General features: G+C 37.3%; 1 protein-coding gene, 1 long non-coding RNA gene and 1 pseudogene across 5 annotated transcripts; 1 reads left to right on the top strand and 2 right to left on the bottom strand.

The window, feature by feature from the left end:
• Positions 1-2,696: 2,696 nt before the first annotated feature.
• Positions 2,697-123,171, top strand: FRK (fyn related Src family tyrosine kinase). Of its 4 annotated transcripts, none has more exons than XM_055391772.1 (9): positions 2,697-3,090; positions 3,220-3,846; positions 61,210-61,331; positions 102,456-102,619; positions 103,476-103,644; positions 108,417-108,575; positions 120,278-120,459; positions 121,514-121,679; positions 122,070-123,171. In XM_055391772.1, the coding sequence occupies exons 2-9, from the start codon at positions 3,503-3,505 to the stop codon at positions 122,279-122,281; spliced, it is 1,518 nt and encodes a 505-aa protein (XP_055247747.1). In that variant the 5' UTR covers positions 2,697-3,090; positions 3,220-3,502; the 3' UTR covers positions 122,282-123,171. The 4 variants fall into 4 exon arrangements, with proteins under 4 accessions (XP_055247747.1, XP_063563879.1, XP_004044610.2 ...); XM_063707809.1 differs by having other exon boundaries at positions 2,708-2,815; XM_063707808.1 differs by having other exon boundaries at positions 2,903-3,090; positions 3,217-3,846.
• LOC129534502 (uncharacterized) lies at positions 7,746-23,592 on the bottom strand. The gene is made up of 3 exons (XR_008681117.2): positions 23,459-23,592; positions 13,092-13,225; positions 7,746-8,142 (listed from the first exon to the last, which is right to left on the bottom strand). It is a non-coding gene; the product is annotated as an uncharacterized lncRNA (long non-coding RNA).
• Positions 25,310-26,251, bottom strand: LOC101124960 (triosephosphate isomerase-like; annotated as a pseudogene).
• Positions 123,172-243,793: the final 120,622 nt, after the last annotated feature.

Below are 243,793 nucleotides of genomic sequence, written 5' to 3'. Positions count from 1 at the left end.
AAAAACTACCTTCTTTGTAGGCATTGTTTTTTGTTTGGTGAGAATTAAATGATATGTTATTTGTAACATTCTCTTATTTTTACCTGATATTGACAAATTATTATTGTATATTTTATGGGGTACAAAGTAATGCTGTGATACATGTATACAGTGTAGAATTATTGACTCAAGCTAATTAACATATCCACGGTCTCAAATGGAATACTTATCATTTATTCCTCCTGTCTAACTGAAACATTGTACCCCTCAACCAACATCTCCCCATTCCCCTGATTCCCCAGCTTCCGGTAACCACCATTCTGCTCTCTGCTCCTATGTGTTGGATTTTTTTTTTTTTTAGCTTCCACGTATAAGTCAGAACATGCAGTATTTGCCTCCACGTCTGGTTTATTTCATTAGCATAAAGTCCTTCAGGTTCATTCATGTTGTCACAAATGACAAGATTTCCTTCTTCTTTGAGGCTGAATAGGATTCTAATGTGTATATATACCATATTTTCTTGTCCATTCATCAATTGATGAACACTTAGATTGATTCCATAACTTGACTATTTTGAATAGTGCTGCAATAAACATAGGAGTTCAATATCTCTCAGACTTCCTGATTTCAAATCTTTTGGATACATACCCTGGAGTAGAATTCCTGGATCTTATTTCTAACATTCTTAGTACAGTGCCTGGCACATAGAAAGCTTTCCAAACAGATAGCTACTCTTACTAGTAATGACTAGGAATGACTTATCACCTCAGTCATTGTTACTATTATAAAAACTACTCTATAAACTATTATGAACACCACTCATCTTGGTGTGCAAGATGAGCCAGAGATGGGAATAAGCTGGAGGAAGGGAGATCAGTTAGGAGGCCTCTGGAATAATCTAGGAAAGAATATTCTGTTTTCTGTCTGGTGCCCAGCTGTCACTCAGAAGGAGCTTAAAAAAAAGTTTGTGGAATAAATGAAAAGGAAGACTAAGCAGAATTCAGTGATTGATTAGCTCAAAGAAACCAGGGAGCAAATAAAAGATGACTGCAAGACTTTGAGATTGAGTGACTGGAGAATTCTGGTACTATGGACACAAAGAAACCTTCTCTCTTTCCACCCCTCAGCTCTGCGTTCTCAGGCCATTGCTCACCTGACATCTTTGGATGGTTGGCCGCTTTTTGAATTTCACTCACTTGCTCAATGACTGTGGTGTGCAGGTCTGCTGCTTTGTCTTTTTCCAGAATGCCTTGTCATAACTATAGTAAAGGCATATCTGAATTTAGAACCCCAACAATTCAAAAATCTAAAACCCCACTTACAAATTGGGTTTGAATACATCTCCCAGGTTGCTTCCAAATCTTTCTTTCTTTTCTTTTTTTTTTTTTTTTTCATTTTTAGATCATGTAGATGTCTCAGGGAAGACTTCAGCATCTGTGCCTCTGTTAGGGGCGTTAATAGAATCCTATGCTTTTACATCCATTATTGTATTTGGAACAAAATATCCTTTATGGTCATTTGGTATTATATATTTTCTGTTTTGTATATAATATGAAATTACATATACAGTCTATTTTAGGTCTCATATCATTATAAAACAAAACAACAACAGCAACAACAAAACTTTGGCTCAGCTTTTGGCTTTTCTACTTCTGTCAACTTGTTATTTGTACTCTGACTCCAAAGACAATTGGAGAAACTTGGGAGCATAACACAATATTTTATTTTAACCAATTGATCTGTCCACTGCTATGGACTGATTTTTGCACAAAGTAATAGCAGGTTGGGCTGATGCCATGGTTCTCTGATTTTCTTTTCCTTTTCTTTTCTTTTCTTTCTTTCTTTTTTTCTTTCTTTCTTTCTTTTCTTCTTTCTTTCTTTCTTTCTTTCTTCCTTTTTCTTGAGTTTGATTATTCTGATTACTAAATGCCTTGCAATTTGACAAAGAACAGAAGTTATGAGCTTGTACTAGGAATAGGTTAGCCAGGTTCAAGGGTCTCACAACATTTAGAAAGATTGTTTTTAAGAAAGAAATAAAAAAAAAGTCTTATAGAGAGATCAGTGACACATCATAAACAAGTTTGCAATGCTGTCTACTAGTATAAATGACCGTACGTTGATCTGCCAGACTCATTGCCCAGCTGTTTTTGTGATCCAGGGCACATATTTGTGAGACAGCTGCTCTGAACTAGGGAAGGTCAAGCAAAAACCACTGCCTGTCTAGAGATGGCTGTCCTGATGTCAGTCTCATTAGTTCCTGAGTTCTTGCCAAGTAAGTTAGTAAGAACTAGCATAGATCTGGAGGTCAAAGTTTAGTAGAAAGAGCCCCCACAGCAGTGTGCAAAGAGCTCTTTTTCTGTTCTACTCTTTTTTTCTCTACTGGTCACCTAGTTGGTGTGTAGCGTGTGTGTGTGTGTGTGTGTGTGTGTGTGTGTTTCCAAAATAGTACTTGAAGGATAGGAAATTAAATGTCTGTGGGAAAAAGCAACATTTTGGGTTCTCAGCATTTTAGTCAGCTGCTTTCTTACTTTTCCAGACTGTGACTATTCTTTGAAGCTATTAAAATCTATTCTTGGTAATGAGAAAAGGGAGTGACTTGATGGTTCTTTTCCAATTGCTCTGTGTCTGACAAGAAATACCTAAATACTTTAATTTGCCTTTTTAAATTTCCCCTAGTGGTGGCAAAACAATTCTACTCCTATTTGTCGGGGAAAAAAATCTCTGCCGTGAATTTCAGTGCTGGGAACATAGCAAGACAAAAAGCTACCTGGGCTAGCCTGTTTCTCCAGGATGAAACAAAAGGAATATAGATTTTAGCGGCTGCTTTAACAGTTTGGTAAAGGATCTGGTCTATCTTGGGTGTGGGAGATGGGAGGGGTAAAGAGGTCAGAATCCCATTTAGATCACAGACAGAAAGAAACCAGGAAGTAAGGGGAAATTATTACAGTCTGTTCATAGCTCAGAATGTTAAAGGCAACAGCCTCTGCTGGTTGGTTATTCATTAGCAAAAAGGAGACAGCCGTCCAGATCCGGACTGGTCGAAAGACAGGAACAGACTTGAAACAGGGGGAGAGCTCCTGGCGAAAGCAAGACGTGGAGGTTTTACCAGGGGTTAGTAGCTTCCTCTTGCTAACTTTTTATTGGGACAAAAGGCAAGATGGCACCATTCTGTTCTCAGATATTTGTCTAAATAAAGCCCTTTTAATTTTATTTTATTTTTGTTGTGGGATTCTTAAGCAGATAAGAAGAAAAGACACCTTCCTAGTGAGCAGCTGCCCAGCTCCTGCTCAGTTTTGCCTCGGGGTAGCACCTCCAGCCACAGAAAGCAAGCCGGTAAGTCTCTCCAGGTAGGACTTGCTGCAACCCAGCTGCTGGACTGATCTGAAACGGGACTTTGCATACTCTCCGAAGTATGGTGAGTTGGTGCTGACTTCAAAGTTGCCTGGTGAAGGAAGAGAAGGTGGAGCACAGAGACTAAGGGGAGAGGGAGAAGCCCTGCTCCTCTTCTCCCCACCAAGGCACAATGAGCAACATCTGTCAGAGGCTCTGGGAGTACCTAGAACCCTATCTCCCCTGTTTGTCCACGGAGGCAGACAAGTCAACCGTGATTGAAAATCCAGGGGCCCATTGCTCTCCCCAGTCACAGAGGCATGGCCACTACTTTGTGGCTTTGTTTGATTACCAGGCTCGGACTGCTGAGGACTTGAGCTTCCGGGCAGGTGACAAACTTCAAGTTCTGGACACTTTGCATGAGGGCTGGTGGTTTGCCAGACACTTGGAGAAAAGACGAGATGGCTCCAGTCAGCAACTACAAGGCTATATTCCTTCTAACTACGTGGCTGAGGACAGAAGCCTACAGGCAGAGCCGTGAGTAGTACAAACTTATACTTAATTTCTGAACTCTCTGAGGGCTGGGTAATGAGTTTTCCTTTCTACTTCTGTACAACCCCCTAACGTCCAAAGAGTTGCCTGAAAAGTATGAGGAAGTACTGGCAAGAAACCACTAATTGAAACACACCTCCCCCGCTAAGTGAGTGTGAAACTGGCCAGTAATTGTTGTTGAGATGACTTCAATTACAGTATGTACACCCACAGGTCCAGGGTGTATGTTCAACATAAACAAATGATGTGTTTAATACTGTACCCTCTCTTTGGCTGTAAAATAACTCATGCCTCACTTTAACAACAAAATTGCATTTTGTTTGAAGGTAAATTATAGGACTTCCCTTAATGATATTCTCAAATCTAAACTTCAGATCCTTTTTTTTAAAAAAAACTTTGAAACATTCCAGGGTAATAATATATCAACTGTAGCCCTAGCTCTAATCCTAATCCCTTTCATTCTGATGGGAATATACAGGGCTAATGTAGAAGACAACACTTAGAAGATACTAATGTTCTCAGTGATGTCATGATATAGACTTTTTTTTTTAAATTCCCAGATCCTGAGATATGCTACCCAAATTATGGTATCTTTTAGTTTTTGTTATGATTAGAAACTGGCCAGCTACAGACATTTGGTAAATTTTGATAGGAAAAAGGACAACATCTCCTTGAAGAGGAGATAAAGACTTTATCCTGGTATTTGAATGAAATATGAATTATAGTGCAACAAAAGAGGAAAGTTTTTATGTACTTATTCACCCATCCATCCATCCATCCATCCATCCATCCATCCATCCATCCACCTACCACCCCTCCAAGTGCCAGGCATAGACAGTAGTGGGCCTGGTGAGTTGGGGAGGGTAAAGGAGATTATTCTAGTAGTGACTGAATACAAAGTGGATAAAACATAGTCTTGACAATGGATACTTGGGGTCTGGTGGGTTGGGAAGCAAATGGAGACTGTCATTGGCCCTGATCTCATTGCTGCCTGAATCCAGTGAAACCTTAGACTGGGAATGTCTTTCAAAAAATGGACTCGTTTTATAGAATGGTTTCTTAATAGGGAAACCATTGGAGATTCTCTTATGTTCTCATGTAAGTGTTTCTTATTTTTATGTGTGCGTACCTTACTGGTCCAGGGAATAAGATAATAATAAATAGCCATAGAGCATTGTTTCTGCTTTCCAAACTCATACATCACATATGAAGGGAGGTTTGACGATTTTTGAGTTTTGAGATTCTTTTCAACACCAAGAACCTATAAATATTTAGAAGGGTCTTAATTTATGCTTAAATAGAAATGAATTGAAATATACTTTTGATGAATGGAATTGATCAGTTATCAAGTGGGAAAATCACCTGTGTGAACATTTGCTTTCTGTGATAATCTACAGGAAATATCTTTATATATTGGATACACTTATGTGCATTTATCTGTTTTCACTACTATATGATTTCTATGTCCTGTATGGTGTTATGCATATTTTATATTTGGCATAACATGTATATTATAATAATAATATATTAATGTTTCATGCCTTGAATTCATAATCTGTTAGTTTTAAATATATTCAACTCATGTAACTACTTAGGACCTCAATTTCCTCATCTGCAACTCTCTGGGGTTGCCATGACCAATGGATTTCCTGACTATCTGGGAACAGGAGCTCTTATGTTCATATGTAGTGGTTCAGTTACATTCATGCTTGACTGTATTAGAAATGCTGAAGAAAGCAAATTGACTGAAACAAGTCAAGCAATCCGAAGGTATCATATTCTGGGTAAAAGCCTTGAGAGCAGTGTTCTTATTAATTCAGATTTTCTTTGCCTACAAACACAAAATAAGGCAACTAAATTATTATGGCTATTTTTGATCCTCAGAGCCATTTGTAGCCAATAATATTTTTTCCCTCTGCACATTACCTTGACCTTTCTTCTTGGAATTGGTTCTCAGCAGCATTCCTACCTGTCAGTACCATTCTAGATCTCTGTAGTTAGCTTTCCTTGGGATCTTCACATCCACTGGAATAAAAAACATGATGCCCAGAAAATGCTGACACTCTGCCTCCTGGCTGGAACAGGCTACTTGTTTTCTTTTAAGTGCACACTATGGTCTTCACCTGTGAACCTGGGTTACTTCTGAAGTTTCTTGTCACCGTAAGGCAAAATTGCTTCAATACTCTTAGTGCAAGTAGCTGTAGCTTCTAGAATTCCCCTCCATCTTAAATAGAAGCGATTTTTACTGAACAGTCTTCCGCGTGAGTGTGTCCCAGTGGCTCACACAGTACTTTAACACTTGAAGAATTATATAAAAACAACTTATTTTAATATTTTTTCTTCAGTGAGTTTTTTCAAAAGTCTATTTTTTTTTCTCCTGAATGCTGTGAAAATTAACGTAATTTTTTAAAATCGTGAGCTCAGTAAGTAGACTTAAGGAAAGATTATTGTTTATATCCACATGTATGGGATGAGTAAGTAATGGGAAACCAATGAAAGCTGTCATCTAATTCCTAGTTAGACCAGTTTAATGCAACGTATGTTAGTATTTGTGTTTTTATGTCTTTGCTTTTGACTTGCATCTGTAAGAAGAAACTGCAAATACTTCTGGAGTTATTGGTGCCAGGGAAAATTAGTTTAAGGCTTTAGTTTGCAGTTTGTTTGTTTTCTTTTATACTTGGAAGTAGAGATGTTGAAAAACAAACTATTGTTTAAAAAGCCCAGTTTACTAATTCTTATCCCACTTAGAAATGCTTTTCACCTTTACTGAATATCTTCCACTAAGTGATATAATAAACCAATTCTTGAAGATTTATTTTGTCTTTATGAAGAATCATTAGATTTATCTTATCTTCGACTTGAATTTATTCCTAGCTCATTTTAGAGATGAGTCTTATTCTTCAACATCTTCAATGTGAAATCCCTTGAAAACCTTGCCCTTAGGGTCTTATTAATCAGAACTTTCTTTAATATTTTATTTATGGTGTTTTTAAAGATATAAAGTTCACATACAAAATAATGATGTGGAAATAACATATAAATATTAGAACCAAAAGTAATGGCTTTAAATTTCATTGCTTTAATTGTAAAAAATTCAAGTATTGCAAAATATTGATAAAAAGCAATATGATCAGCAATAATATTAGACGTAGCATCATTTATCTGCAAAGAGTTTAAAAAGTTTTTTTGCTTAGGGAGGATCACCTGTGTCCAGGAGTTCAAGAACAGGCTGAGCAACATAGTGAGACCCAGTCTCTACAAAAAAATTAAAAAATTAGCTAGGCATGGTGGCACAAACCTGTAGTCCCAGCTACTCCAGAGAGTGAGGCTGGGTCAGGAAGACTGCTTGAACCTGGGAGGTTGAGGCTGCAGTGAGCTATGGTTGTGCCACTGCACTCCAGGCTGGGTGACAGAGCCAGACCCTATCTCGAATCCCCACCAACCAAAAAAAAAAAAAAAAAACCAAATGAACAATTGTTTGCTTAATTGTTAAAGTGTACCTTAGGTGTTGTCTAACATACTTCTGTGTTAAATTGAACTAGGATCAGAGATGAGATCAGTTTAATCTCCCAGAAAGGGGATTGGTAGGAGGGGAATGGGGTGGACATAATCACATAAGCCAGCCACTGATGATTTCTGCTTCGCCAACTTGACCACGCAAGCCAAGGGCAGCAGTTGAGATAGCTGATTTGACTCCCCTTTGCATGTTAAGTTTAAGTTATGATAACAACAATGAAATGTGCTGCTGAACTTCTGACTCCATACACTTCTCAAAGACATAAATGAAGGTTCTATTAAGAAAATTAGATCACTACAATCATCTCTAAAGTTTATTGTTTATTAAGCTCCACATTTTTCTAGGTCATATTCTTGTGTATCTTCTTACTTGTGAATCAATAATTTTGTCTTAAGTCCATTCTATAGGCCTGGTATGGTGCTAAGTGAATGACTCAGCAGAGGCAGAGGAATTAGTATTTGCTTTGTTATATATATATAATTTGGCTTTATGTTAAGAAATATTTCCACACTTATGTGTGAAACAATAAAGGCTATAAAGTTTATTTCTGTCTCCTAAATTTGAGCATGGCATACCTTTGTGGGTAGGAGGGCTAGAGGAGCCACCCATACTGACCTACGATGGTGTCTTTGTATCTCTTGTTAGCACTTTAGCAGGGGAAGAAGCAAAGTACTGGATTTTGTAGAAAGTTTTTCCTCTCCTCTTATTAGTGTGAAAGGTAGATAATTTCCAGTTCCTCATCTATTCATCATTTCAGTGGCTTCCTTGAAAAAGAAAGCAAGAATAAACATTTGTAACTTGTAGTTTTGTTGGTAGTTTATGATTATGGTATAAAAATGTGAGAATGTTCTGAAGTATAAAAGTAATGGGATTTTTCTCCATGTATTTAGGCCATATTTTCCTGCTTGTGCTGCTCTTTAGTGTGTCAGACTAGAGTTCTTTGAAGATTTTATCTAACCTATGATGATTGCCATTGTCGAGCTTGAAGAAAGCAGCATGGTGAAACAAAGTGGTATATTCTTGGAAAGATTCTTATATCACCGTTTTAAAATAGAGTGAGGCTTTGCTATTTTGTCATTTGAATGCTGTGGAATTTAATAATTATTGAATACAAATTGTACATAGTGTGCCTAATCATTTTCAACTTAAATGTCAGCAGATTTTTTTCTTAGCTGGGATATGAGACCAGCTTTTGCATCTTAATTATAGGTATAGAAACAATGTGCATCTTAATTATAGGTATAGAAACATTACCCTTAATACATTTTAAAAGTCATCAGAATATTCATAATCCACTCTGACATAATAGATGTTATCTACTTTGAGAAGTTTGAATTATTAAAAGTCACCAGTGTGCCATCAGTTCCACAATTGTTCTTTATCTAGATCATTTATTTTGTTCCCTTTGTGTAAGTTGTCAGGGAAGACTAAATGCCCATGTGTCAAAATGAAAATAATACCTAGTAATAAATGCCTGAAAATAATGCCTGGCATTTCTGGATTCTCTCCTCTAAGACAAAGTATACTTACTATAATTTTAGAAATGAAATAAAAAGGTATTTATATATATAAATAATACTATATTTATAAAATATAGTATTATAATATACTATATTATACTATATAATATATAATATATAGTATAATATATAATAGTATAATATACCATTATATAATATTATATAATATATAATATATAATATTATATAATATATAATATTATAATAGTATAATATAATATATAATATAATAGTATAATATAATATAATATAATATATATTATAATAGTATAATATAATATATATTATAATAGTATAATATAATATATATTATAATAGTATAATATAATATATATTATAATAGTATAATATAATATATATTATAATAGTATAATATAATATAATATATATTATAATAGTATAATATAATATATATTATAATAGTATAATATAATATATATTATAATAGTATAATATAATATATATTATAATAGTATAATATAATATATATTATAATGTATAATATAATATATATTATAATGTATAATATAATATATATTATAATAGTATAATATAATATAATATATATTATAATAGTATAATATAATATAATATATTATATTATAATAGTATAATATAATATAATGTATTATATTATAATAGTATAATATAATATATAATATTATAATAGTATAATATAATATATAATATTATAATAGTATAATATAATATATAATATACTATATAAATAATACTATATTTATAAAAAATACACTATAAATATACATATGGTTGTTTATCAAGTGTTTTGGATTAATCAAGATAAAAATTTTAGCACAAATCATTTAAGTCAACCAAAAGCATATTTAAATGCCATGAGATTAATTAGCGTTACTGTCCCCATCCTTTGAGTTATTTTTCATCATATGTTATTTATGATGATGTAAAATAAGAATATGACAAATACGTTTTTAAAATAATTTATCAAAAAATTTCATCTCAGGTATAATATTATATGACTTCATGTTAATATAATTGTACTGTTTATGTTAATATAACTAACTCAATTTGTTATATAATAAATTTTTACATAAATTGCCACTATTTTTAAGAAAAATAATTAACTACTAAATTAGAATATATTTCATAAAAATAATAGCAAAATCATAGATGTGAAGAAAAGAGCAACCAATTCAACTATGTTAAAATCCCAGTTGAGGTTTAATTAATACCTGGGTTAAATAATTAATAGCAGTAAAGCTTGATTACATGCATCTCAAAGTACCTTTGAGAACCAGTGAAGTGACATAGTATGGCATCATTAAAATGAGTTAGGAGTCTTTTCTAGGAAAAGTAGCAACATTGATAATACTTTAAAATTTCCAATTGCAATATGTCATTCAGAATCACTCTTTAGTAAAAGTATTGATTATTTTTGCTTTTCAGGTTTTCTACAAATTACTAACAATGGGAAAAATCTTATGTGAGTGAAATAAATCATTAACTACTGAGCTCCAGTCTTAAGGATTAGAACCCAAATTTTAACTTGATCAAATTTATTCTTTGAAAAGAAAATGTTCTATTGGATTCAAATTGGTTTACTTTTGTTCAAATGAATTAATTTAATTCCATGGTTTGTCTCTGCAGATACATCCTAGTGTTGCTTTTTGATGAGTAGAAGTCAAGAATCTCACCAAACTGAGATTGTCAAAGTAGACACAACCTTCTATACAGTAAAGCAGGACTAAATTCTTTTAGCAGCTACTATATGCTGTGCACTTTCATTGTTCTTGAGGTTACCAAAAGAGGAAAAACCAACAAAACTTTGCCTCAATTAATTCTTGTTGCAGCTCAGAAAATTCCCTTCAGATTTTCTAACTACCAATACAATAGTGAGAATCTATATGGACAATATAAATAAGAGCAGCCTTTGGGTTCTTCTGGTGAATATTTCAACTAGATCCAAACATTAGTGTATAGAGTTTTACTGAAATATAATGCTGGTTACCCTTTTTGACCTAGCCTATGGTATGCCTAAGAACATAAAATATAGGCTCAGATGATCTAGATTTGAATTTGACTCTGTAATGTCTTAGCTGTGTGAGCCTGAGCAAATTACTTGACCCCTCTGCCTCTGTTTCTCATCTGTTAAATAGGAATCACAGTGACACCTATCTTATAGGATCATTATGTGACATAAATGAGACTGTGCAGAAAGGGTGCACTGCAGAGAACCTGACACATAGTAAGGTTTAATAAATATTATGTTTCATTTAGTTGGCAGCTCCTCTTTTACTTCTGTCTAAATGGATCATACTTTACATCCCCACTCTAGTCTGAGCTCACAATATTCTTTCCCTGTAACAGGTGTCCTGGACATTGAGTGTCTTTCAGTCTTCGACCGTCTGCACTCTCCCTCACCTGCAGCCTTGGTCTTCAGATGGGCTATTCTCTCTGCCTATAACCCTCTCCTTCCTCTTTTTTTCCTGACCAGCTTAACTTATCCTTCAAGTCTCACCCTATTTGTTCCTCCTTCCCCAAGCCTTTCCTGACATACTAGACTACATGAGGTGTTCCTGCCTAGAGTTGTTAGCACACTTTGTCTTTACTGCTAATTTATTTTCTGCAGTGCTGTAAACTATGGATATGGGTAGTGGAAAGGTGAGCCATTGCTCCTCCCAGAGCTTAGTATGATACCTATGAATAATAAGCACTGATTGGGTAGATGAATAACTAAATGAATGATTGCTTATCTACAAATCTCAGGTCTTTTAAAGAGCAGCCCACAGAGACATCTCTTCTTTAACTGTTCCTCTCTGAATTGCATTTTTACCTACCAGAAAATTCTACATTAAAGGCATAAGCTATTTTTTATTCATTTCTCAATGAAATTGCTCACGCCTTAATATTTGGTTAGACTCACAGTCATAAAAGCGTAATTCCCAGGTTCTCAGAAATTAGTTGCTCTAATCCACCTCTGGGGAGAAAATACTTAAGAGTCATAGACCAATTCAAATATTCTTTGTAATGTAGACTGAATATCAAGTCAGGAACAGACTGTAAATCTCATTGAAATGGCGTCTAAAAATCACATATACACATATTAAACCATACTATGGTTATATTTAAAGTAGAGGATTTACTGGCCAGAGCTTTTAAATGGAGAGCAAATCTAGATCCAATTTACAAAATTAATGTTGTGGGGCCAGACTTGTAATCTCAGTTTTTATGCTCAATATACATAATTTCTAATTATTATGTGTATGAAATATTTTTCAGCTTACATAAGCTGAAAGTCTGACTCTTTACTGAATATTAATAGATTTTTACTGTACATTCTAACATTACCAAAAAATAATTTTATCTTCTTTTTACTAGTTTTCTCACTAATTAACTACTAATTTCTCTGCAGCATTCTCTGACTCCCATTTTAAATATGGGTTCTTAGCTCTTCTTAGCACTGAAAGGATTGAGCCAGTTTCCCTAGGGAAGGTAGTTATATAGATTAATAGCAGTTTTAACGATATTGCAGGGTTCCTTACAGATATTTTCCTAAAGCCTGCAACTTTAGTATTAGTTTATATGGCTGTTCCCTTGAAGATTAATGTAACAGAAGAAATTTGCTAAAATGCATAGATGCAAATGTAGATCATATACTCTGGATCACCTACTTTATTGCTTATTTGGATAAATTCAGATACTGTCATAGACTGTCCCTTGTGTAATATCTTTCTGTCATGATGCCATTTTTTTCTACAAAGTTTTTTAGTTGAATATTTTTCTATTTACCAATTGAGTCAATTGAATGTCCGATTCTTTAATGTTTTTATTAACGTATTTTTAATATTCAGATGGTGCATTTTATAGTGCCTTTAAATTCAGACTAAATTCTCAATCAAATACTTTTTTCATGATTTCTGTGCCTTTTTATGGGTAAAATAAACATGCAATTCAGTAAATTAATAGGAACTTTTGAACTTTATACTAGGTATCTTACTTGAAAGACATTTAGAATACTATTTCATAGTAAATATTCCTGTTAACACAAATGTTGTATACCACATTGGCAGCATGATTTGGATGATTCAGAAGATCCCACTTTAAGGTTCCTCTGAAAGGCCAGTATTGTTGATAGCTATAAGGTAATTGTAATGCTATTTAGATCTCACATATATCTTTTTACCACTTCTGAATAATAATTAATTCTGACATACCAAGACACGACCCTGCAACTTCCAGCATTGTGCTGCCTGCAAAGTCACTGCTAGAGAATAATTTCTGGATACTCCTAGTTGCACTTCTGAGAAGCAGGATTCAGGATACTTTCTCCAATGTTTTTTCACCATTTCTGGTCATTGAAGAAAATAGTTTCTATGAGATTCAGTTATCCATTCAACAAACTTTTTGTATGTATTTACTCTATTAAAGACACTGTTTTTGTATAGTGGGAGATATGAAAATTAATAAGACAATGCTCTTCTCCAGAGAATTTTACAGTTTCAGGAGGTAAGATTAATAAACCAAGAATGTTGTGACAATGCCCTTTGTCAAAAGCACATCAGGAACACATCTGTAGTGTTTTATTATTCATTGCAGGGAAGGAGAACACACATGGTGAAGAGTAGAGCACTTCAGTAAGAGGGTGTTAGATAGGGCCCACTATTAGATCTAGGGATGTGACTTTGGGGAGATTTTAAGGAAGCAGGCATTGCTCTGTTTTGGATATTGTTAAGAAATGGGAATAACTGTGTAATTAGGTATTTAATAAATCTTACTGAGAAAGATGGAAGATTAGTTTGGGAATAAAGCTAGAATTGGTTAAGAAACATCAGTCACTCAGGTTAGCCAAGATAAGTAGATGTTTGGTCATTTTTTAGGATGGACAATATCCATGTTTTTGTGGGTGTTGAGACTTGATTATGGAATGATCTGATCTTGTTTTTGTCTTGATCCATCATAGTCACAGTGTAGCCTCGTCTGAAGTTGATGTTTTGTGAGATTATTTATGTTCAACAGAAGACAGCAAGGTCTAGCCGTTAAGTGCCAGTCCAGGTACAGGATGTCAAGAGTTAATTTTCATTTCCTCAGTTAGCATAGACAGATGTTGATAAATGCCATAAGCATGTCACAAACTGTCTGCCATGTAGTGTGCATGTGAAAAACAATGTTCAACTCATGAATGAAGACACAAATAGTTGGAAGAATGAGTGCAGAGATAGAAGAGATCAGTCCTGATTTGGGGGAAATCATACCTTCCTTTCAGGGTTCAGCTCATATGACCCCTTTCCTAAAAGTTTTCTAACCTTCATAGAAAGAATTCTTAATTTATTTTGTTTTCCCATGATTTTGTATTTATTGTTAGTAGAGCAATGGTCAGGGATAACTGACATTTACTGAGAGCATACCATTATGTCACTTACCATACAAATAACTTAACTTGCATTGTCTTATATTATTATCCTATGAGACAGATGCTTTTATTACCCCCATTTGCAGATGAAGAGACTGAAGCTGAAAGAGTTTAAGTAAACTGCTTACGTCCACACAACTAGTAAATGATGGAAGTGAGATTTATCTGCCTCCAGCTTGCTCTCAGAGCCTGTACTTTTATCATGTAACAGCTAGCTATAAAACTTTTGTCTTATGAGGCTGTAAAGTCTTTGATTGCCTGGAAAACTATGCAAGACTTTTTGTGTCCCAGAGAATTTATAATCTCAGAAAGTGAGACTATCTATTTTCTCCTGAGATTGTAAATTTCCTGGAGCAGAAAGACTGTCTTATTTAGTTTTACTCAATGCTTACCGAGCTGAATTTCTAAAAGCCTAGAGAGATGAACAATTCAGTACAATTCCTTGAATAATATACAGGAGGGAAAGTAAAAGTGTATTCAGGGAATGGCAAGTTGTAGAGTTTAGCTGAAGCATTCATGGAGAAGAGCAATGGGAAACAAATCTGGAAAACTAGCCAGGAACAAGTTTTGGAAAAGAGCATGTATGATAGTTTAAAGAGTGGGTTTTATCTAATGGGAAATAGAAATAGATAGAAAGCAGGGCTTTGAAAAGACTACGAGGAGGTAGGAATGGATTAGAGAAGAGATAAGCTAGCTATAGAGAAGTATAGTGAAATTATATTTCAAAGGTCCATGGCTTGAGGTTATAAGGGCTTAATTTTAATTTGTGGTACTGTTAAAAAAAAAAGAAGTGCAGGGATGTGAACAATCCCAAGAATAAGAATCAAGAAGACTTAAGGGGAAGGAAAATAACATTTTTGAATACATTCAATGCGATAAGCATACAAAACTAATTTAATCCTTCTAATAGCTCTGCAAGGCAAATTTTCTTATCACTATTTTTAGGGTAAGGAAATTAAAGCTAAAATTTAAGTAAATTCATATATTCTTATTTGGTAAATGGTAGAAGTAAAACTACAAATTAGATGTAGAAGAGGAGAGGAGAAAGAGACTGACACAAAAAATATGTAATTTGGGGGCTCAGCATGGTGGCTCATGCCTGTGATCCCAGTACTTTTGGAGGTTGAGGTGGGAAGATCACTTGAGCCCAGGAGTTTGAGACCAGCCTGGGCAACATGGCGAGACCCCATCTCTAAAAAAAAATACAAAAATTACCTGGGCCTGGTGGCGCTTGCCTGTAATCCCAGCTACTCAGGAGGCTGAGGTGGGAGGATTGCTTTAGCTGGGAGGTCAAGGTTACCGTGAGCTGGCATCTCACCACTGCACTACAGCCTAGGTGAAAGGGCAAGACCCTGTCTCAAAACAACAAAAAATGTAACTTGGGACCAGGTGAAACATTAAGATAAATACATGTGTCATATGGTAATTTTTATTGAAGCAGACAAGGAAGGAATGGTTGAAACAGAGAGGAAGATAATACATTCAATTTTAGTTCATGTCGAAATTGAAGCCCCAGTAGAACATCTCAGTGAAAATGTCCAAAGGAAATTTAGAAACACAAAAGTCAAGGCAAAGAGCCAACTCTATTCTGTAAAAATGGATTTTGAAGCATTCACACCAAGGTATTATAGATGTCACAGTAATATAAGAACAGCAGAATATTTTAAACTTCACAAGGATTCTAAGAATCAAACAATGAGAGTCTAACAGGAGCAATGAGGCAAAGATCAAGTCTTTAGATTTAAATAGCTGTAGTTTAGGTGAATAAGTGGTGTGTAAGTTGTAGTAACTGTCCCATCTTTTTGTGCTTCCTTGCATCTGCATTCTTGGGGTAGTCTCCTCCCACACTCATTCTTGGCTTTGCCAAATCACGTGCTTTGGCCAGTGGGACAGTTGCAAATGTGACAAAAGTGGAGACTTAAAAAGCACTTGCACATTGGAGTTTTCTTTCTTAGTTCTCTTGGAGTCCTGCAACTGCCATAAAAATCCTAAGCTAACCTCCAGGAGGAAGTGAGACTATGTGAAGAGATGTCCTACTGGCCAGCTGACTCATGAGCTGACTGAGCAAGCCCAGCTAAGATCAGCAGATACTATCCCAAAGTGGTAACCTTTAGACTCATGAGCTAATTAAATAGTTGTGATGGAACAAAGCCTAACTAATACAGGGAAGAAAAAGGGCCACTGAAGAAAACAATGATGAAAAATTCATCAAAGTGGAAGCAAATCAAAGCATCTTTTTCAAAGCAAGGAGATAGAATGTCAATAAAGAGGTTTTGAGTTAAATGCTAAAGAAAGGTCAAGGTACTGAGGAAGAGGGAAAGACCATTAGGTTTGCTGGATAATTATTTGGTGACACTAAAAGCAGTTTCATAAAGTAATGGTGGGTGATAGCCTGTAGAAAAGAGAATTATAAAGGGCAACTGCCTGCTCTGTCTGGAACTCTTCAGTGACACATTTAGGCTGGGTTGAACCATAGGAAAAGAATTGTATGGGAGGGCTTCACATATGGAACTTAGGTCCATCCTGATAATCAAAGCTGAGAGAAAACAAAAGCAAAAGAGGCAGTGGATCCCAGCACTTTGGGAGGCTGAGGTGGGTGAATCACTTGAGGTCAGGAGTTCGAGACCAGCCCAGCCAACATGGTGAAACCCCATCTCTACTAAAAATTAGCTACAAAATTAGCCAGGCATGGTGTCACATGCTTGTAATCCCAGCTACTGGGGAGACTGAGGCAGAAGAATCACTTGAATCCGGAAGCTGGATTAGCCAGGCATGGTGGCACATGGTTGTAATCCCAGCTACTTGGGAGACTGAGGCAGGAGAATCACTTGAATCTGGAAGGTGGAGATTGAGCCACTGCACTCCAGCCTGGGCAACAGAGCAAGACTCCATCTCAATTAAAAAAAAAAAAAAGAGGAAGTGGAACACAGCTGCCTCCATCTCTGGGTAGAGTCTGCAGGTTCCTAAAAAAACTACAGATGTCTGGTTGTGATTTATCAAAGGCTTGACCCTTTCTACGGCATCAGATTTGGTAGGTATTCAGTATCCCCTGGTGGGTTAGATATTTGGAGGTTGGAGTAGAGTGAGGCTAGTTTGAAGGTTCATCTTTAGCTCCATGGATTTGGCCTTCCCAAATTTATTAGAAAAATTCATCAGTTTTTCTTATGGGTGACCTCTCACATTTTGAGGTCATGTTGTGGGAAGAATGAGTTCAGTCCTAGGTCTTAAAGTAGAGGCAGCAAATATATATGTATGTATATAAATATATATACATACATATATATATATATATATATATGTAACTCATGAAGAAGTTTGTGAAGGAAACTTCACAATACAGATACAGGTAGTAGATTATGGGGGCATCAGGACCACAACTTGGAAATACTGAGTCAGGGGTACTTGAATATTTAATTATAAACCTTGAATCTACATTTTTAATACCTTTCCCTCCCTCTGGTATACTAGTAGTACTATTTTTAAAAAGAAAAAGAATGTACTCAGATCTATCTATTCAAGGAATGTTTATTCTTCTTATTATTATTATACTTTAAGTTCTGGGATACATGTGCAGAATGTGCAGGTTTGTTTCATAGGTATACACGTGCCATGGTTGTTTGCTGCACCCATCAACCCATCACCTACCTCAGGTATTTCTCTTAATGCTATCCCTCCCCTAGCCCCCTACCCCGCTACAGGCCCTGGTGTGTGATGTTCCCCTCACTGTGTCCACATGTTATCATTGTTCAATTCCCACTTATGAGTGAGAACATGCAGTGTTTGGTTTTCTGTTCTTGTGTTAGTTTGCTGAGAAAGATGGTTTCCAGCTTCCTCCATGTCCCTGCAAAGGATATGAACTCATCCTTTTTTATGGCTGCATAGTATTCCATGGTGTATATGTGCTACATTTTCTTTATCCAGTCTATCACTGATGGGCATTTGGGTTGGTTCCAAGTCTTTGCTATTGTGAACAGTGCTGCAGTAAACATATGTGTGCATGTGTCTTTAAGTAGAATGATTTATAATCCTTTGGGGATATACCCAGTAATGGGATTGCTGGGTCAAATGCTATTTCTGGATCTAGATCCTTGAGGAATCAGCACATTGTCTTCCACAATGGTTGAACTAATGTAGACTCCCACCAACAGTGTAAAGCATTCCTATTTCTCCATATCCTCTCCAGCATCTATTGTTTCCTGACTCTTTAATGATCGCCATTCTAACTGGCATGAGATGGTATCTCATCATGGTTTTGATTTGCATTTCTCTAATGACCAGTGATGATGAGCTTTTTTTCATATGTTTGTTGGTTGCATAAATGTCTTCTTTTGAGAAATGTCTGTTCATATCCTTCACCCACTTTTTGATGGGATTGTTTGTTTTTTTCTTGTAAATTTGTTTAAGTTCCTTGTAGATTCTGGATATTAGCCCTTTGTCAGATGGATAGATTGCAAACATTTTCTCCCATTCTCTAGGTTGCCTGTTTACTCTGATGATAGTTTCTTTTGCTGTGCAGAAGCTCTTTAGTTTAATTAGATCCCATTTGTCAATTTTGACTTTTGTTGCCATTGCTTTTGGTGGTTTAGTCATGAAGTCTTTGCCCATGCCTATGTCCTGAATGATATTGCCTATGTTTTCTTTTAGTCTTGAAGTCTTTGCCCATGCCTATGTCCTGAATGGTATTGAGTAGGTTTTCTTCTAGGGTTTTTATGATTTTAGGTCTTATGTTTAAGTCTTTAATGCATCTTGAGTTAATTTTTGTATAAGTTGTAAGGAAGGGGTCCAGTTTCAGTTTTCTGCATATGGCTAGCCAGTTTTCCCAACACCATTTATTCAATAGGGAATCCTTTCCCCATTTCTTGTTTTTGTCAGGTTTGTCAAAGATCAGATGTTTGTAGATGTGTGGCATTATTTCTGAGGCCTCTGTTCTGTTCCATTGGTCTATATATCTGTTTTGGTAGCAGTACCATGCTGTTTTGGTTACTGTTGCCTTGTAGTATAGTTTGAAGTCAGGTGGCATGATGCCTCCAGCTTTGTTCTTTTTGCTTAGGATTGTCTTGGCTATGTGGGCTCTTTTTTGGTTCCGTATGAAATTTAAAGTAGTTTTTTTCTAATTCTGAGAAGAAAGTCAGTGGTAGCTTGATGGGGATAGCATTGAATCTATAAATTACTTTGGGCAGTATGGCCATTTTCACGATATTGATTCTTTCTATCCATAAGCATGGAATGTTTTTCCATTTGTTTGTGTCCTCTCTTATTTCCTTGAGCAGTGGTTTGTAGTTCTCCTTGAAGAGGTCCTTCACATCCCTTGTAAGTTGTATTCCTAGGTATTTTATTCTCTTTGTAGCAATTGTGAATGAGAGTTCACTCATGATTTGGCTCTCTGTTTGTCTATTATTGGTGTATAGGAATGCTTGTGAATTTTGCACATTGATTTTGTATTGACACTTTGCTGAAGTTGCTTATCAGCTTAAGGAAATTTTGGGCTGAGACAATGGGGTTTTCTAAATACACAATCATGTCATCTGCAAACAGAGACAATTTGACTTCCTTTCTTCCTATTTGAATACTCTTTATTTCTTTCTCTTGCCTGATTGCCTTGGCCAGAACTTTCAATACCATGTTGAATAGGATTGGTGAGAGAGAGCATCCTTGTCTTGTGCCAATTTTCAAAGGGAATGCTTCCAGCTTTTGCCCATTCAGTATGATATTGGCTGTGGGTTTGTCATAAATCGCTCTTATTATTTTGAGATACATTCCATCAATACCTAGTTTATTGAGATTCTTTAGCATGAAGGGGTGTTGAATTTTATTGAAGGCCTTTTCTGCATATATTGAGATAATCATGTAGTTTTTGTCGTTGGTTCTGTTTATGTGATGGATTATGCTTATTGTTTTGCATATGTTGAGTCAGCCTTGCATCCGAAGGATGAAACCGACTTGATTATGGTGGATAACTTTTTATATGTTGCTGGATTCAGTTTGCCAGTATTTTATTGAGGATTTTCGCATCGATGTTAATCAGGGATATTGGCCTGAAATTTTCTTTTTTTATTGTGTCTCTGCCAGATTTTGGTCACAGGATGATGCTGGCCTCATAAAATGAGTTAGGGAGCAGTGCCTCTTTTTCTACTGTTTGGAATAGTTTCAGAAGGAATGGTACCAGCTTCTCTTTGTACCTCTGGTAGAATTCAGCTGTGAATCCGTCTGGTCCTGGGTTTTTTTTGGTTGGAAGGCTGTTAATTACTGCCACAATTTCGGAACTTGTTATTGGTCTATTCAGGCATTCAACTTCTTTCTGGTTTCGACTTGGGAGGGTGTATGTTTCCAGGAATTTATCCATTTCTTCTGGATTTTCTAGTTTATTTGTGTAGAGGTGTTTATAGTATTCTCTGAGGGCATTTTGTACTTCTGTGGGATCAGTGGTGATATCCCCTTTATCACTTTTCATGTCTATTTGATTCTTCTCTCTTTTCTTCTTTATTAGTCTGTCTAGCAGTCTATCTATTTTGTTAATCTTTTCAATAGACCACTTCCTGGATTCATTGATTTTTTGAAGGGTTTTTCATGTCTCTATCTCCTTCAGTTCTACTCTGATCTCAGTTATTTCTTGTCTTCTGCTAGCTTTTGAATTTGTTTGCTCTTGCGTCTCTAGTACTTTTAATTGCGATGTTAGGGTGTCAACATAATCCTGTCATTATGATGCTAGCTGGTTATTTTGCCCGTTAGTTGATGTAGTTTCTTCACAGTGTCAATGGTCTTTACAATTTGGTATGTTTTTGCAGTGTCTGAAAGCTGTTTTTCCTGTCCATATTTAGTACTTCCTTCAGGAGCTCTTGTAAGGCAGGCCTGGTGGTGACAAAATCTCTCAGCATTTGCTTGTCTGTAAAGGATTTTATTTCTCCTTTGCTTGTGAAGCTTAGTTTGTCTGGATATAAAATTTTGGGTTGAAAATTATTTTCTTTAGGAATGTTGAATATTGTCCCCCACTCTATTCTGGCATGTGGGGTTTTTGCAGAGATTTTAGATTTTGCAGGGGTTTTAGATCTTTCCCGCTTCCTTCTGTGGGCATTTAGTGCTATAAATTTCCCTCTAAACTCTGGTTTAGCTGTGTCCCAGAGATTCTGGTATGTTATGTCTTTGTTCTCGTTGGTTTCAAAGAACTTATTTATTTCTGCCTTAATTTCATTATTTACTCAGTAGTCATTCAGGAGCAGGTTGTTCAGTTTCCATGTAGTTGTGAGGTTTTGAGTAAGTTTCTTAATCCTGAGTTCTAATTTGATTGCACTGTGGTCTGATAGACTGTTTGTTATGATTTCCATTCTTTTGCATTTGTTAAGGAGTGTTTTACTTCCAATTAGGTGATCACTTTTAGAATAAGTGCAATGTGGTGCTGAGAACAATGTGTATTCTATTGATTCAGGGTGGAGAGTTGTGTAGATGTTTATTAGGTCCGCTTGGTCCAGAGATGAGTTCAAGTCCTGAATGCCCTTATTAATTTTCTGTCTCATTTTGGTCTGTCTAATATTAACAGTGGGTGTTAAAGTCTCCCACTATTATTGTGTGAGAGTCTAAGTCTGTTTGTAGGTCTCTAAGAACTTGGTTTATGAATCTGGGTGCTCTTATATTGGGTGCATACATATTTAGAATTGTTAGCTTTTCTTGTTGCATTGATCCCTTTACCATTATGTAATGACCTTCTTTGTCTTTTTTGATTTTTATTGGTTTAAAGTCTGTCTTATCAGAGACTAGGATTGCAACCCTGCTTTTTTTTTGCTTTCCATTTACTTGGTAAATATTCCCCCATTCCTTTGTTTTGAGCCTATATGTGTCTTTGCACGTGAGATGGATCTCCTGAATACAGCACATCAATGAGTCTTTACTCTTTATCTAATTTGCCAGTCTGTGTCTTTTAGTTGCAGCATTTAGCCAATTTACATTTAAGGTTAATATTGTTGTGTGTGTATTTAATCCTGTCATTATGATGCTAGCTGGTTATTTTGCCCGTTAGTTGATGTAGTTTCTTCACAGTGTCGATGGTCTTTACAATTTGGTATGTTTTTGCAGTGTCTGAAAGCTGTTTTTCCTGTCCATATTTAGTACTTCCTTCAGGAGCTCTTGTAAGGCAGGCCTGGTGGTGACAAAATCTCTCAGCATTTGCTTGTCTGTAAAGGATTTTATTTCTCCTTTGCTTGTGAAGCTTAGTTTGTCTGGATATAAAATTTTGGGTTGAAAATTATTTTCTTTAGGAATGTTGAATATTGTCCCCCACTCTATTCTGGCATGTGGGGTTTTTGCAGAGAGATCTGCTGCTAGTCTAGTGGGCCTCCCTTTGCTGGCAGGCAGGAATGTATAAGTCTGCTGAAGCTGCGCCCATAGCTGCCCCTTCCCCCAGGTGTTCTGTCCTAGGGAGATGGGAATTTTATCTATAAGCCCCTGATTGGGGCTGCTGCCTTTGTTTCAGAGATGCCCTGCCCAGAGAGGAGGAAGCTACAGAGGCCATCTGGCTACAGCGGCTTTGCAGAGCTGTGGTGGGCTCTGCCTAGTTTGAACTTCCTGGTGGCTTTGTTTACACTGTGAGGGAAAAACCGCCTACTCAAGCCTCAGTAATGGTGGATGCCCCTTCCCTGACCAAGCTCTAGTGTCCCAGGTAGACTTCAGACTACTGTGCTGGCAGTAAGAATTTCAAGTCAGTGGATCTTAGCTTGCTGGGCTCCGTGGGGGTGCGATCCGCTGAGCTAGACCACTGGGATCCCTGGCTTTCAGCCCCCTTTCCAGGGGAGTGAACGGTTCTGTCTCGCTGGTGATCCAGGCACCACTGGGGTATGAAAAAGACTCCTACAGCTAGCTTGGTGTCTGCCCAAACGGCTGCCCAGTTTTGTGCTTGAAACCCAGGGCCCTGGTGGCATTGGCACCCAAGGGAATCTCCTCGTCTGTGGGTTGCAAAGACTGTGGGAAAAGAGTAGTATCTGGGCTGGAGTGCACCATTCCTCACGGCATAGTCCCTTATGGCTTCCCTTGGCTAGGGTAAGGAGTTCCCTGACCCCTTGAGCTTCCTGGGTGAGGCGATGCCTCATTCTTCTGCTTGCCCTCTGTGGGCTGCACCAACTGTCTAAACAGTCCCAATGAGATGATCTGGGTACCTCAGTTGGAAATGCAGAAATCACCCACCTTCTGTGTTGATCTTGCTGGGAGCTGCAGACCGGAGCTGTTCCTATTCAGCCATCTTGTGCACGACTTAATCCAAGATGCTTCAAGGAATCTTTTATACACAAGAACAACACATGATCCTCTTTGCACTTTCCTAGAAGACAGATAGGGAATGAATTAAGAAGCCCTGGTTTTCTTTTCTGGTATACAGTGGTTATAGAGTATTCCTCTGTTTAGCCTTAGGCTGTTATAATCCAGAGAATACAGTGACATTTCAGATAAAAACAATAAAAAAGCAACTCAATACCTTGCATTTGTGTTATGCAATAGTTTATAGCAAAACAGACAGGTACTGATTTTGATGATGAATCACTTTGAACTCTGTGCTATCTCTTATCAAAGTCTAACTCAGGGAAGCGATAGCTGAGGAAAATGGAAAGACATGCTATTGATTTAGTAGGTCCCGGGAAAATGATAGAAAACAAAATTGTTACATAGTAATTAGTGGAGACCAAAGAATCCCAATAGATAATTTTTCGTTTTGAAAATTTTGGTGCTTAAAGAAATTTCTACCATCTTTTAAAGCATGAATCTCCATTATCCAAAATTTTTAGTATTATAAAATATTCTAGTTTATCAATTTTGTCTTAAAATATATTTTATAAATACAAAATAATATATGTAACTTTCAGGTAGGTTCTAAAGCATAATAATTAATGAACATCCATATAACCAGCTAGCCCAAGACTTAGACTGTTACTAGTAATGAGCGTACGAATTCTTCCCATTTCCATTGTCAGAGTAAATCTTTTTTCCCAGAAGATGTTGATACCACCTAAATTTCTAATAGCAAATGCTGGAATCAATTTGAATATCTATTAATGGGTGAGGAATAATTTATGGCTTATTTATTGAATAAAATATGCAAGATTAAAAGAATGAATTGAGTGATGTATAATAACGGGTGCAATTTGGTAGCATAATATTGGGCGAAAAAAGTTTCAAGAGACTACATGTAACATAATTCTATTTTTATAAAGCCCACAAATAAGGAAAACCAAATAATATATTGTTTGCAAATGTATGTTAGTAAACTATAAAATATAGTAAGAGAATTATAAATGGATTGCTATTAGATTTACTTATTTGAGTATTATAGATTTTATACTTCCAGAGGATATTATTAGAAGAAATTATTAGAAGTCATTTATGCCACGAAAAATAAAGGTAGCTAGTATGCTGGCCATAAGGTCAAATATAGACATTGTGATTACACATATGTAGTTTTACCTTCTTTACATAAAGTCATTTACATATGACTTTCCCTTCTTTACACAATTATTTTCACTAAATTATCCCTTAATATTATGCTCTTAAATAAGAAAGACATTAAAACAGATTTTGCAGTTTCTGCTGTCGTTATTCACTATGACTTTTAAGACTTCCCCCATGTCCATTCTAATGACAAGAATCCTTAATATGTAGATCATGGACTCCTAGAGGTTCCAAGGATAGGCTTGAAACAGTTCATGAATCTTTGAAAATGTCTATAAAATTTCTTTGATTTTTTTTCCTTTTTTTTTTTTTTTTTTTAGTGCCAGGTGTTTATTCCCTCACACGTGGGTGGTTCACATACACAGCACACACAGGCGCGGGCACCGTGGGAGAGGGCAGCACTCATGGCTTCCGAGGAGAGGATCTTGGCCTCAGGGTGTAAGAAGGAAGAGGATGGTTTCTCTCCTTCCCTCATTAGGGCCTAGGGGACCCAGCAGCAAATCCTGCCCCTTCCACCTTTCAGCCAAGGAGAAGCCACCTTGGTGACATCTAGTTCCAACGATTATACTAAGTGGAGAAGGGAGTGGCCTGGTCCCAACCATTACAGGGTGAAGATATAAACAGTAAAGGAAGGTACAGTTTGGATGAGGCCGCAAGAGGGGGCAGATGACACCATCAGAAACATGTGCAGGGGAGGGGCAGTTACTGGGCTTCTGGGCTGCTTAGTCCCTGGCTTGGCAGGAAGGGTAGGGAAGATGGATGGGGCTCATTGTTTGGCATTGATGATGTCCACGAATTCGGGCTTGAGGGAAGCATCACCCACGAGGAAGCCATCCACTTCAGGCTGGCTGGCCAGCTCCTTGCAGGTTGCCCCCATCACAGAGCCTCCATAAATGGATACGGGTGCTCTGAGCCACCACATCAGAGATGTTGGACACCATTCTCAGAACTTCTCATGTACTTCCTGGGCCTTCTGGGGTGTTGCAGTCTTGCTGGTACCAATGGCCCACACAGGCTCGCAGGCCAGGACGACCTTGCTCCAGTCCTTCACGTTATCTGCGATGACCTCTTTCTTCTCGAAAACAAACTTCTCAGTGATGCCACTTCCCTTTCAGCTAGCTTCTCCCCAGTGCAAGCGATTACTCTGAGTCCCTTTGCCAGAGCATGGGCCACTTTCTGCCCAATCAGCTTATCTGACTCCCCAAAGACATGCCTACTCTCTGAGTGCCCCAGGACCCTCGATTGGCTTTGCAGTCTTTGATCATGCCAGGGCTGATCTCCCAAGTAAAGGCCCCGTTAGTTACTTTGTAGCAGTTCTGCGCAGCCACAGCAATCTTGGGCTCTAGCTTCTGGGGCAAAGTCGATATAGGCAGTGGGGAGAGTGCAAACCACCTCAGTGTTGGCCGGCACCTTGGCCGCGTTCAGAGTGCGGATGAGCTCCCCCAGGCTCTTCTTCCGTCGGTTCATCTTCCAGTTCCCCCCAACGAACTTCCTGGAGGTCGCCATGGCGCTGGAGCTGAGGCGCTGAAGGTCAGTGTCAGCCTTCTGTGATTTTCTAGGTTGGGGATTATAGGTTTTATGATATTCTAAAAAGTATCATGTTAAAAAAAATGTAAGAACCTGTGATGTGAGATTAGTATGGGCAAAAGCTTAAGGTTCATTTCTCTTGAAAAGTTGAATTGCTTCCTCATAGCAGATACTAAAAATTTATTACACATCATGGTTTTCTTTATTTTTAGCCACTAGGAAGCTCAGAGTCCAGCTAATGCTTATTCATAATAACCATATTTGTCTTTAAGTCTGGCTTATTTTCTTCCTTCTCACACTCTTTTTTGAATTCTTTTAAATTGTTATTCTGTAGAACATATGTGGAGTTTTATAGGCATCTGCTATTTTAACCTACTCTAATACATGAATAATAATGATCAGTCTTGACATGTTTTACAGTTTAGAACCTTAAATTATAAAGAAAAAAATTTTTATATCTTAATCTATATACTAATTAAAAAATACATTTTTAAATTGCCTTTCTGAGCTTGGTTGGAAGACTCATTGTAAACCAAACATGACAGGCTGTTTGACAGAATTGTAATTAATGAATGTTGGCCAGAAACCTCCTCTAGCTACTTCCTTACCTGGCTCCCATTTTGCTTCTGTGGCTCTCATGCTGGTTGGTGCTGTCTCCCCTGCCTCTTACCTTGTTTATCCCATTGCTTTTCAATTCTAACTGTGCACATCTTTGCTGGAGAATTTGACACAAGCTCCCTGTGCTTTCCCCTCATTTGCGGGTTTGTACACATGTGTAGGATTCATTCTGTTTTCCTCCAAATCTGCAAAGCAAGGCAGGAAAGTGCCTTCAGTTGGGCCTTTCTTCACTCTACCTGAATGAGACCCAGGTGCAGTAGAGGAGAAATATGAGGTGTAGAGAAAACAATCAAGACAAAGAAAAAGAGGAGACACATTAGTTTAAAATGTGGGTAAAAAAGGCAGGTGAATTTTTAATAAACATCAGAAAAGAAGATGTTTATTAAACAAATGACCCCAAAGGCAAAAATAAAAGAAATAAGCTAATGTTTAAGGAAAACAAGTAAAGTGAGAATGTGTGAGAAACGATAGAGAATAAGAAGGGATTTACGAGTAGACAGATAATAGTATGCCGTAGCTGAGGGAAGACTGGATGTGGATATTGTGCTCAGTATGGAAATAAGTCAGACAAATATGGGCATGCCAGAAAGTTCATGATTCTGTGCTTATATTATTTTAATTATATTTTTAAAGTCCCTGGAGCTTTTGCTCCTTTACCATTGGGTCTGTAGTGTAGAAAATGAAATTCTAATCATTGTCATTGAAAGTGAATTAAGCCCATTTCTTCCCTCATTCTACTTTCTTTATATCAACCAAATTATCTATTACACTTTGGTGTTGTTTATCTTTCTTAATGTAAAAAGAAAGCAATGCACAAAAATACGAACACCTGTTGTACAGGCAGTGGAACCAAGTAAGAGACTTCAGGGACCTAAAATTGAATTTGTTAAAGCAACTTAATAGTAATATAAAAAATCTTTCATATTTGCTAATGGGAAATTGGCTGTACAGGCATTTTAGAGGTGGTAAAACCAAAGGCTTCTGTAGGGTGTTAGAGTAAGTTAATAGCTTTGCTTGGCTGAGTGATTCAGAAAGTCTACAAAGAAAGCAGTGATACATTTGGGTGTGCCTGACATTCTCCATTAGGACAAACCTGAAATATGTGTTATTTGCTGACTTAATATTCAAAGAAATACTATGTTAATAATACTAAAAGTAACTTTTTTTCTCTTGGCATGCTCACATGTAGAACATGAAATTGCTTTTTGAGGAGTTAAAGGAATACATAATTGAACTTGGGTTAGAGAAGGTTCATATGTTTCTGCACAGTTCCAATGTTGACATAGGACAGTGCTCATTTAATTCGCTCAACATATCTGTACATTTAATTTACAGTTAAGTACATTGATATCTATGTTGTAATGTTATTTTACTTATTTAATGAATAAAGTATTATTTTTTTCCTTTTCAAAAGAATATTACCACCTTGTTTGACTTTGAAAGTCACTTCCCAGAAGCTAATTTTCTCAAAAGCAAGGGAGGACTATCTCTCAGGAATCTTTGCTCAACAGTTTTGGGATGATATAAAGGATTTTGTTTTACCATTTCTATTGCATCATTGTACACTGACAGGTCATTGAGCACACTTGGGTGATTCAATTTTGTACAGAGGGTATTATGAGAAAAATGATCCCAAATTATTTTTCAAACTGATGTTTTTTGTTATCAATGTAACATTATATTTTACCAACTTTTGTTTGCTGTAATTTTGTACCATGGTATAGAAATAGGGGTATAAGTAATGAATGTTTTAGTTTGATCCAGCAGTAAGTAAGTATATTTGCTGAGGGCAACCCAAGTAATTGGCTCACTGCATTCCTGAAACTTATCTTATCAAACAGATATCAGACACTGCTGAAAGATGGAGGTGGAGGGAACTATCCCTGTTACTCAAAGGTTTGTCATAGAAAGAGGCTTTGTCTAAGCAAAGAAGGAAACTCTGTCATTTCTTAAGTTGCTGATCTAGTTTAAGAAGCAAAGTATATTTGCTGAAACTTATTTTTAAAAAAAGTGCAGGCAGCTCTCCCACTGCTTGTTCCTTTTCTGTCCAGACATTTTTCCTAGAATGGAAAACTGAAATTAAATCACTTTTAATGGAACTTAGAGGTAATGGTGATTGAGAAAGAGAGCCAGATGAAGAGAAAGAAAATAGATAGCATTACAGGATGGAGGAGAAGAAGGATAAGAATAGGGAGAAGGCAATACTTAAATTTCTATTATAAAAGGAAAGTAGCAAGTGTCAAACAATCTCTCTCTACTGTAAATAGAAACCATAGAAACAGATATTCACCTGCTCGCTATTTATTTATGGGTAGTTGTTGCAACAACTGAGTACTTGTTAGCCAGCAATGTTGAAGAAAAAGTGAGTACAGTAGTGATTAAGGAAAACGTTTAAGAATTAATTCTACTAATAAGCCAATGAGTTGATAGTTTGATTTTAAGGAATAGCTACATACAACGTATGACAATTTTCCTTGCTTCTTCATTTTTTGATTTGGGCATTGGTTATATTTAATCCAAATTTACTAGCTGTCATGTGCTAATACTTTGCTAGTGAGTTATATTAGCAGATTATAACTTTGAAACAGAATTTTCATTCAATGTTATTATGTAGAGAGTTTCTGAATGTGTGTTTTTGATGGATATGTAGATGTGAGTAATGGTTGTAGTTATATTGGAAAAGAATAAGACTGTTAGAAATGTTATAATGTGGATGATCCTTAAGCATCCTGTGAGGTCAGCTGAAATTGGATATTTGTGTACTGATTTCTTAGAACAATTTTTGACCTCTCTTGAGGTCACCACTATAACTTAAATTCTCATTAGTAAAGAATTAAATCATTTGTCAGAACTAAGTTCTTCTTGGAAGGCCAAGCAGCAGCATACAAAATCAGTATTCTTAACTCTTAAAAACAACGCTTGACTCTACTTCCCCTCTGATTACTGCACACGAATCTCTACTATATAGCAAAACTCTGAAAAAGTTGTCTATACTCAGGGTCCTATTTTTTTCTTCTCTCTCTGATCCCCCTCACCACAATTTTAAAATTTTTATTATAAAAAAGTTCAAACATATAAAAAGGATAGAGAACAGTACCACTAGGTACCATTACTCAACTTCAACAATTCTCAACATATGGCAATCTTATCTCATCCTTAGATTAATATTTCTTCTTCCCACCCAATTTCCATCCACTATGGTGTTATTTTGAAGCAAATCCTAGGCATCATATAATTCTATCTGTAAATCATTTTGTAAGTATATCTAAAATACATGAAATACTCTTAATAAACAAACATAATTATAAAATAATCTCTCCTAAAAAATAAAATAACCCTAATATTACCAAGTATCCAGGGTAAAACTTCTCACAGTTTTATAGTTTGTTTTTTATGGTTTATTTGAATCCAAATTTTTGTGGGTATGTCTTGTGGTTGCTTGTGAGTCCACATAAAGTCCATTTGTTATAATTGATTTGTCTCTTTTAATCTTGTTTAATATGGATCTTCTCTCTGCGTTAGTTTCCTTGCAATTTATTTCCTTTGCCTGTGGAATTTCCCACAATCTGAATTTTGCTGACTCATTCTCTCTTGAACACACTGCAGTTAGACTATTCTTCTTATTACTCTGGGAAGCTGCTCTTATCAAAAGTCACCAAGGAAATTCCACATCGTAATACTTGTTGGTCAGCTCTTAGTCCTCATTTTAGTTATCTACATTATTTCTGATACATAATAATTATACATATTTATGGTGTACGTGTGATATTTTGATTCATGCATACAATATATAATGATCAAGTCGGGGTAACTGGGATATCCATCACCTCAAACACTGATCAATTCTCCGTGTTGGGAGCATTCCAAATTCTCTCTTCTAGGTATTTTGAAATATGCAATTACTGTTAAGTATAGACATCATGCTGTACTATTAAACATTATAACTTATTCCTTCTGTCTAACTGTATGTTTTTACCCAGTAAACAACCTCTGTTCATCCCCTTCCTCGCTACTCTTCCCAGTCTCTGGTAACCACTGCCAACATTATTTAACACTTGATAACTCATCGTCTTTAATAAACTTTCTTTAATTGATCTCCAGTACAGCTGATCTCCAGGTTTCCTTCTATACCACTGGCTGAGACATTTTTTGCTGATTCTTTCTCTTTTACTACAAAATGTCAGAGTGCCCCAGAGCTCTAACTCTGGTTCTCCCTTCTCTCTGTCCTCACTTTCGTGGTCATCTCATTCAGTTTGAGACATGTATACTCAATGATCTACTTGACATTGCCATATGCAAATGGAAGTTTTCAAATTCCAGACATTTCCAGTAACTCTCAAACTGAGCTCCTGCATTCATCCCATGACCCGGCCCCGCAAGGTTCCCCCAGCTCTGTCAACAGCAAATATCCTCCGTTTGCTCAGGCCAAATACCTTGGAATCGTTCTGATTTCCATTTTCTTTTCATACCTCATTTCCAGACACATTGCTTTGTCTCTTCCTTCAGCAGTGTCCACAAATGAACCATCTCTCACCAGCTCCTGTCCCTATCTGGTCCAACCTACCTTGAACTTTCAATCTGGCTTAGAGTGATAGTTTCCTAACTGGCCTCTGTGATGTAACCCTTACCTTAAATACAGTCTATGCTCAACCCAGCAGGCAGAGTGACCCCATTAAAATGCCAAAAAATTAAAATTACTTCTCTGTTCAAAATCCTCCAGCAGTTTTCCCTCTGACTTAGAGTTGACTTCTGAGTCTCCTTGCAGGGATTTTCAAGGCCCTAATTATCTCTCATTTACACCATCACTTCTCTGACTTAATTCCTCATTTCTTTTTCCTTGGCTTCTTCCACTTCTGCCACAGGACTTTTATGAGGCAGAAAAGTAGACACCTAGTTGAAAAATGATTTTATAAAATTTGTTTAGAGCCTAGATTTTAAAATTTATTGTTCAATAAATTTGTACAAAATAAAGAGAAAAATAACTGGCTCAATTAGAATTTAAAAGCTGAAGAACTGGTCTCATAGATGTAATACCTTGCTCTATCCTGAACCACTGATCTATGGGCTTAGGACAAATTATCCCTAAGTAATTTATTTTTATATTAAAGGGAAAGTGTCTTTTTTGGTCCATGTATGTGTACATTTATCCTGAGGATATTGGTAAACATAGCCAGTTTTAAAGTCTATTGATATTGTGGGAATGACTATTATTCTTACTTAGATATTTGAATTGAAATGTAACCTTTTAATTAGCTTGTGCTGATGTTTCATCTCTGCCTGGCAGTTCAAATTGATCTTATTAATAACTGGCTGCCTGTGTTCCATCATAGAGTCTGGAGAACACAGTCTTTCTTGCTCAAGTATGCTGAGTGCAAGAAGGGACAATCTGAGAGGTGAAAATAGTCTCTAGTATTTCTAAAAATGACAACAAAAGGCTACGTTATTAATAAACAGATTTCTAGATTTCAGTCCTAGGCATTTCACAACCCTTGATTGCATTTGCTTTTCTCTTATTTCCATAATTTAAAAATTTTTATTTTTATTTTTTGCTTATCACAGGCATGAATTCCATTATTTATGTCTGCAAAGAAGAATTTTTTTAATGAATTGAATGCAATATATACACACCCCAAAAAAGCTGTAAACATGGAAAAACAATGTGAATCAATTCTGCGGTGCTATTACATAAAATTACTCTCTGCATCTCAAAGATGTTTCTCCCTCCCTCAAGAAATTAAACATGGCCATGAAATATAAATGAATATGTATTTGCAGTAATGCTACTTGACATTTTAGTTGTAATTAACAGAACTTCCAATATTAATCAACATTACTTAACAATGTAAAGTGTTTAAACATGGATTGTAATAACAATGCTGAGTGGATTATGCACATTCATCAATACACCACATGTTTGTTAAAGATTTCTCTTCAAATTCTGTATTATTAAGCAGACTTATTAAACCTGCCATGTGAATCTTGATTTTTTTTCTATATTTATTCTGTAATGATCACTCCTTCCTTAGGATATTGTGGTGTTGGGGATAGGCTGCATGTTTGCCTCTTTTTCTCTTAAATGTCAATCTTTTCTCATTCACATGTAAGAGAACATTGTAAGAAAAGCATCTCTTTTTTCTCATGTGTTGCAGATAATGTTTTTCAGTTTTAGCTTGCCTTTTGACTTTTATTATGTTTTTTTGCTACACAAAATTTAAAAAAAAATATTTCTATAATATTGCCTATTAGTCTTTCACTTTATGATTTTTACCTGTGTTGATTTTCTCAGAAAAAATTTATTGTCTTCCATGTGCTCCATATGTGGATGAATCTGAGAAATGATACACAGTTCCTGACCCTGTAGGCCTTAGAATACAATGAGGGATTCATTTTATTAGGAAGGAACCTTATGTTGGAAATTTTTCTACAGCTTCCTCTTGTGTATATTTTGGATATGAATTTAGTTATAATGTCAGAATTATGGTGACAGTCTGTTAGAATGAAGTAATGAGAAATAATTGTAAGTCTGGGAAAATCTTTTAGGAATTTAAAAATATCTGAGAGTTTGGGACAGTTTTCATGTGAATGATCATATTGTTTCTCAAAATAAATTTTATTCCTAATCTCTTGTTTCATATTTCATAGATAAATTGGTTAAAGATAACCAAGACATGGTGTATTTTTATAACACTTTCATCTTTTAAGAAACAAATTGAAAGAAACCTAACTGAATCTATTTCTAGCTGATCTTGATGTAATTTTGATGTCAGACTTGGGGGTCACATGGCTTTGTGGGAGTCCATGGACTCTAATTCTGATTGGCTTAGATGTACACAGATCCATTGAGTTGATTTCTTACTCCAAATTGGGGTGATGTGGAGTTTGGAACATAAATTAAAAGTATTGTTGTGAATGTGTACTCATTTCTCTGCCATCCAAATTGTTCAATATCCACTTTAAATCTAACTTCCTGCATTACATCTCTTCTCAACCATTAGATCTAGATGTGATTTTCCTCCTTTCTGAAATTCACTGAAGTATTTTTGGCACAAAGTAATATGTTATGTTATAATGACATTTTTGAATGTTACTAAAATATATTTTTCAGGTGATATATGTATAACAAATTTATTATACAAAAGTAAAATATCTTAGTTTTCATGTGCTTATGTTTTCTGCATGAAAGTAATCAGTGTACATATTCCACTTTTTTACTTCTATGCATTTTAAGGTGCTACCCAGTCTTCAGCTTAATTTTTCTAATTTTCATATTTCTGTCAGTGAATTAATCATAATTTAACCCTCATCTTAACAGTTAGCATTTAGACTTTCTTACACTTTTTATTTTTCTAATGTTTGAATAGCATAGCAACAAATTTCTTCCCATATAAAGATTTTTCCATGTTTTGCACGATTTTTTTAAGGATAGAGTCCAAGAATCTGAGTTACTGAGCCAAACAATGAATGATTTAAGGCTCTTACTGCTTATTGCCAAATATGTTTGTAAAGGATCCTACTGACTGCACAGCTTAAGGGCTTAGTCCCACAGGAGTGTCCTCTACTGCAGATACCAGCTACAATCCCCAGGTTGTGACCTTTGCTTCTGACCAACTAGCTATAAATTGGGTGCTTCCCATGACCCACTCTTGGGGTTTGATTAGTTTGCTCGAATGGCTCACAGAACTCAGGGAAACACGTTTACCAATGTATTCCAAAGGATATTGTAAAGGATACAGATGAACAGCCTGATGAAAGAGATTCACAGGGTGAGGTATGGGGAAAGCAATGAAGGGTTTCCACACCCTCCCCAAATGCACTACCCTCCAGACACATCCACATGTTCAGGGCTTTTTTATGGAGGGTTTATCACGTGGGTGTGATCAATTATTAGATCTCCAGCTCTTCCCTCCTCATGGCTTGTTCTTTCTGGTGACCAGCCCCGATTCAGAAGCCCACCATGTGTTACCCCATTAGAACAAAAGATGCTCCTATCACCCAGGAAATTCCAAAGGATTAGGAGCTTTGTGCCAGAGAGCTCCTAAAACTCTTATCATTTTCTGAGTGATAGGAGCGCTAGGTGCATATTTTATTTTAATATTTGGGAAATGATTTGGGCTGAGTTCTTGGATTCCCCAAAGTAAGTTGGCAAAACCACGAGTGGTCAGGCACACTGGACCAAGGGAAATAGCGTTTTATGGGACACCTGAGGGATCATCCTCTCTCCCTTACCCCTGTCCCTAAGGATCAAAAAGAAATTGAGAGGGTCTGAACTGTGGAGCGGCTGGCTCATTATAATCTCAAACTCTGTTCTACTATGAGGCCAGGAAAACACCTGTTTCAGATACCAACTCTGTACCACACAAATATGGATTATACCTTCTTCCGAGGGGTCTGTGGTTCATAAATAAAAACTGATCATTGTAGGCCATGAAGACATTCAATTTCAAAGAGTAAGAATTTATACAGTACTTTCTGAGGTGGCTAGAAAATAAATAGGATCTGGAATTAATAAAGTTAAACTAAAACAAACAAAAATACAAAATAATTGGAAAAAAATTTTCCTTAAAAATCAGGTTAAAAAAGGGATTAAGGGCACAATATCAGAGTATTTTGATTTTTAGATAGATGATGATGAATGAAAGGACCTTCAGATGGAAAAGGGGTGACTGATAGATCTGGATTTGCATTCTAGCACTGTGGCTTGCTAGTTTGACCTCAGAAAAGGCTTAAAACATCTCAGTTTCCTTGTGTAGGAAGTGATTGTAAGAGTGCTTCCCTTATAGGGTTGTTCTGTAGAATAGATGAATAATTAATGTAAATAATTTGCATGGTGCCTGGCCCTTACTTTATGCAATAGAACAATAGTGAATTAAATTGATGATTTAGGAAGCTTTTATTCTGAAGAGCAAAGAGAGAATAAAAAAATGAAAGTGAATTTGGTATGACTCACTACTACACAAGCAGTACCTAAATAGGTAGGTGCTCAATAAATATGTATAAAATAAATAAGAGATTATTGAACTTAAACCTTAAGGCTGTAGTATCTCTCATAGCACTTAATCCATTGCATCATCATTATCTGAGCATGATTTTAGGCCCTGCGGTTACAGCAGTGTACAAAACAGACAAAAATCCCTTTTCTCAAGTTGTTTAATTCTAGTAGGGAGGCAGACAATAAACAAAACAAAGAAGTAAGTTATAGACTATATTAGAAGATGAGAAGCATTTTTGAGAAAATTAGAAGGAGAAATAAGCAGTGTGAGATGAGTGGTGTCACTATTTTAAATGGGATAGTTAGGGAAGATCTCACAGAGGTGGTGAATTGAAGGATCTAGTGAAGAGCGTTCCAGGCAGAGGAAAGAGAAGGTGAAAAGTCCCTGAGGAAGGAGTTTGCTAACTGTGCCCAGGAACATGGAGGAGCTTGGTGTGGCTGGAGCAGAGTGAGCAAAACAGAATGGCAGGTCCCACATCTCAACTGTCTGCTCAGTGAGGACAGGAACTGGAAGTTTCCTCTTTCCTTCCAATGACAACATAAGGCTAAGCATTGTAGGATTCATGACATAAATGTTCTCTGCCTAAATATATTGATAAGTGAATTACTGAATGCTATGAGTTGAAGTATGTCCCCCCCAAAGTCTTTATGTGGAAGTCCCCAACCGCCTTTACCCTCAGAATGTGACCTGATTTGGAATAGAGACATTGCAGATCTAGTTAGTTAGGAGGAGACCATACGGGCATAGGGTGGAGCCCTAATATGTACTTATATAAAGGGGAAATTTGGAGACTCAGACATACACACAGGAAGAATGCTATGTGAATGTGAGGCAGAGATTGGAGTGATGTATCTACAAATTAAGGGATGCCAAAGACTGCCAACAAAACACCAGAAGCTAGGAGAGAGCCATGAAACAGATTTTCCCTCACTGACCGCAGAAGGAGCTAACATGCTGACATGTTGGCCTCAGACTTGTAACCTTGAGAGCTGTAGGAAGAAGATACATTGCTGCTAAGTTAACCCATTTGTAGTGCTTTGTTACAGCAGTGCTAGCTAACTAACACACTGAATGAATGTTTTCTTTTGATGGAGTCCGCACCCTATGTTAAGAAAAAAACATCCAGTTTTTAAATAATCAAAAGACTGAAATTTTATTAGATAAAAATGCAATTAGTCAAGGAACATATGTAGAAAATTTAAATTTGTTAGTATAGGAAAATTTTAAAAATAAATTGTGATTTCCTGTCAGAAAAAATACTGATGGTACTGAGTAGTGATAAGGGTTTTGTGACAGTATAACCAGTTAACGTCAAAACTGAGTTAAATTGGAGAAAACCCAGTTGGTGTCTGCTGGTGAAATGCTTGGTGTGTGGGGAAAACCTCCTACACATCTGGTATCAGAAGTGGTGTATTTTATTGAGTGTTGACTGTGCAGTAAAAGGAGTCAGTTTCTACCTACCATATAGGCACTTATTATGAGCATTTTAATGACTCAGTTTTCTTTTCCTGTAGATACTGGATAGCTTCTCCTCTGAACCCTGACTTTGTCTCTGAACAGTTCCTCACTTCCCTTTGGTCAGCATCTCTAACTGTCCTGTCCACTCCTATATATCAGCCTTTTTTTTTTTTAAACTCAAAGCTCATGTTTCATTTTGCATTTTTCTTTTAATGTCTTTTATCATGATTTTTCTAATCATATTATTTTTTCTTCTTTAAGCCCTTTTATAATTTTTGTTTATTGAATCTGTTGTAGACCTATAGGACTGGATTACAAATGTTCTGCTTTCCCTTTTACTTTTGAATAGTTCTTACTTTATGCTATTTTTATTTATCCTATTTTGCCCATATTAACATATTTGTGAATTATGAATGATCAGTTATAATGACCTTTTATAATTTGATGATTTTAGAAAAACTCCAAACTCCAATTTTTCTAAATTTACATTGTTGTGCCTAATTTTAAAAAAGTTAAATTGAAAAAAATTTATCTGACACTGTACTTTGATAGTTTCTGTATCTTTTCACCTTTGGTGACTTGATAAGAAATATACACTCAGATTCGATTTTTTAAACCAGTCTTAAATTTTATGACTTGATGGGAGCATTTAGGCCACTTATATTCACTATTATAAGTATTTTCTTCTGTCAACCTATTTGTTGACAGAAGAACAACCTAAGGCTGTTTATTTACGACTATGTTTTTGTTTTGTTCTAGTAGTATGATGGGGGGAAGTTATTTCATGTTAAAGAACAGCAGTTTGAACATTGTTGGATGATTTAAATATGCTCTCTCATTAGCCCTCAAAATCACTTTGTGAAGTAATTAGTAACAATTACTTTCAATTCATCTAACAGTTTTCCAACACATCTAACACATCGTTCCTAATGCATTTAACAGTTTAGGATGGCCCACAGGCAACTCTTTAAGACCTGATCCTATTCCTGCAGGAACATGACAAGTTATACATAAAGCAATAACCAATACTTCAGAGATTTATTATAAATTCCTTATCATCTCTTCCCTACTTTATACCTTATTCCATGCCCAATTTTGACATATCTTTCTCCACTATTCAGTTTGCCCCGTTTTGGTATTCAGCTGATGATTTCTTCAGGTGTTGGTTACTGGCATCATTCACTGATGCTACATTTCCTTCCTTCTGGTAAATTCTTTGTAGAATTAGTAAGTCACCTTTTGGCTTCTCAAAGCCTGTCGTTGTGGACAAAGCAACCAGCTCTCTCTAACTTGGATCCCAAAGAATTTGGCTCCTTGAAAGACATGTTATCCACATCCCTGACATTTTATCATCAGTTAAAAAAACACAAAACCTAATGGTGGGTGGGCAGGTGGGTGTGTTACACGTGTCTTTCCTTCCTTCCTTCCTTCTTTCCTCCCTTCCCCCCTCCCTCTCTCCCTCCCTCCCTCCTTCCTTCCTTCCTGGTTTAACTTATGTTTTTCTATTATGAATCATACTTTTGGTGTCACGTCTAGGAACTCTTTGCCTAGCCGGAGATCCTGAAGGGTTTTGCCTTGCTTTTTACATTAGTACAATTTGATTAGAGAATTATTTGCTGCACACTTCTCAACTGAAATCAGAAGTCTTGATTCTAAAGTTCAAAACTATGTAAATGAATAAATGGATGACAGACTTAGCCATAGTGTATATAGCTAGAGTCTTTCCTTTTAAAAAATATTTTTATGGCTTTTAGCATTATAGAAACACAAAGTTCCTCTTCTATGGGTACTGTCATGAAGGAGGGAGAAGCATGGAAAGATAAGGCCCCTGTTCTCTGTGCTTTATTGAATTATTGGTAGATTACTCTAGAGTTATTGGTAGATTACTTTTATAGAGTTATTGGTAGAATCCAATTGAAATGTCAAGGAGATATTAAGGTGCTGAATTTTTTTCCATTCAATTCTACTTTACTCTTTGCAATAACCCTGTGAAGAATGTACTATTATTACCCACTTTTTAACTCAGATGAGTTTCCTCATCTCAGTTTAACTCAGATGAGGAAACTGAGGCCAGAGGCCATGCAACATATGGAATATACTCCTTTACAGTGAGTAAATGGCAAACTTTGGATTCAACATAAACAGAGAACTATAGCTTGTTTTCCTAACAGTATTTATTATTCTGTATTGTGGAACCAATGACAGATAACTCATATTATTAACAGAGGATTATAACACACAAATATTAGTAATAGGAAGGACATTGGTAAGAAGTAGGCTATAACAAATAAAGATATAACCACATATGTTGGGTGCTTTTAGGTCTTCTAATAAGTCTAGTTTTGTAAAAGGTCAAAATGACAAGAGTGTGGTTTCAAGCTTTATCATATCTGGAAAAGAGTTGTTTAATTTGAAAACGTATTTATGGTCTAGGTATAAGTTCATGATGATTTCACCATCAGTGGCAGGAATTTCCTTTTACTGCTGAAATTCAATAGGATATTTCATAGTCAAATACAGAGTAGATTCCATATATAGATTTTAAGATAAAGTTTTAGTCATTTTTTGAATAAAGTGAAAGCAAACAATACATTTTTGTTTACTTTTCAATCTGAATATATCTTTTCCAAAAACCTCAGCTAATTGGGAGCATAACTTTTCATAACAAATATTGCCAATTAGATATTTACTTTCTTGATTCCAGAATTAGAGCTTCATCCAGCTGGTCCTCTGCAATGTGTGGCTATGTCTACACCTTTCTAAACAAAGAAGCAATGGCAGTCTGTGTGATATCTTTTGACAGATCTTCTGGGGCCTCACTAATTCTAATTTCTTCCTTTCATGGGGCATGCAATTCTTTCTATTCTTTGCTTTAAAGCCCTCTCTCCAGAAGACCTTTTTTAAAAAGGTAAGACATTTATACAGCCAAAAAACACATGAAAAATGCTCACCATCACTGGCCATCAGAGAAATGCAAATCAATGAGATATCATCTCACACCAGTTAGAATGGCAATCATTAAAAAGTCAGGAAACAACAGGTGCTGGAGAGGATGTGGAGAAATAGGAACACTTTTACACTGTTGGTGGGACTGTAAACTAGTTCAACCATTGTGGAAGTCAGTGTGGCGATTCCTCAGGGATCTAGAACTAGAAATACCATTTGACCCAGCCATCCCATTACTGGGTATATACCCAAAGGACTATAAATCATGCTGCTATAAAGACATATGCACACGTATGTTTATTGTGGCACTGTTCACAATAGCAAAGACTTGGAACCAACCCAAATGTCCAACAATGATAGACTGGATTAAGAAAATGTGGCACATATACACCATGGAATACTATGCAGCCATAAAAAATGATGAGTTCATGTCCTTTGTAGGGACATGGATAAAGTTGGAAATCATCATTCTCAATAAACTATCGCAAGAACAAAAAACCAAACACCGCATATTCTCACTCATAGGTGGGAATTGAACAATGAGAACACATGGACACAAGAAGGGGAACATCACATTCTGGGGACTGTTGTGGGGTGGGGGGAGGGGGAAGGGATAGCATTGGGAGATATACCTAATGCTAGATGACGAGTTAGTGGGTGCAGTGCACCAGCATGGCACATGTATACATATGTAACTAACCTGCACATTGTGCACATGTACCCTAAAACTTAAAGTATAATAATAATAATTAAAAAAAGAAAGAAAAAGGAAAAAATAAGTAAGTAAATAAATAAAAAGGTAAGTATCTTATCAGGAAAGCAGATATTCTCCCCAAGTAACTCACGTCATTTCCATACCCTCCTTGATGGTAAGGAAGCAGGAGCCAGGAAAGTTATATTCACATGGGTCAGTCTAATTGTGTGTGTGTGTGTGTGTGTGTGTGTGTGTGTAGGTTCTCAGGATTCTATAGCAGCAGACACAAACTGTATGAAAAGATTTCTGTGATCAAACTTTTCAGTGGAATATTTTTTTTTCAAAACCCAACCTAGTTATTTTCAAGTGTAACTAAGAAAATGTTAGGGCTATACAATTAAATGTAACTTTGAAAAATTAGTCTTTCTTATGTACAGTTTACACACAGTAAAATAACAGATTTTAAGCTTACATTTCAATGGAATTTGATAAATGTATATCAAATAACAACAATAATGATGTAGAACATTTCTTGGTTATATAGATGAGAAGTTTGTATGTTGCCCAGGCTGGCTTCGAACGCCTAAACCTGGCCTCCTTATGCACCAGGACAACAGGTCTGAGCCACCACTGCTCCCAATGTAGAACATTTCTATTACCTCAGGAAATTCCATATCCCTTTCCAGATACTCTCCCTTTCCCTGCCCCTGTAATTCCATCACCATAGCTTAGTTTTGCCTATGCTGGCACTTCATATAAATGCAATCATATATCTACTTTTCTGTGTCTTGCTTCTTTGGCTTGACATAATGGTTTTGAGCCTCAATCATATTGTTGTAGGTATCATTAGTTTGCTGATTTTTGATTCTGAGTACCAGTTGACTATATTGTAATTTGTTTCTCCATTCTGTTGTTGATGAACATTTTGGCTGCTTCCCATTTTTGTCTATTACAAATAAAACTCATATTAACATTTTTGTGCAAGTCTACTTGTGGCCATATGCTTTCATTTTTCTTAAGTAAATACTCAAGAGTGGAATTGCTGCATCATAGAGTCAATGTATGTTTAACTTTATAAGATATTGCCAAATATTTCTCCAAAGGCCTTGTACTATTTTGACTTTACATATGAGAGATGCTCCACATCTTTGCCAATATTTGGTATTGTTAGTCTTTTTGTTAGCTATTCTATTTGTTATGAATTGCCATCTCACGTTGGTTTTAATTTGCATTTCCTTGATGACTAATGATGTTGAGCACATTTTCCTGTGCTTATTAGCCAACTTCGTATTTCCTTTTGTGAAGTGTCTCTTTAAGTCTTCTGCCCGTTTAAAAATTCAACATCTGGACATACTTGGAGTTCGTTTTTGTTGACTGCTTTTTTGCCTGAGTATGGGTTACTCTTCAGTTTCTTTGCTATGCTGCTATTTCTGTGATTGGATATAGGACATTGTTGTAGCTACTCTAGATTCTGTCACATTCTTTGAAAATTATTGTTTTTTTGTTTTATTAGATAATTAAGTTGCCTGAATCTAACTGCAGACTTTGTCTGCATCAGTGTATATAAAACTGCTTGTAGCTCTTGTCTGTTCTTAGTTTACCATTGAGTATGATGTTAGGTGAAGGGTTTATATTGTTGCCCTTTTTCAGAATGAGAAAGTTTTCTTCTATTTCAACTTTGCTAAGTGTTTTTGTTTTTAAATCATGAATAGATGTTGAATTTTTCAAAAAGATTTTTCTGCATCTATTGAGTGGCTGATTATATAGTTTTTCTTTTTCAATTCATCAACATGGTCAATTACAACTGATTTTCAAATAACCTTCTAAATGGGATAAATCCCATTTGGTTGTGATATATTTTTGATGAATTTGATTTACCAGTATATTTTAAGGGGTTTCAAATCAGTGTTCATAAGAGATATTCATCTGTAGTTTCCTTTTCTTGGAAAAAGATGATTCTCTATGGTTTTGGTATCAGGGTAACTTTGTGTCATAAAACAAATTGGAAAACATTTTTTATTTCTGTATTTTCTGAAAGAGTTTATGTGTAAAACTGACATTATTTCTTCCTTAAATTTTGGTAGAATTCACTTGTGAAGCCCTGAGGGCATGGAGTTTTCTCTGTGCGAAGGTTTTAAATTATGAATGTAATTTCTTTAAAAAATATAGGGTTATTAATATTTTCTGTTTCTTCTTGTGTTATTTTGGGTACTTTATATTTATTGGGGAACCTGTCGATTTCATCTTAGTTGTCAAATTTATTGTCATATAATTGTTAACAATATTTTTTTATTAATTTATGTGATATCTGTGATGGTCTCTTTAATTGCTGATATTGATAAATTATTTTTGATTTTTTTCTTGAACAATCTTGTTAGAGCCTTATGACTTTTATTAATCTTCCCAAAAATATCGATTTTTGTCTTTGTGCATTCTTCCCATTGTTTGGTTTTCCTTTGACCATTTTTTACTGTTGTCTTTACTATTTCTTTCCTTCTATGTCTTCTAGGTTTAATTTGTTCTTTTTTCAAAACATGAGTTGAAAGGGAATATATGGCTTTGAAAAAGCAATAGAAAGATTTGCATTAGGGCATGCTAAGAAAATTTATGCAGATTTCTTAATCATCTTATTTTTGTTATTAAGAGATTTTAAAGTGACATGACCTTTGCTGTAAATTTAATTTTAGTTAATTACATACAATGGGCATGAAGACTGCAGGCAGCATAAAGAAATCATAAGGCAGAAAATCCTTGTTCTCTGCTTGTCAAGTCAAACTCCTTCTAATAGCACTGTAATTTGAAGGTGGAAGTATAGTTATGTATTCCAGGCAATTATACTGTATCACTCTTTTTACTCATAACCTTTGAATGATCAGCCATTATAGGTGAAATTTTGTCTGCACCATTTGACATATTGATCATATATGTCAATTATGAAACATTTCCTCATGATACATTTCTCTTAAAATATATTTCTCCAATTATCTGACATCAAAATGATGTATGGCATGCTTAGGAAGCTTATATTTTGTGACCCTTCTTTTCTTTTTATACTGGTCTACGTTTGTGTTTTTCCAACTGTAATGTAAACTTGTAAGCAAGCATGGTCTTTTTTTTTTTTTATTCTTTCAGCGCATAATAGGCCTCCATAAATATTTATTTTTTCAATATATTTTTAAAATGTTTCTCAGCATTTAAAACACTTATAATTCATCTTTTTAGTTTCTAAAGAACAGAAAGAACTTGATTTTAAAAGTTAATGGATCATAAAAATATTACATTTAAAAGCAAACATGAAACCACTGAAATTTTATTAGTCCTTTTTTTTACTTCAATTTCCCAACTGAGGTTTAGAAACCAACCACAGTTTAGAAATCTGTATTCATGTCAAAAGTAAACCACAAGAAATACAATTAGAAAAATTATAATTGTTGCAGCTGGATGTTGGGTAAAGTGGTTATACTATTGTCTCTACTTTGGAATATATTTGAAAAGTTTTATGAGGCAAAGTTAAAAAATGCCTATTATGAGCACATGTATGGAAACTCAAGGAGTTGGAAAAATTGTGTCTTGTCATTGCAATTTCCTGTTTACAAAAATAGTTCTGAACACAGGTGAATCTAGAGGGCCTATAGAATATGTAATTTGGAGAGGTAGCTCTCTTAAGGAAAAATGATACAAAATGATGTTTGCAGAATTTGTTGAGAAAAGGAATATTGGCCCAGTGCAGTGGCTCACGTCCATAATCCCAGCACTTTGGGAAGCTGAGGTGGGTGGATCACCTGAGGTCAGGAGTTCAAACCAGCCTGGCCAACATGGTGAAACCCCATCTCTACTAAAAATACAAAATTAGCTGGATGTGGTGTCATGTGCCTGTAATCCTAGCTACTCGGGAGGCTGAGGCAGGAGAATCACTTGAACCCAGGAGGTGGAGGTTGCAGTGAGCCGAGATCATGCCATTGCACTCAAGCCTGGGCGTCCGAACAAAACTCCAAAAAAAACAAAAAACAAAAAAAAGGAATATTGATCTAGGACAAAAGAAGAGATCACTTTAAATTATTTAGAGAATAATAAAATATTAATGAGCTGTCTTTTATAAATTTTTTTATGGTAGTCTTTGTCTTCATTCTCTTTGGCTCTTCATGTCACAATGATTTTGTAATACTGTTTTCTACAGATGGAATAAATAATAATTTGGTTTTACTTTTGAAATGTTTGATCAATTTTTTTGTTGTTGATAGTTTAGAAAAGTTTCTTTAAGATCATAATTTATTATTGGTAATAGCTGCACATTTAGGATTGCAAATAAATATTTATTTGAATCTCATTTTGCTTTCTGTTTTCAAATTTTAATCCTTATGCAACCAAGCCTACCTCTAAATAACAAATAGGAGTTAATGTTTAACTTCATAAACAGATATTCTGTTATTCTACAGGAACATTTTTAGAACCTGAAGTTTGAGTCTTAATAAGTCATAACTATTGGCTATTTCTGACCCACTCTGTAGAGTGGTATTATTATTTTAGGACAAGTCCATACTCCCCACTTTCTATTCTGCACAATTTTAGTGAAGTCACATGTAACTGCTTTGCACATCTGCCAACACACTGACTCTGCTTATTATTTCTGCATGACAAATCATGCAATTTCTCTCATTTCTAGTTCCCTTTTCCACAAAGTGGGGATTTTGAAGCACTTGCTCTGACTATCCCCAAGAGTTGCCTTGAGAATAAGTGCCATATTCTAGGTGATGGCACTCAATTATAAAGTGGAATCCAAATGTTATTCTTTTCATGATTGTTATAATTGTCATCGTCCTCATAGGATTGTGATCATCTGATTGGCTATGAGGTTATTCATTACTGGTAAAAGTGGACTTGTTCTTTTGCTCTCTGTACCAAATCTTCAGTATATTCTCTCTATATTCTTGTCCTACGTTTTGAAATTATTTGGTCAGCTTTTTAACTTTCAAGTGGAAGACTCACATCCTCAAATAATCATCTGTTTATTCATTCAACAGTATGAATGCAAGTTAATTTAATACCATGTGTTGTGCTAGGCTCTTGGAATTTCAGTGATAAGTAAAAGATAAGGTTTCCACTCTCTTGAGCTTACATGTGTAACGGGGAGTAGGAATTAATCAAATAATACCAAAAACAAAGTAAGCTAAGGAAAGAGCTATGAAGGAAAGGAACAAGGTGCTCAGACTCATTTGATCTGTAGAGGAAGGCTTTCCTACCACAAGCCCCTTGCCTTGCCATCCAAAGAATGCACTGGAGATAAGTCAGAGGGGAGCTGGCTTGTGTAATGAATCTATTATCATTCACCTTCAGAGAAATATGCTCCTCAAGCTTACTTGAAGCTCTAATTCTAAGGCTTTAGGATGTTCCTTTACTGTGCCCTCTTTCCAACAGCAGGTCTCTTCAAATCTATAAGATTTTAAAATCCTTTCCTGGGTCGCAGTAAACAGGTCAGAGTTTATTATGCTCTGAGTATTTCAATGATTAAAAAAAATTATCCCAGGCAAAGAGCATGGTGGAAATGTCTTTGTATCACTAAAATTCTGGAATAAAATTTTATTTAATTGCAATATGCTTACTAGTAAGGCAGTCATTGAGGCAGGGAATATTTCAGTTTCTCAAAACACATATTTGTATATAAATAGTTTACATGCTATTTACAAATAATATTTCCATTGTGTATTATTAGAGTATATCCTCTTATGAAAACACTTTGTAAGAGAGCAAACATTTTAGTCTACTTCAAGACACTTATAATTTTAATAAACTGAATTATTTAAAACACAAATTTAACTGGAAGGACTCTGCCTTTCACCCTTACCCCAGGGTATAGGCTTGTTCTGGACAGCGAGAGGTTGCATAATTCTGTTGCTACCATCTGCTATGGATAATGGTGTGAGAGGAGCTTTGCCTAAGGATTTGATGTGCTGAAGAAAATTCTGTTTTCAAAGCTCTGGCTGTTTGTGCTGCTGAGAATAAAGACATGGAATAGATGGGCCTTAATTGAGCAGAACAATTTAAGAAGTGCTGGGGTATACAGAGGGAGACCCAGAATCTAGTTTGGAGTAACGGTTGGGTAGGAAATCAAACTGCTTTGCATACAGAAACATGGAGAATTTTGTTGTAAAATCCCTGGCACAGAGAAAGGAGGAAGAGGAGTGGTTCCTCAGCAACCTATTAGGGGGCCCTAGACATAAGGGAAAAAGTTTTGGGAAATTCCCTCTTCAGTGGAAAGGACATTAAATTTCAATGAACAGAAATTTCTGGTATCTGTTTGAACTTGTTTTCTGCTCTGTATTGTACTTAAAGCTTTGCTCTTCACAAATTTTATACAGCATTTGGATTGAATTTGTAATGTTTTGTAAGGGTTGAAAATAAAGAAGTGGGGTCCAGTGTGAGGCAGTGTGAGGCAGAGTGGACTGGAGAGAAAAAGGTGCAAGGTGGGCTATGGCAGGATGACTCAGGATTTAGGAGAAGATGTTAAGAGAAAGTCCCCCTCTTCTAAAAGCAGCTGTGTTTTTCAAATTGTAGTACGTTGGTTACCTGCCTCTGAATTGCCTGTGGCACTTGGGAACCTACAGCATCCTGAGCTCTACCTCCGACCTTCTCAGACTATTTGCCTTGTACACACTTCCTGGGACAGTCTTCCGAAACTGGAGTTTGAGAACTGAGGCCCTAGAGAAGGTTAATCCTTAGGTAGTGATAAAAGAAAAACCTCAACAAATTAAACTTAGCAGAGTTTAACTGGGCAAAGAACTGTTGGCAAATCAGGCAGTCTCCTGAGCCAGAGTGTGCTCAGACAGAGTCCAGCTGGTGGAAAGGGACTTATGGAGAGAAAAAGAAAAGTGATGTAGAAAAATTGAAGAGAGGTACAGAAACAGCTGGATTGGTTACAGCTCGGTATTTGCCTTATTTTGAACAGGGTTTGAACAGTTGGCCACCTTTGATTGCTCAAAACTTGGTGATTGGCACAAGAGTAGGTTACAGTCTGTTTGCACATCCATTTAGGTTGCAGTTCACTGTGTACAGAGAAACCTTTAGGCTGAACTTAAAACGTGTAAGGAGACAGCTTTCTGCTTGATTTAACAGTAACACTGGTGTGTGTTGGGAGGTAGGGAGGTGGGGGCTCTTTCTTCTCTCAGTCTGCCTTTTTCCACAACAGTTCTGAGGAGTAAGCTTGTAATGTATTTGTGCAACTGCTTCTTTCTGTAATTCTAAGCAGGAGCAAGCAGTAAACTAATTTTCAGATTTCAGAAAAGTCCATCAGTGCAGGCAGAGCCTTCCTTTTGTTTCCTGACAAATAGTTTGTTGACACTGAAAACAAAAGATGTGTTTTCTGGCATTGTTTCAGGCTTTCTTTTTGAGAACAAGCTGCTCTGTGGATGTGTTCAGTTTCTACTATTTCAAAGTCCAGTGGGTGGCATTTACATGGGTTTTAAACTATCTTTAGTTATTAACGTTGGTGTTATTATTGGTAATTATTCATGATAGTAATGCTTAGTGAGTATCTGGGTATACAGGGCTAAATTATTAAAAAGAAAGAAAGAAAGAATGAAGGAAGGAAGAAAGAAAGAGAACGTGTGTGCTTGTTCTGACCTGTAGCAGACCAGGTCTCACACCTTGACTCCCTGGGGGCACCTGCTTCATTTTAATCCCCCCAAAGCAGTAAAACTAGTACATATCTGTACATCCATGTTGGTATCTGCAGCTACACACACACACACAAACACACACACACATCCATCCACTCATTCACATATATGTGTGTGTGTCTCTGTGTCATGTATGGATTAAGATTAGACAGTATAGTTTTTAAAATTATTTTTTATTGGTACATAAAAGATGTACATATTCTCTGGGTACATGTGATAATTTGATACATTAATATAATCTGAATTGGAATATCCATTACCTTAAATATTTCTCTTTTCTTCATGCTAGGAACATTCAAATAAGGAACAGTAGATTAATGTTAACTATAGTCAACCTACTATAGAGATTGTGCTCTGCTGTACTTTGGCCTCCTTTAGCCACAGCTGGAGCTGGAGCAGCTGAGACACAGGGCACCAAGTCCAGAAGCTGCACAGAGCAGCAGGACCCTGTACCCAGCCCATGAGACCATTTTTCTCTTTTAGGCCTCTGGACCTGTGATGGGAGGGGCTGCCATGAAGATCTCTGGCATGCCTTGGAGACATTTTCTTCATTGTCTTGGCTATTAACATTTGGCCCCTGGTCACTTAAGCAAATTTCTGCAACTGGGTTGAATTGCTCCCCAGAAAATGGGCTTTTCTTTTCTACCACATGATCAGGCTGCAAATTTTCCAAACTTTTATGCTCTGCTTCCCTGATAAATAAAAGTTCCAGTTTCAGATAATCTCTTGGTGAATGCATATGACTGACTGCTTTCAGAATCAGCCAGGTCACATCTTGGATGCTTCACTGCTTAGAAATCTCTTCTGCTAGATACCCTAAATCATCTCTGTCAAGTTCACAATTCCACAGATCACTAGGGCAGGGACAAAATGCCACCAGTCTCTTTGCCAAAGCATGAGTGACCTTTACTCCAGTTCCCAATAACTTCCTCATTTCTATCTGAGACCAACTGAGCCTGGAATTCATTGTCCATATTACTATCAGCATTTTGATCAAAACTGTTCAACAAGTGTCTAGGAAGTTCCAAACTTTCCTACATATTCCTGTCTTCTTCTGAGCCCTCCAAACTGTCAAACATCTGCCTGTTACCTAGTTCCAAAGTTGCTTCCACATTTTCAGTTTTTCTTTATAGCAGTGCCCCACTGTACTGGTATCAATTTTCTGTATTAGTCCGTTCTCACACAGCTATAAAGATATTACCTGAGACTGGATAATTTATGAAGAAGAGAGGTTTAATTGTCTCACAGTTCTGGATGGCTGGGGAAGACTCAGGAAACTTACAATCATGGTGGAAGGGGAAGCAAGGCACATCTTACATGGTGGCAGGAGAGAGAGAGTTCAGAGAAACTGCCACTTTTAAACCATCAGCTCTTGTGAGAACTCACTACCATGAGAACGGCATGGGAGGAAACACCCTCATGATCCAGTCATCTCCCACCAGGTCCCTTCCCCAACACATGGGGATTATAATTAGAGGGAGATTTGGGTGGGGACACAGAGCCAAACCATATCAATAAGTAAATTTTGAATAAAAAATGAATAAGTGATTTTCAAGGTGGTAGGTTGTGGTTGTGGCCTTGGCACCAGCTCGTGTAAATACAGAAGAAACACTTGGCCTTATTGAAAGAGTTGGTTAGTTTCTTTCACAGGCATTTCTGAGAATTTAATAAAACAATGGATTATCTCCCCGGAAAAAAATGCACGTACTCATTAAAACACCTTTGCCTGTAGATCCTTATGAAAATTTCTTTTCACCTCTAAAGTTTGGACCAAGTCTCTTTTTTGTTTCTAGTCATGGAAGGATTCCTCTTTGCTTTCACCCTCCACATCTCCATCTCATATTTGTTTGTGAAACAATTTTTAAAGAACAAGTCACATTTTTTCCCTCATATTGCTGGTGAGCTCAGGGCTTAAAACTCCTTTTGTGTTAAATATTAAATGGAGTATCTTAAAACTCTCCTTTGTAGTTTTCAAATTCACCAAAGATCTACTTCTTCCATGGGGTTAGTTTCCACATGGAATTATCTGTAAACATCAAAGGCCCATATTTCTTGTTTTTTTTTTGTTTTTCCCTGACCACTGCTGTTCATTAAACCAATCTGCTCACAGATACCTTTTTGGTTTCTTCACTTGTGCACACACCCTTGTCTTTCATTTTTTTAGATTTCTGTATCTCTTTCAAATCCTTTCAAAGTATATTTTTTAAAAGAACACCTCCATCCTCCTTATAGCCTATGGTTAATTTCCTACTACACACTGTTGATGATTAAATGATTTTTAAATTCCTGTTTCATCACTTTCTTTTTTGATTTGTTACTTAAAGTGGTCTTTTATCTCTCCCTTGATACTCTAAGATTTTCAAAGGAAAAGTTATATACCCTTCTTTTGCTTTATCTTTTCTCCATATTGTTAGTATAAAATTAATGTTTCTAATGTATTTCAGCACATAGAAAATGATATGATTAGTACCTTGTAGGTAATGAGGTTAAGATACCTTCAAGATGTTTACAATATTTTATTTGAGATAAGAGATTTAATGAAGCTCAGTGACATCATAGTGCATCACTGAGTGTTAAAATGATAAGCCCCAGGGCTGAAGCTTAGACATAAGCCTCTAGTTTTGCTGGTGTCTTTTCTGATGGTGTGTGTGTGTGTGCTATATCAGTCATAAAATATTTTGAATATCACCTCTAGTATAGGAAAAGGGAAGAAAGATGCTCCCTCTTTTTTACTTTTTGCAAGAGAAACCTGGATCCAGGGAATACAGAGCAGGCTGCACTTGACATTATTGACCCTTCTTGAATGGTTTACACACAATGACTACTAGCTGACTAAACTCAAATTTGGTATTTGAGTTGGGACTTGAGTTTGGTCTTTGGTCTTTGGGACTGTCATTTCTGAAATTAGTGTCCTGTATAACCATATAGTGTCCCATGTAAGAAGTATAGTACTGCCCCAAAGCTTATTCGTATAGAGAATAGGAATGAACATTTGTGGTATTTTATAAAATAAGGCATTTTCCTAGGCATCATAAGATCAATTGCATTTACTTTCTTTGGATGTGACAAAGATAGAAATTAATGATTAAAGCTTTCAACTCTAACCCATCCATATTCTTCTAGTTTCTGGGACAAACATTATCACAAATGTGGTACAAAATCAAAGCAGATGCATTAAAATTTACATTTTAATTTCAGGCTTGATGATTGGAAATGTCGTTATATAGGCACACATTTTGTTTTTTATTTTAAAAGAGAAATCAGTATTAGCTGTCTTTTCCTCGTCCCCAAATAGAGGATAGTTTTGAAACAAAAAAAGTGCCCTGAGATTGAATATTTATATGAACTTTGTTGTATTCTTTGTAAACTTCTTGTGAGGAATTGCATACTTTTGATTACCACACTCAGGGAAGTGGATTCAGACTATAACAAGATTCTTTTATAAATAGTCACCTCCCCCAGTGAAGAAAGCACAAATGAGTTCACCTGACTTCCCCTCTAAAGAAATTCCTTCAAAATTTCCCATTTATGATGACTATAAAGGTGAATAACAGCAACAAAAAAGCTTTATCAAATGACCCAAGCAAAGGATTTCTATGTGACTGCAAGTCCTACCTCTGATACTTAATTTGACATTGTCACTTTATCATAAATTTTTTACATGTGTACAGCCCTGATATGCTTGTGTTTTAAAGGACAGAAAAATCAATTTCATTTTTGATCTTTACATTCACATGAAAGTGTTCTCTTTGGGGGAAAAGAGAGAGGTCAGATTGAAATCTGTGGTCTAAGGCCAATTAACATTAGAAACTGTGCTGCAACTGGTCCATAGCAGATAAGCCTTCTCCCGTAAACACTTTATACTGCAAGCTATGTGGCAAGCTCAAATAAAAGATTACACAAAAACACAGGCATTATCTAAAGTTCAATGTTCAGTATAAACCAGAAGACTATATAAAATGCCCAAATTGAAGTACAATGTATTAATGTTTCATCAACAAGTATTTAACAGCTCCACAGGGCATGTGGCCAGTGCTTCATGCCACAGATATGTGAAGTTATCAGACTCTGTCCTTATGCTGGGGAGGTCTGTAGCTTCAAGTGTACACAAAGAATAATCTAAAAAAGAATTTAAAATGCATCGCTAGCTTTTGTATGCTACATATCAAAACAGAGGAGTAGTCACTGAATACTGTAGGAATTCTGAGCAGTCAAGTTTTAGTATTGCCAGTATAAGTAGTGATAGCAGTGTGAATTTAGCTAGAACAGAGAGCTGATATAGGGAGGATAAAGTTGAAGAAGTGGCTTGTGTCCAGATGGTAGAAGGCCTGAATTTCCAGGTTAATAGAGGTTTTACTCCATAAGCAAAATACCCCTTATTTATGTGTATGTGGGGAGATGATAAATCTAGTGGTGGTGGTGTGAGCAAGGGGGAGAGTCTGAGATAAATGCATGTAAAGCTTGTAGCAACAGTGCCTGCCTCCTTTTATGTGATCAGTAAATATAAATTGTTAATGTTAAAGAGAACAGGCAGTAAAATATTTCCATAATCCAAGAGGCGATGTTGAATTAGACAAGGGTTATGGTGAGGGAAATCGAAAGGAAGGAATGAATAACAAAATAATTGTGAGCATTATTTTTTTTCTTTGTCCTTATCATTCCATGTGAGTGGGAAAGAGTAGCAGGGCTAACTTCCTGGGAACCAAGGGGATACTGAGCTGAAGAAGGTTTTGTGGAAAGGCAGGGAAATAATTACCTTGACATGAAGAACTCTCACAGAGATTTTCTTGATAGTGTTGTGGAAACACAGGTAGATGCAGGTGAGTCATACAGAACCATAATAGTTCAAGGGGCATGAATCAAGCCTTTCATTTAGATACCATAAATGACTAAATGTGGTTATGAGTGTGCCCTGCAGATTGAAGGTGTTTTGCCAATGTGGGTGACAGCGATGCCTGCCAAGTCACATTCATGAGGACAATAGGTGGTTTTACCCATTATAACATGTGTAACTCTGATGAAAACATGAAAGACACTGCTAACCCTGAGCTCCCACAGGGAAATCATCCTAGCTTACTTTCCCCATGACTGGTTAGGCCAAGTTGATCGACCCAGTTTCCTTTCTGCATTTTCTGGAAGGATGTTTTTTTTTTTTTCCTGGAACTAGTCTTAAGAGTTTATTTTTTTAGGTTCTGTCTATAGTACTTGAAGGCTGACTGCCTTGGTCTTAAGGAGACATTATAAAAAGAAGTCATATGTTAACTTTTGTAAATCCTAGCCATCAGTTGCTGGGCGTGAGTTTTCTCTTTAAAAAGTGTAAGAGACAATTATCTTCATCTGATAAGAATTATGAGTTACCTAGGAACCTAGTTTGTACATGTCAGTGAGGCACAATAAGATTCTATTAGATGAAATGACAAAACCTTAATTGAGGTAACACATCTATTTACATGTTGATTTCCCTAAATTTTGATCAATATTTAAGATATTTATCTTATGTAAATGTTGATATTCATTTATACTGCAATTTTTTTTTTTTTTTAAGGCTCACTGCCTTTTTCATAAAATAAAGCACGTCCAGTTAATCACAGGACAGCTCTCCTTTCCCTTTTTGGATTAGTAAAATGGCCTACTGCCACCTGGTGGCAGCATGTCCTAGTCAAGAACAGCAGGCAGGCCAGAAGAGTCACTTGGGATGAAACTGTTAATACAAACAAAGAAATAAGGTCATGCTCACATATTCACTCGTGTCCCAGCATGACCTCAAATCCAACATGCCTAAAACAAAATTGATAATATCTGCCTTCAATTAATTATCTTAAAATCTCTACTATTTGTTGAGCATGAATGTGTCGAGACATAAAGCACTTTACATGCAGCATTCTTCTTAATCTTGAAACAAGGCTATAAGGAAATTATTATTATTCTCACTTACAAATGAGGAGATTGAGGCATAGAGAGGTTAAGTAACTTCCTAATGAGATGCTGTCACTCTTAACTGTTATTATACTCTGCCTTCTGACATGTTGCAGGACATATTGTCCTTTAGTCATTCAGATTTGAAATCCTGGTGTCACATCGTCTCTTCCATCTGTTTCGCTGCTCATTCATAATCACTTGTTTCATATTCCTTTGGGATTTTTCCTGTATCTATCAATTCTAAGTGCCAAAGTTTCTAGTCCAGACCTTTACAACATGTACATTTTTGTAGCATGTTCCTGATTGACCTCTTTTAATTTTTTATATTTAAATACATTTTAAAGTAATCTACAACTACATGTTATTATAAACATCCAAATTATAGAGAAGAATGCAGAGTAAAAAGTGAAACTCCTCTGTCATTACTTTCATACTCTCTCACTAATCTCCAGGAAAGTAAGCACATATAATTTTTAGTTTGTGAATTTTTTTTTTTTTTTTCGAGACAGAGTCTCGCTCTGTTGCCCAGGCAATGGCGCGATCTCGGCTCACTGCAACCTCCGCCTCCTTGGTTCAAGCGATTCTCCTGCCTCAGCCTCCCGAGTAGCTGGGACTACAGGTGCTCACCACGCCTGGCTATTTTTGTATTTTTAGTAGAGATGGGGTTTCACTGTGTTAGCCAGGATGGTCTTGATCTCCTGACCTTGTGATCCACCCACCTCAGCCTCCCAAAGTGCTGGGATTACAGGAGTGAGCCACCATGCCCGGCCAGTTTGTTGATTTTTTAAAATATAAATAAACCTATAACACTCCTAATATTTGTAATTTACCCTTTTTTATACAACAATGTCCTGCAGATCTTTCTGTGTTAATGTTACAGAATTTACATACAGTAGACACTTGATAATTTACATAATTATAGACTTAAATTACATACTCTTTTCATCTAAAACAGAAATTATATTTTTTGTTTGTTTTTATCAAATTGAAGCATTTGTTTCTTCCAGGATTTCTTTTCATATCATGAGTTTAATCTTCTTCTTGGTTATTGTTAATAAAGATATCTTTCATGGCATGGTATGTCAATAAAGATTATTTTTTAAAATATCAATAAACTGTGTGTGTATGAGTAGTTGTGGTATTATTTTACTGGATACTTTTTTGCATGTAAGTGCCAAACTCAAACATTCTCAGCTGCCTTGTACAAATTTCTAATGGGTTTACTATTTTTATACATCAGTAGTTCTCAAACTTTAATGTGCATTAGATTCAGCTGGGGGACTTAATAAACCCCAGATTGTTGGGCCCACCCCCAGAGTTTATGATTTGGTAGGTATGAAGTGAAACCCAAGAATTTCCATTTCTAACAAGTGTTAGCCTAAAGCTGTCTCCTTGCATATTTTAAGTTCAGCTTAAAGGTTTCTCTGTGCATAGTAAACTATAACCTTACTGGATGTATGAACAGACAGTAACCTACTCTTGTGCCAATCACTGAGTTTGGCCAATCAAAGGGGGCCAACTCTTCAAACCTTGTTCAAAATAAGGCAAACATCAAGCTGTAACCAGTCCGGCTGTTTCTGTCTCTCACTTCTGTTTTTTTTTGTTAGTCACTTTCCTTTTGCTGTCCATAAATCTTCCACCAAGTGGCTGCACTGGACTCTCTGAGCATACTCTGGCTTGGGAGGCTGCCTAATTTGTGAATCATTCTTTGCTCAATTAAACTCTGTTACATTTGATTTGTCTAAGGTTTTTCTTTTAACACAAGTTTTCATGTGATGCGATGCTCCTGATCTAGGGACCACACTTGGAGGATCACTGATCCGTATGACTCTCTTGTGATGCTTTATACTCCTAGGATATCTTGATCCCTTCTCAGCACTCTCTGTCTACTGAACGTAAGAACTGTAGCTTAAAGAGAGAGCTGAAAATGGCTGTGGTGGACATCTGGGCCTGGGGTGTGTGCCCTTCCAGAATGGGGCCAGCAGAGGCTCTAAAAGGCAGACTTGACCAGAATGACAGTCCTGCCAATGGTTCAAACCTCAAATTAAGAAACAGTTTTCATACATGCAAAGGGTAGAACAAGCTATTGTTTATCCATCAGTCTCCACAGCAGCACTTGCCCTAGAGACTGCAGTCCACAGCAATTGCATCACCTTTGAGTATGAAGGACGATGTTATAAATGCCACTACATGCAGAAAACATTTTTAAACTTATATTCTTCACTTCCTGATCAGAGCTCAGCTAAGTAAAATTCTAGGAATTAAGTGAATTGATGCATTCAGTCAAATATTACATTTATTTCATTGTTACTATGGATTCAATTCTAGTGTGATTTGCCTTGTAAAGTAATTGTACCAATCTATTATACAAAAGTCCAAAATTGTTGAAACAAAGGATTAAAAAAATTTGCTATAGGGTTTTTCTACAAATGTAGTAAAATTGCTTTATCTTTAACCATTTGATTTATAAAAACTGCCTGCTTATATATATATTGGACAGAGGAAACACATCATTTATAGGCTTGATTAGCCAAAATACAAATGTAACATATGTACATAAAACTTATGTAATGGAGTATTTAGTTTTGAGAATGATATATAGGAGACATAATAATAATTCTGGAGAACTTAATCTGCTAGATACATTGTAATTCTTGTAAAGGCTTACATATTTATATTTTGTTTAAACCTTTTATTTTTATTTTTGCACCATCATCCCTTCATTTTTTTCAAATAAAAACATACTTAGAAGTAAATTATATATTTTGTAAATACATGCATTAAAATTTATGTGCCCCAACTTTCAAATGCTGTATTATGTTTCTGAACATATATGCATTACTGTCACCTCTAGAAAGTTATTGAAACCATTAAATTGCCTGGATGGTTGAAGATTAGAAACATTATAGTGTATTAATAGGACAATGCCATTCTGAGTGATCTTTGGAGTATGATACTTTATATACTAATTCAGCTTTATAACCTGAAGGTAGAAACCAATTATATGGGACAAAAACTGCTTTGGTGTATTATTTCTTATCTAAGACACTGTTAAAATGCTCAAATTTTACTAGTTTAAAATAAGAAATGAGGACCAAAATACATGGTGTTCTTTATCCTAAATTCCCTTTGCCTGGTGCAAAAATAATGGTTCATATTTTATCTGAGTGTTCCCAACCCATCCTCTTCACATTACACTTCAAGGTACTGTGGCATGCGAAAAAGAAGTTTGGCTCAATTTCAGACTCAACCATCACCTCTCCATGCGGTCTCAAGTTAATAAACTTCCCTGGGCCTGAGTTTCCTCATCTGTAAACTAAGAGCATGTGAGAGTCCTCATAAAACATTATTTGAAAAGACTGGAGAGCAAGCATGAGTGAGTAGTGTCCATTGAAGGGTTTGTCCCAATAACTCACTGGAGAGTGTTCATGCCTTTCAGTCTGTGAGCTAGCAAAGATGGAGAGCAATGAACTAATGAAAGAGATATTTAGATGAATATGTTGCTTAAACATTTTAGTGTTGATGCATAATCAATGCACTTTGAATCAGGAAAATGCATTGAGTTGATTAAGATATTTCATCCATATTGCTTCTTTGCTTGAAATATTTCTGTGAAAAAGTATTGCCAGTTCTGGAAATAGAGTTAAAAGAACGCTTGAGTACTTTATTAGCTTTCACTAAACATGCATGTATTCATAAAAATTATGTACAGTTTTCTAACGTGTTTTCTTAAACTTTATACAAATGCTACTACAATGGTATATATCATTCTTTTCATTCTTTAACTTACTCTAATCCTTGAACAATTTATCTTTAAAAATTTAATTTATTTTATGAGAGATGGAATCTTTCTGTGTCACCCAGGCTGAAGTGCAGTGGCTATTCACAGGTGCGATCATAGTGCACTACAGCCTTGAACTCCTGGGCTCAAGTGATCCTCCTGCCTCAGTCTCCTGAGTTCCTGTGACTGTAGGTGCATACCACCATGCCCAGTTATTGTTTTAATTTCTACATAGTATTTCATTTTATATCTACAACTGTTTGTTTATCTTTTCTCCTGTGATGGACATTTAGGTTGTTTCCAAATTTTCAATGCCAGGATTCTTTAGTGGATGTTCTTGTAGTGTATCTTCTTGAGCTCATACAGCATGTAGTCTAGAAGTGAAATTGAGTAGTACACAAATATTCAGCTTTACCACATAGTGCCAAATTGCTCTTAAATTAGTTGTACCAAATCGTACTACCACTAGTACTGTATAAAAGCTCATTTCACATTTTCCTCAATACCTAATAATGTTAGCGTTTTAAATTGTAATGTGAAAGTATAAAATAGTATTTCATTGTGGTTTTATATGTAATATTCCTAATACCAGCACATGTAGAGGCCATGTTCCTGTCATTTTTATTAATTATTTGGGGTTTCTTTTTATGTGAACTGCCCAATTATATCCAGGCATCATTATATCCTATGCCAATTTTTCTACTGTATTGTCTTTCTCTTATCGATTATAGGTCTCAGCATAATGTGAATACTAATCCTATTTTGGGTTATATACTTTGCAAATATTTTTTACAGGTTTTTGGCTTATATTCAAATTTTATTTCATGGTGACCTTGTTGGTGTAGAAGATTTTAACTGTGATGTAATAAATATTATCAATCTTTTCCCTAAGGTTTGTATGTCTTTTTGTTTTTGTCTTGCTAAAGAAAACTTCCCTAGTCCAATGTCCTCAGGAAGTTTTGAAGTTTGCCTTTTACAGTAGGCCTTTAATCTATGTGCAATTATTGTGTATGCTGTAGGTAGCATCAGTTTTTTTCCCATATGGATTATTAATGATAACAGTGTTATTTATTGAATCATCCATTCTTTCATCACTAATTTGTATATTTAGGTCTCAGTTTTTTACTATGTTCAAGTATTCTATTGACTTGTTTCTGCAATAATCAAAAACATGCATTTCTGTTTTTCTGTGAATTCATTACATGGCCACTTTGGAAGGTTTCCATGACTTCCATGGTTTCAGTTACATAAACAATAGTCCATGGACATCAATTTGCTCCTGATACTGACTCAATGCAGCAGTCATTAGTGTAGTCTACCAAATGTTTCCAATTTTCTACCTTCTGGGAAATGGTGGGATTGGCTGTTTCTACTCTCTTTACATTTAGACATGACTATAAGACTTACTGCCAGTGGGTTCATTCCTGAGTAGAATCTTTAAATAGAAGCTCTAGGAACCAGCCTGCGATTCCCCACATTTTCCAATCCTGGCTCAGCAATCATGGAAGCATGGAGATAGAAACTCCCTGAGTGAGACTGACATCGAGCAGAGCTCCAGATGACCTTGAGTACCTTAATAGACATGGAGCTGAGTGAAATCAGTTGTCTTAAACCACTGAGATTTTTGGAGTTGTTCATTACTCCAAGATGACCTGGCATATCCTGACAGATACAGTTAATGTACTGTAATTTACAATTTTATAATTGGGGAAATGATAAACGAACACTCTGCATTTGTTAGAAGGTAATATTTGTATGTTAATGTCTCTCTTTTCAATTCCTTCCCCCAACTGCCTTTCAATTGTGTCATTGTTAGGGCACTCACATTCTCTAATACCCATTACCTGTCAATCAAATTCAAGTTAAATTTTGATAGCACACATTTTTCTTTTCTCCCAGCCTGTATTTCTTCCCTTAAGCCTGCATTTGTTCTCTTGGAGTGTTTACATTTTTAAAGAAGTTACCTGAAAAGATCAATGTTTTACCTAAAATCTTTAATGATGATGATCATTTTTATGGCCCTACAATGAGGGGTCATTTGTGAAAAGCAGGAATTCTCAGCTTCCTCTTATTAGAACACATTGGTTTCTACTAACATGATATACATTTGACAGTGGCTTTGATATTAATGATCCATAATTCCTTGTTGATGATGATTGCATTCATGAACTTGTGTGTTTAGTATCTGACTCTTATATTTCTGGAATGGTAAAGATAAGAGGGGAAAAGATAAGAAGTGGAGGTATTACTAAAAGGATATTTCCTGGGCAGATGTGTCTTTTTCAGATAATCTCTCCACTGCTTAAATGTTCCTTTATATTAATAAATTCCTCCTAGATATGCAAAATCATCTCATCTTATGGCAGGGTTGGACAGTGGTGGAGGTGGGAAAAGAAAGGAACTAATATCCAGAGAACTATGTTTTTAATCCTTCGTACTTTAACATAAAGTACATGGATCCTTTGATTGGAATATTTGCCTCCTAACAGCTCGGAGGTGTTAGGGGAAGCAGTGGATGGTTGGATGGAGATCATGAGTCATTTTAGAGCCTGGGACATGGCAGACATACATGGCAGGCAGACACTGGGGCTTTGGCTTTGATAGAGGGAAGGCTCAGGACCTCTCAGACAGAACACAGCTGTGAGAAGTGATGTGGTAGTGGGCATAATCAAATTCCTGCTTTGTAGGTAAAAAAAAAATAAATGTTGATGTGGGTTACAGGCATTCTGAAAAATCATCTCAAGTGTCAGAAGCTACCATTTATACCTGTAATAGTTTTACTAAAGAATACCAAACATTTTTGATATTAGAATACTATCTTGCCAGGCTTTTTCCTCCTTAAAAAATGAATGTTAATTGGTTAATTAACATTTACATATCTCTCTTTTTAGGTGGTTCTTTGGAGCAATCGGAAGATCAGATGCAGAGAAACAACTATTATATTCAGAAAACAAGACGGGTTCCTTTCTAATCAGAGAAAGTGAAAGCCAAAAAGGAGAATTCTCTCTTTCAGGTATGGGTATTGTTTTGTGTCATTCAATATGAGCTTGAGAGTCTGCAGTCATGAGCTTTCTGTGTGAACGTGGACACGATCATTTAAAATTTGCCTTATTTCTTATCTTTACAGTAGCACCAAAATTAATACTAAACTACTCAAGAGTGATATAAAAATTAGCCAAAAAGATACTGTCTATGGCTAGAAGTCTCTATAAACAGTTTCAAATATATATGCTCTAGATATGAAATGGAGAACATGGATCTGCTGACATTTTCTAACTTTTGCATTATCTAGGATTCTTTTAGGGAAATGATAAGGAAGAAACAAAAACTATACTGTTGTCAAAATTATCATGCTACAATATAATTTTTTTCTTCTTCTGGCATTTCAATTCTCTTTGCTGGTTAAACACAAAACAAATTGAAATGATTAATGCAAATATATGTGATTAACCCCATAATATGTAAAATTTGGTCAAATGTAGTTTTTCACTTAAGGATCAAGTACGTGTTTACACTGCCCCAGGAGAAAAGAAGCACAGGGGACCTGAAAATGTACTCAGTAGTTACAGGTACCTAAATATATGTCTTTGCTTTGAAAAAGCTATATTTTTAGGTATATTACCAGGTTGCAGAATATCTTTTCTTGAAGACCCTACACTAAGTCATCTCTAAATATGAGGCTTTCTCTCTTCTTGTCCCGTTCTGTTCTCTGTGTTGTCAAGGTCTGTCATTTGTGTTATCATCCCCTTTAAATACGTATTATTCTGTTTCTCCAATTAGATGTGAACCTTGTGGAGGGAGAGGCTTTGCTTCCCTCTATTCCTGTTGCCCTGCAATAAATGCTGATTAAACATGATGCCCATTTGCCTCATTGTGTCTGCCTGACTCACTGAGCTGGAAATCAGGGCAGCCGTCATGATGCCGCATGAAAGCAGGCCATAATTCCACATATATGGGGAACTTTGATCTGACCTGAACTCTGGCCAGGCTGTGTGTATTTGGTACACATTATCCTTCTCCACACCTGGTAGTCCCAAATATCAGGGCAGATGGGTTGGAGCTGGAGAGAATCAAGGGCAGTGGTTTTGAGGCAGGTGTTGCCGAGGGTCCGTACTTCAGGTCCTGACTATGCTGACACTGAGTCAATGTGGTACTCCAGAACCACATGGATTCAACTTCACTACTACCTAATCCATGGATAAGAGGTTAGAGTATGCTAGTTCTGACAGTTACTCTTGAAATGTGATTGTGTGTGATGTGTCAATTACCATTTTTTTGTTTTTTTGAGACGGAATGTCGCTCTATTGCTAGGCTGGAGTGCAGTGGCTCACTGCAACTTCCGCCTCCCGGGTTTAAGCGATTCTCCTGCATCAGGCTACCAAGTAGCTGGGACTATAGGCGCGCGCCACTATGCCTGGCTAGTTTTTATATTTTCAGTTGGGACGGGATTTCACCATGTTGGCCAGGATGGTCTCGATCTCCTGGCCTCGTGATCCACCGCCCTTGGCCTCCCAAAGTGCTGGGATTACAGGCGTGAGTCACCATGCCTGGCCTGTCACTTACCTTAAATGTTGTTTATACCCAAGGTGATAATCAAAATATCTAATGACTGATATGGGATGGGCATTAGCCACTCAGAAAAGATGCTCCACCAGGCTGGGACTTCACACCAGTCCACATATGTATATTCAAGTGATATAAGTGAATATTTCATATAGCAATGTTTTTTTCTCATTATGAAAGAAACATAAAAAACTTTTCTATAAGCAAACAGCTTAAAGAAGAATAATCTAGAATAAGACTTTCTAAAGATGCATTTTAAATATCGAAATACTTTTCCTGTCAGGATTTTTAAAAATTCTTGACCTATAAGTATATTTTTTATGCACATATACATATACATACATACTTATACCCCCATACACAGAAAACACAATTTTTGTTTTGAAAAATTCTGTTCTGAAAATGAATTTTCAGAAGAGATTCTGCATCAAACATTAGCTTGTAAATAATGAAATACTTGTGTGTGTGTGTATGTTTTGTAAACAAAATTCTCCAAAAAGGAATTCGAAAGAAGAGACTTTATTCCAGTGAAGTTTGCAGACCCAGAAGATGCAGCCTTCTGTGTAAAACAAAGATGCATTCCAGAGAGCAAAGGGAGGGTTACAATTTCATAGAAAAGTTACTACCCAGGTTCCCAGTCAGTTTCATTTATGCAAATGAGGGATTCAAACTTGCTTAGTTCTGAGCGGTCAATACAGCTGAACCTTGATTGATTGTCAAAGTTGAGTCCTGATTGGTTGATACAGCTGAGTCATGATTGGCCAAGGCAAGTAAGTTCTGAAAGTCCCAAAGTTAAAGAGGTGTGGATTTTCAGGAAACTCAGAGTATGTGTGTGACCTCTATCAGCAAATGGACCCTTGGTTCTATTTTAAATTTAGGACCAGTTAGCCACTTGGGATCCATCTTGAAGGACTGTCTCTTTCAGGTTAACTTTTGTTAATAGTGTATATATCTATAAATCTATCTATATCTAGATAAATATACACACATGTGTACAGACATATGTATATACATATGTGTGTGCATGCATGTATGCATGTATGTGTATAACATGGATCCAAGCTCCATTTTTCTTTTCTTTTTTTTTTTTTCAGACAGAGTCTCACTCTGTCGACCAGGCTGGAGTGCAGTGGCGCCAATGTCGGCTCACTGCAACCTCTCCCTTCTGGGTTCAAGCAATTCTCCTCCCTCAGCCTCCCCAGTAGCTGGGAATACAGGCATGTGCCACCACATCTGGCTAATTTTTGTATTTTTAGTAGGGACGGGGTTTCACCGTGTTAGCCTGGATGGTCTCAATCTCCTGACCTCGTGATCCGTCCTCCCTGGCCTCCCAAAGTGCTGGGATTACAGGCGTCAACCACCACGCCCGGCCCAAGCTCTGTATTTCTTATTTCTGTCTTGCAGTATCTTGTGAACATTTTTGCATGCCCTTTAATATTCTTCTGTTACTTTTAGAAGTTGCATGGGTATATCATCATTTATTTGACTTATTGTATATTTTGTACATTTTAATTATTTTGCTGCTATAAAATATTATACAGTGTACATCCTTACAGATAAATAGTTGAATATTTGAGTATTTTCATGGTAATATATTCAGAGGAAGAAAAATCTTTTTGAAATCTTTATGCTTAATAAGAAGAGTTATAAGAGAATTCCTTGTTTAAATAAATCCCTGTTTGTTTATTTGTCTTTGGCAATAAGTATCAAATTAGGTGGCAGCTATTTAGTCAAAAGTGAGATCAAACGTTTTTAGATTAGCGTTAAAAATATAGAAGAATGAGGCAGGGTGTGGTGGCTCATGCCTGTAAGTAATCCCAGCACTTTGGGGGGCTGAGGTGGGTGGATCACTTGGGGCCAGAAGTTCAAGACTAGCCTGGCCAACATGGCGAAACCTTGTCTCTACTAAAAATATAAAAATTAATGGGGCATGGTGGTGCACACCTGTAATTCCAGCTACTAGGGAGGCTGAGGCACGAGAATTGCTTGAACCTGGGAGGCGGAGATTGCAGTGAGCAGAGGTCACGCCATTGTACTCCATCCTGGGTGACAGAGTGAGATTCTGTCAAAAAAAAAAAAAAAGAAAGAATGATATTTTCATGAGGAAAACAAACTTAAAGTAGAATTACCTAAATTATATCTTTGAATAATGGCCAGGCTACAGTGACTGTTCAGAATACTCTCTAAGTAGAATGTTATGGAACAAAACAGCTTTACAGGCTTAGAACAAAATTACAAGGATATTGGCTGTTATGTGCTGTGAATACTCTAGAGCTTGCTTATGGATTTAGGAAGCTCTGCAGGCCTTGCTTAGAGACCAGCATATCATTATGATTTCTTTTCAATGAAGTCAAACAATTTAGTCTTTTAAACAAATTATCTGATCGCTATGTATTCACTGGGGGACAAAGTAAATGCATACCATTATGTTCTACTGAAAGAAAAGTTTTCTTATTAGCCAGAGGGAAGGCTATACAGGAGAAAAATGGAAAGAAAAAGGACTTTCAATATATCCACATTAAAACAAACAACCCAATTGCTGACTGTTGATTATTGCTAAGGATCTTCAGATATACCACTCATAGATTTCTTTCTTAGTGCAGTTGTCTTCTTAATCAGTCTGAATTGATGGTCTTCAATTTTGCTGACTGCTGTGCTGCTAAAGGAAGGCAAAAAATATCCCTTTTCTATCTCTTTCTTTCCCACATGAGTTTCCGTAGAAGTATTGTCTTTATTCCTTGAGCAACAATGGCTTGGAGCTGTCAGAGAAGAGCTTCATGAGGGTGCATGATTTATTGATGCTGAGTGGGCTGAGAAGTAGCAGCCCAAGGTTGGGTGGGTGTTAATTGGGTTGTTGTGATCCCTGCACGGCTGTCTGCTCTTGTGACGTCTGAGTAGATCTGAAAAGAGAGTTAGGGCCACGACACCTCTCATAATGGCAAGACACTAATTAGCTGTGAATTACAGCAGCGCTTTTGAATATTACATATTATATGTGGTAGCCAGAGAATCTGTCTTCATTAGATGCATGACAGATAGTTTTAGTGACCTTACTCTTATTTGTCGTTGGTAGTGAACTGTTTTTCTGATGAAAAATACCAAATTCTAACTGCATGTCAACTGGTTTTGCTATTTCTTGACTTCAATCAATTACTTTAAAGGGAACTATTATTGTTATTACCATTAATATTAATTTACTGGTTGGTATTCTATAAGCATTAGTATTATTTATTGTTTAAAGTACACTTAAAAAATGCACTGTAGGGTCTAAAATTGAGCTGCAGCTGAGTTTTTCAGAGGAGATTCTGCATTGAATACTGTGATTTTACTTGAGACAACTCTGCATGTAAAAGCCTACAGAGTTGTAGAGCTTTCACATTTTTCGTCAGTGAAACCCGTTCAGCACCAAGCAATAATGTATTGAAGATAATTGAAAAGTGACTACATTGAGGCCATAAGGCAAAAGAGCTCATCAATAATATTCAAGGTGATGCATCTAGGAGTTGACATATATTTATACCTTTGTTTATTTCTTCAACGGCATTCAGTATGCCCACTATGTGCCAGGCCCTCTAGTAAGTGAAAGGCAGCCACGACCAGCAAGGCACAGTCCCTGAACTCAGTCTAGAGGATAATTACAATACAGTTATTTTGTTGTGAGACAAGAGAGGGCAGGGGCCAAATCTCTGAGGGGAGTCAGGGAAGGTATCAATTTGTGTTTTAAGGTGGCAGTGTGTAAATGATTATTTCTGGCAAAGACAAATGCACAGAGTTGTGAGTTTTTCTGGTGTTTTGTGGAGTGATTGGAAGGGTGGAGGATAGTGCAGGTGTGTGGGTGCATGTGGGGAGTGGATGAAGGCGAGGAGGGATGGTAGAAAATAAGTGTGGAAAGGAAAGTTGGAACTAGACTATTCACGACCTTGTATATCACACTGAGGAATTTGGACCTTGTTCTACAGAGCAAAGTTTTAGGCAGAAAGTAATTGGTGTAATCTGTCTGTTAGATGTTACCTTTGATGTTGAGAATGGATGAGAGATTTGTAGGCAACAGTCTGGGGGGAAATGAGAGGAACACACACGGTGGAATCACTAGTTGCTGTTTGAAATTATAGGTGCAAGATGAGCAGAGTCCATCAGCATTCTGCAGACAGAAGCAACAGATCCCAAGCTCAGCTGGTTGCACTGTCTCTGCTCTAGCAGAGGGCATCCCCAGAAGCATAGGGCCCCTCTGTTGCTCTTCTCTTTTATGAGCAAGTATGGGAGTCACCCAAGGACTGGGGATAAAGACTGCTTTGGTGCTAAGCAGTCTGAGTTTAGTTATCAGTTATTTGCAAGGTTCTTTGGAAAGCCCAGCACCTATGAGCTTCAAGTGCTATGGGAAATGGCAGCTCCTTTTGCTCAGAAGAGGAAATCACTTGGCCTGTGGGAAGCTGAGTTCAGATGCAGTCCCTATGGGGTGACAGTGGGACAGGCCTAGTGAACCCTTTGCTTTGCAATCCAGAAAGAGTTCCCAGGATTCTCTTCTACACAGTCTCCTTTCTCCATAAATGAGAGCTTGAACCAGGACAGAGTTATGAGGAACAAAGAGAAAAGAATAGAGGTGAGAAATATCTAGAAGATAAAACTGACAGGAACTGGTGACTAATCAGAAATGGGGCAAAATAAGGGAGAATGAGATTCTGGGATGGATGTCAGATCTCTGACATGAGGGATTGGGGGATAGTGGTAGCTTTGGCTAAATGAGGTATTAAGGAGGAGATGATTTACGGAGAGAGGGGAGGAAACCAAGGGAAATAATCTTAGAGGTGCTTGAGGCATGTATGAGTGAACATACAAATAGCCATTCTCCTTTTTTTTTTTTTGGTCAGGGAGACTTGTTTGTGCTGATTTTGAGCAGAGTACTTTCTGTGATAAAATTTCCTCACAGTGAACTTGGAGTTCCCATGGAGTATGCAGGACTTTTATAATAGTAGTTTGTGATCACTGTGAAGTCACTTCTTGAGAATATAATAGGCCTCTCTAGTGGCATAGTTTAATGGAAAAATAAGCATATTAGAATTTTTAGAACCAAATACATGTTTTGCTCTTCAAAGTAATTGACTATGATTGTACAAAGTATTGCACAAATGGTAGAATTGCCTTTTTAGAAAGAATACTACTTTATGTGATAATTATTTGATATCCCTTAGGTGGGGTAATTATGTGTTCATTAAGGGCAGCTTTGATACTTGGAAGTAGGCAGAATTATCCAAAGCAACTTTCTGAATAATATGGATGATTAACTTGAATGATAATCTGGATTTGTAACTTTGTAAATATTTCTGCATGCCTTGTAATTAATTCTAAAGGCAATTCAAAAAGTAATGAGAACAGTAACAGCTTCCTTAGGAAAGTTGTGTCTCCTTTCTTGTTGACCTTGTGTGTATCCTTCATGTTGAACTTACAAATTAAAAGACTCATTTAAATCTGAGTGGCTTTTTCATTGTAGGTAAAAATATGCATCTCAAACTAGATTTTAAACTCCTTGAGTAGAAGAACATGTTTTTATTGCTTCTATTTCATGCTTCTTTCTCTATCTTCATAGTTTACAGTAGAGTTTTGTAAAATCAGTAGCCACACAAACACCTCTTTACATTGTAGTCTACAAGGTGCAGAGATAATCAAGGACATTGTCACTGCCTTAAACCTTAGAAGTCTGGGCCATGTAAGATTACAAATAATCCTCCTATCTGCTGTGTTTCAGACTTACTTTAGAAAGACAATTTCACACCTTGACAGGTCAGTTTTTTCCAGGTAATAAGACTTTTGTAGAGGAAACACAATCAGAAAGACATATCACTTGTTAGTATGACCCTCTATGTCTCTGCCAGGCACAGAGTTCATCCTAAACTCACTTTATACAGACCCTTCAGCTACCATGATTCTGTTCAAACTTTTGAGATCTTCAGAGTCATTCTAATGTGACTCAGTCCAATCACAAAATGTTCTAAGTTTCATCATCAGTCCCTTGAGCCATTCATTCATTCTTCATTTAAAATTAATGCGAACATTGTGACCACTAGTGTTTGTCAGTAATTCTATTACCATTAACTACAGATGTAAAGGCAATTGTATGTCCCAACAAGGGACACATATTAAACGACTGGAAAAACACAAAAAATATTGCTCCTTGAATTTATTATGCAATGAAACTTCTATGGATTCTGGGAGCATTTTGATATTGGTTAAAGATGTTTTGCTTTTTAAAAAGTGCACATGCTGCAGAAAGAGAATGTTATGTTAATAACTCTAGTATCTCATATAAAATGTATTAAATTTTAAACATGTTGGTGCCATCTTAGAAAATGCCTTTTAATTAAAGTCATAATTTAGTTGTGTTCAGCTAAATTGCAAATATCATTGCCTATAATTGCAAGTGACTTTTTCTGTGAGTTATGGTATGTACTGCCTTTTCTAAACATTCCCAATGATAAGTTATATTTCAAATGTTTTAAATACTCTATAAAGTTAAATTAACATTTTATTGTGTGCACATGTATCTGTGTTTGCATCTGTATACACACATATACACGCAGATGCACAGGCAAAGAACCTTTTCCTCTAGGGCACTGGTTCATGAAGAAATCTTTTATCTTACTGAAAATTCATAACTAACATTTCTAGAAATATTCTTTACAAGGCTTGTTTTCTTTTTTTTCCCTCTTTTGTTTGTCTGTGAACCCCTCATATTGACTTGTCTTAATTTTCTTTTCTTCTTTTGCTTACCTTGGTTTGTTAAAAAGATTTTTTGTATTGATATTTTGAGCAATTTGGAGGAAAACATAACAAAGAAATAATGCCTATTATTACCCTTTGGATGCTGCTTTATAATAATCAATTTCAGATATTAAATAAATAAGTAGGAAGTTGATAAGTCATGTGAGAAATTGCTATATTTTTGTAATTCATGATATATTCTACCCCCTTGATTTTTTCATTTTATTAACAGCTGAAGTAAATTGATCCTTTATTTACATTTTGTACTTTCAGATTAAGATAGTGGCTGGAGTTAGCATCCTCCTACTTCCTATTCAACTATTCAAAACATACATAAGAGATGCAGAATCATAGTAGCTCTATAAACTAAGTCTATCAACCAATGATTTCTTAGAATCTGGGTAGATACTCTCACACCTTCAGTGTGAATGTAGGTTGAGATGTTGTTAAGTGGCTGGAATAGATTTTGACCTATGCATCAGATCAGTGCTAGTCAAGTTGAAGATAGGAGGATGCTTTCACTCATGCTCAGTGTGTGCCCCTGTTTTAGAGAGGCAAGATGTGCAGTTAGTGGAAAACCAGGCAGCTTCTGCTCTCCTAAGTGGAACAAACTCAATGATCTGGCCCTTCCCTAGGCACCACATAGCTCCCTTCATTTCTATTTACAGATTTGTTGTCTGGTGTGGGCTTTCTTCCTGGTTTGCAGATGGCCACCTTCTTATTGTATCCTCACATGGCAGAGACAGAGAGAGGGCTTTGGTCTCTTTTTCTTCTTATAAGGGCATTAATCCCATTATGGAGGCTCCACCCCTCATGATCTCATTTAAATTTAATCGCCTCCCAAAGGCTTCACTTCCAAACACCATCACATTGAGATTTAAGGCTTCAATATATAAATTTTGAGAAAGGGACACAATTGCAATTGCAGGTCATAACAGTTGCAAAGTATTAAATTCTGTTTTTTATTGTCAGTGGCCATGCCAGTAAAGTAGGGGAAGATCCACTCTTTTTCTGGCAAAATCATAGGGATTGAATAGTTGTCAGACATTGCTAATATGTTTAGAGACTTAATGCATTTGCAGCCCTGCTGTGGATGAGTTAACAGAAGAAAGTGTAGACTCATCCAAATGCATAGCGAGGAGGACAGGCACATGTTTTTCTAAGCACCAGGTTTCTTTTCATTCAAAGATGAGTATAATGACAAAAGAAAAAAGGGGGGGGTGTTGTGAGATTCTGGATACCCAATAACAAAATTTCCCAACTTATCTTCTAGGACCCCAATTCTTTGATAAGCCAATAGTGTTTCACTGGAAAGAGGGGGTTCAGCAGTTAAGTGCACTTGAAAGTACCCCATGTTACATTATCTCTGCCTTGACTTGACAAAGCATATTAAAGTCTCTGATAAGTCTTATGGCAAAGAAATAGAACTTTTTCAACCCTGAATATCTCAAACTACTTGGTCATAGAACCATTCAGTTTTCTATAAAACATGGTTTGGGAAAAAGAATACTATAAGAGATGACAATAACGTGAAGATAGAAAACTCCTACATTTGAGACATAATTCACTGAAAGGAACAGTAGATAAATTTTGAAATCATTTGATTTGAAATCTCAGAATACAAGAAAGCACAAATTCTATGAAATTAAGCATAAAAAGCAGCAAGAAAAGGCAATTGATGAGAGATATCACTTAGTGATATAAAGAGCATACTTGAGATGCTCTTTGGGGAGAAAGAATAATAGATTAAAGTTTGTGAGGACAGATGATGCACAAAGAGGAGACATTTCTTTGAAATTTATTAGAATAATTAAATGCAAGCAATAGTTAAATATGTAGCATAAGAAAGCTTTCCTGAGTTCTTTTTTATTTTTCAAGAAAGCATGCTTACATTTGCCCTTAATTTTTTTATTCGTATAAATTTATGGGCTATAAGTATAGTTTTGTTATATGAATATATTGTGTAGTGGTGAAGTCAGGCCAAGCCCTCTTTTATATTAATGTTTAAATTCGTGTTGGCAGATTGAAAATACAGTATTTCAAGCAAAATAAGTGAAAATATTTATACCTAGGGCATCTTTTCAAGATATTATAATATCAAGGAAAAATGAAAAAAATTCTGTGAACATCCAGGGAAAAAATAAGTTAATCACAAAAGAATGAGAATTGAGTTGGCTTCAGAATTCTTCACGGCATTACATATCAAAACTCAATAAAAACATATAAAATCTTTCTTATTTTTCTCATAACTTATTTAAAAAGTTGATAAGTATACATTTTGCCTAACTGTTGATAAAGTTGATAACTGCATACTTCCACCTAAAATTACTAAATGTTAACACCTTGTGACATTTACTTTCTCCCTCTCTCTCGCCTTTATTTGTATATCTACATACATCCGTGTATAGGTTGTAGATATCATGTCACCTCAACTTTAAAAACTTTAGCATTAGTATTTATGTCTTATGAATAAGGACACTCTCCTACATTATTACATTTCCATTATTAAACCTAGAAAATTTCAGATGGATACAACAATATTATCTATTACAGAGTTCATACTCGAATCTCTCCAAATGTCCTTTCTGGTTCTCTATTTATTTGCTTTTTGATATAATAGATAGAAGTTTATGCATTGCTTTGGTATTGTATCTCATTCTCTTTTATTTAGAAGAGTCAAAAGCCTTCAATAGCTCTCCTTTACAAACCTCATACATTCCTATTTACCTTGACATTTAAGCCCTTCATAGCCTTGCTAAAAGCCATTTCTTGTCTAATCGTTTGTATTACTTTAAGTTAAACTATGCTATGCTATGACATAAGCTATTGCACGATTAAGACTTGCACTTCCCATCTTCTAAACCTTTCTCTTTACTTTCTTTGAGCAAGGTACTCAAGACATAGCATGGTGTTTTGCATGTTGAAATGTTTTTTTGATAACTGTTTTCTTATAAAGGTTGAATTGTTTTAATAAGAATGGTACTGTTTTTTTTCCTGGCCTCAATTTGTCTTTATATAGAAAAGAAATTTTCAAAACTGTTTGGACAAACACTTTGAACTATTTTTAACCATTCATTTAATCATTGATTCATACATTTACTCATTTATCATAGCACTTTCATTTGTGTTTACTATGTGACATAATTATGTAAGCAAATAAATAGGTCACACTATGACAAGCATAATAATCAAGTTATATGCAAAGTGATTTAAGACCCAGAAAAGAGAGCAATTACTTCTTTTGAAGGGATTTATAAAGGAGGGCATTACAGGAGATGAGACAACAAACACCGCTATGCTTAGTAGAGAGTAAAAGCAAATGGAAAATAGTGGCACAGAATTTGTTTTTCTGTTAAGACAATGTTTATTATTAAGAACCTTTCTTACTTTGAAAGAGCAAAGGATGAATGAAACGAAAAAGTTATTTCTTTGAAAGGATAAACAAAATAGACTATTAGCTAGGTTAACTAAAAGAAAGAAACAAAAAGAGAGAGAGAAGATTCAAAGAAGCACAGTCAGAAATGATAAAGTGACATTATGACTGGGAAATAAAATTCCCAAAATAGACTAATAATGAATACTGAAACTGAATCAGTAATAAAAAAATCTACCACCAACAACAAAAATCCCAGGACCAGACAGATTCACAGGTAAGTTATACTAGACATACAAAGAAGAGCTAGCATCAATCTTACTGCAGCTATTCAAAAAAATTGAGGAGGAGGGATTCCTCTCTAACTCATTCTACAAAATCATTATCATCCTGATACCAAAATCTGGCAAGGATAACAAGAAAAGAAAACTGTAGGCTAATATCCCTGATGAACATGGATACAAAAATCCTCAACAAAATACTAGCAAACTGAATTCAACAGTATACCAAAAAGATAATTCATCATGATCAAGTGGGTTTTATTTTAGGAATAAATGGAGGATGATTCAACATATGCAAATTGATCAATGTAACTAACCACATAAACAGAATTAAAAACAAAAATTATGCAACCATCTCAATAGATGCAGGAAAAACATTCAATAAAATCCAACATCTCTTCATAATAAAAACTGAACAAACTATGCATCAAAGGAACATAACTCAAAATAATAAGAGCCTTAGATGATAAACCCACAGCCAACATCATACTGAATGGGAAAAAGTTGAAAGCATTCTTTCTAAGAACTGGAACAAAACAAGGATGTCCACTCTCACCACTCCTATTCAATATAGTACTGGAAATTGTCACCAGAGCAATCAGACAAGAAAAAGAAATAAAAGTCATTTAAATTGGAAAAGTGGAATTCAAATTGTCTGTCTTCACCGATGACATGATCTTACACCTAGAAAACCTGAAAGATTTCTCCAAAAGACTCCTAGACTTGATAAATAACTTCAGTAAAGTTTCCAGATACAAAATTAACATATAAAAATCAGTTGCATCTTTATACACAAACAGCAGTCAACCTGAGAACCAATCAAGAACTCAGTCTTATTTGCAATAGCCACAACAAAGGTAAAATACTTAGGAATGCATTTAGCCAAGATGGTGAAAGACCTCTACAAGGACAACTATAAAACACTGATGAAAGAAACTGTAGATGACACAAACAAATGGAAAAACATCCCATGCTCATGGATAGGAAGAATAATATCATTAAAATGACTACACTGCCCAAGGCAATCTACAAATTCAATGCAGTTTCTATCAAATTACCAATGTCATATTTCACAGAATTAGAAAAAAAATTCTAAAATTCACATGGCACCAAAAAAGAGCACAAATAGCCAAAGCAATCCTAAGCAAAAGGAACAAAGTTGGAGGCATCACATTACCCAACTTCATGCTATATTACAAGGCTATAATAAGTACAACAGAATGGTAATGGTACAAAAGTAGGCACACGGATCAATAGAACAGAATAGATAACCCAAGAATAAAGCCACATAGCCAAAACCAACTGATCTTCAACAAAAGTTGACAAATTCAACAATAATGAAAGGACACCCTATGCAATATATTGTGCTGGGAAAATTGTGTAGCCATATGCAGAAGAATGAAACTGGACCCCTCTCTCTACATACACAAATTAACCCAAGATGGATTAAAGACTTAAATGTGGTGCTTGAACCTATAAAAGTCCTGGAGGAAAACCTAGGAAAATATCTTTCAGACATTGACCTAGGCAAATAATTTATGATTAAGATCTCAAAAGCAAATGCAATACAAACAAAAATAGACAAGTGGGACTTAATTAAACTAAAGAGCTTCTGCACAGCAAAAGAAGCAATCAACAGAGTAAACAGGCAGCCTACAGAATGGGAGAAAATATTTGCAAATTATGCATTCAGCAAAGGACTAATGTCCAGAGTCTATAAAGAACTCAAACCAATCAACAAGAAAATAACAACTCCATTAAAAAGTAAGTTGAGGACAGGAACAGACATTCCTCAAAAGACACAGAAGCAACCAACAAACATGAAATACTCAACGTTGCTAATCCTCAGAGAAATGAAAACTAAAACCATAATGAGATACCATCCCACACCATTCAGAATGGCTACTATTAAAACATCAAGAAATAACAGATATTGGTGAGGATGTGGAGAAAAGGGAATGCTTGTGCACTGGTAGTGGGAATGTAAATTAGTATAACTCCTATGGAAAACAGTGTGGACATTTCTCAAAGAACTGAAAATAGACCTACCATTTGACTGAGCAATCCCACTACTGGGTATTTACACAAAGTGAAAGAAATGGTTATCCCAAAAAGACACCTGCACCTGTATGTTTATTTTCAGCAGTATGCACAATAGCAAGGTCGTGTGGTATCAACATAAGTGTCAGTCAATGGTTGAATAAAGAAAATGTGGTATGTATATACCATAGAATACTATACTAAGAAAGAATGAAATCATGTTCTCTGCAGCAACATGGATGGAACTGGAGGGCATTTTCCTTAGTGAAATAACTCAAAAACAGAAAACCAATTATCACATGTTCTCAATTACAAGTGGAAGTTAAACCATGGGTACATGAACATAAAAATGGAAATAGTAGACACTGGGGACTCAACAAAGGGGTAGGATGGGAAGGGAGTGAGAGTTTAAAAATGTATCTATTTAGGTACAAAGCTTACTATTTGGGTGATGGGTTCACTAGGAGCCGAAACTTCACCATTATGCAATATATCAATATAACAAACCTGCATATGTACCCCCTGAATCTAAAATAAAATAGATAAATAAAAGAATTGGAAACTGTTTTCTGTGATGCACTTTTGAACCATTTAGCAAATAAAAAGATCTGTAAATTGTTAGTCTATTACCACTATTATGCTTGAATAACTAACAAAGGTACTGGATTGTATATATTATCAATTTGGCCATGATAAATCCAATATGGATAATATTTTTGGATAGCTAGAAAGTGCCAGAACTGAGATTGATTGGTCTCTCTGCTTCTCAGACCGAGATATCACGTAGACATAATGATCTCAAACTGAAAAAAAAAGATCTCAAACATTTGAGAAGACCTGGTGCCGGGTTTTGGATTGAACAGGAAATTAAAGCTCTTTAGCCCTGGTGATGAAAGTCAGTCAGAAAGAGGGCATCCAGTTCCTCTTTCTTTTCACTGGGCTTGAGAAATTAAGTTCAGTTTGTATTTCAGGTAAATAACAACTAAATAAATGTTTGAATCTTAAGGCTGCCTGATTCTTAAATCAAATAAGGTATGTAAGAAATTTACTTTTGTTATTCCAAGTGGCAAAAATATGTTATTGAAAAAATAATGTGAAATGAAGTCCAAGTAGTGTATTGCGTATACAAACAGGGACACTATGATGTTGAGTGCTACTCAACTCTTCCCTCCATACTCTTAATTTACATCTGTGGGCCACTGGAGGGCTTTCACTCAAACATGTGCTCCTTCTTGTGGCATGTCAGAAATAACATGCCATCATGTAGACAAAACATAGAAGGTTTTTGTTAACTTTGTTTGTTTTTAGTTTTCATGACCCATTAATTCATAAAAAGAAGAATATCTGATTTTAGTTGAAAACAAATGTACAATTTAAAAGCATTTTTAGTAATTTATGCTATATGAAACCACTTCCATACAGTAGCAGTTTTGCTTTATGAACGTCAAAAAATTGACCAAAGCTTAATTTTTCTTAATGGTTCAGGCATCCAGTTTTTATATGGTGATAGTTACATAAAATGTGTTCATGATATAAAAATGAATGAAATAAACACAATCCAATTTAATAAGTTATTATTTCTAATTTTAAACCATGTATCTAAAATGATATATGCACATTAGCTGCTTTATAACTATTTATCAGCATCCTGTCAATCATGAAGTCATTTATAATACATTTTAGGAACATGCCTTGCATTACATTATTAGAAAATTTGGCACAGAAACTGCAGTCTGAGAAACTATTTTGTTGTCTTAAAAGCCTATGCATTGCTGGAATTTTATTTTCCTATTTGTTTCAGCAGAGCAGGGACTTTCTTTCAATCCCCTCTCTCTGCAGAGCTATCTCTTTACCACCTGCAGATGTTTGTAAAAAAGGTTTTGTGAAAAGTAAAGTAAGTAGGAAGCACAAGCATAAAAGAAGGAAAAATAAGCAAAAATTATACTTTCATTTTTACGTAATTATAGTGAACAGCACTTTCTATATATCTGTTGTATGTATAGTCCCGAACAAAGAGATGATCCACGCCTTAAAGAACTTGTGATTCATTTACAAACCCATCCATTCATTCATCAAATATTTATTTAATGCCTACTAAGTGCCAGTAAGTATTCAGAGGGCTGGACTAAATGGCAAGCGATACAGTTCCTGCGTTGTGAAGCATATGTTCTAATTGGCAGTAGAGGGGAAATGCCAACTAAATGAAAAGAGACACCCATATAGGAAAGATATTAATTTGTTGTGTTACTCTGGTTTTTATAAGATAAGCAAATGGTCAAAATAAAGGAAAACACTTAATTTTATGTGTATAATAATAATGAGTTAGAGTAGAAATGAGGATTGCTTTCTTATGTCTTCAATTTGTAAGAAATCTGAAAGCAGAATTTTATGCTAAGATTATCTTGGTTGGAAGGATAAGGTCATCAGAGCTCCAAATGGGTTCTCCCATTAAGAGTATTGCAGTTTATGATAACGAACTCTGCAGCCAGGGTGCTTGGGTTTGGGTTCTTTCTATTACTAGAACTGTGGCTTTAGGCAAGTCACTTAGCCTCTCCATGCCTCAGTTTCCTTTTCAGTAAAATGGAGATAAAAAATAGTACCTACCTCTTGGTGGTGGTGTTTGGATTAAATGAGTTAATGCATGAAAACTGCTTAGAACATAGCCTGGCACATAGCGAGCAAAATCAGTATTTGCTATTGTCATTAGCACTCAAGCCTGAGCAATAAAGAACCTTCATAGAGCTTGTCCCATGATTGTAGCTTGGCATCCATGGCCTATGAAGAGATTGAGATGATATTATAATTGCCTGTGGGAAGGAAGAAAGAAGGTACTGGGTTTGTTCTTTTCTCTCTGGAATTTGTGATGTAGCTTCAGCATTTTGTTTTGTTTGTTTGGATAATTTAGTTTGCAAAAAAATAAGAATTAGGCAAATTAATGGAGCTGCTATCAGGGGTAGAAGGGATGCCCACAGAGCAGAATCCCAGTGTCAACACACATTATTCGATGTATAACCCACCACATTTCCCTGGATGTGCCTTGTCACAATAATGAGTCTCTAGAATTTTCAGATTTCATCTAAATGTTTGTGGTTCAGTTTTCTCTTTCAGAAAGTAGAGATCATAATTTTTCTCCACCACGTTCGAATGTTATAACTTTATTTCTGTAAACCTTCTTGCTAGAATCTTAGAAGTAGAGAACTTGAACTGAAGAGATCACCTCTTTTTTTTTTTTCTTTCTTTTTTTTCTTTTTTTTTTTATTATACTTTAAGTTTTAGGGTACATGTGCACATTGTGCAGGTTAGTTACATATGTATACATGTGCCATGCTGGTGGTATATCTCCCAATGCTATCCCTCCCCCCTCCCCCCACCCCACAACAGTCCCCAGAGTGTGATATTCCCCTTCCTGTGTCCATGTGATCTCATTGTTCAATTCCCACCTATGAGTGAGAATATGCGGTGTTTGGTTTTTTGTTCTTGCGATAGTTTACTGAGAATGATGGTTTCCAATTTCGTCCATGTCCCTACAAAGGACATGAACTCATCATTTTTTATGGCTGCATAGTATTCCATGGTATATATGTGCCACATTTTCTTAATCCAGTCTATCATTGTTGGACATTTGGGTTGGTTCCAAGTCTTTGCTATTGTGAATAATGCCGCAATAAACATACATGTGCATGTGTCTTTATAGCAGCATGATTTATAGTCCTTTGGGTATATACCCAGTAATGGGATGGCTGGGTCAAATGGTATTTCTAGTTCTAGTTCCCTGAGGAATCGCCACACTGACTTCCACAATGGTTGAACTAGTTTACAGTCCCACCAACAGTGTAAAAGTGTTCCTATTTCTCCACATCCTCTCCAGCACCTGTTGTTTCCTGACTTTTTAATGATTGCCATTCTAACTGGTGTGAGATGATATCTCATAGTGGTTTTGATTTGCATTTCTCTGATGGCCAGTGATGATGAGCATTTTTTCATGTGTTTTTTGGCTGCATAAATGTCTTCTTTTGAGAAGTGTCTGTTCATGTCCTTCACCCACTTTTTGATGGGGTTGTTTGTTTTTTTCTTGTAAATTTGTTTGAGTTCATTGTAGATTCTGGATATTAGCCCTTTGTCAGATGAGTAGGTTGCGAAAATTTTCTCCCATGTTGTAGGTTGCCTGTTCACTCTGATGGTAGTTTCTTTTGCTGTGCAGAAGCTCTTTAGTTTAATTAGATCCCATTTGTCAATTTTGGCTTTTGTTGCCATTGCTTTTGGTGTTTTGGACATGAAGTCCTTGCCCACGCCTATGTCCTGAATGGTAATGCCTAGGTTTTCTTCTAGGGTTTTTATGGTTTTAGGTCTAAGGTTTAAATCTTTAATCCATCTTGAATTGATTTTTGTATAAGGTGTAAGGAAGGGATCTAGTTTCAGCTTTCTACATATGGCTAGCCAGTTTTCCCAGCACCATTTATTAAATAGGGAATCCTTTCCCCATTGCTTGTTTTTCTCAGGTTTGTCAAAGATCAGATAGTTGTAGGTATGCGGCGTTATTTCTGAGGGCTCTGTTCTGTTCCATTGATCTATATCTCTGTTTTGGTACCAGTACCATGCTGTTTTTGTTACTGTAGCCTTGTAGTATAGTTTGAAGTCAGGTAGTGTGATGCCTCCAGCTTTGTTCTTTTGGCTTAGGATTGACTTGGCAATGCGGGCTCTTTTTTGGTTCCATATGAACTTTAAAGTAGTTTTTTCCAATTCTGTGAAGAAAGTCATTGGTAGCTTGATGGGGATGGCATTGAATCTGTAAATTACCTTGGGCAGTATGGCCATTTTCACGATATTGATTCTTCCTACCCATGAGCATGGAATGTTCTTCCATTTGTTTGTATCCTCTTTTATTTCCTTGAGCAGTGGTTTGTAGTTCTCCTTGAAGAGGTCCTTCACATCCCTTGTAAGTTGGATTCCTAGGTATTTTATTCTCTTTGAAGCAATTGTGAATGGGAGTTCACTCATGATTTGGCTCTCTGTTTGTCTGTTGTTGGTGTATAAGAATGCTTGTGATTTTTGTACATTGATTTTGTATCCTGAGACTTTGCTGAAGTTGCTTATCAGCTTAAGGAGATTTTGGGCTGAGACAATGGGGTTTTCTAGATAAACAATCATGTCGTCTGCAAACAGGGACAATTTGACTTCCTCTTTTCCTAATTGAATACCCTTTATTTCCTTCTCCTGCCTGATTGCCCTGGCCAGAACTTCCAACACTATGTTGAATAGGAGCGGTGAGAGAGGGCATCCCTGTCTTGTGCCAGTTTTCAAAGGGAATGCTTCCAGTTTTTGCCCATTCAGTATGATATTGGCTGTGGGTTTGTCATAGATAGCTCTTATTATTTTGAAATACGTCCCATCAATACCTAATTTATTGAGAGTTTTTAGCATGAAGGGTTGTTGAATTTTGTCAAAGGCTTTTTCTGCATCTATTGAGATAATCATGTGGTTTTTGTCTTTGGCTCTGTTTATATGCTGGATTACATATATTGATTTGCGTATATTGAACCAGCCTTGCATCCCGGGGATGAAGCCCACTTGATCATGGTGGATAAGCTTTTTGATGTGCTGCTGGATTCGGTTTGCCAGTATTTTATTGAGGATTTTTGCATCAATGTTCATCAAGGATATTGGTCTAAAATTCTCTTTTTTGGTTGTGTCTCTGCCCGGCTTTGGTATCAGAATGATGCTGGCCTCATAAAATGAGTTAGGGAGGATTCCCTCTTCTTCTATTGATTGGAATAGTTTCAGAAGGAATGGTACCAGTTCCTCCTTGTACCTCTGGTAGAATTCGGCTGTGAATCCATCTGGTCCTGGACTCTTTTTGGTTGGTAAACTATTGATTATTGCCACAATTTCAGCTCCTGTTATTGGTCTATTCAGAGATTCAACTTCTTCCTGGTTTAGTCTTGGGAGAGTGTATGTGTCAAGGAATGTATCCATTTCTTCGAGATTTTCTAGTTTATTTGCGTAGAGGTGTTTGTAGTATTCTCTGATGGTAGTTTGTATTTCTGTGGGATCGGTGGTGATATCCCCATTATCATTTTTTATTGTGTCTATTTGATTCTTCTCTCTTTTTTTCTTTATTAGTCTTGCTAGCAGTCTATCAATTTTGTTGATCCTTTCAAAAAACCAGCTCCTGGATTCATTGATTTTTTGAAGGGTTTTTTGTGTCTCTATTTCCTTCAGTTCTGCTCTGATTTTAGTTATTTCTTGCCTTCTGCTAGCTTTTGAATGTGTCTGCTCTTGCTTTTCTAGTTCTTTTAATTGTGATGTTAGGGTGTCAATTTTGGATCTTTCCTGCTTTCTCTTGTGGGCATTTAGTGCTATAAATTTCCCTCTACACACTGCTTTGAATGCATCCCAGAGATTCTGGTATGTTGTGTCTTTGTTCTCGTTGGTTTCAAAGAACATCTTTATTTCTGCCTTCATTTCGTTATGTACCCAGTAGTCATTCAGGAGCAGGTTGTTCAGTTTCCATGTAGTTGAGCGGCTTTGAGTGAGATTTTTAATCCTGAGTTCTAGTTTGATTGCACTGTGGTCTGAGAGATAGTTTGTTATAATTTCTGTTCTTTTACATTTGCTGAGGAGAGCTTTACTTCCAACTATGTGGTCAATTTTGGAATAGGTGTGGTGTGGTGCTGAAAAAAATGTATATTCTGTTGATTTGGGGTGGAGAGTTCTGTAGATGTCTATTAGGTCCACTTGGTGCAGAGCTGAGTTCAATTCCTGGGTATCCTTGTTGACTTTCTGTCTCGTTGATCTGTCTAATGTTGACAGTGGGGTGTTAAAGTCTCCCATTATTAATGTGTGGGAGTCTAAGTCTCTTTGTAGGTCACTCAGGACTTGCTTTATGAATCTGGATGCTCCTGTATTGGGTGCATATATATTTAGGATAGTTAGCTCCTCTTGTTGAATTGATCCCTTTACCATTATGTAATGGCCTTCTTTGTCTCTTTTGATCTTTGTTGGTTTAAAGTCTGTTTTGTCAGAGACTAGGATTGCAACCCCTGCCTTTTTTTGTTTTCCATTTGCTTGGTAGATCTTCCTCCATCCTTTTATTTTGAGCCTATGTGTGTCTCTGCACGTGAGATGGGTTTCCTGAATACAGCATACTGATGGGTCTTGACTCTTTATCCAACTTGCCAGTTTGTGTCTTTTAATTGGAGCATTTAGTCCATTTACATTTAAAGTTAATATTGTTATGTGTGAATTTGATCCTGTCATTATGATGTTAGCTGGTGATTTTGCTCATTAGTTGATGCAGTTTCTTCCTAGTCTCAATGGTCTTTACATTTTGGCATGATTTTGCAGCGGCTGGTACTGGTTGTTCCTTTCCATGTTTAGCGCTTCCTTCAGGAGCTCTTTTAGGGCAGGCCTGGTGGTGACAAAATCTCTCAGCATTTGCTTGTCTGTAAAGTATTTTATTCCTCCTTCACTTATGAAGCTTAGTTTGGCTGGATATGAAATTCTGGGTTGAAAATTCTTTTCTTTAAGAATGTGGAATATTGGCCCCCACTCTCTTCTGGCTTGTAGGGTTTCTGCCGAGAAATCCGCTGTTAGTCTGATGGGCTTCCCTTTGAGGGTAACCCGACCTTTCTCTCTGGCTGCCCTTAACATTTTTTCCTTCATTTCAACTTTGGTGAATCTGACAATTATGTGTCTTGGAGTTGCTCTTCTCGAGGAGTATCTTTGTGGCGTTCTCTGTATTTCCTGAATCTGAATGTTGGCCTGCCTTGCTAGATTGGGGAAGTTCTCCTGGATAATATCCTGCAGAGTGTTTTCCAACTTGGTTCCATTCTCCGCATCACTTTCAGGTACACCAATCAGACGTAGATTTGGTCTTTTCACATAGTCCCATATTTCTTGGAGGCTTTGCTCATTTCTTTTTATTCTTTTTTCTCTAGACTTCCCTTCTCGCTTCATTTCATTCATTTCATCTTCCATTGCTGATACCCTTTCTTCCAGTTGATCGCATCGGCTCCTGAGGCTTCTGCATTCTTCACATAGTTCTCGAGCCTTGGTTTTCAGCTCCATCAGCTCCTTTAAGCACTTCTCTGTATTGGTTATTCTAGTTATACATTCTTCTAAATTTTTTTCAAAGTTTTCAACTTCTTTGCCTTTGGTTTGAATGTCCTCCCGTAGCTCAGAGTAATTTGATCGTCTGAAGCCTTCTTCTCTCAGCTCGTCAAACTCATTCTCCATCCAGCTTTGTTCCGTTGCTGGTGAGGGACTGCGTTCCTTTGGAGGAGGAGAGGTGCTCTGCGTTTTAGAGTTTCCAGTTTTTCTGTTCTGTTTTTTCCCCATCTTTGTGGTTTTATCTACTTTTGGTCTTTGATGATGGTGATGTACAGATGGGTTTTCAGTGTGGATGTCCTTTCTGTTTGTTAGTTTTCCTTCTAACAGACAGGACCCTCAGCTGCAGGTCTGTTGGAATACCCTGCCGTGTGAGGTGTCAGTGTGCCCCTGCTGGGGGGTGCCTCCCAGTTAGGCTGCTCGGGGGTCAGGGGTCAGGGACCCACTTGAGGAGGCAGTCTGCCCGTTCTCAGATCTCCAGCTGCGTGCTGGGAGAACCACTGCTCTCTTCAAAGCTGTCAGACAGGGACATTTAAGTCTGCAGAGGTTACTGCTGTCTTTTTGTTTGTCTGTGCCCTGCCCCCAGAGGTGGAGCCTACAGAGGCAGGCAAGCCTCCTTGAGCTGTGGTGGGCTCCACCCAGTTCGAGCTTCCCGGCTGCTTTGTTTACCTAATCAAGCCTGGGCAATGGCGGGCGCCCCTCCCCCAGCCTCGCTGCCGCCTTGCAGTTTGATCTCAGACTGCTGTGCTAGCAATCAGCGAGATTCCGTGGGCGTAGGACCCTCCGAGTCAGGTGTGGGATATAGTCTCGTGGTGCGCCGTTTTTTAAGCCGGTCTGAAAAGCGCAATATTCGAGTGGGAGTGACCCGATTTTCCAGGTGCGTCCGTCACCCCTTTCTTTGACTCAGAAAGGGAACTCCCTGACCCCTTGCGCTTCCCAGGTGAGGCAATGCCTCGCCCTGCTTCGGCTCGCGCACGGTGCGCGCACCCACTGGGCTGCGCCCACTGTCTGGCACTCCCTAGTGAGATGAACCCAGTACCTCAGATGGAAATGCAGAAATCACCCGTCTTCTGCGTCGCTCACGCTGGGAGCTGTAGACCGGAGCTGTTCCTATTCGGCCATCTTGGCTCTCCTGAGATCACCTCTTTAAAACACTGTTTTCATAACTGAAGGAATTAAAGGCTAGATAGAGTGTTACTCATCCATGCTAACATGAGTAGATGTGAGCAGATAGCTCTAAAACAGGATCTGTTGATATTTTTTAAACATTATACAGAAGTCACAGTGCTTTCTTTGAAATGTCCTGTATTAATCACTTTTGCCCATAAATCTCAGTGGTTTAATCAAGCTATATAATGGCTGCTGGTTTGGTCATGGCTCGACTGGGCTCTGTCTAAGGTAGACAGGCCTAGGGTAATCTCCATGTATCTTTCATTCTGGAACTCAGGCTAAAGGAGCTGCTGCTATGTGAGTCATGGGTTTCTCATGGCGGAGAGCAGAAGACTAAGAAGAAGCAAACCAAATTATTTAAAGCTTCTGTGAAGACAGCTGTTTGTCATGGTTGCCCCTACTCAATTCACCAAAGCAAGTCATTTGGCCACATCCTGAGTAAGTGGGATGGAGAAGAATGTTGCATCTAATTGAGATTCATGGCAAAGTCTAGGAGAGAATGAATAATTAACCCCATGTTTCACATAAATAGTCCCAGACATAAATTTGTACACATATTAATGGTATAAAAATAGCCTCAAATAACTGTTCCCCCCCAACCAAAAGGCAACATCACTGTATTGAAAAGTTGTCTACTATAAAATATATGTATAATATAAGCACTTAGCATCCTAATCATAATGATTTTGCTGCTTGTTGGGAGAAAGTATTGATACTTTCCTCTTTATCTTTTTTCTTTATCTCAAAATCACTCCAGATTGGAAATCAGAAGCTCTGGGCATCCGTTGCGTGAGCCTCAGTTTCATCATCTATAAAATAGTTGTAGCATCAGTCCTGTCTACGTTATTGGTTGATGAGAATAATATCTACAGAGTGCTTCCCTTGTGCTAGACACTGTCCTGAACATTTCTACATGTTTTAGCATATTTATTTGAAGTAGGTAGTATTATTACCACCAATTTACAGTGGAAGAAACTGCATCATGGAGTAGCTGTCCAAGGTCACACAACTAGAAAGTAAAGAATCTGAGGTTTATAGCCAGGCTATCTGACTCAGAACTTATGTGGACATCCACCCCATTGTACAATAAAAAAGAGTATGTGAAAATTCTTTGCAAACTCTAGTACAGAAATATAAGATTGAGATCTCATTCATCATTCTTTTTAAAAATAAACATTGTAGCATTTAAATATTTAAACACATTACTAAAAATTGTAGTTGCAGTGTTTTGCCCTCACCGCTGTCTCTATCCTTGTCTTATATCCTAGTCCCTGAAAGGAAAAGTAACCACCCAAAGAGAGCCCATGAAAGGGCCAGGCTTAGTTATGCTATTTGTGTGGGGTTTTGGAAACAAGTAATAGTAGTTTCTATGCATGAAACGCTCACCCTGATTTAGGTGTATTTATTATGATCTTCACCATGATCCTGCAGGGAGTGTTCTTTTTGGCTTTACAGTGAGGAAACTGAGGCTTAGAGAAGATGAATTAATTGATTTGCATGTAAGTAGCAGATCTCATTTCCAATCCAGCTCTCTGTGAGACCATGCTCAGGCTCTTCCCCACCATGCTGCCTTTCAAGTACAAGGCTCAGGATGATGTCATTGTAATTGTCAGATGGTATTCCACCCACAAGGATGTGCTTATTGAAGCTTTCTTGAATTGTGATAGAAAAATGCTCTGTGAGCTCTCTAAATTAAGATCTCCAAATGAAGATCTCTAAATTATCACCAAATCGGCACATCAAAACAAATTTGTTTCAAAAAGTAGATCAAATTCATTCATTGGGCTTTAGTAAGTTCACAACAGAAGTGGATACTGATCATGTGATTGAAAGTCTAATTCAGAAGCTATTGGAGTTTTTTTTTTTTTTTTTTATCTCCCCTTAGACTTTGTGTGAATGGCAGAGGGAAACAGGTATAGGATATTTCAACTGAAATTTCAGGAAAAAAACAAAATAAAACAAAAAACAAGAGGAATAAACATCAAAACTCATGGAACAGGCCATGTTCTGCTTGGGACTTACTTCTGTAGATTCATTATTAGTGCATCCATTTGTTTATCTACATATCCATCAAACACGTGCTGAGAACTCTTATTGAGCCAATAGGTTGCAGAGCACAGACATCAAACTATTTGGATTTCAGTCTCAGCTCCGTCACTTAATAGTTGAGTGGTCTTGAACAGACTGTTTAAGCCATCTCAGCTTCACTTTCCCATATCAGGACTGATGTGAGAATTCACTGAGATAATGTGTGAAGGTCTTGGCACCATGTTTGACATACAATAAGAGCTCAGTAAGTGTTAGTCATGATGATGATGATGATAATGATAATGCTGATTTGAAAATTTCGTGCTAAGTACTAGGATAATAAAGAAGACATGGTCTCTACAATCAAAGGGCTCAAAGTCCAGTAGGAGAAGTACAGGGTAAATATATAAGCAATGATGTGGAATGAATTCAATAACAGAGGTAGATACACAATGGATGCTAAGGACGAAGTGAGCTACTCTGCTCGCTTACACTGGGCGGTTTAATAAAGGAGGAGATGCCTGAGCTGGGCCTTGAAAAATGAATTACCCTGTAATATGTAAATAGAATGATATTCTACCTTAACAGTTTGTGAAAATGCACAGAGATAGAAAACACCATAGTACATTCAGGGAGCAACAAATAAGCATTTAAACCTTGAGGATAAGATGCAGTGGAGAATTCTGTTATGGGGTCTGAACTTTAGGCAGTAGGGAAACACTTGAAGAGCTTTAAAGGGGACAGTAACAAGGTCAGATTTGCATTTTAGAAAGATGATGTTGGTGACTGGAAGATGGACAGTGAGGCTGAAGACATGGAAAACAGACTATGAGCTACTGAAACACTCTAGGCAGAGAAACAGCAAGGTGGTGGCAGTGCAGAGGACAAATTGATAGAGTATAATGCCCAGCCAGAATTAAGAAGGCAGGAAGAGAGGAATCCAGCTTTCATGTCTCGGTTTCAGAATAGCAGTGCCATTCATTGAGAGAGAGGAGTCAAGATGGGGAGGACACTTGGGGAATAAGATAATGTGAATTGAAATTTTGGTTTGTATCTGTAAGACTGAGGAAAATAGAGTCATGGTATTAGATGGAGAAAAATACTGTAAGAAGGTAATGCGCAACCTAGTATTTCCCTTTAAGAGGTGTCAGTCATAGAATAGACTTTATTCAAAGCATTATCATCATCTTGTTAAACAGTAGCTCCAAGGTTACTTGCTTTTGGAGCTGTGAGCAGTGCCTTGTGATAGCTGCCTAAAAGTGCTTGCTGGTTGACAATAGAGGGAGATATGTAGGGATTAAGAGTGTGGGCTTCAGAATCTCATTACCTGGTTTTGAACCATAGCACTCATAGATATTTGCTCTGTATCCTGGGACAAATTACTTGATCTCTTCACAAACTAGTTTTCTCCACTGTAAACCCCATCAGGTTGTTATGAGGATTAGACAAAATATTACATAAAAAAGCACTTAGCACAGTGCTTGCTTAGGTCAGGTGCTCAATACAAATTCAATAGATTTTTTTTTTTTTTTTGAGATAGAGTCTCACTCTATTGCCCAGGCTGGAGTGCAGTGGTGCAATCCTGGCTCACTGCAACCTTCCCCTCCCATGTTCAAGCAATTCTTGTGCCTCAGCCTCCCTAGTAGCTGGGATTAGAGGTGCATGCCACCATGCCTGGCTAAATTTTGTATTTTTAGTAGAGATGGGTTTTCACCATATTGGCTAGGTTGGTCTCAAACTCCTAACCTCAAGTGATCCACCCGCTTCAGCCTCCCAAAGTGCTGCGATTACAGGCATGAACCACCCCACCAAGCCTCAATAGCTTTTATTATTACTCATAAAGAATGCTGTGTTTTGCACTGAAAGATGGAGCTGTTGGCCCACCTTTCATTGGAATGTGTACTTTGAGCTGTTTTTCTAGGAATAGTGATGGATAGGACTGAGTAATTCACAGTTGTTCACCTGGTTCACTCCTGAATGAGTAAGTGTCATTAGGAAGATGATTAGCCAGCCTTCAAAGTGCAGGCTGTAACTAAGGGGTGGTTTGTCTTTATGTGAAGTGTTTACTTGTATGCGACTTGACCTACATTTGCACCAAACAATGACAAATAAAAGTAAACAGAGTCTACCCTCTTTAATTGTATTAGTCAGGATTCTCTAGAGAAACAGAACTAGTAAAGTATATATATGTGGAAATTTATTATGGGAATTGGCTCACAAAATTGTGGAGGCTGAGAGGTCCCATGATCTGCCATCTACAAGGTGGAAACCCAGAAAGGCTGGCAATGGTATAATTATTCAGTCAGAGGCCTCTGAAGGCCTGAGAAGTGGGAGAGCTAATGGTGTGAGTCTTAGAACTCAAAGGCTTGAGAACCAGGAGCTCTGATGTACAAGTGCAGGAAAAGATGGACGTCCAGGAGAGAGAGTGAAGTTGCCTATCCTACCTTTTTTGTTCTATTCAGGGCCTCAGTGGATTGTAGGATGCTGGCCCACATTGATGAGGGAAGATCTTCTTTACTAATTCAAATGCTAATCTCTTCTGGAGACATCTTCACAGATACTCCCAGAAATAACACTTTACCAGCTATCAAGGCATTTCTTAGCTCAGTCAATTTGACACATAAAAGTAACCATCACAGTAACCTTTGTCTAATCCTTGTCTGAAATAAACAGCATGGGTCCTCATTAAATATGATGAAATTTCCAAGAAATAGAGCTATCTGCTTGTAGAAATGAGAATTAATAATTATCAAATTACCAATAGTTTTCTTGCATATGTAGAAACAAGGTGAAAAAATGAAATACAATAATCTGCTATGAAAATAAATTAGCTAATACAAAAAATACTCCTTTGTATTTCCAAAGGAGATAAAAATTGATTTCAAGGTATTTTAATTACCGTTTGTTACCTTTCTGTATGACTTTCATGTTTACCCTGTTCAACATGTGTACTAATTACTGAAATTGGGTGGGGAAAAAGAGAAGAGGAATTGAGTCCTGAGATTTTCCCTCATTATGGGGAAGGCTTTTTGAGAGTTTTAGGAGAGTTTTGAGAGAGAAGGGAAAGATTTCCCTCAGAAAGCTTTGGAACATATAACATCCTACTGAGAAAATAATAAGTTATTACCTTTTTTTCTTTGATCAAGAAATAGGAAATTAGTGGTTAAATGTTTCTATTGTTTCTACTATCACTCATATGGCTAGACTTAGATTCCAGCTCTGAAAACAACTAATGGTGTACTTCAGACCTCTAGATTTTGTTTTTCTCATCAGTAAAAGAAAAAAAATTAAACCATCTTTAAAATTTCTGATAGTTCACATATCATATTCTCTTTTTTCCATTTCTTTTCATTAATAGAATAAGAGAAGTTGTGAAGAATGTCTAGTCTACTACTGTATTGTCTTTGCTGAGGAATCTCTCATAATTTGAAGCTTCAAAGCTCGCATAAACAAAAATCCTGGAGAATCAGCCTATTTTATTGTTGGGCAGTTCAGTTCATTAGTAATTCTTTCTTATGTTTAGTAAGTGTGCCGTGTCATTTGATTATCTTTTCATTTGTGCATGTATTTCCATATATCTCCAAAGGTTTTAAGTCAGCATATAATGCTGAAACATAATATAAAATATAGCTAAACATAAAAAAGACAAAATCAATGAAAAAGAACAGAGATATAGATCATGCTGAGTCTCTAACAGAAGATAATTATCACAGTTTAGAAATCAGTTTAGCCAGGGGTTCTCTGGCAGATAAGGCAAAAAGGGAAACACACTGTGCTTCTCACTGCCTTATGTATAAGAGGAGAACATTATAATTTTAAGCATTAAGTTCAAAGAGAAATGAGTTCATGAGGTCTTTATGGAAAGAATATCAAGTATCATACCAGACAGTGTCTTCAGCAAAATGTGCAGACATTGTCTTTAAGTTGTTAATTCTCATACTGCTTTTCTAAAAAAGCTGGAAGCATTATGTGTATGTTTTTATTTTAAAGGTAGTATAACTTTATTACAGTTGGTTTGGAAAGCAGAGAGAGTAAAACATCCACAAATCTGCCAATCTAACACAATTATTTTCATGTTGGCAAATTTAATCATCTTTGCCCATATACAATTATGGTTTCCACAAGGAACCTCAGCTGGATTCCTTTAGCAGTACAGGGCTCTAGGACACGTGAGCTGCCAGATGTATCCTCATGTTTCCGTATGATATTCTCTTAATTTTGTATCCTACCATTTCACTTAATACATTTTACATATTTTTCTTGCTGCTAGATAATTTTTACAATTACATAATTTTTAAAAACGACTCTGAATTTTCAGATTTACTACAATTTAACAGTCATTTAATCCTAGAAAAATGCTGCAGTGAACATTCTTGTACAAATTGCTTTTCCTCTTCTGGGTGGTGAACTGTGTTGTTGTAGTTTCCCATACAAATACCTTTATTGAATTCCCCGTTGGTAACTGGTCCGTATTAATGGACATTATAAGAGTCAGTTCTTTGCAATATATTGGTGTATTTACTATTAAGAATGTTAATGATGATATTGCTCATTGTATTTTCTGTGTTTTCCTTATGAGGACATAATGTGAGAAATTTCTCTCTCATTTTAATATCAGAAATATAGTCATGCATGACTTAACAACCAGGATATGTTCTGAGAAATGTGCCATTAGGTGAGTCCATTGTGTGGACATTACCAAGTGTACTCACACAAACCTAGGTGCTATAGCCTACTACACACTTAAGCTCTGTGGTATAGCCTATTGCTCCTAGGCTACAAACCTGTACAGCATGTCCCTAAACTGAATACTGTAGGCAACTGTAACACAATAGTATTTGTGTATTTATATCTAAACATATAAGAGACACAGTAACAACATGGTTTAAAATATTAGAAATGTTACACCTGTATAAGCAACTTACCATGAACGTAACTTGCAGGACTCAAGTTGCAGGACTCTGGGTGGGTCAGTGAAGGCCTGTGATGTCAATGTGAAGGCCTGTGATGTTATTGTACTTTATGATAAATATTGTACAATTAGACTACATCAGATTTATAAAAAATATTTTTCTTTTTTCAATGGTAAATGAACTTTAGCTTACTATAACTTTTTACATTATACATTTTTTAATTTTAAAAAATATTTTGACTCTTTTGTAATAATACTTAGTGTAAAACAAACACATTTTACAGCTCTACAAAAATATTCTCTTGTGTCTTTATAAGCTTTTTTCTATTTTAAAGTTCTTCTATTTTTTACTTTTTAAACTTTTTTTGTCAAAAACAAAGGCATAAACACACACACGACCTTTGGACTAGTCAGGGTCAGGATCATCAATATCACTATCTCCCACATCCACACCTTGTTCTACTGGAAGGTCTTTAGTGGCAATAACACCCATGGAGCTGTCATCTCCTATGATAACAGCGCTTTCTTCTGGAATGCTCCTGAAGAACCTGCCTGAGGCTGTTTTACAGTTAAATATGTTTTTATAAGTAGAAAGAGTATACTCTCTGTTTGTTTGTTTTGCGTGTTTTTTTTTTTTTTTGAGACAGAGTCTCACTCTGTTGTCCACGCTAGAGTACAGTGGTGTGATCATGGCTCACTGCAGCCTTGACCTCCCTGGGCTCAGATGATCCTTCCACTTCATCCTCCCGAGTAGCTGGGACTACAGGCATGTGCCACCACACTCAGATAATTTTGTTCATTTTTTGTAAAGATAAGGTCTCACTGTGTTGCCCAGGCTGGTAGATTACACTCTCAAATAATAACAAAAAATATAGCATAGTAAATACATAAACCAGTAAGATAGTCATTAATTATCATTATCATATATTATGTATTGTACACAACAAACATGTAATAATGCATTGTGCTACAAGTGGTAGCACAATGAGGTCACTAGGCAATAGCATTTTTCAGCTCCACTATAATCTTATGGAACCGCCGTCATTTATGCAGGCTGTTGTTGACTGAAACATCTTTATTTGGCACATGACTGTAGTTGTGTGTGTGTATGTGTTTTGATTAATAGTTTATTAATATTTTCTTCATGGAATTAGGTAACTGAATGTGTTTACTTCTTTACTGTGAGCGCTAGAAAGGCACAGTGCCAAATCTGACTCACATCGCTTGAACATGGATTGGCATCTGAAGATATCTATGTAAAGCATAATAGGCAAGTTCCTGGAGTCATCGTCCTTTTCTTTACCTTTCGTCTTATTTCCTTCATCTACTTATTTTAAATTTTATTATATTTTGAGGCATTTTATAATTTATGCAAACCTTCAGACATTTTTAGAACAAGGTAGGGATATAACTAAATAAATGCATGTAAATATTTAGATTATTTCCTTAGAGTAAGTTTTGAAAAGTAGATACACTGGGTCTCATGTCTCATTATATCTTTACCCAGTGAAAGATTTTCTGTAGGAAACTGAGATAATATAATCCAAGTATGTTAATTCCTGGTGATTTATTGCAGATATAATACCAAGTGAGGAGTTAGAGTCCCGAGAGGAATAAAGAATCAAGTTATTTCTTTGAGCATTTCTCTGCAATATGAGATGCTGTAAATGCTGTTTTCATGGAAAATTGTACTTTTCATGGGAAATTGTAATTTTCAATTAAATTAGCTGGCAAAATATTGAATGTTACAATTATATATTGTTAATTAAAAAGATACTCATCTGCTTTACATACCGGATATATAAACAATAAAATTGACATACTGTACTGAACACCTAATAGCCGGTTTTGATAAGGAGTTGGTTTATTCCCATAAGGGATTGGACTATTGGGGCATTTAGAATAAGACTAATTTTTCTCAAAAATGTGATCAGCATTTGAACCAATGTATGGTTCAGGCTCACAATTTCTATGCTATGCCATATGGAAGAGATAGTTAATTTTTGCCTACAAAAGTTGTTGATTATTGCCTCTAACTATGAAGTAACCTCAGCTGGGCTTCTTGACCAGTAACAACCCTGACAGACCCTAGGACCTGGCACCTATTAGATGTATCCTCAAAAAGCTCTTTTGGTAAGCTTTCTTGAGTCAACTAATATAGACACTTCCTTAATGGATCATGATCTAATTCAATCTACAGTTTAACAGCAAAACTTACTGACCAATGTCCGCAGCACACAGAATTTTCATGGTTGGGAGCCAAGTGCCCTTTGAGACCCATAGGTTGAGTTGTATGCATAAAATGAATCAGCTGTGTTTGTTCTCTTTAGTCTCAGTGGATATTTTTCCCCAGGAAAGGAGAGAACAACTCTTCTACATGATGGCACTTTAATAATTTAGACAGATGTACTTTCTTCTCTCAAAATAATTCGTGCTAGAATCCTACTCTATTTGCTGTAGAAGAGAATTCAGTGTAACGTTAGCATGTGTCTTGAACTGTGTTTTAATGGGAGATACAACATAACAAATCAATTAATGTTATTCACTTATTGCTGTAGAGCTATCTTAGCATGATTTCTGAGGCAGTGGTATAGGGAGAATCATCATGGTTGTCTTTGTAATGGTTTTGAAAAGTATAAACAAATCTTCTAAAAACAAACCAAATAAACAGGAGTTTACAAGTGCAGGAGTTTTTGCACACAGAATTAATAGCAATTTCTTAGCTTAATATGCTTGGTAGCCACTATGTTATGTTGCCATTACTCTGTAAGGAGTAGAAAATATTACTTTGGAACTGCCTCTCTTTTGTTGACAATGCTATTTGACAATACTGATATTGTGATACAGTATTCACACATTGTACATTAGAAATATCTATCATCCTTTGTGAACAATGACACTCAAACTATCCCTGTGGGAGTATATAGATAAGATCATTTTTCTCATTTTCTAGATAAGGAAACTGAAATGAAATTCCTTGCCTAAGGTCAGAGAACAAATCACTGGCAGAATAACATTAGGGGAGTGAGTTCTTGATTTTCATTCCTTTGCTCAATCAATGAAGTCATATTGTTTTACTCAGTATGGGAAGAGATTATTATCAGTCAGTAGGAATAAGGCTATGCCCAGATGATGCCAGAAGACCAGCTGAAAAACAAAAATCTGCACAATCAACCATTTGTTTTTCTGTAAAACACCAAACTAATTGTTATACCAATGTTTTTCACTGAGCCGACTTGACGTCTTTGTGTCTTGCAGACACAGCCTCTGACTTTATGTTATATTCCAAACTTAGTTTCTAGAATTTCTGTCTTTTAAAAATCTAATTTTGGAATATCCTGAATTTCACAATTGTTTAATATGTTCTGAATAATATGTTACCTGTGTGGGGTAGAATTGGGGCAGAGTTCTTTGAAAGTGCTTTATGATAAAATCTCACAGTATTCTTTTATATAGTGGCAGAGAAACCCTTTTCTACCTCAAAAGCTCCAAGGTGAAAATTACTGAAGTTTTATGAAAGGACTGCAAAATAAGACCTTACCATGTTAGAAGAAAGCTGGGCTTCTATATCTGTCACCAACTATATATTACATAAATGCACTTGGGTTTGGCAAATAGGACGGAAATCATCAGACCCCAACTAGATCTCATAGATCCTCTCCCGAACCAGTTACTCTGGATGTGAGGGTTGCCAAATAATCAGGTGACCTGTGGTATAGTCCATATAGAAGTTAACGTGCAGAATAGCTGAGTTCTTTCAACGTGCAACCAACATTTATTGTATTCCTGATACATACTTACCCACGTCTCCACAATATGTCCTAATTCTTCGACATGTTCTGCTAGATTAATCAGTTGACAGGTGAAACATTTCTCCCTAGGTCAAACAACATGTAAGCTCAGGATCTTTGATCTTTTAGCTGAGTTCAATCATAATGCCAGCAACTTTATTGATGGATGATTCCAGTTTATTTTAGTTAATCTTATATATTTTTTGCAGCTGAACTACTAAAATACTTAACTAGTATGAACTCATAGTATTTCACAAAAAGAATGGCACAAGCATTCACTTATAGTCTGTAGGAAATGGAATAGGCTTAGTTCAATAATAAAGATCACAAGCCAGGAAAGGAATAGAAAATTCATTTCTCTCTGGTTCTGAGACACCTGAATTCAACCTTCATTAAGAACGACAATTTGCAAGCATATGAACTCACCACTAACAGATGAAAATACTTTTAAAAAACAGTTCGCATTCTGTGTTTGATTATTTATGAATATATGCAATATTAAAAGTGCCTTCATCCTGACTACAATGTATTGAATTTTCCTGATGTAGCTTTTGTTGTCTTATTTTTAAATAATACATATCTTCCAGTTTTGTTGAGATTGAAAACTTGAAGGAACCATATATAAATGCTCAGGATGCCAGTAAGAGATGAAAAAAAAATTTCTGCATTATATTTTAAAAATCAAGAAATTAGATATTGACTTGAATGACTATTCTCTAGTAGTGTTTATATCCTGAGGTTGTTTTTTTTTTATTTTTGCCATTTTAAAATAAGATTGCAGGGAAGTCTTGTAAGTCCCAAAAGTATTGCTATAATTACCTATTTAATATTGCAGAAGATTTCTCAGAAATTTATATTTCACTTAATATACAAGAGTTAGTGATATCATTCATTCATTTAGTAGATGTTTATATTAGTGATTACTCTGAGCCAACCTCTATTTATTGGATGAAGACAGCAGAGCCCCTGCCCTCACAGAGATAATTCTACTGTGATAAATACTATCACAATTAAACAGGTTTATGTGATAGAAAGGAGGAGCTCGAGTGGATAGAGAAGACTGGCTCTGAGGATTTAAATTGAGAGGAAAGGAAGGGGCCAGATTCTAGAAGATTCACAGGAAAAGCATTCAAATGGGGTTCAAAAGCTCCAAGGTAAGAATTACTAAAGTTTTATGAAAGGACTACACAAACAGATCAGAATTTAGGGAGAGAAAGCAATGGTCTTCAGAAATCTTTGAATGCTAAGATGGAAACATTTGGAAATTTGGAGATTTTTTTAAAAGCCTACTCTTTTATTTTAATAATAAATAAATCAAGGCCCATGAGACTGACATGTTTTTGGTTATATACTAATTAAATTTTAACCTGGGTCTGCCATTTCCCAGTCTGTTGCTTTTTCCGTTAAGCAAAATACCTCTCTTTGTGCTTGAAAACTCTAGGTGCTATTGCCAAGCATTGGGTTTTACAGTTGAAAATTTAAACCTGCATCATAAAGATCTGGCAAATATTTATTTAGGCTTTCTTTATATAATCAGTAGCAATCTCCAAAGCCATATTTATCACTGTGATTTGCATCTCTTATTAAGAAAATCACAAAGCACACTTTAACCCCTCTGCCCTCTATTTACTTTAGTCTCTAGCTTGGAGACTATTACAGCTTTTGTGGTGCACTATGAAGGGATTTGGAACTAGTAGATAGTTCATCTTGTTTATATAAGGGGAATTCTTTTTATTGCTTCCCATCATTTCCAATTACAGACCTATTGGCTTGCTAGACATCTCAGCTTTAATTTATGGACTTCTCTTTTTGATAGATGTCAAGGCTTGAACATGTAGGCCAAGAATTTATGTAAATAGCAAGTATATTTTATATTTAGATATCCTTCTACTTCTTATATTTTTATAACTTTGTGGAGAAATGAATTGGGACTAACATGATATTGTTTACAGCTGTCTTTGACTTTTTGTTGGCTTTTTTTTTTTCTGAGACTGTGTCTCGCTCTGTTGCCCAGGCTGAATTGCAGTGGCACAATCTTGGCTCACTGCAACCTCTGCCTCCCGGGTTCAAGCAATTCTCCTGCCTCAGCCTCCTGAGTAGCTGGGATTACAGGCACATGCCAACACACCCGGCTAATTTTTTGTATTTTTAGTAGAGATGGGGTTTCGCCATATTGGCCAGGCTGGTCTTGAACTCCTGTCCTCAAGTGATCTGCCCACCTTGGCCTCCCAAAGTGCTGGGATTACAGGCATGAGCCACCATGCCCAGCCCTTTGTTGGCTTTTTTTTTTTTAATTTCTAAACATTATACTTTAAGTTCTGGGATACATGTGTCGCATGTGCAGATTTGTTACATAAGTATACACGTGCCGTGGTGGTTTGCTGCACCCATCAACCATCATCTACATTCGGTATTTCTCCTAATGCTATCCCACCCTTAATCCCGCATCCCCCAACAAGCCCCAGTGTGTGATGTTCCCCTCCCTGTGTCCATGTGTTCTCATTGTTCAACTCCCATTTATGAGTGAGAACATGCGGTGTTTGGTTTTCTGTTCTTGTGTTATTTTGCTGAGAATGATGGTTTCCAGCTTCAGGAATATATTATGAGCTAAGCTCTATATCCTGATAGAAGTCCTCTATTTGATGATTATTGTATAGGGCAGTTAACACTGGCCTAAGAGTCATAGCCAGTAGGAATGGTAGCTTGACAAATCAGAGTGCAAGGATGTGTTCCAGAAACATAAAAAAGTTTAAGAAAATGATATTGCTCTTGAAGGAACTAAATGGACTCTTGCCTTTTGTATTTTAATGTAAAGGAAAACATTAAAATTAATGAATGATATCACTGCTGAAAGTAAAACATTTTCCTGAACACAGATGACATAATATTATTGTCGTGAACTGGAGGTGTGTCTTCTTAGACATTTAGATCTGCTATGTGAAATCTGCTGGTCATAGAGCATCTTAGAGTCACAAGGCCCCTAGTTGAATCCTGGCAGTGCCATCTACTGACTTTTATGAGTAGTAAAATGGACCTAATAACTACCTTATATAACTGTTATAAGATTACAACAAAATAATGTAAAATCATGCTTAGCATGGTGTTTGGGTCAATACATGTGAATATAACAATGTTAAAATGGAGTTTTTGATTGAGGTTATTAAGACACAATAGAAGTAGAAGTTCAAAGTCAGATCTCCATACTCACAGTTGACAAAGGAATTGGTCAAAGATAGGTATGACTGTTCTTGGATCTCTCAGCTTGTTAATAATTTAGAAAGGATACAAGGAGTGGAATGGAGGAAGAATTTGCTGATGGCATTTTGCTTTTGAAGAAAGCTGTTGGCACACTATGGGACCCCCTTTATTCCTGGGCTAATGAATGGGACCCCAAACCTAGTGAGAGGGTGCTTCAGGAAGGCCACTCTGAGAGCTAACTCTCCACCCTCTGCAGTTGGGAGGATAGAACACAGGTTCCTGACTCAGGTTGAGAAGGTGAAAGCATCCTGTGGAAGTAGGATAGAGGTGACTTAGGGCACCAGCTTCTCTCTCCTCCTAGTAATTGTCAGGGCAAGGGATGTGTAAATATTATCTCAGGACCATAAGTGGGTCTCCTAATGAGCAAAAGTGCCACAGCACTGTAGATGGACAGTCTGGAGGAGTTTTGGGTTTTGCCCAAGAAAGCTTCTGCTGGAGGATAAGAGGAGACCTATAAGGGAGAATGTGGTGGGAGAACGGCCCAGGAAACAGAAGCTGAGAGGCAATTGGGTGCAGGCATCCTAGAAATGTCTGCATCTTAGCAGCTGCAGTGAGGGTTCCTTTAGAGATGGGGAAGCCCCAAAGGGCCTGCATGAGTGTCCCAGAGAGGAGTCAGCTTGAGTTTCTGCCAGCAGGCTCGGAGTGGGAAGTTGACTGAGTGTGGCCTTCTCCTTTACTCCCTCTTCTCTCTGCTCTTAGTCTGGATGCTCAGAGCCCAGCTGGGAAGGAAAAGTGGAGGAGCAGCTATAGTAGAGAAACAGAGAGGAAGCCGCCCATACCATGTTTCCACTGCTGCCTTTTGCCTGAAGCGGGCCAGACCGAGCTGGGGAAGGAGAGAAGATTCGACATCTGATCACGTAGCAGTAGAGTGTTTTGGTTATCATCTGGGACTGGGAATCTAGGCTTGAATTGAGACACTGTTTGTGATTTTAAGTGGAAGTAAGACTGTCTAATACCTAAAAGTGGGCAGAAAAACTTTGCTGGAGCTTTCATCTAGTGACAGGGGAGTGTTATTCTCACAGACTACAAATTAAAGACCACTGGGAAGAACATGAAAGGTGTATGCTTTAATTATTAGTTGTGCTTTTCTGTGTATTGTTTGCATTATTGTGGTTGATGCTGTGTTAGAAAGGTTACCTTCAAATTCAGTGTTGTACACCTAAAGTCTTGATTTTTGTTTGATATTTCCCTGCATTCTTCTGGCTTATAGCAAATACTCCTATAGTGCAAGTCAACTCAGTTATTTAGGAGGGCATTTTGTAGCCAGGTTTCTCACAGTGCTTACTAGAAAACTTATTTGCTTAAAGTTAATATTATACGTGTATGTTACTGAGAATTTTTATATCCAGGGTGAAAATTAGGTAACATTTACTTTAATAACCTTCCATACTGAAATAATACAGCATGAACCATAATATAGCAGTTTGGAGACTCGATTCCCCATTTGTTCATAAACAGAAGCAAAACACTGACATTTTAAAAGTATTCTTTTAAATTGAAGTGTGATACACATAATAAAAGTACACAATTCATAAAAATTTAGTTTGGTGAGTACAAAGTGAATTCATCCAGGTAACCAGCACCAAGTTAAGAAACAGAATAAGGTTAACGTCCCAGTCACTGACCCCTCATATCAATAGTTTTGCTTGTTTTTGTTATTTATTTATTTACTTATTTTAGAGACAGTCTTGTTCTGTTGCCCAGGCTGGACTGGAGTATAGTGGCACAATCGATCATAACTCTCTGCAGCCTTGACCTTCTGGGCTGAAGTGATCCTCCTGCCTCAGCCTCCCAAGTAGCTGTGACTACAGGTGTGTGCCACCAATCCTGGCTAATTTACAAACAATTATTATTATTATTATTTGTTGAGACAGGGTCTGCCACCGTTGCCCAGACTGGCTTGCAGACCTGGCCTCAAGCAATTCTTCCATCTCATCCTCCCCAGGTGCTGTGACTAAAGGCGTGAGCCACCACACCCAGCTCAGCCTTGCTTTTTAATAATGAGACTATATATTTGAGTTTGCGAGATTCATTCACTTTGTTATGTGTAGCTGCAGTTTTTGTTTATTTACAAATTTGCATTCCACTAGATGACAATTTTTTAGCTAATTCAATTGTTTTTTAGTTGATAAACATTTGGATAGTTTTATTTATGTGTTGATGAACATTTGGATTGTTTCCAGGTTTGAACCCTTACAAATCAGGCAACTAAAAACATTCTTAAATACATGTTTTGGTGAATATATTGTGCACTTTTATTGATTTTATGCTTAGGAGTGGAATTACTGTATGACATGTATGACTGTGTTCAACTCTAGTAGATAAGGAAAAACAGTTTTCCAGAGTGGTGGTAAAAATTACTCTTCCATCAACTGTGTGTGGGAAGTCACTCCACTTCCTTGTTAATACTTTTTTCATTTTAGCTTTTCTGGTGTGTGCCAATTCCTGTTTTCGAAAAAAAAATTTTTTCCTAGCTATTGGCATGCCCTCAGTAAACCTCCATATGGGAAGTGGGATGTCTTCTTTCTTTTCATAAGAGCATTGCACCAGCCTGACTAATCATTGAAGCATAAAGTTATATATTTAGCAAGGAATGCAGAATAGCATTCTGGTGGTAAATGCTGCCCAATACTTATCAACAACTTTGCTAAGTGAAAGCATAGGTATAAAGTGCATTAGTCAATATTTTGAATGTAAGTGCAGAAATCCCTATTCAAAATAGTTTAACCAAAAAGGTAATTAATTGACTCTTGTAGCTGAAAAGCCAGGCTTGGCTGGCTCCTGGGATTAAGCTTCACTTTCCAAATCAAGACTGCCTCCCACTGGGCTGCTTCTCTTCTCAGGCAAGCTTGCTTCCTGTCTGGAGGCCAGGATTCTGTCAATAGCTCCAAACTCCCATCAGTAAACCAAAACCAAAACAACAGCCACAGCAACAAAACTCTTCCTGTCTTTCTGGAACTATTAAGTCCCGGAATTGGGGTTCCTTGGTTCTTATTGCACTAATTATGCCTTCTTCGGCTCCAGGTGGCTACCAGGTCCCTCTGGACCACATGCTTTTAGAGAAACAACAATTCTCTGAGGAAAATTGGGGGTGCTGTTAACAGAAGAAGGGTCAATGGTAGGTGGGCGGCAACAGTAACAAAATAGCCACTGCAAGCCAGACTAGGTCAAAATAACACAGTTTAGTTATTCCTGTAGGTCCTACAGGACTTACCCTTGGATGAAGCAATACTGCTAGAACGTTGCATGTGTGGACTGCATCATTTTAGGCTCTGTGGAATTGCTTTTATTGAACTGTGTTAGGACATTCTGTTACCAGCCTGCATTGAGGTACAATATAATGAACAGTCCTGTAGAATTCCATGCATTATTGTAAGACGGTATTGAGCACACTGTTTATTTCCAAAGCTACATTATAGGATTTCATGGGAGAAATTTCTCCCTGGTCTCTGCACCAGGAAGAGTCAAACTGTTTCTAAAAACCTTTCATGATTTTATCTTATGGATACTGTGATTCCTCAAAATGGTAAGGTTTCCTTCTTTGCATTGTTAGAGTGATAGAGTCAATTTTATGGCTTGTTTTAATCAAGTATACTAGGCTTTGAAGCATTGATTCTTTTAGTGCTAGCCTCACTCCTTTATTTTTATGTTTCCTTCAGTATTGTTTCCCAGTTCTCACACTCTCTCTTTTGTTCTATATCCTTTGTAAACTTTCTTAAATCTTTTCTGAGACAAAGTTGAGAAATACATATAATTTTATATAGATTTCATTTTATGCATTGAAAATGTCACCACAAAGTAAATAAATCTGCTTGGTTTTAGCAAGAAGTTTATTAACAGGAATTATTTTGGGTTCCAGTTTTAGATGGAGGAGTTGTAAAACACTACAGAATTAAAAGACTGGATGAAGGGGGATTTTTTCTCACGCGAAGAAGAATCTTTTCAACACTGAACGAATTTGTGAGCCACTACACCAAGACAAGTGACGGCCTGTGTGTCAAGCTGGGGAAACCATGCTTAAAGGTGAAAATGCTTTCAAGCTGTGTTTTTTTATTGAAGTTAACTTTTTCCCTTCAGATATCTGAGTATTTTTCATGGAATATCAGTTCAGGAAAAAAATTGTCATTTTATTACCTGAGGCAGGTATAGGCAAACCATGGCCTATGAGCTCACACTGACATATGCTTGTTTTTGTAAATAAGTTTTATTTGCACAGATGCTCATTCATATACGAGTTTTCTTTGGATTCTTTTGTGCCATAACAGCAGAGTTTAGAAGGTGCAACGGAGACCATAGGGCCGGTGGTAAACTAGAATATGAGTTCTAGGAAGGCAGGGGTCTTGCTTGTTTTGTTTATAGAAAAGAACTTAGTCAATTCTTAAAACAATTTTACTTACTAAATGAATGAGTAACTAAATGAATGAACAAATAAAGAAATGAAAAAATGAGTTTGAAAAATATAAAACATTTAATTATGCAAAAATAGGTGATACATATAATAAAACTATAGCCAAAGAATTTGGGAAGGTTTTGTGGGTGAGAAGGAACTTCAGCTGGGCCTTGAAACTGAGAGGATTTAGCTAGGCGAAGAGGTAGAGAGAAGTCATTCCAGACCTGAGTGAGGATGGCGTTAGGTATGGGATCAGACAGGTGGACAACGAGGTGCCTGACTTCCCAAGATCTGGAAGATCAATTTGAAGAGTTAACAAATGCAGATTCTCCCACCATACTTTTTGTTTTTGAAGTAATTATAATACAGTTTACAATATTTTGTTTTAAAAAGTTTTATTTAAAAGTACCTAGACTATTATTTTCAACAAAATAATATTAAATCTACTTTTTTTTTTTTAACAATTGCTCTTATTATTCTATGAAACAGATCCAGGTCCCAGCTCCATTTGATTTGTCGTATAAAACCGTGGACCAATGGGAGATAGACCGCAACTCCATACAGCTTCTGAAGCGATTGGGATCTGGTCAGTTTGGCGAAGTATGGGAAGGTCTGTGGAACAATACCACTCCAGTAGCAGTGAAAACATTAAAACCAGGTGCGAGAACAATAAAGGTTAAATGGCATATGTTGATTTTTATGAGCTCAATTTAACACTGTAAATATCTAAGAAGTCATAGGGTGGCTAATACTGGCAGCAAGCAGGTGTTGTGGTCATTCTCTCTAGCCCAGGTGACCCCAACCTATGGATAAGGCATTAAAATATAAAAACAAGAACACACTTCCTGGTTCAGCTGAGTCTTAAAATATCGCTGATTGAAGAGTCTGACAACTCATCTCTTCTCTGAGTTAGGATTCAGTCTTCCAATGCCCTTCTTCCCATTTCGTTCCTAGCCTTAGTTAAAAGATACTGACTTAGCTGAAAATATTTAAAAAATCAGAAGGAATCTTGATACTATTCAGGGAACAACTATTTTTAAAAGTATTAATTTTGTATGGTTAAAAGGCAAAATGGTCCATCTAAAGAAACTTGTATTTGAAAATGTAGGAACTTTTTTTCCCTTCCATCTTCCTTTTTCCTGTGATGGCAAGTAAAGTTATACTGAAATCAGTATTTATTCAGCCAGGCTTTATTCCCTCCATTTTAAAGAGGGACTAAGTAACTTTCCAAATACTTTCTGGTCATATGATCTTGAGCAAATTTTTGAACTCTATGCTTCAGTTTTGTCATTTGTAAAATAGAGATAATAATAAGGCCAACCGAGAAGATAAATTAGGTCATTGGTGGACATGCTTTGTATAGTGCCTGGTTCACAGTAAGTGATGGATAAAAACTATTATTATAATAAGGAAAAAGTCAGTAAATGGCATAGCTGGGATTTGAACTCACATTTATTACTATTGCCTCACACTCCATGGAAGTGACAGTCTATAAAAGTGCAACATTGCTATAGTAGCCTCATATATACCTTTATAACAGAGGTAAGAATAATCAACATAGGCTAGATTGTAGTTTTCTGGGAGACCTGCATTATTTACCTAGCCCAGAATTCTTAGAGGTTTGGTAAACCTCCTGGTGGCAGAACATGAGCACTTGGGATTTGTTGGCTAGCAGCATAAGGTAACACCATGGTTCCCAAACTGTGTGCCAAGGCTCATGGGGGCACCATGGTGAATTCACAAGAGTGCTGTGGAATACTTAAAAGTTTTGAAGTCAACATCCTGAATATTGTACAAGCTGCTACCTTGAAGTAGTTCATAGTTTCAACTTTAGAACAACATTCCTTTTGTTGACATCATATCTTTGTGAAGCTGGGTTTTTGATAGTTGCTATGGTCAAATGCAAAATCCACACAAAAATCAATATGGACCAGAAAATGGGGGTAGCAGTGCTTCATCTGATTCTAAGATTGGAGAAATTGTGCAGTGTCCCAGGGATGCATATATCACTTTAGTAAGCACTTGTAGTTAAGAATTAAGTGAAGAATTATGTTTTCCTTTCAATTTACCTGTGTTACTTTTTCAAATGGCTATTAAATTGTTAAGATAAATACTTCTTAACTTGTTTGGATCCAACCCAGTAATCAAAATAACTGTTAGTTTTTTTTTTATTTTCACTTAGAGACATCATGAAAAAAGTTATGGAGACACTAAGGGTTCCATGAACTGAAAACGTTGGGATCCTCTGGTGTAACAAGTGAATAGTGTCAAATTTGATATAAGATAAATCTGTGTTTAAACCTGGCTCTGCCCTCTGTGACTTCAGACAATTTTTTAACCTTTTGGAATCTTCTCATCTGGAAGTGGGAATCATAATAGTTCCTAATTTCTAGGGTTTTATGAGGACAAATGGAGTCAATATACGTAAAGTATATGCAAGTTCTTAATAAATGTTAGCCTCCATGGGGCTGCTGACAGATGTGTCCACTGAAGTGCAAATTTACTAGTGCAGGAATTCAGTTTCAGCATTTTCATCTGGCAGATGAAACAAGAGACAGGCACTTTAAAATGGCCAGATGCTCTATGAGTGCTCCAGGTGAGGACATTCTATTCTAGCACCTGAGATTTTCACAATCACTGTGTATATGCTTTTAAACCCTAATCTTGTTAATAAATGGTGGCTGAACTTTATTGTCCAATCTAATAATTCTTTTCTAAGAACAGGCAGCTAGCTAGCCTTCCTAACGTTGTTCTCTAAGGAAGCCCTTTGGGAGGTCAAAAGACAACAAAAAAGTCAGATTTCTCATGTTAAAAAAAAACCACTATAGTTTTCTCTCCAACAGGAATAATTATTATTGATTTACAGTGTAATAGCCACAAACAGCTTTAGTGATTGGTTAAATGTCTTCACTTCACTGGGGCCATTAATCAATCTGAGCGGCTATTTATTGCTGAGCAGGCTACTGCGCAATAAAGATGAGCCTGAAATGAACTCCCACAGTAGCTTTGACAGGCAAAAATTAATATTTAATGTTACATTACTAGCTGAGTTGAGATTGGGTTTCCTTTACTCTGCAGCTGGTGAGCTATAACCAGCATGGCCATGAAGGAGTGCTCTGAAACAGTCTTCACCTGCAGAGGCTTCTGACCTACTGTGATTTCAGTTCTTGTGCATAGTCTGATTTGGGAATGAGTTTGAGTGTCCTGTATTGCTTGAATCTGATAGCCACACAACATAGAAATTTCATTAACATAAATATATATTGTATATATAATTTTCTTTTTCCTTTCTTTCTCTCTCTCTCTCCCTCCCTCCCTCTCTCTCTCCCTCCCTCCCTCCCTCCCTCCCTCTCTCTCTCTCTCTCTCCTCTCTCTCTCTCCTCTCTCTCTCTCTTTCTTTCTTTCTTTCCTTTTTTGAGACAGAGTCTCACTCTGTTTCCCAGGCTGGAGTGCAATGGTATGATCTCGGCTCACTGTAACCTCCACCTCCTGGGTTCAAGTGATTCTTCTGCCTCAGCCTCCCGAGTAGCTGAGATTACAGGCACCTGACACCATGCCTGGCTAATTTTTATATTTTTAGTAGAGACATGGTTTCACCATGTTGGCCAGGCTGGTCTCTTAACTCCTGACCTCAAGTGATCCGCCTGCCTTGGCCTCCCAAAGTTCTGGGATCACAGGCTTGAGCCACCATGCCCAGCCTAATTTTCTGTATGGTTATCATAATTACTGCTATCATTGGAAGCTTCTTTTTTGGGGGGTGGTAGTTGGGGGAGTCCCCACTATATTATATTTGACCATAGGCCAAACTAGTTGTAACAATTAAGAACAAAGTCCCTTATTATGATTTAGGTGTCTCTTATTCTCAGCTCCATTTTGTGACTATGATTCCAAATTTTAATCCTATTTGACTGTGTGGAGTAAACCAGTGGTAGAGATGGAATTGATGGAGCTCAGAAACATGTAACGGAAAAGAGAATCGGCCATTTTCTCCTATTCTCTCTCTTTAAGTCCTTGTCCCTTTTCTTCCTTAGCCTATGAAATATACTTACAGCTGGTCTGTTTGGTTTTTCCAAGACTATGCATATCAATGATAATATAAATAATGATCAACAGTCACTGAATACATACGTGCAGGCATTGCTATTATCTTGGTAATGATCTTACAATGTCAGTAAAATTATTAGCCATGTTTTACAGATGAAGAAACTGAAGTTTAGAGAGGTTTGATAACTTGCTCAAGATCACACAGGGCACTAGTGGCAGAGAGTTGAGATTTGTCTAGAATGCAGAGTCTGATTAGTCCAGTTCTGAACTTCTGGGTTCTCAAAGGGGAGACTGCTCAAATGTTTTATGTGAAATGATGTGCAGGTCACATGTAACTAACTAAACTTCACATTAATAAACAAGTCATAGTTTTGCCTTAGAATGTCAAAGCTTATCCATGTCTGGGTTTAAATATCAGTTGTAAAGTCTTCAACATCGAGAGGATGATGAATGTAGTAGTCTCTTTGAGCATCAATGGAAACCATATTTGCATTATTCATAGTGAATACTAAGATGTGAAATGACAGTATTCCTTTAATTACAGTAATGCCTCTGAAACATCATATTCTAAAAGAAAAGATTTTAAAATTACTGATGAAATGTAAACTCCAGATAATCTTCCTCCTCTTAGATTTTATTTGATGTCAACTACTTGACACCTTGCATGTTGAGTCAGAGTGGATCCATTAAAATACGATTTAATTGCAGACAAGTCTTCTAAATAGGCCTTAATATTGTCTCTCCTCCATTTGGCCACGCTATTAAGGCTCTGACTGTGGAAGCAGATAGTACAGGAGAAAATATTAAATATCAGTTTCGAGTTGAACATATAAAATGTGAAAAAAACCCCATTAACTTTTGGGGATGGTCTTGGATGTTTTCCACTTGGTCTACACACTATGTTCCTACAGAATTAAAGACAAAAGTATGGCAGAATGTCACTGTTTTAGGATTTTTGTCCAGCTGTTCCCACAGTGGGCACCAAGGACAGGGCAGGTATCAGTCTCTGGTTGCAGTAATTAAATATTCAGTGACCTTCAGCACTCATGTTCATAGAATGTTTTCCTTTTGTGTTAAGATGCCTTGTTTTATCAGTTAGATTGTCAGTCTCTCCTTTTTCCTTCATTTTTCATGTAGACCTGAATCAACCTCTCTTCACCTAAAGGTCATAACAGATAAACCGTATACTCCTGATGCACCAACACATCCAGTTACTAGGTTGCTCTGGCTGAACTGATTCTCTTTTTGATAACTCTGAAGATTTGTGATACTGAGGCTCTTACTCTACTGAGAAGCAGGAGGCAATCTTGATGATTCCCACCAGGCTGCTGTGAGGATAGGAATGCCTCAATAACATAAAGTGATTTCTCCCTCTTCTTGTTTCAGGTTCAATGGATCCAAATGACTTCCTGAGGGAGGCACAGATAATGAAGAACCTAAGACATCCAAAGCTTATCCAGCTTTATGCTGTTTGCACTTTAGAAGATCCAATTTATATTATTACAGAGTTGATGAGACATGGAAGTCTGCAAGAATATCTCCAAAGTAAGCTAAAGACTTAATACAAGGAAAAAAAGAGGAATTTAGTTTAGCTAGTCCCATAAGTGTCAATTTAGCAAGCCTTCTGTAACCAAAAGGATATTTACTATGTGTATGTCTGTGAGAATGAATGTCTTAACACTGAATGGCTCAACTACTATTTAATAGGTTATATATTGTATATTCAAAAGGTGGAAAATATTTATGCAGTGGAAGAGAAAATTATTCACAACAGATATATTAGGGTAATTGAATGTAACATGGGAAATTAAAGAATGGATGTTTAGCATGATGCTTTGCATGATGCTTTATTTCCTACACTAATTGAACATTATCAGTTATGGACCAATATTTTCTATGGCACAGAGAATTCGGGGACATGGAATACATTTGGGGAAAAAGGGAGGGAAGTATCCTATGTTTATTTTATTTGCTGGTATTTGACAACATTGTACTTGTTGCTGTTTAAAATACTTCCACTGCTAGGCAACATAAGAATTGTCAGACAAAAAAGCAGAAATATACTATTACTTTATTTCTCTGTTTGCTTCCTGTAATCAGAGAAGACTGAAGGGCATTATGAAATTTTGATGTTTATTACAAATGGATAATTTAGTAAACAACAATACAGTATAATGAGCATTAAAATGAGATGTTCAAAGAAGGTGAGATCAAGTATTGATAATAATTTGAGCTTGAAAAGGAGACTTCCATAATTTCTTGAAATGTCAGGGTGGAATGATAGAATGTTTAGAGGTAAAGGGAGGTGAGAATGATGAAACAAAGATTTCAGAAAGATAAGAATATCCTCTGATTTCAGGATGACTTATGAAGCTGGTAACATTAAGCTACAAAACAAGATAAGAATAACAAAGAACATAATAAGGTCTGTTGAATGCTGTTAAAAACAGAAATATACTCAGCTTCCTTGCAGAAAAATATTGAATTTAACATCATCAGAGTATGTTACCCACGATAGAACGATTAAACTCAGCTATTAAATAACCCCTTTTGCCTTATTCCCAGGACAAAGTGCAAAAGTGGTCTTGGGTCATAGCTAACAAAAAATGCTTTATAAAGGTCCCTAATAATATTCACATAATTACATCTAATGGCCTATTCCCCATCCTCAGATCTATCGGCAGCATTTAATTCAATAGATGCTTTCTTTTCCTGGAAACATTTCCTTTATTTGGCTTTCAGGACACTTCACTCAATGGCATTTCCTCCTTCCTTTCTTGGTGGTTCTTTTCAACCTATGGGATTTCCTTCATTCCCAGACCCTTCAATATCTTGGAGTTCTCCAAGACTGTTCACAACATCACTAGTTCCCTTATTAATTTCATCTAATCTCATTGTTTAATTTTTTATGTCCTGACAATTCTCCAAATTTTATTTCCCCTTTACTTGAGAATCATACCCAACTGCCTTCTTAACTTCTCCACTTGAATCTTGTATCAGTCTGCATAATGTAAATATGCTGCAATAACTATCAGTCTCTGAATCCCCGAGGGCTTAACACACGTTTATTTCTTATCCATGCTACATTGCAAAATAGGTTGGCTGGTGTCTCAGTTCTTTTGATCACCCTGGCAGAGAAAGGGGATGAGACTAATCTCACCCTAATTCTTAAAGCTTCTGACCAGAAGTGACAGAAGTAATTCTGTTCCCTTTCCATTTGGACAAATCAAGTCAAAGAAGATAGGGAAGTACAATTCTCTAAAGTACTTGAAAGGAGGAAAAAATCATTGTTTGTGAACAGCCCTAATTTCTACTATAGTAGAAATGTCTATTAGACATCTCAAGATGACATGCCCCAAACTGATCTCCCTGTATTCTCCCCAGTAATCTGCTACTCTTGCAGTCTTTCCTTCTTTGACCATAGCAACTCAGGCCTAATACCTTGGCATCATCTCTACTTTTCATGTCCCATCTCTAACCTGCTAGCAAAATCTCATTGGCTGGCCTTCAAAATATATAGAGGATTTTACCTCTCCTCAATGCTCCTACCCTGATCCAGGCTGCCACCTGAATTCTGCAGTAGCTCCCGGCTGGTCTTCATCTTCTGGTTCTTGTCTCCTTCAGTTTCTTCTTAACATAACAGCTAGAGAGATACAGTTAAAATGTAAATCAGAGCATGTGTAATTCATGAAGTCCTGCATGGCCTGGCTCTCTATTCCCTCTCTGATCTCATCTTCTACAACTTCTCCTTGCTCAGTCTTCGTCAGCCACACTAGCCCTCTTTACTATTTTTCCTACCATCCGGGCATGCTTTTGCCTCACTCGTTATTTCCTCTGCCTGAATTTTTTTGTTGTTCTGACATTTATCCACATGCTCACTTCTCATTTCCTCAAAATCTCTACTTAGATGTTTCCATCTTGGTGAGTGCTTCACTGGTCACCCTCTGAATTTTAAAATTTAATCTCTTTCTACTGACTCTTAAAGTATTCCTCTTCCCTTGCTTTTTATTTTATCTTCTTGGCTGTTAAGCATCTTATACTGTGTATCTTATTTATTTGGCTTATTTTTAGTATCCTCTAAATGTAACCCCACACAGGCAGATAGTGTTTTCTTTGTTTCAGAGTTAGAACAGTGTCTGGCACATAAGAAAGTATGTGCTAATTAGGTATTGAATAAATAGATTAAGTTGGGACCATCCTGAACCTAACAAGATTGGCACTTGGAGTCAAGCTTGTTTTGAGACTCTTGGTATTAGCTTGAAAAGATCAACTTGGTACATGGCTAACACCTTTGACATTGAGGATTTTTGTGGCTTGGTGATGTGGTTTACTCAGGGCTAAGTATGAACACTATCAGCTTCAGGGTTAGGCCATTAGGGTCAAGTTTATCAGTGCCTTCATTTGTGAGGATGATGCTTAGTAGCCAGGAGGAGTAATGAACAAATGCTCACTGCAGATAGCCCCTTCCCCAGTCAAGAGGGTTCACATTCAATAAAGTGGCCTTAAAATGGAAGTACCACTCTTAAGCAGCCCATCATGATGAATATTATTAAGATGAAAGATTCTTTTTTTTTCTTTTTTTTAAAAATTTTTTATTTTATTATTATTATTTTAAGTTTTAGGGTACATGTGCACATTGTGCAAGTTAGTTACATATGTATACATGTGCCATGCTGGTGTGCTGCATCCATTAACTCGTCATTTAGCGTTAGGTATATCTCCTAATGCTATCCCTCCCCCTCCCCCCACCCCACAACAGTCCCCAGAGTGTGATGTTCCCCTTCCTGTGTCCATGTGTTCTCATTGTTCTATTCCCACCTATGAGTGAGAACATGCAGTGTTTGGTTTTTTGTCCTTGCGATAGTTTACTGAGAATGATGATTTCTAATTTCATCCATGTCCCTACAAAGGACATGAACTCATCATTTTTTATGGCTGCATAGTATTCCATGGTGTATATGTGCCACATTTTCTTAATCCAGTCTATCATTGTTGGACATTTGGGTTGGTTCCAAGTCTTTGCTATTGTGAACAGTGCCACAATAAACATACGTGTGCATGTGTCTTTATAGCAGCATGATTTATAGTCCTTTGGGTATATACCCAGTAATGGGATGGCTGGGTCAAATGGTATTTCTAGTTCTAGATCCCTGAGGAATCACCACACTGACTTCCACAATGGTTGACCTAGTTTACAGTCCCACCAACAGTGTAAAAGTGTTCCTATTTCTCCACATCCTCTCCAGCACCTGTTGTTTCCTGACTTTTTAATGATTGCCATTCTAACTGGTGTGAGATGGTATTTCATTGGGGTTTTGATTTGCATTTCTCTGACGGCCAGTGATGGTGCGCATTTTTTTAGACCTAAAACCATAAAAACCCTGGAAGAAAACCTAGGCATTACCATTCAGGACATAGGCATGGGCAAGGACTTCATGTCTAAAACACCAAAAGCAATGGCAACAAAAGCCAAAATTGACAAATGGGATCTAATTAAACTAAAGAGCTTCTGCATAGCAAAAGAAACTACCATCAGAATGATCAGGCAACCTACAAAATGGGAGAAAATTTTCGCAACCTATTTATCTGACAAAGGGCTAATATCCAGAATCTACAAAGAACTCAAAGAAATTTACAAGAAAAAAACAAACAACCCCATCAACAAGTGGGCGAAGGACATGAACAGACACTTCTCAAAAGAAGACATTTATGCAGCCAAAAAAACTTGAGTAAAACATTACTCAAGATTCTTGAGTAATGGAATATAATTGAAAATATTTTCTTGCTGCAAATGTAAATCATCATAGGTTTGTGAACTTTTACATCAGTTTTGACCTCTGTTGGTTGTATTAAAAGTATGTGTTGATGTTTACTTAGGCAGTACTGAGGCTACTGCACCCTTCAAAGTAGGAAATGTGTGTCACTCAATTTCCTCCAGTATTATGCCTGTCAGTGCAAACCTTTTTCTATCCATTGTAATAGGATTAGATGTCATATGTGATAGTTGAAATAACATACATATTTTTTCTATATAACCATTTTTGTAGTTTCTCAGCTTGGCTGGATAATTTTTGTAATACATTTCTCCAAAATGAGAAAGATCTGTAAAAAAAACTTTAGTATTGAGGGTAATTAATGACAGATAGATCTTATTACAATTTAAAGAGGATAAATATCTCCATTTTTAAAAAGTTTAGTTTGGCTTGTTTTTTCCCCAGTAAATACTTATAGAACATCTATTATAGGTCACACAACTTGTTACCTATTCCTTTGAGTAAAAGGAATTCCTATGAAATGGGGGAGAATAATTGCAATACTTACTTCATATAGTTGTTCAGAGTATTAAATTAGGTGATTGACTGGAAATAAACTATATGAGATAGTGATAGGAGAGGATCATATATATACTTTTTTTCTTTAAAAAACACTGTAGTACCTTGTGACAGGCAATTTCTAAGTCTTTTATAAATATTAACTTCATTCATTTTTGTTTTCAAATTTTTTTTTATTTTTTTAAATTATACTTAAATTCTGGGATACAGGTGTAGAACACGCAGTTCTGTTACATAGGTATACACATGCCATGGTGGTTTGCTGCTCCCATCAACCTGTCGTCTACATTAGGTATTTCTCCTAATGCTATCCCTCCCTTTGCTCAACACCCCCTGACAGGCCCTGGTGTGTGATGTTCCCCTCCCTGTGCCCATGTGTTCTTACTGTTCAGCTCTCACTTATGAGTGAGAACATGCAGTGTTTGGTTTTCTGTTCTTGTGTTAGTTTGCTGAGAATGATGGTTTCCAGCTTCATCCATGTTCCTGCAAAGGACATGAACTCATTCTTTTTTATGGCTGCATAGTGTTCCATGGTGTATATGTGCCACATTTTCTTTATCCAGTCCAACATTGATGGGCATTTGGGTTGGTTCCAAGTCTTTGCTATTGTGAATAGTGCCGCAATAAACATGCGTGTGCATGTGTCTTTATAGTAGAATGATTTATAATCCTTTGGGTATATACCCAGCAATGGGATTGCTGGGTCAAATGGTATTTTCTAGTTCTAGATCCTTGAGGAATCGCCACACTGTCCTCCACAATGGTTGAACTAATTTACACTCCCACCAAGAGTGTAAAAGCATTCCTCTTTCTCCACATCCTCTCCAGCATTTGTTGTTTCCTGACTTTTTAATGATCACCATTCTAACTGATGTGACATGCTATCTCACTGTGGTTTTGGTTTGGATTTCTCTAGTGATTATGAGCTTTTTTTCATATATTTGTTGACTGCATGAATGTCTTCTTTTGAAAAGTGTCTGTTCATATCCTTTGCCCACTTTTTAATGGTTTTTTTTCTTGTAAATTTGTTTAAGTTCCCTGTAGATTCTTGGTATTAGCCCTTTGTCAGATGGATAGATTGCAAAAATTTTCTCCCATTCTGAAGGTTCCCTGTTCACTCTGATGATGGTTTCTTTTGCTGTGCAGGAGCTCTTTTGTTTAATTAGATCCCATTTCTCAATTTGGGCTTTTGTTGCCATTGCTTTTGATGTTTTAGTCATGAAGTCTTTGCCCATGCCTATGTCCTGAATGGTATTGCCTAGGTTTTCTTCTAGGGTTTTTATGGTTTTAGGTCTTATGTTTAAATCTTTAATCCATCTTGAGTTAATTTTTGTATAAGGTGTAAGGAAGGGGTCCCATTTCAGTTTTCTGCATATGGCTAGCCAGTTTTCCCAACAACATTTATTTAATAGGGAATCATTTCCCCATTGGTTGTTTTTGTAAGGTTTGTCAAAGATCAGATGGTTGTAGATGTGTGGTGTTATTTCTGAGGCCTCTGTTCTGTTCCGTTGGTCTAGATATCTGTTTTGGTACCACTACCATGCTGTTTTGTTTACTGTAGCATTGTAGTATAGTTTGAAGTCAGGTAGCATGATGCCTCCAGCTTTGTTCTTTTTGCTTAGGATTGTCTTGGCTATACGGGCTCTTTTTTGGTTCTGTATGAAATTTAAAGAAGTTTTTTCTAAATCATGAAGAAAGTCAATGGTAGCTTGATGAGAATAGCATTGAATCTTTAAATTACTTTGGGCAGTATGGTCATTTTCACAATACTGATTCTTTCTATCTGTGAGCATGGAATATTTTTCCATTTGTCTGTGTCCTCTCTTATTTCCTTGAGCAGTGGTTTGTAGTTCTCTTTAAAGAGGTCCTTAACACTCAATAAACTAGGTATGGAAAGAACATATGTCAAAATAAAAAAAGCTATTTATGACAAACCCACAGCCAATATCATACTGACTGGACAAAAGCTGGAAGCATTCCCTTTGAAAACTGGCACAAGACAAGGATGCCCTCTCTCACCACTCCTATTCCACATAGTATTGGAAGTTCTGGCCAGGACAATCAGGCAAGAGAAAGAAATAAAGCGTATTCAAATAGGAAGAGAGGAAGTCATATTATCTCTATTTGTAGATGACATGATTGTATATTTAGAAAACCCCATTGTCTCAGCCCAAAAACTCCTTAAGCTGATAAACAACTTCAGCAAAGTTTCAGGATACAAAATCAATGTGCAAAAATCACAAGCATTCCTATACACCAATAATAGAAAAACAGAGAGCCAAATCATGAGCAAACTCCCTTTCGCAATTGCTACAAAGTGAATAAAATACCTAGGAATACAACTTACAAGGAAACTTCCTTCATTTTTCTAACCACATTATGAGGTAAGTATTATTAGTCCCACTTCACAGTTGAAGAAACAGGTACGTAGAGATTAGGTAACTCATCCAAGGCAGAAGTTTGGCTTCATAGTTCATCTTTTTAACTATATTCATAGCACTGATTTATCTTCCTAACATCAATCTGTATTAGTTGTCTATTGCTGCACAAAAGATTAAAAGATTATCATTGCTCCTATCTAATCAAGATAAAACATGGAACTTGCTAAGCTAGAGATACATATGAATTACCTATGTGGAAATGACTGAAGGAAGACAAGCTATGGGTCTGGAACTCAGGGGAGAATATGCAGCAAGAGATATAGATTTAACAATCGTAAGTTATAAGTGGGAGTTAAAACAGTAAAAGTGGGTGAGATTGCTAGGAAATGACAGAGAAACACCAATATTGAGGGTGGGCAGAGGAAGATAAACCTACAAGAAAGCTGAAGAATCAGCCAGAAGAATATGAGAAGAAAACCACTGGAGAAACTTGTAAAACTTAGTGGCTTAAAGCAGCAAATGTTTATTATCTCACAGTTTCTGTGGTTAGGTATCCAGGTGTAGCTTAGCTGGGTCTCCTGGTTCAGGTCCTCTTATAAAGCTGCAGTCAGGGTGTTGGCAAGTACCCAGTCATCTGAAGGCTCTGATGGAGGTAGATCCACTTTTAAACTCACTCATTTGACTCTTGGCAGGTGTCGCTTCCTCCTGGGCTGTTGGACTGAGGAAATCAGTTCCTTTCTGGTTGTTGGCTGCAAGATGCCCTTTGCTCCTTGCTAGAGGGACCTTTCCACTGGGCAGCTTGCAACATAGCAGCTTGCTTTATTAGAGTGAGCAAGTGAGAGAACAACAGGGTGGAGATTATCTGTAAGGCAAAGTCACAGCCTCTTATAATTTAATCTTGGAAGTGATATCCCACCTACTTCTGCCATATTCTGTTGTTAAACATGAGTCACTAGGTCCAGGCCACAATTAGTAGAAGAGGCTTTCACAAGGCCTTGAATATCAGGAGGTACTGGTAACTGGGAGCCATTTTAGAAGATACCACATAGCTCATGGTTAGTAACCACCTTGTCTTAATTTCCATACATTTCTTTTCTTATTGAGTGAATTTGATATCAAAAGGCCTAGCTATTTTGGCTATCATAGCAGCAATGTTTTGCCATTATGCTGCATACTATTTATTTTCATGCTCACATCTTGTTTTAGACTGAATAATGTCAGCTGCTATAATATAGAATTCAAAACTCTCTATGACTTAATACAAAACAATAGACATATTTTTTGATATGGGCCAGACTGCTCTGCTAGGTGGCTTTCTCTAAAGGGCAATACAGGGATTTAGACTCATGTGGCTCTACCATTTTGAAATGCATCCCTCTAGCCATAAAGATGTGGGAGATTTTAAGAGCCAGGCTTGTAAGTGATGTTCATCATTTTTGCACACATTGCATTGCCCAGAACTAGTGACAGGGCTCAACTCTAAGGGAAGATGGAAAATGTAATCTTCTGTGTGTGCTCAGGGAAAAAAGAAAAGGACAAAAGGATTGGTAAGGAGTTAATTTCACCTCACATCTTATTGAGATATGCTACTTGCCTTAAAAAAGTAAATATGTATGTACACACACACACACACACACACACTGTTTAAGTCTTTCCCTTAAAAATTCTTTTGACTCTATTTATTTCATTTTTTATTAAAAATATCATATATATAGAAAACACGTAATTATACAATATCGTTTAACATGTAATTATAAAGCAAACAAATAAGCAACCATTCAGTCACTGCCCAGATCAAGCATTAGAATGTGGCCAGCACCCTAGAAACCCCCTGAATACTTTATCAATTACAACCCCTCACTATCCCAAATTTTATGATAACTGCTTTCCCATTACTTTATGTTTACCTCTACCAGAACCTTCTTGTCTTCCTTCTTGATTAGGATTTTGGAATTTGCCACCTCCTCCTTCTGTCCCCATGTCCTCCACTCATATTTAGCCCTCAAATCCTTATACCCGATCTCCAGTCAAACTGCTCTTCCTATCCCCAAGATCACCAGGGACTCCCTTATTATATTCGACAAATGTCTTAGTCATTTTCTTCATGGACTTACTTGTAGAATTTGACTATGATGGCATTTTCTGTTTCTCAAAACCTTTGACTTGTTACAAGTTTCTCCAGTGGTTTTCTTCTCATATTCTTCTGGCTGATTCTTCACAGTTTTCTTGTAGGTTTATCTTCCTCTGCCCACCCTCAGTATTGGTGTTTTTCTGTCATTTCCTAGCAATCTCACCCACTTTTACTGTTTTAACTCCCACTTATAACTTATGATCGTTAAATCTATATCTCTTGCTGCATATTCTCCCCTGAGTTCCAGACCCATAGCTTGTCTTCCTTCAGTCATTTCCACATAGGTAATTCATGTGTATCTCTAGCTTAGCAAGTTCCATGTTTTATCTTGATTAGATAGGAGCAATGATAATAATAGATAGGATTTATTGAGTTCTTTCTAGGTGCCAGGCACTGCTTTAAGTGCTTTACATGAATTAATTCATTTTAATTCTCATTTTAACAACGAATACCATAAAGTAGTTACTATTATCATTGTACAGATGAGGAAACTGAGGCATAGGAATGTTAAGCTGCTTGCCCAAGGTCACAAAGAAATATCAGGCATATCCTTGATTTAAAGTCTGGCCCTCTAGCTTCAAACCAGGTTTCCTGGCCCCTGTAATGTATATAGCTGCCTCTCAAGTCAGGGCTTGTGTCTAAGCTTTTGACCATGAGTCTAATGGACTTTATGTAGTATTCAGCTTATTGAGATGGGGATATATAAGAGTAATATTAGTTTGAGTTGATGTGAGATTCTTTTAATTCTCCAGACATCTAAAAACATCTGTCAACAGTATGGCAGCTAAATCCTATCCAGGGATGACTCACCCCATTTCAAAGTAGAAGGAGTCAGTATTATTTTGTGTACAAATATAAAATAGGTAAGTCAAATACAAATACAAATGAGTCAGTCACCACAAAATAATGCTGACCCCCCTCTACTAACAACAATCAAACTGATTGTACTATATAAATTTTTTATACTTAGTTATAAAGAATTAGTAGTAGGAGAAACTTTGCCTATTGAAGGTATGTGCATGTCTGGAGAGATGAGCAACCTATTCTAAGAATAACAGACTAAGGCAGAGAAATAAAATAATGTATCAAGCTTGGTGGTACAAATGTAATATACATACTTTATAACTATGGATAGACCTTTCATTTGTGTTAGTGGGCTAGTTTTTAAAAACAACATGATGGAAGAATGAGAATTTTTCATTGGCTCAGCCACAAAAGTTAGTATTGTTTTATAGGCTCAATGACTAAAACAAATTATGCAGTGCTTGAAAGAAATTCAGTAGCAGTTGAGTAATAATTTCCATGAAGAAATTAGTCAGGGACATGTGGTATTGAAATCATGTGGAAAAAAAAGCTCAACAGCACTTATCATTAGACAAATGCAAATCAAAACCACAACGAGATACCATCTCTCACCAGCCAGAATGGCCATTATTAAAAAGTAAAAAAAATAACAGATGCTGGCAAGGTTGTGGAGAGAAAGGAGCGCTTGTACACTGTTGGTAGGAGTGTACATTAGTTCAACCATTGTGGAAGACAGTGCAGCCATTCCTCAAATATCTCAAAACAGACCTACCATTTGACCAGCAATCCCATTACTGGATATATAACCAAAGGAATATAAATTATTTTATTATAAAGACACATGCACATGTATGTTTCTTGCAGCACCATTCACAATAGCAAAGACATGGAATTAACCTAAATGCCCATCAATGGTAGAATGGATAAAGAAAATGTGGTATGTATACACCATGGAATACTATGCAGCCATAAAAAATGAAATCATGTCCTTTGCAGCAACATGGATGGAGCTGGAGGCCATTATCCTTAGCAAACTAATGCAGGAACAGAAAAGCAAATACCACATGTTCTCACTTATAAGTGGGAGCTATGTTCACCCACATAGAGGGGAACAACACATACTGGGTCCTACGAGAGGGTGAAGGTAGAGAGGAAGGAAAGGATCAGGAAAAATAACTAATGGGTACTAGGCTTAATACCTAGGTGACGAAATAATCTGCGCAATAACCCCCCCATGACACAAGTTTACCTATATAACAAACCTGGAAATGTACCCCTGAACTTAAAATAAAAGATAAATAAATTTTTTAAAAAAGAAAAAAGGCAAAATAGCCAGACTTTCAGATAATTGCAGCCACGTTTGGATCATGTGATGACTTGTTACTTGTAATACTCATTCAAGGAAGAGAGGGCCTTGCCTTATTAACCTTTCACAGCAAATTAAGTTGTGTTAATGATAAATATATATATTTTGCTCAACAGATCAGTGCCATTGTACTTAATCTCACTGATAGCTCATACATTCAAAATTCTCAGAATTCACTTTCATAGTTCAAATGTTCTCTAAGGTAACTTTCTTACTTTTCTCTTATTACTTAGATGACACTGGATCAAAAATCCATCTGACTCAGCAGGTAGACATGGCAGCACAGGTTGCCTCTGGAATGGCCTATCTGGAGTCTCGGAACTACATTCATAGAGATCTGGCTGCCAGAAATGTCCTTGTTGGTGAACATAATATCTACAAAGTAGCAGATTTTGGACTTGCCAGAGTTTTTAAGGTGGATTTAGTTTTGTTTTAATTAGTTTTTGTAATAGGTCAAAAGTATAACAGTTAGCAGACCAATAGATATACTGTTATTCTTTAAAACAGTGTTTCTCCAAGTTCTGTAGTCCATAAACTACTTCAATAGTCCAAAGCCTTACAAACTACCTGCACCTTCCTATTTCTTAATCAAGCAGAAACAAAATAGGGAAAACAATGACCAACCAGATTGGAAAGTATGTACTTAAGTTTATAGTTGAATTAATCATCTATTTTTCAGTTAGTACCAGTCACCTCTGTTTGCCTCTATTTCCTTTACAAAAGCAGTATACTTTGTGCAGTGTTAACCTAAACCACCATTACTCACTGTATGCCAGATTAATTTGCATGCTGCCAGAATTCTTCAGCAATCATTGGCTTTTTGATTTCCCCATTTTTACCTCAGTCTGAAAGATACTATATAGGAGATATAATATTAGGTGTTTTTCTCTTAAATTAATTTTACATTTCCACATTGTACCCTAAAAATATGGACATAGGGCATAAAACAACAAATAAATGATTCCCTTTTAATCTTCATGAATTCATCATTTTTTTCTTTTTGTAAATTAATTAGTACCCCAGTGAGTTTATATATTAATTTAAAACACTTGGATCCTACTTTTCATTATTAGCAAGTGGTTACATGGTGATTATCAAAGTCAGTGGCTTTTCAATATCATCAGTAAATCAACCAATAGACTTTGCTTCCTTTTTTTTTTTTTTTTTTTGCTCAAGACCAGATGTGAAGCCAGAATCATCATGTATTAATTCTCCAAATGTAGTAGAATGTTTCTTTCAGTGCTATTCTTGGCACATAGTAGGCTCTTAAATAATATTCTATTAATGACTTCCCACATATTTTTCAGTCTTATATGCAAGATTCAGAATTTGCTACTGTAATTGTCAGTTGAACTAAGCTCATTTTGAATCTTTTCTCTCTAAATTTTAAGTGAAGCAGATTATAGATGAATGAGGTTAGCAAAAAAAAAATTGCTTTAACTCGGCCTGATTCCTTAATACATTAACAGGTAGATAATGAAGACATCTATGAATCTAGACACGAAATAAAGCTGCCGGTGAAGTGGACTGCGCCCGAAGCCATTCGTAGTAATAAATTCAGCATTAAGTCCGATGTATGGTCATTTGGAATCCTTCTTTATGAAATCATTACTTATGGCAAAATGCCTTACAGTGGTGAGTAATTAATTCTGAAGTGGACCTTTCTGCTGCACGTCACTTACTTAGGTGTGATTTTAACTGCTTTGCCCAGACTTAGAGGGCAGAGTTATGAGGCTGACCACACCATACCTGCGGGAGCTTGATAGATAAAATTTGATGATGATAATTTGCATTAATGAGGTGGTTTATTGCTTCCCTCTCCTTTGCTAGTGAATTGCAGTCTTATAGACATCACTTGCTGCAGGATTTAGTTTAATCTGTGTAACCTGAGAAGGGGATGGCAGACCTTAAAGCTTTGCCAAGGAAATTGACTTACTTAGTAACCTAGAGTATAAATGGCTATAAGTTTAAGACTCTGACCTTTAACTTGTTTTTTCTTTGTTGGTTTCGTTCTGTATTTTCAAGGTATGACAGGTGCCCAGGTAATCCAGATGTTGGCTCAAAACTATAGACTTCCGCAACCATCCAACTGTCCACAGCAATTTTACAACATCATGTTGGAGTGCTGGAATGCAGAGCCTAAGGAACGACCTACATTTGAGACACTGCATTGGAAACTTGAAGACTATTTTGAAACAGACTCTTCATATTCAGATGCAAATAACTGCATAAGATGAACACTGGAGAAGAATATCAAATAATAAAGTAGCAAAACAAATTTAAATAATCCATTCCAAAATACAATGTTATCAACCAACTGCACAATCAGTTTATCCTGACATATTCAAGTGATAGGATAAAGTTGGCCATGTATTATGAAAAAGATTATTTGTGCATTTTATTGACTGGGCAACACTGCAGGACAGTCAAGGTGATATATAATTTCCTCACTGCCTGGTAAAATTAAGCACACTAAACGAAGTTATTTTTCTTTTTAAGAGATACTTACATTTCCATTTATTGTTTGAAATGCCTATCAAGAGAATCAACAGATGATAGTCCAATTTTTACTCAGTGACTGTTGTAGCATTTTCCTGTTTACTGATTAGAGTGGTTATTCATTATTCCTCAGATTGCTGAATCCCATCAGGCTGTTATTATGAAGGAATTTGATTGCTTTGCTGCACAGCAGGACCTGTGCTTTGAGATTTTTTTTTTCTCTTTTAAAATATCCTGTAACTACAATGATGGTAAAGCCATGTTAAATGACTTGATTGTACTTGGAGTAATTGCACATTTTTTTCTATGCATAAAAAAATGATGCAGCTGTTGAGAAAACGAATTGAAATCTTTTTCATTTTGCAGAAGGAAATGATGGAATTTTTCTATATTTCAGTATGTGTCAACTGAGAGTCATATACATTAGTTTTAATCTCTTAATACTGAGAATCAGGTTGCAAAATGGATGAGTTATTATCTGTGGAAACGTGGGAAATGTCTAATAGCCCATAAAGTCTGACAAATAGGTATCAAAATAGTTTAGGAAAATGAGAGGAGAACAGTAGGATTGCTGTGGCCTAGACTTCTGAGTAATTAATAAAGAAAAAGAAGTACCCTTTGGCCTACAGATCAAAGTTTTATTTATTTTTTATTTTTTACTTTTTATTATAGTTTAAGTTCTGGGGTGCATGTGCAGAATGTGCAGTTTTGTTACATAGGTGTACAAGTGCCATGGTGGTTTGCTGCACCCATCACCCCGTCGTCTACATTAGGTATTTCTCCTAGTGCTGTTCCTCCCCTAGCCCTCCATCCCCTGACGGGCCCCAGTGTGTGATGTTCCCCTCCTTGTGTCCATATGTTCTCATTGTTCCACTCCCACTTATGAGTGAGAACATGCTGTGTTTGGTTTTTTGTTCTTGTGTTAGTTTGTTGAGAATGATGGTTTCCAGCTTTATCCATGTCCCTGCAAAGGACATGAACTCATCCTTTTTATGGCTGCATGGTATTCCATAGTGTCTATGTGCCACATTTTCTTTATCCAGTCTATTGTTGATGGGCATTTGGGTTGGTTCCAAGTCTTTGCTATTGTGAATAGTGCCACAATAAACATGCATGTGTCTTTATAGCAGAATGATTTGTAAGCCTTTAGGTACATACCCAGTAATGGGATCGCTGAGTCAAATGGTATTTCTAGTTCTAGATCCTTGAGGAATTGCTACGCTGTCCTCCACAATGGTCGAACTAATTTATACTCCCACCAACAGAGTAAAAGTGTAAATGTGTTCCTATTTCTCCACATCCTCTTTAGCATCCAAAACAGCATCCTGTTGTTTCCTGACTTTTTAATGATCACCATTCTAACTGGTGTGAGATGGTATCTCATTGTGGTTTTGATTTGGATTTCTCTAATGATCAGATGATAAGCTTTTTTTCATATGTCTGTTGGCTGCATAAATGTCTTCTTTTGAAATGTGTCTGTTCAAATCCTTCGCCCACTTTCTGATGGGGTTGTTTTTTTTTTCTTTTAAATTTGTTTATGTTCCTTGTAGATTCTTGGTATTAGCCCTTTGTCAGATGGATAGCTTGCAAAAATTTTCTCCCATTCTGTAGGTTGCCTGTTCACTCTGACGATAGTTTCTTTTGCTGTCTAGAAGCTCTTTAGTTTAATTAGATCCCATTTCTCAATTTGGGCTTTTGTTGCCATTGGTTTTTGTGTTTTAGTCATGATGTCTTTTCCAATGCCTACGTCCTGAATGGTGTTGCCTAGGTTTTCTTCTAGGGTTTTTATGGTTTTAGGTCTTACGTTTAAGTCTTTAATCCATCTTGAGTTAATTTTTGTATAAGGTGTAAGGAAGAGGTCCAGTTTCAGTTTTCTGCATATGGCTAGCTAGTTTTCCCAACACCATTTATTAAATAGGGAATCATTTCCCCATTGGTTGTTTTTGTAAGGTTTGTCAAAGATCAGATGGTTGTAGATGTGTGGTGCTATTTCTGAGGCCTCTGTTCTGTTCTGTTGGTCTAGATATCTGTTTTGGTACCACTACCATGCTGTTTTGTTTACTGTAGCCTTGTAGTATAGTTTGAAGTCAGGTAGCGTGATGCCTACAACTTTGTTCTTTTTGCTTAGAATTGTCTTGGCTATGCGGGCTCTTTTTTGATTCCATATGAAGTTTAAAGTAGTTTTTTCCAATTCTGTGAAGAAAGTCAATGGTAGTTTGATGGGGATAGCACTGAATATATAAATTACCTTGGCAATATGGCCATTTTCACGATATTAATTCTTCCTATCCATGAGGATGGAATGTTTTTCCATTTATTTGTGTCCTCTCTTATTTCCTTGAGCAGTGGTTTATAGTTCTCCTTGAAGAGGTCCTTTGCATCCCTTGTAAGTTGTAATCCTAGATATTTCATTCTCTTTGTAGCAATTGTGAATGGGAGTTCACTCATGATTTGGCTCTCTGTTTGTTATTGGTGTATAGGAATGTGTGTGATTTTTGCACATTGATTTTGTATCCTGAGACTTTGCTGAAGTTGCTTATCAGCTTAAGGAGATTTTGGGCTGAGATGGTGGGGTTCCCTATATATACAATCATATCATCTGCAAACGTAGACAATTTTACTTCCTGTTTTCCTATTTGAATACCCTTTATTTCTTTCTCTTGCCTGATTGCCCTGGGCAGAACTTTCAATACTATTTTGAACAGGAGTGGTGAGAGGGGGCATCCTTGTCTTGTGCCAGCTTTCAAAGGGAATGCTTCCAGCTTTTACCCATTCAGTATGATATTGGCTGTGGTTTTGTCTTAAATCTGTCATTTTTTTTGAGCTATGTTCCATCAATACCTAGTTTATTGAGAGTTTTCAGTATGAAGGGGTGTTGAATTTTATCAAATTTTCTGCATCTATTGAGATCATCATGTGGTTTTTGTCATTGGTTCTGTTTATGTGATGGATTGTGTTTATTGATTTGCGTATGTTGAACCAGCCTTGCGTCTCAGGGATGAAGCCGACTTGATCGTGGTGGATAAGCTTTTTGATGTGCTGCTGCATTCAGTTTGCCAGTATTTTATTGAGGATTTTTGCATGGATGTTCATCAGGGATACTGGCCTGAAATTTTCTCTCTCTCTTTTTTTTTTTTTGTTGTGTCTCTGCCAGGTTTTGGTTTCAGGATGATGCTGGCCTCATAAAATGAGTTAGGGAGGAGTCCCTCTTTTCCTGTTGTTTGGAATAGTTTCAGAAAGAATAGTACTAGCTTTGTACCTCTTTGTACCTCTGGTAGGATTCGGCTGTGAATCTATCTGGTCCTGGACTTTTTTTGGTTGGTAGGCTATTCATTACTGCCTCAATTTCAGAACTTGTTATTGGTCTATTTAGGGATACATCTTCTTCCTGGTTTAGACTTGGGAGGGTGTATGTTTGCAGGAATTTACCCATTTCTTCTAGATTTTCTAGTTTATTTGCTTAGAGATATTTATAGTAATCTCTGATGGTATTTTGTATTTCTGTGGGATCAGTGGTGATCTCCGCTTTATCATTTTTTATTGTGTCTATTTGATTCTGCTCTCTTTTCTTCTTTATTAGTCTGGCTAGCATTCTATTTTGTTGATCTTTTCAAAAAATCAGATCCTGGATTCATTGATTTTTTGAAGGGTTTTTCATGTCTCTATCACCTTCAGATCTGTTCTGATCTTAGTTATTTCTTGTCTTCTGCTAGCTTTTGAATTTGTTTGCTCTTGCTTCTCTAGTACTTTTAATTGTGATATTAGGGTATAGATTTTAGTTCTTTCCTGATTCCTCTTGTGGGCAGTTGGTGCTATAAATTTCCCTCTACACACTGCTTTAAATGTGTCCCAGACATTCTGGTATGTTGTGTTTTTGTTCTCATTGGTTTCAATGAACATCTTTATTTCTGCCTTAATTTTATTATTTACCTAGTAGTCATTCAGGAGCAGGTTGTTCAGTTTCCAAGTAGTTGTTAGGTTTTCTGTCAGTTTTAATCCTGAGTTCTAATTTGATTGCACTGTGGTCTTAGAGACTGTTTGTTATGACTTCCGTTCTTTTGCATTTGCTGAGGAGTGTTTTACTTCCAATTATGTGATCACTTTTAGAATAAGTGCGATGAGGTGCTGAGAAGAATGTATATTCTGTTGATTTGGGGTGGAGAATTCTGTAGATGTCTGTTAGGTCCACTTGGTCCAGAGCTGAGTTCAAGTTCTGAATATCTTTGTTAATTTTCTGTCTCATTTATCTGTCTAATATTGACAGCGGGCCATTAAAATTTCCCACTATTATTGTGTGGGAGTCTAAGTCTCTTTGTAGTTCTCTAAGAACTTGCTTTATGAATCTGGGTGCTCCTGTATTGGGTGTATATATATTTAGGATAGTTAGCTATTCTTGTTGCATTGATCTGTTTACCATTATGTAATGCCCTTCTTTGTCTCTTTTGATCTTTGTTGATTTAAAGTCTGTTTTATCAGAGACTAGGATTGCAACCCCTGCTTTTTTTTCTGCTTTCCGTTTGCTTCATAAATATTCCTCCATCCCTTTATCTTGAGCGTGTGTGTCTCTTTGCATGTGAGATGGGTCTCCTGAATACAGCGCACTGATGAGTCTTGAGTCTTTATCCAATTTGCAATTCTGTCTTTTACTTGGGGCATTCAGCGTGTTTACATTTAAGGTTAGTATTGTTATGTGTGAATTTGATCCTGTCATATGATGCTAGCTGGTTATTTTGCCCAAAAGTTGATGCAGTTTCTTCCTATCCTCGATGATCTTTACAATTTGGTATGTTTTTGCAGTGGCTGGTATTGATTGTTCCTCTCTATGTTTAGTGCTTCCTTCAGGAGCTCTTTTAGGGCAGGCCTGGTGGTAACAAAATCTCTCAGCATTTGCTTGTCTGTAAAGGATTTTATTTCTCCTTCGCTTATGAAACTGAGTTTGGTTGGATATGAAATTCTGGGTTGAAAATTCTTTTCTTTAAGAATGTTGAATATTGGCCCCTACTCTATTCTGGCTTGTAAGGTGTCTGCAGAGAGATCCTCTGTTAGTCTGATGGGCTTCCCTTTGTGGGTAACCTGACCTTTCTCTCTGGCTGCCCTTAACATTTTTTCCTTCATTTCAACCTTGGTGAATATGACGATTATATGTCTTGGGGTTGCTCTGCTCGAAGAGTATCTTTGTGGTATTCTCTGTATTTCCTTAATTTGAATGTTGGCCTGTCTTGCTAGGTTGGGGATGTTCTCCTGGATAATATCCTGAGGAGTGTTTTCCAACTTGGTTCCATTCTCCCCGTCACTTTCAGGTACACCAACCAAACGTAGACTTGGTGTTTTCACATAATCCCACATTTCTTGGAGGCTTTGTTAGTTCCTTTTCACTCTTTTTTCTCTAATCTTGTCTTCTCCTTTATTTCATTAAGTTGATCTTCAATCTCTGATATCCTTTCTTGTGCTTTATCGACTTGGCTATTGATAATTGTGTATGCTTCATGAAGTTCTCATGCTGTATTTTTCAGCTCCATCAGGTCATTTATGTGCTTCTCTATACTTGTTATTCTAGTTAGCAATTCCTCTAATCTTTTTACAATGTTCTTAACTTCCTTGCATTGGGTTAGAACATGCTCCTTTAGCTTGGAGGAGTTTGTTATCACCCACCTTCTGAGGCCTACTTCTATCCATCCATCAAACTCATTCTCCATCCAGTTTCATTCCCTTGCTGGCAAGGAGTTGTGATCCTTTGGAGGAGAAGAGGCATTCTGTTTTTTTGAATTTTCAGCTGTTTTGCGCTGGTTTCTCCTCATCTTCCTGGATTTATCTACTTTTGGTCTTTGATCCTGCTGATGTTCGGATGGGGTCTCTGAGTGGACATACTATTCCTTTCTGTTTGTTAGTTTTCCTTCTAAGAGTTAGTGCCCTCTGCTGCAGGTCTGCTGGAGTTTGCTGGAGGTCTACTCCAGATGCTGTTTGCCTTGGTATCACGAGTGGAGGCTGCAGAACAGCAAAGATTGCTGCCTGTTCTTTCCTCTGGAAGCTTCGTCCCAGAGGGGCACCCACCGGATGCCAGCCAGAGCTCTCCTATATGAGGTGTCTGTTGGCCCCTACTGGGAGATATCTCCCAATCAGGATACACGAGGGTCAGGGACCCACTTGAGGAGGCAGTCTGACTCTTACCAGAGCTCGAACACTGTGCTGGGAAATCCACTACTCTCTTCAGAGCTGTCCGGCAGGGATATTTAAGTCTGCTGAAGCTGCTCCCATAGCCACCCCTTCCCACAGGTGCTCTGTCCCAGGGAGATGGGGTTTTATCTATTAGTCCCTGACTGCCTTTTTTTTAGAGATGCCCTGCCCAGAGAGGAGGAATCTAGAGAGGCAGTCTGGCCAGAGTGGCCTTGCTGAGCTGAGGTGGTGGGCTCTACCCAATTCGAACTCCCAGGCAGCTTTGTTTAGACTGTGAGGGTAAAATGCCTACTCAAGCTTCAGCAATGGCAGACGGCCCTCCTCCCTCCAAGCTCGAGTGTCCCAGGTCGACCTCAGACTGCTGTGCTTGCAATGAGGATTTCAAGCCAGTGAATCTTAGCTTGCTGGGCTCCGTGGGGGTGGGACCCGCCAAGCTAGACCACTTGGCTTCCTGGCTTCAGCCCCCCTTCCAGGGGAGTGAATGGTTCTGCCTTGCTGGCATTCCAGGCACCACTGGGGTATGGAAAATAAAACTCCTGCAACTAGTTCAGTGTCTGCCCAAACGGCTGCCCAGTTTTGTGCTTGACACCCAGGGCCCCAGTGGCGTAGGCACCGGAGGGAATCTCCTGGTCTGCGGGTTTCAAAGACCATGGGAAAAGTGCAGTATCTGGGCCGGAGTGCACCGTTCCTCAGGTCCAGTCCCTCATGGCTTCCCTTGGGTAGAGTAGGTAGTTCCCTGACCCCTTGTGCTTCCTGGGTGAGGTGACACCCCACCCTGTTTCGGCTGGCCCTCCATGGGCTGCACCCACTGTCCAACCAGTCCCACTGATATGAACTGGGTACCTCAGTTGGAAATGCAGAAATCACCCGCCTTCTGCGTTGATCTCACTGGGAGCTGCAGACCAGAGCTGTTCCTATTCGGCCATCTTGCCAGCAATCAGACCAGAGTTTTAAATGAACTGCAAAATAGGTCAAACTCTATTTCAGAACTAGAGGCTAGGAATAATGTCTAAACTTGGTTATGAAAGTTTTTTTTTTTTTTGGTCTGGTAGGATAAGAGGGTTTTTACTCATCTTAAGTTTGAATTAAACTTTGTAATTCAAAGTTTGTTTTTTTAAACAATGCATGTATCAAATTATCTGTCTCATTAGATAACTAGGTAGACTTTTCCAAGGTGGTTTCAACATCAAATATATATTCAAAGATCTTCCAGTGTAAAGCAATAGGAATGAAACAAGCCATGAGAAAGCAGAATATTTTGAGTATATTCTCATGCCTTTCTTTAAAGGAGAAGCGCCTATCTAAACAGTTACAGAAACCCAAATTCAAAGTAGATTAAACAAGAAGTAAATTTGTAAACTCTTTTAACTGGGAGACAGGAAGTAGGGAGGGCTCCAGGCACAATATCATTAGCAGTTCAATGTGAACGAAGACCCATGTCCTTTCCAAGCCTCCCTCTGCCATCAGCATTGCCCTCCTTCCCAGGGTCACAGATGGCTATCAATGGCAAAACTGGGGTTCCGTGTTCTCTTCTCCTCATCTGGCAAGAGAAAATGGGAAATCTCTATCCCAAGCTTGGATTAAAAATTATTTTCATTTTTGTGTTCCAGCAAACTTGGGTCCTATGCCCAGCCATGGACCAAAAATAGGCTTAATGTGAATGTTATGTGCTGATTGGATTAAAATAAGTTCTGACTCTGAATCTGGGAATGTGGTCACCTTCCTCAGAGACAAGTTGAGAGGTTGGCTTATCTGAATAACAGCAGAGAATATGAGATGCTGGAGAGGTGTTCATTAAGGAGAACATTCCCTGAGATGAATTAACGGTTAGAATTATCTATCTCTGTATCTATCTATCCACCCATCTATCATCATCACCTCATCTCCCTCCTTTCTCTCTCTCTAAATATATACATGCAGGTATGTGAGTGTGTATATATTTATTTTTTTGTGTGTTTATATGGTGTCTGTGTGTGTATTCCAGGCAGATGTGTGCATATATACCCAAAGTTTCCTGATGACCTTGAAATTAAATGGGTCATGTGAAGCTAAAGATTATAGAACCCCTTGATTCCTTTATAAACAGAAAGTATTTCTAAGATAAGATCAACACTAATCTTTCAAATTAGTTGACTGTGTATAGAACAACTTGTTTATTTAAAGTCATCTAGTCTAATGCAATCAAGGAGTAAATTATAAATAACCAGTTAGCATAAATGGAAAGAAAATAGTTCCTTTTCTTTGAATTCATTTCTTCATGTTTAATTTTTCTTGCACACATATAGAAATGAATAGAAATATTCCCATTTCAATGCGCAAATTCAGCCACTATATAGTTTGTTTCTTTTTAGTAGCTAATAATAATAAATTTTTAAGTAAGATCTGATTTTGAAATATGAAAAGAAGTTTATCCTTTCCGGTTTTAATACCACCTGATACCCATTTAACTTACTGTGTTTGATTCTTGGGGACATTTATGTTCAAGGTTCTGTCAAAGCAATATATTATTCTTGTTTTTACCTGATGGATCATGCAGAAAAATAATGGATTCAGTTATGAGAAACAGTAATAGATTTTTTTTAACTGCCATAAATTTCTCTCCCTGTATTAAATAAAAGGATCAGGAAAAGATAAGTTGAATTTTCCTACAATGAGCCAGCTCTTCTTAAATTTACCTCCCATAAATTGTAGCAAAGCACTTTTCATATAATGTTTTATTTATGTAATTCAGTTATTTGGAGATGGTGGTGAGGGATGTGAGTACATCATTTCATGTTGTATTTCAAATCTCTTTTGACATAAACCCTAAGAATTTGCAATAAAGAAAATCCAATGTTCCATTAAGTTTTTCTTTTTCTTTTTTTTTAAAAAGAGGGTAAGGAAGGAAATAAGGGAATAGATTTAAGTTACCTAAGGTCAAAAGAGGCACAGGGTAGACTCTGAATAGTTGTGGAACCTGAATATTTTGTCATCAAAAACAAAGTTAAAGTCACAGTGATCAGGAATCTGCAAACTGGCTGTGGGAATGGGTTGACTTAAAAGACAAACAAAGAACTAGCCTGTTGGGTAACATCAGGCTAGGCTCACCCTCAGCTTCTACCCACAATATCTGTATGATGACCGTGTGGATCTAATGAACCAGGAGGGGCCCAAACTCTTCCGACTCTGTGGAGGCCTAAAGGAAACTGTTGCCATTGGAAGGATGCCATACCACTACCCAGCTGGAGCTTCCTGAAGGAAGCAGAGCCCAGCTGGTGTTCCATGGCTTGTTAAGCATATGCCATACCTACAATCACTTTTTTCATGGTCTGGTTGAGCATATGATTTCTGAACCAAATAGCCTTTCTGGTATTGTGTCATTGGTGACTCATTATGATTCTTTACAAAGACACATTATGTGAGCTAGAATGGTGATGATTAGGGTACCTTATTCAAATTGCATCATCATTTAATTCAAGAGAAAGGCCATTCTTAAAGTAAAAGTAAATGAGGTTTGTACACCTGGGTATTGGAATTGCCAGTGGGCTGATCTGACAATGTTTGATTCTTGTTTTTTCTGGAATTATTATGTAGAAGATTCAGTCTATAATCTTCAACATGATGCAAATATTCAGTGTCATAGGATCAAAAAAATGCTGGAAAGTATCTAAAAATCTTTTAAATTCATGTCTTAATTTTCAGTGTTATCCTCTTACTGCCTACATTCCCCCACTAAACTCTTTTAGATTTTTCTCTGCTTTTGTTAAGAAAGTGATGTTAGTAGGCCTCTCAAGTTATTTATGAAATTTAGAAATATACTGGAGAACAAAGTAGTATATAAACCCTGAATTTCAAAACCCTTAACAAGTTTAGCTTCAATCTGCATTCAGATGACACTATCTACAGAGATGTTATAAGATTAAATTACAAGAAAAGAGATGCCCAATTATTTCCATTTACTTTCTTGCCTAGGTTGTTAATTTATCTATTATTTCATTTGAAGCAACAGACGTCAATGTAACATCTTTTTCATTTTCATTGAGAATAATCAGCTTTTCCAGAAAAGGGTACTATATCTCAAACATACCTCAAGTGTTCAGTTGGAAGTATTACCATGCAGAGGATTCAAGTCATATTACCTAATAACCATGAAGTTGTATGTTGGGAAAAAGTGGTTAAAAGCAACTAAAACTGCCCTGTTTGGAAGAAACTAAATATTGCTTTATAATGATTTTCTGATATTTTAGAATAGAGGCTTCAATTATACTATTTGTGAAAAAGAAAACTGCTTGGTATTAACCAAGTTACATTTAATTTTTATGGTCCACAAAATTTCAGAGTAAAAATATATCATAGCTTTTAATCAATTTTCAAAATCTATATTTAATTATTGATTCAAAAAATAAGAAATAAAATCAATTAGCCAGATTTGTATACTTTAAAGCTACCACAGTGAGATTTTTGTCTCTTAAAAACATGCATGTTTTTATATTGTATTCTTTAATATTTATATTGTACAGTTACATGTGACACATATTACATATGACTAATTTATATGTAGCAACAGGGATTAAAGAAGACCTCTTTTAATTGTACCACTTGTTATAATGCTATTATTTACCCTGATTCAAATGTAACTACTTACAATTTTTAAACATTTTTATTTCTGTATTCTTTAAAATATTAAGGCAATGGTTTTTCTTGAAATTATATTTTGCCCTATGTATTCTATTTTTATTCACACTGGATTTGTTTATTATGATAATTATATCAAAGTGATTATTTTTACCTTGGCTTTTAAAAGTCAACTGTTTCAGAAGTCAAGTTGATTGTGGATCTAAAATATAAATTCAATGTGTTCATAGCAAGTGAAATGTCTCCTCAGTTGACTATGTTAAGAGTTTGCATTTGTATGATGAAGAAAGTAAGTCTGTGAATCCAGGGGATATGATCTTGCTGATGCCATTTACTGCAGATCATCTTCTTCATGTCACCTTTCTCAGAGTCCCAGGCTAATGGAGAAACCTCCAGCTTAGACGTTGTTGGTTGCCGTGGCAGTAGGAACGAAAGCTCTAGCGGATCTCATGTTGGCAGTTCCATCCTTGGGCCCAAAAGATACACATGTCACTTTTGCTCCCACTCATTGGCCACAATTATGTGGCTTCACCCAGACATAAGGAATGTGTCACCCAGACACAAGGATATACAATCTTACCATGTACCCAGACATAGAGCTCTCCAGAAATACTCACTAAGTAGCACTAAAGCCTGTTGCACTGTGATAAAACAAACTCTAAGTGAGGCTGAGTGGTGGAAGGTCACAAGTACTCAGTTATCCATTTCTTCTTCATTATTATATTTATTCATTCAGCATATATTGATTGCTTACTAAGCAGAAGTATTGAACTAAATGTTTGGATATAATTGTTAACAGAGAAATACACCCTGTTTTTCTCTAAGCTTACTATCAGGGGAGACCAACTGGGCATGTGAATCTTAGCTCACAAACCTACATGCACACTTTTTACCTTCTTGTTTTCCTCCTAAGAATTAAATTATCGTCTAAGGATCCATTCTCACTTTCCTCCTTAGTAGCAGAACCAGCTGAAAGATCACACTGCCCTCCCTCTTTTGCAGCTAGAGGTTGCGAAAGATATGTAAGAGAAAGTTGGTTTGCAGGACTTCTAGGAAGACTTTGTATGGTAAACAGCTGGCATGGGCTGTTCTTTGTCTTTTTCTCCTTTGTTAAGTCTTAAGCCTTAACCCTGGCAGCCATCTTAGATCATGAGGAACACTTAGAGATGGAAGTCACTTCTTTTTTTTTTTTTTTTTTTTTGAGACGAAGTCTCGCTCTGTCACCCAGGCTGGAGTGCAATAGCAGGATCTCGGCTCACTGCAACCTCTGCCTCCTGATTTCAAGTGATTCTCCTGCCTCAGCCTCCCAAGTAGTTGGGATTACAGGCGCACGCCACCACACCCGGCTAATTTTTTTGTATTTTAGTAGTGACGGGGTTTCACCATGTCGCCCAGGCTGATCTCGAACTCCTGAGCTCAGGCAATCCACCCGCCTTGGCCTCCCAAAGTGCTGGGATTACAGGCGTGAGACACTGTGCCCGGCCCGGAAGTCACTTCTAAGTAGGGTGTGGGTCATTGATGGAAGTTGCCATGCCATCCTTGGATTGCTGACCTCAGGAATTCTAGTATTGGAGGGCTGAAATGCTATGCTATTTAAGAAACTGTGATGTCTAATCTCTATTTCTAGAGACTGGAACACCCAATTTCTGAATAACACATTATCTACTTAAAATCTTAATTCTGCCAGGTATTGGAAAATAAATGTTATTTCTAGGATTTTTCCCTAAGTGCTATGTGCCTTTAGCATGTTAAGGCTTTGGGGCAGGAGGAATTGTCTGGTGCCAGTATCAGGTCATTACCTGTCTATGTGGCTATCTGCTGAGATGTCTGCTCTCCCAATTGAAGTGAATGTGGCCTCAACTCTTTCTAATCCATTTCTATATCCTTATGTAGTCCAAAGGAAGAATTCAGCCCCTCTGCCTAAATGCTCCCACAACCAGGAGCTCTTCTCCCCTCTACCATGCCATATGTGAGAAAGTACTTGGAAGCTTTCCTCCTCTCAGTCTCTACTTGGGAATGGACATAGGTACCCTCTGCTCTCAGATTCCCCCACCTCACCCAGAAGTCCTCCCATTCTTCCTCTTCACGTTGTAGAGCAGGGCTTACCAAACTGTGAATGTTCCTTTAACTCCATTCTTCCCTTTGCACTTGAATCTTTAGTCTTTTATGATGCTGAACTTAGGTGGGGTGGACCAGAAGACTGATAAATTCATTTCAAAAGCCTTGGATTTTAAAACTCTAACGACAAGAATTTGACTTGTGTTTTCCTATTTTTCAACCGTAATAATCCTCCCTTTAGATGATAGAGCCTCATAGTCTAGTAGTCCAAAGTGGGAGGACTAAAGCATAACAGAAAATACCTGGGAAAAACTTAGCTAATATCTTAAAATAGTATCCTGCAACATATAGAAGTTAAACAAAAGTCACACAAAAAGTACTTAAGTAGGTTATGCTGAATATTATAGAGGAGAAATGTGGGATGCTGTGGGAGTGAATAACAAATACTCCTAACTGGTCCTGGGGGTTGGGGAAAAATGAAGAAAGTGGTGTTTACCTGTGGTCTTAAGGATGAAAAGCTTATTAAGTACCTCTAGTCCGAAGGTACGCATGGCAAAGACATAGACCCAGTTTGATGGGAGTGTGGGAGTGAGGGGGAAAGTACTCACATTAAGACTGGCCAGGCATGTCCAGTCCCAATCATAGAGGTTCGTATAGTTGAGATTAATAATCAGAATCTTAATCCCACTGGGCAGTCACTGAAAACCTTGAAATTGTTAATATTGAGAGGTGACAGTGTGCTGGCAGCCCTCACAGCCCTCGCTTGCTCTCGGCGCCTCCTCGGCCTTGGCGCCCACTCTGGCCGTGCTTGAGGAGCCCTTCAGCCCGCCACTGCACTGTGGGAGCCCCTTCCTGGGCTGGCCGAGGCCAGAGCTGGCTCCTTCAGCTTGCGGGGATGTGTGGAGGGAGAGGCACCGACTGGAACTGGGGCTGCGCGCGGCGCTTGTGGGCCAGCACGAGTTCCGGGTGGGCGTGGGCTCAGCGGGCCCCACACTCCAAGCGGCCAGCTGGCCCCGCCCACCCCGGGCATTGAGGGACTTAGCACCTGGGCCAGCAGCTGCTGTGCTCGACTTCTCGCCGGGCCTTAGCTGCCTCCCTGCGGGACAGGGCTGGGTACCCCGCCCGCCATGCTTGAGCCTCCCCTCCCCGCCGTGGGCTCCTGTGCTGACGGAGCCTCCTCGAGGAGCGCCGCCCCCTGCTCCAGGGCGCCCAGTCCCATTGACCACCCAAGGGCTGAGGAGTGTGGGTGCAGGGCACAGGACTGGCAGGCAGCTCCACCTGCAGCCCTGGTGCAGGATCCGCATCGTGAAGCCAGCTGGGCTCCTGAGTCTGGGGGGGACTTGGAGAACCTTTATGTCTAGCAAAGGGATTGTAAATACATCAATTGACACTCTGTATTTAGCTCAAGGTTTGTAAACACACCAATCAGCACCCTGTGTCTAGCTCAGGGTTTGTGAATGCACCAATGGACACTCTGTATCTAGCTACTCTGGTGGGGACTTGGAAAACCTTTATGTCTAGCTAAGGGATTGTAAATACAACAATCGGCACTCTGTGTCTAGCTCAAGGTTTGTAAACACACCAGTCAGCACCCTGTGTCTAGCTCAGGGTTTGTGAATGCACCAATGGGCACTCTGTATCTAGCTACTCTGGTGGGGACTTGGAGAACCTTTGTGTGGACACTCTGTATCGAGTTTATCTAGTGGGGAAGTGGAGAACTTTTGCGTCTAGCTCAGGAATTGTAAACACACCAATCAGCACCCTGTCAAAACGGACCAATCAGCTCTGTAAAACAGACCAATCGGCTCTCTGTAAAATGGACCAGTCAGCAGGATGTGGGTGGGGCCAGATAAGAGAATAAAAGCTGGCTGCTGGAGCCAGCAGTGGCAACCCACTTGGGTCCCCTTCCACACTGTGGTGGCTTTGTTCTTTCGCTCTTTGCAATAAATCTTGCAGCTGCTCACTCTTTGGGTCCACACTGCCTTTATGAGCTGTAACACTCACCACGAAGGTCTGCAGCTTCACTCCTGAAGCCAGTGACACCACGAACCCACAGGGAGGAATGAACAACTCCAGACGCGCCACCTTAAGAGCTGTAACACACACCGTGAAGGTCCACAGCTTCACTCCTGAGCCAGCGAGAGCACGAACCCACCAGAAGGAAGAAACTCCGAACACATCCGAACCTCAGAAGGAACAAACTCCGGACATGCTGCCTTTAAGAACTGTAACACTCACCGCGGGGGTCCGTGGCTTCATTCTTGAAGTCAGTGAGACCAAGAACCCACTAATTCCGGACACAATATGACCTAATTTGGACCTTAAAATATTGTTTTATTTAAAGTATGGCTTCGATGAGGATAAGAATGGATATGGAGAGATAATTTAGGAGGATGGATTGTCTGGGAGAGAGGTAATAGTGGGTCAGCTTAGTGGAAGGCAGGAGATAATGAAAACAATGATGCACGTGAGACATTTGGAGGTGGAATTAGCAGAACTCGCCAACTGTTTGGCTATGTGGGCCAGGAAGAATTATGTATCAAGGATGTCCTCCAGGAGTAATTAAAATATGGGACTACAGAAACGAAGCTGGTGGGTAGTGGTGATCATAGGAGCTTGTTAGTTAATCAGTTTAAGATGTCATGAAACATTTAATTTGAGATGTTAACTAAAGACTGCTGTTAGCTTTTGGCAACGTGGAGGCCCTAAAGAAGAGCATCTTCACCTGAGAAGTGGGATCAACAGTAGACTGCAGTGGGTTGAGGCACAAGTGAGAGATATGAGGTTGGGGGCAACATTTATTGGACTGACAGCTTTTTCCAACATGGAGCTGTGAAGGTGAGAGGAGACATAACTAACTGTGGATTTGAAATTCAGAGAATGTGTGTGTGTGTGTGTGTTTGTGTTTCTAAAAATGGGAGAGACTAGGTCTCATTTGAATGCTCTATAAATGATTGCCAGAGGTTATTTTGGCCAAAATAGAATACATAGAATAATGCAGGAACGATTGGTGACTCAAATCTGAAAGAATAACCAACTGCTATCTTGCTTATTGAATTTGTATGGATTGCATAATATAGGCCTTCTTTGTTAAACAAAATTTCTTTGCCTTAGGGGAATTTAAGCCTGGAATATAGTAAAAACGTATTTTGAACGAATACATCTCCTGTTCCAGGACTAACCATATACTGTTGTAATAAGAGTTTCATGGTGACATTTTCTTACCTGTTTCCCAAACATTGATCTAGTTTGCTAATATTCTGAGAATAAGCAGTTTGCTTTTCTTTAGAAATATGTTTTATCTAGACTAGAGAAACAGGTAAAAAAAGAAAAATTTCAACTAAATCCAAGTAAAATATCTTTTCATTTTTCTTGAATATGGATGTTAGGTCTAATTGAAACAATATGGCTTATTGCAGATGAAGTATGAAATCAATTGGAATATGTTAAAACAGTGTCAAAGAGGTAACAAGAAGCTGAAGTTTTAATGTGTCAGAGAGAAGATATTTGAATGATCCCAAATAATGTAATTATAAGAAAAAATAAAAGGGAAAAGGAAGGAAAAACAAAACAAAGAAAAGCAAGGCTATTTTAAGAAAACATATCATCAAAGTCTTTGGAGAAATGTTTCTTCTTTTATCTGGTTAATTGGCTTATGAATAATGCAGAAGTGTTCTTATTTGGCTTTAACATATCCTTAGTTCAAACCCTAAGTTTTGGGGGCTGAGTCAGACAGAAGTGATCTTGCAGTAAAATCTTCCTTGGGCGTTATCTTCATCAATCTATTTTCATAGAACTGCAGAATTTTAGAACTGATAGGAACCTTGGAGATCATGTAGTCAGGCTATCAGAAGCTCTTTCCTCTTATGGAATGAAACTCGGAAACAAAAATAATAACAAGCAAGGGACGTTTTTCTTCAAATGAGTCTGCTTCATAGACTCTCTAGATCCTAAAGAAATGGCATAAATAAGGTTGTCTCGAGATGTTTTTTCCCTGTATTTTAGAGAAACTTATGGTGCCTAATTTAGAGAATTGCAAAGATAAAATTCAAGATTTGATTTTATGGCTGCACATTACAAATATTATTGTAAAACATGTATGATGTGCAATGTTGTGCAAATGGGGATGGGTACCAACATCAAGTAATAGCAAAAATTAGAGCAACAGATAAATTAATTTCAGGAGTTCTCAAGCTGACCAGCAGATGGGGGCCCAGATTGCTGCCAAACACTTTATGATTAGAAGAAAAAAGAAAAGGACCTTAGAAAGAATCTAAAATTCTGATATCATATTCAGTGCATTAAAAAATACTGAAAATGTGCTCCCTTAATTTTAAGTACCTATGCTCAGATCTGCAATGAAGGCATTGATTATAGATTACAACACAGTGCTCTACATTTTAGAAAAAATGCAAAATTACACAGTTCATGACTCACCAAACTCTAATTATCAAAATAACTGAGTATTCCTCACCAAAACAGAGTTAATAGCATATAGCCCTCAAGGATTTTCCTTTTTTACTATAGAGATTCTAATATTTCAGTTCTTATTTTTATATGTGTTTTTATGATGCATATTGAAGATCTTCCCACATGCCCAATTATATTTCAAATGCGTTGAAATGCTCTTTATATATCTTTGCTCTCTTTCTTTGCTTATTCACTCTTTTAACAAAGAAATATGAATAGACCTCTGTGAAATTAATTTTTTTAAATTACAGGCATTTGAATTATTATTAACACAAAAAGTAAAACATTTTTAATACTAACTCAAAACTGACAACTAATCATAGTTCAATTTTTTCAATCATAGGAGTCTTAAATTATTACACCAGTGAAAAACTGCACAATTTTTTTCCCAGTGTGCTTTAGAACTTTTACATCAGGAAACAGTGAAAATGATATGTTGTTTGTGGCATTAACTCTACTTAATTTGGAACCTTAGAATAATTTTATTTTCTTCCATTAAACCCTTAATGCATTTCAGCATAAAATTTAAGTATATTAATATATCAAATATTGATTTTTTGTTAACACTTTAAGACTGTCTAAATTCCATAGATACTTTTTGGTGGATCTGAAAACTAGTTGATCTGTACTTTATTATCTGCTCAATATTAGGCTTATAAATCAATGTGTCCAATAAAGAATAATTATGTCCTTCAGGTTCATTCTATCCTGATAAACAAATTTCTAATGAGATGAAAGATTTCTGTACTTTTTCTGCACAAATGATACAATTATATTTTCTCACATTTTTGACATTGCTTGGTTAAATTTTGGCAGTCTCATGTCCATGTGTCCTGATAGCAAGAAGACTTTAAGAAAGAAAAGTACTACTTGGTTAATGCTGGAAAAAATGTCAATGGAAGGTTGACTTCATATCTTGTTTGTCTTATTTTTTCTGGGGGTAAAAATAGATGCAAATATGTGGAATGTTAGAATCCCAATATGGTTCTGAGACACTGCTGGGCAAAGAAAGTTTTGGTTTTGGGCCTATTTAGGAGAACATTTGATTTACCTACAGAGTAAGCTTTCAGTAACACTTTTATAACTACTAAGTAGTTGCAGGGGAATATGAAGGCAGCAGAAAAGGAAAGGGTGAATGTTCTCCGAGGAACAGGAATTTTCTGCTTTCTGACTTCTGCAGGGATTGTTCCATTTTCTCTACTTTATTCTTTCCTGTGTTTGGCAGAGGGTAGAAATGGGATCCCATGAAAAAAAAGAAGAAAGGGAACCTGGAAGAAGAAAAAAACGTAGCTAAGCAGAGATGGTGAGGTCGTGGGAGAAAACTCATTCTTCCCTCTTGAGACTACATAGTTAGATTTACAGCATCTATTTCAGTCTTAGCCAAAGATTTACTGACAGGCCTTTGTCAAATCATATCACTTAATTTTATAAGCATTTTTTTCTCTTGGTAAAATATTGTTGTTAGTATTTATGAATTGCAATGAGGATTTCATGAACATAAAGCTATGAATATTTCATGAAGGTCTTGAGATATTTGGATCTAAGTACGTGTTATCAAATATAGCCAACTCTCAAATACCACTTAGTGGGTTATGTGTGAGGAGCTTAGTTCTGCACTGATATTCCCTTGCCACATAGCATATTTTTGAGCTGTCTCCTTTCACAAGTTTGTCAGTGTGTAGTTAAGAAAAGCAATGTAATTTAATTTTAGTCTGGGCAGTAAATCTCCTGCTGTGAAGGTTGAGATATAAGGAGGAGGTGGGTGAGTGCTGGTGGTGGAAATGCTTTGGGCTTTCATTCACTCTTCAATCCAACACTTATTGAGCATCTGCTCTGTGCTAGGGACTGGGTAGCATTGGGAATAAAAATATGAATAACAGAGGAAGACAGTGTGGTTAAGTGGTTAAGCTTTGGAGCTAGATTTATTGGATTTAAATTCTAAGTTTGAATTAGGAGTTGTTGGTTTAGGTCAGGTTACCTAATCTTGTTTACTTGTTTTTTTGTTTTGTTTTGTTTTAATCTGCAAAATGGGGATATTACCTAGACCACAGAACTGTTTTGAGAATTAAGTAAGAAACACACTTTGAGCAATGTCTGGCACAGGGCTATGTACTCAAAACATATTAGCTTTAAACATTCAGCTTCTGTCCTCCAAGACTATCATCTATGGGAACATGGATGAATAACTAATGACTACAATATAGTGTAAGTGCTGTTACCCAGACATACATGGACCACTATGAGGGCTCAGGAGACACAATGAAATCAGATTGGAGGGTTGATCCAAGTTGGAAGAAGAAATCACCACCAGATTTTGAAAGGAATTGAATTTTAAGCCAAGGACCTGTATTCTATCCAGCCTGAAAAATAATTGGCACACACGTATAGGCTTCCAGTTTGAGTTTCAAGTTTATGGGACTTATCCTAGAAACTTTAATTAGGGTTTTCAACCGGACCCCTCTTTTAGGACATGAAATAACTTGACCCTTTAAGTTCATCAGAGATTCTGTTTCGTTTGTAGGCATCTGTTTAAATTTAAAAAGTTAGTTTTTGGTTAAGTCTACTTTTAATCTACCTTCATTTGCCATATTTCTCAAAATACTATAACCATTCTTTGCATTTTATTCCTATTTTAAAATTTTAGTCTCTAGAGAATTTTGAAATTTCTTGGTTCTCATAAAATTACATTTATTTGCCTCACATTTTTCTTCAAGTTTGGCATATATAATGGAAGAGAAACACCAGTGTAGGGAAGACAACTCCAAGGTAGTGAACGTAGCACATAAAAGTGAGTTTTGGTAGAGAGAACTCAGTGTGTGAAGAAGGAGGCTTACTCCATGACTCTGTGATCTGGAGGTGACTAATCAGGCTCTCTCATTTTTAAAAATTTATAAAATATGGGTATCGCAGGGAATAATTAATATAGGAATGCCCAGCACACAGAAGGTTTCGGAACAATCTGAGTTGAATTCCAGTTCATGCTCATACACAGAACTCACTTGTAGTTTAAAATGATCTCTTTCTCCTAGAGGTAGTTGGCCTCACATCACATAAGATCAACTCTTAGCAGAGTGCCTGGCATGAAGTAGGCAACCAGTACATATTATTTTCTTGAATAAATAAAAAAGAGGACAGTCCAAACCTTCACAACTAAAAACACAGTTTCTGGCTTCTTGGCAGATGGCAAGAGAAACATTTTCTTAAAGGGATACTGGAGATGGTGTGGTTTGCCTATATCCAGATCAGCTGGTGGCCAAGTGGCAAAACTTTCTGCCTCTGGAGAAGACATCCGTAGAACTGGTGCCATGAATGAATGTGATGAATGCAACTTGAGAGCCAAGTCAAAAGACATTCTCCATTAGTCATCTATTCACAACTCTGGTTCCATAGATAATCAAGTGGAGCTGAATCTTTCCTTGAAAGCTTTCTGTGGAGAAGCACATGAGAGAGCTCCCAATTCACTAATTAGAATACCTGTTTCCAGAATAAATAAAAACAAGTGGATTAAATTCATTTTCCTTCAGGGCTAAAGTTTATAAGGATTCTTTATCTTCACTTCTGTCTCTCAATGTGAAATCAAAGAAAAAATTACCTAGGGTCGGGATCATAAGAGACTGAATTTAGGATGAAGATGGGATCATCTCACTTACCTAACTAGATAAAAGAAGAACATTGTTGTCTCAATTTCCAATCATGCGAAGAACAAAAATTCACAAATTTTCCTAAAATACGCATGAAGCCTGATATAGTTAGTATCAGTTTTTAGGGCTTGTGACTTAAAAATGTGAGGAGGCTTGGATGTCAGGAAAGAATTGCTCTGTTAAATCTTAAACTGAGCAGGTTCCATGTTATGGGAAGGTTCTATAAGGAGGGCTTCCTGAACCATAAAGGAAAATTTTAGGTCAAACACATTTATTATTATAATCGAAATTCAGCTATACTCAGGCTGTCTTCACTCAAGGTTCCAGTATGATTCGCTATTTACTAATTTTCTCCATTCTCGAGATGAGTGTTTTAGATCAAGTTAAAGTGATGATTCATTTGTTCATTCATTCATTCATTCATTTTAATTCAGCAGCTATTTATTGAGTGCATATTATGTGCCAGATATTATCTAGCCCCTGGAGATAATGGGCCTAGAAAGATCGACTAAGTCTCGGCCCCACATTCTAAGGATAATTCACTCTGACCCAGTATTTCTGCCTGAATGCTGCAGTTTTTGTAACCAAAAGGGCAATATTATGGTGATATAAAGGTAAAATGGTGCTAAAGTTCTTCTCATTATGTCATTAATCTTCAGAGCACTAAAATACTCTCTAATTGTCTGCCAGCACTGCTGTATGGTTGAGGTTTTTCTTAAACCAAATTCCAAGGGCTTGATGATTCTTTGAAATCATTCTCAATTTCCCCGGACCTGGATAATAGAGAACTGACAAGCCTATTTCCTTGTTAAATAAAAATTATCAGATTTATTTTCATCCTAGAAAATTTCTAGAGACGTTTCAAATAGAACTCATATGAAATAATCTGAGTGCCTAAGTTTAGTTTTATAAAAAATGAAATGTTTCGGGCTTTAGTTATCACAGTTTATGTTAGAGAGCTATGATGGGGCACTGTTGGCAATGTTAGGTCTTATAAAAGAGAAACTGTGAAAATATAAATCCTAGTAATGCCTGGCAAGCATTTCACTCAGTTCTGGGAGGGTCCACCTGATTTTTGTCAATTGCAGTGTTTCTGTATGTGTATCACAACCACCACCGCCACCACCACCACCATTACCACCGCCACTAACAACAAAAACAACACAGTCTCTGTCCTCTTTGAAACATCTCATCAACAGACCACAGCTTCAAAGAGCCTAATGAGACCTGTTGTTTACCAAGAAACTTAGATCTTATCTTGGGTTGTAGATCGCCAAAGGTTTTCAAACATTCTGAGTAACTCTATATAGATATTATAGTTTCTGTAGGGAATGTTCTCTATAAGTAAAATTTGCTTACAATGGCTCAGTGTGTAGCCTACTCCATCTCCAAATATGGAAACTATCTTCTTAAAATCTGCAAGTTTGAAACTGACCTCCCTTTTTCGTCTGTTATATTTTTCATGATTTTTCACTCTTCTGCTTTTCTGACTTATCTGAGAAGGCAGGACATTTTGACATCTGCTTAGTTCACTTTTTTCTAAGTCTTATCTACTTCATCTTTTCTAAGTTTGTCTTAAAATTCCTGAGAATAATTTGCTTAGAGATATGGTGACTGTAATCAATTGACAAATTTTATTTTAATTTTTAAAAGACAGTAGTAGAAATCAATGGACTTTTTCCTCTTTTTCATTATATTCATCTTTTTTTTTTCCTACCAATAGACTATCAAAGGCAGAACTCTACATTTTAAATAGGTCAAATGAACACCATAAGCCTCAAAAGGAATGGGAAATTTGTCTCAATCAAAATGTGGGAAAGGAAAATTGCTTATTAAAAATATTTACTGTTAAAATTTTAGCCCATGGAAAATAGTGATGGAAAAGTGTAGTGACCCTCAACAAATGTCATATTTTTCTCTTAAACTTCCATTTTTTCTCATTCTCTAGATAAGGGCATTTAAAAATAGTTGCTTCTTGATTTCTTGTTCATATCTAATCACACTTTGGCTAGAGTTCTTGTCTATTCCTTCAGTGTTAACTCTCATGTATACATAGATTTAAAAACCACAAGTATTCATTGAGTGCTGTGCTGGTCATTCTCTGCTTGCTGCAAATCCTTCTTTGCCATGCTTTGTGCCATGGGAGGATGACTTCTACAGCTGTATCACTCATCTCCCTTGTTCTCTGGTGTTGGGTTAGACTTGGACAATAGAAGGATGGGAGGAAAGTGAGTTGGGGTGATTATTTCTCCTCTCATCTCCTCACTGTTGAACTGAGATCCTGGTTTCAGCTCTTGTCGTTGGCCCCTTTTCTCCCACTCCAGAGCTCAGGTAACATCACTTCCTCCTCCTGCTATTTTTACCTACAGTCAATGACACCTTCCATCTGTTGCTTCTGTGTGTGGCTTTCTATCCCTTTTAAGTCCCTTATTCCTGCACACACTTCTGATTTTAACAGAGGCAACTTCTCGTTGGGTATCAGGAACCATATGAAGTGCCAGAGATTCAGTGGTGAACCAACTAGAGAAACTGTGAAAATATAAATCCTAGTAATGCCTGGACAAGCATTTCACTCAGTTCTGTGAGGGTCCACCTGAGTTTTTGTCAATTGCAGTGTTTCTGTATGTGTATCACCACCACCACCACCACCACCATTAACACCACCACTAACAACAAAACTTTTTGTCTTTTGGTGCTCACATCCTAGTATGGTATCCCAGTTTGTGGGAATAGTAAACTAATAAACTAAAAACAACAATTACCATTAGGGCAAGACTTCTGATAACAATAGGGTGGTATAAAGACAAACCGATGTGGGAATTTTGAATCTGAGCTAATTTAGACATGGAAATATTTCTGTTGGTGTAGCAAGGGAGATAAGGCCTGAATAATGAAAAATAATCTAGCCATTTGAAGGACAGGAGAAAAAAATTAGCAAATACAAAGGGCTTGATCCAGGAAAGAGGTTGATGATACTCAAATCTATATTGGAGTTGAAAACCTCATATTTAAATTATCTTCTTACACCTGAAACTGTCTATGATAATGTATTTACACATTGGCAAAGACTTAGATGATGCTTAGGACATCCCAGATACTGTTCTTAGTACTTTATATTATCTCATTTAATCTTCGTTAAAATTTGAAAAACAGATGCTATTTTCTCCTCTCTATGGAGGAGGAAACTACGTACAAAGAAGATATGTCCTTTTGCCATCTAAGACTAGGCATATCCAGGGACAATTTGTTTGTAATATTTCTATCAATGGAATCTTCATTATCTCAATCATACAAAGTAGAAACTTTGATATTGCACTTGATCATTTTTCTTGCATTCTGTCAGGCATGAATCCTTATTACTTGCTCCTTCAGAACATCTATGCTATGTGTCACTGTCTCCATTCTCACCAGTAATGCCCTAATGTAAACCCATTACCTCCCACCTGGATCACTGGATTACATAAGGTAGCACTGGTATGGTTTGGCTGTGTCACCACCCAAATCTCATCTTGAATTTCCACATGTTGTGGGAAGGACCTGGTGGGAGATAATGGAATCATGGGGGCAAGTCTTTCCCCTACTGTTCTCGTGATAGTGAATAAGTCTCATGAGATCTAATGGTTTTAAAAAGAGGCATTCTCCTGCACAAGCTCTCTCATTTTTTGCCTGCTGCCATCCATGTAAGATGGGACTTGCTCCTCCTTGCCTTCTGCCATGATTTTGAGGTTTCCCCAGTCACGTGGAACTGTAAGTCCAGTTAAACCTCTTTCTTTTGTAAATTGCTCAGTCTCAGATGTGTCTTTATCAGCAGTGTGCAAATGGACTAATATAATTACATAAGGTAGCACCCTCCCATCATCTCTTGTACTTCAGAAGGGGAGAGTCTGAAGAAGCTGCCAAATTATTTTTATCTAGAAAATGAATTCATCACATTATTTCCCTTTGCAAAAATCACCAAAGTTTCACAATTCCAACAAAAGGAAGCATGATAAAAATGCTTTGTAATTTAGCTTTGCTTTGTAATTTAGCTTTGGGTTCTCTTTATCCTTTATCTCTTGTTTTTTCAATGTGAGTCTTCTGTCCCTGATTTCTGATTACTCTACAATTTTCTGCACATGGATGAGTTAGAAATTCTGTGTGTACCTTTGCCTTCAAGTATGAATTAGGTGAACACAATTGTGGGGGAAAACATGTTAACTTAGGAGTCTATTAATACTTGGAAGATTTAATTAATAGGCTTTGCAAAGTAATTATGCACCTGTGACTGAGAACACATTTATAAGTTTGAGAATTGACTCCCTCTTCTCACCTTTGCCATGCTGATTAAATAACAGCAAGGTAGAGTGGTGTTTTAACTGGTGTGTGTGTGTGTGTGTGTGTGTGTAATTATCTATCAAAATTTTATTTTCTTTACTCAGTGGCCCCTCAGCTAACATGACTGTTGAATTTAACTATGAGAAACATATTTAAGGAAATTAAATTCATTCATTTAGTGTATATTTGTTGAGCCATTGTTATATGAAAATCCTACTTAAGAGCCATGGGGAGTAAAAGAATATAATATGCCTTTTTTGCCTAATGGAACTTTAGAACTTCGTTTTCCACCAGAGGGCAAAATGAAGCTTATATAAGTTTACCTGGGAGGTTACTGATGAGTACTGGAAGGAAGTATTAGAGGATCCCAGGCATCTAGGTGGGTAGAAACCACTTGTTAATTTATTCAGTACTTGGATTTCACTGCTTTTGTAATGGAATTTGAATTTATTTCTCTTTAGCCCAAAGTTGCTCTCTGGCTCAGCGCTTAATCTTCACTTATGCCTCTTAGCATTAAGGAACAGTCAATATTTGTCTGAAATTAAGGATTGAGAAATCAATGTTTTTAAAAGTGCTTAGTAACCGGTATCCTTGGGTATTTACTCACTTTCAGAATCACTTCTATTCCAATCAATGCAAAAGCTCTAGAATTTATTGTTCTGCCTCAAGATCAAGCCCCCTTTCCCCAACACTACATGTTCCTGTGTCTGCATAATTCAGTCTAGAATAATGCCACAGGAGTTCCAGTAAGACAGTCTGTGGTGTCCTTTTGCCACTCTCTGCATCTCAGGGTAGCCAGGGGATAGGAAGAAGGGATCTTGGTATTTCAGATCCTTTAAAACTCATTAAGGTGGCTATGTGCACTTTGATTTCAGTTCCCCTTGAAGGACTCCACATTATATAAGTTGTGTATATGTCTCTTCGTTTTTCTCATTGTCTCAAAGATAATAACTATAGGAACACACACACATTTACACATGCACAAACCTCTCAAAGACCAACATCAACTCTAATTAACAATACAGCTTCAACTGGGAGATGCCGGATTCAGATGGTACAGAGGCCAGTCAAGAAACTCAAGTGAGTGCAGGGCACAGTATCACAGAGTGGGGTGAGGACGGTGGCAACCTTACCTTCTCCACCTTTTTGTTACTACATAGCAATGAGTCTCCCCTGCTGTAATATTTGAATTATGGCAAGAGGAGCCAGAAATCCATATTTTAAAAATGAAAATAAATGAATTTTAAAAGACTTAATGATTAATTTCATGTGTCAACTTGACTGGGCCATGGAGTGCCCAGACATTTGGTCAAATATTATTCTGGGTGTGTCTTTGAGGGTATTTTTGGATGAGGTTAACATTTAAGTCAATAGACTGAGAAAAGCAGATCATCCACCTAATGTGGGTGGGCCTCATCCAATCAATTGAAGACTTGAACAAATAGGCTGAGTAAAAGGGAACTCCTCCTGCCTGACTACTTGAGCTGGAACATTAATCTTCTTTTATTATATATATGTATATAATAAAAAATATATAAAACTATATATATATAGTTTTAATGTTCTTTGTTTTGGAACATTAATCTTTTTCTGCCTTTGAAATCAAAGAAAAAATCCACTTTTGGGTTTTGAGCCTACTGGTTTTCAGACTGGAACTTATACCATCAGCTATTCTGACTCTCAGGCCTTCAGACCCATACTGAACTATACCATTGGCTTTCCAGGGTCTCCTGCTTGCTGACTGCAGATCTTTGGACTTTTTAACCTTTATAATTGAGCAAGGAAATTCCTTATAATAAGTATATGGTCCATTACTAGATCATATACTTGTCAGTGACTGCTCTCCTCACAACATGAAGGCTTACTGGAGCTAGTAAATTCTTAGACCAGGGGCCTCTTCCTCTCTGGCCCCCACTGAAGGTGGTATTGGGGAAACTAGGAATGGTGGGGATGGTAGTCTCATTATTCCAGTTAGGTAAGTAAAGAGACTCTATTTTTAGACAAACCAAATCAAATACATTCAAAGGGATGTTCACTTCCAAGGTAGTCTCCTTAAAAAAACTATACTTATTTTAATAAACATGCTGACATTATTCAGATAATATTTTTAATTTCTTTTTGCAGAATTGCCTTAAAACAGTTTCACAGGAAAATTAATCTACACTGCAAATTGCTCTCTGTTTTTTACTAAAAACATGATTAGTCAAATTAAACTTTTACTTTTTCAAATAACTTTTGGCTTAAATGTGAATTTAAATATACTCTTTAATGAAAAAATATTTTCTACCACTAAGATTACATAAAAGGATGCATTAGAGACAGATTTTTAAAATATTTTGAGCAATGGCCATACTCTGGAATAAATGCATATTATGCAAAGACAATTGCTTTGAAGGGGTCATGTGAAGGTAGTTTTGGAGAATTTGTTTAGAACTCAGTCTTGTTTACCTTAAAGCAGGGGTCACAAAATCAAAAGCTCTCATTGAGTGTATTGGTTTGGGAGGAAGGCAACAGGAAGTATGCTAAGTCTGTCAAGATCAGGCATCCACTAGTTAGCAACAATCAGAGGTTGTCTGCGAGGCATCTGGGCCTTGTGTTGCAAAATTGTTGATGTTTTAACATCCGTGGAGGAGCAGGGGAGACTTGTGAGTTGAGGGTGATTGGTACCATTGGTGGTCATGTGGTATCCAGAACAGGAGGGAAGGAAGTGGAAACCTTGAGTACAGACCTGCATTTGAGAAATTTTCCTGTGAAAGAAAGAAAATAAATTAAGAAGTTAGCAGAGTCCAGTGGAATTTAAGGTGGATGTAAAGGGAAAGGGAAGTTTTCCGAGGATAGCCTATGAATGATGTGAATAGAGAGGGAAAGTGGAGGTGTTGTGGAAAGCAGGACTAACTGAGGGAACATGCAACCAGCAAACGTTGAAGGGATGAAATCAAAGGTATAAGAAGAAGGATCTCCTCCTCTGGGAAAGAGATTTATTCTGGCAGAAAAAGAAGATCAATTATTTGGATAAAAATGGAAAACATACTTATCAAATTTGTATATGCCACCAATCTGTGAGGAGCAGCTAATATGATTGATAATAGAGTCAATATTCAAGAAGTCATGTTGGAATGTGAGAATGATGAATTGAAACAAACAAAAATGAAGTTTAGTGGTGATACATGCAAAATTTCTCCTTTATACCAAAATCAATCATTTAAAGTAAAGAATGGAGGAGAAATAACTTCATTCTATTTCATGTGGAAAAGAGTAGCATTTTCTTATAAAAGCTTGCATATTAATGATGCCAGCAGGGTAACACGATTGCTTTAAAGCTAATGCAACCCTATGTTTAATTGGGAGACTATGGGGCTGCAGCAATAGCTGAAAATTGGGATACTAATTTAATAAACTATGATGCAACCTCATAATGAAATAACCTGCTGTTATTAAAGAATGAATGAGAAAGCTCTTTATGTACTAATTGGGAAAGACTTTCAAGCTATATTGTTAAGCACACAAAAAATGAAGGTGCACAATAGTATATACAGAAAGTTACCTTTCATTTATTTAAAATGGGGGAAATAAAATATATGCATTTGTTAATTCTTTATTTGCATAAAGAGATCCCAAAATAATAAAAATGAGTTTAAAATATTAGGTTATCCATAGCAGGCAGAGTGGAAATAATGTAGACAGGGTCAGGGATAGGAATAAGTTTTCTCAGTGCATCCTGTTTAATTTTATTTTGACTATTTGAATATATTATCAAATTTAATAAATATTTGTTTAAATGGGATGGATGAGGTGAGGGGTTGGAATTTATAAGTGAGAAGGGAAAACCGAGGAAAACTATCCAAAATTATAAAATTTTCAATGGCAAGGTTTATTCTTTATTTATTCTTTTCTATGGTATCTACAATTACACTTTTCATGTAGGAGACTATTAATCAAATATTTGCTAATCAAATGAACAAATGAATGAATTACTACATGAGATGATATTTGTCCTCAAATGTATGAATGACTTGCCAAAGAGGAAGAGCCTTGTTTTTAGTTCTATGCCATCAAAGTTGTACCAATGAATGATAGTTACAGGAGGAAAAAAATGAGTTTGTTCTTTCAGCAAGCATTTTTGAGGGACTGTTTTGTAGCAGGCACTGCGAATGTCAAGTGGAATAAGACATGGCTTATGCTTTCAAGAAGGTTACACTTTAGAATCGGGGTGTCAGGTGCATAGATGATCACAACAAACTGAAATGGGAGAGTAAAACACTAGGGATAGGCACAGAAAGTTTGGGGAGTGCTGAGCAAACCTTAGATAAGGGTGTAGGAGTGGGTTTGGGGTGATGGGTTTGCTGGCTAATCTTTGATTAGGCTTCTGAACCTTCACCTATGCTTACCTGTGGACTTCCTTGTAAAATGCAGGTTTGGCAAGGAACTCTGCTAAAGTAGTTTACCAAGAACCTCCAACCCTTAATCACCATCCATATCTGATTGAGTTCCTCATCCTCTACCATCCACCCGGTGATGTCTGACCACCCTGTCTTAGTTTTAGAATGTGGTTAAGTTGGTTTAGCCAGAATCCCCCTTACCCTTGGTGTTTCCTCTTAGTAATTTTCTATTACTGACCCCTATCCTGTTCTTTGGCTATAAATTCCCACTTACCCAAGCTGTATTCAAAGTTGAGCCCAATCGCTCCCTCACTGCAAGACCCCTTTGCAGTGGTCTCTATACCTATAGCAGTGGTCCTGAGTAAAATCTTCCTTACTGTACTTTAACAAATACTATTGAACGATTTTTTTGGGGGTGGTCATGGTTGGCTTCCTGGAGAGTTCCATGCCTGAGACCAATCTTAAAATAAGCAAGGAAGGAAAGGGGAGACAGGCGGGATAAGCCAGAGGGAGGGACAGCAAGAGCAGAGTCTTGGGGAGAAAAGAGGAGAGTGGGTTGTGAGGGGCATCAGGAAATTTGTCTTGGTGGAGCATTAGCAGGATATGTGACAAGAAAGGCACAACACCAACCTTGAGCTCAGTATAAGGAAGAGGTTTATAGCTGTCTGCCTGAGCTAAAGAGGGAATGGTGCTTAGTGGAAGTTTGCATGTTCAAGCCCAGGCAGGCTACATGACCACTTGTTAGTGCTGTGGAAAAGAGAGCATGCCCTCAGAATTTTAAACAGAAACTGTCTTTTATAAGAACCATATTGCAGGAAGAAAGGAGGATGAGACCCTTACACCTGAGTTGCCTGACAGATGGAAATTGCAGGTTTTCTCTCTTGCAAGTGCTACTTAAGATTACCTCCCCCATTGCCTAGTGGTTGGCAGGGGAGGAGAGGCATTTTGACATTCAGGGAGAGGAGAGGAGACCTCATGGTACTGAGCAGTGGGGGAAGCACTGAAGTGAATAAACTTGAAAAAGACTATTTCAAAAGGGTGCTGATAACATATATTTGAAAAGGGCCTTGTAACCAGTAATGCATTAAGCAGTAATCCTTTTGTGGAAGCTTGAAGTTTCTCTAAGGATGGTCATTTTGAGCTATCTTACTATAGAGGGGGTTGATATTTTTTTCCTTTGGTAAAGGCAGTAAAGAGAAGGAACCTAAACAGTATAAAGAATTGTACCAGATGGTCATTTATGATACTCTGTAGCCCTACGCTTAGTAATTGTGAAAGATTGTTGTCAAAACCTGCCTTAGGACTGTATAGTTTCATATCACCCCTAGAGAAAGAATTTCTTTGGGAAGAAGAAAGGTTTTTTGTTTACCTTTTCTCCCTAGGATTAATACAGGGGCTTACTATCTAGTAGGAACATTAAATAAGTACTTTTTATGAATGAATGTGGTAGAGGAGCACTCAGTTCTCTGGTGTCTGATCTGTGTACTCAGAGTTCTATGATTCAAGTACCTTCCATGAATCTTAATACACAACACACACACACACACACACACACACACACACACACACACACTTTTACAAATGCAAAAGCAGAGGAACAGCAAAGTTAGGTAACTTGCCTGAGATCACAGAGCTAGTCAGTGGTGAAACACACAAGTCTTTCTGACTCACAAATTCATGGTTTTAGACTACTGCATTGAGAGATTTGTGTAGCTTGTTTTATTATTTGGTCTCTTTCTATATAAAATATAAAGATATATACATATAAATGAATTTAAAATTTTCATATATCTATATTATATATATGTGTATATATATATGAATTTAAAAATTTCCAAAAGCTACCCAGAGAAAATAAGGTGGCATTTGTTTCTCTCCTTAAATTTAGCCGCTAGGTCCTGATGCTTGTTAAGAAGAAATTTCAGGGTAGCAGCCTACATTTCCCATGGGAAGCCCACTTCTGCTTTAGAGAGTTGTTCTATAATTTGGAGAACCGGTAGAGGCTGACAGTGTAGCGAGAAGGGTACAATCAGCTTCCTGACATGGGAAGAAAGCCCGTGAACGGGTCATCTCCCTGGAGGCCCTAGGAGCCAACTATGACACAGAGCTAACAACTTCCAGAGGGAGTTGGGCCAGGCTTTCTTCTCCAGATGGCTCATTGCAGGATGGAAGGCCCCACGGTGGGGGGCCTATGGAAGGGGCTGTCCTGGAGGCAGGAACAAGCGATAACAATGAGGAAGCCTTCTGATACCAACTGGGGCACGCTATCCCTGAAAAAGAAGGATCCAAACTACTGTCGCCTCACCATAGGGAGCTGCCTCTCACACTGCTCAGCTGGGTTCACCCTGGCACTCCTTTTGATATGAATAATTATAAACACACTATGTACGATCTTGCATATGTTCCATTCTTTGGCAAAAGCCATTATACTAATTACCAGCATTTTGAGGGTGTGTCAAACACTTGAAGTGAATTTCTTTTTTTATCTCATAAGAGAAGCTGCAACACTGTACATATGATTCTGTATTAATGAGTTACCAAGAATATAATTTAAAATTTTTGGCTGTTTTCCTCTTATGTATGATATTTCCTCCCTACTTACCTGAGCATTTATGCTTGCAAATTCTGCAGTAAATGTAACCTTGTACCCATGATTTCTTGAACTTCTCTTGCAAACAAGAAGCAAAAGCAAAGATAAGAACCACAAAGTTGATTTCCCATCACATAGCTATGATTTTCTTTTAAAATAATTATTTATCTATTTCAAATCAGTGTACTTGGGATATCCATCACCTTATATATTTGTCTTTATGCTAGAAACATTTGAACTACTCTCTTCTAGCTATTTTGAGATACACAATAAATTATTTTGAACTGTGGTCACCCTATTGGTCTTCAAACACTAGGTCTTATTTTTTCTATCAAACTGTATATTTGTACCCATTAATCAACCTTTCCACACAATTTTCTGTTTTTCTCTTATGTATCTTCCTTATACCAACAAAATGTACGAGAACATTACTTTTCAAGAACACTTATTGTAGTTTTTCTAAAATTGTGATATGACAGCATTCAGGTTTGTGTGTGTGTGTATGCCACTAACCTCAAAGGCCGTATGCAATTGCTAAGGCATTAAAGTTAACCACATTTGGAAACTGCTATTTGACTCATCATTTCATTATTGCTAATTTGTTAAATTGCTATAACATTGCATACTTTTAAAACAGCTTTTAACACAGAAGTTATTTGTTCATTAAAATAATTAGTCCCCTTTTATAGCTAAATTTTACTCGAGGAGGTTAAGTGACTTGCAAGTGGGCAGGTGGTGGGTTAAGGATTATTAGCTGGCCTCTGATGTTTAGTCTAGGGTTTTGGCGGTTGTGTTAATTTGCCTCTCTAAAGGAAAAAAAATTATCTCAGTTACTAGGAATCCCAACACAAGCCACCTTCCTCTCTCTCTCCAGCTGCTTCATGTACTGCTGTTTAAAATAGCCAGGAGAAGAGCAATAGGTGCATCCAGTGGGGAGGAGGGGTACATGGGTATCTGGAGGGGTCAGTCCTTGACTGATATCTTTGCCCCCTAGTGTTTGGTCACTGCTGTTCAGATGGAAGCATAATTTCCTTCAAATATTGTTCATTTGGTTATTGTAGAAGTGACAAGGATAAAGGGAAGCTGAAAGTTCAAATAACCTACCTCCTAGATGAATTGGGGATGTGTCAAGACAAGTTTACTCAACGCTTCCGGAATTTTCTGGGCCTCATATACCATCTTCTCTTTTATAATCTCTGCCTCCTCTCCACATTCTCTTCTCTCTTTCTCTTTCCCTTTAGTTCTATATACCTTTCTCTCCTTCACCTGTTCATTGAGTCTCTCACTTTTTCCCTTTCTTTCCAGTCTTTCTGTGGTACTCAAGGTATATGTCATTTGTTCTTGGTAGAACAAAGAATCTGGGTCCTTGTTTAAAATGTAGTGAAGTAGCCAATAGCTTAGTGGCCACAATATGTCATGTCATATTTGTCTGTGTCAAATCACGATGGCCATTAGTACCTCTTCCTTTTACCAACAGCCTGTTTAACTAGACTGGGCAATGGTAGTCAACACTTATCTAACTCTGTCTGCACTGGCCTCTCCACTTCTATTTCTATATCTTCATCTCTGTGTCCACATACCCATGTTTCTCTCTTTTTTTCTCCTTCAAAATGGAAAAGAAAAAATTATCAGTTATATTTTGATTGTACACATCCAAATAAAAGTTATTTTCTTAATTCTCCTAAGAGCTTGTAAAATAAGTCACACATAATGACACCAATAAGCAATATGTAGAAATTCAAAACATAATATTTAATAAGAAAATTGGAAACTGTTACAGCCAGACTGGGGAGGCTGAGAGATGTCTGATTCCCATTAAAGAAAATTCATCTCAGGAGATGCTAATTACAAATGTCCAGATACCTGGTAGTCACTGAACTGGAAAATTTGCCCCCTTTTAACAAATTTCCTGTTCAAGTTTCTAGAAATTTTTCATAAAATATAAGTGATACTTGTTATTAAAATCAGTTATAAATTCTATAGATAGTAATATGACTTTTTCTTTTTTCCTGTAGCACTGCTATGAACTAAATGTTTGTGTCCCCCCAAATTCATATGTAGAAGTTGAATCACCAATGTGATGGTCCCACCCTCCCATTAAGAGGTAATTAGGTCATGATGGTGGAGCATAAGTGGATTGAATAAGGACTTGAAAAGTGCAGCTGAAGTGTGAGAGAGCTGGATGGCAAGGAGAACCTTGAAAAAATTACAGTTGCTTAGTTTTGTCAGCCAAGCTGGAGGGGAAATAGTTAAAGGAAACATAAAGGAAAGAAATAAGTGTCATTCATGAAATTCCAATCCCAAGTACAAGGGACTGTCTATTTTAACCTGTTAGAGGTAAGTTTCATGTAAACGTAAGGATGTAATATAAAGATGTCAGCGGCATCTATTTAGAACTTATTGCCCCAACAAGCACATGGGCGCTAACACCAAATCTCAGAAGTCTAGGACTGAACAGAGGAATCCTCTTGGCACAGCATTAGGGTGGGGTTCAGCAGGAGCTACGAGGTGAAATTATGTTATAGATGAATGAGTCTCACATTACTTCAAGGAGCTACTGGCAGAGACAATACAGAAAGAATTATGAGAACTAAGGTTGAGAAACAAGACTGTAGCCCCAAGACAGAACTGGGAAGAAGTGAGGGGAAAAATGGAGAGACAGAGAGGCAAGGAAAGGATGCTGGGAGGCCTATCCCAGGATCTTGGGCCTAAGGCAATTACTTAACTGCTGCTAGAATATGATGTAAGAATAAAAGAGAGGATTAGCTGTCAATTCAAATATTGGTTTAATAGATGATCATATTATTCCTGCACTGGAGTCAAATTATTCTTAAGGCTTGGACAAGGCTGAACACATAGGCATGCAGTATATGGCCCCAACTCTAGTTCTTGGAGTGCCATTGTATCAGGAAACCAAATCCTGGAAATGACATAGAAAACTGACTCCAGTGTGAAACACATAGCCTATCTGCATCTATAATTTGTGAACACTTCTGGTTATTTATGCTTATTAAAGCAGTGAGAAGATATGAAATATAAATAACTCCACAGAAAGTCTAATTAAGTCATTTTTTGAACCATAATAAGTAATTTAAGGAAGCTTAAGCTATTTGAAGTATATCAGTTACATTTTATTAGTTGATTTCTATGGAACAATCACATCTCCCATGAACCTATCTTGGTGTCACTCTCAGAAAAAGGTACAAAAATGGAGGAACCATGAATCTAATCTAGTTATCAATTTTAGTTACATGCGCTTGTAAAAATTGCAAGAAAAAAATTTCACTGTAGGGTGTTAGCATTTAGAATCATAATAATTTCTAACCTACTTATTTGTAATTTGACTTTCTCCTTTGGCTTACTTTTTATATAAGGAGAATTTGAAGAATTGCATTGCCCTGCTGCCAATTTTTATACCAATGTGGCAGAACATTTGTCTACAAAATTATCTCACCACATCTTGCTGTTTATTTCTATGAATGCCCTGATTTTGCAAATTTTGTAGACAATATTCTAAAGAAAGATATTCTGACATTAATAAAACTTTTCTTTGAGAAAGTACAACATGGCTGAGCTATATTTTAAAAATCCCAAATGCTGTGTATATATGTATAGATTGTTTGTATAGAGATGGGCCTGGGGGCCAATGGATTCACACTCAGAGCATTATGGTATGTTTACTGCAACAAATGTGTTCTCATTAAAGATGGGGACTTCTTGGAACTTCAGTGCCTACATCCAAAAAATGATTCTGGTTTCTAGGGGTGATTATTTGGTGGAGGACACATTCTGTGGCAGGTGGTCTTTTGTCAATATCCTTCATGATGGTCTACATGAAATTAAGGCTGGCCCTCCTATAAACCAGTACTGAGAGAAATCTTTTTTTTTTTTTTTTTTTTTGCTAGCTAAGGAAACTAACACTTTTTATCCTGTATCCTCTCTAGTCACAATGAATAAACACATTAATTCATTGTGTACAAAGGACATGCAGCTCAATTATTTTCTAGGGCATAAATTAAATGCTGAGCACAGTTTAGGCAGCAGGGCATCTTTCTTGAAAGAGTAGAGAAAAGCCGTGGATGCTTCTAATCCTGCCTGTTAGTATAGTGAACAAATCAAGTTTAATCCGTTTCAGTGTTGGGCTTTAAATTTTCATGTTTTCTTCCTGTTTTTCAGTGGAAGCTGGCATGCAGACCAGCCATAGTGCTTGTTTGTTTTTATCTGAACAGATGTCTCCATTCCCACCAAAGGGCTTGTGTATTTTTTACCCTTTCTTTTCCAAACGACCTGTCAAAACTCAGAAATGTCATGTTAATGTTTTATGGACAGACCATCCCAGCTGCTTCAGGAAACGGCAGCACCACTTCAATAATTTACACTGCATTTCTGCTTCACTTTTTCTTGTATCTGTACAGTTTCAGCAGTGAGAAACCAAACGGCAATAGGGTTTCTAGGCAGCGTTATCTGTCTCTAGAGCTTTGTCCACTGCTAATCCTGTTCCCTGCCCTCCTCCCTAAATGAAAGAGTCAAACAATTTCCATCTTCAAGTGCTAGTGGGAGCCATCAATCTATTCTCACACGGGAGCTGTGTTTCATGTTGTGGTTGAACTTCCACATTTGTTTTTACCTATTGTATTTATTGACTGTACTCCGTAATTAGCAACCTATTTTATATTTACTTATTCACTAAGAATTCTGTTTATAAATGTCTTGGCTTCTTACCTCAATGAAAATATTCTGGCTAAGAATTGAATTCATACTTCTTTTGTGTCACTTTAATATAATCATATGAAATCTGGCGCAGACTTTATAAAATCTGACAAGACTCTTAAGTTCTTGTCAAGTTTTAAAAATGTGATAATGAACAAAGTTTGCCTTTTGTTTAATATATGGTGTGGTGGAAAGAGAGGCTTGGCAGTCAGAAGGCCTAGAATTGAGGCTCAGTTTTCCCTTGGCCTTTTTTGGATATATAGTCAAGGAATTCTTTTTTCTCATCTTGAGGCAGGATTTCTAGTACTTGTCTAGTACTTTATCTCACAGGGCCATTGTGAAGACAAAAGGAGATGTTGTATGTAGATGTTTCATCAATAGACAATCTTTAGCCTGATCCTCTTAGTCTGTAAATGACTTTGACACATTTTGTTTGAATTTTAACACATTTCGCCTCTACATCAACGTTTTGAGGCTTTCGTGCTCTGAATCAGCAAAGGTCCAAGTGGCAGTGCCTACTCGAAGCAACACAACCTCTTGTCTTCTGGAAGTGTTAAACAAAGGGGTTCAGCCAGGAAAAGTGCAGATTGGTGCAATCCTATGTCAGAGAATGTGAAAGGGGTTTGTGTAACAGAAAATCATTTCTGGGCCGGGCGCAGTGGCTCACGCATATAATCCTAGCAGATTGAGAGACCAAGGTGGGTGGATTGCCTGAGCTCAAGTGTTTGAGACCAACCTGGGCAACTTGGTGAAACCCCATCTCTACTAAAATACAAAAAATTAGCCAGGCGTGGCAGTGTGTGCATGTAGTCCCAGCTACTCTGAGACGAGATCATGCTACTACACTCCAGCCTGGGTGATAGAGCGAGACTCCGTCTCAAAAAAAAAAAAAAAAAAAAAAAAAGATTATTTCTGTTGGTTCTCATCTAATAAAAAGGTGCCCTAAACAAAGGCCTGATCTTTTTCTAAACTCTCATTGTGAGAATGTAAAATATACATAATTTATCAAAGAACCTTAAGCTTACAGATATTTTCATAAAAATGTTTTAAATAAAAGAGCACATACTTTCTTTAGGGATCAATTTCTAGGACAAGTCCACTTTATGCATAATCTAGCACCTTGGAATTTATAAAACAATTATCCAGCAACCATCAAGAGGGGTATATTTTTCACCTTGAAAGTGGATATTTAGAATTTATGTGTAAATTATTTTTAGATATTGTACTAAGTCCCTGTAATGGAAATTGTTGAAGAATTTGAATACAATATAATATATTGAGTCATGTTTAATTGACCTGAATCTAAATGGCTTGTATATAATAGAATCTCAGAGATTTCCGAAATTTATATCTCATATTCTATTGTTTCCCTTATCAGATGGGTTATTGCCTTGATATAAGAATGCTAAGTAGTGAGTTTTAACTTACATACATCTTGGATTTATTGTCTGCCTTATATTATAGTTGTTTCTAGGCTTATCTTATCTGTCTTTTGATGCAAGGGACTCAATCATGTTTTCATAAGCCACATAATTACTTGAACATACTAGTTGCTCAAGAGATGCTAATAGAAGGAGTGAATAAGTATATTATATATTGTCTTGAGAGAACAATTTTTCCCAAATGATTTCATGAAGTTTTCATTTCAGCTATTGGCTATGACATAACTTAATGATCCAAAGTCTTTGGCCTGTTCAGTGTGACTTCATGGAGCAACTGATGTTATGTCTGTGGGCATCAGTTTATCACCTGTGGAAAGTGAAGATGCTGACATGAACAACTCCCAAATATCATAAGCTGATCTTTGTGCCTTCTCATCACGCAACTCAATCCAAGCTCTCTGATTCTATATGCTTTTACTCCCACCTGGAATCTCTCATGTGCATTAACAGACACACGCAATCTTATGAAATTAATGTGTCTAATTTCCCTAGAATTTCCTCTCTCTTTTGAAGCAGAAATTAGGTGGAAGCAAGTGTGTGTGTGTGTGTGTGTGTGTGTGTGTGTAAGTAGAAATGGAAAAAACATTTGTAAAAATAGACATTCTTTATATGTATGTGGACTGATTTCTTCTTCTTTAACCAGAGAAAAGGAAATTTAGTTTATAGAACCAGAAATGGATGATTTGCAGAGCTCAGGAGAATTCTCCTACTGCTTGCAAATTGGGATGTTGGGAGAGGGAGACTCAAAGCATCTTAGAGAAGAGAATAGAAGGGAAGCTATACACAATTTGGGGGAGGATATTCTTAAATACCGCATTCTTTATTCCAAGAAAATGACTTTTATCAGCCTAACCTAAATAATGTTAGTAAGTAGAAGCAAGTGCCATGACTTGACTTAACATGTCTGTGTGGAAACTGTAATTATATATGAAGTTTAATATTTTTCACTGATGGTTATTCTTTACCCATATAGCCCATGGTGATGTTTTACAGCACCACCCTCCTTCCCACATTATGGTGGAGAGGGATGGATCCCTGGCAGGCAACACAAGGATGTTTACCCTACAGTGTGTGGGTGCCAAGCCTCTTGTGCTGCAGAGTTCCAACTGTTCACTATCAATTTTGATCTTGGCTTAAAGAAGGACCACCCTCTGTCTGCTACTTGCAGACAAAAATGAACCGCTTACCACTGCTGCACGTCATCAGCCAGCAGATGCTAACACTCTCTGTAACAGGATAACAGGAATGCATCATAAAAATAATTTAATGTACTAACTAGCTTTGGAAAATAGCTGATTATTTGATTTTCTATATTGTGATTTATTAAAGAAACAAGCAAACAAGACAATTCTCCTTTCCAGAGGGAAGTAAAATGGATACAGTTACCACATTGAGTATGTGTTATACTTAAAAAAATCAAACCTGAAAGAATATTAATGGTCATGATTACATACAGTTGGACATAAACCTTAGGTATTGAGGGCTTCTTGAATGCTAAAATATGTGGTATGACATCCCTCTTTTGGAGGAAGCTGGGCACTAAGAAATGTGCTATGTTTTTGGCAGGAAGTCACTGGCTCCATCACTGAGTGGTTCTTTGGTCCCAGCTGCAGGTTGATTGATGGCATCACATCGAAGAACACTCTGGGGGGAGCTGTTTATCCCCATCTTCCATCTGGAGCTGCTGGGACAGAGTTCACTGTGATGATGGCTACTGAATGAGCTGCACTGGCAGGACCTCTGTGACAAGGAAGGATTGTGGCTACGAAGCCAGGCCCGAATCAAAGGATGTCAAGGAAATGAATGGAGCTAAGCAGGAAACAGCCAACTCTTCTCAAACATGATGGGGCAGCAATTCAAAAAGAAAGATGGTGCACAGCTTTTAAAACTACAAAATGGGAGAATATTATGTTCCTTTGTTCTTTCACTTACGGAGGTTACTTTATAGATATGTGTTTCAGATCAAATAAACATGCTACTAACAACTGAAATATAATGACTCTGTTGACTGCTATGTACGGTTTAAAATATGTTTAACCACATTAGATTATAAGCCTCTTTTAGGGAAGGTATCCAATATTTATCTGGGCACATCAATAATCAGTACAAGAGAAGCATTCTTGATCCGCAGGTCCTCTAGGAATCTGCAGTTACATGTGTTTAGAAAATGGCAGAACAGAAAAGTCACGCACACACGTGCAGACACACACACACACACACACACACTCCCTTTTAATGGGGGATAGTATAGAAAAGTCCATAAACATAACACAGAAAAGCACCTGCAAAGAATGGACAAATGTAAGCATGCATCCCACCAACCACAGACGTAGCTGGAATAAGTGCCAACTACTGCAGGGGTAGGAGGCTTCATGAGAAGTGAGGGCATGTCTGGGATCACAGCCAGTGACAGAGTGTCTAGAAAACCTCTGTGGAAGAGAGTTATAGGCAGATCTTGAAGGGAGACGTGTAATTTTCTGGGATTCTTTGTTTGTTTGTTTGTTTTTTGTTTTTACTCTGCTGCTTATGGTGATGAATTACCACTTTGGCAGTGTAGTTTTGTGCAATGTTATTGTAAAGCTTTTATTATTTATAATAAAATCCATTTCAAAAACTACACTAATAATTATACAGCATGAGATGCAAAATATCCCAGAGATAAAAATGGAAGAGTTCTCTAAGAAGGGTGACTACTCAGGCTAGTTTCTGAGTTGGGTTAGAACTGGGGCCATTCTGGCTGGTGGGTTAAAATTTGTGAGCATTATTTGTAATTTGACAGAAAGGATAACTGCAGTGATGAGATAAAAGGATCACTGAGGAAGGTGAAGTTAGCTGTTTTATTGCTTCAGGAGGTTTGACGGAGGGAAAAGTGAAATAGAGAGAACACACATGAGGCATCTGCACACCTTGTTTCTAACATAAGCAAGGAAAAGACCAACCTGAGAGAATATATTTATTAGTCAACATAATTCTTTCATGAACATCTTGTTCATTTTGCTGTATGGAATTCACAGATTGATTCTGTGACTCTCACTTTTCTGGTTATGGGTAGGTATTACTACCCTGTTTTTACACACAGTTAATGTAATGTTTTTATTTTTGGCAATAAAATCTATTTATTGAACTATGCTGACTAGATTAAAAAGGTGCTTTTTGGAATCAGAATTGCATTGTGTATTCTTTTGCTTTATAGACAATATTTAAGGTCTGAGCTGATAGACACTGAGATTCTTATTAACTGAGGCAAGCACCAAAAGGCTTGGAATGATTAACACTTGAAATCAGGAGAAAGCACTAACTAGGCACCTAATTTGTGCCCACTGCTTTATATTTGCTTTTTCTTTAATGTCCCCACAACAATAGGGATTAAAATGATATAAGGATATAGGGACTAAACTAGATTAAACAAATTGCTCAAAGTTATATAGTTAATGAAAGAATGAACAGGGATTTGAACTCAGCTCTAAGCGGGATCCCACTGTCTTAGTTCATTTAGCATTGCTATACAGAAATATCTGAGGCTGAGTAATTTATAAAGACAAGTGGTTTATGTAGCTCATGGTTCTGCAGGCTATACATGAAGCATGGTGCTGACATCTGCTCAGCTTCTGGTGAGGGCCTCAGGCAGCTTCTGCTCATGGGGGAAAGCAAAGGGTGTGTGAAGATCACACGGCAAAAGAGGAAGCGAGAGAGAAGTGAGGTGCCAGGCTTTTTTTTCACCAACTAGCTCTTGCAGCAACTAATAGAGTGAAAGTCACTCTTGTGCCACATCCAGGGAGGACATTAATCTATTAATGAAGGATCTGCCTCCATGACCCAAACACCACCCACTAGGCCCCACCTCCAACATTAGGGATCCAATTTCAACATGAGATTTTGAAGGGACACACACCCAAACAGTATCACCCATCCTTTTTTCATTACTCAGTTTTGCTTGGATTTTCATGGAGCTTGATTATCTAGATGTCAAGTTGCTCAATTTTTTGACGTCCTATCAGCTTTGTGTTAGCAACCCATCCCAGGGAAAATAAAAAAAACGTGAAGCATAAAATTTATCAATCTTGTTACTTAGTATAGCTCTTATAAAAAGTTTTGCTGAAGAGGAAATTGAATCAAATGCCAAAAATTAGAAGTCTCGTTAATAACTATGATTTTAATTTTTAAAATTCTCCCTCTGATGTAGAGCATTGGGACTCAAAAGCAGGTGTCATTGTGTAAAACCTGTGCATCAAAAGTCAACATATTAAGGGAATGGCATTTTAAAAATTCTGTCTTATGCTATCGTAAACTGTGATTGGCACAGTTTTATAAACCACATATATTAATTTATTAAATATTCTAAAGTATTTAGTTCACATTACAATGTTTTTTTAAAAAGAAATTTTCTTTATTAACTGAGCTGCTGTCCCAGTTAATAATTAACTTCTGGAAAATATTTTAAAATATCATTTTAAGTAGAGAAGACCACTGCCATTAATGGATAAGTTTAATTTGGGGTCTATGTAGTCTTTTGGGGGTTAGGTATTTTGGGCTGAATTTCACACCTCAAAATACATGTTCATGTTCTCAGCCTTGGCACCTGCTTATGCCTTTATTTGGAAATAGGGTTTTTACACATGTAATCAAATTAAGATGAGGCCACACTGGATTAGGGTGGGCCTTAATCTAATGACTGATGTTCTTATCAGGAAAGGGAAATTTGGACAAAGACACACTTAGAGGAGAATGCCATATGAAGATGGTGACAGAAATTAGATGATGGGTCTCCAGGCCAAGGGATGTCAAGAATTGCCAGCAACCACCAGAAGCTGTAAGAGAAGCATGGAACAGATTCTCCCTGAAAGCTTCAAGTAGAACCCAATCCTGTTGACATCATGATTTAAGACTTCTAGCCCTAGAAGTGTGAGAGAATACATTTCTGTTATTTCATGCCACCCAGCATGTGGTACTTTGTTCTGGCAGCCCTAGGAAACAAATACCAATACAAGAAATAATCAACCACAGAAAGCACATCTTTCTCTTCTAGTGGGAATTTCTTTTCTTCCAGGTTACACGTTTTCCCTGTGGATACTGACAGACTCCTAATAGACAACAACTGAACAATATATGTATATTCCTTAAAAAATTTTTTTTGAAGGCAAACATTTTCAAGTATAAAGTCACATCCAATTTCATGGTTCTGAGTCTAACTGGAATACATTTTTATTTAGTAATGGAAAAGAAAGATTTCTGGTTCAAGATCAAAGGATTTGAACAATTCCTATAGATTCTTGGGCTTCCAATGACATCTTCACAATAATATGCAGCAGATGTGCTGCTGCTATGAACCAATGTGTCATCATCCTACCTCCGAGAAAAAAAAAAACACGAAAAAACCACAGGACTGTGTTTGGGAAAGGGGGGATGGGCAAGGACTAGCAAGGAGACACACTCATTTTGAAAAGTTTCTGGATGCCTGCACTAAACTAGCTTCACTCTCATTTTGTCACTAATAACTGGGAAAAAAACCCTTTCACTTTAATATTTGTTAAAGAAAAAACTACTAGATAAAACTCAAGATACCTATTAAAAAGGAGAAACTCATCAAACATTAAAAGAAATACTAATTGTGTACTATACACTTGGTGCTTTTGCATAAGTAAGTGATCTTGTAAATCCTTTAGTACACTCTGAGGTATAACAATCACGGATTATTTCCCCTATATTTTTCAGCCAAGGAAACAGCATCAAGGATGATTTTTTTTTACTCCATCAACGCCACACAACTTGTCATTTGCAGAGTTATGATCCAAACCTCTAAATCAAGTCTTCTGACTCAAGAGGAATAACCAGTTGCCCCTCATGCTAAACTGCACCAACAGAACCTCTGCCCACTAATCTGGAATATGAAATATATTATGAAACACATCCAGGTTAAAATAAAACTCAGTAAAAGGGATGCAAAAATTGTTTCCTTCTTGGGAACGAGAAAATTGATATTGAAGAGTCAAATCCGGTTTTGGTAATTCAGACATCTATTTGTATTAAGTTGACCAATTTACAAAAAAGTATTTTTGAAAGCCTGAACCTATATTCAGTAAGAAAAGTAGAAATGACAACAGACATTTAAAATGAACATACATGCAGTGGGTTTTGATATTAATCTGCAGTTTTTAATTGGGAAGGGGCTGCCGATAATGCTTCATTCATGCTGATAGCTTTGTAGCTGGTCCTGTGGGATCCTGCACAGTGTGCCCCAGAGAAATCTCGTTCTGAGAGTGTGGTCTGCGCTGCTCCAGAACGCTTTGCTAAATATCTCCGTTAAGTTTTTCAATGGCCCCAACTATAGACAATTACGTTCTGGGTCTTAACCCATTGACTCCCACAATGATGGCATAATATTGGACTTGCTCATGGATCATGTCGCAAATTGTGTAGGAACATGTTCACAAATGGCCTTCAATCCTCTATCTGAGATAGAACTATTTATAGACCCTTATTTCTTTTTAGCTTGTTGGTGTATTTTCTAATCTACTGACCAAAGAAAACTCATCTGGAATTTTTGCTGTAGCAAAGATGTATTGACAAAGGAAAGATATCTTCCTTTTATTCTTTCTCTTTCTTATGCAGCCTTTTTGATTTAGCGGTGTTTATAACAAACTTTTCCTTGCTTTTACTTTAAATGTGTCTCTGCAGGAGGGATACTTCTGGTCATGGCAGTCAAATTGTATTGTCAAAACCATCTCTGGGGACTCCGAGTGGGTCATTACAGCTGAGGAGGAGTCTTCTTTTGCCATTCTGAGGTCAGTTTGCTTTTGTATATTTTTTATGATTCTAAGTTCATCTTAGATACTCAATTTCTGCTTTTTAATTCAGTCTTCATTGAGAACATATTAACCATTAAGTTATGTTTTTCTTATCAAATGTGCAAATTCTCAAAATGCCATATATTATAATCGAGGATAAAGTGGAAACTAAGAGCAATTTTTTCCTCCTCAAAATTACAGCATGGAGACTACCCACTAGAGGGTGTCATTGAGCTATTATGGTATGAAATGACCTGCTCCCACAGAGGGCTTGTTTCCTGGCAATTTTGCATCTTGAGTGGATAATGTGGATTGTCTAGTGGGTAAGGGAGAAGGCAGTGATGCTTCACAGATTCCTAAGGTTCTATGTGTCCAAATGGATAAAAAGAAAGAAAGAATATACATATATGTATATAAATTTGATAAACACAACATAAATCATTGCTCACAAACAGGTACACATAAGTACACCTTAAAACAAAACTCCACAATGACCTAAAGATTACTTCCTTTAGCAGAAATATTATTTTTTTCCAGCATTCAATAAAGTGAAGACCTATAGTGCTGCTTTTGGTCACACAGATTAGTGTGTTTTTTTAACTGGAAGATTCATGGGACAAAACATTTCCCTTAGCTTTACTGGGTTTTACTTGCCATTACCCCTGAATATGAGATTGGGCTAAACATTCCAATCTAGATGAACCACAGTGTAAAATCGGATCAACACCCACAGGACTCCAAGATACCTACAAGCATTACCATTTGCTCTTTAAATGTTCACATTTAAGATGCTGGTTTGTTATTCTTTTGATCTTTGGGGGTTGTTAACTTTATAATATTTCAGCGTGTCAATACAATTTTGTAGTTGCTAGCCTGAGCCCTTTTAAATATTTTAGCATGCATCCTTTCATTAGGTTTTCAAATAAAATCAAATCAGTGGTGAACTTCTTAATGTTGAAAGACTGTCATTAAAAAATAATCCAAGTTCTTTTACCTTTGTTTATAAAGGTTATTTTAAATTCTTTATCAATTAAATTTTCTAATGTTCCATTTCCGTATTGTCCATTTCTTGGCTTGAGCTGTCATGGCAAATTAATTAATGGCATGGTCTTTCTGATTGGTTATTGTACATTTTATTTAAGAAACTCAGAAGTATTTAATTGGCCTGGAATGTGGCCATTTGGATCAAGCTGTTCAGGTGCATGCCTTTGCTTGTTCCTACTTTCACCATGAAGAGACATCTATTAAATACCAAGTTTGACCTTAGAGAAAATAGTGAAATTGATGTCCCTCAATTATCCCTTCAGTTAGTTTCAAGTGTTTAGAATTTTCCTATCTTCCCTGGCTTTCAAGGAACTCTCTTTTATAATTCCTTTCTCTTAAATCCTCTTAACTATTACCACTCACAGGTTAGTAATAGTTTTAATTAACTTCTTATTGAAGATTACTTAAAATAATGTTCTCTCTTGTCTATGGCTTTAGTTACCATATGTATTCTGATTAGTCTTATATATACCAGTTCAATATACCAGTTCAGTGATTCTCAAATATTTTTTTCTTAGTAACTCTTTACACTTCTAGAAACTATTGAGAACACATCAAGAGTTTTTAATTATGTGGTCATATCTATTGATACTTATTGCATTAAATATAGAAAGGTTCTAGAACATTTACTAATTAATTTAAAAGATCCACTACTTATCCATTAAAGTAATAGATCCATTACTTACCAATGTAAAAGTACTAATATTACCTACTAACATAAGTAATATGTTTTTAATGAAAAATAACTATGTTCCCAAACTAAAAATATTAGTGACAAAAATGACACTGTTTTGCATTTTTGCGACTCTCTTATGCCTGGCTTTATAGAAGACAGGTAGATTCTCATCTGCCTCTGCATTCAATCTGTTGTGATATTCTGTTTTGGTTGAAGTATATAAAGACAATTTGGCCTCACACAGATATATAGTTGGTAAGAGAGGTGTATCAGTCTTTTCATGTGACTATGAATATTCTTCTTTGATACTATACCAAATATCAATGAGGTAGTTTCAAAAAAAGCAATTGCAAGGTAGAATCCAAAACTGTAGTAAATAACTTCTCATACTTTATTGCATTAAAATCCACTGGTCTACCTTGCACTTTGAATGGATCTTTTACCCAGGCATGATATTACAACATCGCGTATTTGTTATTTGGAAAAATATTGATTTCTTGGGTTACACATTTTCCAAATGTTGATAGTTTTTATTATACAACATCAAAACAAACCAACCAATCACATTTGAAACATCATCGCCTATCTTCTCAGGAAAGCCTTAAAGTGTTTGAAAGCTGCCAGGCTCCCAGTAGTAGATGCTACTGCCTATACGTGTGCTAAGGCACCAGTAGTATTATCCACCATTGTTTTCACATCGTCACTGCAAATACCAACAGAACAAAAAAAGGCAAATATGTTCACGTCTTAGTGATGTTATTTAAATAGTTTTGACCTCATGAGTTTCTCAGAAGGGTATCAGGGAATACCCCCGGTCTGTGCACCACACTTTAAAAAGTCCTGTACTAATTAAAAACCTTTCTTGAACCCTAGATCAATATATTCAGTGGTCTACTAGGTGTGCTATAGGCACTGTCAACTCAAGAATCTTGACTGGATAATAGTCACATTTCTTTCCTTCCTCCAAGCTGCTTCTCTTTCGTATTTCATCTCAGACACCTTCATTTTCTAAGCCACTCAAGTCAGAAACCTGTGAGTCACTGTTGAGTTTTATTTACCCTTGACCTCTTTTGACTAATTACCAAGTTCAATCTCTTAAATATACTTCTTCCTGCCCAGCTTTGTCAAGATTGAGTTCAAGTTCAGTATCTCCGACAACTGCCTGTAACTAGTCTTCCCCATCAATCCCTTGCCCAAATCTCCCTCTTTTATTCACAATGCACATGCCTTCTAGATTTAGTTTATAAAGAGCAATTCTAGATAATGCAAAAGTAGAATTAGAGTCTCTATGTCATACAGCCCTGGCCTCATTTCCTTCCTCTGTCACTTCTCCAGCTGAGTGACCTTGGCAAGTCGCTCAGGCTGTCTGTGCTACAGTATCTTCATTGTAAAATAATTTTTAATTAAAAAATATTTACTGTATTTGGCTGTAAATATAGACGGATCATGCAGCCTGGCATTTAGCAAGTTCTTAATATATGTTTATCATTGTTTTTGGTCAATTATCTCCCTGCAAACCCTCACCATTTTATTATAAGCATTAGCTGATGTGTTAGAATTATTGTCTTTAACTTATTCTTCATTTTATTCTCAGGGCATATCAGAATATCTGAAACATAGTTAATACTTAATGAAACATAGTTGAATACAGAAAAGATATGGATTATCTATAAATGCAGACTTTCTTAGTTTTATTACTGTTCACATTTCTAAGTTCATGTGTCTTAATTCTTGAAGATTCTACTAATTATCAGGCAAAAATATACCATAATAGTTTAACATATATTACCCTAAAAGAATTAGTTTGTGAACATGTTGCCCTCAGTTGGAAAGATATCTAAGACCATTAGAAAAAAACACGTTTCTTCTAATGTCCTAAAAGAGCAGCAGTTTTAACTTGCCTGTGGGTAAAATTGATGAACAGTGAGGAAATTCCCCAAAATTCCTAAAAGTATTCACAATATTCTGTGAATGTCACCTATGCATTTTTTTGGTGGTGGGGTTATGGAGAGGATCTATGTCTTTTATCAGATTCTCAAAAGAGGTCTGCGACCCAGACAAGCAATAACCACCGTTATAGAAGATGTCAGGGAATATAGGACCAGGTTCCAGATTGCCTAGGGAACATAGTACTATAATACCAGATTGTCAGGTTCCATGACAGACTCAGTCAGATGTATTTTCCAGTGGGGAAGATTTTTAGAACATGCCAAATCACACAATAAAGGCAATTGTCCCAGACTTAGGATTGAACTTTCAAAATAAATTATCTAAAGTCCATGACCTTAAACCCAAGTACCTGACCCCTGCACAAGAGCCAATAAATAACATCATTAACTCACAGTGCCGACTATATTCATGTTTCTTCCATGTCCCTTTGGGCTTGTCGCCCACACTGCTGTGGCTTACACAGAGCCTGTGATGATCACAGCCCTGGGTTTAGTTTCTTTGGTGTAAATCTCCTGAATTTTTCTTTCATTTTTTACATGTTCTCAACGTGGTGTCTTTTATTTTTTATTTTTAGAATAGAAATCCAAATAGCTCTAAAAACAGAACATCGTGGCTTCTCTTTTTTAAAAAGCCCGAGCAGAGAAAAAAGCCATTCTTTGACCTTATGACATCTTTTGAAAACATGTTTGTTACTAGAATTTTTTATCACGCTCCCTTTGAACTTTAAATTGACTATACGGAGATTTTAACTAAAACTCAATAAAATATTGGAAGATTCACTTGGATGAAGTATAGTGTCTAAATATAAGATCATAGCCAGACAGTACAGGAATAGGTAAAGGAACAGGTAAAGAAAGGAAGTGAGGGGAATGCCAGAACTATCCAGAATAGAAGTTTTAACTGGCTTTATTTGATCTGAAATTCTGCATGTTATTTTTGTAAGTATGAGACAATGTTAGGGTCTGGGATTCAGTCCCCTCTTTATAGGCCACCATACATCCCCAACTGTCCAGGAAAATCTCATTTTACACCCATTGCCCAAGAATCTTACTAGTTCCTCTTTCACTCTCAGAAGTATCTTAGTTTGGGCAACAAATTATATGGACCTGCTCTTTGCCACTAACAATGTTATACGTGAGTCCTTTAATGCCTCTGGAATTAGGTAAATATACAGTACTGATTAAAATCAAAGAAGCAAAGTGAGCTATTCAGATGGCCAGGCGTTATGCTCTTTTTATAGAAGGATAAACTCATAGCCTATGGGAAAAGGCCACATATTGTGTTGCTGGAAAGATTCAATATTATATCTGCAACATGAAGCATGCCTGTGTAGAATAATCTGACCTCATCATTCAGTGTATTCTTGGTGGACAGCCCTTAGCTCAGTGGTCTGTGCAAAGGATAATGATCAAGATCTTATCAGTAGAAAATGGAGAAATGCCTCAAAGGATACTATGGTCATTTTTTCACCCTGTGATTTTTTTTTATTACTCCATGTGTGCAAGTTTGCCTAATTAACCCACAAGGGCTGAACCTGTGATAAGTGAGTGGGACCACAGATGACACCTGATGCTTGGGGCCATCTGATTGATAAGAAAGGTGTTTTAATCTGAATTCCTGACTGATCATTTTTTCCATTTTTAGCTTTTGCAATAAAAAGTAGAACTCTCTTTTTAAATGTATCAAAATGGAAGTACAGCCAAACACTTTAAAGATAATATGCCTTTGAATAATGCTGTGAAAGAGGTTAATGAAAACAGCAGTCTTTGTATAGTTTGACACCTTCTCTCCAACCCTTACTGGTCCTTAATGAATTCTGGTCCTCTCCCTCTTCTCCATTTATGGTTTCAAAGAGACACATGTTGGGCTTTTCTCTCTCTCAATTGCTTACTTATTAAAATCTTCTGGTGTATGTGTGACCTATATTTGTGAATGTCCTTAGATCATGTCTCACTGTGATGACACTCATCCTTCAGCCACACGAGTCAGGCATATGGGTGAGTAAGAAGGTTGTGGTTACTGCTTTGCTGGAAACACTTTCTTAGATTCACTTTATTTTTTTGCCATGAAACTAGAAACAAAATTGATACTTCATTTCAAAGAAACTCTACCTACCTCTCAGAATTTTCACTGCGAGTTTTCTTTCTGTCTTCCTTTTTTGAAGAGAGAAATATCTTCCCACTCTTTGTTTTCTTTTTTTCCTTCACTGTCACTGGAGTTCACATACATTGAAATTTAAGTTCTTTGCAATAATCTTAGTCACTGACTGTTTTCAGAAACAAACTACTTTTTGACACAGAGCTTCTGGTTATAGGAACAAGATTTTTAAAATAAATAACTTTAAAAATTGCTTGACTTAAATGTGTTTTAAGCAGATTTCATACTGTTTTCATGATAGATACTTTGTTTTCTTGAGTTATTCTGTCCATACTTCACAGTCTATGAATAGCTAGAATGTATTCCTTTCCTTTCTTCTGCTTTTGTTCCACTTATTCATCTTAGTCCGTAATGGCTATAAAACCTGTGATTTAGCATTTTTCACGTATCCAAAAGTGTTTCAGGAATAGAAGGAGTAGAAGAAAAGAATAAATAAACGTGGGAAATACGGAGTGATACTAATTAACATGTGTTGCTTTAATGAAGGGCTGGCTAATGCACACTGAGAAACTCTAAGAAGTGGGGCTTATTGCACAGTATTCCCTAGTGTATTTGCTCGTGGGAATAGTATCCGTTGGACATTTCTTTGGCTTTAAATATTTCATGGGAGCAGTGGCCCATGGAAGAGATTTAGGGAAGTGCTATTCTTGTCCTATTGAATGAAGACAGGTTTGGTTGCACATGTATGAATACCTCTGCAAGTATCAACATGCGGCAATGCGTGTCCCTGAATGTGTATGTCTATTCATACACATTTCAGAAGGTTTGTGGCCTGGCTGTGGGAGGCACTATTCTATCAACACTCTCTCTGTATGTATGGATTGATGCCTGCATGGGGGATGTGCTGTGTCAGGAATTCGTGGGTCGGTCTCACTGACTTCAAGAATGAAGCCGCAGACCCTCGCGGTGTTACAGTTCTTAAAGGCGGCGTGTCCAGTCCAGAGTTTGTTCCTTCTGATGCTCCAATGTGTTCGGAGTTTCTTCCTTCTGGTGGGTTCGTGGTCTCGCTGGCTCAGGAGTGAAGCTGCAGAGCTTTGCTGTGAGTGTTACAGCTTTTAAGGCAGCGCGTGTGGAGTTGTTTGTTCCTCCGGGTGGGTTCGTGGTCTCGCTGGTTTCAGGAGTGAAGCTGCAGACCTTCCCGGTGCGTGTTACAGCTCATAAAGGCAGTGTGGACCCAAAGAGTGAGCAGCAGCAAGATTTATTGCAAAGAGTGAAAGAACAAAGCTTGCACAGTATGGAAGGGGATGGACGCGGTTGCCACTGCTGGCTGGGGCAGCCTGCTTTTATTCTCTTATCTGGCCCCACCCACATCCTGCTGATTGGTCCATTTTACAGAGAACCCAGAGGTCTGTTTTGACAGGGCGCTGATTGGTGCATTTACAATCCCTGAGCTAGACAGAAAGGTTCTCCACGTCCCCACTAGATTAGCTAGAAACAGAGTGTGGACACAAAGGTTCTCCAAGTCCCCACCAGAGTAGCTAGATACAGTGTCCATTGGTGCATTCACAAACCCTGAGCTAGACGCAGGGTGCTGATTGGTGTGTTTACAAACCTTGAGCTAGATACAGAGTGCAGATTGGTGTATTTACAATCCCCTAGCTAGACATAAAGATTCTCCAAGTCCCCACCAGAGTCAGGAACCCAGCTGGCTTCACTCAGTGGATCCCGCACTGGGGCCGCAGGTGGAGCTGCCTGCCAGTCCCGCGCCGTGCGCCGGGACTCCTCAGCCCTTGGGTGGTCAATGGGACTGGGAGCAGGGGGCGGCGCTCGAAGGGGAGGCTCGGGCCGCACAGGAGCCCATGGAGGGGGAGGCTCAGGCACGGTGGGCTGCAGGTCGCGAGCCCTGCCCCGCGGGAAGGCAGCTAAGGCCCGGCGAGAAATTGAGCACAGCAGCTGCTGACCTAGGTGCTAAGCCCATCATTGCCCGGGCGGCGGGGCCTGCACGCCGCCGCTGGGAGTGCGGGCCGGCCAAGCCCACGCCCACCCGGAACTCCAGCTGGCCCGCAAGCGCTGCGCGCAGCCCCGGTTCCCACTCGCGCCTCTCCCTCCACACCTCCCTGCAAGCTGAGGGAGCCAGCTCCGGCCTTGGCCACCCCAGAAAGGGGCTCCCACAGTGCAGCGGTGGGCTGAAGGTCTCCTCAAATGCCGCCAAAGTGGGAGCCCAGGCACAGGAGGCGCCTAGAGCAAGCGAGGGCTGCGAGGACGGCCAGCATGCTGTCACCTCTCAGTGCCACTCCATGGATGAGTGTGCAGGTAGGTGTATATGAATATACTTTATGTCAGTAGTTCCTGTGTAAGACAAGGTGAGAATCAGTTTTCAGCATGATTGGTTTCAGGCCAGCACAAGATGGTGATTGGCTTTAAACCAAGATTACTATTTCCTTACCAAATTACATACACAGATCTGCTGGTATAAAGAACTTACATTTTAAAAGTTGTCAGAAAGTTAACTGTGAGCTTAAAGTAAAAATTTGAGCTGCTGATGAACGAACCATGAGTAATTGAGGTGCCAGGGGCTCCAGTATCATGGGTAATTGTAGCTTCATTGCTTAATGTATGCGAAATTTGTGTGGAGTAGGACAGAATTATTTCTGTTGTGTATTCTCTTTTGCTTGTATTGGGCAATGACACACCAATTATCATCGTTCAGATCACTTAGTGCTCCAATTACCATTTACTCCAAAGTGTGTGCTTTTGATTTCAGCACCTAAGATCAGAGAGGATAACTCGGAAAATTATGTTTGGCTAATGGCTAAGAGCTCCCCTACTCTCTTTTGATAACAATGCCACCCTCATGGTATGCTTTTGTCCATGAATAAAAATACAGAATTTCTTCTTAGAGGGAAGCAAGGAAGTTATTTGACATAAGGGCTTCCAATGCCTTATCCCTGGTGAAATCTCAGTGTCTGCCTGTATTTATAACTCCTTCGGGTCTGTGACAGATTATATAATCACAACTGAATCTCAAGAGGCCTGCTTCTTAGATTATCACCATTTTAAAAGCAGATCCGTGTCACAAAGGAAGCAGAGTTAAAGTGACCTGAGTGGAAGCTGACAGGTCGTGAAGGTGAATTAGCCACTCTGGTGTCAGTGGGTGCAAATCACTGCAGTGGGGGTGACCGTTGGCAGGAAAGGTCTCTTCTGGGTTAGCTCCTGGGCCAATTAGATATTAATGGCGGCAGAGAACTATTCTTTTGGTGGCCTAAGAGTCCCGCTGAGAACAGTGTCAGTAGAACCGCAAAGATGAGCATTTTGTCATGATATGGAAACAATAGTTACTTTATAAGCTTCTCCTTATACAGTATACTACAAAAGCACACATAAGCTAGCCCATTAGTGAAAGTTTTAGTTTCCTAAAGACTTTTGCCTTCATTAAATACAAAATGTTTCAGCTTTTTGTTGTATCTTTATATGTTTTCCTTCTTTTACCATTAGTCTATCCTGTAACATGCAATTCAGATATGCCGGTGAAAGAATGGCTTTATGGTAAGATTCTGGTTTTGAACTATATTTGTCCACTGAGCCACTCAGAAAATTGAAAATGCCGTCTTCTAGAAAATGAAGTGTGCTCAAATCATAAAGAAATAATGTAAATGTGATTAAAATATACCTAATCCGCATAAAAATCATACATTATAAAGGGAAGATCAATTATTTTATTTTAGTAAATTAATGTCTTATGGTATTATCCAAATAAAATAATAATTATGATAGCATAAACAAATTCCGCCACAAAATACTATATTTAAATTAAAACTTGTGATGTTTGCCATTCAGTAACATCAGTTAGAAATCCTTGGAAGTTTGTTTGCAGGGACAGCAAGGGAGCAAATATTTTAATCTCTGATTTCTATTGAATATCTTTTACTTTTGCATCATCTTGGCACTAAGTGTCCAACAAAAGGAATATGACAAGCACATTAATCTGACAAGGAGTAAGTAGATCAATGTATAGAACTGAGATTATTTTGCATGTTAAATGGAACCATAAAGAGGACGATGCTTAGGCCAGAGGAATGAATCAACACAAACACTATTGGGTAAATATATTCAATCTTTTTAGTAAGCTTGGGATATATTGTTTAAAAGGCATCTCTAAATCTTTGAAATTAACTATCCATCAATATCGGCACTCTCTTCTAATACAACTCAATTGTAGTAGTCCCAGGAAAACTCAAGTTATTAAAAACTGCATTATAAAAAATAATTATTTCAATGAGAAAAAGAGGAAAAAGGCTAAGTTCTATAACGTGATAATGTGAAGGTATTGTTTTCTGTTAGAAATGTCAATAAATTTCTAAAGCGTCTTTAAATAGTTGTAAGTGCAAAGCTTTGAGACTTAAACATCAAGGAGCAAATCCAGCTTTTGATCACATCAATTTCTGCTCAAGAGTTATAGGTAACTGCTATTCATTTTTAGTACTTGTATCACTCATTGTTGGGAGAAACAAAACATGTCACCTTAAATTCAGCAGCCCCATTGCAGCAGAACAATTTTTTAACTAGCCCCATTCTTAGTGGAATTGCATTCTAATATGTTGTGGTTAGCATAATGCAAAACGTCCCTAATTAATATCTTCTGTTATAGTCAGTTCTTGTTAAGAAAATTTAAGCTGACGGAGACATTATTAATTTTTTTTTGAGGGAGAAGCATTTATGATAGACAACATGTGGTAAGTCAGATCATTCCAGAAGGTACATCAGGACTTGGCAAAGACCATCAAAGAAATTCCCAGTTTGGGCTCAGAAAACTGAAGATTTATGTGTTCTGGAAGTGGGGTCATGATTTGTGTAAATTATACGATTATATTTCCTTTCACCTAGAAGCAGGAAAGAGAACAACAAACCTCCTTTTGCGTCTTCTAGCAAATGTTCTCATTGTGTCTTGCGCACTCATCTTATTCATTTCTGCTCTGGTTTGGTCTTTACCTTTGAGGGGAGGGCATGTGAACATGTCTACAGCTTGGTAAGAGGCACCCACAGACCATGAAGAGAAACATGAAACCAAATACAGGAGAACTAAGACACTGAGAAGAGAAATAGAGAAGAATAGGCCTGGAAAGAGAGAAAACAAAAACAAAACACAACCAAGTTGTCATTTCCTTTACATATTGTGGTGAAGAAACTGGGGAACTCTTGTGTTCAATTCGTTACTTGCTATGTATGAGTAACTATGCCTTTTTTTGTATGTTTGACAATTTTATCCTGATCTTTCTGACTTATTTGTTGCTGGAGGCTGCCCAGCTCACTCTGTGCTGGTCAGCACACAGCCTGCTGCTGCTGTCACTTGCTTGTCATCTTCATACACAGTGCCATGAGCATTCACATCTTGTCAGTCATGTCATTACTCTGTACCTGTCAGCATTAAAGGTGTCACCTTCTTGACAGACACTTTTAGAAATTGGTTAACATTTCACTTCTGCTTTAAACCAAATAAAAGCATCCCTTTGGACCAAGTAGAAAAAAATTAGTTAATAGGAAACCGGGAAAATGAAGATGGCTGCAAACGAAATTTTGCTATTACATGTTTAGAGTTATTGAAACCCAACTGGATAGATAAAACGTGACTCCAACATAATGGACCCAAATTAAGTCTCTGAGAAGTATTCAAATACATTTCCATAGAAATTACCATCTTGTGTATCTATATTCTACTCCATACAATCAGGTCATATGTTCCCTTCGAAAGCATTTATATTTTTTGTTTATCCAGAAGAAAAAGAATTAAGTATTAACAATGATTGCCTCGGGTTTGTAAAATTATGGGTAATTTTGTTGTTACTTTTATTTTCTTAAGTTTCGAATTTTCTACTCTATAAGCATTAAAAGAATACTGTTCTGTGATTATAGACGTAATCTTTGTAGTCATAGGAAATTTTACTAAGAAATGAAAGTGATATAGCAGCATATATACAGTCCACTGTCAATGTCACATTCTTGTCATCCGCACATGCAGTACCATGGGTGTTCATGTCTCCTCAGCAATGTCACTATCACTACTCTATGCTTTTGGCTGGGGTAGAGGGTGGCAGCAGTAAACTGTTTTGAAATGGCTTGAATCTCTTGAATCTTTTTGTCAAAGATCATGCATTATCCATCTCCATAATATTTGTAGAAGACTATCAGTTTTTCCACCTACATAATTTGCTATTCACTGGACTGTGATGTTCAGGCAATAATTATTTTATCTTTACTTTCAATACCCTCAGCATCTAAGATATATGGAAAAAAAGTTAAATAATTGAATGAATGAATTTAACGTGCTTGAATTACTTTGTAATTACAGTATAGGATTTTGGCAGTCTGGTGTACTTTTACAGAAAGAATCTGTATTCTTGAACTAATAGAATTCACAGATTTTATAATATTGCCACAAAATGTATCACCTCCTGGATATTATATGTTTTTCTTACATATTTATTGTCTGTCTCTTTCTCTTCTACCCTCACTAGAAGTCAACTTCTAAGAAGGCAGAAACATAATCTGTTTATGTGATAATTCTGTAGTTCCTGTGCCTCAAATGACATCTAGCCCAACATAGGTATTCACTATATATATATATTTATTTTTTTTTGAGACAGAGTCTTGCTCTGTCGCCCAGGCCGGAGTGCAGTGGCACAATCCCGGCTCACTGCAACCTCCACCTCCCGGGCCCAAACAATTTTCATGCCTCAGCCTCCTGAGTAGCTGGAACTACAGGCGCATGCTACCATGCCCAGCTAATTTTTTTTGTATTTTAGTAGAGATAGAGTTTCACCGTGTTGCCCAGTCCGGTCATGAACTCCTGAGCTCAGGCAATCCGCCTGCCTCAGCCTCCCAAAGTGCTGGGATTACAGGCATGAGCCTAAATAATTGTTAGATGAATGAATATAATATCTTTTTATAAATTTATAAATGTAAGGAATGTTTATGTGAAAATAATTAGCAAATACAAATCACCTACAATTATTCAGAGATAATCATTGTTAAACATTTATTATATTTTCTCCCAAGATGTTTCTATGCATGCAATACAAAAATGCAATTATATGTATTTTAATGTAACCTGATTTTCCCCATTTTTGGTGTGAGAAGAACATCATCAGTTGTAATGGCTTCTTAATATTTTTCTTTTTTTTTTTTTCAAAATTTGTGACATAAGCTTGTACTTTGTGGAAAGAGCAGAGACTTTGGAATCAGCCTAGGTTTGAATTCTGGCTCTTCTGTTTATCACCTGTGTAATCCTGGATATGTCCCCAACACGTCTGTGCTTTTGAAGCAGTGTAGGAGAAGAGATGAGAAAAGAATAGCAAAGAAACCAAGAAGGGAAAGAAGACAGAGTCCTAAAAAGGGGGCAGAAGGAACCCGCATGCCACCCGCTGGGTTCTGATGCTACACTCAGCTCTCTCAGTGCAGAATGTCTTCCTCCTTTGAATTGAGCTGCCAAAGGTACCATACCATCACAAGGGAGATGGGAATGTTTTATCCCGTCTCAAAACCTTTTCTGCCCTCAGCTCTCATGGCCAATAATAAACACATCACAGATAAAAATTTAAACACAATAATCTTTTTTGATGGAGTGGTGTGTGCAGAGGCTTCGGCATCAATATCTCACTACACGAGCCTCATGCTGAGATGAAGAAATGTTAGTGTCAGCCAAGAGTGATTTACAGTATCCTCCAAAATACCATTTCGTTTTACACCAGTTTGTTTTCTGCCTTAATTATTTAGGTTTTTAAAATACTTCATAAGGTTATTATAAGTTATTTCATTTGTCAAGGGCTTAATCACTTCCTACATATCTTCTCTTTTTCTCCTTTATCATTTATGACCCCATATGTGTTTAGAATCTATTTTTCTGGGGCATTTTTAGTAGGTCATTTATTAAGAAACTTGTGCAAACTTCCTAGTAGCCATAGTTGATAGTGATGACTTTCATGGTGAATTTTTTTTTTTTAGAAGTTCAACCCTTCACCCTTGCCCGATTCCCAAAATATCATTCACCTACCTTTGCCATTCTGATTTATAGTCCTCTCTGAATTTTCATTCTATGGGAAAAACATTACATTAATCAAATATTTGCCATTACCTACTTGGTGCCAGTATATGCTAATATGTGCATGATTCATCAGGAAACAGGTTATTAAAGTGGGGCCTCACTGAGGTTCTTTTGTGATTAAGGTGTTAGCTGATGACAGGTTCTCAAAATATTTTGTACAGAGGATTTTAGAGTAAAATCTCACTTGCCAATGTTTCGGAGAGATTGAAAGTTTTTTCCTTGAGAGAACCCTGGCTTTTCCAGGAGAGGCCAGGTGCTTAGGCCCGAAGAGATCACTGTTTTATTTGAGAGAAAAAAGATCCAACTCTCAGACTTTCACAACGGAAACTTTCTCTCTCAGTCTCTTTGTTTTGGTTTTATTCTCAGGAAGGAAAGCTTCTTCCCAAGAGATGGCCAAATGGCAAATGGCCACCAGTAGCTCCTGGTTTATATCCTACCAGCTTGGTGATCTCAGTGGAAAGAAGACTTTTTCTCCAAAAGCTCTGAAAACAGTTTTGAACTTGAGTCCTTTTGGTGCAGCCTGAGTTACATTTCTATGGCATGAGTGGTGTGATACACACACACACGTGCACACGCGCACATGCACACTCCTTCTTACACACACACACACACGCACGCACGCACGCAGAGAGAGAGAGAGAGAGAGAGAGATTTTCCCTGGTCAAAGAGAAGGCTCATGACTCAAACTGGGCCAACCAGTTTCTTTCCTGGGAATTTATATCTTCTGTGGGGACACACAACACAAATGTGCAAAATGATTGGGGATGATTCATCCTGGATAATGGTACCCTAAAAATGGCCCTTTTGTTTCTGTGTGCTAAGAGCCAAGGGCTGCTTGGTTACAGCCTTCTGCTATCCTCTGTGCAATTATACTAAGAGAAAACAGAGCATTTTCATATTTAGATACCTGGCAGCCTTCCTTCACAACAAAATAATTTGGAAAAATCCAGCCATCATGCTTAAAGTAAGAGAGAAAAAGAGCTTCCTAAATTTCGGTAGACATGCTGACAGAATTTTTTCAAGCCTGATTGCTTTTAGGACTTCGGACCCAGACAGGATGGCTAGTATTACGTTTCAGGGTTGGATTTAGAACATTTGTATCAAATTCAAACCAATATTTATTTGATTAAAAATTATGTAATTATTAAGAATTGTGAGAAAAAGCCTTATATTGATAAATTTAAAATATTTTCTCTGAAACTGAATTAAACCAATTTTGTAAAAATAGTGTGATAATGTGATATAGTATAATTCATTGCAATATAATTGTATTTCTGAATCTCTCGTTTCAAACTGACTGATATGGAAGATAAATACCAACTCAGTTTGCTATCGTAAGATTAACATACAACCAAACCCATCTGAGAGGTTCACTACAAAAAAGATGATGCATAAGAGAAAAATAGCCCTCAATGGGAGGTTGTTATATTCCCTGTTGCAGAAGAACAGTATGACACAAAATACAAAGTAAAAGTCAAGACAACCAGTTCTCTTGCAAAGGAAAGACCAAATTATTCTATGGCATTTCTAAATTTATTTTTCAGTCTGATTGCTTCTTTCTGGGTTATTAATGAACCATCAAACAGAGCACAGAAATCACTACATACTCAGGTATCTTATATTCTATTGTCAGCTAAGGAGGAGGGTTTGATATGCTTTCTCCAATGGCACTGGAAAAGATGAAGCCAATCCCATGACCTTTTTGTAGTCTCTTATGTCTGACACACACAGATCTTTTCAAACACTTTTATAAATTACTTCAATAACTTACAGCAAAAGTTACATATATAATAATATATTTATTATTCTGCTTATAAAGCAGGACTTTGTGTTTTATTTTTAGTTTAGTTTAACATTATTTGAGCATCTCCTATGGGCTAGGCATTGTGCTAAAAGCTGGGATGGCAAGATATAGAAGATGTCCCTGTATTTTGGTTCATAGTCTGGCAAGGAAGATAGATGAAGTAGGAGATAAACTGGTGTAGTGGGATGAGGGTGGTAATGATAGTGGCAAAGTTTTTGAGTGCCTAATGCCACCAAGCTGGTAGGTAATACGGCCAGGGGTCAAACGCAGTGTGACCAATTCTGCAGTCCATTCTCTTAGCTGCTGTGATAATCAAGCAGGGAAGGTGCTATGGATATGTATGGGAGAACAGAGGAGTGGCATCTACCCAGCCTATGGGGTCAGGGAAGACTTTTTTGTTCAGTTCCCCAAACTTAGGATAATTAGGAATTAGCCAAGCACAAGTGAGAGAAAGGCTTTTTAAGGCAGGTGAAAGAGCCTAAGGAGATAAAAAATATATGATGTGTCTGGTGTGAAGCACCAGCAAAAATTTAGTAAATTAGAAACCTAATATGTAATGGCCCTGATTTCTGCAAAAACAAAAAGCAACACCCCCAAACAAACCAAAGCCAAAACTTAAAATTTGTGGGAAACACTGTTATAGGTTAAGAGGAGTATTGACAGTTTTACAGCAAGGGGGTAATGCTTTCAGATGCCTATTTTAGAAGGTGTAGTGAGACAAATGGGTTTGAGGTAAATTTGAGGCAAATAAACCATTTAGAAAATTCCTGCAGTAGTCTAGATAGGAAGTGATGGTATAAAAATGTTGATGAGGGAATGGAAGAAGGAATCAAGAGATATTTCAGAGTTAGAACTGATAAGCTTTATAAAGGTGTCATATGATAGAGTCAGACAGGCTAGGTTTAAAAACTGATTCTGCCACTTGTTAGTAGGTGACCTTGGTCCAGTTGCTTAACCTCTCTGGTTTTCAGTATCTTAATCTGTCATATGGGGGTAATAACAGAACCTACCTCATTGGGTTGCTGTGAGGATTAAATGCAAATGTGTGGAAAATATTTAGAAGGATGTCTGCCATGTATTATTATTTCTGATTAGATGTGAGTGATAGAGAGGCACTCATTGGAGATTTGGTATATGGTGCTACAACCATTTGAGATAGAGAATACAGAAAAAGGAGCTGGCTGGGGAGGAAAATTTATGATTTTAGCATTATATTTATTGGACTTGATGTGCTTGACTTGCATTCTCAGGTTAAGATGTGTAGTAGGCAGTTGCAGGTATTCGTTGGGAACTCAGAAGTGGCTTGTGAGAAGCAGATGCAGATCTGGGAGTGGCTAGTATTTCTACACAGATGCCACTGGAAGCCATAGATATTGATGAGATTGTCCATAGAGAGCACTGAAGTCAGAAGAAAGGAGAATGAAGAGCAAGACCTAAGAAAATCAGCAATTAAACTGTAGGAAGAAAAGCTGATGGAAGAATGGAGGCAGGGCCAGGAGAGATTGGTGTCTTCGTGTGGAACTAGAGACACCTGATAACCCTTAGATCACCTAAATCTCACTTTTCTTCTGGAGGGAATGAGGGAAAAAAAGCGTAAATCTCTGAGCAGATGTGGCTGATAGGACAGAAACGTTTCATTTTCAGAAAGTTCTACAGACATGAGGGTGAGCAAAATTCCCATTTTTTTCATCTACCCCATGATGTAACCCCACTTTCTGTTTTCCATTCTCTGCCTCGCTTCTCTTCTCTCTGGTAGGTAGTTTCTAGTTTCACCATGTACTTTTTTCATAGCGGCATTAAGAACTAACAAAACTGTTTAGATATAGATGAATCGCAGCTTTGTGTGAATAAAGATAATATTTTCTGTTTATTTCCAATGTTCAAGACTTTGTCAACCTCATGTAATGCAAAGACACATGGTCATTCTGATTCTGTAAGAATCTAGCTTTCTGCATTGACTCATGATTCCTTTACTAGGTGGTAAAAAAGCTCCCACCTCTTTATTTTATATGCCCTTTGCAGCATAGATAAAAAACGGAAACAACAAACTTCTCCACTGCCTCTCAGGATAAATTCTTTCTCTTACAGATCTTCCCTTCATGGTTTAGGATTGCAAACTTTCTTATCTATTTGAAAAGTTAGAACAATGACCACTTTATCTCATCTTGATTTTTCATGTCTTGTGGATTACTTAGATAAATGAACAAATAGAAGTGGTTTGGTCATGTGCTCAATGGTGCAAATTATACATAAAACATATAATGGAATGGGACATGTTCCTATTAGTAAATACTCTCTGTTCCATAGAGTTTGAGTTCATTGTTTTATTTGTGTCACTAAACTGAATCTTTTGACTTCAACTCAAAAACGTTTGATTTAGTTTTCATATTGATTGAAATGCTATGAAAGCTGTCTGCAATCTCTGTGAAAAGAGCATTTTAATATAAGGTAAATGTCATCTTTGAGTCTAAACTGTTTTTCTTTTTTGTTAGGTTTTATTTTTGAAAAGGAGTAAGCCATAAAACAAGAAAATATCTGGGAAAAACTGTAACAGCACTTTCAGAAAAAGGATTCTTTTCACGATATAAAAACATTTTTCTTTTGTGAGAACTATTGAATCCCTGTGCTTTTCTCTTGATTATATATGCTTTCAACCTGTGATGTAAACTTCAAAATATAAGATTGTCAGATGCTCTTTCTTGTTTACCATCACTGAGCAACTACCACAAATACTGCTTGTCATCTTTGAGAGACTAGTGTGTGTACTTACACTATAATTACTAAGAATTTGGCTCCTGCAGTTTTTCTACAATTATGGTTTGTTTTTCTACAGTGAGAAAAATGAGCCCATAACAAAAGACTAAAGACTGAGCAGTATTAAAAGTAGCTTCTACTTGTAAAATGCTGAAGCTGTCTATAACTTCAGATTCCTGAATGTTATGAAAAATCCATTATCTCAGATATCTATTTTTACTTTATTTCTTTCACTTAATATAGTTCAATTATATTCTTTATTTGATATTATAAATAAATGTTTAAAAATATAAATAAGAGCTGTTTCCCCACAGCTTTTTAAAATTCAGAGTTTAGATTTTTTTGGGCTTATTTGGATAATTTCTTTCTTTGACAAAACAAATTTTTTGAGTTAGAAAAATAATTATAATACTGCCAAAGAAACCAGTTGGTAATCATATGATATCATTATAGTCAAATTATCAATAAAAAAGAACCATTTATATGTTCACATATAAATAGAGAAAATTATTAAAAATTACATGCTTATTTCTAGTTCAGTGGTAAAAGCAGGCAGGGAGAGTGGAATACGTTTTCTTCATAGACAATAAAAATCTTGCTACATCTTCTTTACGTAAAAAGACAAGAGCAGCTTATTAACCAAATGCTAATTTAATTCTTTTGATAAATAAGATTCTTAAAATTTTTTGAGAACCAAAGTTTCTAAAAAAGAACGTTTTGTAGTCTGTTGAATTTAAAGTAACTTTGGTGATACTTGTAAGTACAGTGAGTGCAAAAGGGCAAATGAAAGAGTTTCTGTCATTTTAAACCTTATTCTATCTGAATATGCTGTTTATTGCAAAGAAAGAGTTTTGGTACTGCCATGTTTCGCCTGTAACAGTGAGTAAATAGATCATGCTGTAAATAAATTACCCATAGGACCCTTGGTCTAGGAATAGGAACTAATCAAGATGCTAAAATATTGTGAAAGCTAGGCACGCAGAAGACTTTGGCTGCCTTAACAACAATCAAAGGCACCATCAATTCCAAACATGAGTTCAATCGTATTATGCAAGTCTCATTAACAACAACTGTCGTCCGATATTTCATCCAGGTTTCATCCTCAAATATACTACTATTAACTGTGGCATATTTCACTTTAATATTACCACTACCTATTCTCACTGTAGATGAAAAGTTATTCTTTCTTGAACATTCATTGAATACTATGATTTACCAGTTTTACTATTCTAAATTCATTTTTAAATGGTTATTTCACAAATATTTCTGTTGATTAAGGTCACTTTCCCCATGGATACATACTATACATCATAACTGGATAAGATCTGCATTATGAAATTCCCTCCACTTAACAGCTCTTCAAATTTATTGGCTAAATGTCATGACCATTTTTAGGGCTATAAAGTAATTTCAATTTAATGTTCCCCATCTTTGTGCACTATTTTTAGGGTTAGATATTATAGAGTTGCTCAGGAAAGAGCACAAGTTTAGAAGATGTAAAAGAAATATATTTACCAATTCCTTCATCTGAATAGCTTGGCATTAAGATTTTTCCAAGATCTTGCTGGTAACAGCTCAATACTCATCACTGATGAATTGGGCAGTAATTCCACCCCAGGGTCTAGTTTCATCAGCTGTCATAGGTTAAACAGAATGGAACTGGCCACAGTCAATAAGTCTGGCAAACACCCTCAAGGTCCTAACTAAAATGCTGTTATTGATTCTGTAGGTGGCTCATCTTTCTACGGTTCAATATCTTTAACTAGCATTCCAGTTTAATAGTTTTAGATAACACATCTTTTCTTGGCTATTTTACTCGAGGTAAAAAGACAACCTATTAACGTTATAATTTAATATGGATGCATTGGTACAATCCTGAAACAATTAGATGTAAAAGGAAATATCCTAATGGTTTGCGTATCTGCTGTATGCTTGTTTGATTCCTTTCCTCTTTTTTATTCCCTTATAGTGTGACTATAACTGGCATGATTGTTTTCTTTTTGTTGACTTGACCATTTGATGGAATTCTCCTTCTCTTTGAATTTTGGCTGTACTTATGATCTCTAACATAAATGGAATTCTAGAGAAGGTAGGAAATTTTTAGTTCACTTAGTCTGCAACTCCACACCCTAAGCAAGGATTCCCTCTATAACATTTTGGAAAATGTTATTTGGGCTCTATTTAATCCTTTCAGTAAGGTGGTCTTCATTTCTTCACAGGGCAGCCAATTTTGTATGTATGCATTCTTTCTTATTATGAGCCAAGTTCCTCTCCTGTATTCTCCCCCTCTCCTACTGCCAGCCCATTGCTCCTTGTTTGGCGCTCTACCACACATGTGAAATGTGTTTACTTCTTCTCCCATGTGACAGCTGTTTCAGTGATTTGGGATTAGCTTTATTGAAGACTTTTTTATAATCGAGACATCAACACAACAATTCTTTTAACCGTTCTTCTCACTTTCTGGTTATCAGTATTTAAGAATCCAGGTTATTTTTAAAATGATTACCGGGTAGCTCTTATACTTATTAATCTTGTCCATAAATAGTTTAAAAACACTCTACTTTTTAGTAAAGTTCTCAAGGGCAGTCTCTACGTCTTGTCTTTCTTGAAATTCGTCTGAGGGTCTAGCACAGTTTGCGTGTTTTACACAGAAGTAAGTTCAAAATAAACAATTTTTTAAAAAAAGAAATGATGTAAACAATATTACTAAAATAGAATTGATAACTTAAAATCAATGAGTTGTCTAAAGCAGGGGTCCACACCTCCCAGGCCATGGACTGGTTAAAAACCAGGCTGCACCAGCAGAAGGTGAGCAGCAGGCAAGAGAGCAAAGCTTCATCTGTATTTACAGCTGCTCCCCATCACTCACCTTACAGCCTGAGTTCCACCTCCTGTCAGATCAGCGACAGCATTAGATTCTAATTGGAGTGCAAACCCTATTGTGAACTGTGCATGCAAGGGATCTAGGTTGCATGCTTCTTAGGAGAATCGAATGCCTGATCATCTTTCATTGTTTCCCATCACCTCAGATGGGACCATCTAGTTGCAGGAAAACAAGGTCAGGGCTCCCACTGATTCTACGTTATGGTGAGTTGTATAGTAATTTCACTACATGTTACAATGTAATAATATTAGAAATAAAGTGCACAATAAATGTAATACACTCGAATCATCCCAAAACCACCACCACCACCCCAAGGAAAAGTTGTCTTTCACGAAATCAGTCCCTGATGCTAGAAAGGATGGGGACGGCTGGTCTAAAGCAACAGGTTGTTTTGACATCTACTCTGATATATCCTCACAGTATATTCATAGGCTTAGAGAGTTGGAAGAGAACTTGGAAATGTATCTAGTCCAGGTCTGTTATAACTGGAACCTGACATTCACTGGAAGCCTTGTTTTCATAGAGGACCATTGAATCCCTATGGATTTAAGTGGATCTTTCTCTTTGCCCTTCTTCACTGGGTTTATAATTTTAGAAGAACAAGGATCAAACTGCACTGAAGTTGTTATGATTCTGTGTCTTCTTACTGTTATTTTTATAGCTTGAAGTAATTTGTTTATATTATCATGCCTTATCCTCCTTTTCTGATGCAGAAACTGAGGCACATGCAGGGTTAGACTAAGTACCCAAGTTCAAACAACTATTAAGGGGCAAAGATGGGTCACTCAGGATTTATTATCTTTGCATTCCTAGCATGACATAACACTTGTCTTTCAATATATGTTTGTTATCTCATAAGGTAGTCTCCCAATAATTGAAGAAAAAATATATTTGTTTGTTTTTAAAGTGAATTAAAGTTATAGTTATATTACAGTTATTTATGTAGTGAGCCTAAAGGCCAAATAATTCTATAAAACATATAATGTACAAGTAGTTAGTTTGTCACCTGTTCTTCTGTATCCTTAATCTATAATTTACAAGGACAACATGCTTATTTTGTTATATTTGAATTTTTGGTTTGACTTCTTATTATGGAAGATAAGGATTTAGCTTTCTTACTTTCTTTTCACCACATATGTGTATTCACTTCCCCTACCTCATCTCCCTTGTATAGGTGTATCACAACTTTTATTAATTCATACTCGGTAGAATTATGTAATAAATTCATTACTGTATTATGGCAATGTAAACTTTTTTTTTTTTTTTTACAACTGAGCCACATATTACACTAGGGTTACATTTACTATCCTACACAACACTTTTGTTTTTCCAGAAGTCAGTAATTTCCTTCCACATAAAAAATGCTCAGCTTGGTTTTCTGTGTACCACCATTTCATCCTCAAATTCTATGGTAGAACTGAAGGTCCCTGCAAATACCACCAATTACCCAGAAGATCATTTGTTTTTTTTCTAAGAAATATTCTGTCAGAATCTTGTTTACTCTTGTTCCAGTTTGGACTGGTTTCTATCGAGGCTTGCAACAGAGTCCGTCTGTTATCATGTGGGACTCTCATATCTTCTCTCTTGTGTTGAAACTCCTGATTCTTGCATCGCATGTTTTATTTTTTTATTATTTTACTCTTTCCTTTTGTTGGAGCAGTTCTTCCACTAGATTCCTTAGAAAGGATGCATGGGAAGTACATTTTTCAAATTGATTATTTGAAAATATTTTGTTCTGCCCTTTTCTACTTGATGATAGGTTATATATTACATTTTAAATTGGAAGAAATTTTAGAAATTAGATTTTTGAAGGTATTCCTCTATTGCTTATTAGCTTCTACAATTGTCATTGAGAAACAGTATCCTTGTCTTGTAAACTCATTTCCTCCCCTCTGGAAGTATTTAGAAGCTTCTTTTTGTCCCCATTGCTATGAAATTTTATGAAAATGTATTTTAGTGTTATCCCATTTCATCCATTATACTGGGAATTTGATAGGCATAGTACTCAATTCAGTAAAGTTAATTTTTTTGGATAATTTTCTTTATTAAGTTTTCTTTCATCTTTGTTTCTTGAACTCCTATTAATTGCGTGTTTGATTTCTTAACTTAATCCTCTAGTTTCTTATGTTTGTTCTTTCTTCTTTGTGAGATTTCCTTATCTTTAATTTGTATAATTCATTTTTAAAAATTGTTTTATTTTTAATTTTTAAGAGTTCTTTCGTGTTCTCTGAATGTTTATCTTTGATATACTTATGTTTTTGTTTTATGAATGAAATATTTTCTATTATCTCTCTGAGGATATTCTTATAGTTTTAAAAATAGTTTTATTTTCTTCCTTGGAATTTCTCCTATCCGTTTCTTTGAATTTTTTCCTATTTTATTTATTTATTTTTTGAGATGGAGTCTTTCTCTTGTTGCCCAGACTCTGGAGTGCAATGGCATGATCTCGGCTCACCGCAACCTCTACCTCCCGCGTTCAAGCTATTCTCCTGCCTCAGCCTCCAGAATAGCTGGGATTACAGGCATGAGCCACCACACCCGGCTAATTCTGTACTTTTAGTAGAGAGGGGGTTTCTCCATGTTGGTCAGGCTGGTCTTGAACTCCTGACCTCAGGTGATCCACCCAACTCGGCCTCCCAAAGTGCTGGGATTACAGGCATGAGCCACCACACCTGGCCCTTATGTGTTTTTTTAAAACTTGTTCAACTTTAAATTTCTCCAAATTGCTGATGATCTTGGCTATCGCTTTATTTTTAAGATTATAGTGCTGAGAAGCTGATTTGTACAATTATGTGGGTAGGGCTGCCCATTGGTAGACTTTCCTGTAAGATGAGTGATCCAAATGAGACATTTTTTTTTTGTGTGGTTTCCTAGAGGATCAGAATTTGTGTGGCTTTTCTCCTGGGTTTGTTCTTTTCCTTAGAGAGAAATCCTCCATTCATCTGACAGGGTGTATGAGGCTTCTCACTGTTTGATGCCTCACTTTCCTTAATCCACCTGTGTTTAGTATAATATCTTCAGTATAGCTGAGGATGGTACCTTTAACACAAAAATCTCTCTCCAGAGAGAAAATGCAAATCATCAGGGAGGGTAGAAAGAGAGGTAGTCACATAAACATGAAAAGTGGAGGATTCTTGTGGTCTAATTTCTTCTTATTGTAGACTTCCAGTCAATTTGGTCTAGAACCCATTTTGCAACCACACTGTCTGAGGTAACTGCTGCTTTTCACTTTATCCGTTCTGCAGCTCTGTGGTGTGAATCAAGTGGCCAGGTCACAATGCTTTGAGTGAGGAAAAATGGGGAGGAGTCTGTTCTAGGCCCAGAGAATTGCTTCTGTAATACAACATCAAATATTCTTTTTATATATTTTATTGGCCTCATAATATTATTTCTCTATTATATCATTTAAGCAGACACTTGTTATTGAGTATTTACTTGCCTTCAAGTTTTTCTTCATTATAAACAGTACTGTAATAAACATCTTTTTACATATAACTTTGAGCATTGTTTGATGGTTTTTTGAGCATAAGTTCCTACAAGTGGAAAATCTAGGTTAATGGCTACGAAACATTTTAAAGCCTGTGGTAATGAAATGAATGGGATGAAGTGAGTTTTTCTTCCTTCTAGGTGCCCTTTCACTTCTTATCTTGAACAGGGATCTGAGTTGTTCAGAGAGGAGAGAGAAAGTGAAGTAGGTAAAATTATATTCATAAATAATTAAAGGAGACTTTTGGAAAATGGGAGTCTTCTTGCTGCATCATTTCTTATGTTCCTCTAGAGAAGCTTTCAGGTGAGGCAAGAGTGAATTCTACTGAGGAATTTTGATACAACTAACGGTATCCTATTTTTTAATTGAAGTCTTTATTTGGAATTAGAAGCTCCGATAAACTTACTTCTTTCAAATAACACAGATGAACCAGCACCAAACTTTTTATTTCTTTAAAATTACTTGCTGATTTCAACTGAAAGTAGATGATAATTGTTGTTTATTGCCACAATTGGTATTCTCAACTAAACTGACTTTTATGAAGTGAAATATTATTTGAACAAGTTTAGTTTTAAAAACTATATGGAAAAATTGTCCCTCATTTAAAAATGTTTTTTAAGGTATAAGTACCTGGACAATTACCTGGCCAAGTAGTCTTGGTACTGTTTGTGGAGGTATGTTCGACTGATCAAGTCTTTGATATACAGCATACCGGGAGCTTCTGCCTAGATTCAGAAATCACTTACTTTCATGAAGGAATATTTTAAAAATTCCCTAGGGTCAAAGGGCTTAGATTTAAACTTGTGAAAAAGAAAAAAAAAATGAGTAGTTGCTGAGTTGGTAGAGATGGAGGTGTTTCATGTACATGAAAATATCATAACTGACTTACTTGGTGAGGTTGAATTCTTGGAGGCCTCTGGAAATTTACACCAAAAAAGATAACATGTGGTAAAAAATACAATTAAATAAAACAATAAATGTGGATTTAGTGTGTGTTGTATCATATCATGAAGTAATGCTGCAACTTAAGCAAAGTGATTGTAGCAGCATTGTTTGCTTAGAATAAACTTGTTTAAAAGTACATGTAGAGAATATGCTGGCATTTGTGATGCATAAATAGAATGTTCCCTACAACATCATAATATCACACATAAAAAATGTTCTTTATCAGATGGCCTTCACTATTACAGACTTTGCCTGTATTTTTCCCCCTTATCATTCTAAATTGGTTTTGACATTCTGCCTCTCAGGGACAACTCTGGGTAGCTGTCAAAGTAGACAATTCCTTCTATGATAACCAAATCTAAATAGAGACAAAAACCCTTCAATATCCTGATGGATTAATGCTTCTTGGAGATGGTTCCTTCAATAATTGATTATTTGCTACAGTTTGACCGTATGTATTGGGGACAGCATGTCTGTTGCCATAACAAACTAATTGAGCAATTCAGTTGACGTGGCTTCTGGTTCCTGCAGGTTGGTGAACTTCAGGCATGTCTGCTGAGCACAACTGTCCTCTTAGAACAATACGTCTGGGAATTTTGAGACTTTTCCAATTCCCTTCACCTGTGACCCACTTTATGGATTTTAGACGTGGGTGAATCTGATCCCAGAAGGGACAGCTCACTTCAGTACCCTGTCCCGTAGGCAAAGGGAGTAGACCATCCATTACCCTCTCCTTCTCATTCTTAGGTTAATGACTACATTAAATATTAAATGGGTTTCCGTCTCTAGAGTGCCCATGTAAGTGATTTTACATTAGCTCATCCACTTTTGGCACTGTCCTTTCTTTGATTTGTGATAAAGCATGTTGCTTCTGTGTAACATAACTCAGAGGAAATCATGATTGATTTGACAACCATTAATGTGATGCTTAATATTAACCTTCATCTTTAGAGATGGAGTAGGATGGTGAAGGAGGAGCAGAAGGAAAAGAAAGAAGTGTCAGGGAGGAAAATGTGTCTTAGACGTTTTTAAGGCAACAGGGACCAAATTATCTCAATGACCTACTACAAAAAATTTAACACTTTTCCTCTCTTTTTTTCCCTTTTATTTTCTTTGAATCATCTCAGGATTTCTGATTGCTTAGATACTGGTTCTAACCTCCCTACCACAGCTCACAGAGCTGCACTGAGAGGGAAAGTTTCATTTTGAAGCAAAAATATCTTGGGAATAAAATCTGCTACAACTTTTCAAAAAGTGTTAGAGTTTTACCTTTAACTAGTTTATACTTTAACATTTAAGGAGAACAGGTAATGTAGTGGAGGCTGCAAGAAGAGCAGAATTCAGATATAATCTCTAGCCATTGAGATTGTTACCAGAGTAGACAGACAGACAAGACCCACAGAAGGCAGGGAGTGGAGGTGGAGGAAGCATTAAGGAAGGTGGTTCCCTATGCGACTGTAGCTGAGGGAGTTTGAGGCATTTGTCAGCAGCTGTTTTCAGAGGCTTCAGCCAGTAAAAGAAAGGTTTCTCTGAGACTTTTATTCCAAGAGAAAGCTAGTCTTAAAAAAAATCTAGCTCCTTTTTTATATGTATGCAAGCATAGTCACCCATACCTCTTTTGGCTATTCTTTTAGGAATAGGACTAGATTTATATATATTTTTTGTTTCCTCTAGTGGACAGAGAAGAAATCCCTGGGTAACTGTAGAAGTCTGTGTTTTTTTTGCAGCTCATTCTCTGCAATGTGGCAAAAGTCCATTCTCACTCTAAGGTGTCAGAAAGAGAGTAACAGTGATTTGGGTCTTTATGACAAATTTATCCTTTCTCACTTCTCAGAGACAGTCTGATACATCTTTTAACAGGGTTGGGAAGATGCAGCATGGGTCCAACAACGTTCCATGCTATCCTTCTCTTTATTAGGGCTTGATTATTCAATGAACTAGGTGTGGATATAAACTCTTCTTGCATTTGTATAAATATTACTCCCTAAAGAGACAATATATTAAAAATGTTACTTAAGTATTGTATATATGTATATGTAATATACATATATCACATAGCTTTTAACTAACTCAACTTCCCCCATTTAGCCCATGAAGAAAGTGATATCTTTTTTGGTAAAGTGATCACCAAAGGCTTCCCAGCTGGTAGTAGACAGTTGAGGAGGATCCAACCTCAAGACCCCAGTTATTGCAACACAGTCCTGGAGATGAACACAGGTGATTTAACATAGCAGGGAAGAGAAAATGCAGTCAAGGGCCAGCTAGCCAACTTCCAGCTTGTTAAGGAAAATGTTATAGATATTCTAGTAGAACATATAGAACCAGACTGCATTTTGTAAAAGACTATATTATGAAAAATCTAGCATTTGGTGCACGGGCTGGGAAAATCAAGCAATAGGATTTAAAAAGAAAACATTTGACACACAGATCCCTAGCTGAAAATTCGAGGTATCTAATTTACTTCCTTCTCTTTCCAGGAGTTTTAATTGTTTGCATATCAACAAATAAGTCTGTAGTGAAACTCAAGTTTATCCGAATGAATTAATTAGAATTGTGTACAGCAATTAATGACTATGGGCAAGACCTTAACAATGTGATCACCATCAACAGCTTTAGATCTTAAGAAATCTTTCTGTGAGCTGTAGGAGTTCAAAAGCTACAGAAAGCATCCAGCAGTGTAAAAATGTTGGGTTTTATGTCATTAGATCAGTTTCTCAAAAACAGTATTATTGACACTCTGGGCTGGCTAATTCTTTTTTTGTAGGAGGACTATCTTACGCATTTGTAGGGTGTTTAGCAGCAACCCTGGCCTCTACTCACTAGATGCCGGTAACACCACCGTCCCTCTTGTAACAATAAAAAATATCCCCATATATTGCCCCTAGAAGCAGGAGTGAGAAAAAATATTCCCCAGTTGAGAACAAACACATTAGATAATAAATTCATTTCAGAATCAAACCACATGATCTATTTATTCTAGACCATAGGAATCTGAGTCTGTTTCTTTCAAACAGGAGATAGCACCTGAAGTGAATGAGTATGTATGTATGCATGTGTGAAATAAGGCAAGCCAATCAGGCACTTTCTAAATCAATCAAATGAAGGACAAGAAGAAAAAGGGATAAAGAAGATCACTGGGCCAGTCAGGATCTGATTAGGAAATTAGAAACCACAGAGGAATAAGTGCAGGGAATTGCTACACTGGTGATGTGTTGGGCTGAGTTATATAAGAAACTTCAAGTAATCCCAGAAATTAGCAACGACTATTACTTATGCTAGAGTGAAAAAGGAGGGGACACTACTACCTGATATTCCAAGGCCAAGATCACTCCAAAAGAGGCTGGGAGTAGGATGGACCTCTCTGGTGGGAATTAGAACCATGTAGGAGGCATAAACGTGCCCCAGGCAGAAGGAGGGGAAGAAATACCCTGGTTTTTCCCTTCAATTTGTTGCGGCATCTCTCCATTTCAAGAGCTAGTCTTCTACTTCCATGCCCCATGTTATATAGAGTTCTGCAAAGAAATTTGGAAATGGATCTATGTGCAAACAGTCCTAGGACTGGTAGTAGATGTGTTCTAACCTGTTCAGAAGAGTGTCCTATTTCCTAGAGAACTAGAACCTGGGGGCATAAAGTTATCTAGCTTTATGTCTAAAATGTGACACATTTTCTAGTTCTTCAATGATTTTCTCCTGTACACTCACAGTACATGAGGCACAAATGCCTCAAGTGTCAAGTGGGTGAGGGTGCTTATCTTAGGGCAATACCTGAAGACTTTTATACTGATACTGATTTAAGATCAAAAACCACAGTAGTGAATTGCTTACCACTCTGGAGCCCTTATCATGTGCCAGATTCTATGTTAATGTGTTAAAGCATAATTTAATTGTAACATTCCAAATAGTTGTATGATGTGAGCACCATTATTATCTCTATTATAGAGACAAGAAAACCAAAGTGGAGAGAAGTTAAGCAAACTGCTTAAGGTCATATAACCAGTAAGTAGAGGAGCATGATTTGAATTCAGTTCTCTCAAAATCTTGGCCCTGTGCTACACTGCCATTTTATGGGAAGAAGAATAAGAAGAAAAAGATGATGATGATAAATGATAATGACTATATCTACCCTTTGTTAGAAATTTACAGCGGGCCTAGATATGCTTTTAGTGCCTTTACGTTTATTATTGTTAACTCATTGAATTCATTCAATGGCCCGTTCTACAGATGAGGAAACACAGGCACAGAGGTTCAGTAGTCCAAGATCACAGAGCTGTTAGGTGATAGAGCTGGGTTTTAAACCTAAGAAGTTTTGGCTTTAGTCCTGTGCTTTTAACCACCAAGTGATACATGGTATTGTGTGCACATGATTTATCTATCCATTGTTCCATTTCAACCAGCTCCATTCAATGCCAGGCACTTTCCTAGGCCTTGAACCATGAAGATGACAGTGACACAAGTGGGAAACTTATCATTCAGTGGAACTTGTCATTTAGTGGAATGCTTACAAATGCATAAACAACTGATGATGATTTCATGTGACAGGTACTGTAAGATAAGGTCAACCTTGAAAAAAATGAAGACAGAAAGGAAGATTGGGAATTTTCTCTGCATGAGATGGAAAATGGCAGCTCCACAAACAAGAGCTCCATAAGAAAGCCAACTCATAAGATATATTTTCACTGCAGAAGTTGTACAGTTGTAAAGTAGGAGACAAGAAAGAAAGTGGAAATGGCTAGAGGATGGGGGTCTAGCTACAGAGGAAGGAGGGCAGAATAGACAAGATCCAGATCAAGAAAGGTCTTACATGATCTAGTAGGGAGCTGGGAGACTTTCCTTTTATAGTGCCTTTAAAATTCTTTAGGGAATGTGCTGATTTATTCTACGTTCTCATCTTCTACCAGCTATTAAATTATATTCTCTGAAGTCTTTATGTGCACTGCACATTGTTGGAGAAAATGAATGAAGTCTTTCTCTGACCATACTTTGTTGTAGCTGTTTTGGAAGTGACATGTGAAAGCTCAGAGCACAGTCCAGCTGGCACTTAGGAGGCTCTGGTGACCTGAATTTGGAGCAGGCCTGACCTACGGCAGCAAAAGCCCTTATGGAAAGATTGCTGCGAGTGAGCTGCTGAAATGTCACTCTAGCCTCACTCCCTGCTTCATCGCTGTCCAGTTATTTCCCAAATGGCTTTCTTCGGTGGTTGGTTTCAGATTGAATATTCAGGCCCAACAGACAAAATGGAAACCTAAAATTTGTGATTGAAATGCATTGTTGGAATTTTAGCCTGAAGATGTCACAGTTTTCATTTTTAGAATATGCATAACATAGAAAGGTAATTAAATTCCCCCATCATGAATGCTGCGCCTGGCTCAGCATTTGAGGAGGAGCTGCACTGGGCAATGTAGCCTCTGCTTTGTCCACTGGGCATTTGTGTGACTTCTCTAGCTTTCCAAGCCCTGTGGGGACTTGGATAGATGGGAAAGTGGGGGAGGCAACCTCTGCTTGAATGAGATTTTAACTGGATGTCATTGGCTCATTTTTGACAAGTAGAACAATCTAAAGGGGCACTATTACTTCTTTTGCAAACTGTAATTCTTTTGTTCCTTGGTGACTGATAATAATATCATGAATTAGAGGGAAATATTAGTATTAAAATAGTACAGAGTACCAGTGGAAGTCAGTCAGAATAATGTGTATTTGAGTGTCTCAGCTCTCCTGCTTTTCTGTTGTATTACCACTAGAAAATCATTTAATCTGTTAAATCTGTAAATTTTAGTTTTCTAATCTGTAAAATAATTCCTGTTTCCTGCCATTGGTTTGAGGAGTAAATGATTTTATGCATATGACAATGATTTGTGAACTATGAAACATGTATTTCTATTAACAAATTGGCAAGATCAATAGTCTGTTAGCAGTATTTTCATCACATTGTGACTTGTAAGCATAATATTTTGAAAGTAGCAAATGCATTCATTAGCAATGGGTCCTTTTTCATAAGAAAAATTTTTCTAATAGCCTGCCCTTTGTTTGTAACCATGGTCCAGAGTTCGCCAAATCGCAGAAAGTATAGAAACTGATATTGAACTCCATTAATCTCACCCTGTCAGACAAACGATGTGGAAGTATCTTGTAAGACTCTGCATCTGAAAAAGGATAATATCTACTGGAGGGTAGTTTTCAAAATTAAGGAAATTAATTCTTGCAAAACCTTTAGCATAATATATGAAACAAAGTATTCAATGAATGTTAGCATCTATTTTTATTATCATTATTACAATGCCCACAATCTGCAGGCAAATATAAGAAATGTTTAATTTCTTCCTGGGCATAGTGGTGAACCACTAAGGGATTTTAAGGCACTTTTGAGTCAGTAGTTTGTATCTTGAAAATCACCTTTATTTTGCGCAGCACAGGGTACAATTACTATCTGAACACCATGTCTCAAAAAACTGCTATACTTTGTTTTTTTGTAGAAAATAATGTGACTTTGTAAATCTAGTGTAAAAAATAACTTCATGAAGATAATTCATATGTTAAATAATGAATGGAAGCTGACAATTTATAAACGTCCTATGAGGAATTTTTAGAAGCTGTTCATAAATTTTTTGATAAATAATCTTCTGCCAACTTATTTGAGCATGTTGAGCTTTTTATTGCAAAATCAATCCATATTTAATATAGAAAGATTAGAAAGAAAAATTAGCAAAGAGAAGGAAATTTAAAATCTCTCTTCATCTCACCACTCAGAGACAATCATTGCTGATATTTCAGCGAATAAAATTTTTTGGTTCAAATTTTCAAAATTGCACTTACATGAATTGGGCATATGTCCTTAGCATTTAACTATGAGAAGATAAAAGGCATGCCATGAGAACTTTATTTCAATATCAAAAGAAATATGATTAGAATTTAAAAAATCTGAATTCAATCCAGAATTCCTTTTGTAGCCCTATTTAAATATGTAATTCAGATAAGAATGTTAGAACTCTTTTGTGGATTGCTTTTCAAACCTGGAATAACAACTTTTCTGCTTTACCTTCTTTGCATCATAAGCAATAAATCACAAATTGCCACCTCTGTATATAGGGCTTTCTAAATTATCCTGAAGGGAGAACTATTCAAAGAGTGATTTAAAAGAGGAGAGTATATACGAGTTAAATATGTTTCAGAAAATGATTACAGAACACATATTTAGGAATTCTTGACTATTATTTTGAATATATTTTGTCTCTATCTTGTTTGTTGGTTTTATACCTGAACTCTTCCAAATTGCTGAGCATTAGTATTAACATGCCTGGTCTCATAACTTACTCTTTACTCTTTGTTTGATACTATAGACATTGGAAGAAAATGGGCTAGAGTATCCTAATGTAATGGTTGGGGAAATATATTTTAGGAATTATGGAAAGTCACACAACTATGCTGTCTTGTAAATTAATGATGCCATTCTCTTCCCCTAAACTGTAAAACTCAGTTAAAAGTAAATCAAACATGCTTTCCTCAAGCACCCAGATATAATCAATTATTATGGCATTAGTGTAAGAAAGAGATAGTTATATTTATAGACAGATTCTATGAAAAATTAGAGAAGTGGAATACAACTAATTCCTTCAGCACAAATTACCATTAGTATTTTTGAAACTATTTTTTCAATTGAATTTAATCCCCAGAAACAATAAGGTAGGATTCCTTTTTTTCCCATTTGTCCTTTGCATATGGTCATAGGATCATAGAGGGGATGAACATTAACAACCTGCCATTCCAGTTTAACTCTTATCAAAGGATAATAGAGGATGACACATTAAAACTCTTCTCACTTAACTGGGCAGCAGCAGTGCACTGGCTTGCTCAGCTTGTTATGTCAGAGAAAAATTGCACTGGACAAGTGAAACAGGCATGGAGGACTTTGTTTAAGACTATTACAATAGGGTTCAAGACTTTCAAGATGAAAGAGATTGAACTGAACTCCACTGAAACAAAAGTTCTGAGAGTTTCTAAGTGCTGGGATAAGCCAGTGAAAAAGCACCGGAGGATACTACTAGAGAGGTTGGTCCATGTATTAGTCCATCTGTTTGCTAACTGGTGCTTATTGAAGTTAGGTTTCTACCCTTTTATTGAGATTAGGAGATAGGAATACTATGTTTCTTGATGATTACATTTCAAAGGAAAGGCTGCCCGGTCCTTGAGAAAGACGCTTCTGGGTTGTAAACTGGCAAGAGCCTGGGAGATTTCATCTCAAAGGAGCAGAAAAATAATTTACAATAGCAAGTTTTCTCAAGTACATGCTCTAAAAGGGAGGTCAGGGACATGCAGTTAGGAAGAAACCTGTATAAAGTTTAGTCAAGCTGAGGGAAAAATTTTAAGATCCCCTTGGCCATCATCAGAGCCACATATTCAGGAAGGTTCCCTAGCAGTCACGTAATGTTCTTCCCATGCCCCTAGCTCTTTTTGGATTTCATTGATAAGTATGACATGAGGTGGGTGTGAGTTTTCCAGAGGCGATGACTTACGTGTCTTGGATCTGTATACATATACATATATGTGAATATGTATTATATATATAAATAAATATACATATAGATTTTGTGCTTGTATATGTGTGTCTCTATTTCTGTCTTTATTTGTCCATAAGGGGTATGCCTGGACTAGAAGTCTGTCTTAGGAAGAGAGCTTTCTGCCCTGGTATAAGAGCAACTCTGTGTAAATTAAATGCTAATTCTTATCTGAAACATTTAGTGTTGAAACATTTAATTTTCTGTTTTATTATAATTATTGCAAAGTCTACTTTTTAAAACTTTTAGGATGATAAATGATCTTATGATAAATTTATTTTAACAATAATTTTATTGAACACAAGACAACTGGAAAGAAGCAGGTGGTATAGCATGTAGACATTTTAAATTTTATTTATCAAGTAATGTAATACAAGGCCTGGGACATACATTTGGGAAGAGAAAGTGACAAAGCATTAGGAGCACACAGAAGGAGGAATGCTTAATTCTGATTGTGGTTGAAGAGAAAGGCATTAAGGAGTTGAAGAGGAGGGATGGGGTAATGTTTGGGGAAGAAGGTCTTGAAGAATGACAGGATTTTAAAAGTGTGAAAAAGGAAAAAGGGCCATCCTGGTAGAACTTGCTTATAGGCAAGAGTAAATGGAATGAATTTGAGTAAGGGTATTCAAGGGATGGATTAAAACTGAGTTTGGCAGTGATACTTTTCAAGGCCTATTATAGACTGAATATTTTTGTCTCCCAAGATTCATATGGGGAAACCTAGTCTCTGATGTAATGGTATTTGTATGGGGAGCTTTTGTGAGGAGGAGGTTATTAGGTCATGAGGACAGAGTTCTCATGAATGGGATTAGTATCTGTATTAGTCCATTCTCACGCTGCTATAAAGAACTGCCTGAGACTGGGTAATTTATAAAGGAAAGAGGTTTAATTGACTCACAGTTCAGCATGGCTGGGGAGGCCTCAGGAAACTTACAATCGTGGCAGAAGTCAAAGGAGAAGCAGGCACCTCATTCACAGGGTGGCAGGCTGGAGTAAGTAAAAGCAGGGGAAATGCCAGACACTTATAAAACCATCAGATCTTGTGAGACTCACTCAGTATCATGAGGACAGCTTGGGGGAAACTGCCCCTATGATCTGATTACGTCCACCTGGTCCCTCCCTTGAAAATGGGGATTATGGGGATCACAATTCAAGATGAGATTTTGGGTGGGAACACAGCCAAGCCATATCAGTATCTTTGTAAAAGAGGCTCCAAAGAGGCCCCTTTCTCCTTCCACCATATGAGTCCACAGCTAGAAAGCACCATCTATGAGTTAGGAAACAGGCTCTCACCAGACACTGAATCAGCTGGCAACTTGATGTTGGATTTTCCAGCCTGTAGAACATTGAGAAATACATTTATGTTGCTTATAAGCCAGGCAACTTATGGTGTTCTGTTATAGGAGCTTAAATGCAATAAGACAGGGTCAGATCAGAAATAGCCTTCTACGCTATGTTAAGGAATTCTAATTTCATCTCTTTAAAGAATAAGAAATAATTAATTTTTTTTTTGAGACAGTTTCGCTCTTGTTGCCCAGGCTGGAGTGCAATGGTGCAATCTTGGCTCACTGCAACCTCTGCCTCCCGATTTCAAGTGATTCTCCTGCCTCAGCCGCCTAAATAGCTGGGCTTACAGGCATGTGCCATGATGCCCGGCTAATTTTGTATTTTTAGTAGAGATGGGGTATTTCCATGTTGGTCAGGCTGGTCTCGAAATCCCGACCTCAGGTGATTCACCCGCCTCAGCCTCCCAAAGTGCTGGGATTACAGACTTGAGCCACTGTGCCCGGCTTATATGTTCTAAAAATTGAAAATAACAGCAGTCCATTTTCAAAAACTGATGCCTGGACTTGTGGATTCCTGGAAAGTGAGTGGAGAGTTTTGACAGTGGGGGCAATGAGGAAGCTATGAGTGTATTGTGCTGAGGACAGCACAGATCTTGGAAGATCTAGACATAACAGTCAACAAGTATTGACCGAATGTAGAAATGCGAGAAAAATTAAATTGGGTATAGGAAATTAATAAAACAGACAAATGAGAAAAAAATAGCTCAGGTGTGTTTTGCCAGAACTACTGAGATGATGGTGATATAATCATTACACAAATTTAACCAAGAGTTTGTAACATGCTATGGAACCTTGGAGGAAGTAGCAACTCCCTCTGCTTGAGGAAATCAAGGAGGATTCAGTACGGAGGAGGGCACATGTGGTCAAGGCAAGTGAAGGAGTGGGCACAAAGGTGATAAAGCAGAATGAGAAGACAGGTGATAGGAGTACAGGGTTTGTTGTCAGAAGTGGTCAAAGATAGCCTGGAGCAGAGCTGTATTTCCATGCAAAAGAGCTTTGTTTTAATTCTTTAACAAGTTGTTATTATTATTTACTATTTGCTTAACTGAATTAAACCTATTAATTTACTAAATGTCATTAGTAAAATCTCATAGTGAGGGAGAAATTCTCCAAATAGCTGTGTTAGCACATAATAGTCAACATTGCTACCTACTCCGCTACCCTATAACTCTAGTTGACAAGAAAGTAATTGACTTTTTTTTTTAAATAAATTATACTTTAAGTCCTGGGATACACATGCAGAACGTGCATGTTTGTTACATAGGTAAATATGTGCCATGGTGGTTTGCTGCACCCATCAAACTGTCATCTACATCAGGTATTTCTCCTAATGCTATCCCTCCTCTAGCCTCCCACCCACCAACAAGCCCCAGTGTGTGATGTTCCCCTCCAGGTGTCCATGTGTTCTCATTGTTCAACCCCTACTTGTGGTTTTCTGTTCCTGTGTTAGTTTGCTGAGAATGATGGTGTCCAGCTTCATCCAAATCCCTGCAAAGGACATGAACTCATCATTTTTCATGGCTGCATAGTATTCCATCATGTGTATATGTGCCACATTTTCTTTATCCAGTCTATCATTGATGGGCATTTGGGTTGGTTCCAAGTGTTTGCTATTGTGAATGGTGGCGCAATAAACATATGTGTGCATGTGCTTTTGTAGCAGAATGATTTCTAATCCTTTGGGTATATACCCAGTAGTGGGATTGCTGGGTCAAATGGTATTTCTGGTTCTAGATCCTTGAGGAATTACCACACTGTCTTCCACAGTGGTTGAACTAATTTACACTTCCATCAACCTGTAAAAGCGTTCCTATTTCTTCACATACTCTCCAGCATCTGTTGTTTCCTGACTTTTTAATGATCGCCATTCTAACTGGTGTGAGATGGTATCTCATTGTGGTTTTGATTTGCATTTCTCTAATGACCAGTGATGGTGAGCTTTTTTTCATATATGCCACATATGTCTTCTTTTGCGAAGTGTCTGTTCATGTACTTCACCCACTTTTTGATGGGGTTGTTTTTTTTCTTGTAAATTTGTTTAAGTCCTTTGTTGATTCTGGATATTAGTCCTTAGTCAGATGGATAGATTGCAAAAATTTTCTCCCATTCTTTAGGTTGCCTGTTCACTCAGATGATAGTTTCTTTTGCTGTGCAGAAGTTCTTTAGTTTAATTAGATCCCATTTGTCAATCTTGGCTTTTGTTGCAATTGCTTTTGGTGTTTTAGTCATGAAGTCTTTGCCCATGCCTATGTCCTGAATGGTATTGCCTAGGTTTTCTTCTAGGGTTTTTATGGTTTTAGGTCTTATGTTTAAGTCTTTAATCCATCTTGAGTTAATTTTTGTATAAGGTGTAAGGAAGGGGTCCAGTTTCAGTTTTCTGCGTATGGCTAGCCAGTTTTCCCAACACCATTTATTAAATAGGGAATCCTTTTCCCATTGCTTACTTGTGTCAGGTTTGTCAAAGATCAGATGGCTGTAGATGTGTGGCATTATTTCTGAGGCCTCTGTTCTGTTCCATTGATCTATATATCTGTTTTGTTACCAGTACCATGCTATTTTGGTTACTGTAGCCTTGTAGTATAGTTTGAAGTCAGGTAGCATGATGCCTCCAGCTTTGTTCTTTTTGCTTAGGGTTGTCTTGGCTATGTGGGCTCTTTTTTGGTTCCATATGACATTTAAAGTAGTTTTTTCTGATTCTGTGAAGAAAGTCAATGGTAGCTTAATGGGGATAGCATTGAATCTATAAATTACTTTGGGCAGTATGGCCATTCTCACGATAGTGATTCTTCCTATCCATGAGCATGGACTGTTTTTCCATTTGTTTGTGTCCTCTCTTGTTTCCTTGAGCAGTGGTTTGTAGTTCTCCTTGAAGAGATCCTTCACATCCCTTGTAAGGTGTATTCCTAGGCATTTTATTTTCTTTGTAGCAATTGTGAATGGGAGTTCACTCATTATTTGGCTCTCTGTTTGTCTATTATTGTTGTATAGGAATGTTTGTGAGGTTTGCCCATTGATTTTTTATCCTGAGACTTTGCTGAAGTGGCTTATCAGATAAGGAGATTTTGGGCTGAGATGATGGGGTTTCCTAAGTATACAATCATGTCATCTGCAAACGAGACAATTTAACTTCCTCTCTTCCTATTTGAATACACTTTCTTTCTGTTGCCTGATTGCCCTGGCAAGAACTTCCAATACTATTTTGAATAGGAGTGATGAGAGAGGTCATCTTTGTCTTGTGCCAGTTTTCAAAGCGAATGCTTCCAGCTTTTGCCCATTCAGTATGATATTGGCTGTGGGTTTGTCATAAATAGCTCTTATTATTTTGAGATACATTCTATCAATACCTAGTTTGTTGAGAGTTTTTAGCAGCAGGAAGGGGTGTTGAATTGTATTAAAGGCCTTTTCAGCATCTACTGAGATAATCATGTGGTTTTTGTCATTGGTTTTGTTTATGTGAAGGATTATGTTTATTGATTTGCTGTTGAACCAGCCTTGCATACCAGGGATGAAGCCAACTTGATCATGGTGCATAAGCTTTTTGATGTGCTGCTGGACTTGGTTTGCCAGTATTTTATTGAGGATTTTTGCCTTGATGTTAATCAGGGATATTGGCCTGAAATTTTCTTTTCTTGTGTCTCTGCCAAGTTTTGGTCTCAGGATGATGCTGGCATTCCTGAGAAAAAGGAATCCCTCTTTTTCTACTGTTTGGAATAGTTTCAGATAGAATGGTACCAGCTCCTATTTGCACATGTGGTAGAATTCAGCTGTGAATGTGTCTGGTCCTAGGCTTTTTTTTGATTGGTAGGCTATTAATTACGGCCTCAATTTCAGAACTTGTTGTTGGTCTATTCAGGGATTCGACTTCTTCCTGGTTTCATCTTGGGGGTGTGTATGTATCCAGGGATTTATCCATTTCTTCTAGATTTCCTAGTTTATTTGCATAGAGGTGTTTATAGTATTCTCTGATGGTAGTTCATATTTCTGTGGGATCAGTTGTGATATCCCCTTTATCATTTTTTACTGTGTCTATTTGATTCTTCTCTCTTTTCTTCTTTATTAGTCTGGCTAGCAGTCTGTCTATTTTGTTAATCTTATCAAAAAACCAGCTCCTGGATTCATTGACATTTTGAAGGGTTTTTTTGTGTCTCTATCTCCTTCAGTTATGCTCTGATCTTAGTTATTTCTTGTCTTCTGCTAGCTTTTGAATTTGTTTGCTCTTAGTCCTCTAGTTCTTTTAACTGTGATGTTAGGGTGTTGATTTTAGATCTTTCCTGCTTTCTCCTGTGGGCATTCAGTTGTATAAATTTCCATCTAAACACTGCTTTAGCTGTGTCCCAGAGATTCTGGTACATTGTGTCTTTGTTCTCATTGGATTCAAAGAACTTATTTATTTCTGCCTTCATTTTGTTATTTACCCGGTAGTCATTGAGGAGCAGGTTGTTCAGTTTCCATGTAGTGGTGCGGTTTTGAGTGAGTTTCTTAATCCTGAGTTCTAATTTGATTACACTGTGGTCTGAGAGACTGTTTGTTATGATTTATGTTCTTTTGCATTTGTTGAGGAGTGTTTTACTTCCAATTATGTGGTCACCTTTAGAATAAGTGTTATGAGGTGCTGAGAAGAATGTATATTCTGTTGATTTGGTGTGGAGAGTTCGGTAGATGTCTATTAGTGTGTCTGAAATTGGTGGGTTCTTGGTCTCACTGACTTCAAGAATGAAGCCGTGGACCCTCATGGTGAGTGTTACAGTTCTTAAAGATGGTGTGTCCGGAGATTTTTCCTACTGATGTTTGGACATGTTAGGAGTTTCTTCCTTCTGGTGGGTTCATGGTCTCACTGGCTTTAGGAGTGAAACTGCAGACCTTTGCAGTGAGTGTTACAGTTCTTAAGGCGGTGCATCTGGAGTTTTTCGTTCCTCCTGTCTGGAGTTGTTCATTTCTCTTGGTGGGTTCGTTGTCTTGCTGGCCTCAGGAGTGAAGCTGCAGCCCTTCATGGTGAGTGTTACAGCTCATAAAGGTGGTGCGGACCCAAAGAGTGAGCAGCAGCAAGATTTACTGCAAAGAGCAAAAGAACAAAACTTCCACAGTGTGGAAGGGGACCCCAGCGGGCTGCCACTGCTGGCTCGGGCAGCCTGCTTTTATTCCCTTATCTGACCCCACCCACATCCTGCTGATTGGTCCATTTTACAGAGAGCTGACTGGTCCGTTTTACAGAGAGCTGATTGGTCCGTTTTGACAGGGTGCTGATTGGTGCATTTACAAACCTTGAGCCAGACACAGAGTGCTGATTGGTGCATTTACAATCCTTTAGCTAGACACAAAAGTTCTGCAAGTCCCCACTAGATTAGCTAGACACAGAGCACTGATTGGTGCATTTACAAACCTTGAGCTAGACACAGGGTGCTGATTGGTGTTTTTATAAACCTTGAGCTAGACACAGAGTGCTGATTGGCGCATTTACAATACTCCAGCTAGACATAAAAGTTCTCCACGTCCCCACTAGATTAGCTAGACACAGAGCACTGATTGATGTGTTTACCAACATTGAGCTAGACAGAGGGTGCTGATTGGTGCATTTACAATCCTTTCGCTAGACATACAAATTCTGCAAGTCCCCACCCGATTCAGGAGCCCAGCTGGCTTTGCCTAGTGGATCCCGTGCCAGAGCCATGGGTGGAGCTGCTCACCAGTCCCGTGCCATGCGCCCGCACTCCTCAGTCCTTGGGTGGTCGATGGGACTGGGCACTGCAGAGCAGGGGGCAGTGTCAGTCGGGGAGGTTCAGGCCACGCGGGAGCCCACGGTGGGGGTTGGGGGAGGCTCCGGCATGATGGGCTGCAGGTCCTGAGCCCTGCCCTGAGGAGAGGCAGCTAAGGCCCGGTGAGAATTCGAGTGTGGTGCTGGCAGGCCAGCACTGCTGGGGGACCCGGCGCACCCTCTGCAGCTGCTGGCCCAGGTGCTAAGCCCCTCACTGCCCAGGGTGGCGGCACTGGACAGCCGCTCCGATGGCAGGGCCTGCCAAGCCCGCGCCCACCTGGAACTCATGCTGGCCCGCAAACCCACGCACAGCCTGGGTTCCTGCCTATGCCTCTCCCCCCACACCTCCCTGCAAACAGAGGGAGCCGGCTCCGGCCTCGGCCAGCCCAGAGAGGGGCTCCCACAGTGCAACGGCAGGCTGAAGGGCTCCTCAAGTGCGGCCAGAGTGGATGCTGAGGCCGAGGTGGCGCCAAGAATGAGCGAGGGCTGCTAGCATGTTGTCACCTCTCATTAGGTCTACTTGGTCCAGAGCTGAGTTCAATTCCTGAGTATCCTTGTAAATTTTCTTTGTCATTGATCTGTCTGATGTTGACAGTGGGGTGTTAAAGTCCCCCACTGTTATTGGGTGAGACTCTAAGTCTTTTTGTAGTCTCTATGCACGACAGTAGGGTGTTAAAGTCTCCCACTATTATTGTGTGGAAGTCTAAGTCTCTTTGTAGTCTCTATGCACTTGCTTTATGAATCTTGGTGCTCCTGGGTGCACATATATTTAGGATAGTTAGCTCTTCTTTTTGAATTGATTCCTTTACCATTATGTAATTCCCTTCTTTGTTTTTTTGATCTTTGTTGATTTAAAGTCTGTTTTATCAGAGACTAGGATTGCAACCATTGCTTTTATTTGCTTTCCATTTGCTTGGTAAATATTCCTCCATCCCTTTATTTTGAACCTATGTGTGTCTTTGCAAGTGAGATGGTCTCTTGAATACAGCACACTGATGTGTCTTGACTCTTTATCCAATTTGTCAGTCTGTGTCTTTTAATTAGGGTATTTAGCCCGCTTACATTTAAGGTTAATATTATGTGTGAATTTGATCCTGTCATTATGATGCTAGCTGGTTATTTTGCCCATTAGTTGATGCAGTTTCTTCATAGTGTCAATGGTCTTTACAAGATGGTATGTTTTTGCAGTGGCTGGTACACTTTTTTCCTTTCCATATTTAGTGTTTCCTTCAGGAGCTCTTGTAAGGCAGGCCTGGTCATGACATAATGTCTCAGCATTTGCTTGTTTGTAAAGGATTTTATTTCTCCTTCACTTATGAATCTTAGTTTGGCTGGAGATGAAATTATGTGTTGAAAATTCTTTTCTTTAAGAGTGTTGAATATTGGACCTCACTCTCTTCTGGCTTGTACAGTTCCTACAGAGAGATCCACTGTTAGTCTGATGGGCTTCCCTTTGTGGGTAACCTGACCTTTCTCTCTGGCTGCCCTTAACATTTTTTCCTTCATTTCAACCTTTTTGAATCTGACAATTATGTGTCTTGAGGTTGCTATTCTTGAGGAGTATCTTTTTGGTGTTCTCTGTGTTTCCTGAATTTGAATGCTGGCCTGTCTTCCTAGGTTGGGGAAGTTCTCTTGGATAAACACTCTGAAGAGTGTTTTCCAATATGGTTCCATTCTCCTAATCACTTTCAGGTTCACCAATCCAATGTAGGTTTGGTCTTTTCACATAGTCCCATATTTCTTGGAGGCTTTGTTCCTTCCTTTTCATCCTTTTTTCTCTAATCTTGTCTTCATGCTTTATTTCATTAAGTTGATCTTCAGTCTCTGATATCCTTTCTTCCCATTGATTGATTCAGCTATTGATAATTGTGTGTGCTTCATGAAATTCTCATGCTGTGTTTTTCAGCTCCATCAGGTCATTTATGTGCTTCTCTATACTGGTTATTCTAGTTAGCAATTCCTCTAACCTTTTTACAAGGTTCTTAGCTTCCCTGCATCGGGTTAGAACATGCTCCTTTAGCTCAAAGGAGTTTGTTATTACCCACCTTCTAAAGCCTACATCTGTCAATTTGTCAAACTAATTTTTCTTCCAGTTTTGTTTCCTTGTTGGTGAAGAGTTGTGATCCTTTGGAGGAGAAGAGGCGTTCTGGTTTTTGAAATTTTCGGCCTTTCTGTGCTGGTTTTTCATCATCTATGTAGATTTATCTACCTCGGTCTTTGGTCTTTGATGTTGGTGACCTTCAGATGGGTTTTCTCTGTTGACGTCCTTTTTGTTGATGCTGATGCTGTTCCTTTTTATTTGTTAGTTTTCCTTCTAACTGTCATGGCTCTCTGCTGCAGGTCTGCTGGAGTTTGCCGAAGGTCCACTCCAGACCTCGTTCGCCTGGGTATCACCAGCAGAAACTGCAAAACAGCAAAGACTGCTGCCTCTTCCTTCCTCTGGAAGCTTTGTCCCAGAGGGGCACCCACCAGATACCAGCTGAAGCTCTCCTCTATGAGGTGTCTGTCGACCCCTGCTGGGAGGTGTCTACCAGTCAGGAGGCACAGGGGTCAGGGACCCACTTGAGGAGGCAGTTTGTCCCTTAGCAGACCTCGAGTGCTGTGCTGGGAGAGCTGCTGCTCTCTTCAGAGCCTGCAGGCAGGAACGTTTAAGTCTGCCGAAGCTGTGCCCACAGGTGCCCCTTCCCCCAGGTGCTCTGTTCCAGGGAGATGGGAGTTTTATCTATAAGCCCCTGACTGGGACTGCTGCCTTTCTTTCAGAGATACCCTGCCCAGAGAGGAGGAGTCTAGAGAGGCAGTCTGGCTACAGTGGTTCTGTGGAGCTGTGGTGGGCTCCACCCAGTCTGAACTTCCTGGAGGCTTTGTTTACATTGTGAGGGGAAAACTGCCTACCCAAGTCTCAGTAATGGTGGACGCCCCTCCCCAAGCTAAGCTTGAGAGTCCCAGGTCGATTTCAGACTCCTTTGCTGGCAGCGAGAATTTCAAGCCAGTGAATCTTAGCTTGCTGGGCTCCATGGGGGTGGGATCCACTGAGCTAGACCACTCGGCTCCCCGCTTCAGTCCCCTTTCCAGGGGAGTGAATGGTTGTGTCTTGCTGGCATTCCAGGTGCCACCAAGGTATGAAAAAAAAGTTCTGCAGGTAGCTCGGTGTCTCCCCAAATGGCTGCCCAGTTTTGTGCTTGAAACCCAGGGCCCTGGTGATGTAGGGACCTGAGGGAATCCCCTGTTCTGCAGGTTGTGAAAACCATGGGAAAAGTGTAGTATCTGGGACAGAATGCACAGTTCCTCATGGCAAGGTCCCTCAAGGCTTCCCTTGGCTGGGGGGGGAGTTTCCTGACTTTTTGTGCTTCTCCATTGAGGCAACGCCTTACCCTGCTATGGCTCACCCTCTGTGTGCTGTACCTACTTTCTAACCAGTCCCAGTGAGATGCGCTGAATACCTCAGTTGGAAATGCAGAAATCACCCGCCTTCTGCATTGATCTCTCTGGGAGCTACAGACCAGAGTTGTTCCTGTTTGGCTATCTTGCCAGCCTCTGTTGAAACTTTCCGACTTCTTCTTTTTTTTTTTATTTTAAGGCATCATTGTACATAGTTTTCATTGTAGAGTTATTGGTTTCTCAATCATTTGTGAACCTTATGATGTTGTCTCATTTGACATATGAATAGTAACACTTTTAACTACTTTGGTTTCTCTAAACCATTTTCTTCTACCTTCTTTCTAGAAGCAAATGTCATGACTCTGAAGACAGCTTTGCAGAATTACTGTACTGATACTCTTACCCTATTTCCAGTATTACTTATGCAAGAAATGAGCACACTGAACTTCTCAATCTCCATAGAATCTTTTGGCATTGGCCAAACATCTCACATTATGAATTTAGAAAGAAACAAGTGGGAACTTTTACTCAAAAAGTGCTCTTCCAGATTGATCTTTTGGGGTGTGTGAATGAACAGTTACTTTTGTTCAGGTAAAACTTCTCAAAGGGCCGCACGGTAGAGGATTCACCACGAGGCTGTTAAAAGTATTTTATGTTAGCCTGCCTCTAGAATAAAACTAATCAAATTGATTTACATTGCTCTACTAATTCAAAACTTGAATGTATTTGTTTTTGGGTGTTCTCCTCTCCTTAGTCATTTGTTTTTCAAGAAAAATAGAAAAAATGTCTAAATTTTAAATTATACCCAACACGTTATTTTGGATGGAGGTAAATGTAAAGTAAAAAGGCAGACCACATGAACCGCAGGGAATCCTTATGGTTGCAGGGTTTGTATCCCATCTGGACATACCCTGGCTCCTTGGCAGGAGTCTCATGAGTACATGGACTCTGAAGGGGAAGGCCTCCTATAGTTGTGTGCACACCCTCCTAAGGAAGAATAAGAGGCTTTCACATGCGGCTTACATCTGCAAGTTAATTTTAACATGACTTCTTGCAACTTCAGGGCATCTTCACTAACCAATATTATTAAATAATCTGTTTCTAAATCTAATGTTCAATCCAGGACTTACACCTTTGAAAACACTGAGACATTTCTGCCACTGCAACTGCTTGATACTGCTATGTACCATCTAGCTTTTCAGTATGACTGCTTCCTCATCCCTCCTTCAATTACCTACTCTCTTCTCTCTTCTCTGATGTTCCAGACCTTCAAGATGATCTCACTAATCTTCACCCCATCTAGTCTTATTCTCTACAGCCACTAGTTCTTGTGATTCTTTGTCATGGACTGACTCCTCATGTAATCCATTCTTTCATCAGATAGGCTGATATAGAAATCCCATACATTCTGTAAGAAGAACTTGTTTAGATAAATTACTTTTGTTCAACAATAGTAGTATTAGAAAGCCAGCAATTATGAAATGATTTAACCTGGAGTCCTTGAAATCATATGATTGTATTTAACTGGATGCTGAGAATATTCTGGGACATACCTCTTAATGACTTATTCTTCTTGGATGAGGGATTTAAAATCACCCATTTGCTATAGCTCTGACTTTTAAAAAAGAAATTTTGTTACTTCCAAAGCTTCTAATTACTTCCAATTCTTATGAAAATTTAGTCTCACAGGAAACAAACATGGATATGCTTTTCTGATTGCAGATAATATAGGAGAAATAAGTTCTAAACTATACACCATGTGTGATATAATGTTTTTCTCCTGATCTTAATCTTGCTTCATAATTAATTCACACACACACACACACACACACACACACAGAGATGGAGAAATATCTAGATATCTACTTTCATGACACACATATGGACATTTTTTTTTCCTTCTTAAATTGTTATTTTAAGTTCAGGGGTACCTGTGCAGGATGTGCAGGTTTGTTACATAGGTAAATGTGTGCCATGGTGGTTTGCTGCACAGATCATCCCATCACCTAGGAATTAAGCCCAGAATCCATTAGCTATTCTTCCTGATGCTCTCCCTCCCCCTGCCCCACCCTACGATAGGACCCCATGTGTGCTGTTTCCCCTAGTGGGTCCATGTGTTCTCATCATTCAGCTCTTGCTTATAAATGAGAACATGCGATGTTTGGTTTTCTGTTTCTGTATTAGTTTGCTGAGGATAATGGCTTCCAGCTTCATCCATGTCCCTGCAAAGACATGATCTCATTCCTTTTGGACACTTTTAAAGTAGCTTAGTTTAATTTTTTCTGTAATTTCTATATGAGATGTTCTATGGTTTTTCTGGACACTCAGACTTTGCAGACTTCTACTGAAATAAAAGATGTAATATTAATTCACCTTTATTTGGCAATATCTTCTTAGTAACCTGTCTTCTTCTATTGCTTTAGGTACAGTCGTTGAAAATGGTTTATGCTAGTTTACATAGTTAAATGGTTTCAGAGTATGTAGACAAGCGCTTATTCTCTGGGAATACGTGCAAATGCTCTATGCAAAGCAGCATTATTATCTAGTGTCAAAATTATGGCTTCATGAATTTTTAAGACTTTTAAACATCTTTTCACTATCATATGTTTGTTCTCTTTTATTTTGTTCCATTAGTTTCCTCGCAGCAATTATTAATAAACTCCTAGAAAGAGAATATGTGTTCTTAGAACATAGGAAGGAAAAACAGGCTTGGAAGACAGTCTCCCTCTTCCCAGCTGGTCTATGAATGGGACAAAAAGAACTCTGAAACTCTGACAGTGGATTTGGTGTGCATAGCTTTAGAAGGTGCAAAGAAGCAGGTTGGGTTCATAAGTGTGTCTTTTCACAGTGGCTGGACTAATTGACATTCCCGCCACCAAGTGTCCCCTTTTCTCTGCAAACTCATCAGCATCTGTTATTTTTTCACTTTTTTTTTTGAGACGGAGTCTCACTCTGTCGCCCAGGCTGGAGTGCAGTGGCACGATCTTGGTTGCAACCTCCACCTCCCGGGTTCATGCCATTCTCCTGCCTCAGCCTCCCAAGTAGCTGGGACTACAGTCACCCGCCACCATGCCCAGCTAATTTCTTCTTCTTTATTTATTTATTTTTTTTGTATTTTTAGTAGAGACTGGATTTCACCGTGTTGCCCAGGTTGGTCTTGAACTCCTGACATCAGGCGATCCACCCGCCTTGGCCTCCCAAAGTGCTGGGATTACAGGCATGAGCCACCGTGCCTGGCTTTTTATTTTGACTTTTTAATAGTAGCCATTCTGACTGGTATGAGATGGTATCTTCATTGTGGTTTTGATTTGCATTTTCCCAATGATTAATTATATTAAGCATTTTTTCGTATGCTTATTGACTGCATGTATGTCTTCTTTTGAGAAGTGTCTGATCATGTACTTTGCCCACTTTGGGTGTTGTTCATTTTTTGCTTGTTGATTTATTTACATTCCTTATAGATGCTGGATATTAGACCTTTGTCTGATGGATAGATTGCAAACATTTTTTCCCATTCTGTCGGTTGTGTCTTCATGCTGATGAAAGTTTCTTTTGCTGTGCAGAAGCTGTTTAGTTTAATTAGGTCTCACTTGTCAATTTCTGGGTTTGTTGCAATTGCTTTTAGAGTCTTTGTCATGAAGTCTTTGCCAGAATGGTATTTCCTAGGATATGTATGCACATCCAGAATGGTATTTCCTAGGCTTTCCTTTAGGGTTTTTATAGTTTTATATTTTACATTTCAGTTTTTAATTAATCTTGAGTTGATTTTTGTATATGGTGAAAGTTAGGGTCACATTTCAGTCTTCTGCATATGGCTAGCCAGTTTTCCCAGCATCATTTATTGAATAGGGAGTCCTTTCCTCACTGCTTGTTATTGTTAGTTTATACACCATTTTTTTTTCTGTGCATCAGGGAGACCCACAGGTAGCAAATAGAATATCATCCAAACATGAAACAGTACAAAACAAGAATCTCCATGCAAATGGGAACTAAACATCTACCCAGGCCGGTAGAGATGTCAATTTGCAGGTGTCAGATATTAGCAGACTCTTGAGCAGAATTTGGAGAGAAAAGGCTGAGGAAGGCAGCACCACTACAAACACATTTAAATCTTCTTAGGATACAAGGAAGGTCACTATTACAAGTTTAGAGGCACAAAGGATGAAATACGGTTTAAATCCCTAAATTTGGCTTATGATGGTTCACTTCTCAGAGTTAGGGAGAAGGTGTAGTTAATCTGTGAGGGTTATCAGAGAAGAACCAAAGTAACTCTAGGTGGAACTGAAAGTGAATTTTAGATCTTTTCATATTCTCACACAAAGTGTTATTTCTTAGTTGCAAAATCTTAAGTTTTCCTAGGAGCTAAGAATGAATGTAAACTTGAAATTAGGGAAACATAATTTATCTTGATGAACATATGAGTCATTTCTTCAGACTTAATAGATGTTGGTTTTTTCTCATTACACCTATAAACCTCTAATTCCGTATAAGATTTTCCACTATGGAGTGTCCTGTCCACATCCTCCCAGCTGTCTGCCTTCATTAGGCTGACTCAGAGGCAGGTCCTCCTCTGTTTTTCTCCTCTCTGCTCTCATGAAATTTTCTGCTTTATGGGACTTTTTAATGCTATTTGACCACTTTCTAAAGTATACTTGCTGAAGCTGTATATTAATAGGTGCTATACAAAGAACATTTTTCATCAAATACACTTGGGGATTTGTAGGTTAATGATAGTTCCTTGCTGCATATTGTTTCAGAAACTTTAATTTGCTATTGTCATTGTGAATCTCTAAGATACAGTATTGACCATTTTCAACTCTCATTCTCAGGATGGGATCACATTTTGTGGGCAGGAGTAATATCTGAGACACTGGTGTTCTCTAGAACAAACATTAAATAATGTTCCATATTGCAAGCATCTTTTATTTCCTTTAGTAGTTCATATGAGTTATTTTGAAGATCAGGAGCATCTCTTACTCATTTTTCTTTTCCCCAAACTGAATACAAGTACTTAATTATAGAACAACTTCGTATTTTTTTTGATTGAATTATTGAAAATTAATTCACAGTGAAAGAGGATACCTGAGAGGAACTTTGGGGATGAAAACTATTAACACTTTAATTTGAAAAATAAATGTTTATTTATACATATGTTATAGTTACCTTCACTTCACTTTCTTTCATTTATGGACTCAGTCAACATTCATTAAGCCCTTCGTAAGTTCCATGTATCTAGATCAACCCTGACCTTTAAAGATAAATAAGATAAAACATCTGTTTCTGAGGAATAGTTGCAAAGAAGAGCTTATTACTTTTCTAGAAATTATATTTTCTTGTCAAAAATTAATAACAAACAAAAATTTCATTATTTGTTTAAAGTTTTTTTTTTAGTTTGCAAAAACGAGTCTCTCAATCTCATATCTTTCATGAAGAATAAGAAAGTTTTAAGTACATCAGTTTTCCTGTTGATCATTGTTATATCACTTTATCTTTCTGTGAAGTCAATTAAAATCAAAGGAAGACGTTTTCTCCATTGATCTGATATGTACTGCTGATTCCACAGAAAGTATCTATGCTCTAAATCCTATGCTCTTGTATGGAATAATTTATAAATTTATTTCAACTCCTATTCTCAATTATTAATAATAGAATCTGTATGGATGGGAATAGTCTTCAATTTTAAGTGCAGCAAATGATTACTTTATTCCAGTTTGTTATATTTTAAACACATATATAAATGACTTGGTTGCATTTTAAATGAATTGGATCCATGCCCTTCTGCTAGGGAAAGCTGAAGAAAATGTTTGTTTTATAATGATGATATTATTTATGTGTTTATTTTACAAGTGTTTATTGAGTAATTAATATTACAAGGTACTGCAGAAAAATTCACAGTTAAAAAATATATAACTTTCAAGCACCTCACATTTTATTGAGAGATAGCAACCAGTAAAATAAAATGACATGACTTTAAAATACAAAGCAATAAAGGAGGTGTGGGCAGAGTGTGGTGAAAGCACAAAGGAGGAATAATGAAGAGTTTGTAAGGAAAAGAAGACTTCATGGAGTTGTTAGCATTTAGCATTTTTAAAGACATGAAAACTTGCTGTGTGGCCTATGCTGGTCTTGAACTCCTGGCCTCATGTAATCCTCTTGCCTCAGCCTTTAGAATTGTTGGGATTACAGATGTGAGCCACTGTGCTAGTTTAGATTTTAAATTAAAAGTAGAAATTTTCAGTGACAACGAAGTATATGAAAAGGTGCTCAACATTATTGAGCATCAGAAAGATGCAAATTAAAACTACAATGAGATATCATCTTACCCTAGTTAAAGTGGCTTTTATTCAAAAATACAGGCAATAACAAATGCTGGTGAGAATGTGGAGAGAACAGAACCCTTGTACACTGTTGGTGGGAATGTAAATTAGTACAACCACTATGGAGATGGTTTCCTTTAAAAGTAGAACTACCATGTGATCCAGCAATCCCACTGCAAGGCATATGCACAAAGAAAGGAAATAAGTATATTGGAGAGGTAGTTGCACTCCCATGTATATTGCAGCAGTATTCACAATAGCTAAGGATTTTAACCAATCTCACTGTCCATCAACAAATACATGGATAAAGAAAATGTGGCAAATATACACAATGGAGTACTATTCAGCCATAAAAAAAGAATGAGATCCTTTCATTTGCAAGAATATGTATGGAACTAGGGGTCATTATGTTAAGTGAACTAAGCCTGGAACAGAAACACAAACTTCATATGTTCTCTCTTTTTTTTTTTTTCAGAGTCATAGTCTCACTCTGTCGCCCAGGCTGGAGTGCAGTGGTGCGATCTCGGCTCACTGCAAGTTCGGCCTCCTGGGTTCACACCATTCTCTTGCCTCAGCCTCTCGAGTAGCTGGGACTACAGGTGCCTGCCACCACTCCCGGCTAATTTTTTGTATTTTTAGTAGAGACGGGGTTTCATCGTGTTAGCCAGGATGGTCTCGATCTCCTGACCTCATGATCTGCCCGCCTCAGCCTCCCAGAGTGTTGGGATTACAGGCATGAGCCACCGCGCCCTGCCCACATGTTCTCATTTATTTATGGGAGCTAAAAATTTAAAACAATTCAGCTCATGGATATAGAGAGTAGAATGATGATTATCAGGGAACCAGTGGGGCAAAGTGGGGATGATTAATGGATACAAAAAAAGAATGAATAATATCTAGTATTTGATGGCACATCAGGGTGACTACAGTCAACAATAATTTATTCTATATTTAAAAATAACTAAAAGAGTATATATAACTGGATTGTTTGTAACCCAAAGAGAAATGCTTGAGGTGATGGATGCCCCATTTACCCTTATATGATTGTTGTGTATCACATACCTGTATCAAAATATCTCATGTACCCCATAAATATATACACCTACTATGCACCCACAAAAATTTTTAATAAAAAGTAGAAATTTTCCTACAAAGGAAAGAAAAGGAAAGACATTTTAAATAGAGGGACTGGAATATGACCAAAGCCTGAGTTATATGGCACGGAAAACTGTACTATGAGATTGAGTAGGCATGTCAAAAACTGATTGTGGAAACCCATATGTAGCATGATAATGCATTTTGGACAGAGTAAAAAGAAGTCAAAGGAGGATGATATGCAGGAAATTAACAAGATCATATTTATATTTAGAAAGATCTTCTGATTGTTGGGTCACCGTATTGTTACCACAGTAAGAGATAGTATCTGAGATCTGAGTCAAGGCAATGAAAATGAAAAGGAAAAAATAAAAAATTTTGAGATAGGGCCTGAAGTTTGATTGAGTATGATGGTTGTGGAAAGGTAAGAATAAAAGAAAACTAGTGCATTTCTACTTTGGGCAAAGGTGATAACATTAACCCACATTGTAAATGCAGAAATGAGAAGAAGGAACAGAGATTTTTTTTTCTTTGTGTATTCATTAATTGGTTTTAAAGGTGGGTGGAATGAATAAACTTGATGTTGGTCAAGTGTATGAGATAACTAGAATGATCATGTAAATTAAAAGCAAAGCAAAAAAGTGTGGAAAACTGATGGTCGGAGTTTAAGACATGTGCAAAGAAATAGGAATCAAAGAAGGAACTGAAACATGAATATTTGTGGAAATAGGAAAAAGAAGACAATAGTATTCCAGAAGCTGAAAAAAGGAGAAAGTTTCAAAGATAACAAGAAGATGTAGTAGCAGATGTTAGTGTGAAGTCTGAAAATACGTCATTGCAGTTTTTAGTCAAGTGATCATTGGGGATATTTGCAGGGCAATTTCAGTGAACTGGAGGAAATGAAAGATAAAATGGGATGGGGCATAAGTGGAATTGAGAAGGTAGATACACTGAAGTAGCCTACTTCTTCAAGAGGGGTTTTAGTAAATAAAAGGGAAAGAAGGAAGAAAATTGAAGGAGTTATTGGGGCATGGGGAGAGTTTGTTTTTTTCCCTCATATAGTAGAAAATTAAGTTTGTTTCTGGGCACAGAAAAAGGACCAGGAAAGAATTCAAAATCAAATCAATCTGTTGGCTTATCAGAGTTAGAAAGAAGAGCTCAACATCTCCTAAAAGTTGCTTTTTACAGCTCTCTTCTAGTATTCAAATGGAAAATAATACATAAACCTATTCAGCATGTTAATATTTTCAGCAGTGTGGATAAATATTCTGCTGTGCTCAGATTTGGAATAGTAAGCAGATGTTCATCAGGAAGAAAATATAAGCCCATTCATTGGTCTGGACTACAAGGGAAGGACCAGAGGAACCTGGAAACTATGGAAACTGAGGTGTGACTGAACTTATTTCAGAGGGACAAATAACTTCACTGTAGGGTGAGGAAGGATGTAGAGACTAGAATTGCAAAGCAAAACTGACAAGAATAAACTGGTTTACATATCTATTTATAAAATAGTAGACTACTCTTTAATATGATTGATATCTAAATGTATTTTAATCAATAGCACAAGATATCTGCCCTTTTAATAGATAGTTGAATCTTCAATTACCTGTTACTCAGCTCTTGTTGAAAGTGGATTTGATACAGTAGATATTTGAGAGAGAGAGCATTAAAACAGGGTTCTCAACTGATGCTGATTTTGCCCCACTAGGGGAAATTTGGCAATGTCTGGAGACAGTTTCAGTTGTCATACCTTGAGTTGGAGGCTGCTCCCGGTATCAAGTTGATAAGATGATAGGGATACTGCTAAATATACACAGGACAGCCTCTTTCACCCTGCTCCAAACAATGAATTATTGGGCCCCAAATGTCAATAGTACTGAAATTGATCATAGGTATTGTTCTTCTAGGTTCTCTAACTTCTTTCTTGTATCAAGTTAGATTATGATAAAGTACCTACTCTAAGTAAGCTTAGCCATTAATGAATTTTTAAAAATTAGTGTACTTTTTTTAGGTTTACAGAAAGATAGAGTGGAAAGTACAGAGATTTCCCATATGTCTCCTCAATTCCCTGTACCTCTCACCCCCAACTAATTTCCCCTACCATCAACATTTGGTATTACTGTGGTCTATTTGTTACAATTGATGAACCACAAACAATACACTATTATTAACTAAAGTCCATAGTTTACATTATAGTTCACTCTTTGTGGCGTACATTGTATTGGTTTTGACAAATGTATAATGACTTGTATTCACTATTACAGTATCATACACAATAGTTTCACTGGCCTAAAAATCTCCTGTGCTCCACCTATTTATTCCTCCTCGCTCCCACTCCCACTCCCCTCGTGAAACCCTGATCTTTTGTTTCCATAGTTTTGCTTTTCCCTGAAGTCATGTAGTTGAAACTTTAAACCATGTAGCTTTTTAAGATGGGCTTCCTTCACTTTGTACTATACATGTAAGGTTCCTCGGTGTCTTTTTGTGGCTTGATAGCTAATTTATTTTTATTTATAAACAGTATTCCTTTATATGAATGCACTACAGTTTATTCATTCACACAGGTGTATTGAAGGACATTTTGGTTCCTCTAAGTCTTGGCAATGATAAATAAAGCTGTTACAAACATTTGTGTTCATGCTCTTGTGTGGAAGTTCTCAGCTTATTTGGGTAAATATCAAAGAACATGATTACTGGATCATACAGTAACAGTATGTTTAGTTTTTTAAGAAACTACCAAACTGTTTTCCAAAGTGGCCATACCATTTTGCATTCCCACCAGCAATGAATGAGAGTTCCTATTGCTTTCCATCCTCATCAGCATTTGGCGATATCAGTGTTTTGAATTTTAACCATTCTAACAGATGTGTAGTGGTATCACATTATTGTTTTAATTTGCAGTTTCCTGGTGTCATATGATGTTGAGTATCTTTTCAAATGCTTATTTCCTTTCCTATCCTACCTTATGTCCTATATCTTCTTTGGTGAGGTGTCTATTCAGATCTTTTGCCTATTTTAAAAACCAGGTTGTTCATTTCCTTATTGTTCGGTTTTAAGAGTTCTTTGTATATTTTAGATCCTAGGTTTTTTTTAATTAGTTTGTATTTTGGAAATATTTTCTCTTCAGTGTGTGGCTTGTTTTTTCATTCTTTTAACCAAAGTTTGTAATTTTAATGAAGTACGACTTTTTTTTCTTTCATGGGCAGAGCAGAAGTTTGTAATTTTTTTCTTCCATGGGTAGAGCAGTAGTTTGTAATTTTAATGAAGTCAAACATTTTTTTTCTTTCATGGGTTGTGCTTTTGGTTTTTACCTAAGAAGTCATTGCCAAACCTGAGGTTTTTAATCTAGTGGATTTTGTTGTCTTTTGTCAAAAGCCAATACATAGAATTACCATTTGAAGTATGTTTCTTCAACTTCTGCAAGCCAGGTGTTGAAACAATGTCTTAAAATTTTATTCATTTTTAAAAATAAGAAATCACCCTGTAGATTCCTATTATAATTTAATTCTGGGGAAATATTTGCTTCTCAGGTGTCTGTTTAGGCTTTCCTTTATTTATCAATATAATTTAGGTTATCTGTTACTGAGAAATTCTAAATCTATAACTTTTTATTTTGACTTCCCAATGACAGTAATTATTTCATTCTTATTTTCATATACAACCTTTTCTTCATTTCTCTATAGTTACTCTTGGTTTCTTTTTTTTCACTGTTTTAATGTAGCCATCTATAAGAAATGTTTTTAAGTTATTTAAATTATTTCTGAAAGAATCGGAGCATAATATTACTTATACATAAATAGAATAGTATTAATAGCATAGCATCCCCAAATATAACACTTACTATTTTTCTCTAGCTATATGGTACCCTGGAAATGACTGCATAAATCAGGTTAATTGTTTTAACCAGAATACCCAATTTTAGGTCAGAAAAAATGGTCGAACAATAGATTTTAAAACAGTGTAGCTCTATTTTAATCAATAGCTTATTGCAACTGCCTGACTGGAGACCTAGGTCATATTTGCCTGTCAGAATGTATGATAGATGAGTGCTGTTGTGATGGATCTGAAGCCGGGAAATCTTACCCTGTGATGAAGGGATTTGAGACTCCTTTTGAGGACTCACTAAAGGAAGCAATTTATGTTATTCGTCTGTTGTATACGCTACAAAGAGAAAGTATTCTCTAAGAGCTTCAAAATATGTATGTTTTTTGTTAAATATACTTATTTCTTTCCCTTGCTCGGACAGCTCTGAATGGGGAAGATAGTGACAGACAGAAAATAAGTAAGGAATTTTAACCAATATCCTAAGTTCTACAATAGGGCTAAGCAAGGGTTCTAGCACATCTTTTGCTAGAAGCTTGAGATGTAAGAAAAGGTCTATGAAAAGATCCAATTCCTATACAGAACTAACAATCTGCTAAGGAGATGGAAAATTATAATAAAATGTGAAGATTACTATTATGTAAGAAAAAGAGAGAAGAGGAAATGCTGGAAACCATAAAATAAAAAGAGTACACGCGATTTCATAACAATGTGCTGAAAAGGAAGCATCAAGGCTTTAGGTTAAAGGCAGAAGAAAATTTCTTGAGAGTGAAAGCTGTTAACATTTCTCGTGCATGGAGGGAATTTGTTAAAGCATCCTGGCTGCAAAGTCTTCTAAAATCAGAAGGATTGTCACATGTCTGAGAGGATAAGTGTGGACCTGCCTGCAAGCTGAGGGATGGATTGCATGACCTCTTAAGAGCCCTGCAGGGCCAAGAGTCTCTGATTCTATTAGAGAATTTAAAAGTGGAAGATTCATCTTGTGTATTAGAAGTTACATTAAAAATGTTAAATCTGCCACCGAGCGATAATCAGTGAAATATTTCATGCTCTGTGAGGCAAGAGCAACCTTGAGGCTCTTTGTGATCCTGAAGACATGGAATGATAGCTTACTCAAGAGTCGGATGCACAGCTCTGGGGTCATTCAGACTAGTTAGAGAGATAATAGTTTCTGCCTCGGAAGCTGAAAATTTGACATTCAAATGGCAATTTGCTATTTGTGCTGTTCTGGGTCATTCATCAACATCAGTGGCATTGATATTTCTGCATAATAGCCTTGCATGATATAGCATCACTGTGTCTTCCATGATGATTTTTTTGTTTGGATCGTAGCTCATGAGTTCCACATTGTTTGATCTGGAGGCTAACTTAATAACGTACTGGATATGTGGCCTTTCACTTGTTTAGGTGTTTCTGCCCTGGACAGTATGAATACTTAAATAGCAAAAAAGGTGTTAAAGTACTTTCGTATAATGTCACCCCATTATTGGATATAGGCAACATTGGATAGGCAGGGATATTTACCAGGGGCAAGGCAGGAACTTGGACAGTCAAGAAAGGCCTGCCAGGAACTCCATTAGAAGAACCAGAAGTTATATCCTGAAGAATGATCAGGACTGGAATGTGGTGGCCACTACAGGCTCACATAGATAGGTTTATTCTGAGGAAACCAGTCAAGGCAGGAGAGGTTGTAGGCAGGTAGTAGAGTAGTTGTCTGGGAGAGTTCAGGCACAGGAAGGTAGCTGCCAGGGGATAAGTCACAGAACAGCAAACTTTGAGGCAGGAAAAAGGGCCACTTTCTCTCTCCTTGGCTGAGGCAGCCCAGAGTTTAAACTTAGTGATAGGTCGTTGGGGGCCAGAGCCTACAGGTAATTGAGGGAATATATGCTCTCAGGGTCAGGCTGTGATAATAAGAGTGACCACTGGGAGCAGCAAACTTGGGCAAAAAGCCAGCTCTGTTGTTTGCTACCTATGTGTCCTCAGCCAAATAAATTGACCTCTTAGACTTACAGTTTTCACATCTGCAAAGTAGGGAGAATACAACTCGCTTCATTTGGTTGCTATGATAAAACAAAAGTATAGCGCATATCATATTGTAAGTGCTCAATGAGTGGTAACTGTACATATACACACAGACACATACACACACATTTAATAACATAGTACATCAGTAAAAGCATAAAATGTAAAGTCAATGAGTTATAGTTTGAGACCAATGTATGGCATATCTTGTCCTGGCAGGTTACTTTAGAATCTGAATTTCAGCTCCGTTTTATGTTAGAATAAGATAATAATTTAAATTGCAGAGTTGGCATAAGGATTGGGCCAATATGAGTAAAGGCACTGGTGTAGTGCCTGATAAGTAGTAGGTGTTCAGTAAAAGACACTGTTGCTTCTGATGTTATTGTTATTATTGTTAAGTGACCGTGAGAGGAACTGTTAGACTCTGTCCATTGGAATCATGGAGTTGACTGAGTGCCAGAGTTACCATTTTTGAATATGCAGTGTTGTAGCAAAGCAATGCTAAACTGCAGGCCTGATGAATTTGCTCGGAAAGAGTTTGTCCTGTGAGTCCACAGAAGCTTCATTTGTGTTATCACCACTTAGGAAAAGCAGGACACTTATGCCCAAAGTGTCTTTATAGCAAAGCCCCCTCATAGCGTGCAACTATGGCAAATTGCCAAATTGCACTGGTCTTTCTAGGCTTCTTCTAAGAGTTTTAATTAAAATGTTTTTTCTGGTGATATATATATATATACATATATATATTTTCTAGTGACATATACATATATACATATTTATATATATGTATCATGCTTGATAAAAAGTATAAAGAAATAATACATAATCTCCAGTCATATCACACCAACAAAAAATTATCACATTTAGATGCATGTATCCTTACAATTTTTCTAATCATATATACCAGAAATATCATAAAGTTCTATATTCTACATGAATTTTCAACTTCTAATAAATCATGAATATTTTCCATGTTAATAAATAATCTTTTATAATTTTTAATAATTGTACAATATTTCATTGTATGCTTATAATAGAATTTAAATTCTTCATGTTAGAATATTAGTATTTTCTAATTATTCACAATTTTCACTTGTAGATGTATCCTTTTTGCAAATCTCTCATCAGTACTGTAAAATACAGAATTATTCTGAGGTGAAATTCTATTTAATCATGTTCAGATAATCACTAGTAAAATATTTTTACTCTATTCACACACATGCACACTCACACACTGAAAAATATTGTAAGAAATGAGCTTAGAAAAAAAGCTCTGTAAGCAGAATGCCATTTGTTTGATGGTCCCTGAATTCCATGCTGGGTGAGCAAAATTCCCTCAGATCACCTTGCACTGCAGAAACCAGAACACATCACAATGTCACAATTTGGTGAATATAGCACATTCAAATCCTAAAAAAGTAGATTCGTTCCAGCACAGTGTTTTTATTATTGTTCTCCAGTTGGAATAGACTGCATGGTAGATCTTGCCCGCTGAAAAACAACAAACTCAGAAGTTGTGATTAGGGGCAGGCCATCCCCTGACTTATTCATGGTTGCCTTTGGCCAAAGAATCAGAGGTTTCCCCTACAAAGATTAGATACCCAGAATCCCTGTTTTTTAGAAACTTCTTTGTCAGATTATTATTGCTGCTGTCACAAATTACCACAAGCTTAGTGTCTAAAAATGATCCGTATTTATTTAATTTTTTAATTTTTTTATTTTTTTTTAGTATTTATTGATCATTCTTGGGTGTTTCTTGGAGAGGGGGATTTGGCAGGATCATAGGACAATAGTGGAGGGAAGGTCAGCAGATAAACAAGTGAACAAGGGTCTCTGGTTTTCCTAGGCAGAGGGCCCTGCCGCCTTCCGCCATGTTTGTGTCCCTGGGTACTTGAGATTAGGGAGTGGTGATGACTCTTAAGGAGCATGCTGCCTTCAAGCATCTGTTTAACAAAGCACATCTTGCACCGCCCCTAATCCATTTAACCCTGAGTGGACACAGCATATGTTTCAGAGAGCACGGGGTTGGGGGTAAGGTTATAGATTAACAGCATCCCAAGGCAGAATTTTTCTTAGTACAGAACAAAATGGAGTCTCCTGTGTCTACTTCTTTCTACACAGACACAGCAACAATCTGATTTCTCTATCTTTTCCCCACATTTCCCCCTTTTCTATTCGACAAAACCGCCATCGTCATCATGGCCCGTTCTCAATGAGCTGTTGGGTACACCTCCCAGACGGGGTGGCGGCCGGACAGAGGAGCTCCTCACTTCCCAGAAGGGGCAGCCGGGCAGAGGCGCCCCCCACCTCCCAGACGGGGCGGCTGGCTGGGCGGGGGCTGCCCCCAACCTCCCTCCCGGACGGGGCGGCTGGACGGGCGGGGGCTGCCCCCCACCTCCCTCCTGGACAGGGCGGCATGATCCATATTTATTATCTTACATTTCTGGAGGCCAGAAAACCAAAATCTGTCTCACTAGGCTAAAGCCAAGGTGTCAACCTGGCTGGTTCTGGTGGCCCTGGGGAGAATCCATTTTTCACCTTTGCCATTTCTAGAAGTGGCCTGCATTCTTGGTCATAGCCCTTTCTGCATTTTCAAAGCCAGCAGCATGGCATCATCACATCTTTTTCCTCTGACACTCCTCTTTCCTTCTTACCAGGACTCTTATGGTTACACTGAGCCTAGCTGAATAATCCAGGATACTCACAAGATCCTGTCCTTAGCCATATTGTCAAAGTTTCTTAACATATTCCCAGGTTCTGGGGATTTGAACCTGGACATTGTTGAGGGACCAGTACTCTGACTAGCACACCTCTTCTCCTTTGTACTCATTTCGTGAACACATGCTCAATGGACATTTAAATTTTTCCAGCAAGGTGAGAACATCTTTAATTAAAGAGCAAGTAGAAATTATGTCATTAAAGCACAGTTTAAACTGAGAGTCATTTTACCCTCTATGATACTTCTTAAGTAAAAGAGAACATGTTCTCATAGCTCTCCTGTCCTCTTAGGAATGAAGGTGCTTTCTGTCTGAGCCTGAAGTATATCCTTTGACTGTAGGCCAAAGTGATTTTTTTGCATGCAAATGAACCCCAACTCAGTAGCTTCTTTGTCATCTGAACACAGTAATTTCCAATCTTTGGGTTCCTCCCCTCTCACAGCTCCTGTGTTTGTGGACACTCAGATGTCAACATCTCCTCTGCTTTAAGTTGCTGCTTCTTTTAAAACTCTGTCAACATTCTGTGGCACACCAGCTATATTAATAACTGGTTTCTTCTTGTTTCTTAACCTGAAATTGTCTCTAAAATCTTCCAGCATGCCCAGAATGACCACAGCTTTTCTACATTGCTGAGGATTTTGCTAGTCTGAGGTTTATTCATAGGTTTCGATGTGGTTTTTGGTGACAGCATTTCCAAGAAGTCTCCCAAATGTTATAATAGCCACTATTGACAGAACACCTGCTCTGGGACAAGCAGTTTACATGGCTGTTAGGTGATGGAATTCTCGTCATCTCACTGCAGGAGCAATATCATTTTACATTGATATCATTCTATGAATCAGTCAACTGAGGCCCAGAGAGATTAAAATGAGCTCGAAAGTCTTGAAGGTCACACAGACTGTGTTAGGAGTGGGCTCGCTGTGATTCTGAACTCCATGCTGTCTTCACTAAACCACAACTCTTCTGTTGTCCACACAGATGTTTGTCCCCTCCAAACCCTCATTTTACTTCTAGGCTGTACCACATTTTGGCCCTTTTGAGAGGTGACAGCGTGCTGGCACTCCTCAGAGCCCTCGCTTGCTCTCAGCACCTCCCCTGCCTGGGCTTCCATTTTGGTGGCATTTGAGGAGCCCTTCAGTCCCCCACTGCACTGTGGGAGCCCCTTTCTGGGCTGGCCAAGGCCGGAGCCCACTACCTCAGCTTGCAGGGAGGTGTGGAGGGAGAGGCACGAGTGGGAACCGGGGCTGTATGCGGCACTTGCGGGCCAGCTGGAGTTCCGGGTGGGAGTGGGCTTGGTGGGCCCCGCACTCGGAGCAGCCAGCCAGCCCTGCTGGCCCTGGGCAATGGGGGACTTAGTACCCAGGCCAGTGGCTGCAGAGGGTGTACTGAGTCCCCCAGCAGTGCCGGCCCACCGGTGCTGTGCTCGATTTCTTGCCCGGCCTTAGCTGCCTTCCCGCGGGGCAGGGCTCGGGACCTGCAGCCCGCCATGCCTGAGCCTCCCACCCACTCCATGGGCTCCTGTGCGGCCCGAGCCTCCCTGACGAGCACCACCCCCTGCTCCACGGTGCCCAGTCCCATCGACCACCCAAGGGCTGAGGAATGCGAGCGCACGGCGCAGGACTGGCAGGCAGCTCCACCTGCAGCCCTGGTGCAGGATCCACTAGGTGAAGCCAGCTGGGCTCCTGAGTCTGGTGGGTAGGTGGAGAGTCTTTATATCTAGCTCAGGGATTGTAAATACACCAATCAGCACCCTGTGTTTAGCTCAAGGTTTGTGAGTGCACCAGTCGACACTCTGTATCTAGCTGCTCTGGTGAGGACGTGGAGAACCTTTATGTCTAGCTCAAGGATTGTAAATACACCAGTCGGCACTCTGTATCTAGTTCAAGGTTTGTAAACACACCAATCAGCACCCTGTGTTTAGCTCAAGGTTTGTGAGTGCACCAATCGACACTCTGTATCTAGCTGCTCTGGTGGGGCCTTGGAGAACCTGTGTGTGGAAACTCTGTATCTAACTAATCTGATGGGGACGTGGAGAACCTTTGTATCTAGCTCAGGGATTGTAAACGCACCAATCAGCACCCTGACAAAACAGGCCACTGGGCTCTACCCATCAGCAGGATGTGGGTGGGGCCAGATAAGACATAAAAGCAGGCTGCCCGAGCCAGCATTGGCAACCCGCTCGGGTCCCCTTCCACACTGTGGAAGCTTTGTTCTTTTGCTCTTTGCAATAAATCTTGCTACTGCTCACTCTTTGGGTCCACACTGCTTTTATGAGCTGTAACACTCACCGCGAAGATCTGCAGCTTCACTCGTGAGCCCAGCGAGACCATGAGCCCACAGGGAGGAATGAACAACTCCAGACGCGCTGCTTTAAGAGCTGTAACACTCACTGCGAAGGTCTGCAGCTTCACTCCTGAGCCAGCGAGACCACGAACCCACCAGAAGGAAGAAACTCCGAACACATCTGAACATCAGAAGGGACAGACTCCAGACACGCCACCTTAAGAGCTGTAACACTCACCGTGACGGTCCACGGCTTCATTCTTGAAGTCAGTGAGACCAAGAACCCACCAACTCCGGACACACTTTGATCTCAGATGTGCATATTATCTGTTTACTTTTCATTCTGTGTTAAACTGTAAGTCTGTGGTGGTCAGGAGCCTGTTTTATGCTTCTTTTGTACAGACTGTACTAGATGCTGTACTATAAAGACTATGTACTCCATAAATACTGAGTGGTTATTAAAACTGTAACTTCTGATAAAACTCCAATACTCTAAGAAATAAGCATTTTCCTGCTCTTGGGTATACTATGGAGATATTTCAACATACATTAAAACTTTCAGGACAAATTTATGCCAGCCCTCTCTTCCCTTTGTGTGTTGGCTGTATAGCCAAACCACACAGAGTAAACATTATCTTACTCAACCTTCACTTGGCTACTGTGAGTGAGCAGATGTAGAAATTCGTTATGAACTGTCAATACTCTCACAGTGCACTCCATAAATGCTAGTGCTCAAGATAATAACAATGTTTTATTATTAAAGAAGTTTGGGGTGAGTTAATTTTAAGAAACAACAGAGAAATGCAAAAAGGCTGCATTACAAGCAAGGATTTTGGATAAGTCTCTCTCATTTCCCAAGAGATTTAAGGCAAGGCATTTAGTCTTTCTAATTTCAGAGTGCTCATTTATAACACAGATATTCTCTCTTTATTAAGGAGGTAAAAATAAGAATACCTGAAGCTACATGTAGGCTTCTTAGTAGAAAAGTGTTATAAATTTCAGTCTTATTATCATTATTAAAGTGATAACCAAAACTGCCATAATATGAGGAAAATGTTAAACTTGATCTTATTTCTGGGAATGCTACATTAAATCTTTCTAGAATTTGCAGGGAGCAGTTCAGGGAAGCTGATAGATAAGATGTAAAAGGAATGAACTGGACCCTCAGCCCAGACCTCCATCAACCCCATGAGGTGTCTGCACCACAAATAGAGCTGTCACTAACAGGGTCCTACCATTAAATCTTTACAACCTGCAAATTTATAGCTCTGTCAGTGAGGTGCAGCCTTAGCCACGTACACCAATGGAATATGGAAGAAAAATAATTGGTACTGTTGTCAGTAGTTGGCAGAAAATGTGAACTTGGCAAACAATTCTTTCTTAGGGTGACTAGGAAAGGCCTGCAGACTCGCTTCTATCTGCTGGTTTACTGTCAAATTGAAAATTCTAGCGTAAAGTATCTTATATGGATGTGCAATGGTCATTTCAGAGCTTGAGTCTAGGTTGGTTGGCTTTAAAATCTACATCAGATTTTATAGTTCTTTTTGCAATTTTGAGCTGAATATTTGAGAAAGCTAGTAAAATGATGCAAATATGTGCTTCCGGGTTTCTTCCATGACTTACATTGTTCCTATGCTTACACACATATGCAAATTTAACAGTTTCAGTGAAAACAAACATGTAAACAAATATCCCTGGGTTGTCAGCTTGCCAGACAGAGTTTTAAAATCCTTTGGGTTCTGGTTATAAAGAAGTTGTGGACTTGAATTTTGGGATCTTACCTTTGATTGTTTCTATTCTAAGATTAGGCAAACTCCCAGCTGTCTCAGCAAATTGACTGTTATCAGAGTAATTGACAGACATTTTTAAGACTTGTTTTCTCTTTATAATTTTCAAATTGCTAAAGTTTATTAGTGGTAGCAGGTTGGATAAACTGGGTACATGAGATTTCTTAGTAGGAAAACTATTAGGTAGGGTTTGATAAAAGAGGCAAAACCTCTCTGAGTGATATAGAAAATAATCTATCATAGGGAGTAGACATTAAGCAATTGTGTGAGTAGGTAAAGAATTTCATGAAAGGAAGGCTATTGTCTCTGCATATGATGTGGCCTAAAGTGGCTGTGGGCCTGCAGGGCTGATAGTCAGATGGAAAAGCTGAGTGTGAAGATGAGGAGGGCAAGGACATTCTGGAAGCCCATGAGGAGGGTAAAGACAGACTTGAAACTTAGTGATGCAGGTGACCACTAAGAAAAGCTGCCATCCTTCACCAGATACATAGAACTTGGAGAAGTTGATGAGATCTAGCAGGAGCTGGAGGAGCTGCCCCACGCCATCAGGGTGAACTATCAGATCATAACAATGTGAGGGTGTTGCAGTGGGACCTCACACCCTCCACAAACTGCAGAACATAATGGCTATTGCTCCTCTCCTCACATTTCTCTTGTTACCAAGCTACCACACAAGGAGTGAGATTCTAGGTAATACAGCTCCAGCTTATCTCAGTTGACACAGTCAAAACCACCACAGGGAATTTCCAAGATATCATGGACTGATGGCTAAGATCATCAAATAGTCAGAATGTGTTACATGCTAGACACCGTATTAGGTCTCTCAGAGACAGCAGTGAATAAACAGACCTGATCTCTGCCATTAGGGAACTGACAGTCTTGTGGAGGAGACAGATAATGCATGAACCATAAGCAAAAACACCAAATGTTATGTGCACCAAGGGAACTAAAAGAGTGCTGTGATAGAGAATAATAGAGGGGTGATTATTCTGGAGGATAAATTAGGTGGGGCAAGAGTCAAAATTTGGGGAACAGAAAGGAGGCTATTGCTGGGACTATGTCAGAAAAGGTGGTGACTTGGATTAAATCAGTGTCATTGAAAATAGGATGAAGTGGAAAGCTCTATGTATGTTTCAGAAGAAGAAACAACAGCATTTTCTATTGGATGCGGAAGGCAAGGGGAATAAAAATTCAAGGACAATCTCCAGGTCTTTGGCCTGAGGTTATTATGTGGGAAGTTCAGAAGAAGATTGGTTTGGAGAGGTGGAATTAAGCTTTAAGTTTGGTACATGATAGTTTAAAGACGTTTAACTGGAAATGTGATATATGATTGTCTACAAATTCTGAAGCTCAGAGATAAAAATTTGGGAGTTAACCTTACAGAGGTAGAATTTAAGGCCCCGGTAGTAAATATGATTGTGTAGCAAGGCAGATATAGAAAAATAGAGGATCTTGCATAGAGCGCCAAATAACTCTGCTTTTTAGAGAATGAATGAACAAGGAGGATCCAATGTGTAAAAACAAAAAAAGAGGATTAGTGAAGTAGAAAGAAAATAAGTAGAGTGTAGTGTTAGAAAAAAAAAGCGAGAGTTAGACCAGAGATAAGTTTCCAACCATTTCGAACTAAAGAATTTTTTACACTCCCAGAAATTATGGAAATACTAAGAAACTTTTGTTTATATGGGTTATATCTAATCAACATTTATCATATGAGAAATTAAGTGATAAAATTTTAAAATATGTATTTTTTAATTTAAAAATAGCAAAAATTTTATATCAACATAAAGACATACTTTTATAAAAATAACTTTATTCATCAAGACAAAATATTGAAAATAGTGACATTGTTTTATATTTTTGCAAATCTCCTTAATTTCTGACTTAATAGAAGACATCCAGATTCTCTTGTCTTTCTGCATTCAATCTGGTGTGCTCCATTGTTTTTTGTTGAAGCATAAGAAGAAAATCTGGCAAGCCTCTTTAAAAATAAGGTTAGAAAAGGGAGTAATATTTTAGTAGCCTTCTAAGATAATTGTGGATATTCTTTTATACTGTACCCAAACTTGGTAAGTGACAATTTCTTAACAATTAATTGCAATATGGTATCTGAAACCATAGCCATAAGCTTTTAATACTCAAATACTAAAAATAGACTTTATTTCATGAACACATAGAAAGGTTGTGGGTACCTCAGGGACTCCTGAACCACATTTTGAGACTAACAGCTTAGACAATGATAGAAAAATATTCACTGGATTTGGCAACTTGGTGGCTATTTGGTGACTTTGGTAAGAGCAGTATTGATGAAATGATAGAGACAAAATAAAGACTGGAATGAATGAAATGAGGTAAGGAAGTATAGATTTCATTAGAGATTATTCTCCAGAGACATTTATTTGTTAAAAGAAACAGAATATTAGGACATTAGCTCAAAAAGAGGTGTGACTAAAAATGTTTGCTTTGCTGTGTTTTGTTTTTAAAATACAACCACATATTTGCATGTTGATGGAAATGTTTGAGAAGACTGGAAGAGATAGCTGGTGTAGGAGAAAGAGATAATTCCAGAGACAAAGCCCTTATGAAGACATGAGGGGATCATATTTGATAACGTGGATTTGCCTTTAATAAAAGGACCTAAGAAGAAGAGAGTGGGTTCAGATGCAGGTAGACTTGTGGTTGTGGTTTTAGATGGCTTTTATTTTCTCAGTGAAGTATGAAGTGATAGTACCAGTTAGCTGGAACTTACCAACTAGAATTGCTTGTCTTCTGTGTCTTACTATCTGAAGCTTAATGCCTTAAATTAGTAATAAAGACAAAGAAAACAAATTCAACTGGCAAATCACTTCACATTTCTGGCTTCCAATTTCCAAATCTTAAAAGGGTTAGAATAGATGATTTGAAGTTTTCAGTCAACTATTAAGTCCTTTGAATTTAAGGAAAAAACATTGGAAAAAGATAGAGTGGAAGGTCAAATTTAGAAAAAAATAGCTCAACAAACATTTATCCTGCTTATGTATCACATTATAAAGATGTTTAGAAATCGATAATACACATCACTAGCGAGCATACACTGACATTTTGAATGTGCCACTGAGAGTGGTTCAGTGCTTATGGAAATGTGTTAATAGCTATTAAAAACCCTAAAATTACTCACTATCTTTGACTCTGTTCTGAAAATTTATACTAAGAAAATAATTTTAAATATGGACAATGCATTATTCAGCACTGTTAGGATATTTAGTGTACTATTTTGAAAAAATTAGAAACAGACTAAGTTTATTTCTGATGGAAACTATGGTATCCCTGGTAAATAGAAAGCAATGTCTACAAACAATATTGTTTATTATAGTATTGCTCATGAAAATAAGACCATTACAGAAAATATTTGAGATAGTAAATTGAAAAGGCAAGGTGAAAAATTAGACAATAAGATTTCAACCACATATAAAGCAAGACCAATATATACATAGAAAACAAAAGACAAAAAAAAAAAAAAACCACCTCAGAATATCCAGAGTGCTTATATTTGTTAAGGGAAGCTAGATATTATCTTTTTACTCTTCTGCACTTTTAAATTTTCCTTAATGAGATGATGGCTGTAAAAGCAAATATTAAATGGTATTTAAAACAAAAGAAAATGGAAGCTCTTTTAAAAAACTGTGTGTCTGTTCTGCAGTCAGAAGCAGAAGGTCTTCTAGGTAGGAAAAGGCCTTTATTCTTTGCCAGGGATTTAAGGTGATTCGCCCTAGTTGACAGGTGGCAATTACATATTATTTCTCTTTGAGAGTTCAGATAAATACTCCTCCTTCCATTTAAAAGCAATTCATTGCAAACTCAATACGTCCTGTGTAATTGAGCAGGTATAATTAATAAAAAGTAGAGGGCACTTGGGAAATTGGAATGTGTGCTCCATTTAAAGACCTTCAAACAGATTTCCTTTTTTTCCCCAAAACACAACACAGTTCACATAAAATAAATCTGACATGCAAGTGGCTTTTGACTTGCCAGTTTACAGTCATAGATCTAGAATTCCCTATTTCTGTTGTTGGCTATTTAAATGGTTCCAGGATCTTTTATAGAAGATGAAAATTCTGATAAGCCCACGTATATGTCAGCCCACGTATATGTTGGAAGGTTATCAAATGTTTCTATTCTTTTGGATTGGAAGAAAAAAGTTAAACCCATATTACATTGAGTTCCTTGTTATGTCTCTCCATTGGAATTCAGGTTGGGGTCAAATAGAAAGGGCTAGCAACAGGATTCTGATTCAAAATTGTGCTTTTCTTCAAGGAACCCAGATTTTACGCTTGGGGAGTTAATTTGCTTTATTATTTGGAATCAAATTCTGCTCTGTGCCCCTGGGCTGGATAATTATTCTTTTAGAGAGAATTAGTCTTCTGATGACACATTAAGAGGTTGTTTTAGAAAAAAAAATACATTTTAAACATTGGACTAAGTCCCAGGATATTTGAAATTAGTGTAAGTAATGGTTGGAATGTCCCCAAATGATGGCTGTAAATGACACCCAGGGTAACAGGCTCAATGGAGGCAGAGACTTAATGGGCACAGAGACTGATACCCTCTAGAAGCAGAATGCCATGCTGAAGGATTAAACAGCCAGTGGCTAACTGGCTGGATGCTACCATTTGAAATTTATTTTGGCTATTCTAAGATGATTTCCTCAGAATCAACATTGGCATTTCAAAAAGTGCTTCCAGGGGGTTGACTTACAATGATATTACACTCTGACCAAAACATTTTAGATTAATGCTGGTTAGAAATACACTTACTTGACATTATTCCTTGTGTGTGTGTGTACGTGTGTGTGTGTGTGTTTGTGTGTGTGTACTTTCTTCCCTGAGGGGTAGATGCTGTGATACTAAGTATTATTGCTAGATCTATGAACATGACTTCTATGTTAATGGAATCCTTGATGGGTTGCGAGACTGCTTGTGAAGAATGTAGATAAGAAAAGTCCCTAAACTATTCTTATGTTGAGGGGTGTTTTTCAAACATTAGGAAGTGTTGTGTTATTATATTTTTTTTTAGCATTTCGTATTAAGTGCCAAATATTAACTTGTGAGCTAGCAAGTGATGACTGGGTAAAACCATGATAAATATATTCTGCTAAAAATATGATGTCAAAATGGGACCCCAAAGGAAGCAATAATTCATACAAACACTGTATAACCCCTTTTATTCTTAGGTTTGCTAAAAAACTATCCTTCTCTGTTCCTCAGAATAACTCCTTTCTTCCCATTTACTCATTGTGAATATTCATTCCCCAAGGCTTTAGCCATCATTCTGCTCTATTTCCTTCTCTGTCTATCTGCTCAGTTAATGCTGCTAACTTTCCATTATAAAAGGGTAAATAGTCATAACCTAATGTTCTGAGACTCTGGTGCCATACCTAAGGGAAAAATGGAGAGGTGATGGATTTTCTGTGAAAGTCATAACCTTTGTGCACTTGTTTATATTCTCTGAAAGATTTTTTTCTCTAATATGTATATAGTTCAAACAAGTACATAAATATATATTTATAAATTCTAAATGGATCTAAGGGTACATATTAGGATATAGGGAAGGGACCTGAGAGATTGCTAATTCTAGATTTAATTGAATCTCTTATGCTAGTCTTATAAATTTTTTGTAATAGTTCTTCATTCATATTTATTTTATAGGATAATTTGGCTCAATAAATATTTTCTACATCCAGCAAAAATTTAAATGGACTTAGAGAATCATATTTTCTACTTCTTCATGTCTTTGGTGCTATATTGAGAATATTGTGAGTTTTAAGAAATGAGAGTATAATTAGTAAATCAATACTTCCTGAACACTTCACTAGGTGCTAACTTGGAGGAGTGATAAGGGAGAAAGACAGGAAAGAATGGCAATGATATCTGTGGTATCCTTTGAGTAATTCAAAGCTAAAAACTTACAGGTACAAAGTTGCATCTATGAATGCAGATGAAATTCAGAATTGAGGGGTCAGTGAGATCTTTTGGAGATGAAAATTTGATCATGTTATTCCCTTTTTATAAATCACAGGAATATGTTCCCATAAGTGATCAGGAATATCCCAATTTTTTATTTGACTTATGAGGTCCTTAATAATCAGCTATTTCCTTATGTATGCAGTCTAATCGTGTCATCCAATTCTTAATTTGCTCTAAGGTAAGTGAATTAAAAGCCATGGGAGAAATGAAAGTTATTGGCTCAGCAGATCACAGAAGGCTTCCTCTTAGGTAGTATTTATTTATAACCTCTTTCTTTCTCTCTCTTTCTTTTTCTCTCTCTCTTTCTTTCCCTCCCTCCCTCCCTCCCTCCTTTCTTTCTCTTTCTTTCTTTCTTTCTTTCTTTCTTTCTTTCTTTCTTTCTTTCTCTTTCTTTCTTTCTCTCTTTCTTTCTTTCTCTTTCTCTCTTTCTTTCCTTCCTTCCTTCCTTCCTTCTTTCTTTTTCTTTCTCTCTTTCTCTCTTTTCTTTTCTTTCTTCTTTCACAGGGTCTTGCTCTGTCACCTAGGGTGCAGTGCAGTGCTGTGATCACAACTCACTGGAGCCTTCACCTGCTGAGTTCAAGCTCATCCTCCTGCCTCAGCCTCCTGAGTAACTGGGACTGCAGGCATGTGCCACCAGACTCAGCTAATTTTTAAATTTTTTTGTAGAGATAAGGTCTCTTTATTTTGCCCAGGCTGGTCTCAAACTCCTGGGATGAAGTGATCACTCTTCCAAAGTGTTGAGATTACAGGTGTGACCATGCCCAGCCCATTTATAACTTTTCCACTTAAAGAAAAAGGAAAAGCATACATACCAAATAAATTTTCTTAATGAGGGTATGACTTCAAAATTCAGTTACTAGAAGTAGATAAGGTCACACTTGGCATTTAAACACACTTGCAGTTTTACCTATACCAAAGAATTCTCTCAGCTATCCAGGATCATAAAACAACATCATTCTACCCTGTCCTAAGGAGAACTGGGTTGCGAAGTTCGAATTGAGATAGTGGATAAGCTTCTGTTAATAGGATTTTTGTCTGTGTCTGAGTCTGATTAAATTTCCAGGGTCGTTAGTCAACTGAGTCCTGGAGAGGGGATTGGAACTGGGGAAGAGGTATTTGAAAAAGGACTGTGTGACTGAGGCCTGACATGAATAGACCTGAGAAATTGCTGGAGAGAACATAGAGAACACCAATAATGGGTTAGGTTTGTTTATCTGCATAAACAGTCTAGACTTAGAGTCAGAAATTACATTTTGTTCTAAGGATATTAAAGCTTTTCTACCCCAGCAGTAAATAAAATTTTAAAACTACATAAATACTTAACACTACATGCTATATAACTTTTTCCTTAATGTTTTCTAATAGTGATAATAATAATAGCTAATATTGAATGCTTACTAAGTGTCAGGCCCTGTTCTACATTCTTTATGTGGGTTAACACATTATGCAGCACAACTCTATGATGTAGTTATTATTCCACCTTTACAGTTGAAGAAACTTAGACAGGTGAAGTAACTTATTTAAGCAGCAAGGAGTGAAACAGGATTTCAATCCAGATGGGCTAGCCAAAGACTATACCCTTAACTATGACACCAAACCCCTTTAGTACAACAAATGCTGTCTTTCATTATAAATCAGTGTTCATTTACTTATTTATATTAGAATTAGAGAGCATTTAGAATGGAAGTAAATTCAAAGAAAATCTAATTCGGTTCTTTATTTTACTGATGAGGGAACTGAAGTGTTGAGAATGGAAGGGTGTTTGTTTATTTGACATTACACTGAACTGGTAGAAGTGCGCTGGAATTCACTACTTTAAGACGTTGCTGTTTTACTATATCTAAATACTATATACTGAACATTGTTTTGCTAGGGCTAAAAGAAAAAATCTCAAAGTCCTGATTCTAGTGACTATTTTATTTTATGAATGTGTGTGTGTATTTGCACATATATGTACAACTGACCCTTGAATAACATGGATTTGAACTGTGCAGGTCAATTTATATGCATAGTTTCTTCTCCTTTGCCATCCCCAAGAGCAAGACCAACCCCTCTTCTTCCTCCTCCTCTTACTCAACGTGAAGATAAAACGATGAAGGCATTTATGATGATCCACTTCCACTTAGCAAATAGTATACTTTCTCTTCCCTTTGATTCTCATAACATTTTATTTTCTGCAATTCACTTTATTATAAGAATACAGTGTATGATACATACAACATGAAATATGTGTTAATCCGCTGTTTATGTTATCTGTAAAGCCTCTGGTCAACAGTAGGCTATTAGCAGTTAAGTTTCTGGGGAGTCAAAAGTTATATGTGGATTTTTGGCTGTGTAGGGGTTGGGGACCGGCACTAACTCCCAAGTTGTTCAAGGGTCAAATGTATATGTACACACACATATGTGTATATGAAAATTCATGTATGCACACACACACAATAAATATTATATATTCATTAAGACATGTAGATACACATACATTAAAATATGGATTTTTTCTAGAAGTCATTATGCAAGAAAAATACTTGCACATGCATGTTTATAGCAGCACAATTCGCAACTTCAAAAATATGGAACCTGCCAAATGCCCATCAATCAACAAGTAGATAAAGAACATGTGGTATATATATACCATGGAATCCTACTTAACCATATAAAGGAATAAAATAATGGCATTTGCAGCAACCTGGATGGAATTGGAGACAATTATTCTAAGTGAAGTAACATGGAAAACCAAACATTGTATGTTCTAACTCACAAGTGGGAGCTAAGCTATGAGGATGCAAAGGCATAAGAACGATACTACGGACTTTGGGGACTCAGGGGAAAGGGTGGGAAGAGGGTGAGGGATAAAAGACTACACATTGGGTAAAGTGTACACTTCTTGGATGATAGGTGCGCCACAGTCTCAGAAACCACCACTAAAGAACTTATTCAAGTAACCAAACACCACCTGTTCTCCAAAAACCTATTGAAATAAAAAAATTAATAAAATATATCTATTTTTCTTAAGGCACATGTTTTTAAGGTAGAAGAATGCCTTAGCACTTTTTAATCCCTCCACCCCGCCCTCTCTCCAGAAGCCCAAGCATTCATGCTGTCACCAGGCTTCTGAGTGTCGTTGACGACCATTCTGAGACTCTATATCTTCAGTAGCCTCAGGCCTATTCAATCATGTGTGTTTCCTTGGAACCGATGGAATTAAAAAACTGAATGACACATCATTTTCCTTTTATTTTAGTGGTTTGTACCCTGCTTTGCTGCCTAGCACATTTTTAGTGAAACATAAATGATCAATGAGTATATATGGGATTATCTGCTTTTAGATCTTTCTTTCACATATTAGAAGACAAAATAAAAACTTATTTTTGTTTTCATTCTGGCAATGGAAAATCTATTTGTTTTTTGGGCACTATTATTCTTTCTCCAGCCTACTGCAAACATCTTTACCTTTTTAGTGATATCTTTATATGATAGCAGGTCCCCACTTTTCTCTGTATTTAGGTTGTCAATCCCTTGAAAACTACTTTACTCCGTTGTCTCTCTTTCCTACTATCTGACTAGTTTAGTCAAACTTTGACCATGGTTAAACTCACTAACTAATCTGCAACCAGGAGAAAGAACTACCAATCCTGCTAATTGTTTTTTATCTAAGATCATGAATGCAAACCTCAAAGGGCACTGAAATTCACCTGTCTTTGCAGTTTGCTTGCCTAACACACTTTGGCTTTTCTACTCCCCACAAAGTCCACATTACACATCCATTCAAAGGTCTTATATGCCTTGTGTCTCACATCTGTGAAAAAATAGAAGCAATCAGACTTGAACAAACTTTCTTGTCTTCTCACCGCCAGATTTACCAGTCAGCCTACACCTGAACCTTCAACTTCTGCCTTTTTATTATTACAATGCTCCCACCAAAAGCCAATCCCTTTGTGTTCTGCCTTCCCATTCTCTTTTATTTTATTTTTTATTTTTTCAAATTTCAATAGCTTTTGGGGTACAAGTGGTTTTTGGTTACATGGATAAATTATATTTTGGTGAATTCTGAGAGTTTAGCGTACCTGTTACCCAAGTAGTGTACATTGTACTTAATGTGTAGCTTCTTATCCTGGGCCCTTCTCCCACCCTTCTGCTTCTGAGTCTCTAAAGTTCATAATATCACTCTGTATGCTTTGTCTACTCACAGCCTAGCTCCCACTTAGAAATGGGAATACAGTTTTTGGTTTTTCACTCCTGTGTTACTTAGAATAATGGCCTCCAGCCATTCAAGTTGCCGCAAAAGACATTATTTTTTTCCTTTTAATGGCTGAGTAGTATTCCATGGTGTATATAGACAACATTTTCTTTATCCACTCAGTAAATGGGCATTTAGATTGGTTTCCACATCTTTGCAATTGTGAATTGTGCTGCTATAAACATATGTGTGAAAGTGCCTTTTCCTATGATGACATCTTTTCCTTTGGGTAGACACCTAGTAGTGGGATTTCTTGATCCAATGGTAGATCTACTTTTCGTGCTTTAAAATGTCACCATACTATATAAAATAAAAATGAAGCAGGCTAAAAGAAGAAAAAAGAAGTCTCCATATTGTTTTCCATAGGGGTTGTACTAATTTACATTTCACCAGTAGCGAATAAGTGTTCCCTTTTCCCTGCATCCACATCAATATGTATTTTTTTTGACTTTTTAATAATGGCCATTCTTGCAGGAGTAAGGTGATATCTCATTATGGTTTTAATTTGCATTTCCCTGATGATTAATGAAGTTGAGTATTTTTTCATAAGTTTGTTGGCCATTTATATATCTTCTTTTTGAGAAGTGCCTATTCATGTCCTTTGCCCACTTTGTAATGGACTTATTTGTTTTTTTCCTGGTAATTTGTTTGCATTTCTTACAGATTCTGGATACTAGTCCTTTGTCAGATGCATAGTTTGCAAATATTTTTTCCCATTCCGTGGGTTGTCTGTTTACTCTGTTGGTTTTTTATTTTTCTATGCAGAAGCTTTTTAGTTTAATTAGGTCCCATTTATTTTTGTTTTTTACTCATGAATTCTTTGCCCAGGCTGATGCCTAGAAGAGTTTTTCCAATGTTATCTTCTAGAATTTGTATGGTTTCAGGTCTTAGATTTACATCTTTGATCCATCTTGAGTTGATTTTTGTATATAGTGAGAGATAGAGATCCAGTTTCATTCTTCCACATGTGGCTTGCCAGTTTTTCCAGCACCATTTAGTAAATAGGGTGTCCTTTCCCCAATTTATGCTT

Source organism: Gorilla gorilla, chromosome 5, assembly GCF_029281585.2.
Source record: "Gorilla gorilla gorilla isolate KB3781 chromosome 5, NHGRI_mGorGor1-v2.1_pri, whole genome shotgun sequence".
Taxonomy (NCBI): domain Eukaryota; kingdom Metazoa; phylum Chordata; class Mammalia; order Primates; family Hominidae; genus Gorilla; species Gorilla gorilla.
This window is presented reverse-complemented; position numbering and strand designations above follow the sequence as displayed.

What these genes read in the sequence shown, in the direction of transcription:
- FRK (XM_055391772.1), top strand. Translation starts at nt 3,503, where the DNA reads ATGAGCAACATCTGTCAGAGGCTCTGGGAGTACCTAGAACCCTATCTC. An exon ending in AGAAGCCTACAGGCAGAGCC is followed by an intron (nt 3,847 to 61,209) that starts GTGAGTAGTACA and finishes CTCTCTTTTTAG; the next exon opens with GTGGTTCTTTGGAGCAATCG. An exon ending in TGGGGAAACCATGCTTAAAG is followed by an intron (nt 102,620 to 103,475) that starts GTGAAAATGCTT and finishes TCTATGAAACAG; the next exon opens with ATCCAGGTCCCAGCTCCATT.